The 237,454-nt window shown below is 40.5% G+C and overlaps 1 protein-coding gene across 3 annotated transcripts; it reads right to left on the bottom strand.

Moving 5' to 3' along the window:
* Positions 1–32,023: 32,023 nt before the first annotated feature.
* On the bottom strand, positions 32,024–234,173 carry LOC124721596. Of its 3 annotated transcripts, none has more exons than XM_047246646.1 (8): positions 233,874–234,173; positions 147,652–147,910; positions 138,731–139,246; positions 116,462–116,775; positions 116,169–116,309; positions 107,189–107,526; positions 71,342–71,538; positions 32,024–32,338 (listed from the first exon to the last, which is right to left on the bottom strand). In XM_047246646.1, exons 1-8 carry the CDS (start codon positions 233,940–233,942, stop codon positions 32,169–32,171), a joined length of 2,004 nt encoding a protein of 667 aa, XP_047102602.1. In that variant the 5' UTR covers positions 233,943–234,173; the 3' UTR covers positions 32,024–32,168. The 3 variants fall into 3 exon arrangements, with proteins under 3 accessions (XP_047102602.1, XP_047102604.1, XP_047102603.1); XM_047246648.1 differs by having other exon boundaries at positions 147,652–147,833; XM_047246647.1 differs by lacking the exon at positions 32,024–32,338 and adding an exon at positions 38,915–39,097.
* Between the last annotated feature and the right edge of the window lie 3,281 nt (positions 234,174–237,454).

Genomic DNA, 237,454 nt, shown 5'->3' with positions numbered 1-237,454 from the left:
TAGCTCTTTTCTGAAGCTGTGCTGCGAATCTACAAGCAGTTTATGTTTTGTGGAAAAGGAATTTAGATGAGAAAGGATAACGGTTTCGAATGTTGTATTAAAAGTGGAATTAATGATATTGGTCTATAGTTGAAGACATCTTCCTTACTTCCCTTTTTACACACTGGTTTAACTACACTTATTTTTAGAACCGTTGGATACATGTTTTCTCCAATGCTGCAATTAACCAGGTGAGTAAGATGTTTAGTGATTTCTTTTAAGCACTCTTTAGTAATGGGTCTGGATATGCCATCCAATCCAGATCAAAAATTTTTCTTTTGCATGTATATTGCCCTGCAAACCTTCTGCTCATTCACTTCCACAAATTCAAATTCGGTGAGATGGCATTGGGTCTCTACCTGTGAATCTACAATATGGGTTGATTGTTCACCAGAAATGTACCAGTTATTAAAAATATTACATATAGTATCTGGGTTTTTTTATAATGTTACCATCATGTCTTATGCTGAGTGGTTCCATGTTCATCTTGTTGGGACCTTTTCAGTGTTTGTCAATCAGCTTCCAAGATGCTTTGCTTATGTTGTCAGACTGTTATATTGTTTTGCTATTAATCTGCTTCCTTAGGTTAACAATTTCAGTTTCAAAAGTTTGCTTAGCCCTATTGTATTTTTCCTTGAAAACCTGCATAGTAGTAGCTTTGTAAAGCTGGTTTTAGATCATGTACTTGCTGCCTAAGCCTAACCAGATTTGTTGGGAGTTTTAGTCTAGGATTACTTCCATTTTGACAGTGTTTAACTGCCTTCTGGATTTCTCTGACTGGACAAGTACATTCATAATGATGCAGTAGGGTTGAGTAGAATTCATTCCATTTCTCATTCGACCCTTTTACCTGGTACACAGAATCCCATTTCTCCTTCGCTAGTTTCTCTTTAAGAGCATTAATATTTGAGGTATTCAGCATTCGTTTCTGTAGCACAATTTTTGTTATTTTAGACACAACTGAATTTATGTATTCTATCACCTGACAGAAGTGGCCAGAATAAAGAAAATCTAAGTTACTATAATTTACCTTATCTATAACATATTTGTTGATTATAGCATAATATATTCTAGTGGAACATATGTCCGTCACTCTGGTGTCAGAGTTCACTATATTTACAAGATTGTATGAGGTCAGTACATCACTGAGTTTCAAGTTTACTATGCTATTTGAGTTTGCATCTGTATTAAAGTCGCCTAATATAGTAAGGTCATTAGAACTGGCCTGACCAGTAACACAACAAAGTTTATCCATAAACAGCATTACATCAGCATTTGATGGCCTATATACTCCAATCACGTTATGCTTTATAACTTAAGATCATTACTGTGGAGTACAATACTTGGTGGTGTTCAAGAAACGAATTTTTTTTAGCTTCTATATCCTTATTAACATAAACTGGCACGCCACCACCTTTATGGTTTTGCCTACAATAATTATTTGCTAGTATGTAACCTTCTAATCTATAATATATTATTTCACTGCATTTTAGCCCATGTTCCGTTATTACTAGTACATGTGGCAAGTGTTCCTCTATGAATATTTGTAGAATGCCTAGTTTGTTTCTGAGATATTGCACATTTAAGTGCATGAACTTTAAGGGTGTTATCCATTTTTGTTTATTTACCATCTTGCACGAATAAAAATTGTTTGAGTTACACTTTTTACATACACTGTTTTATTAGAACTGTTATGCAATGACTGATCACTTATTTCACAGCCTGGGTTTTCTTTGCGCGAACGGGACTCAGTAATATCCGAAATACATCTCTGAAAACTATTATTATGGCCCTTTATTCTAAAAAAGTCTCCTGGTTGTAGCCCAGAGCAATTGGAGCTTTCTCCACACTGTCTTTCTCGCACAGTTTGCTTATGTGGGAAACTAGCTTGGCCTTCCCTTTCCTATTTAAGTGGAATCCGTGTTTTGTGTGTTCATCATGACTCATCTTACTTAAGTCTATCAAATGTACATGGATAAATTATTACACAGTCTCTTTAGCTCGGAATTGTAGTATCGAATCTCTTTGTTTACAGACGACCACAGAGGTAAATCATGTCGCACTAGCACGTTTGTGATGACAATGTTCGTTTGAAATAGTTTTGGTAATATGTTCATGAAACAGCATCGCAGGGCTGTCTTGCTTTCGTTTTTGTATACGTCGTTGCCTCCGCCAATAATCAAAACGTGAGCGTCTTTGTTCAATTGACTTGTTTCTGTTGTAATATTCTCCACCACTGCATTTAACAATGCACCAGGCTTGATTTTCACAAAAACTGAATGCTTTGAAGGCTTACTTTCGCGAAAACGTTTGGATAGATCTTTTCCATGACTGTCAGTCGGCATACAGAAGCCGTTTGGTGCATCTTAAGGTTGGCAAGTTCTTGGTTCTTTAGCGGGAGTTTTGTGATTACTTCCTGGTTCGTTTGTATCTGTTGTGTTACCACAATCCGCTACTAGTGCTGAGAATTTGTTTGATAATGTTATCACTGAGGCTGAACTTACCTGTAGTTTGTTTTTTTCGGCACACGCCACATTTTCTGCGCGGAATGACTATTAACAATGGGTCTTTTATACATTTATCATGGTACCAGTACTTGCAGTTGGCACACAGGATACCTCTTTTGATCTTCTTCACGCAAATTTTACAAACCTCACTATCACTTTTTAAAGAAACTAAGACATCACTACACGAAAAATGTTCACTCGACGCCATCTTACTCGAGTCAATGTGACTTCACTACAATGCCCCTCAAACCACTGTAGCACGATTCTGACCTTGCAAACATGGATATTTATCCGAATGAAAGATGTCATCTCCATATGAGGAGACTTCAAGCAAGAAGCGATACAGGTTGTCCGCAATAATGTTCACATACACTCCTGGAAATGGAAAAAAGAACACATTGACACCGGTGTGTCAGACCCACCATACTTGCTCCGGACACTGCGAGAGGGCTGTACAAGCAATGATCACACGCACGGCACAGCGGACACACCAGGAACCGCGGTGTTGGCCGTCGAATGGCGCTAGCTGCGCAGCATTTGTGCACCGCCGCCGTCAGTGTCAGCCAGTTTGCCGTGGCATACGGAGCTCCATCGCAGTCTTTAACACTGGTAGCATGCCGCGACAGCGTGGACGTGAACCGTATGTGCAGTTGACGGACTTTGAGCGAGGGTGTATAGTGGGCATGCGGGAGGCCGGGTGGACGTACCGCCGAATTGCTCAACACGTGGGGCGTGAGGTCTCCACAGTACATCGATGTTGTCGCCAGTGGTCGGCGGAAGGTGCACGTGCCCGTCGACCTGGGACCGGACCGTAGCGACGCACGGATGCACGCCAAGACAGTAGGATCCTACGCAGTGCCGTAGGGGACCGCACCGCCACTTCCCAGCAAATTAGGGACACTGTTGCTCCTGGGGTATCGGCGAGGACCATTCGCAACCGTCTCCATGAAGCTGGGCTACGGTCCCGCACACCGTTAGGCCGTCTTCCGCTCACGCCCCAACATCGTGCAGCCCGCCTCCAGTGGTGTCGCGACAGGCGTGAATGGAGGGACGAATGGAGACGTGCCGTCTTCAGCGATGAGAGTCGCTTCTGCCTTGGTGCCAGTGATGGTCGTATGCGTGTTTGGCGCCGTGCAGGTGAGCGCCACAATCAGGACTGCATACGACCGAGGCACACAGGGCCAACACCCGGCATCATGGTGTGGGGAGCGATCTCCTACACTGGCCGTACACCACTGGTGATCGTCGAGGGGACACTGAATAGTGCACGGTACATCCAAACCGTCATCGAACCCATCGTTCTACCATTCCTAGACCGGCAAGGGAACTTGCTGTTCCAACAGGACAATGCACGTCCGCATGTATCCCGTGCCACCCAACGTGCTCTAGAAGGTGTAAGTCAACTACCCTGGCCAGCAAGATCTCCGGATCTGTCCCCCATTGAGCATGTTTGGGACTGGATGAAGCGTCGTCTCAAGCGGTCTGCACGTCCAGCACGAACGCTGGTCCAACTGAGGCGCCAGGTGGAAATGGCATGGCAAGCCGTTCCACAGGACTACATCCAGCATCTCTACGATCGTCTCCATGGGAGAATAGCAGCCTGCATTGCTGCGAAAGGTGGATATACACTGTACTAGTGCCGACATTGTGCATGCTCTGTTGCCTGTGTTTATGTGCCTGTGGTTCTGTCAGTGTGATCATGTGATGTATCTGACCCCAGGAATGTGTCAATAAAGTTTCCCCTTCCTGGGACAATGAATTCACGGTGTTCTTATTTCAATTTCCAGGAGTGTAGTTCACTGCTGTCATGATAGCTTCAGTTACCAGTATAGATCTGCCGGGAGTCCAACTCAATGTACCCCATAACATAGTTCTGCCCTCACTGGCTTGCATCTGTGTGTAGTGCATGTTTTGTGGAGCCATTTGCCTAGATGACGCCATGTAAGAACCCGACCATCAACCTGGTGTAACAAGAAATGCCATACAGATTAGATTAGATTAGATTAATACTAGTTCCATAGATCATGAATACGATATTTCGTAATGATGTGGAACGAGTCGAATTTTCTAATACATGACATAATTAGGTTAATTTAACAACATACTTAAGTTAATATAACAACTTTATTTTTTTGTGTTTTTTGTTTTTCTTTATTTTAAATTTTTATTTTTTTTATTTTTTAAATATTTTTTTCTTTTTTTTCTTAATTTATATCTAAAAATTCCTCTATGGAGTAGAAGGAGTTGTCATTCAGAAATTCTTTTAATTTCTTCTTAAATACTTGTTGGTTATCTGTCAGACTTTTGATACTATTTGGTAAGTGACCAAAGACTTTAGTGCCAGTATAATTCATCCCTTTCTGTGCCAAAGTTAGATTTAATCTTGAATAGTGAAGATCATCCTTTCTCCTAGTATTGTAGTTATGCACACTGCTATTACTTTTGAATTGGGTTTGGTTGTTAATAACAAATTTCATAAGAGAGTATATATACTGAGAAGCTACTGTGAATATCCCTAGATCCTTAAATAAATGTCTGCAGGATGATCTTGGGTGGACTCCAGCTATTATTCTGATTACATGCTTTTGTGCAATAAATACTTTATTCCTCAGTGATGAATTCCCCCAAAATATGATGCCATATGAAAGCAATGAGTGAAAATAGGCGTAGTAAGCTAATTTACTAAGATTTTTATCTCCAAAATTTGCAATGACCCTTATTGCATAAGTAGCTGAACTCAAACGTTTCTGCAGATCATCAATGTGTTTCTTCCAATTTAATCTCTCATCGATGGACACACCTAAAAATTTGGAATACTCTACCTTAGCTATATGCTTCTGATTAAGGTCTATATTTATTAATGGCGTCATACCATTCCCTGGACGGAACTGTATGTACTGTGTCTTATCAAAATTCAGTGAGAGTCCGTTTACAAGGAACCACTTAGTAATTTTCTGAAAGACAGTATTGACAATTTCATCAGTTAATTCTTGTTTGTCAGGTGTGATTACTATACTTGTATCATCAGCAAAGAGAACTAACTTTGCCTCTTCATGAATATAGAATGGCAAGTCATTAATATATAATAATAACAACAAAGGACCCAAGACTGACCCTTGTGGAACCCCATTCTTGATAGTTCCCCAGTTTGAAGAATGTGCTGATCTTTGCATGTTACGAGAACTACTTATTTCAACTTTCTGCACTCTTCCAGTTCGGTACGAATTAAACCATTTGTGCACTGTCCCACTCATGCCACAATACTTGAGCTTGTCTAGCAGAATTTCATGATTTACACAATCAAAAGCCTTTGAGAGATCACAAAAAATCCCAATGGGTGGTGTTCGGTTATTCAGATCATTCAAAATTTGACAGGTGAAAGCATATATGGCATTTTCTGTTGAAAAACCTTTCTGGAAACCAAACTGACATTTTGTTAGTACTTCATTTTTACAGATATGTGAAGCTACTCTTGAATACATTACTTTCTCAAAAATTTTGGATAAAGCTGTTAGAAGGGAGATTGGACGGTAATTGTTGACATCAGATCTATCCCCCTTTTTATGCAAAGGTATAACAATAGCATATTTCAGTCTATCAGGGAAAATGCCCTGTTCCAGAGAGCTATTACACAGGTGGCTGAGAATCTTACTTATCTGTTGAGAACAAGCTTTTAGTATTGTGCTGGAAATGCCATCAATTCCATGTGAGTTTTTGCTTTTAAGCAAGTTTATTATTTTCCTAATTTCAGAGGGAGAAGTGGGTGAGATTTCAATTGTATCAAATTGCATAGGTATGGCCTCTTCCATTAACAGCCTAGCATCTTCTAATGACCACCTGGATCCTACTATATCCACAACATTTAGAAACTGATTATTAAAAATATTTTCAACTTCTGACTTTCTGTTCGTAAAGTTTTCATTCAATTTGATGGTAATACTGTCTTCCTCTGCTCTTGGTTGACCTGTTTCTCTTTTAATAATATTCCAAATTGTTTTAATTTTATTATCAGAGTTGCTGATTTCAGACATTATACACATACTCCTGGATTTTTTAATAACTTTTCTTAATATAACACAGTAGTTTTTATAATTTTTGATAGTTTCTGGGTCACTACTCTTTCTTGCTGTCAGATACATTTCCCTTTTCCGGTTACAAGATATTTTTATACCCTTAGTAAGCCATGGTTTGTTACAAGGTTTCTTACGAGTATATTTAACTATTTTCTTGGGGAAGCAGTTTCCAAATGCATTTACAAAAATGTCATGAAATAAATTATATTTTAAATTGGCATCAGGTTCACGGTACACCTCATCCCAGTCTAACTGCTGTAGGCTTTCCCTGAAATTTGCAATTGTTAAATCGTTGACTGAACGTACTACTTTGGAGGACTGTTTAGTATTTCTGAATGGAGCTATGTCATATATTGTAACTAGCTGTGCACCATGATCAGAAAGACCATTCTCAACAGGCTGAGCATTTATCTGGTTAAACTTATCTTGGTCTATAAAGAAGTTATCTATCAGTGAGCTGCTATCCTTTACCACCCGAGTAGGAAAATCAATAACGGGTGTCAAATTGAAAGAACCGAGTAATACTTCAAGGTCATTTTTCCTATTACCCTCTTTCAGAGAATCTACATTGAAGTCCCCACAAATAATAATTTGCTTCCCCCTGTCTGACAGATAGCACAACAAGGAGTCCAAATTTTTCAGAAATAGATGAAAATTTCCTGATGGGGACCTATATACAGTTACAATTATAAATGTGCCTTTATTTAATTTAAGCTCACAGGCACATGCTTCTATATGTTTCTCTACACAAAACTTTTTTGTTTCTATACTTTTTGCACAATGATAACTTTTGACATATATGGCAACTCCTCCTTTCTCCATATTTTCTCTCATTACATGTGCAGAGAGCTTATATCCACTTACATTTACCTTATCCATATCAGTAACAATGTGATGCTCAGACAGGCATAGTATATCAATTTCATTCTCAGCTTCTAAATCTTCTAAACAAACCAGAAGCTCATCTACTTTATTCTTTAAACTCCCAATATTTTGATGAAATATACTTACATTATTTTTAATTATACTTTTATGAGAACCTTTCCTTATTCTAACATTTGCAGTACTCTCCTGTCTGAGTTTCTCATTGTGCTTAGGCCTACTTCCTATACCAGTGGTCACATGGTGTTCAGAGAGGCAGATTATGTCAACTGGGTTGGGTGACTTTAATTCATCAATGCAATTACCTAGGACTGAGATACTACTTGGTGGAGATAAAATTTCTAAATTTCTTTCCTAAACTGAAGATCTGTTTCAATCCTGACCTCTCGTAGAACTTGACATCTTTCTGTCTTACCTATCCTAAAAAAGGTGCTGCTCCAACACCTGTAACCACTGTTATTTTACCATTCATGGCAGTGCCTCCCCCCCTTAAATTTTCTGCTATTACCCCAGCCAGTTTCCCCTTCCCTTTCCTGTTGAGATGTAGGCCGTGCCTGGTATACTCCCACCTACTGAGATAATCAACAGGAACCACACCAATATGAGCCCCCGCACCCGACCCAAGCAGCTGTTCCAACTCCAAATTAACTCTCCCAACAGAAGAGTTCAAATGAGGCCGGTCATGGCGTCTCAGGACAGATACAAGTTCAACATTGGTGTGTCTCGATGCTGACGCAATCTTTACCAGGTCACACTCTATACTGTACCCAGGATCTCTGTCGATGCTGTTCCCTGGCCCTCCCACAATAACCACGGTGTCTTCCCTGGTAAATCCTTTACAGAGTGAACCTAAATCCTCTGTCACCTGATCCAGACTAGCACTTGGTTTGAAAAAATTTGTGACCTGGTATTCTGGTCCTAATTCCTCCTGCAGAAGTTGGCCTACACCTCTGGCATGAGAACTGCCTAACAACAAAACTTTCTTCCTTTTCGATGACTTTCCTACATTCTTTTTCAATTTCCTATTGAAAGTTTGTTGTGTCCTGTCTACACCTACCTCTGCTTGAGGCGCATCAGTTTCTAACTGAAGCAACAGGTCAAACTTATTTGTGACATTCACCACAAAACTGTCAGACTTAGTTCTAGGCCTGTTCCTTCTGCTACCTGTTGCCACTTCCCACCTCTCTTTGCCCTTCTCCCTCCTTAACCTGTCCAGATCTTCCCTAGCCTGATCTAGCTCAGCCTGAAGGGCAGCAATTTTCCCCTCCTGTTCCACTATCTTCCTATCTCTGCTGCAAATCCTACATAACCACTGATGAGCCTGATCAACTTTCCCAACACCCACGCCACTGCAGTCCCCCCAGTGAAAAAAACTACTACATCCATCACACCAAACCCCGGAACTAACAATTCTACGGCAAGTCAGGCACTTCTCACTCATGGCAAAAATAATACTTTAGCTAGAATAAATCAATTACATTACCGAAAATCAAAAAAGACGTTACAGGAAATAAGCCTATTCACAAATGTATATAAGCAAGTTTCTGATTTAAAATTCCGCTGTTTTTCTGAGATCTGTATTAAAACAATGAAAGTATACGCTATTTATTATATATTTCACTCGATGGAATGAAAAAAAGGACAATTAAACGAGATACTTTAACTTTGATTCTCCAAAAACGTTACGAGGATTAGGCCTATAAACAAATGTATATAGGCAAGATTCTGATATAAAGTTACGCTGTTTTTCTGAAATCTGTATTAAAACAATGAAGTTATACGGTATTTACGGTAGTTTACTTATTTGTTACCGAGAAACTGGTTAAATTACCGTGAAACAAGAAACAAACACGTTTACAAAATTTAAGCCTAAGCGCGACTTCGCGAAGTTACGATCTTTTCGTGTTTTCTGAATGACATTCGACAGGCAGTGCGTTTCTGCTGATCCACAGTGAAAACTCAGTGATGCTTGGCCCTCTTCAATCATAACTGACAATGTCACTGGGTCAACACAAGAATACATAGGGGCTGCGTAATGTGGAGCTCCACATTGAACAATGGTCTCTGAACGGTGTTCTCCACAACACTTGTGCCTGCACTAACATTGCACTCTATCATTAGATCTGCTACAGATCGCTGCCTATCCTGGTTTACACAGTGGGGGATCCTCTGACCTCTATGTTTTGTGATGAGACATGGTTGTCTAATACCATATGACCTACTCATTGCTTCACCATCCTTCAACCACTTTCCATAGGTCCTCACAACAGCAGTACACCAACAGATGGCCAGCTTCGCCGTTTCAGAAATTCTTGTATCCAGCCACAACACGACAACAATGTGCCATTTGTCAAAACCACATACATAAGTGCGATTTCCGCATCTGCGGTCCATATCTTCACTATAATGACTACCAATTCATCCCTCTTTCGTTCACATTGTTTCTTTATTCCCTCACGTGCCAGCAACACCACCTCTACCAGTGGGCGGTGGTCATAATGTTTTGGCTCATCAGTATATACGGCATCTCAGTTATTGTATATCCTGGACCCATTACAGGGAAGAATCCATATCTTGTGTGAGTCAGTTTACCACAGAAAAACCCAGTTGTTGCAATATTACACTTGACATGAGATGTGCTAAGCTGTATCATCTCTACTAGTTAAGTTGAACCATGAAATTTATTAGAATTCTTCTCCAAAAGTTGATGTCTTGAGGCACATAATAGTTGGCCTATTGAACCTTTATATCAAAAGTCAGTTGCCTGTTCTGCTTTTTTTTTTTTAAACTCTGTTTTAAACGTACAAAAAAAAATCGCAGCACCAAGAAGGAGTTGAGAGACATAAATGAAAGTTGGTAGGGTGTTTCTACATCTGAAAGATGATGTCGATTCATATTTTGTGTCACCCGCATAATAGTGGCACTAGCAGCGACACTAACTGGTTGCAAATCAGGTTTGCTTTAAACACACGCTGTAATGGATATGAGCATTACTTTCAGAATGGGCATAGTGAATTGATGATAGTCAAGAATGTCCTTAAGGCGACAAAGACGCCATTACCAGCACCTCACTGAGTTTGAATGGGGTCATGTAACAGGGCTACAATGATTGCTGGCAGTGGTGGTCATGATAACGTATAATGCTGTAGGTGGCCACATGGCTCTACCGAGAGGGAAGATAATCGTGTTCAGCTTATGGCTCTGGTACATTGTACTGCATCTGTAGAAGCAATTTCATCTGTAGTTTTCACCACAGTGACACAATGAAGTGTTACAAATCAGTTACTTCAAGGACAGATCCGAGCCAGATGCCCTGTAGTGTGCATTCCACTGATCCCAAACCACTGCAATTTGTGACGTCAGTGGTTTCAAGTGAGAACTCACTGGAGAGCAGGGTGGTCTGTGATGTTTTCTGATGAAAGCTAGTTCTGCCTGGGTGCCAGTGATAGCCATGTGCTGATTAGAAGGTCAGCTGAGAGCTTGTAACCAACCTGTCTGTGTGCTAGACACACTGGCATTGCACCTGGAGTTATGGTCTGGGGTGCAATTTCATATGACAGCAGGAGCACTCTCGTAATTACCACACACACTCTGACTGCAAATTGGTATGTCAGTCTGGTGATTCGACCTGTTGAGCTGCCATTCACAAACAGCATTCCAGGGGTGTTTTCCAACAGGATAACATTTGTCCACATACCTCTGTTGTAACCCAACATGATCTACAGAGTGTCAACACATTGCCTTGGCCTGCTCGATGAGCAGATCTGTATTCAATCAGTATTGGACAACAACTCCAGCTTCATCGATGAACAGCATTATTTTTTGTGTATTGCTCAACCAAGTGCAACACGTGTGGAATGCCATCCCACAAACTCACATCCAGCACCTATAAAGACAATGCGTGCACATTTGCATTAAATGTTCTGGTGGTTACACCGTTTATTAACATACCTGCATTCCACATTTGTGCAATGGCTTTTCTCACACTTACATGAAGCTGTGATCTTGCAACATTAATCACTTAGATGTATGACCTAGACAAATGTATTCCTGAAATTTCATTACTCTACATGAATTATTTTTTGATGTTTTGATTTTTTCCATCAGTGTATTAACGTTTGCACAAAATTCAAACCCTTTTACAGATCGTTTTATAAATGCATTTAAATCATTAATATTTTTTCAGCAAGGAGGTATTCCCACAAATTTACCACTTTCTAGACTTAGTTTGTTGTTTGCCTCAGCAGTATTACAAATGTTTCCAGCCCTATCAGTGCAATGCACCATTCCTCTATACTTAAGTCAGCTGATGTAAAGTAATTCACACACAAAACTAATTATTGTTTTTTTAAAAGTCAGTGTGTACATCACATCTAATCATCAAATGATGCAGCGAAATGTATGGTGCTCTTTTTTATGCACTCATCAGGACGACGACGATAAAAAAAAATAAAATATTCAACCTAGTCAGCTCCAGGTCATCCCACATTCTTAAATTTCCAGAGTCATAGGCACGCACGAGGGTCATTCAGTAAGTAATGCCCCACATCTTTTTTTCTCAGAACACATTTATTGTTAAGAGTCAGAATTTGGTGACAATATACATCAACATGTCTTGTCCATGTCCTATTTTTCTACGTAGTCTCCATCACGTTCTATGGTCATACACCAACATTGTGGAAGAGCATATATTCCCTGCTGGTAAAAGTTCCTGTCCTGTAGGCATAGCCATATTTTCACTGTATGGCTGACACTCTCTTCATCTTCAAAGTGTTTTTGGCGTAGAGAATCTTTAAGCGGCCCAAAGAGATGGAAGTCCGAGGGTGCCAGGTCTGGCCTGTAGGGTGGATGAGGCAATGATGTCCAGTCCAAACTGGCGATGTGTTCCCGGGTTCTCATACGTGTGTGTGGGTGTGCATTAGCATGTTGGAGCAAGATTTCTGCTGGATTCTTGTCTGATTGAACATGTCAGAAACGATTCTTGAGTTTATTCAGAGTCTTCACATATGCCTCTGAATTGATGGCTGACCCTCTTGGCATTACATCCAAGAGAATGACGCCATCACAATCCCAGAAGACTGTCACTATGACTTTACCGGCAGAGGGGGTTGTCTTGAATTTCTTCTTTAGTGGTGAATCAGGATGATGCCACTCTGTGTACTGCCTTTTTGTTTCCGGCACAAATTTTATATATTCCTTAATGAAATTTGTCATTAAAAATATATAACTTTTTCAAACCAACAGTTCAATTCATGGAATCAATACTGGAAATAAGAATAATCTTCACAAGGATTTAAGTGTGCATTATTCAGGAACACACATTTTCAATAACTTGCCAGCAACCATAAAAAGCTTTACAACCAATGAAATTCAGTTTAAGAGAAGCCTAAAGAATTTATTGGTTGCCAACTCCTACTCCATTGATGAATTTCCCAGTAGAAGCAACTGGTTTGTGTGTGTGTGTGTATGTACAATCTAACTTCTGCACCATTTCAGTGCAGTAATGTGTTCATTGTAAATAAGTGTTATAGTAGTTATATTACATGTTTATTACTTTCTAAGTAAAAAATAACTTTTTTATTATAAATTCAGTGCATTAGTGTTTGTAAAATGATTCTTTCATACAGTGTTCATTAAAAAAGAATTACGATCATTCCACTTGGGACCTGTGGAATGGTACATAGCTTATTTGTTTGAGTTGTAAATATTTGTCATGTATTATTCCTTTTCTGACATGTTCTACATCCTGGAGGACCTCCTCACTATGGATCAATTTGAATGAAAGCAAATCTAATCTAATCTAAAAGTAATTCATTCATCTGGGGGTATTCTTCCTAAGTACGTTAGTCATACTTAATATTTCAGCATCAGAGGTGTACACATTTCACTGTTAATCTGACCAAGCTTGTGCGTTAGCCACGCAGGCAAGTTGCTGCACCTTATCAGCAGGCCCTCTACTCCCAACTGAGCCAAGCTGTGCCCAACCCCAGCAGGCTGCAGAAGTCTTGCTTGCCTGCCAGTTTTTCCGCTGTGGTACACTATGTAGCAGTTTATTCAATATGCATTCATTGTAGTGTATGAGTGGGGTTTGAAAGCTGATGGAAAGTCTGTTTTTACCTAAGTATCACAAGACGAGGCTCAATGAAATATATATTAATTTTATGTCAATGTAGATCAGAAAATGGTGGATTTTATTTGTTCTTTTTTCCTTTTTGACATATTTCAGGATTATTTATTTATTTATTTCGATATGCACAGTTTTCTCTGCAACTTCACCCTCTTCTGACTAGTACTGGATATTCTCAATTTGAACCATCATCAGGTCATCTCTAATACATGTTTTCTGTAGTAATGAGAACCACATCTGAAAGTCGAGATACTTTGAACCTAAGAACCTGAAGATGTCTATTTTACTGCAATGCTAACTAAAGTAAGGTTTGGAAGTCTAGTTTCTGTAACCTTAGTGTGATCCAGCCACATATGACTCCAGTTACACAAATTTAATAACTTTTTTCTGGATGCGTATTGCGGTTTCTCTGAATTCATATTAAGTAGCCATTTTTAATTCCCCAAATGCATTTCAGCAAACACAAAGTTTGTCTTTCATATTATTGTACAGGATGGGCATAAGGGAAGGCGGTGGACATTATGGAATGAATAGGATAATTTTTAGATAAAGGCCATTTATTGGCGAAAGCATGTTATAAAGGGGTCACATGGACCGGCCTAGGGAGGTGAGGGTGAGCGAGTGTAGAGTTTGGCGAAACATAGTTCGCGAAGCTAACGAAAGTTGGCGTCAGCCAATCGAGACAGTCCGAGCGGCATGTTGGCTGTGAAAACTAAGTCCCCGGTGCCGCAGCACCGGGAGAAGCAGGAGATGTTCACTGCTACACGGCGCATGTCCGATAGAGCGGGCCTGGCGACGGACATCTTCAACAAACCACGTGGCTTCCTCCGCCCTGATTGGTCAGGACAGAGAAACCCGCGGGGGTGGCAATGGAGAGCAACGCCTGCTATGCTCCGCATAGCGTACCCTCGTCAACACACGAGAGAGGCGTGGTCAAGGTGCCCTTCCTCAGTGCTGACTTCCTGTTACTAGACCGTGGGATGAAAGAAATTGCAGGGAGCCGACTCTGCTGGCCGAGGCTTGGCCGTAATAGAAAAATGAAGTTACCTCTGGGAGCTAATAAAATAAATTAAAATTTCCCTACCAAATGGCTCATCCTTTATACTCCTCCCCCTTCCGTGGGAGCGGAGACTGTAATTGAATTCGCTCAATGTAATTATTATTTAAATGTAAACAATTTTAGTTTGCAAAACATAGTACACATTACTTGATTATGAAAGGCCCTCACAGAAGATGGCAGGGGTCTTAACCTATGGGAGGGAGTAGAGACTCTAAAGACCTCCTAGGGGTCGCAAAGGGACTTACGTACTTCAACAATATTATATGTTTTCAAAAACAAGAACAAGTATTAAAAAACATCAAAACAAAATTCAAGTGTAACAAAAACGCAAAGAACAGGGTATGAATATTCTAAAGTAAATAAACATTACAAAGCATCACTTTAGCGTCAACCTGAAACAAGTGTCTCCGAGTGTGAATCAACGGATCTAAACATGTGTCTTCAAGCATATTCAAAGATACACAGAGTTCACCACTGATGTCACACGTGAGAAATGCGTTGAACAATACTAATAGTTTGTATGTAGCATTTATGCGAAAAAATGTTTTTGTTTTTCCCTTTTAAATGAGATTCAGAGATACATATCCCACTGGTGAGTCACTGCAGCGGCGAGTGGCGCGAGGCAGTGTTGCGTTGTGTTGTCCTCAGGGGGAAGTGCGCAAGCTGCCGGCGAGAAGGGGGGCATGGTTGTGGCCAAAACTGCTCACTGGAACTCAGTGCAGGGGGGTATGAGGGGAGATTCATATGTTTGCTCACATTTAGAAAGGGAGTTATCACTAAGGTAACACTTCACTATGCTATACTAGTTTTTCCACATCAGTTGATATCACAATTACACTCTTAAAACTAAGAGAGGGCACATGACTGATAGGTTCTTGTTTTCTCTCTCTCCCCCTTTTTTCTCTTTAGGTTCATATCAGTACAATAATAAGAATAACAGTGACTGGGGTTACCGTGGCACTGGGTATAATGGTTGTATATAGTTTAGTGGCTGTTTGCCATTCATTTAAGTGTGCAAACAGGCGAACGTAAGAAATTTGTCCTTTTTCATGTTTTAGCAGGTCATAAATTGACAATAGGAGGTGATCATTTGATACATTAGACAAAACCAGCAAGGACAAGGAAATCATGAACAAGCTTCCAGGTATGAAAAACATGTGAATATTAGGTGAATAAGCCACAGTGGCATGAAAGGTTATTAGCAGCAGAATAATATCACAATAAGAACGGTTGTAACAAAATAAGGCAAGTGTGTAATGCTGTGGTAGCATTAATAAGGCAGGTGGGAGTGCGGCAGCTGACTACAAGGCTACGTTGTGTCAGCCACGACAGCTGGCTACAAGGCCGAATCTTGCGCTACGTCAGAATGGCACATGGCTGATGATTTCCAAGGCCAGCGTGGCAGCTGAGAAGCGATGCTGAGCATCAAATGGGAAGCACACGTACTGTGCTGTGCGAGGAACACAACACAACGCTGCACAAAAACTTCTGGATTGGAGTAAAGATTTATGGGATTCAGAATGGGTAGTGATGAATATAAATGTCACAAAAAGGGATATGCATTACTGAATAAATGGGAATAGATGTGCGTAATTGATATGGTTTATTCAATGGTGACCAACAAAACAATAATTATGGCGCTACGTCAGAGCGGCACGTGGAAGAAGTTGGATTATGTGTGACATCACACTAGATGTGTTGTTACAGTGGGTTCTGTTTAAAATCACATTATGCATTAGTAAATTGGTTCATAAGTGACAGATATGCCACAACAATTATGTAGTTAGGTGTTATGCATAAACATATTCAAATAAATTCAATATTTTCAATAGCGCAGATATGCTAGTTTGTAACCCGGATCCTCCTATATAATAGGCTGTAGTCACTTCAGAAAGGTGACACGGTAAATGGGAAGGGTCTCAGCAATAGAGACGTATGCATGTGGACAGAGGGAAGGATAGCTTGGTACTCTGACGAGAAGTAAGAAATGAAATAGAAGATTCGGAGTGTTGACGTTGAAGAACAAAAGATGACAGACCCCAAAGACACGAAACCCCCACCCCAAGATCCCCTACTGTTCCAGTACTTCACTGTGGTGCTGGAGGGAGAAGTGTGTTCAGCATTCCCTGCAGAATGGACTTGTCACAGCTTCACCTTCCCAGTCCCCGAAAATTTACCCCAACACTCCCTATTATCTGACCATTGAAGGGTAAACAATTAGAATTCTGCAAGACTAAGTAATTAAAGTTTTTAACATTATGTCATCCCGTAACAAAAGTTCTATGAAATCCATTTTAGCCTAAACATAATTGTTACATAAACATGAAAATATAAAAATGAAGTACACTAATATCATATTACATGGCTGCACATTGCTAAAAACTCTGTCTATCCTTGGGTATATCGCAGTGTCCTGAGACATGTCGTACAGTTAAATGTTACTACTTCAGTAGTCGGCATTCCCTCGGAAAATGCAACACAAAAACAGTTTCAAAGAAGGCTCAAGGTTTTGAACGGTGATTTCCGCTTACTGGCGGTTTAGCTGCAGGCTAGACGCGGTTCATGTCTGATGATGCCTGATCAGCTGTTGTCAGAGAGCACAGAACACTATTCTCGTGAACTCTTCTTCAACATGAAAGATTAAAGTCTAACTGTGTTAGTACACATGGGCTGGGTAGTTTTGTGTTAGAATACGCCTGGATAATAAACTCCAAAAGGCGCTGTTCTGTTGAAAGTTGGCAGATGAAAGTGGTTAGGATAGTCTAGGCTGCGAAACTTAAATGTGAAGGAACATATTTAGACAGCTATGGGTCCACACAGGCGCCAGTCGTGTCACGTAAGGTATGTGCCCCTGCGGGTGTGGTTCTCTTCTTCATCCAACAGAATAGGTATATGGCCAAAGCTTGCTCAATCTGTGAGCATGATTCACTTTGTTTTAAGTTCCTATCATGGGGGTAGGCATGTGGTATGTCCCTCCAGATAAACATTCAAATACAAATGAAATAAAACATGGTTACATCTTAAATTACTCTTCCAAAATAATTTATTACCTAAGGCATCATTACTACTAAATACTTAAATAATTGGCAATACTCGGGAACTTATTCTAGTGTACTTGAAATCCCACAAAAATAATTATCCTCATCATTCTAGTAACACATGGAAACACTAAGTTGATACAAATACTAAATGACTGGTGCTGGCGAAACTTTAGTACAATTCTCTAACTGCTTGGTAATAAAACTATATTCAAAATTAACAATAATAAAATGATACATGGACCTAAGTAATTGGACACAAGTAATTAGACATAAGTAATTGGCAACTTGTCAGTGATGCAAGCGGTGGCAAAACCGCAACAGAAACAAAAGTACAAAATTTAATTTCCTTTACACAAAATTCCCTTTTCCTCCAGTTGCATTTCATAGCATAATAAGTGTAAGTATTCTCTGTTATTCCCTTATGCTCTTGTTTATATTTCCATACCAATTGATAGTCTTTGGTTCTTCTAGCTACATTAAAACTGTCGTTAAGTCATGGTAATATTATGTATAATGGTGTGGAATAGTGTAATGTCACGTTAATACTTCCTTTAATAAGATTCTGATGAAAAGTGGTTTTATGTCTCCTTTAATGAAAAGACCAATAATTATTAAACATGTGATATGCTGTTTCCTGTGTTGATTTGTATTTGCAAATATTGGTGATTATCAGTCTCCCAGTCAATCGTTCAAGGGTATGATTGTTGTTCATTTTGTTAATTCTCTCACCTACCTGCTTCCATATAATCATTATTGGTGGCTCGACGAAGCTAGTTGCACCTCGAAGACGTCGATATGACTTACCTGTCGGCGCTTTTATTTTTAATAAAATTAAGAGTCCAATTGTCATGTGTAAAGTGTATAGGGAGGAAAGTAATTTTCTTAGTACTGCAAATGGGTGTAAAGTTTGTCAAAGTATTCATCATATAATGGTTAAGAATTCTGTGTTGAGATTCAGTGCAGCTGGAGGTGCTAAGGTGCGACAGGCGTCGCCCTCGTGACATTGTAAGTTGCTTACACTACAGCTGACAGTACGGCTGCATCCGGTTTCAACTGGCTCAGCGGCAGAAATGGCGTTGACGCTGGGTCTGTCCTCTTGCTATGTGTGGAGTTTCGTTCCTCAGTATGGTCACAAAATTTCTTTCCAGAGTTAGCTCATGTTGCTCACGACAGTTATGCATGGAAGATGTTTTCAAGGAACTCAGATAACTCACTCGTTAAAGTTCTCAAAACTATCATGATGCATTTATTCACTTAAATACTCTGTTCTTCTGAAATGTACCTAATTTATGAATTTTTATACTTCTGTATGAATTGTGAGGACGATTTTGGTCTCTCAGAGGTCACTTACTCGAAACTAGTGGCTAATAACTTCTGAACTAGACACTAATGTTAGGGTTGTTACCCTGAATTAACATTAACTTGGTTTTTACTGGTCTTTACTTTATGGTACGATGGCATCTCAAATTTGTTCCTTTTGCTGACGTGGTTCCCACACAGTGGTCACTTACAGAATAAATATCACGGCAAGGGCTGGCTTCCTTGACGCCATATAGACCTGTTTATTAACCGCGAGAGTGGTAATACAACACAGCTGGAGACCAGTTTGAAATTCCAATGCCTCCTACTTCTGGGCGGTATAGGCAATGTTTTCAAGGAAAAACTTCTTTTCTCCCTTGATTTTGTTATTTACTGAAAATTAAAATAAACGACACGAATAGATTTTCATAACTATCTTCCTGGATTTACAAGTTACGTTGCAACCGTAAGATCGCAGGTACGGGAACACAGCTGGGTAGCTTACTTCAGCGTGACTGAGGGACGAGGCCTGCATGGCGCGGGGGGGGGGCAGGTGGTGGGGGTGTCGTTGAGGAGGGGCGAGGGGAAAGGTGCAGTTGTTGCCCACGCCAACAGCAGAGGTGGTGGCCGGGGGAAGGGGAACTGTAATGGCCGCTCACTCATCCCCATCTACATCTACTCAGCGAGAAGACGTGTGCGGAGAGGGGAGAGGAGTGGGGAGTGGGGGGCGCGGCGTCGGTAAGCGGTGGGGAGCAGGGCTTGCTGTATGTAAACAAACTGCATTGACTGGTGTTAACCGAGTGACTTCCTCCTTGGCATTTAATATGCAGTAACATATATTATCATAAAAACTAACCTTGTTGATTCTCCATCATTGTCTTATGATAACATTAAAATACCACTTAAGGAAGATTCCTTCACTTTTAGAGTAACATATTTGTTGTTTAACTTGGACCTACCCATTCTTGTTATTATCGTTGTGTGATCATATTCTTGTTACTATCGTTGTGTGATCATTTAGCAAAACATACATGTAATGGGGCGTATTTCAAATGGCAGGTAGATGGCAGCATGTAGTCACTGATTTACTGGAAGTTACAAAGGCGTGTTCCTATTATGTTTTTATGGCAAAGTTTCATCAACTGTGTCAGTTCACTATTCTCTAAATCAACAGGTGAAGCGTGAATCCATTGAACATATACAAGATTAACTGATTCCTGCGTGTTCTTTTGACAAGGACAACTTCCCCCTTAATTCCATGATCAAAGAATATTTGTGTTTTTAATTCTCGACTGCTACGATAACATTACTGGAGACGTTAAATGACACAAGACAAAATTATTACAAAACTTCAATCACTTCCATTAACATGTGACATCATCAATTACCAATGGTTGCCAATTCTTATGTGTACTTATAACTAACATGCACAACATAAATAAATGTATAGTAACGACGGTGTTTTCCATCAATTAATTGCCTTACTTCACTCAGGAATTTTCCAGCTGATTACATGTCACGTTGGGCCTAGCGGCAGCGGCCGCAGATTTAGTGAGAAAATAGTGACTTTGTGGGGCGAACATTATTGGTATTGCTTACAGTCTGGCACCACTGACCAATAGATCATTCGGCCAGGCATACGTGCGACCCACATCGTGAATATTCTCTAGGAACATAACCACATTTTCATGGAATTCCCAGAAAAGGAAAATTGCTTACAGTCGCCATGTTAGTAGCAATTGTGACATTTGCATTAGAGACAGAATTAGTGTTGGCACTGTTTGAGCATTTGTTACAGGGGTGGAGCTAGCCACAGGTACGGAAGTTCGCACACTAGTTTCCAGCGTCTGTTTCAAGACGCAGTTTTGTTCAAGTAGCTCCTGATTTTGTGGGAACAACTGGTGCATTTGTGGCTTCAAGTGGGTCTTGCGAGGTTGGTGCCTCTGCGGGAGTGTCTCGTTCCATCACTCGTGTTCCCATCGCCATGTTTACAAATTTAAATATGCGAGTGAAAAAAAAATAATAATAAATATAAAATAATAATAATTGTTACAAAAAGGGGTGGCAACAAAGTTTCCTAATACAGCGGCGGACGATCGATGAAGTTAATGTGGAAAGCATGGCGGCGACTTACATAGTAGTGGAGTCGGCGCACCTGGCGGCGATGGTGTGATGGAGTGGCGGGTGACAGTGGGCAGTGGCGGCATCCAGACCCTCGTCAGCACACGAGAGAGGTGCGTGGTCAAGGTGCCCTTCCTTACTGCTGACTTCCTGTTACTAGACCGTGTGTCAAAAGAATTTACAGGCAGCCGACTCTGCCGGCCGAGGCTTGGCCGTAATGGAAAAATGAAGTTACCTCTGGGAGCTAAGAAAATAAATTAAAATTTCCCTACCAATTGGCTCATCCTTTACATTATGTTAATTTAAAAAGTACATGTTTGAAAGAAGATCTTCTTTCATACTTAGGTTTCTTTGCACTGTGTTGCATACCACCAGAATATGGTTTTTGATATTCACTGACTCATACTTTTTTCATTTGCAGTCAATGTCTGCCATAATTCAGAAAGACTATATACTGCCAAAGGGTCTCAAGTCTTTAGCACAGATTTCCACACACTTGTAAGTCACAAAGTCTTTGTCTTCTTTCAAAATATTTATGGCTTTAAGAAATTGCTGGTCAAATTTACAAACACGTCATTGGTCAAATTTACAAACACGTCGTAACATACTTGAGCTTCCTGAATGAGTGTTTAGTAACTGTTTACAAAATTTACATTGTGAAAGACCTACCACTTTATCTGAAGCTGTGGCATTAAGATGTGACAACTTTTCCCCTGCGGGACTTGTTCTGTTTCATGACTGGTTTATATTCTCCAATTCTTAATTTCTCCTCAATCCCCTTTAAGTTTGGTTTATTCATTTTGCTGCTGCTGCCGTTATGATAAATGAGATGCAGTGAAACTACCCATGAAAACATACACCTGGCTGTTCTGCAGTCATGTTGGACTGATAGTGTAACCTGTTATCAGGTGCAGCAGGCTGAACAGGTCCTGTGATGCTTGCCAGACTAGTGGAAACCCGAGCTGGTCTGCTTCAACCACAGTGCTTCAGTACACATGCACTCTTGAGTTCCTGTTGCAGCAGTTTGAGCTGTTTTAATGGCTGAGGTGGAGACAGAGGCAGGCAGGCTGAGAGGAGAATTCCTACACCTCTGTTCAGCATAAATTTATACCTCTCTTAGAAAATACTTGTTGGGGCTCCAAGTTTTTAAGAATATTAGATCCTTTAAACCAGTTGTTCTTTAATTCTCTAGTCCCAACCTGTATCGCATGCTTGGTTAAACTTACAGGTTACGTACCTAGCATATACAGTTCTTCCCTGCTGATCCCATATTTATGTTCTATCTAGCTCAGTATCTCTGTGATGGTTACCGATATCGGTAATACTATATGCCTATCCTCTTCCTTCTTCTCTTCTGTCTTCGCCCATCTTATCAGGTGTGTGCAGGAGTCACTTAGGGCTTTCAGCTGCAAGCTTAAATGTTTCCTAGAGAGAATGAATCATTTCAACTGTCCTAATTTTTTCTGCTGAACTCCATGCCTCAACAACTTTGCTCTGTTGTTTGTTGACAAACTACTGCATACTGAACTCACTTGAGGTATAATCACATACACTCAGACTAACTATGTGGAAGGTCTTTCTTTATATCTTCCAGAATTTTTTCAATTTCACAAAATTCTGCATTTACTGAATTCATGTGAGCAAAAACATCTCAGGTATTGTTCTCTTCTCAGTTTATAGCCCTAAATCTCCAAGTGATCAATGTAACCAAGCTAGAATGGGTTATGAGAATTTCAGTGTTGATTTGAATCTCCATATTATGATATTTAATATTTTTGCTGAGAGTTTCAGTGATTTGAATTTTTGTGTTACATTTTTTGATACTCTCACTCAATAGGTTTGAGAAGTTCACTGATTGAGTTTTTGGATTTTGCCTTCCAATAGTATAATTCATTATTTGCATTTCTGTAAAATGATACATTCAATTTTTGCATCAACATACAAACCCTCTCAGAATGAAACCACGAAATTTGTGCATAATGTAATGAATAATTATGTAATTACCTTTTATTGTTAATTTCATATGTAGATTAAGGTCTGCAATATATTGATACAGTTATGCATTGGTACATTGAATTTTCACAAGACACTCCTGGGAGTATAGTCTATATTGTCTGTCATTCAATTTTTATGTTTTATCAATATCCAGAAACCTGTAATGTGTGATTACTGTCATCTTCACATACGGTTACAATTTAATTTAATGACACATCAGTTCCTACATGTGTTTGAAATTCATATTGTCTTGTTTGAAAGCTACAATAAAGTTCATATTATCCCTTACCAGCTGCTTCAGAAGCCTAGACTTGTCTGACTCAAATAAACAAAGTCAAACCCCATATGATGACTGAAACAGAAATATTTACTTAATTGATCCTGGTTTTCCACAGCAATGTCATGAAATATAAACAACATGTTTGAAGTTACTCTTTCCAGTGGCAGGATATCGCTGCTTTACCAGAATTTTGTGCATGTTACATCATCAATGCTGGACATTATTTCTTGTAATAGCAGGTAACTGGGCACAAGTAATGTTTTTGAAATTATACGTACATGCTCGAAATGTTATCAAGGTGACTTAGCAATGACAAAATAACATTCGTCTTTCTGCTATCTGATGGATTAACAACTACTGATAGTATATAATCAGGAATGAGTGTACCATTCTTCTTCTTCTTCTTCTCCTCCTCCTCCTGGTTTTCACTCATATTGCAGCACCAGTCAGTTACTAAAAAGTCCTTGTTGATGACTATATGTTTTCATAAACATAAAAGTGATTTATAGAAAAAAGCATGTACCTGTGGCTCATACACTTGATCTACGAACTGTTACATATATTTCGATATATGAACATGGGCGAATAAGAATGTAATTCAGTGCCTACATCTGGCATGGTAGGTTCACAGATATTTCCAAGTGTTAATGCCCAGCATTTGTCATAAAGTTCAACGACCATCTCTTCTGATGGATGTTTGATGCACTATCTAAAACAAAATTGGTCCTTAGTTTCCCACATAACCTGTACACATATAGTTGACGGATTAATCATTTGTTTAGAGCATACTGGAATAATAACCAGCAGAAATTAAATTTTGAATATTTAGTCTTACAGATGAGTGCAGCGTCTCTCTTTAAAAGGTTTAATTGATTATGGGAAGTTCCCTCTGAAGATCGTATGATCATATAGTTTCACAGAGCGAGTTTGAGCACTTCTGCTGAACATGTCAACAATATGCATTTAAGTATCACATAGACGAATTCACTCACCAAGGATAATGTCACTTTTGTATCACTACATTGAGGATTTTTGGAAACTACCACTGGGTAGAACTCACGACCTGACACCGCCACTGCAAACTATATGTTACATTATTTTCACATTAGACGGTTTTGAGGATTTTCCATCACCTGCACAAAAGAAAAAGAAAAAAAAAAAAGCAATAATGAGTTGAATATATACATACTACATTCTGCTGCTATCACCAACATCACTAATACTTACATGATTGCTGTGTTTAGGAGGGGATCTATGTTGCTGCTGCAAGTCTCAATATGTTCACCCTTTGTGAGTTTTTATGTGACTGGAAAAATGCTTATTCAGCTATTGTTAATAAATATCATTCACAGCAGTTTATGCCACTTTAAAACACAGAAAATTTACAACTACACCTCTGATTTGGGTATCAGAGACACAGAGGCCAAGCTCTACAGCCAGTTCATTGCTATTGCTCCTCTGTGACTATAGATACTGTTGAAAATGAATAAGGTTACGATTCTCAATGCCAAATGTGAGAAGCAGAGAGCAGTAGTATTAAACTGAAGAATGTTTCAGTATTTTTAACTCATTCATTAAGTCATTGCTAAAAGAGAATGATGACTGCAAGAAATTGGTGTTTTCATGAAATCTACTAAGATCCATCATCCCAAATATTCTGCAACAAATTATTCCCACATAAGTAACAATGCTGCAGCTTGAAGACTATGGATTTTATGAGGAGGAGAGTTAATGCTTACTCGAGTGGTCTAAATCTAGGAATGTGTGTAAGCTGCATTTTGAAAAAATTATTAAAAAACTAACAGAAGATTGTCATAATTTGAATGTGATTACAATTATTTGTTTCCTAAACAAATGATGCTGTTTTTGTATATTATTTCATGCAGCTTTCAGAAGTTACCACAAGTGTTTCAGAGTGATGTTCTTATTTGTAAGTAAGATTACTGTTATAAGCATTATGATTTGAATGGAGAACACCAAATTGGCAGATTTCCTCTTATTAAAGTGCACAGTGTGGGTTGTAAAATTTTTTTTATTCATTGTATTGTGAACGTTTTTCTTCCTTAAAATCCTTACAAAAGATAAAAAGTCGCTATAGCTTAGCCAGTGGGGACAGGATAGTAATGACACAGCTGTATTTTGAGTAAACATCTGCAGTTGCTTTACTGAATGAGGTGCGATGACTGCAACAGGATCACAAAAACACATTGTCATTTGACTGTCACACACACTCCCACATGGAGAACATAGGAACAGGCATGCCTGACAGAGAGAGGCAACTGAAAGAGTTGAAAACAAATAAGTCACCAGATTCAGATGGAATCCAAATTAGATTCAGATGGAATCCAAATTCGGCGACATCAACTCTTTACTTAACTTGCATTTATCGTGACTCTCCTGCCCAGCCGAAAGTCCCAAGTGACTGGAAAAAAGCATAGGTGACTTCTGTATATAAGAGAGTAAAAGAAAGGATCTGCAAAATTACAAACCAATATCCTTAACATTGGTTTGATGCAGAATTATGGAACATATTCTCAGTTTGAATACAACAAATTTCCTGGAGGTGTAAACACTTGTGCCGACACATCACAAATATGCAGCGATCTAGAAAGCATCACTCATGCAAAACTCAGCTTGACCTGTTCTTGTGATATCCTGTGAACCATGGATGAAAGTTAATAGACAGACGTTTTATTCCTGGATTTCCAGAAAGCGTTTGACATGGACCCCCCATTGCAAACTGCTAACGATGGTACGAGCGTATGGAATAGGTCTCATATATGAGTTGCTCGAAGACTTCTTAAGTAAAAGAAACCCAGTACGTTCTCCTCGATAGTGGGTGATCATCAGAGACAAGGGCATCATCAGGAGTGGCCCAAGGAAGGGTTATAGGATCACTCTTATTCTCTATATACATAAACGATCGAACGGACAGGGTGAGCAGCAATCTGTGGTTGTTTGCTGATGATGCTGTGACGTATGGTGAGGTATTATCATTGAGTGACTGCAGCAACATACAAGATAACTTTGAGAAAATTTCTATATGGTGTAACGAATGGCAGATTGCTCTCAACATAGAAAAATGTAAGTTAATGCAGATAAGTAAAATATCCGGGTGTAACATTGCAAAGTGATATGAGATTTGAATAAGCACATAAGGACAGTAGTAGGGAAGGTGAACGGTCAACTCCATTTAATTGGGGGAATTTTAGGGAAATGTAGCTTGTCTGTAAAGGAGAGGGATACAGTGTATAGAATGCTAGTGCAACCCATGCTTGAGTGCTGCTCGAGTGTCTGGGATCCCCACCAGGTCAGATTGCATCAAAGGAATTCAGAGGCGTGCTGCTAGATTTGTTACCAGTAGGTTCGATCAGCACACAAGTTTGGAGGTGATTCGTAAACTCAAACTCCAACAAGAATCCCTGGATGGAACACAATATTATTTCAATCAGGCAGTATTGAGGAAATTTAGTCTAGTAATAGTTTGGCAAGACAGGCTCATATTTGAGAAACCATTTTACGGAGGAGTTGAGAACTTTTCAAGACAAATATTTTTTTGTGGAATATAAAACAAAAACCATATGTCTGATATGTGGGCCTTGTTTTCAATCAACTGAACTAAATCTTTGTGGTTCCCAGCCATTGCTGGAGCACCATTCATTGTTAGCCCCAATAGGTTGTTAAGTTTCAACGAAAAGTGACTTAATGTCAATATAACTGTTTCCAACAAATCTCGTAACTTCATGGTATCCTAAGTGGATACAATACCACAATTCTTCTGTTTTATTAAAATGGCTGTCAATAACGCTGACATAAATCGCCAATTGGCCGGTGTCCGCCATATCTGCGCATTCATCCAAAGTTAGAGAATAAAACAAACTCAGGTGCACGACTTGTTAAATTATCTTCAATTTGTCTTCTCATGTTGTCCACATGTCCAGTAATAGTTTGGCGAGACAGGCTCATATTTGAGAAACCATTTTACGGAGGAGTTGAGAATTTATCAAGACAAATATTTTTTTGTGGAATATAAAACAAAAACCATATGTCTGATATGCAATGAATTTGTCTCAGTTCCAAAAAAACTTAATGTCAGACGGCATTATGAGACTAAACACACAATTTCAACGACAGTCTCTAAGCATTCCGTAACTACTGATAAAGGTTTCTCGGGTCTACAGCCAGGTGGTAGTGTTGATATACTGCAACATTTCAGGAAGAGTCATACTACCCATCTTCTGGCGGAGATGGGTAGTATGATCTTCACCAGAAGATGGGTAGTATGACACTTCCCGAAATGCTACCACCCAGCTGGAGACCCGAAAACCTTCATCAGTAGTATATGCTGGGAAAGCCTAGTAACATATTCCTTAAATATTTCGCCATCTGAATATGGCTTTGATTTTTTTGCCAGTATCAGAACTACTGCGTAACTCAATTTCATACAGCATGTTGACTATGAATTTGCCCTTGTAAATATCTGCTATTCAGCAGAAAGCTTCCTTTTTAAGTTGTTTACCTGGTCTTGTTGAATTGACCCTTGTACTTATCAAACATACCTGCATGTTTAGTCTCATAATGCTGTCTGACATTATGCTTTTTTGGAACTGAGACAAATTCATTGCATATCAGACATATGGGTTTTGTTTTACATTCCACAAAAAATATTTGTCTTGAAAAGTTCTCAACTCCTCTGTAACCTTCCTCTTCTTAGGTCCTATTTGTTTACTAATGGATACCACACCAAATTTATGCCTTGAACTGAAACAGACTTTTCCTGACAGAGAGACCACACGGTAATCAGAGTTTCATAATTTTTTATATATATGGCACATAAAGTTCAGAGTCAAATATCGGTTATCTAAAGTAGTTTGATGCAACTCTCAAAAATTCCCTAGAAAATCTACAGTTAAGTTTCCCAAAGTTGTTTAACACAGTAAAGCAAGCTGACTGTTTGGATGGGCCATATGGCTCAGTTATAGGATGCCTGGTGGGCTTCGATTCCCAGTTTTGGTAGATTTTTAAACAAAGGTTCATGTTCCATGGGCATTTCCGTGTAGTATAGCATACGATACATGACGATGGAAAAAAATTAATTTGAAAGGTTTTTCTTTTTTTTTAAACAACCTTATATATAAAGGACCCGTGATTCAGGATTTCTATCTCCAATCAAAAATGTATATTTCTGTATGATATGTAATTAAAAATAAGAAGACATGCATTTTTCATAAAATGACTATTAAATATGTGCTCATAAGCATATATTTGTATGATGTAGGTATTCGAACTGAATGTAAAAAAAGTAATGGCAGAAACTAGACCCAAACCAGCAATCCAGCAATACCAAGTCTCAAGTGCTGGCATTTTTTTCCCTATTTTTGTGTATTGCACACTTCATGGAAATGCTTATAGAGCATGCGACTATGTTTAAAAATATACTTCACTATGCATCTACATTTAAAAATATAACCCACTTGGGAATTGAACCTTGACCCTCCATATGAAAGGCTAGCATCATACAACACAGATACACTGCTCATTGAGTTGTCGGTCTTTCATTTGATTATTATACACACTTGGAAAACTTCATAGGTTGTTCTCTTGAGAATTTTTGAGAGTGGTATTGAGCTGCTCTAGGAAATTAATATTTTACTTCTGAACATCATGTATCATATAAAATTACATATGCTTTGCTTAACTTAGCAGCCTAACTTTAAAATTTCAACCCCACTTCTTTCATTATGTTTACTTCTTAAAACTAGTCTACACTTCAGGTCGATAAATAAGAGAGAAAGACAGATGGATGAAGTTGTACTTTTATTTTATTTTGTCCTACTAAAATTAAAAGAAGGTACTGAGGCAGAAATCATTGCTAATGTCGATTGGTGTACCTACTCACCATAACTGAATACATAAAATAAATGCAAGCCTACTAAAATTAAAGACAAGCATCACAGATTAATTGTAAAAAGATAAAAGCTGGCTTTACTTTGCTGAAGTGATGATATAGGTCTATTGCGATCAAATGTGCACCACATACACACATGAAGGGCTGTAACTTTATGGCCGGTAGTTTTTTGAGATTGCAGTAAAATTAAATAAGGAATATATTGTATATGCCTGCCACTCGTCTCACTCACGCAGTGCAACAAATGTATCCGGTTGTGCAGTCCATACTCCTGCTGATTGTTGGTTGCATATTGCCAAGGCAAACTGTATTTTCTTCAAGATGGCACGCGGGCTTTTCAAAATAAATCCAATACAGTGATTTTTTTCATACAGGAGTATAGACGAAAATTTAATGATAGCTGAACCAATGAACTGAGATATTCCTATTGTAATTGGATATTGTATGAAAGACACTTGATGGAATGCTCTTTTGGAGGTTTGATGTGAAATTTTTCTTTCACTTGAAACATATCCATGGGACAAAAATTAGTGTCCCGCGGGTCACAGCTTGGCCACTCCTGCTTTGGATCATCTTACAAAATTTAAATTCATCATCAATGAACTGAACAAAACTTTTATGAAATAAATATTATGATCCTGCCAAAATACAAAGTATCGATGAATCTCTAATACACTTACAGGGATGAATTATATTCAGCCACTATTTGAAACAAAAGAGACACAAAAATGGCATCAATTAGCTAAACTGTGCTGTGATAATGGATACTGCTTTGTGGTATCCTTTCACTAAATCACTAACTAAATCCCAAAGAAATTGTAACAACGAAATTGAAACTTGTTATTTTAAACTGCAGGCAACCACAGCCAAACTTCCACATTTTCAAAGAAATAATTCACATTGGCTGTATAATACTTTTAATAAAAAGTCATGGATGGTTTTGCGCCACTAGAAGACACATCCTCAGATGATCGGTACACATAATAAGAAAAAATTCTTTTACAAGGAATCCCTAACAATGGCGCAAAGAACAAAAGGATAATGAAAAGTAGTATTATAGAGCTGTGCTTGAAGAATACTCACAAAGATTCTTGTTAATAGGTCACTGCCTTAGAGCCACTCCACAGCATTCATGTCATGTTTCAGACAAATTGCGCTCTAAAAGCTACCCTTATTTAAAACAAAGGGAGTACCAGAACCTATAAAAATGAAATGTGGATAAAAACTAGATGGGCCAAGCCAAGCTGTAAACTAGTAATGCACTGAGACAATATTAAAGTATGAACCCAGTAAACAAGAAGTGGTTTGCCACACCACAAGCAGGAAGGTCACTGAGCAGCAAGCAAGTCAGTACAGACTGCTATTAAATGGAGAACATCTTTACAGATAGCGTCAGAGGTGATACAGACAAAACCAATACTATAGAGGGTGTGAATGATGGGGTGGGGGGGCTGCACATGTGCTAAACTAATTAAAAAAATGAAAAGGAATGAGTCACATTTACAAAAATACTGAAAGCAGACAATTAAAATGCAGCACATTGATAAAACCAGAGTGATGCTATAAATTCCCTCTTTCACAAATACAATTTATAAAATACTGAAAGTGATGAGTTAAAATGTAAAATACTAATAAAGCCCAAGTGGTAATACAAATTCCTTCTTTCACAACTACAATACCATATTAGCGGTCAAATGTAAAGGGCTAGTTTGGGAAACTAAGGACATGTGATAGTAAAATAGTGGCCTATAGCAATAAAGTGTATGTGTCAAGAACTAGAGATAGTTTATTATAAAGTCTTGGATTGGGAGGATTTTTGTTTCTTTCCGCTCAAGAGTTGTTATCTTCTGGGAGACCACTCCCACAGTTTGTTGCTCAGTACCAGCCTTATTTCTGGCCTGACAAGAGTTGTCACTGTGAAGGACTGCTGATAAACACATACCTAGCATTTGTTTGCCTACAGTCCTCAACTAATGGGAGCGTGGGAGAATGATCAAGTGAGGACTTAGTAGATGGGAGCGTAGTGCTGGGCCCAGCTGGGCTCGCTTTCTCTGCAACCAGCTCCCGACCTAACAACACGTTTTTCTGCACCCTCTTGATCATTTAGCCATAATGGCTCCTGCCCAACTGTTGGTGTCTTTCCCAGGTGCACCCTATGCACCCCTAAAAATGAGATGCACATAGATAATTACTGAACAGTCTGCTCTTCAGCCTGACTCCTCCCATCCTGTACAATACAAAACAAGATAATATTGTCAAATTTTGTGGAACACCCAAATGTAGGTCACAATTTTTCATTTTGTGTGAATTAAGCCATACACAGAACACCTAAACTTTCAAAAATTGTAAAAAATACACAATACATATCCTAATGTCAGCACAAGGAAGGTCTGGACTCTGCTGGAGACAAATCTTTCCAATTACAGGCACAACTGAGTCATACGACTCTAATTTGATACAACTTACTCATAACACAGGGTCACAGTACAAGACTTCATAATTTCATATGTGACACACATTTAAACATTGTAGTCTTCAAAATGGACATTGCCCATAACTTACACATGCATATTTAGGATATACTTTAAAATCTGAGCATTATCTGTATTTCATGCAGTACATAATTCAGTCTGTATCACTCTATAGCCTTGATACAATTTCATAGTCCTGCAATAAACTCGAGTCTCTATATGACCAGGCAAATTTCGGTTTTTTCATTTATTTTTGTCAGATTACAATTACAGACAAGAAATTTCAGGACATTCAAAATAATGACATGTTTACTCAGGGTACTGAAAGATGGTGATAAAAATGTCCTGTACCAAGAATCATAACTTCAAAAAAATTTTGAGTAATGCTTTCCTTTGAGAAGATACATTAAAGCTGTACTCTTGCAGTCTTCTGGCAGAAGATTCATGCTTTCCTCTGAATCACTCACTGGGTGGGAAACATGACCCACAGATCCAGTTTGCATTTTTTGATACAGCATAACAGCCTCTGGATGCCCTGAAAATTGAAGAGAACATAATTTTCACACCACTGGCATTATTTGACTCTCTCTCTCTCTCTCTCTCTCTCTCTCTCTCTCTCTCTCTCTCTCTCTCACACACACACAGTGTGCAACACACAGAATTTGTACCAAATAATATGAAAGCTCATATAATATGGTGTACAGCCAAGCTTTGGCATCCAAAATTAGCTAAAGCCTCCTGGGTATAAATGCATGTAAATCCTGGATACAAGCCAATGGGATTTTTATATTATTTTCTACAAAGAAACTGTTTCAGTCCTTTGTCAGTTGTAAAACTATGACAATGAACCCTGATTGTTTTTGAAGTACAGAATTACAAAGTCTCCATACAATCAAAATCTGCTGATTATGGAGATCAGAGAAGATTTATTATTTTAGTGGTTGTCACAAAATCCGTCTTCGATATTTACAACCCTATGAGGAAAGGCTGTATCTTGGAAAATGCAAATTCCTACTGGGAAGAATACCACTGTCAAAAACAAACTGTTCACATAATATTGTTCAACAGACCTTTTAGCAGCAACCTCTACTTCCTGTACCACCATAAGATCAACAGACAAGATTGATATGACTGGTCAAATCATCAGAGAATAGCTACATTGTTTCACAATTGAAAAAAGGCAATCTGGATTTAATGCTTCATATGTAAACATACACAGCAGTAGATAACAATGTAGAAGCAGAGGTGCTGCTGTAGCGTAACCAAGTATCAAGACAATTACACCATGTCTCCTACCACTCACTTTGCAGGCAATCATATGTCGTAAGCAATCTACAAGCATAATGTTAGATTATTGTCAATATTATTTCTGTGTTTTTAAAATTAGAAATGTGTATTTAAATGGTTTGTTTTGTATCTGTTTCATGTCATGGGAGAGTGCAGTAAAACAACAACAGCAGCAATTTTGGCACAGCTGCCAAGCACAGAGCAGACTGTTATTGTCCTCCAGATGAAGGTCATCGTGCAGTAGAACATACTGTTGACATATGTTATCATCTTATGATTTAAATAAAATAAATATGTTTAACTGTAGGTAATTAACAAAAATGGTTTATCGATGTTGTTCAGTGTAGTTCAGTTCTTGTTCTGGTCTTGACCAGTTATGATCAACATTGATGTTATTGTAAGGGCTACGTTCTAATGGAACACACCATTTATATATTTAAAAAAAAAAAAAAAAAAAAAAACGTGAACATTTATGTGGAAGAAACTTATTCACTTTTCAATCTGGTTTCATGATAAGAAGATTGATTTTTCTTAATGATTGAGTTCTGTTGGGAATACTAGAATTAATGGAGTTTGAAAAGAATCAGTTATTAATATCTAAAGGCAAGAGCGGAGATAATAACCCAAATGTCAACTTTTAAGAAGCCATGGAACTTTTATGAAACTGATGTTACACAAATGATTCAATTTTGTATCTCTCTACTTGAGGGTTAGCAGAAAGTTAATTTGACCAGTTCATTGAAGTAATTCAAATCTGTTGTGGTGCACACTTTGGAAAAGAAGCTGGAACAGTCAAGCTCAATCATTACATGTACCTGATTGAAAGCTTTTGTCACTGGATGTTAGGTACGATGTCTGCTGATGTTGTCTATTTAAATAATAACATTTAAAATGGGGGTGTGGTGCTGCATGTGGTGACTGATACAGTGATGTGTGAGCATAAATTCAATGGATCGAAGGTCATTAGAAGAGAGAAAGCTTATGAAATGCAAGAATAGACACTGTTTGAGACATAAGTGGAGAGGAGTGAGTGTGAGTTCACGGAGAATGCTGCATTCCTTATTCGGCTGGTGAGTGATGGTGATGAGGTGCAGTGTCTTGGTGGTGCCAGCCAACACTGTGAACAGTGACCGAGAGGCACAGCGCCCTGGTGGTGGCAGCTGACATCAAGGGCAACTACTACAAAATGCAGTGTTTGTGTGGTGGCAGCTGAGTGCAGTTGATAGAGAAATTTAGCAGTCTACGTAGTAACATCTGGGGGGTCATGACCTCAAGCAGTGCATCCTAGTGAGGGCCATTACAGAGCATTGCAACTGGGTAGTAAAAACCAGTTGAACTACAGGTACTGGTAAGTTGCAGATTACACCATGAGCCAATTCACTGTCAACAGAAGTTTATTTGGTGGGTGCAATTCATGTCAACAAACAAATGCAAGTGTTAGGTACTGTATCAGGAAAACAAGCTTAACTTGGTTAGTTTGATTGGTGCATTATTATAACTGTAAGTCATACAGCGAATAGATTCAAGTTTGAGTTATTAGTAATCATGTTGGAAGACAGCATAGTGAATATGGATGACTGGCATTTGTGGGCCAGAGTAATTAATCAAAATATAACCAGTTTAAAGACCTTTTATATAGAGATGAATCAGAAAACAGAGAATTTGAATACCGAGATTAATTCTGAATTAACTAGCTTCCGTAAGACAGTGAATATGCATTACAGGCTAGAACGCCCTATTCACAAGTCCAGGGAAGAGAAGCTGCCAATGAAACAGGATATTTTTAACTTGTCTTAGCAGGCTGGGAGTATGAAACTTGTAGTTCATGTGGAAATTAATAAAAATAATATTGTCATGTGCCAAGAGAGTGTGGATCAAACTGACCATGTACATGCTGAATTATTAATATGTATTAAGGATGCTTCTGCTGGGGATGCCGAATGCGCACTATCTCTGAGTGAGGAGATAGGAGAAATCACTAATTATGTAGAAGAATAACACAGAGAAATTAAAAGCATAAGTATCTGAAAAGTGTAAAGAATTATGCAAGTTAAAACATGATAATCATGGAGAGTGTTCATACAATGGTGGAGATCATGGAATAGAAAAGGCAGCATTGCTAGGATGAGTAGAATGGACAGAGGTGCTTTTGCAGGAAGTATGTAAACAGGTCTCAGACTTCACAGTATCTAGGAACCCTTTTGCTATAGACAGTAGTATTAATGTAGAGAGGAGTGGCATTAAGTCATTTTTGATGGATCAAATGAAGTGACCGAATCAGTAGAACTTGGGATAAGCAAAATCAGTTCACTGGCTTAGCACAAACATAAAGAAGGTAAACCCTATTTGCCAAATGAATTGTGGCAGGAATTTAGTTTATCTAACATTATTCGTGTGTCTCATCAGTTCCTGCACTTCAAACCAAAAGGAGAACTACACCAATAATATTTTTAAGAATTTGTGAGGGAGCTTTGCCATCTAGATGAGCTGACCGAAAGAAAACACAGTTTGTGATTGATCATTTAGAGGCTGAAGCAGCCGAATGGGTGGTATTTCATAAACATGATTTTAAGAATTGGTCAGATTTTGTACAACAATTTAAACACAAATATACTTGTCAGAAGATGAGCAGCAGAGGCTTACACTGAAGTTACTGGTTCCAGACCCTTACAACAGACAATGAGGTGAGTTTAGAAAATTCTTTGCATGGTATTGAAATACGAGTAAACTGATAACGAATAAGCTTTTGCTTCCAGCAGATATCTTTTGAGATGGAAATAAACAACTTTCAAAAAATGTTACAAAGTGTGACTGAGAGAAACAGTGTTTACCACAATCTATTGTTGGTATGCGGACACCATTAAATGAATAACAACCAATCAAAAAAGGTTTTTCACAAGTACAAGGGACCGAGGGGGATGGCCAAACAACACTACTGAGGATTTGATGAGCTAAATGAAAGTTCCATTTAGTGTGAATTATATTTGTGAGTTTTGTGTATTCGATACCAGGAGAGAGAACTGATGCAGAAGTGTAATTGAGAGTATTGTGTGTTTCATGTGCAGTAGAAAGACGAAGTGCACTGCTTTGATACGTTACTCTCTTATTCAAATGATGAGTGGAATGTGATTTTGGTTCATTTGGGAAACAGAATACTGGGAGTGTACAAGATTACTAGTGAATTAAGACTGAATTAACTTCCACATTTGAGATGGGTTTATCCCCCTTAGAAACAGTAGGTAAATAGATAACAGATGAACCACTGTTATCAGCATTTCTCTGGCTGCCAATGGAAGAAGCAAATAGGCAGGTACAGGCTGAAGTATTACATAATACAATAGGATTTTTTTGAGGGGGTGGGGAATCAGGTTTCTTTATTTATGATAATATGCAGTCAAATCACAAACAAGTTTTACAAATCATTTACAACACACATAAATAGCATCATCTTGATCCACTTTACAATGTTCACGAGTCCTCAACACAAAAGGCATCACACAATGAAAACAAGACATACCAATGTCCTGTTTAAAAACTTCACCAACATTAAAAGCTTGGTAAGTAATGACATCACAGTTATCAAAACTTTCAACGCCACCAATACTCCCAACAACTCCAGAGTGAGAAATAGCCATTGTAAGCCATCTAGTAGAATGACTAAATTTATAATCCTTTATAAGGGAAAATTTCAAAATATTACTTGCAAAAACACAAGGACCATCTAGGACTGCATGGGAAGCAATGTCTTTCACCTTCACTTCATTTTTCTCTTTGGCCCCAGTACTGATTTCCATGTTATCAATGGCCATTGGAGAAGTAGGTGCTCCCATGTCATTGTATTGTAATTATGTACATCATTATTTCTTTCGAACTGAAGTGGATTATTTACGACAAACTTCATGAGGGAATAAATATACCGTGAAGCAGTAGTCAGAATGCCCAACTCCTTAAACAGTTGCCTACTGCCACAGGCCATTAACACCCAATCTCACTGCACTGACCTAAGGGATACATTCGTTGTATGCCCCACGTTGATTTCTATGGTTATTTCAGGTAGTGTTGCTTGTCTGTTAGCACTGACAACTCTACGCAAACGTCACCACTCTCGCTCATTAAGTATAGGCCGTTGGTCACTGCATTGTCTGTGGTGAGAGGTAATGCCTGAAATGTGGTTTCTTGGCACCCTCTTGACAATGTGGATTTTAGCATATTTCACTCTCTATCGATTTCTGAAATGGAACATTTGTTGCATCTAGTTCCAACTACCATTTCGCATTCAAAGTCTCTTAATTCCCATTGTGCAGCCATAATCATGTCACAAACCTTTGCACCTGTGTACAAATGACAGCTCCACCAATGTATTGCCCTTTTATAACTTATGTACACGATACTACTGCTGTATGTGTATGTTCATATCATTATCCCAAGACCTTTGTCACGTCAGTGTATGATATGATGCACAATATTGACTGAGCGTGGTTTAATAATCATTATAGAGGAAAAAGAGGTAGCCATAATTCTCAAATAAAGCAAAAGGAGATAGTATAGTCTTATCACCTGCCAAACTGAGCTAGCAAGTGGGGGTGTTGTGTAACCAAATATCAAGACAGTTCACCAAGTCTTCTGCCACTCAGCTTGCAGGTAATCATATGTTGTATGCATTCTGTGAGCATAATGTTAGATATTTAGTAAGATTATTGTCAATGTTATTTGTGAGTTTGTAAAATTGGAACTGTGTATTTAAATGATTTGTTTTATATCTGTCTCATGTCATGGGAGATCAGAGTAACACAATGACAACAGCATCTTTGGTGCAACCACCAAGCAGGGAGCTGACCACTATTATTCACCAGGCGAAAGCCATCGTGCAGTAGAAGATCCTGTCGGCACATGTTATCGCCCTCTGATTCAAATAAAATAAATGTATTTAATTGTACATAACATGCAAAAAACGGACAATCAGTGTTGTAAAGAAAAATGTAATGGTAGTTGGTTCAGTTCTTGTTCTTGCCTTGGCCACCTAAGATCAACTTCGATATTATTGTAAAGACTGTGTTCTAATAAAATACGTCATTGTAAGTGAGAAGTGATTTATTTCAAATGGTTCAAATGGCTCTGAACACTATGGGACTCAACTGCTGAGGTCATTAGTCCCCTAGAACTTAGAACTAGTTAAACCTAACTAACCTAAGGACATCACAAACATCCCGAGGCAGGATTCGAACCTGCGACCGTAGCGGTCTTGCGGTTCCAGACTGCAGCGCCTTTAACCGCACGGCCACTTCGGCCGGCAGTGATTTATTTATTTATCAAGAAAACTGAAGTGAAAGTTTATGTGGAAGAAAGGTGTTTGCTTTTGAACAATGTGTTTTATTAGAATGCAGTCTTTATTACCCATTGTTACAGCTCTCAGTGACTCAGAAAAAGTGTTAAACATGCAGAAATTTGTTTTTTGATTATTTGCTCTATAACATCAAATGTCTAACAGGTAGAAATGCATGTTTTAAATCTAATTTAAAATCATTTCTCCTGGACAACTCTTTATATTCCACTGATGAATTTCTGCTTAAAAACTGGTAGCCAGTAAAAAAAGTGTTGTTGCATGAGTAGGACTAAAAATAAAAATGTGTTCATTAATGGTAACACTGATTATGTACACATATCCTGTAAACTGACTGTTACACATCATTTCGATTAAAGAATTGTTCAAATGATCTATGGAACATGTAACTAACTAACAATAACACTCATGATGATGATAAACAGTCAAGACAAAAACAAGGACTGAACTAACTACCACGACATTTTCCTTTAGAACATTTATAGTCTATTATTTTGTTTGTTGCATACAATTACATACATTTATTTTATTTCAATTAGAGGGCAATAAAACATGCCACCAGCATCTTCTTCTGTGCAATAGCCTTCACCTGGTGGACAATAGCAGTCAGCTCTCTCTTGGCAGCTGTGCCACAGATGCTGTTGTCGTCATGTTACTCTGCTCTCCCTCAACATGAAACAGATAGAAAACACACCATTTAAATATACAATTCCAAAATCACAAAGACATAAATAACATTGACAATAATCTTGCAAACTATCTAATGTTATGCTCGTAGAATACATACAACACATGATTACCTGCAAACTGATCAGTAGAAGACATGATGTATGTCTTCATATTTGGTTACACTACACTCACATGCAGTACTGTTGTGATTAAGATAATAAATAGATACTGCAATTAAGTAAGTGCTAAGTTCTTGTTTTAAGCAGAAACAATTAACTTTCTACATTATGTAGGGTGTCCCATTTATCTTGACCACCCTAAATAACTGTTTGTCCAGATGCAAATTACAAAAAGTTTCAAGCAAATTTTCTTTAGCTGTCAGGGGGACATCAATCAGCAAGATTGCCTTAGTTGTAGCTTTGTTTTTTACAAAGATATGAACAGCCGTATGGCTTTTTTAAATGGCACCCTGCATTTTTTATTTGGTAATTCATTTCCTCTCTTAAAGACCTATTAAAAAATGTATCACAGTGTATCATTCACTGAAACACAACGTTATAAATTACATAACACAATACTGACATTGACACTCCCAGAGCTTAGCGCAGGTACTGGGGATAATGGAACACATCCATGTGCTGACGTTGACAGAGGACAAATGTAAACATAAGTAGAATGCACACCCGACATTCCATCAACCATTGTCAGTTGCAGAGTTGTGCCAGTAGAATGTACACCAATGAAGAGAAGATAGAAATGCTACTCATCTATGGGGAATGTAAGTTAGCAGAACAGTAATTGCAATAATGTTTTCTTACGTATGGGTACATTTAGTACAGTAGTTTAGTCCTTTTAAATACTGTTGTGTAGAGTAGGCCTACAGTAAAGGCTATCCTTCTTACAAACTGCATCAACAGAACGTTTCTTTTATTGTAGTTCTTGTTGAAGGTAGGCAAAATGCTACACAGGCAGCGGAACTGTACAGAGCGATATCCTGACGAGAACCTACCTTCCCGATGGATGTTTTCTCTTCTTGTTGCGACGCTTCAGGAAATGGGAAGTTTCAACCCACAACAACGCAATTGTCATAGTGCACAGACAAAGCTGTCGAAGATACTGTTCTTGCTTCCGTTGCTATGACTCCACATGTGAGTACACGACAGCTTGGGCATGAGATTGGCATTCCTAAAGCCAGTGTACATTGTATTCTTACAAGTCACTGGTTCCATCCTTACCATGTACACCTACATCAAGAATTGCATGGAAATGATTTCCAGAATCGTGTACAGTTCTGTCAGTGGGCAAGGGACCAAATCCTCGCCAACCTGAACGTCTTCTCCAATGTTCTATTTGCCGATGAATGTTCCTTCTCTAACAAACGACAGGTAAATACAAGGAACATGCACTATTGGTCCAGCGACAACCCACGATGGCTTAGACAGGTGGAATATCAGCGTCAATGGCGAGTTAACGTCTGGTGTGGGATGCTTGGCACTACAATTATTGGCCCTTATTTCATCAATGGTAGTCTAAACAGCACAGCGTACGCCAACTTCCTCAGATGAATTCTTCCTCCTCTTCTGGATGAAGCTCCGTTAAGAACCAGAATGCTTATGTGGTATCAACACGATGGATGTCCAGCACATAATGCCTTGCGTGCACGTCGTGTTCTGAACTGAAGGTATCCTGCCAGATGGATTGGTCGAGGAGGAACAGTTATTTGGCCTGCTAGGTTTCCTGATTTAAGTCCTCTGGACTTTTTTCTTTTGGGATGCATTAAAGACATTGTCTATTGTGATATTCCAACAACTCCAGAGGACATGCAGGAACGTATCATGCTTGCTTGTAATTCTCTTCAGCAGGTAATACTAGAAGTAATAAATAATTCTTTCATTCAACGAGTGCACCAATGTATCAGTGTCCAGGGTCACCACTTTGAGCACCTTTGAATGTTCTACTCCTGGACAATGGTACAGGAGAGTCAAAGTCTTAATTAATAATGTTGTGTTTCAGTGAATGGTACACTGTGATACATTTTTGAATACGTCTTTAGGAGAGGAAATGAATTACTGTATAAAAAATACAGGGTGTCATTTAAAAGAGTCATACCACTGTTCATATCATTGTAAAAAACAAAGCTACAACGAAGGCAATTATGCTGATTGATGTTCCCCTGATGGCTGAAGAACATTTGCTTGAAACATTTTTTAATTTGCATCTGGACAAACAGTTATTTAAGGTGGTCAAGATAAATGGGACACCCCGTATTATAAGCCTGAAGCACAAACCAATAGGCCTAATTTTTGGTGCTCACAAATAACAAAAGTTTATGTAGGGTAAAGTGGGAACAGATTTAATTCATTTTTAAGCATCTACTCTGTGTTCCAATGTGTGATACATGTGCATATTGTTATAGGATGGTAAAAGAGGGAACGGTATGAGTAGACTGTAGATAGGAATTTCACTGGGGAACTGATTGGAGAACTCAACAAGGCTCTCCCTCATGAAACTGTAGGCTTTGCAAGAAGGACAAGAGAATTACGGAGGAGGCGGCAAAGATTTGTGCCCTTCAGGCTGAATTAGATCATGCAAAATTTGAAAAAAAAATCTTGGGATCTTGGTAAAGGTAACAAACAATGGGCAAAAGGAGAAAAGCTCTTCAACTCCATCTACATTTGAGCTAACAATATCAAATAAATTTGACTTGTTGCCTGAAGTAGGAGGGGAAGAGCCTCATCCAGCTGTAGGTCACAGTAGGGTGCAGCAGACTTCTACAAAGAAACTCCATGTAGGTCGATACGAAAAGAGAGTGAAAAGAAGAGAGTCTTGCTGCTAGGTAGCAGCCATGGGGCAGGTGTAGGCCATATGGTACAGGAGAAATTAAGAACAGGGTAACAAGTCACAAGTATTCTGAAGCCAAGTGCTAGTCTTAGCCAAGTGACAGAGGGCATAGGGAATTTGTACAAAGGTTTTGGCAAAGAGGATTTGGTTATTATAGAAGGTGGAGCACAGAACAGCCCAGCTAAGAGCAGTAATTGCAGCATTAGAAGTGACCTGGATGAAATAGGAGTAGCAACTACACACACAAATGTGAGTTTTGTGGAGGTCCTGCAGCACCATGACCAGCCCTGTGTCAACACTGCTGTGAGCTGTGTGAACACCAAGTTGAGCTGGCTGCTACTGACTGAATGCAGTGCCTGTTGCTACAACTGGGAGATGTAGATATACTGGATATGTCCTACATCTGAATAGGGGAGAGAAAGCTAGGGTGGCTGAACTTCTTGCACATAATATCTGGGAGGCCACCATCAGACGTAAGATTCCTGTGGTTACTAGTTTAAGAGAGACATCTTTTTTTAAGGTTAGAATCGGGATTCAGGCACTCTGTTTTGAAAGAAGTGAAAGTAACAGAAGAGCCCACAAAATTGTTAACAATGCACAGAAAATAAAATTAGCTTCTTTCAGCAAAATATTAGAGGACTGAGTAAAAAGATAGGAAAGCTTCTTGTCTGTCTGGAAAATCCAGGGAGCTCTGAAAGGATAGGCATAATTTGCCTGTCTGAGCACCACATAACCAAAGGGTTAGATAAGTTACATAACACATTACACTCTAGCAGCTTACTCATGCAGAACTAATATGGGGAAAGGAGGAGTTGTTACATACATTAAGACAGGAACAAGTTCAAAAACATTGAACAAGGAGATTTTCGTAGTGATCAGCACGTAGAAGTGTGTGCTTGTGAATCAATACTAAAAAATTGTTCACATTTAATTGTAACTTTATACAGATCCTCACTGGAAACTTTTGAACTGTTTGTGAGGAGTCTGGGTATCTTATTCTGCTATCTGTCAGACAGCAGCAAGCACTTAATAGTCTGTGGTGACTTCCATGTACATTTTCTAAAGGATTCTGATAGAAAAAAATCATCTGGAACCCTTATTTGGATCCTACAATTTCATCTTAGAAATTAACTTTCCAACACAGGAGGATAAAGGCAGTAGGACTCTAATTGATAACGTTTTCTTGGTTGGTTGATTTGGGGGAAGGGACCAAACAGAGAGGTCATCAGTCCCATCGGAGTACGGAAGGATGGTGTAGGAAATCAGTATGTTGTTGTTGTGGTCTTCAGTCCTGAGACTGGTCTGATGCAGCTCTCCATGCTACTCTATCCTGTGCAAGCTTTTTCATCTCCCAGTACCTACTGCAACCTACATCCTTCTGAATCTGCTTAGTGTATTCATCTCTTGGTCTCCCTCCACGATTTTTACCCTCCACGCTGCCCTCCAATACTAAACTGGTGATCCCTTGATGCCTCAGAACATGTCCTACCAACCGATCCCTTCTTCTGGTCAAGTTGTGCCACAAACTTCTCTTCTCCCCAATCCTATTCAATACTTCCTCATTAGTTATGTGATCTACCCATCTAATCTTCAGCATTCTTCTGTAGCACCACATTTCAAAAGCTTTTATCCTCTTCTTGTCCTAACTATTTATCGTCCATGTTTCACTTCCATACATGGCTACACTCCATACAAATACTTTCAGAAATGACTTCCTGACACTTAAATCTATACTCGATGTTAACAAATTTCTCTTCTTCAGAAACACTTTCCTTGCCATTGCCAGTCTACATTTTATATCCTCTCTACTTCAACCATCATCAGTTATTTTGCTCCCCAAATAGCAAAACTCCTTTACTACTTTAAGTGGCTCATTTCATAATCTAATTCCCTCAGCATCACCCGACTTAATTAGACTACATTCCATTATCCTTGTTTTGCTTTTGTTGATGTTCATCTTATATCCTCCATTCAAGACACTGTCCATTCCATTCAACTGCTCTTCCAAGTCCTTTGCGGTCTCTGACGGAATTACAATGTCATCGGCGAACCTCAGAGTTTTTATTTCTTCTCCATGAATTTTAATACCTACTCCGAATTTTTCTTTTGTTTCCTTTACTGCTTGCTCAATATACAGATTGAACAACATCGGGGAGAGGCTACAACCCTGTCTTACTCCCTTCCCAACCACTGCTTCCCTTTCATACCCCTTGACTCTTATAACTGCCATCTGCTTTCTGTACAAATTGTAAATAGCCTTTCGCTCCCTGTATTTTACCCCTGCCACCTTTAGAATTTGAAAGAGAGTATTCCAGTCAACATTGTCAAAAGCTTTCTCTAAGTCTACAAATGCTAGAAACATAGGTTTGCCTTTCCTTAATCTTTCTTCTAAGATAAGTCGTAAGGTCAGTATTGCCTCACGTGTTCCAGTGTTTCTACGGAATCCAAACTGATCTTCCCCGAGGTTGGCTTCTACTAGTTTTTCCATTCGTCTGTAAAGAATTCATGTTAGTATTTTGCAGCTGTGACTTATTAAACTGACAGTTCAGTAATTTTCACATCTGTCAACACCTGCTTTCTTTGGGATTGGAATTATTATATTCTTCTTGAAGTCTGAGGGTATTTCGCCTGTTTCATACATCTTGCTCACCAGATGGTAGAGTTTTGTCAGGACTGGCTCTCCCAAGGCTGTCAGTAGTTCCAATGGAATGTTGTCTACTCCGGGGGCCTTGTTTCGACTCAGGTCTTTCAGTGCTCTGTCAAACTCTTCACGCAGTATCGTATCTCCCATTTCATCTTCATCTACATCCTCTTCCATTTCCATAATATTGTCCTCAAAACATCGCCCTTGTATAGACCCTCTATATACTCCTTCCACCTTTCTGCTTTCCCTTCTTTGCTTAGAACTGGGTTTCCATCTGAGCTCTTGATATTCATACAAGTCGTTCTCTTATCTCCAAAGGTCTCTTTAATTTTCCTGTAGGCAGTATCTATCTTACCCCTAGTGAGATAGGCCTCTACATCCTTACATTTGTCCTCTAGCCATCCCTGCTTAGCCATTTTGCACTTCCTGTCGATCTCATTTTTGAGACGTTTGTATTCCTTTTTGCCTGCTTCATTTACTGCATTTTTATATTTTCTCCTTTCATCAATTAAATTCAATATTTCTTCTGTTACCCAAGGATTTCTACTAGCCCTCGTCTTTTTACCTACTTGATCCTCTGCTGCCTTCGCTACTTCATCCCTCAAAGCTACCCATTCTTCTTCTACTGTATTTCTTTCCCCCATTCCTGTCAATTGTTCCCTTATGCTCTCCCTGAAACTCTGTACAACCTCTGGTTCTTTCAGTTTATCCAGGTCCCATCTCCTTAAATTCCCACCTTTTTGCAGTTTCTTCAGTTTTAATCTACAGTTCATAACCAATAGATTGTGGTCAGAGTCCACATCTGCCCCTGGAAATGTCTTACAGTTTAAAACCTCGTTCCTAAATCTCTGTCTTACCATTATATAATCTATCTGATACCTTTTAGTATCTCCAGGGTTCTTCCATGTATACAACCTTCTTTCATGATTCTTAAACCAAGTGTTAGCTATGATTATGTTGTGCTCAGTGCAAAATCCTACCAGGCGGCTTCCTCTTTCATTTCTTAGCCCCAATCCATATTCACCTACTATGTTTCCTTCTCTCACTTTTCCTACAATCGAATTCCAGTCACCCATGACTATTAAATTTTCGTCTCCCTTCACAATCTGAATAATTTCTTTTATTTCATCATACATTTCTTCAATTTCTTCGTCATCTGCAGAGCTAGTTGGCATATAAACTTGTACTACTGTAGTAGGTGTGGGCTTCGTATCTATCTTGGCCACAATAATGCGTTCACTATGCTGTTTGTAGTAGCTTACCTGCATTCCTATTTTCCTATTCATTATTAAACCTACTCCTGCATTACCCCTATTTGATTTTGTGTTTATAACCCTGTAGTCACCTGACCAGAAGTCTTGTTCCTCCTGCCACCGGACTTCACTAATTCCCACTATATCTAACTTCAACCTATCCATTTCCCTTTTTAGATTTTCTAACCTACCTGCCCGATTAAGGGATCTGACATTCCACGCTCTGATCCATAGAACGCCAGTTTTCTTTCTCCTGATAACGACATCCTCTTGAGTAGTCCCTGCCCGGAGATCCGAATGGGGGACTATTTTACCTCTGGAATATTTTACCCAAGAGGACGCCATCATCATTTAATCATACAGTAAAGCTGCATGCCCTCGGGAAAAATTACGGCTGTAGTTTCCCCTTGCTTTCAGCCGTTCGCAGTACCAGCGCAGCAAGGCCGTTTTGGTTATTGTTACAAGGCCAGATCAGTCAATCATCCAGACTGTTGCCCTTGCAACTACTGAAAAGGCTGCTGCCACACATTTGTCTGGCCTCTCAACAGATACCCCTCCGTTGTGGTTGCACCTACGGTACGGCTATCTGTATCGCTGAGGCACGCAAGCCTCCCCACCAACGGCAAGGTCCATGGTTCATGGGGGGGGGATCAGTAGTGACCTTTCAAAAAAACCATCCCAGCATTTACCTGAAGCAATTTAGGGAAATTACAAAAAACCTAAATCAGGATGGCTGGACATGGGTTTGAAGCGTCTTCCTCCCGAATGCGAGTCCGGTGTGCTAACCACTGCACCACCTCACTTGGTTGTTTTCTTGGGTGAAGCTCAAAGTATGAAAATAACTCTTTACCCAATAACAAATGTTCTCTCTAATTATTATGCACAATTAGGTAGGATCAAAAACATAGTGCCTTACAGTGTGGGTACTGTTTTTAAGAATAGTTTACAGATGACCTGGTATGAAATTTATAATGAACCAAATGTAAACATAAAATTTAATCTATTCCATGATAAATTTGTATCATTGTTTGAAAAGAGCTTTCTGCATAAGCTACTATATTTTACAGACTATATGACGCTGCGGACTATAAGATGCACCTTAATTTTAAAGCAATTTTTTAAAAAAGTAACATTTTTACCATTTTTATTATTAGACTGCACAGACCGACTACAAAACCAAAAAAGGAAAGAAATTGTAGTTTATAAAACCAAACTAACCTTAAAAGTTCCTCAAAATCATCATCTGAATTTTCGTTTTCTTCTTCTTCCTCATCATTACTGTCATTGTCCTCTTCATATATAAGATGGTCTCACTACCATTAAGAGTGTTACTTATGCTGCACTTATGAAAGATCTAAAATTAATGTCTTCTCTCACTATAGATCTCGAATATTTTATCCACTGACACACTTGTTTGATTGTAGGTTGTTTTAAAGCTCCCTTCAGTGTGAATTCATGTTGGGTTTCATCCATTGCATTCCTCCCTCATATACACTTTACATGGTTTATTTATTGAGCTATCAAGAGGTTGCAATTGTGAAGCAAGTCCTCCTGGAACAACAGCAAGCTCTCTGTTTCCCTGTCTTAATTTCTCTTTAACAGATAATTTCAAATGAGTGCGAAACTGATCTAACACAAGAGAACTCTCCTTCAATAAAGCACCTTTCCTTCTGCTTCACATTCTGTTAATCCATAATTTCATACCAGCCTTGTCTATACTCCCCTTGTCATGTACATGAACAACACCTGGCAGTATTTCAGAAGGTTTCGGCATTGCTTTGTGCTTGAAAATGATTATTGGATTAAGTTTAGTACCATCAGCACAACATGAAAGGACAGCAGTGTAGTGCATTTTTTCATGTCCACTTGTTTTTATAGTTACAGTTTTAGCACCTTTCATGGCAACAGTTCTGTTACTCAGCACATCAAATGTCAGAAGAGTTTCATTCGTACTGGCTAAATAGCCAGTTCCACAATGGTTTTCTTCCAGTGTTCAATAATAAGGAAATGGAAAGATAATATTCTCTCTTCATACTCTTGTGGCATTTTCTGAGACACTTTGGTTTTGGTTCACATGTTAAGTCTGTACACTTCATAAACCAGTAGCACCAAACACCTCCACCCTTACATTTTGTTAAGTCCCACTGTAGTGCTAGCTTATGAACATGTATTTGAATCTTTCTGTATTAATTCCAATGTCATTTTGACAGTGTCCTTGAATATATTTCAATATGGCATCTTATAGTTTTCGCCATTTTGCATTCAGTCCTCTATTTGCACATTTAGTCATCATTTTTTTCAGTTCTTCTTTACTACTCCATCAATCATGAATTGTTTTTTCCGCTGGTGGGGGGTCGAAATGCTGCTCAGCTGCTTTGTTTCCATATGCTTCTGCAGATGCTATTAATTTCAATTTACAGACCACATGAATAACTTTTATTTCTTTCCATTACAAAACTAACTACTAACAAAAATATTGCACTGTTACCAATGACACAAATCACTTTCAATTCAAGTTTACTGGCACCATAGACTGCAATGATGCATTATAGGTGAGACAGTGTTCTGCGTTTGCGATGGCAGGGCAGGAGGGCGACAGTGTTAGCAAACTTCTGAATCCCCATAACTTATTTTAGTCACGTTGGTGCATTGCTGCTGCCAGTTGAATCCAGTGTCTCCAGATAGATATAAGTTTCCTGTGGCATCGAATATATGGCCATTTTTAAGACTGGTGAGAATTTTAAATCAAACACTGGACTTTTTTATATTAATTTAGAGTATAAGATGCACCTGAATTTTGAAGACAATTTTTTGAAGAAAAAAAAGTGTCTTACAGTCCATGAAATATTGTAATCGAAAGGAAACTAAACAGACATGTAGGAAACTGTGGATCACTAGAGGAATCAAAGTATCTTGTGAAACAAAAAGGTAAATGTATCTTATGGCGAGAACAAGTAGAGATCCTGCTGCAGTTGTTCCACACTACAAAAACTACTCAAAATTACTGAGAAATGTTATTACAAAAATCAAGGATTATGTGAATAATGTCAGAAATCACTAATTCTGGCAAGAGATTAACGTTATATGGAATGTAGTGAAACAAGAGACAAGACAACCAGCCACAGAAAAGGGTAACATCACTAATTACCTGAATGGAAGGCTATAACTGATGAGTCACAGGTAACAAATGTGTTTAATAATCATTTCTTAAATATAGTAGGAAGCATAGGGACAAACAATTGAAGAGAAAAATCACAGCAGTATGTTGAAAAAAGTAGCACCCATAAAATTCTGTCATATGAATGTATCACCAACTTCTCCTGAAATTAAGAAACTTAGACATTCTCTCAAAGATACAAGCTTAGCTGGTTTCGGTGGTGTTTCCAATAGTGTACTAAAGAACTGTTCTCAAACAACAAGTACTGTCTTACTGAAATATGTATCACTGACTGAAGGCAATTTCTAGAGAGACTGAAAATGCCATTGTTAAACGTCTCTTTAAGAAAGGTGATAGCAGAGATGACAATAACTACTGACCTGTTTCGCTGTTCACATAATTTCCCAAAATTTTTGAAAAGGTGATGTATCACAGAATAATATCTCACCTTAGTGACAATAATGTCATCAACAAATCACAGTTTTGGTTTCAGAAGGGTTACTCTATTGAAAATGCCATTTACATGTTGAGTCACCGGGTTTACAAATGTTAAATAATAAAAGAGTGTCAGTTGGTATTTTCTGTGATCTCTCTGAGGAATTTGACTGTGTCACTCAGAGAATTCTCCTAGATAAATTGAAGTTTTATGGGACTGATTGTAGAGCCAAACAATGTATAATGCAGTATCTAAGCAAAAGAATGCAGGAAGTTATACTTAGTAAGTCAACCAATATAGTCAGGGGACATAATTCTGACTGGGGAGAAATCACATATGAGGTCCACTACTGTTCCTCATATGTGTAAATTATCACAACTTTCACATACACTTAGGTCTGACTCAGTGTGGTACTGCACTACTCTAGTACGGCTCTTAGGAAATGGGAGATGTCTCTAAACATAACTATGAGAAACATGACAATAGTGCACAGACATTTACATCCCAAATCCCAGTGGTTCTTATTATTTTCTGCTCACCTCTCGAATTGCCTTTATAGTTTTTCATTTTGCTAAAATAACTACTTTCCAGAACAGGGTCTTCAGACATTCCTCACCTTATGAACTAGACTTCATACCTGCATATGCCTTGTAATCACACTGCTCCATTGTATTTATTTACAGTTTATCAGCTAATACACATTTCTGATTAATGGTTTGGAGATCTTTTTCCTTCCTTTCATAGTTCTCCCCTACCCTTAAGCACTACAGGAAATCAGTTCTTACTCTTCTTGTATTAACTGCTTAGATTATTAACAAATTTTAATTATTGATGGTCAACTAACTTAAATCTATGAATAACTTTATTACTCTTCTTGCAAGGGGTATGCTTCGCACTCTTATTTGTTGAGAAATTGTTTAGCTTGGTCTACACTATACAGGCCTTTAATAACACTTAATACTGGCTCTTTCAGTAACAAGGCTTTTGGATGAGGTATCACTTGATCGAACTTAATACAGTTAGCAGCTTTCTATTATGATTTTGGTGTTTGGAAAATAAACTTGAGATTCAGTTCTGTGTTCCTCTGTAATGATAACATCATTCATTTTCACTGGTGGTTGGAATACCGCGTCAGATACTATATTCTGCTCTCCTTTAATATACCTTATTTCATAATCAAACTCTTGTAGACAGAGCACGCATCTCAACAACCTATGGTATAATAATTGGCATTTTGTCAGGAATGTCAAAACTTGGTGGTCTGTGTATACTACTGTTTTCCTCCAGGCTAGTAGCCAAAAAACCTCTTAAAATCCCACACTATCATGAATGCTGCTTTTTCTATAATGTAATGGTTTCTTTCACGTTTATTTAGAACATGATTCACTAAAGCGTAGGATGGTGTAAACCTCTGTCATTATTTAGCTCTCTTTGAAATATGACACAGGACAGTCCGTAATCTAAAGCATCTGTCAACATACTGAAATACTGTTGAAAATTAGGGTGAAACAGAATTGGTGCATCAACCAAGTCACATTTTATATTATTAAAGTGATCTCTTGCTCCTCACCCCACTGCCATATTGTTTTCTACTTTATTATATCTAATAATTTTGGGTGAGTGAGATCTGTTCCTGGTACAAAATGCTTAGAAGCCAACCATTCCTGAGAAAGATTTTAATTGTTTGCCACTCTTTGGGCTTGGGCACTGAGCAATTGCTTCTGCTTCTACATACAAAGGATCAGGTCTAATAAATGAGCTGCCAATTAAGTGGCCCAAAAACTTTACCTCTCATTTTACAAAAACAGATTTAGATAATTTAAGGGTAATTCCCTCATCCTTTAACCTCAAGAACAGTTCATCTAATTCATCAATATGTTCCTCCCAAGTTTTGGTTATAACTAATACAATGTCTATGTATAAGATTAATTAATCTAAAACCAGTCACACACTGCCTTTTGCTTTCTCTGCCACTAACAATTGACTATTAAATGCACTTCATAATCTCTCAATAATGCCCTGGTTAATCACTCCCTTGATTTATCTCACAGTTCTTCTAGTTCTACTGGTATAGGATATGGTCTCTTGAAGACTAGCTCATGATTCTTAATGTTCAGCTATGTAGGTCTTTAAAATGTGTCCCCTGTGAACACCTCTATGTCCATCATGATAGTACAGCACATAACCATATATATCTTGGCAACTCATAACAATTCCACAGGTGTTTCAGAACAAGATGAAAATAAAAGACAATGCCATTGTGTTATAGATGAGTCAGGAAACAAGCCATAGAAACAATATGTTTACAACGGGGTGCTAGTATTATTTTGTCCAAACCCAATAAAGATATCAGATCTGTATTTTTTTTTCCTTGCACAAAACAACACACTTCAATTTACTGTTATATAATAAGTGACAAGAAAATATTTGCAAATGACAAATAATGGTGTGTGTGTGTGTGTGTGTGTGTGTGTGTGTGTGTGTGTGTTCCATTTAAGCCAAGAAGTGCTAGATCTACATGTCTAGTTCGAAAACCATGGAAGTATGTGGCACAGAGAGACATTAATTCTAACAAATACTGCAGCTTCTTTCCATTTTTCCACTCTTGGGACATGGGGAAAAATTAGTGCTTTCATGTCTCTGTGGAAGCAGTAATTAGACAAATCTTATCACCAGATATTAGATGAAAGTGATATGTAGATGACTGAAGAATAATTCAAAATTCTATCCCAAATACTGGTTTTTGGGATTTTCTATATAGGTTTTTGTGAGATTTGTAAGAATCTTTCTTCAAGTGTCTACCAGCTGAGTTCTTCCAGCAGTTCTTCCAGCACTTTAGTTACTCTTTCCTAAAAGACAAACACTATTGAGCACATCCACATACCAGTCTTCTTTGCATATACTCTACATGATAGTAATATTCCATATAAGCTTTACATGTACTGTAAGAAATCTCTCATGTAGACAAACTGTAGTTGCCCAGTATCCTACCAACAAACAAAGCCTGTCATTTAAGGCCTACTAGGCCTAAGTGATTATTACACTTCATATTTCCATTATTGCTACTCCAGGCTAGTTGTTCTAGCTGCACATCAGTTGGAGAACAACATTCTGAGACCCTGGCATCACTGAGACTGAGATGTGTCAGCCTCAGATGATGCAGTGAGTTGATGGTACAGGTGCAGTTGGGATTAGAGTCCTGTGTGGGACGGGCCCTGCAAATGGGCATACAGGGAAAAGGAAAACATATTGCTGGAGACTTGGAGAGTGGTGATGTGAAGATAGTAGCCAGACAGCTGGCAACTATCAGCATGGGTAGTGGTTTTTTTTTTTTTTTTTTTAAAAAAATACATCATGGAGATGACATAGGGTAAGTTCAAGAGAACACCATCCATTGGGGCTGGACTGACAAAAACTACATGAAATTTTTTTCCCATGGCCTTGGTGGGACAAGCTATGCTATTGCTTGGTGCTAAACATGAATTTAACATTCTCAGGTCAGCCATTTGCACCATTATTATTGTGTGGCCAACACCAGCTAGCCAACTGCTTTGTATGGGTAACACCCAAATATCACTGATGTTTTCACTGAGTAGCGTCCCTTATAATAAAGGAAACATTGCTACCCAACACACACTGGAGGGTGACAAGTAGAACAACACTGTGTTGCATGTAAAAGTTAAAAATACTAGTTGACAACTACGTCTCTTATTTGTCTTTTTGACAATGGCCATTCCCAATGTACAAACTGGTGGACTTTCTACAGTGGTGGATTCTGATCTCTCTGTAGAACAATCTTAGGGAAATTTTTCACACATTCAATGTTCCCTGAATGATGTGTTCTGTTCTCCTTACAGGAAAGACAACACATGAGATGATAATGAATTTCATAATTGTGATCCACTAAGATGACAGTCCACCACTGAAGATGCTAAGCCATTCATTCTGGTGCGTCTCTGGCATGGTTAAAAACATCAAGCAGCAACTAGTTTTCTATGAAGAGATTAAACTCTACGTCAGGGGTGATCTACCTTTTTACCTACTGCCCACTTTTGTATCTCTGTTAGCAGCAAATATTTTTAACCAGGCACCAGTTCTACAGTAATGATGACCTATGAAGTAAAAAAGTAACTTCATGTTATAAAATCCATAAAGCAGAGCTGCAGCAAATTAAAGTATATAATAATAATTATTTATCCAATATTTTATGTTAAAATTTTATGAAAAGCTCAACCCCAACTGCCTACCCTCCACCACGAAAGCTGGAACGCCGACTAGTGGGCAGTAGGGACCCAGCTGACTATCACTGCTCTATGCCATGAAAATGTCAGTGGATTTTAGTTTTGTGAGAAAATAATTGGTACTGACTCTTTTTCAATTTGGGAATTAATATAGTGAGTCAGAGTATTTGAGGAGGAAGCAATATGGTGGTTTGATCTGTCCAGTTCACAATAGGAGACCACTACTCAAAAAAACGTTTGTGGCTATATGCAGCTATGGATGATTTCCCAGATATGAAATGCACAAAATACAGACCTGAGAGCAACACTTGTTTACATCAGCTGTCCGTTTTTGCATTCTGTGAACCTCAAAGACAGAGCATCCTTTTAGCAGTAGCAGTTTGGTGGAGATGATGCTGTTCATGCAACAGGGATGAATTTAATGCAACTATTTGATTTGTCCATGAACGACAGGAGATGTTTTATGTTCTGTAGTGAAGATCGTTTATGAGATGGCCCAGTGAGATCACAGGTATTTTCTTTGTCCGCTAAAAGAACTTATTTAACAGGAAATAGTGCCAAATTCAAATTATCTTTGTTTCGTATACTTGCTATAGTGTCCGTTCTTGTCACAAAACTGAATATTAGCATGCCAGCAGAGCTTGTTTTTGAAAAAGCTTTGTTTTAGCTGAAGTCCCGATAATCATGACATAATTCGAAATTTTGTGTGACATAAACACAAAAAATTGTATCCAAGTTTTTTGATAGTGCAAAATTCGTTACAAAAAGACAGCTACTAGTTTCATCGGTGTCTATAGTCTCAATAAGAATGTAATTAAATGTTTCTAAATTGTGTTTAACTAACACATTTTGTATTGTTTACTAGTTAGACAAATGCAATTTAGGCCTAAATTTTCCAAGTTATAAACATTTAAAAAGCTGACTAAACATGCTTGATAATGTAAATTTTCCAAAGCTGCACATAAGACCTTTGTGTCATTTTTTGTTTACATACAGCTAATCTCGCATCCTTGACACATTTAAACATTCTTTAAACTTAATTATTCTTTTGAAACTGACAGTGAGTAAGAAATGTGGGAGCTGTCATAGTGTAGTGAGTAGAGGGATTTGTTGCCAATCTTGAAGGAAAAATTTTCACGGGGGGGGGGGGGGGGGGGGGATGTTGGGAGAAACAGAAGAGGTTCTCTCCTGGAACTGCAGAGTATGCAGTAGGAACATTTGGACTGGAGAACAGGAAAGGAAAATCTGTGCCCTTCAGGCACAGCTAGAGGAAGCAAGGAAGGAACTGATAAGGATCAATGGAGATAAGGGAAAGGAGGGTGGTTGGGAACTGGCAGCTGGTAGGAGGACAGGAAGAAAGAGAACGCGATCTGACAGTTTCATCATCAATACCAAAAACAGGTATCTACCACTGTCAGATTTAAGTGGAGAAGAGCCTCAGGTAGAATGAGGAGCAGGAAATGTGTAGCACACTTCACCCGAGGCCAAGGAGCCTAGAAATGTAGAAATTGTTAGGAAGAAGAAAGTTCTGCGCTAAGTAGTAGCCATGGGCGAGGTGTAGGCTCTCAGTTACAGGAAAGTTTACGGGCAACGTACCAGGCCCCCAGTATCTTCAAGCCAAATGCACGCTAAGTCATGTGATAGGACTTAGGGTCTTTATGTAAGGACTTTACAAAAGAGGACCATGTAGTGATAGTGGGTGGAGTGGGAAACAGTTTGGACAGGGATGGGGCATATGACATAGGTGATGAAATGGACAAGATAGCTTCCCTGACTCATGATACCAACATACACTTTCTTGAGCTGTTCCGGCATCATGATCGACCACACCTTGATGGAGTTGTTGGGTGAATCAATATGGGGTTAGGAATGGCTCTGAGGGCAGCCAACTTTGCTCATGTTTCTCTGGTGCCCACCGGGACTATCAGCAGATGGGGTTTCACTAGGCATGGCCTACACCTAAACAGGACTGGGAAGGGAAGGTTGGTATAGCTGATTCATGAAAGTATATGGGGGTGGTTCTTGGGCCACACATGGTCAAATACCTGTCGTCATGGGTAGGAAAAGTAAGTCTTTTTTAGGATAAATCCAGACAACAGGTTCCCCTGCCTAAAGAGTATCTCCAGCAGTTTAAAAAATACTGAAACAATCACTCACAATAGACCAGAAGTTTAAAAAATACTGAAACAATCACTCACAATAGAGATTTTAACACTCCTAATACCACACATACCAGATGTCACAAGGAAAAACAAACCACTGGAAAGATTAACAAGAGGCATTTCACAGACTTAACAATACTCCATCAAAACATGCAATCAATAAAAAATAAAATACAACTATTAGAAGTTGAGCTCCAGTCTTTGAACTGCACAGTAGTTTGTGCTACTGCGCACTGGTGTAGAGACACAGAAATCCAACAAGTAGTATTAATATTGTACTAAAGAGCAAACTCTTACTGCAGAACTGCTTCAAGGGGTGGAGGATAATGCATTTATATCAGAAAAGGAGCACAGTTTGTAACACCACAGCTTACACACTACATACCTTTTGTTGATTCATTTAGATTTCTATTTTGTTCAACATCCTATCGTTGAACTTCTGTAATTAGTGTATGATTAATTCGGTACTGTAATGAAGTGTAATCTCTGTAATATGTACAATATGAGCAAATGATCTTTTGTCTTCCTCATATAATCTCTTTGGTTATCTTTAAAATTAAATAATTTTATTTAAATAATTTTGTGTAGAACTACCAATATATGCAAATGTTCATTTTATTTAAAATGACTGTTTGCTGTTATGTAACCTGCTGACCTTCACTTAGGGTTCTTAGTTATTTTGTATGTGAAAGGTGTTGTGGTTCCCCTTGGGAACGGAACTGTGTAGTGCGCGCAAATTGTGGTTGGCCTAGGTAGAAAAGGTGGAACAAAGAGTCAGTCAGGGACAAGCTACCAAACTATCAACTGCTCATGTAAAAGTTGTGTATTGTGCTGGTTCCGAGAGAGGCTTTTCCTGACGCTTTCCAATGCCTTGGATGGATGGATAAAGAGCTGGAACTATTCTGGAATTGGTATCTATCATCGCTACCAAGAAATGACAGAGTTCAGCAATTCTACCTGCAAAGCCACCTACCAACATGCAATTGCCACCACATTGCACAATCACTGTACTGGAACACTATACTAATGTACAGTGAAGGATCAGCTCATAGGATGTTATAGTGTACCCAAATATAAGGTAAAATTTGACTGAACTCTTGTACCTACCATGATTTATCCTTAGTCACATATCCACTTAGGGTCCCTCCCACTCTAAAGTGTTTGTCGTGTGTCCTTTATTGAAGGCATATTAAAATTAATATGGCAATAGAGTGTGCTAAAATTAATATTGTTTGTTGAAAGGATCTTACAAATATCTCAAATTTGTGTTTCACTGCAGTAAAAGTTCAGAGCTGCAACTGTTGAGAGTTATATGTTCATGCTTGCTAAGTACTTGTTTCTCTAGGGTATTGAAAATGTGTTTACTTTGCTCTGCTACAGTGGTCAAGATTAAGGGCCCCCTCCATAGAAAGTAGTTCAAATGCACCAAGTTAGTTAATTAAAGAAAGTTTTAATTACTCTTGCTATTCAAGTCAAATTCTGTACAATATTGGATTCTTCCTGTGTATTAAAAGTGCATATTAATGTTGTAACAGGATCAACAGTTTGCCTATTGTGCTTGTGCTAGGTAACAAGTAACAGAAAAACCACTATCTATGAAAACAGTAACTTCTTTATTAAAAGGACAGCGAGAAGTAATTTGTTAGTGAACTCCATTTAATTTTCATTCTAAGTAGAAACGTGTTTGGTAGTGAGAGAATTAATCTATGTGCAGTAACTAAATTTGCTGTGAACCATATCCATATTTCATGTCAGATAGGAATTTGTTTGAAAAGTAATACTAAACCTATGTCCAATTTACAATTCTACAGTGAATATTAATAGTAGTGTTATTGAGACCATTCAGTTTGACTAAGTCCTCAAGGTAATAGTATGTTTTATCTGTTATATTTATGCAAATAGTTTGTTCTGATCTGTTACCTCCAAACTTTACGTGAGCATATTGTCTTCAGGTGCCACAGTTCATTGCACTCACGTGTGGCAAAGTATAGGTTGTGTTTGTCTGTTAAAGTTACTCATACCTACTTTCTTGAACAAGAAAGTCAATCATTCTCTTGCCTAATTAGGCTGGCAACCATTTTCTTTATTCTTTGAACAATGTAGCTAGGTAAAATATTGTTTGTTACTGAAATATTTATGTAATTCTAACTTTCACTTCCGATAAGCCACCTCCGTTAGGTACAACACGGTCAACATAACAAAATTCCTCACAGAGGGTAACACTGCTCTGCTGCTTTATACCATAATTGCTTTAATAAGATAGTTTTATTTCACGACCCGACTCCAACTTTAAAGTTATGGTATAACAGTAGCAGACAGTAGTGTTATAAGTTCAAATCAAGACCTAACCTCTGTACAGTACGTGAAGACAAACACTTTGAAATATCAGCTATTGAATTAACAGGGCTTGATATCACCAAGAAATTAATCATTTTGTGTGTGTATAGATCTCCCAGTGGTAGTGTGGACACTTTTTTCAATAAATTAACAGAAGTTCTAGATAAAGTCTCAAGTACAAAGGTCAACATAATTCTGGGTGGGGACATTAACATCAACACTAATATCATAAATGAATCCAGCAGCACCCTCATAAATATCCTTCAAAGTTTTGGCATGTCCCTATTGGTTAATAGTGCAACAAGGGTTACTATAATGACTGCATCAGTAATTGACCATGTCGCCACAAATATGGACAGGTAAAAATGTGATGTAGCTGTAAAATAATAACAATAGTACAATCAGGCATCAAATCATTCCCTAAACTACAAGCCAACAAACGACATCTATCAGAAATCAAAATAAAAGATCTTTCAAAAGAACTAGCAAAACAAAGCTGGGATGAAGTGTGTAAGGAAACCAATGTGAGTATGAAATTCTCTAAATTCTCCACATTATTTAAATTGAACTTTGAAAAGGCATTTCCAGAAGTATACATATCTGTATCAACATCTCACAAAAACAGATGGACAACAGCAGGCATTAAGAAGTCCTCCCAAACACTTAAATACCTCAGTTCCATGAAAAAGAGTCACAATGACCCAGAATTCTTAAATTTCTACCATAGATAAAAAAGATCTATAGGAAGGTGCTGATTGCTGCAAAAAAGTCATTTAATGACAAAATAATATATAATGCAGAGAAAAAAAGAAAAGCAGTCTGGGATGTTATAATAAAGGAAACAGAGAGAGGCAAACAAACACAGAATAACATCTTGCTAAGGGAGTGCGATAAGGTAATAAATGATCTGCAACACTTAGCAAACTATGTAAATGAGCATTTTTCAAGTGTTGCAGAGAAGTTACAGCAAAAACTCCCCAAAACGAATGTAACACCTGTAAGTAATGTTGCACTAAATACAATGATGTTACTTACAACCACAGAGAATGAAGTCAATAAAACTGTTCAAAAACTTAAAAATACAAAGTCAGTAGGCTTAGATGAAGTACCGATGTGTGTACTGAAACAATGCATAGAGATTATACGAGGCCCCTTAACAATTATGATAAATGGATCCTTTACATCAGGGACATTTCCAGAGCTGTTAAAACAGGCAAGAGTTGTACCTTTGCATCAGGAAGGATATGCAGAAGACATAGAACATTACTGGCCCATTTCCCTGCTGTCACCATTCTCAAAAATAATAGAAGCAATTATGAAAGACAGATTAATGAATTACCTGAATAAATACAATCTTTTAAAGCGAACCACAGTTTTGTTTCCGAAGTGGCAAAAATACGGAGTCAGCCATAGAAGAATTCAAAAAAGTTGTACTTGATACTCTTGACAAAGATGAATGTTTCACAGGCATATTTTTGGATCTGTCTAAGGCCCTTGATACAGTTGACCATAAGATTCTATTAAATAAATTATAAGCATTAGGCATAAGAGGGGTAGCTAATGACTGGTTTCGATCATACCTAGCAGATAGGGTACAAAGAGTAGAGATAACACATACTTCAAACAGATCTAAACATTTAGTAAAACACTTATCAGAACCAAAATACATTAATATAGGGGTTCAACAACGTAGCATATTAGGACCAATACTATTCCTGATATACATCAATGACTTTCCCAGTAGTGTTACTCATGGTGAAAAAATTCTCTTCGCTGATGACAGCAATATAGAGAAAGCAAATGAAACTCTCAAAGAAGTTTACGATTGGTCAATAACCAATAAAGTGACATTGAACATAAAGAAATTTCAGTTTGAAGAGGGAAAATGACAGACTGTGTACCAAACGCAAAATTTCTAGGAATGAATATTGATTCTCAGTTGAAGTGGTGTGAACACACAAAGGTACTTGCAAACAGAATGTCATCAGCATGTTATGCCCTTAGAATCCTATCATCAGTCTGTAACATGCAGTGTCTTTTAGTTACGTACTATTCATATGTACACTCAATTCTTAGTTATGGCATTCTTTTTTGGGGAACAAATGCACAAAATATGAACACAATTTTCAAACTACAGGAAAGAGCCATAAGAATAATAACCAAAAATACTAGTTGAGCTCATTGTAAAGATCTGTTCAAAACACTGGGGATTTTAGCTGCTCTGTGTGAATACATTTACCAGTCAGTTGTACACATAAAAAATAACATTGGTAATTACTGCACAAACAGCTTCTGACCATGACCATCGAACAAGAGCTAGACTCAACTTACATTTACCAATAAAAAATAAACATAAAACAGCATTTTCTACCAAGGAATAACACTGTATAATAAATTATCAAAAGAGATTAAAGAAATTGCAAAAATTTAAAAAGGCAGCTAAAAAGTACTTGTTATGCAATACATTTTATACATTGAAGGATTACTTAGATAAAACAGAGTAGGGATTTGATAAGAAAAAATGTTATAGAAATAAATAATAATAACGATTATAAAACATCCAACATTCCACATAATACCTTTACAATAGGTTATTTTCCTTTTCTAGAAAAACAAACCCCCAAGTTATGCATAGCACAATACTAACATCTCTTCCTCTTTCTGAGCTCAACATCTCACTCATTATAGAGGGATGCTCACTCAGTTTTTCGGGATAGCAAATTGCAAGTTGCGGTGCAGAAAATGGCCCAGAGATCACCAGTGTGTGTGTGGTTTTGTGTGTAGTGAGTGAATGGTTATGAAACAATGTGTATATAGCATGTGCAGTGACTGATAGTGAGATATGAGTGAACAGTGTGGCATTACATTACTTAATAGGTTATTTGCAAAAAAAAGTATTGTATACCAGGAGTAAATCTAATGATGTCTCAACTAGAAGTTAATATGAATACGAATTAGCTTATTTTAAATTGGTCTAAACCTGTAAATACTTTGACGTGTCCTATATCCTTGTAAAAAGAGATCTACGGATGAGTATAGCTACTACAACCACAACAACAACAACAACAACAACTACTACTACTACTACTAAGTTTTTTTTAAGTGTTTGGAAATTGGACAGATCCCTGTTGTGTACACAATGTGCCCCAACTACTTGGTTTCTGGGCACAAAAATGTGTTCTTAGACGGACTGCATTTCAAGGAGAATCTTGCAAGTTGTTGAAAACGTGTTCAAGATTTTCATTTACATTCTTCCTGATTGGCACTTGTGATGATGTCATTTAAATAATGTACCCAGAAAGGAACATGATGATGCCAGCTGTTTGTTAAAACTCTGAATCATTAATGGGGAACTGGTTATTCCAGCTGGCTGCTGCTGATTTGGTTTAATGGTACCCTGAGATAATCATCTGCTAGATCCAGTTTCAAAAAGCATTTTACTCTAGTGACCCCAGTTAACAGTTCTTCAAGTCATGACCATAAATCCTAAATGTTCCAAACTGTGTCTTGATAGTGGCATTCTTAATAGCAAACTGTCTTATATGTTGCTATGTCCCTTTGAGACCCCATCAGAGGTCAACAGAAAAAATGAACAAGTGTTCTAGGTGAGACATTCATGCTGACAACATGAGACAGACAAATGAATAAAAAGCAAACAGATTCCACAGAGTGGTCAACTGAGTAACCAAGACAATCTAATATGTAGTACAGACAATCAGGAGTCAGTAAAGATGGCTATAAATATACAACAGAAACTAGCAACAGGTTGATGGATCGCTGACCATGGAGCCATATTTATCTCAGCCACGGTGAGAGATACTGGCTGCAGCATTCACATGAAGAAGTATGGATGGCATTATCTGGCCACTGTAACACTTCACAGGTACTGCCACTACCTATTGGCCATCTCAAGTGGGCTTCCAAATTCACTGGACTGGGATACCAGAAACAGGCTGGACACTGCTTAATTGAGATATATGAATGGAAGTTCACTGTACAGTGCAGATCAGCATATGTGTTACTCAATTTGTGTAATTCTTAGAATGGAATGTTCCGAGGTACTAAATTTGCTGAGTCACAAAACGAAAATCCAAATGCTGTTAAGGCATCCATGTAAAGTCCCTTTATTACTTAACTGCAGGTGTCTATTGAATGCTTTATACTCTGCATCTACACTTAAGTGCCAAAGAAACTGGTATAGGTATTTGTACTGAAATACAGAGATATGTAAACAGGCAGAATATGGCACTGTGGTCAGCAACGCCTATATGAGACAACAGGTGATGGCGTAGTTGTTAAGATTGGTTACTGCTGCTAAAATGGCAGGTTATCACGATATAAGTGAGTCTTAACGAGGGTGTTATAGTCGGCCCACCAGCGATGGGACATATCATCTCTGAGGCACCGATGAAGTGGTGATTTTCCCGTATGACCATTTCACGAGTGTACCGTGAATATCAGGAATTCAGTAAAACATCAAATCTTCGACATCGCTGCGGCCAGGAAAAGATCATGCAAGAACAGGACCAACAATGACTGAAGAGAATTGTTCAATGTGACAGAAAAGCAACCATTCTACAAATTGCTGCAGATTTCAATGCTGCGCCATCAACAAGTGTCAGCGTGCGAACCATTCAATGAAACATAATTGATATGGGCTTTTGGAGCCAAAGGCCCACTTGTGTACCCTTGATGACTGCGTGAAACGAAGCTTTACGTCTCGCCTGGGCCCATCAACACTGACATTGGACTGTCGATGACTGAAAACATGTTGCCTGGTTGGAAGAGGCTCATTTCAAATTATATTGAGCAGATGGAAGTTTACGGGAATGGAGACACCCTCATGAATCCATGGACCTTCACGTCAGCAGGGGCTGTTCAAGCTGGTGGACGTTCTGTAATGGTGTGGGGCATGAGCAGTTGGAGTGATATGTAACCCCTGATACATCTAGATACAACTCTGACAGGTGAGACATACATAAGCATCCTGTCTGATCACCTGCATCCATTCATGTCCACTGTGCATTTCGACAGACTTGGGCAATTTGAGCAGGACAATGCAGTGCCCCACACGTCCAGTATTGCGATAGAGTGGCTCCAGGAGCACTCTTCTGAGTTTAAACACTTCGACTGGCCACAAAACTCTCCAACCATGAACACTATTGAGCATATATGGGATGCCTTGCAACATGCTGTTCAGAAGAGATCTCCACCCTCTCATACTCTTATGGATTTAATGACAGCCCTGCAGCTCAAAAAAGAGTTGCTGGCATCATAGGGGTGGTTTTTTTTGTGCCTCTTAGTATTTATACATCGAAATAAATTATGCAAAAAGAATCTGAAGAGTAAAACTGAGATACGGCCAGTAAATGCAGGCAGTAGTGTAAATATGATCATTCAGCTAAAAATTAGACGTGTGCACGTTTTCCTTCATATTTCAGTAGTGGAGTATAATTTTCCAAGTCAATGCAGGAGCAACCATGTCTTTGATCAATATAGCCATTTCTTAAAAATTACACTGCTCGCCTCTGCAGCTTGATAGCAGTTCCTCTTAGGCTGTGACAATAACAGGAGTCCACCCTGAAGATCAGTCATTCTACGCTGAAGAGCCAAAGAAACTGGTACACCTGCCTAATATCGGTAGGGCCCCTGCAGCATGCAGAAGTGCCGCAACATGACGCAGCATAGACTTGACTAATGTCTGAAGTAGTGCTGGAGAAAACTGACTTTTACAATGTGTATGTTAAACAGCATGCCGACAAGTCGGAACACACGTGCAAGCAAGAATTTAATCATTTGTGGAAGGAAGCTAGGACGAAATTCATCAGTAAGAATTCTCAGAGTGATTATACAAATCAAGATACTGAAAAACTGTGTAATTATATTGTTCAAAGGAAGGTGCAAACATTCTTGTCTTTCATCTGCAAAGTAAGTAAAGGTTCAATGACATTAATGTGTATGATATATTAATAAAAGGTCAACTTTTTAAGAATCTGTCAAAACAGTTAATACCATTTTTGTGTAGCCTTTTTGTGCATCTGTCTCTGTTTGCATGTCCCTTCTCATACTACTCATAGTTGGTGTGTTAACAACAAAATATTTTTAGATACGTGTTAAAACATTGTTTAATACACTTTCTACATAAAATAAATTTTTATTAAAGTGTTTCAATTAATGTTTAAAACAAATTTTAAAAAGTAATTTTTACATACCGTTACCCGACTACAGGGTAAATCTGACATGAGGGGTACAGAGGAGGGGTCCAACCACATGCCACCAATTGGGGAGGAGGGGCGGGGGTCCAAATGAAAATAAAAAACCCTTCATGTAATTAATGGACATCTCCTTGTGAAAATGGATGCGCACAAAATAGCTGCGTTAACCCTGTTAGCAACTGTCAAAGAACAGCGGAGGAAATCGCGAAGATGATTCTGGAATCATCAATGCCTTGAACAGTAAGTAGTGCTGTGCAACGCATATACTAGTAGAAGTCATTCTTTAACTCAACTGAATCTTCATCCCATTTTTTGTTTTAAACTGAATGTAGTTATACTGTATAATGTCAGCTTGCACACACGTAATACCCATATTCTCAATGTTACACAGATTACAATCACTCTGAAGTAATGTACTTCACCATATAGATCGAGATTTGTTCCATAATTTCATTCGAGTGGGAGAGGAGATATTTTCAAAGCTGTGCACCATAACAGAAAACAGACAAGATACAAATGCAATGAAGTCCTTAAAAAAATATATAGCAAAAATTTTCAGTGCATAGCTTAGGTTTACTTTCTGACATAGATTGGCAGCATTTAGAGTTGTGGCTGCTGGGTAAATGTTCCAGTCAGTGGTCTTTGTAATAAGAATTGGAACAAATATATTATGTACAATAAGTAACATCAGATACAGTAATCAGAAATACCCAGAATCTTTCAGAAAACAAAATGAGGTAGAAGGAAGTAGATAGAAACCTACTGCCACATGCTTTACAGTTCACAATGCTATCAACTTAGCTACAAATTCAACTTTGCCTCTGTTTATGGTATACACTACCTACGGATTATATCTTCTTCTTCTGTAGTGGTCAATCCAAGGATTGGTTTGCAACAGCTACAATGGCAGCTTGTCTCCATTCTGTGCGTCTTTCAGCTTTTCTCTTCATTTCTTTATAGGTGTCACATCCCACATCTTTCACGATTTGATCCATGTACCTCAGTCGTGGTCTTCCTCTTGGTCTTTTTCCCTTGACATATCCCTCTATGATTGTGTTCAGGAGTCCTTTATGTCTTAATAGATGGCCTGTAAATTGCACTCTTCTCTTAACAATGAAACTCCAGAAGCTTCTCTTCTCACCTGCTCTTTCCAGAACCACTTCGTTGGTGACCTTGTCGATCCATTTTATTTTGAGCATGCGTCTATAGCACCACATTTCAAAAGAATTTAGTTTCTGCTGTTCCTCTGTCCCGAGAGTCCATGTTTCACACCCATAGCATGCCACACTCCACACATATGATTTCAAAAATCTTTTCCTGGTTTCAAGGCTGATGCTTTTAGATGTTAATATGTTTTTCTTCTTGTTAAAAGCAGCCTTTGCTTGAGCTATTCTACTTCTCACTTCTGCCTTGCTCCTTCCATCCCTGGTAATATTACTGCCCAGATAAGTAAATTTATCAACTTGTTCAAGCAGTTCATTGCCTACATGAACTTGGACTTTCACTTGATCTTCTTTGTCGCATGCCATTACTTTTGTTTTTGCTTTATTAATTCTCATATTATATTCTTCACCCATAACTTTATCCATTCTATTCAGTAGGACTACAAGATCTTCTTCACTTTCAGCCAGGACAGCTATATCATCGGCATATCTTATCATATCTATTCGTTGGCCACGAATTACTACACCTGTCTGTGAATTTTCCCTTACTTTTTTCAGCGCCTCTTCAATGTATACGTTAAAGAAAACAGGGGATAGTGCGCAACCTTGTCGGACACCTTTCCGTATCTGCACCTCTTCTTGTTTTGTCCGTCCACGGATAACTGCTGTCTCGTTTTTATACAGGTTCCATATCATTTTTCTATCTATAGATGTCATTACTATGAGAAATTGTATCAAAATGACACACTTTTGATGTATCATCATTGTGCCCTTGCTCTTAAATGGTATACTTTCATAGCACACAAATTACAACAGTAAAAACATCAAATAGAGGAAGCCTTTATGTGCTGATATGTAGTTGTCTTCATTTTATTACAACAAATCATAGCTAAAATGATGACTCAATTTGCTCATTTTTGAAACAGCTTATACTCACACCATGTGCTCTATGATAAAGAAATCCCGTCTCATCATACTATATGGCAGCTCGTATGTGCAGCTTGTGACATAACACAATATCACATCTCCAGAATGAGATTTTCACTCTGCAGTGGAGTGTGCGCTGATATGAAACTTCCTGGCAGATTAAAACTGTGTGCTGGTCCCGAGTTCGAGTCTCGGTCCGGCACACAGTTTTAATCTGCCAGGAAGTTTCAATATCACATCTTGTTGGCCACACTCCTCTCCATGAGCCAAAAATCTGACATGCCATATTCTTCACTTCACAATCCAGAGTATAGTGGAATGCAGAATTCCATGATTGTGACGTCACCAGCTCCTCGTCCATGTGTGTTTCCACATTCAGTGAATGGATGGCTTTTGGAAAATGGCAGCGTAGGATGAGAAGGAACACTATGTGCACTCAGTGGGTGTCCTTGTGAGCAGCATTAAACATGTTGCATACGCTATTCCAGTAGTCATTGAGGGAACAGGATACAACCATCAGCTGATTATGGCAAATGTAGGATAAACTATGCCTCTTGTCTGCACTACAAGGTCATGCAGGGATCATTCCAGTGCATGGCAGTGAAGGTTGAGAATACCAGACTTGCTAGAGTTTCAATGAATCTCACAATCTGCAGACTGTCCTGAGAATAGATCTGGCTCTGAGACGAGTGGAAGACTTGGACCAGGTACTTGAAATTCTGAGACAAGCTGGGCTGTGACTTTCCAGACATATCCCAAATGGTTAAGATCTGTACAGCACCCCAAAATTGGTCAGGCGTGTACTACATATCCAGAACCTGTACTCAGGTAGCTGTATGTGGAGCGCAACAAGGTTTATTTTTTATTTTTTATTTATTTATTTTTTTATTTTAATAATCGAATGGCAACAAATAGACCTGGTCTCTTTGAGAATGTCCACATCAAAACTGGTTATCAGTGACCCTGAGGCATTTATGGCACAATGATTACCGATGTAAAAAGGGCAGCTAAAACAAGCAGAAAGATATATCTGATCAGTAAACTAGATAACAAAAACAGTAAAACAGTTATGTCATATCATAATGAGGAACTTGAAACTTTTATCACAGGACAGGAGCATGTAGATTGTAGAGGAACTATGGCTCATGGAGGAGGAGGAGGAGGAGGAAATTAGTGTTTAACGTCCCGTCGACAACAAGGTAATTAGAGACGGAGCACAAGCTCAGATTAGGGAAGGATGGGGAAGGAAATCGGCCATGCCCTTTCAAAGGAACCATCCTGGCATTTGCCTGAAGTGATGTGGGGAAATCACGGAAAACCTAAATCAGGATGGCCGGACGTGACTATGGCTCATGTTTAAAAAATAGTTGACCATGCACTGGACAGATATGTACCCAGTAGAACAGTTCATGATGGTAGGGTCCCTTCATGGTATATACTCACTGTACAGAAACTTCTAAAGAAACTGACTACTGCATAACAAGTGTAAGACAAAACATAGGGGTACAGACAGAGAGATGCTGAACGAAATTTGTTTAGCTGTGAAGAGATCAATGAGAGAAGCATTCAGTGACAACTGCAGCAGAATACTCTCAAAATGTTTTTCACAAAACTGAAAGAAATTCTGGTAAAATGTAAAAGGCTGTTACTGGAACTGAAATTAGTGTCCACATACTCACAAATGAGACAGGAACTCATATTGCGGGTAGCAAAGCAAAAGTGCTTTAAACTCCATTTTCAAATGTTCCTTTACAAAGGAAAACCCAGGAGCATTGCCCCAATTTAATCTTCATACCTGTTAAGAGATTGATAGATATCAGCGTCAGAGGTTCTGAAAAACTGCTAAAATTGTTGGAGTTGAACAAAGCTCCAAAGCCTAGTGGAATCTCTATCAGATTCTATACTGAATTTTGGGCTGAGTTAGTCCCCCTTTTAACTGTAATCTACCACAGATTCCTTGAACTAGGAAAACTGCCCAGCACCTGGAAGGAAGTACAGGTCAAACCTGTCTACAAGGAAGGTACCAGAAGTGATCCACAAAACTGCTGTCCAATATCCTTGACATACATTTGTTGTTGAGTCTTACAACATATTTTGAGCACAAACAAAGTTAAGCATCTTGAACAGAATGACCTCCTTCATGCCAGTCAGCATGGATTCTGAAAACACTGATCATGTGAAACCCAACTTGCACTTTTCTCACGTGCCATACTGAAAGCAACTGATCATGGCAGTTAGGTAAATGCGTTATTCCTCATTTTTTCAAAAGTACCCCACCTATGTTTATTACCAAAAGTATGATCGTATGAGGTATCAAGATAAATTTGTGACTGGATTGAGGATTTTTTTTGGGATGACACAGAAAGTTATCCCAGATGGAGAGTCATCAACAGATGTAAAAACTTAGGGTATGCCAATGGGATGTGTGCTGGGACTCGGCCTGTTCATCTATACTACTATATGAAGAGAAGTTTTAACGTGGTTACCAAAAATCTTGAAAAATATGTGACCAATCTGCTTAAAATTTTTACATGATACTCTAATGAACATTCAGTTGTGTATAAGCTATAATATATAAATATGTATGTAACATATAAAAAGGAAACATTGTTACCAAAATTTCTGAAAAATACTTGCCCGATTTACTTCAAATTTCTACACAATACTCTAATGAACATTCGGACAGACAAAGGCCACATTCTTTTAATGATGTATATTATATAACTATGCGTGTAATATATAAAACGGAAAATTGTTCCGAAAAATCTAGAAAAGTTCTTGACCAATTTACTTCAAATTTTTATGGGATTCTCTAATAAAAATTAATACAAAAATAGGGTGTATATTTTTTTTAAACAACAATGTATAGACTTTAATATAAAACAGGGGGCGTATTTATGGCTGATCAGCTTATGATTAGAATACAACAGAATCTGAACAGTCCAAATCTTTGTAGGCCTACCAATTCACTGATTAAAATTTTATTACATACTGTCAATGAAACTACTGCCCTCACAGATCCAGCAGCAGAAGAGGTGTGTCTCATACTACATCTACCAACGATTTCAACGAAATTTACCCATTCATTTTCAGTGACTTCAATTCCCAATCAAGGTTTGATTTGCAATAACAATAAACAAGGCTTGAGATCAGAGAGAGGGGTATGAGGACAGAGAAATAGACATTGGGGGGAGGGGGGGGGGGAGGGCAGGGAGATATGGATAATAGACAGAAGGGAAGAGAGGACTGATATATACAGGAGGGAGGAGGTGATGGACAGGGAGAGGGGAAGGTGGTGATGTACAGACAGGGGGGGGGGGGGGAGGGAGAAGGAGGGGATGAAAAAAAGAGAGGGAGGAAGAGAATATGGGCAGAACAAAAGGGGGGGGGGAGCTTAGAATATTTATCAATTCCCATACACATTTAGCAATTGTGAAGCACTGCCAGGTTTGCCAGTGTTGTACATTATTGACTTTGCAGACAATATCAATAGTAACTTGACTTTTTGCAGATGATGCAGTTACCTACTGTAGTGGCCTCAAAGGTTTCTGGTGATTCTGTGGAAGTCTAGTAGTAAAGCACTGCAGAGGACGGAGGCAGCTGGTGGGTGCAGTACGTCAGCATCCTGCTTGCAGCAACAGAACTATATTCATTCTGAGGCAGACCTCACAGATGTTGCTGCAGCAGGGTTAGCCAGGGAATTACTACACTTTTAGGCCAGGATACTGTTTGTCCTGTAGGTGGCCCGAAGTGGTACAACATCATAACAACTGAGCTGTTGACTTGTATACAAACTCATCAATTTCAGATAAAAGTATGAGCAATCCAACAGGACCTGTTGGGACTAGAGGACTACACTGTGTGACGACGGAACATGGACCAGCCAGCAGCTACCATCAGTTTGGGCCTTTGCCATTTCGTGGTCATCTTCTGGTACTTATCCTTCGCCTGGGTCTCAGTACTGTATCACTTAGGGGGCCTTCTCCTGTGCCAAAGCAACAGCAGATTACTATCTAAGGGGACATCAGGTTGACTCCAGGGCCACACTGTCGCTCACATGTCTTCATTGGCGAAGGTGCCATGGCACCTCGTGCTGCTGTTCATCAAAGTGAAACTTCTCACAGAGAGGCTGGCTTTCCCTGCCAGCATTCTTGCCATCTGCAGCACCACCGATGCCACTAGTTTGCCATCCGGTCTGCCGTACTGGGTCGCGTGTTGATAAACTGGGCACATGTCACAGCCACAGGTCACGCAGACACTGCCAAGACACTGCACGCAGCAACTGACCATGTGCCGAGAGGGGGCGTGGTCACTGCACCACAGCGGCCACCTGTAGCTACATGAATCATAGTAAGGAACTTGTCTTACTACTGTTTCACTGAAGTCACCAACAAGCAAACGGGGCTCGAGGTGGAGATCAGATGATCAGATCTGCATGCAGCATGGTGTTGCAACTGCAGCAAGGAGTTCCATCACAGTGTAGTGAGTGAGAAAACTGTTGCTGTTCTTGTGGGTGCGGATATGGCAGAGATGGGATCTAGACAAGATGTACATCATAATTTGAGGGTTACTTAGTTCAGGCCAACAGAACCAGTTAATGTGTTGTGGTTTGTTGGTAATTGTAAGGAGACTATTTACAGCTTGATAGATGTATGCAGTTTAACTTTCTAGGGTATACAACACCATGTGCACTAATCTTCACCCTCCACAATTTCTTGTTTCTTGCAACTTCCTTAAGTTCTTAACAATATATTCCTTCCCCTGGAACTCTCGAGATGCCATATTTCCCTCTATGTGCCTATCTACCAACTGTCACTTTTCCTGTTTGTTTTGCAGGTGGACAAAACTGTTCTGCATCAAAATACCTGGTTTTATTTCCAGTGATCGCTGTAGAAAACAAGAAGCTTCTATCATCAAATGATTTTGTAAATAACATTCAGCAATCTGTAGATAAACTTTTGCTAATAATCCATTAAGAAGTTCAGTTGCTTTCAGTTTATAACAATCTGCATCTCTACTGCTCGTTAGATTCAGTATGCATCCAACTACAGCCTCCATGGACCTGGAAAAGAAGTAAATAAATGAGAAACATACCATTAAAATACTTGAAAATTATTTTTGTAATTGCTTGAACTATGAAATAACATCTAGGCTATTTAACTATTTAATAATTTCATGAATCTTAAGAGATTTTTATCTGCATTATTACTTCAGATCAACAAGAGTATCACGTGAGTTCTGATAGCTATGAATTACTGAAAGTAACCAATAAAGTGCATGCATAGTATGAGATAGTCTATTGCTTATCAGTATAAAGGAGAGGGTATAGTGTCTGGTGTATGTCAAGTGTAGTCACAAGAGAAACCCTTTCACACTTTATCCTTCTCTTCACTGAAGCTGCTCTTTTTGTAGGACCATAACTCCTTAGCTCACTGAAATTTTCTTAGTGGTGAGGTTATTCCTTATTTTTCAGGTAACAAAGCTATGATAGAAGGGGTTTCAGTAGAGTTACCTAGTTTTCCTCACAAGTTGGGCCATCAGCTGACTCACACTAAATGTTTGCTGGTGGTATACAAAAACTAAACTGGTGGAAGGGGGTGGGGGAGAGGGGAGCAGGGGGTAAGCAGATGTGTTAGTTCTAGCACTGCTGGTCTCTTTCTCTGTGGAAGCCACACACTACAGAGTATGTGCACTGTAAATAACATAGTTCATGGGAAAACTGAGACTCTAAAATCCATATCCAGACCATACTCTAAGATGATGTGAAACATTAGTTTAAGGTACAATGGTGCAATGGAAGACAATAATAGGAATTTTAGTTATTAATAAATCTGGAAGTACATTAATATTCTGCAAACAATTGTGAAGTGCATGGTAGAGAGTGCTTCCCATTGAGCCAGTTGGTAGGATTTTACCCCATTCACATATGGAGTGTGTGAAGAATGATTGCTCAAATGCCTCTGTGAGCACTGTAATTAGTCTAATTTGTCTTCGTGATCCTTGTGGCAATGGTATGTATGGTTTTGTAGCATGGGGTGTGTTATATCCTAGCCAGTAATGCCACCCGAGCCCGCTGCCAAAAGGTTGGCAGCATCAAAGTCCGGACGCCGTTCGCATAAGCAGCGCCAGCGAGACAGGAAATCGCCGCAAGTCTGCGCGCGCCACCGCTGGCTTCTGGCTTCTTAAGCGCTGGAGTCGCGAGCGCTAGGACAGTTCTGTATTCGCCACTCAGTTGTATACTCGCCACCGAATTGTGTACTTGCTAGTCAGTTGTGTGTTCATCGCAGCAGAGTTGTTGTTTGTCGTCAGCCGACGCTGACCTAGCCGCTCCGACTCGAACTAGACAGATTTCTGTAGACACCGAGTTCACTACTGTGTTACTGTATCTTCATTAATAAAGATAAGTACCGACTTTTATTTAATATGAGTGTTTGGGCTTTCATCTTTCTGTTCACTGTTCCAGCGGACCGGTCGGCCCGCTATTAAAAGTGTGGCGGTGACTTCGTAAGCCGTTCTACAGCGAATTGCTTGTCGCTACGAACACCGCCACAAAAGGGTGTCCATTAAGTCCTGCTAAAATTTCAAAATTCAAAAAATCAGATCTTGGAAACTATTACATAGAGAGAATCATGGTTTGTTGTAAAGCACGTAGCAGCTCTTGTCCATTGTCTTTTGTTGTTGAATTGACTTGTGGTCGGCACCATCAGCAAAAACAAAGCACAATCAGGTGGTTCAAAAATTTAGAGAGCGAAGCAGTGAATCAGTCTCGCACAGTTTAGTGACCGTGTAGGGAGCAGATTTACATCAACATACACCCTCCATAAGTCAGTGTATGGTGAGTGGAGAAGGATATCCCACGCCACAATTAATCATTTCCTTTCCTGTTCCACTCACAAATAGGGTGAGGAACAAATGGCTGTCTATATGCCTCTGTATGAGTCCTAATTTTTCTTATCTTTGTGGTCCTTATGCAAAATGCACATCAGTGGTAGTAGACTTGTTTTGCAGTCAGCTTCAAATGCTAGTTCTCTAAATTTTCTTAATACTGTTTTTTGGAAAGAATGTCACTTTCACTCCATGGATTCCCATCTGAGTTCCCAAAGTGTCTCTGTAATACTTGCGTCCTGTTCAAACAACTTAGCAACTGATCTCGGAATTTCTTTTATGTCTTCCTTTAATCTGACCTAGTGCAGTTCCCCAACACTCGAGAATTACTCAAGAATTCCATGTAAACGGATGTCGACCATTTGCCTTCCCTACAACAAGCTTTATGTGCTCGTTCCATTTCATATCACTCTGCAGCATTACACTTTGATATTTAAACAATATAACTGTATCGAGTAGATCACTAATGCTGTATTCGAAAATTGCAGTTTTTTTCCTACTCATCTGAATTAACTTACTTTTTTTTAAATTTAATTTAGAGGTAGTTGCTATTAATCACACCAACTAGAAATTTTGTCTAAGTCATCTTGTATGCTGCTTTAGTCACTTAGTGATGACAGCTTCCCATACACCACAGCATCATCAGCAAACAGCCGCAGATTGCTGCCCACCTTGTCCACCAGATAATTTATGTATACAGAAAATAATAGTGGTCCTATCCCACTTCCTTGGGACCCTTGTCTCTGATGAACACTTGCCGTCGATGGCAACATGCTGGAATCTATTATTTAGGTAGTTTTCAAGCCACTCACATATCTGGGAACACATTCCATATGCTTGTAACTTTGTTAACAGCCTGCAGTGGAACAGCGTGTCAAATGCTTTTTGGAAACCTAGAAATATGGTATGGTAAGCCGAGTTTCACACAAGCAATGCTTATTCGTGGACATAAGCTTTTTGGTCTCAAGGACATTTATGATATCTGAACTCAGAATATGTTCAAGAACTCTGCAGCAAACTACTGTTAAGGATATTGATCTGTAATTTTGTGGGTCTGTTCTTTTACCCTTCTTATACACAGGAGTCACCTGTGCTTTTTCCAATCACTTGGAACTTTGTGCTTTGTGAGAGATAAATGCACGCTAATTAAGGGCCAATGCAGCTCAGTACTTTTTGTAAAATGGAATTTGGATTCTATCCGGACCTGGCAGCTTATCTGATTTCAGCTATTATAGTTGTTACTCTATGCCGGGGATGCCTATTACTATGTCACCCACACAGGAGTTTGTGTAATGGTCAAATGACAATATGTTTTTACAATCCTCCTGTGTGAACGATTTCTTAAACAGGGTTTTCTTTTTGTTGTCTTCTGCTGCCACACCAGACTGATCAACAAGTGACTGGATAAAAGCCTGAGACCCAGTTAGCGATTTTATACAGGACCAGAATTTTCTTAGGTTATTGGCCAGATCTTGTGCTATGGTAGTACAGTGGTAGTTTTTATATGCTTCATGCATATATCTTTTTGCACACACACGAATCTTACTAATCTTTGCCGGTCATCATTTGTGCATTCTTGTTTTAACCGAGAGTGCAACAGCCTTTGCTTCCTCAGCATTCTCCAAACTTCAATGTTAAACCATGGTGGGTCTGCTCTGTCCTTAATCCACTTGCTAGGCACATACTTCTCCAGAGCACGATTTACAATCTGTTTAAACTTTGCCCAGAATTCCTCTACATCACACATACTGGAACTAAATGATGCCCATTCGTTGCCTAAGGGAGATGCTAACAACTGCATATTTGCTCTTTCTAACAGAATTTTTCTCCTAGCCCCCTCGGCTAATTTATTAATTTTAGTAAACATAGTCAATATGATGACATCATGATCATTAATGTCAGGCCTGTTTGTAGCTACAGAGTCTATACAATATTTCCAATGCGTGTGGGCTGTTGAGCTAGTTGCCCAAGACAGAATCTATAGATGTCTAGTCTACACTCGGTAGGTTAAAGTCACCTCCAACTAGTGCTGCATGATCTGGGTATTTACACACTACCGACCATACACTTTTTTGAATGGCCCTAAAACTGTCACAGCAGAATTGAGTGGCCGGACAAAACATCCAACAATTAACTTGATTTCATGTAGACCTGTTATACAGAACCAGATAACGTCACTGTCACACTCAATTTCAACTTCAACAAAGACAATATTTTTGCCAATTGCAGTGAACATCCTACTCCTATGGCATCTAATTTGTCTTTCTGATACACATTTGATGACTCGCTAAATATCTCAGAGCTTTTGACATCAGGTTTCAGCAGCTCTCGGTCTCAAGGATAATCTGAGCATGAGAACTTCCCTAGGGGGCAGTAAATTTGGGAACTTTGTTACAAACACTTCGACAATTCACTGACAAAATTTTGACAGTCAAAGTGTCTTTCCTCTGAAAGTGGTCTGATTTTGCTATCTGCATATCGACGGGTGAGTATTCATCAGAGTACCTCAAACTACGGCCTAGCCTAAGAAACCACCATTGCACCTATTTCCTTTGTGTAGTGCACTCCTGATCTATCAAGGGGAATCCTACAATTCCCCACCTGATAACACAGATTCCATGTCTTGCGCCATTCAGTGGAGAGGTGTTGGGATCTGTTTTATAGATCAAGGGTCCATTGCACAAAGCAGGTAACCACACAGGTAGTAGGGGCTGTGCAGAGTGGACTGAGTGGTTTTGGAGGTTAGGGGTCTTTGGAAAATTGTTCAGTCACAAAAGATGCAAACCAAACACAGGACATGGGTTGACCTCAGAAACATCAGTATCATAGTTGAAAATTGTTTCTGTTGTGTTAGGATATAAACAGAACTACAACTGCTCACACAAAGCATTGAAGTAGGAATCATTACAGATACTGAAAGTTGGTCAGGTTGCAAATAAGTTCAGCCAAAGTTTTTGCCAGGGAACTGATGGTTTTCAGAAAGGATAAATTAAATTCAGGTGGTGAGGTGATGGTGGTGGTGGTGGTGGTGAGTTCATTGCTGTTCTTGTAGCGAAACTGAAGTAGCTGGTTGCTGTGGGTTAGTATGGGTAGTGGTAATACTCACCAATGGGAATAAATTCATTTTGTTTACTAACTGTCAGACTCAGAAGATTTAATTCAAGGAAAATTTGGGCACTTAATTCAAAATGTAACCAACTCATACAGTTATAGTTGGTGGTGACTTCAATCTACAGTTGATATGTTGGCAAACATCTAACGCCAGAAACTGTATTCAGTGCAATGCTTTCTCCAAAAATCAGTTTGAGTAATTAGTTCAGGACCCTACACAAAGTGTAAATATCACATAATGACAGAAGCCATGAGAGTAATGGAGTTTCACCACCACTGGCCCCATGTCAGGTGGAGGTGCGTGAGATCACACAAGTGAACGACCAAGGACAATGAGATATTGCAGGAGATGCCCCAGTAGGGGGATATCACATATGCAATGTTTTTACAAACAATAACAAGCTCAAGACAACAGTGACCACTACTGTGATGACCTGAAGTTGTCTAAAAAGGCAGACAATCGGTGTCTCCTCACTGAGATAGCTGTGGAAGGAATTAAGATGAGCATGACTGGACTCTGGATCAGAGGTGACAGCACTTTCGATGTCTTTCCATGCAAAACTGGGGGAAAATGGTAGTAAATTAGCTAGCTATCTGTACAAGGAATATCATTAATTCTCACTTGTGGGGCAAAAAGGAAAAAGGTAGAAAACCGAGTCTTAGTGTCGCTAAGCAACAGAAGAAGTGGCTTCTGGGTGAATTCAATTGTCATCAGATGGTTGTCGTCAGTTTATATAATCTGTAATGACATACTCTCAAGTAGAATGTTGATCATGGACTGGACCACTAGAACTGTGGTCAAAAATCCAATCGCATAGTGTGCAGAGAACACTAAGGGCACAATTAACTTAGTAACACGTAAGGAAGACAATGAAATTTTCACAGATGGGCCACGGGAGCTAAAAGGTGATTTAGCAGAGGGAAAATGCATTTCAGATGAAGTCAGTCTGCCATCGGCAAGTTGTGATGGTAATTCCATGCACACAGCTGACGAAAGAGAATCTGATGAACATGACAGGTTGTGGGTTAGTGATCCTCACACATGTACTTTTAGGATTTAGAGGGCAAGAGGCTGTTAGGGAGTATGCTACCATGACACCCCACATTGCCCATGTGAGTGCAGAAGACACACTCCAAAGGGAACATAATAATATGCAGGGAGAGATCACAGTTAAATGCTGTGAAAATAAATGCACCTAGATGATGACAAAGGTTGAAGGTGAAGGTCCCACAGCAACTGATGATCTCATGTGGAGTGGAATACACCAACACACAACAATGGAAATAGACGTAATCTGCTGAATTAAGGAACCCTATCACTGACACCTATTTTCACTAGGTTTTTGAAAAATACACTATTACATGAGAAGTATACTGACACCTCTAGATAAATGAGGAATTGTCCACTAGACATCACAAAAGGAGGACCCCACCAGTATTAAAGGATGTGGGGATTATTGTATTGTCTGTAGAGAAGCAGTAACAGCAGAACATGTTGTTTGTGAGAGCTCGGTGATTTCAAACATGGACTAATCATTGGAGATCACCTGAGTAACAAATCCATCAGGGACACTTACCACAAGCCTTACCATTAGGTTATCTGAGCACGCATCACGTTCAGACCCAAACTAACACACGTCGTCAACCATATGTCTACAACATGCACTCGTACAGCCATTATGTATATTTCTGTACAGAGGAGACATTTTAATTGAAAGTCACCCAATATTGACAGATAAATACAACATTACAGTGCTTGTGTTATTCAGAAGTATTATGCAATGTTCCTTCAGATGTGCATGCATGTCCGAAGGAACAGACACTGCAGTGACTACAGCTGTTATGAAATACAAGAAATGTATTCACAATTCCGAATATCGACAACCATCATTTGTATAATTGAATGACGACAATAAAAATTTGCAGTGGACCAGTACTCAAACCTGGACTTCCCGATTATTGCGAGCAGTCACCTTACCACTAGGCTATCCGATCATGCATCACAGCCAGAGCCTAACTAACGTATATTGTCAACCACGTGTCTACAACCTGCAGTCGTACATTCCCATTCAGGAAAGACATGCATGCATGTCCAAAGGCGCAGGCACTGTGACGACTACAGCTGTTATAAAATACATTCGCAGTTGTGAATATGGACAGTCATCAGCTGTATAATGGAATGACGACAATAAAAATTTGCGGTGGACCAGTACTCAAACCTGGACTTCCCGCTTATTGCGAGCGGTCACCTTACCATTAGGCTGTCCAATCATGCATCACAGCCAGAGCCAAACTAACGCATGTCGTCAACCACATGTCTAAAACGTGCACTCGTACATCCATTATGTATATTCCTACACAGGAAAGACATGCATGCAAGTCCAAAGGTACAGGTACTGCAGCAACTACACCCATTATCAGACACATGAAATGTATTTGCAGTGGTAAAATGGAATGACAAGAACGAAAATTTGTGATAGACTGGTACTCCAAACTCCAACCCGGATTTCCCGCTTATTATGAGCATTTGTCTCAGACTATCTGGGCACCCGTCATGACCACACCAAAACTGACATATATAATCAATCGTGTCTACAACCTGCACTCGTACATCCATTACGTATAATCCCGTACAGAGGAGGCATTTTGCAGCTTTCAGTTACAAGTGTCTCCTCTGTACAGGACAACACATACTGGATGTATGAGTGCAGGTTGTAGACACATGGTTGATGACATATATTAGATTGTGTCTGGCATGATGCATGCTCAGATAACCTAATGGTAAGGCGATCGGTCACAATAAGTGGAAATCTGGGTTCGAGTACCAGTCTGCCACAAATATTCATAGTTGTCATTCCATTATACAGCTGCTGCTTGTCAATACCTGTAACTGTGAATACATTTCATGCGCTCATAACAGGCGAGATCACCGCAGCACCTGTTCCTTCCGATATGTATGTTCAAACGAATATTGCATCATACTTCTAAAGAAAACAGGCTCTGCAATATTTCCAATAATGAAAGGTTACCAGGTGCAAACAGATAAGCAGGTAGGAGTAAATTACCCTCACTGAGTTTCCTTACAGGAGGGCTGTTCAATAAAGAATGATCATAATTTTTTTTACTGTCTCGCGCTTAAATTTAATCTTATGATAATCTGTTAGCTTAATGTGCAACAAATATGCTGTAGTAGTTTCATTGTTGGGACTCCTGGTTTCCGCCTGTGGGAGGTAGGCAAGGTCTGACATGTTCAGTATCACCTACCGCTGCAACGGAGGTAAAAAGTGTGGCACAATTTGTGGATTTGAAATTTTGCTTTTGTCTCAGCAAATCTACAGCTCAGGCAAATACAATGTTACAAGAGGCATATGGAGAGTCTGTTCTTCCCTACAGCACAGCTAGAAGATGGTTTAAAATGTTTAAAGAGGAGAGATAACCAATTTCAAAGGAAGGGGGACCCGGTCCTCCAGTTACTGCTCTTATGGAAGAAAACATCGACACTGCTGCTGTCATTGTGAAAGAGGATCGACGAATTACGTTAAGATAACTTTCTGAAATACTGAACATTTGATTGGGTGCCACCCACACGTTGGCGACAGAAAAATTACACATGATGTGTGTTTGTGCGCAATGGGTTCCTAGACTGTTGATTCCCAAAAAAAAGGACATTCGCGTGCAGGCCTGCATGCAGTTAAAGTTGATGTAATCACTGCTGATGAAACATGGCTACATTATTTTGATCCTGAGAGCAAATAGCAAAGCTCAGTGTGGAAATCTCCTTCATCACCACCCCCAAAAACGCAAAAGTGGTTGCTTCTGCTAGGAAAGTTATGGTTGTCTCATTCTTTGATATTCATGGAATGATTTATCAGCATGTTGTACCTGCACACACAACAGTAACTGGACAATACTACAGGGATGTCCTGAAAACATTGCAAGTCCATATCAGGAGCAAAAGACCACATTTCTCTGAAGCAGGTTGGCTGCTGCTCCACGATAACGCGTGGCTGCATATTGCCAACCCTCACCCTCCCTATAGTCTGGATTTAGCCCTACGTGACTTTTTTCTATTCCCTAACATGAAGAAACACCTTCATGCGAGGCATTATCAATCATCAGAAGCAGTGGTGAAGGGAGACTAATTTGAGAAGGACCATCAGAATTATGAGGATGAATAAAAGTATGTTGTCAAAAAAAATTAGTATCATTTGTTATTGAACAGCCCTTGTACAATCATATATAAAATGTAGATTACTGTGGTATACGGTTGCCTTATCAAAAGTGAGCCTGTCTTAGGGTTGCCATGGGTTTCAGTTTCAGTAAATGAGTATGGGATCATTGCACGGCAGAGAAGAAATGAATCCACAAACCTCTGCGATAAAGAAGGACACAGAATAGCTGCATGTGAGACAGTCGCCAGAGTAAAAGGGACTGGGCATGTTCATTTCTCCGTGTATCTAGAGTGTAAGATAATGAGTCACGAAACTCTCACAGTTTTCTTGCAACCGTTACTGCAGTGCTGCCAAGCATCTAGCATATATAAACACACTACAAAATGATTGTATAGTGTATATGGAGTGCGGAAGCATGCTCAAAACACAAATCTAAACTCAGTGTTTCACATTTTGAAGAATGTAATAATTTTCACTAATAGTTATTCAGAGGCATCAGAAGTCAAAATATTGAAATCAAATTATGAGGAATTGTCATTATTACTATCCCTGACTGTAACCCGTAAAATTTCTTGAAGTTGTGAGTGTGTTTGGTCCCTTAGGATTGGCTTTAAATAGCCATAAATGTACCATCCACAAGATTCAGGCTGCAGTTTTACGCAATAAGGGTTGGTAGCATTAAGCCACAAATTTTTGTTTTAATGATTTCAAGTAATGTGGAAACATATTTGAATTCAAGCTTTTAATTTTTTTCATATACTGTACATTATCTTTTTTGGCTGAATCATTCGTTTGGAAAACACAAAACCTTATGTCATTAACACTTTTGTACTGCTTTGTGCCACACAAAAGAGCAGTAAACTCCTGAAGCAACTAAGCTTTTTCCGTCAATGACAACGTCAGTGCCATCTGTAAACGACAGAAGTTTTTTTGTAGATTTTATTTTGAAACAGTCTGACTTTTCCCGTATTGCAGAAAGCCACAGGGGCATCACAGCCTGTAAATTCATGGAATGTTGGTACACTAAGACATAATGAGGATTCTAACTTTGATGCTAATTCTGTGCAGTTGATACAGTTAATTTCTTTATTGTTTTTTGTCTGAGAAACTTTATGCATATTGGCCAGCAAAATTCTTAAAACATCAATATCAGAGGAATTTACTAAAATTTTTGAAGTTGGTGGCACATTGCTAACATGAAACATAATCTGTGTACTGACTTCTTCATGTTGGCATTCATAATTTCTTCAGTGTTTACAAAATGATTTTCATTACAGAATGAGATTTTCACTCTGCAATGGAGTGTGCACTGATATGAAACTTCCTGGCAGATTAAAACTGTGTGCTGGACCAATACTCGAACTTGGAACCTTTTGCCTTTTGCGGGCAAGTGCTTCTGTGAAGTTTGCAAGGTAGGAGAAGAGGTACTGGTGGAATTAAAACTGTGAGGACAGGTCGTGAATCGTGCTTGGGTAGCTGAGTTGGTATAGCACTTGCCACGAAAGGTAAAGGTCCTGAGTTTGATTTTCATTCATTTGATAAGAATAGCACTGACTTCCAGAGGTTATAAAGACTTCCTTACTTTGCATTATTGATGCCAAAAGGTCATTCTCTCAATAACTGGCTAAGAACTGAAATGATAATTCTTAAGACTTCCCAAAAAGCTGGTAGGTCTAAGTTGTTGAAGTCCTGTAACTGTAGAAGAAATATTAAACACTTGTCAATTTTAAGATTCAGTATCTTTGAAGGTGTTAAATAGCAATGAAATGTAATATGTATCTCTGCAGCTTACTTGAACAAAGTTTTATGAGAATAGATTCAGCTACTTTACCACAGCTTTGTAGCAAGGAGTATCAAAATCTGGTATAAGAAGTAAAATCCATCCACTGTTTCAAAGTTGATTTGTGTGTTCTGAACTACATGGACTTGACATTTGAATGTCTTGGCTAATGTGGACTTTGCTGTCTGCAACATTTCACTGGTAAACAAGAAAAGAGCAGGTGGCATCGGTGCTAGTGGAAATGTCAAAGAGTGTTCTATACTGATTTTTTTGTCAAGGCTAATTTGAAATATGACCAACAATTTCTCATTCCTTTTTCCATACCGCTCATTTATCTATATTCACCTGAACTCTGGAGGTGCACTGTGATGTGAAATTAAGAATTCTGTTTCGCGGTATCAGTTTCTCAAACATTCCAATAACAGAATTGCACTAAGAAATAAAACTTAATTTTTGTTGACTCCCAACTGACTTAACAGTATGCAGGAAATCAGTAACATCGGATGCTGCTGCTTTACCTGTAGAAATGTTAAAAAAAATATTTCTATCGTTGCTATTATCATATGGGTTGATGGCATTTTTTATTTATTCTGCTATTATGTAAAGAATATGATTTAGTATCTTTTTGTGACAAACCAAGATCCTTCTTGATAGCAGTCAATATTTTTGTTCTCATACTACAGCTGAGAATCCATCTTTGACGTGCAAATAAGGAGTCCATGGTAATTTTATTATCTGAGTGCAGATTTGCATTTTGAGCATACTTCTACACTCCATATACATAATACACAATCATTTCATAGTGTGTTTATACATGCCACTCACTTGGCAGCACTGCAATAATGGTTGCAAGAAAACTGTGGGAGTTTCACGAGTCATTATCTTGGACTCTGGTTACACAGAGAAATAAGAATGCTCAGTCTCTTTTACTCGGTGGCTGTCTCACACACAGCCGTTGTTCTCTGTCTTTCTCTATCGAATAGGTTTGTTCATTCAGTGTTTCTCCAGTGCACCACCCTCTCATACTCAGTTACTGAAACTTAAAACCATGACAACCCTAAGATGGTCCCACTTTTGCTAGGACACCTTTATACTATAACATTTGCAATAGAATCATATACACTTTATGTATGACTGTATAACTCCATGGGAATAATTTACTCCTCCACACTTGCCTATCTGCAACTGGCAATCTTTCACTGTTCATTATTGCCTGGAAAAAGGTAGGCAACCTTATTTTGGCATTTTATTTACCTCTTTTACTCTTGACTGATGGTAATTTTTTACCAAAAAATGTAATTAAACAATATTTAATTAAAAATAGCTGTGCATGGATATGGGGCGGTAACATCTACATCTACATCTACATTTATACTCCGCAAGCCACCCAACGGTGTGTGGCGGAGGGCACTTTACGTGCCACTGTCATTACCTCCCTTTCCTGTTCCAGTCGCGTATGGTTCGCGGGAAGAACGACTGTCTGAAAGCCTCCGTGCGCACTCTAATCTCTCTAATTTTACATTCGTGATCTCCTCGGGAGGAATAAGTAGGGGGAAGCAATATATTCGATACCTCATCCAGAAACGCACCCTCTCGAAACCTGGCGAGCAAGCTACACTGCGATGCAGAGCGCCTCTCTTGCAGAGTCTGCCACTTGAGTTTATTAAACATCTCCGTAACGCTATCACGGTTACCAAATAACCCTGTGACGAAACGCGCCGCTCTTCTTTGGATCTTCTCTATCTCCTCCGTCAAACCGATCTGGTACGGATTTCACACTGATGAGCAATACTCAAGTATAGGTCGAACGAGTGTTTTGTAAGCCACCTCCTTTGTTGATGGACTACATTTTCTAAGCACTCTCTCAATGAATCTCAACCTGGTACCCGCCTTACCAACAATTAATTTTGTATGATCATTCCACTTCAAATCGTTCCGCACGCATACTCCCAGATATTTTACAGAAGTAACTGCTACCAGTGTTTGTTCCGCTATCATATAATCATACAATAAAGGATCCTTCTTTCTATGTATTCGCAATACATTACATTTGTCTATGTTAAGGGTCAGTTTCCACTCCCTGCACCAAGTGCCTATCCGCTGCAGATCTTCCTGCATTTCGCTACAATTTTCTAATGCTGCAACTTCTCTGTATACTACAGCATCATCCGCGAAAAGCTGCATGGAACTTCCAACACTATCTACTAGGTCATTTATATATATTGTGAAAAGCAATGGTCCCATAACACTCCCCTGTGGCACGCCAGAGGTTACCTTAACGTCTGTAGACGTCTCTCCATTGATAACAACATGCTGTGTTCTGTTTGCTAAAAGCTCTTCAATCCAGCCACACAGCTGGTCTGATATTCCGTAGGCTCTTACTTTGTTTATCAGGCGACAGTGCGGGACTGTATCGAACGCCTTCCGGAAGTCAAGAAAAATAGCATCTACCTGGGAGCCTGTATCTAATATTTTCTGGGTCTCATGAACAAATAAAGCGAGTTGGGTCTCACACGATCGCTGTTTCCGGAATCCATGTTGATTCCTACATAGTAGATTCTGGGTTTCCAAAAACGACATGACACTTGAGCAAAAAACATGTTCTAAAATTCTACAACAGATCGATGTCAGAGATATAGGTCTATAGTTTTGCGCATCTGCTCGACGACCCTTCTTGAAGACTGGGACTATCTGTGCTCTTTTCCAATCATTTGGAACCCTCCGTTCCTCTAGAGACTTGCGGTACACGGCTGTTAGAAGGGGGGCAAGTTCTTTCGCGTACTCTGTGTAGAATCGAATTGGTATCCCGTCAGGTCCAGTGGACTTTCCTCTATTGAGTGATTCCAGTTGCTTTTCTATTCCTTCCCTAGCAGTTATGTTTATTTATGCATTATAATGTATCACATATACATTTGATTAGGAAACTTGATGAGGGAAGGTCAGTTTAAGTCGGGATGTTAAGACTATTTCTGTAGGCCATGCTAAGCTATGCTTGTGATGGTGTAAAGACTGGATATGAGTGATTTGGAGTGATGAATCACACTACACCACATAGCAATCTGACAGAAGGGTTTGGGTACGTCTAATGCCTGGAGAACATTACCTGTCAACACGTGTAGAGCAAAAAGTGAAGTACAGAAGAGGTTGCATTAAGGTATGGGAGTATTTTTGTGCTTAGTGTGGAAGGATATGAAAACTTTTTACAGCACCATGTACTGTGTGAAGTACAGAAACAGTTCAAGGACAATAATTTTTATCAGCATGACAATGACCCATGTCATAAAGCAGAATATGTGAGGCAACGGTTTGTTGTCAAAAACATTTCTTACATGAATTGGCCAGCACAGAGTCCTGACCTGAACCCAGTGGAACAGCTTTTGGATGAATTAGAACACCGACTTCACTCTAGACCCCATGTCAAACACCACCCTTGTTTCAGCTCTGAGCTGCCATTCCTCCACAGACATTCAGATATCTGATTGAAAGTGTCTCCAGCAGAGTTCAAGCTGTCATAAAGGTGAAGGATGGACACTCCCCATATTACTGTCCACTAATAGAGGTCCAGATACTTTCGATCAGATAGTGTACCCCATCAGTCCGATATGTTTTGAGACTGGATTAATAAAAAAGATGAGGAAAGTTAAGTTGGTGGTTGTAATGTTTCGGGTGTTTTACATAGTCTCTGTCCAGTTGAGTACACTGTATAGAATGATCATACAACCACGTGAAACTGCCAGGAAAGTCTTTCTTTAAGATGATGTGCATCACATTGACTTGAATGTTGGTAATGTTGTGGAAACAGTGACCCTTCAGGTGAATTTCTGCACTTTTGTCATTTGTGGTAAGTTTATATTAATAACACCAAGTTGCTTCCCCTGTGATAATTTTTTTGATAACACAATTGTCCGAGTTTAGTCAAGTTGTGGCAGGTGGCTCAGTGTTGTTGGTGATGTCTCTGATGCATTCAGTCAATTCATAACTTTTCTTTATTGAGTAGTTGGTTATAAATCTACAGGATTTACTGAAAATTCATTAAGTTTTTTAGTGACTTTTTACCTGGGACTATTTATTGAGTTAACAATTGGGCATATTTGGTGTCCATGTTTATGACTTTTGGGCTGTGATCTGAGCTTTCGGGCTGTAACTTATTAAAGAACAGCAACTTCCTTCTAACATCCACAAAAGCCAAATGCTGCATAATAATAAACCCCACAGCTCCAAAGCTCAGTTCACAGCCCAAATGTCATAAACATGGACATCATACCCAGATCAGGTAAGTTTACATCCATTGACAAGGTTAATCTGTACACCAACATACTTATGACACAATCCGAATAATAAAAGACAATTTATTGCATCATAAGGAGCTAAGTAGTGCGGAAATCTACAAACTAATGAATTCACTTGAGTTAGTGTTGTCTCACAAATACTTTACTTTTGATAGCATTATCTGTATTCAGAATGACAGTTTAGCAATTGGCAGCAGCTTAATTGGCCAACTTGCTGACATTTATATTAATGATCTACAAACCAGATTTTTTTAAAACCAAATACAAAAAGACAAAGTCATTTATTAAAAACATTATGCTGATGATACCTTGATGCTACACAATGGAACGATCACTGAAACAGAGAGCATAGCTGATAAACTTAATAGCGTACATCCCAAAATACAGTTTACAGTTGAACACCAAGCACAACATTGAATTATTTTTCTTGATTTAAACAGTAAATATCACACCTGTATCTATATGATTACTCCACAATTCACTGTTAAGTGCCTGGCAGAGGGTTCTTCGAACCACCTTCAAGGTACTTCTCTACTGTATGACTCTCAAACAGTGTGCGGGAAAAAGAACACTTAAATGCAAGCTCTTGATTTCTCTTATTTTATTTTGATGATTATTTCTCTCTCTGTACGCGGGCACCAACAAAGCATTTTCCCACTCTGAGGAGAAAGTTGGTGATTGAAATTTCATGAGAAGATCCCGTCACAATGAAAAATGCCTTTGTATTGTAGCAAAATGGGAGAGAGTGCCAGAATTTCTGAGTTTAAAGACTTCCGCTGACCACCAAACTGCCCAGACATGAACATTATTGAGCATATCTGGGACTCCTTGCAACGTGGTGTTCAGAAAAGATCTCCACCCCCTTGACCTCTTACAGATTTATGGACAGCCCTGCAGGATTCATGCTGTCAATTCCCTCCAGCCCTACTTCAGACATTAGTCGAGTCCATGCCGTGTTGTGCTGTGGCACTTCTGGGTGTTCGTGGGGGCCCTACATGATATTAGACAGGTGTACCAGTCTCTTTGGCTCTTCAGTGTATAAAGTAAATTGTGACAACTGCTCCTGCTACTACATAGGGCAGACAGGAAGAAAATTTGAAATCTTATACAATAAGTATAAATAGTTTTGCTGCCCGACTACCACAAGACAGTCATTCCACTAAAATTTTCATTCGCCGTTTTAATTGTGTTGAGTGTTCAAGTGGATGTTGAATTTTCGGTTGTAGCTTATAATTTTGTGAAGTTTTGTTGGTATTTGTGTTAGCTGTGGTGTAGTAATATTAATGCAAGTAGTTGCTTTCTTAGTAGACAGAGAATTTCGAGACTGCTATTGTTAGTTCTATCAATAGTTCTACTGGTTTGACTGAACTTCAGTAATGTAGACATATAGTTTTTCAGTAACTGTAAAATTTTACCATGAGTGAGAAGTGTGGGCCCTGTCATAGGTTTGTGAGTAGTGGGTTACGGTGTGGGATTTGTTCAAAGTATTTTCATGGGCGGGAATGTAGTGGGGAAGCCCGTGGGCATTCTAGCGAGATCTTCTCCTGGGAATGCAGAATCTGTAGTAGAAATAAGTCGATAGAGGAGCACGTACATAAGATCTGTGCCCTTCAGGTGCAGTTACAACACGCAAAGGAGGAACTAGATAGGTTGAGGAGGGTGAAGGGTGGTGGGGAATGGGAACTGGCAGTTGGCAAGAAGGCAGCTAGGGAGAGGAGGTATTCAAACAGTTATACTTCGTGTATATACGTAAAAAGATTTGACAAACTGTCAGAGTTGAGTGGAGAAGAGCCTTGTGTAGCTGTAGATGAAGGGAACATGCAGCAGTCTTCAGCAGTTAGAAGGCCTAGAACAGCTGCAAAGTCTAACAGAAAGAAGAAGGTTCTGCTGCTACGTAGTTCACATGGTAGAGGTGTGGGCCAGCAGTTGCAGGAAGTGTTGAGGAATGAGTACTAGGTCACCAGCATTGTGAAGCCTAGTGCAGGCTTGGCTCAATTGACTGACATCATTGGGGAGTTATGTAGGAATTTTACGAAGGAGGATCAGGTAGTGATAGTGGGTGGTGCAGGGAACAGTTGTGATAGGGATGGGGAATATGATGTAGGTGGTGACCTGGTAAAGATAGCTACTCAAACTGGTGGCACTAATGTGCATTTCGTACAACTTGTTCAGCGTCATTATCAGCCTCATCTTAATGTGGCTGTTAGGCGCATTAAACATGGGGCTGGGGAGAGCGTTGACAGCAGATGGCATGGGTCACATCTCAGTGGTGCCAGTTGGGTCTATAAGTAGATCGGGATTCACCAGGCATGGCCTGCACCTCAATAAGTATAGGAAGGGGAGGCTGGCAAACCTTACAGGTGACAGTGTAGTGGGTGGTGGTGGTGGTGGTGGTGGTGGGATCACTCACAGAAAAATTCCTGTAGTAGTCGATGTTAGAGTTGCACATTTTTTAGATTGGAGTCAGCTGATAGGTATACCTGCATAAAGGAAGTCCCTCTAAGGGCTCACCTTCTGAGGCTGTAACATTTCCAAGTAGAGAGGGAATTAGCACAGCCGGCTGGAGTGACCGAGCGGTTCTAGACACTACAGTCTGGAACCGCGCAACCGCTACGGTCGCAGGTTCAAATCCTGCCTTGGGCATGGATGTGTGTGATGTCCTTAGGTTAGTTAGGTTTAAGTAGTTCTAAGTTCTAGGGGACTGATGACCTCAGCAGTTAAGTCCCATAGTGCTCAGAGCCATTTGAACCATTTGAATTAGCATATTTCATCAAAATATAAGAAGTATTAGAGATAAAGTTAGTGAACTGCTTATAGATGTTGACTCTGAAATTATTGGTATATCAGAGCACCACTTAAATAATTTGACAATTCAGAGGCTTCCTTTACCAGGATACAGATTAGCTGGCTATTTTTCAAGGAGTGCAGGGGAAGCTGAATTTAGTGAAACTAAATTTCTAATTGTTGTTGTTTATAGGTCCCCTAGGGAAACAGTAGCACAGCCATAACCATGTTTTTATTCATTCTTGATTACTAGATGGGCATTCTGTTAGTAAAAGGGTGAATGGCCTTTCAGACAATGATGCACAAATTTTAACACTAAAAGGCATTAGTACTCAAACAAATGTCACATTTAATTACAAACTTTGCAGGAAAGTTAATCCAGAGCGATAGAGAGTTTTTTAAACCTTGTACAGGAACAAGAGTGGCAGGATGTTTATAGTGCCAATAACATAGATGATAAATATAATGCTTTCTTTAACACATTTATCATGCTCTTTGAGAGTTGCTTCCCATTAAAAAGTTCTAAAAGGGGTACTAGTAGTATTAGGCAGCCCAGGTGGCTGACTAGTGGGATAAGGACATTTTGTAGAACAAAGTGGGAATTATATAAAATGTTAGAAGTAGTCACAATCAAGCTACAGTAGCCTATTACAAACAGTATTGTAAGGTGCTTAAAATGTTATTAGGAAGGCAAACGGTATGTGGTATGCAAATAGAATAGCTGATTCACAGGAAAAAATTAAAACCAAATGGTCAGTTGTGAAGAAAGTCTCTGGTCAGCAGCACAAGGTAGATGATATAAAGTCAGTTTGCAGTAAAAATATTTCTATCACTGATAAATCAGATATATGTACAGTATTTAACAATCATTTTCTGAGCATTGCTGGTGAATTAAATAAAAATTTAGTTTCTACAGAGAATCATATAATTTTCTTGGCAAATGCCTTTCTGAGACTGTCTGAAATACTCCTCTGTGATACAGACAAGAAGAAGATTGAGTCAATAATTAAATCACTGAAGACTAATGACTCTCATGGTTATGATGGAGTGCCTAGCAAAATATTAAAGTACTGTGCTGCACATGTTAACCCTGTATTTAGCCATATTTGTAATTTTCCCTTTAGGAATGGTCAGTTCCCTGAACGATTACAGTACTTAGTAGTAAAGCCGCTTATATAAAAAAGGAGAGAGGGATAATGTAGATAATTTTAGACCTATTTCTATGCCATCAGTGCTTGCAAAAGTTATTGAAAAGGCTGTGTACGTAAGGATAATTGATCATTTTATATCACATGATTTGCTATAAATTGTACAGTTCGGCTTTACGAGTCATTAATCAACAGAAAACGCTATATTCTCTTTTCCCTGTGAGGTACTGGATGGGTTAAACAAAAGGTTTTGAATGCTAGGCACATTTTTTTATTTAACTAAGCCATTTGATTATGTTGATCACAAAATATTGCTCCAGAAGTTGGACCATTACACAATACGGGGAGCAGCTCACAATTGGTTCACTTCTTACTTTAGCAACAGACAGTAAAAGAACATTATTCACAATGTTGAGAATGGCTGTGATGTGGGGTCTGAGTGGGGTATGGTCAAGTGGGGGGTGCCCCAGGGATCAGTGTTGGGGTCACTCCTGTTCCTTATTTGTATAAATGATATGCCCTCTAGTATTACGGGTAACTCTAAAATATTTCTGTTTGCTGATGACACTAGCTTGGTAGTGAAGAATGTTGTGTGCAACACTGGATCAGTTTCAAATAGTGCAGTTCATGACCTAAGTTCATGGCTTGTAGAAAATAAAATAACACTAAATCACAGTAAGACGCTGTTTTTACAGTTTCTAACAAACAATTCAACAAAACCTGACGTTTTAATTTCACAGAATCGGCATATGATTAGTGAAACTGAACAGTTCAAATTTCTAGGTGTTCAGATAGATAGTAAACAGTTGTGGAAAGCCCACATTCAGGATCTTGTTCAAAGACTTAATGTTGCCATTTTTATTATTCGAACGGTATCTGAAGTGAGTGATTGTTCGACACGAAAATTAGTCTACTTTGCTTATTTCCATTCGCTTATGTCATATGGTATTATATTTTGGGGTAACTCTTCCCATTCTAAAAGGATATTTTTGGCTCAGAAACGGGTGGTTCAGGCAATAAGTGGTGTAAGTTCGCGAACCTCTTGTCGACCCCTGTTCACTACTCTGGGTATTTTGACATTGGCCTCTCAATATATGTACTCTTTACTGTCATTTCTTGTTAACAATATCAGCTTATTCTCAAGAATAAGCAGCTTTCACTCAGTTAATACTCGGCAGAAATCAAATGTGGATTTGAATCGGGCTAAACTCTTGTGCAGAAAGGTGTGCAGTATACTGCTGCATCCATTTTCAATAAGCTACCACTCGAATTCAAAAATCTTAGCAGTAATCCACACGCTTTCAAATCGAAACTGAAGAGTTTCCTCATGGGTCACTCCTTCTGTTCTGTCAAGGAGTTCCTTGAAAAATTAAGCTGATACTTGTTGTGTTGTTGATTGCGTTTACTTAAACTTATGGACTGACTTTTTTGGGGTTCATAAACATTTATTTTTATTTGTTATTAATTTTATTTTATAATTTCATGCAGTGACACATTCCATGACCTTGGAGATTTGCTCCTCAATTTGGTCCTATGGAACTTGATGTGTAAATAAATAAATAAAACATAAAACCCAATATCCATATTCTACACATTGTAGACAAGGGAATAAAACATGAACCTTCTGAAACAATTGGAGGTTTTAACTCATAACCGGTGCCCGCTCGTGAGTATACATTCTGGGTGTTCACAAATGTTTAGATTCAGATAAATCTGGGAGTTTGAAATTTAGAGCATCTGCTGTATTGCATTTATCAATAAGTTTATACAGCTACAGCCACTGCCAATAATAACAGCTGCAGTAATAATAATAATAATAATAATAATAATAATAACTTATCTGGCAAAAGAAAGAATTTTATTGTTTTGTACATAATTAAGTACAGTTTAAGACAGTAACGAAATAATGTGTAAGCTTTCACGACTCTCCGGTTCGTATTTTTGTTTAAGTGGGCAAATGTACAAGATCCCTAACATGTGTATTAATTCACGAATTTACTTCCGGGATGAACATCAGATATTCTTACGCTACACCCAAACAACAACTTGTGCTAACAGTACAATCCCTTGTTAAATGATGGCTTGTAGTCACGCTTATTTGATTTTGTCACTATCTCAGTCTGTTCTCGGAGGCCCTGGTTCCTTTGAGGCAAACTTTTCCTGGTAATTTACTTTTCTGTTCCCAGAATGAGATTTTCACTCTGCAGTGGACTTCCTGTCAGATTAAAGCTGTGTGCCGCACTGAGACTTGAACACGGGACCTTTGCCTTTCGTGGGCAAGTGCTCTACTGACTGAGCTACCCAATCACGACTCATGACCCATTCTCACAGCTTTACTTTTCTGTAAGTATTTAAAATAGATTTAAAATAGTTCATGTTTACACTGAACACGAAAGCCGATTACCGCACAGCAAACAATCAATTCCAAATGCAAACTGCCGTTTGTGGAAATGATTAAACTCAAGTAGTGATGTCTACTAACATGCTCACCTGAGTAGAATACAAATGAGGTGCTGAGGTCCATAAGGCACACAGCCATCGATCCCACATTTAAGTGAATACCAGAGAAACCAGTGATACAGCTTTTCGTGACTTTTCAAATATAGATTATGGGCCTGCAGCACAAAAAATCTGACTCACCATAAGATCAATAGATTTCAGAAGAGTGAATAAATGCAACATTCTAGCAATAGATGGTGATGAGCTTGAGGCTCTTATGATTCTCAGCGCCTCAAATGGACTACTGTATGATAAAATTCATAACGTAATGTACTATAACCCATTCAGAAACCAACAAAATAGGTTTACTGTCAGTACAACTTTAACCTATACTGACATCCAATCTAATTTTAGTATATAGGGAGTGAATTAGTACATCTGAGGAATGTGCTATCATCTAGGAGGATTTATGCCAAGTGAACGGGGATAAAAATCTGCTGCAGTGTTCTACCGCCTGGTGGCATTGACGTAAACTTCTACATGAGTGGCCAGGGCTACCTGTGCACATTGTTTATCAGATCCATTTGCATTTGGCCCATAAGGCAATTACATCACATGAGTTGCGCATGTGCAGAAGCTCCTTAAAACGTGCACAGCTGAAGGTGTGCTCACGACACTGTTGCTAAGTTTCAAGGAGTCTATAGGAGCGATAGTACGATAGATTATGTGCCGTGTCTGTCAGATTGCAGCATCTGTTATGTTTAACAGCATTCAAAGAAAAATAATGAATAAATTCGCAAGGTGTCGAAAGTTGGGGTGTTCACGTGCTCCTGTGCTCTTACACAACAGCTGCCACTGATCATAACCATACATCACCTCACACCATCTTAAGTGAACAAATTGACCCAGCAAACAGCCCATTTTTTCAGGATTTTTAGGGGGAAAAAAAAACACCTCCAAGCCCACTTCCTCAGAACACCACTGTCCATGGCGCCTCTACTTACTGCCTCCCTTTACACAGACACTCTCTCTCTCTCTCTCTCTCTCTCTCTCTCTCTCTCTCTCTCTCTCTCTCTCTCTGTATACAACCCTCCAAAAAGCACACATACTTTAACATAATTTCAGTACAAAAAATTATAGAGGAAATATCATCCTAAACTTAAGTTTTATAGATTTTATAAGTAGCACATATTAATTTTCCAATAATGACTAAAAAGTATGTCATGTTACATTTGTAATAATGAATGTAATTTAAATCAGTATATATATTTAGTGTCATCAATGTGCAACTTTCGAAAATGCAAGTGTTGAGCAAAGAAAATCTCTGCTCTAATGCAATTCCTTTGACCATCATCTTCAGCCACACTGTTTGCTTTGGTTACATATGTAAAGCACATGGGAGTTGTTGGTGGTGGCAAAATTTGTGTAGTGCTGAAGATGTAACATAAATTGTGTTTTTCAGAGTAATGAGTGCACTAGGATGAAACCCATGAATGCTAGCAAATGTAAGTAATGCCTTCAAATTAATCTTATTATGTAAATAATTCCAGATATCGCACTGTAGTTAATACTTATTTGATTTGTTTTTCCTATTTTGCCACAGCTACATGACCCTGCAAGGAGAATGGTACAATAAAAACTGAGCTATTACAAAAGACGACTGGTTGTAGTTTTTCTGAAAACCTTTATTGTTTGGCTCTGAGCACTATGGGACTTAACATCTGTGATCATCAGTCCCCTAGAACTTAGAACTACTTAAACCTAACTAACCTAAGGACATCACACACATCCATGCCCGAAGCCCAATTCGAACCTGCGACCGTAGCAGTCACACGGTTCCACACTGAAGCGCCCAGAACCGCACGGCCACACCAGCCAGTAAAACCTTCATTCATCACGGTTACAGTGTTCCACATCCACAATGGATATAAGTTTTAAAGAGGCATATGTTCCCAGGGAGGAGACATAGTGCTCCAGGCATTCTTCATACTGTGTTTTTTATTAGATAGTGAGACTTACTACAAAATCTCTTTAAAGTGAGGAGGAGGGTCTGTGAAATATGTCACCTGAGATGTTGCAGGGCTCTTTCGCAATGCTCAATAGCTGTTGCAAAGTCTTTTGTCCACTATGGCACCACCTGGTGGCAAATGGGGCAATGTGGATCATCACACTGAAGACATCTTCTGTAACCTTACTGACGCAGTCTGACAGAGAGGGGGCGAAGGTGAAAGCAGAGGTATACAACTACCAGTTGGTTCTTTGTAGCATCAAATGAGGTAATTGGCCAAATGGGGTGGTGACAAGGAAGTGAAAGGATCAACGAAAAGTGGTCACTGTCACAAAGATCATCATGTAGTGATCATTGTACCCACGCCACAAGATTGGAGAAGTGATTATAAGGCCAACAGCCGAAAAGGTGCCATGACCTGCATTGAAGTCTGTGGAAGAACTGTCACAGAGGCAACACCTATCAAGATTGGAAATAAGCTGGTCATTCAGAAGGCCCCTACCAGACAAATGGGTACTTCGGCACATTGTGTGATGTAAACTGAAATCCATAAGTAGGAGAAAATGGACGCCAGGGAGGGGGTAGCAGGGTGTGGTGGGGTGAGGGCTGTTGGCTTAAGATAGTCATCCCAATGTAAGTAATTGGCCTGGTGGGACGTAAATAAATGTTACAAACAGTGATGGCTGGTGTTGTTTGCGCTCGCTCTACTATTGTGTCCAACATGTTATGAAGAGGAATCCACTGACTGAAGACAATTGTGGGAAACAATGCACTGACCCCCCAGATGCCCTCTCAAGGTCAGTATAGTTCTGACAGAATGGACGGTAACCGCAAAGCATTGGGGAATAGTCATTAGTGAAGTGTGTTTGTTAAAGAGCAACATGGCAAGTGATAATAATATCCACTACAGTTCCAGTGGACCATCACACTGAGGTTATCCTGGATAGGTGTGAAGGTTCCAGGAGGACAAATCACATCCCAGGGCCACTGCCTGTCACTAATGGGGGCAGAAAAGTATCAATGAACATTGGTTAAGAACTCGATGGTGTGGGAGGTTCTGGACCCCATACCCTGAGATTTCCTCTTCTTTTTCTATTTTGCAGCTTTTGGTGGTCGAGATTCTTGTAAGGGCCTATCCATTGTGGGTGTAGAAATAGAGGAGAGGAGGCAGCCCAGGGACCCACAATCCACGGCTCTTTCAACCATGGGCTGGTATTGGGTCTCTGATCTATGGATTTCTAGGGAGAGAAGTCCCGAAAGGGAGACATTTCACTGATATGTGCCAGAGAAGGACACTGCTTCTCTGGTTGGGTTTGTGGAAGATAACTGGTCATCCTGTATTCAGAGTTTTACGTCAAGTGATGGTTACTGGTATGTCATCCACCTTTTAGTTGTCTGAAGTGCTTGAGATTGTACAGCAGAGGCAGCTTTAATCAAAAGTGATCTGTTTCAAAATTTTCCCAAGGAGTCCACTCCAAATTCATGGTCTATTTCTTCCAAGAAAAGTAATGATTTTGTTGCTGTAAAAGTATCTCCATCTGCTATAGTACACAACAGTACATTGTTTCATTGCCTGTATTCTGACTTGTCCCTCTTCCCATTGGGTAGTCAGGGTAGGGACTACAGTTGGATTGTAACTATCTGCATTAAAATATTTATACCTAGACAGCTGTTTCAGTACAGCCATCATGTTGGTTAATTTGATGTGTGAAATGTCAGCACTACTACCATTTACTTTAATTAAGGGGTCTCCCCATGTGCACCACCCAATTGTAGCACAGGTTATCTGGCAAGACACCTGTTGCCAGGAGCTCTGATGCCCCACGAAGATAGGCACTGACTATCTGGCGAGCATGGGAAGCAAGTGGGGCTCAAGCATCAGAAGTGTCAGCACTGCATTGTCAGTGGGTACCATGGAAAAGGTACATAATGATCTCACCATGTAATATTGACTACTGTGTTGGCTTTTAAGTGCAGTTACTATACCCAGATAATCTTTAACACTGTATGCAGTTGGTGTTAGTTAAGGTGTTCTTCCCCAGTTGGTCTACACTACAGAAAAAAGTTTGGAAAATGAAGTCAAATGCAAAAGTTGATAGAAAGTACTTCAGCCAAAAAATTATGTAAGTGGATAAAAATGTAAATTAAAGAATGCGGAACCTAGAGAAGTAGGTGCTTCAACAACAAATGGTGCCACTACGAGAAAGAAAGTAACAGGAGTAAGGACTGCCAGAGATGGGACATTGCAGAACAAGGAAGGAAGTAGATGCTGCATGTAGTAGCCACCAGAAAGATCGTGGGAGGCGCACATTGGCACGGCGCGTCACGGACGGTAGTTGCCGCAAGTAGAGTCCCGTCCACCAGAGGGCACGCGAGAATTCGGACGCGACCTCGGCCGGCATGACAACAACAACAACAACAACAACAACAACTCCGGCAGCACGGGCTGTGCCCAGTCAGTCAAGATCAGGCATGCCTAGGACACAGTCCTGGTCTACGCTAAGTGCAGTGCGACGTAAACGTGAACAGTGTTACTACACAATTGGCGACGAGTAGGGTCGTTCTTTCACGTGTTGCGTCGTTGTTCCGGTTTCGCAGCTTCTCCACGGCATGGAGGATTTGGTGCGAGTTTTGGTTGCGCAGCAGATGGAACTCATGGCCACCATGAAACAAGTGCTTCCGGCGTTGCTCTCCACACTGTCTGCTCCGGCGCCATTCCCTCCTCCCTTTCCCCGTATGACGAGACGGCGGAGGATTGGGACGCATATGAACATCGCCTTCGGCAGCATTTCCAGGCGTTTCATGTTTCCGATGCGGAGGTATGTCGTGCTCTCTTCTTGTCTTGGATATCTCCCTCGCTGTATCAAGTTTTGCGGCAGCTAGCGCCGTTGCAGGAACCCTCGTCCTTGTCTTTTGACGCATTGTGTTCATTGCTGTCTTCATATTATCGCTGCCACATGCATGTTGTGGCGGCTAGGGTCGAGTTCTATCAATGCAAGAAACAGCCCCATCAGTCTTACCGGGCGTGGGCCGCTACCCTGCACGGTCTTAGTCGCAAGTGTCATTTTGTCACGGAGCAGTTGCGAGAGTCGTACGCCCACGTTATGGTACGCGACGTCATTGTTCGTTCGGCCCCTGATAGGGAGGACCGGCAACGGGCCCTGCGGTTAGAAAACCCTTCCCTCAAGGAAGTCCTGTCCATTGCTCAATCGTATGAAGTCTCTCATGCAGCAGGTCAAGAGCTGGAAGCGTGCTGTGACGTCGCGGAGGTTCAGGGCGGCGCGGCCGCGTCCACTGTGTCGGGGGTGGACGACGTGCGAGCGGTTCAATCCGGCCATTACGGCTGCTCCCGCACGGCGCGTAAACAGAATTCCAGCCGCCGGCCCCTGTTGCCGTCCTGTGCGTCGTGCTATATACATCATGATCGGTCAGAGGCCCCCAGCGTTGGGCCGTTTGTCGCAAATGTAATAGAAAAGGTCACATTGCTAAAGTTTGCCGCTCAGCCTCAAAAGAATCGAAGGAAGCAGGTACAGAGGACATAGACGTTGACATTCAGGAAGTTTCATCGGGCCAGGCTCCTGACGCATCGGCACGCAAACTCTTTATCGAGGTGTCGGTTCGGTCGCGCCGGTTACAACTGCAAGTCGAAACGGGCACGGCAGTTTCGTTGTTGAATGCACAAACTTATTCCGACCTTGGATCGCCCCCGTTGGCGCCAGTTTACCGGCGTCTACGCGGTTATGGTAAACAGTTCATTCCCCTACTGGGTCAATTCACTGCCGACGTGACTTACAAATCAGTCACTCAGCCTATTACTTTTATTGTTGTCAGTGATGCAAGCTCAGCTAACCTTTTTGGCCTGGATGCCTTTCAAGCTTTCGGTTTTTCTATCGCTGACACCATACAGTTGGTCTCCAAAGACGTTCCCTATCAATCATTGGAATCTTTGATCTCCGACTTTCCAGATATTTTTGAGGAGGGCCTAGGGCGTGTTTCAGATTTTGAAGCTCACTTAACGTTGAAGGCGTCGGCTCGCCCGCGTTTTCTACGCGCGAGGCAGATCCCCTTGGCTCTCCGCCCTCAGGTAAAGGAAGAGCTAGACCGGCTGACAGCCCTAGGGGTCGTTCTTCCCATTTCTTCCAGTGAGTGGGCTTCGCCCCTCTTTATTGTAAGGAAGGCCTCGGGAAAATTACGTCTTTGTGGCGATTTCAAGGCCACCATTAATTCCCAATTGGTGGTGGACACCTATCCTTTGCCTCGTGCTGATGAATTGTTCTCCTCCGTGGCGGGAGGCCAATATTTTTCGAAAATCGATCTGTCGGAGGCTTATCATCAGATACCACTTGATGAGGACTCCAAACGGTTGGCGGTCGTCAACACCCCGTTTGGCCTTTACCAATACCAGCGGTTGGCCTTTGGAATATCCAGTGCCCCGGCGATATTCCAGCGTTATCTTGAGCATGTCACGTCGACAATTCCTCATTGTATTAATTACCTGGATGACATAATTGTCACAGGCCGCAGCACGAAGGAACACTTGCACAACCTTCGCACCCTCTTTCTCAAATTCAGGTCTGTGGGCTTGCGTTGCAACCTGCATAAGTCAACCTTCTTTCAATCATCCATTGAGTATGTGGGCTACACTATCTCTCGGCACGGTATCCAGCCACTAGGAAGTTTGGTCCAAGGTATCGTCAACCTTCCTCGGCCCGCTTCGCTGAAAGAGTTACAAGCTTTTTTTAGGCAAGATAGCCTATTACCACCGGTTCATTCCCAGGGCTTCCACTATAGCCCACCCCCTGTACTGCCTTCTGCGCAAGGGTGTTCCTTTTGATTGGTCGCCTGCATGCGAGCGAGCGTTCACCTCGTTGAAGGGCCTCCTCTCACGTCCGCCCCTTGTTTGGCTACTTTTGATCCCCGTAAGCCGTTGGTCCTGGCTACAGACGCTTCGCAGTATGGGGTGGGGGCGGTCCTGGCCGATCGCAACGTAGATGGTTCCGAGCAACCACTGGCGTTTGCGTCTAAAACGCTTAGTCCCGCACAGGGCCATTACTCCCAGGTGGAAAAAGAGGCTTTGGCCATTGTCTACGCTGTTACCAAGTTTCACCCTTTCTTGTATGGCACGAAGTTTCAGTTAATCACTGACCATAAGCCGTTAATATCGTTATTTGGCCCCGCCTCTCAGATTCTGGATAGGGCGGCCCACAGACTACAGCACTGGGCCTTGTTCCTCTCTAAGTACCATTATGACATTCATTTTCGCCCAACAGGACAGCATGCCAACGCCGACGCTCTTTCCCGTCTTCCGGTGGGCCCGGATCCTACGTTCGATCGAGAGGAGATTATGTGTTTTCATTTGGATGTGGCGTCCCGCCAAGCGGTTGATGGCTTCCCGATCACTAGTTCTCGAGTCGCCAGGGAAACGGCAGCTGACCCGGTTCTCCGGCAAGTAGTTCACCTCATTCAGCAGGGGTGGTCATCCCGCCCTCCGGGCCGGGCCTCGGACCCTCTTCGTAATTATTTTCTTCTACAGGACCGCCTCTCGGTCTTGGAAGGCGTTCTCCTTCTGGCTACCGATGATACAGCTCCTCGCGTGGTTGTTCCTGCAAGTTTACGACGGGAGGTCCTCACGTTATTACATGTGTACTGGCCCGGTATTGACAGAGAAATTGAGCACTTGGTGGGCGCCTGTTCCCAGTGTGCGAGCCAACAAGCATCTCCCATGGCGGCATTCTCTTCATGGCCACCGGCAACCCAAGCATGGGAACGTGTTCACATCGATTTTGCGGGCCCGTTTCTCAACGGTTTTTGGCTCTTGTCATTGATGCTTATTCCAGATTCCCATATGTGGTTCGCTGCTCCTCAACCACTTCCGAAGTTGCAATCCAGGCACTAGCAAAAATCTTTTCTGTGGAAGGTCTGCCAATCACCCTGGTCTCGGACAATGGACCGCAGTTTATTTCGCAGACCTTCCAGGATTTTTGTAGGCACTTCGGTATTCGGCACGTTCGCTCTCCCCCCTTCCATCCACAATCGAATGGGGAAGCCGAGCGCAAGGTGCGCACATTTAAGACGCAGATGAAAAAGTATGTGCACGAATTTCCTGCGGAGGAAGCACTGACGTTTTTCTTGATGGCATACCGGACCACACCAATGGGAGACCGCAGCCCCACAGAGCTCCTCCATGGGCGTCAACCTAGGACTCTGCTGCACCTCCTCCGGCCTGGTCCTCGCCAGTCTTCACAAAACGGAGTACCTGGTTTTCCACTGGGTATGTCGGTCTGGGCCCGTGGGTTTGGTCGCAATCCACGTTGGCTACCAGCGGTGGTCCTGTGCCGAAATGGTCGCCGGCTCTATACCTTGCAGGCGGGGGACCGGGTGGTACGTCGTCACCAAAATCAGCTACGTCCATGTTCGGGCACCCACCCTCCGCCCTCTCGGACACCGGCTTCCCCATTGCCGGCACCTGTGTTGGTTTCGCAGGGGACGTTGCCTCCTCTCCCCGCTGTGCCTCTGCCGCACTGCAATGGTTCTCAGCCTTGGCAGCCTCCAGTAGCTCCAGCACCGGCATCGCCATCGTTCGAGATGCCCCAGCGAGAGCCGGCCCCCCTAGCGGGCCCGGTTTCTCAGGAGGTTGGTTCACCTGTGGTCGTCCCTTCCCCTTCGTCCCCGCCACTGGGTCTTGCCCCTCCCGGGGTGGAACAGGATCCGGAGTTCAACAGCTTGTTGCCCGTTCTGTCCTGGGCTCCGGTTGTGGGACGACGGGGGCCTCTTCGTGTGGGTCACTTCCAGCCGTATTCGAAGGTTCCAGCTCGAGGGTTGGCAGATCCCCTCGACTCTGGCCATCCAATGGATGTGGAGGTCATCGCTCCTGCCCGTCGCTCCACCTTCCGATGCAGTGGATCACAGTGGCTTCACCCCCCCGAAGGAGGAGGAGTGTAGTAGCCACCAGAAAGATCGTGGGAGGCGCACATTGGCACGGCGCGTCACGGACGGTAGTTGCCGCAAGTAGAGTCCCGTCCACCAGAGGGCACGCGAGAATTCGGACGCAACCTCTGCCGGCATGACAACAACAACAACAACAACGACAACTCCGGCAGCACGGGCTGTGCCAAGTCAGTCAAGATCGGGCATGCCTAGGACACAGTCCCGGTCTACGCTAAGTGCAGTGCGACGTAAACGTGAACAGTGTTACTACACTGTAAAAGCCTGGGCCCTCATGTTGCCACATACATACTCACAGAAATCATGAGCTCCCTGAGGGGGTACTCTTGTATTACAAGGCAGGACCCTTGTGATGTAAGACATTTGTACTGCATAAATTTATGTCATAATCTGAATTTTTGAGGTGAACAGAATACAACAAAACTGGGAGACCCATCATCACAGAGTCACTTTGATGTTGAATCGTTGGAAATGAGAAGCAATGATATACCAGTTTCCCAGGGCATTTAACATACAACTATGAATTCAACTTCTTGATGAAATCAAGGTGAAACAAATTCCTTTTGATCACAATGCAAAATATCAGTACCAATGAAGTCCTATCAGTACATTCTTGTAGGTGAAGAGAAAATGAGAAATTGCCACACAGCTATGGATATTTCTTGCACAGCTCACCTTCAATTGAGGTTGTAAAAAGGGTTTCCTTGAGGCCATGTTGTAACCTCACTTCTGATACTTTGCAGGTTGAAAAGGGACCACGCAAATTGCGACGTGACACAACTGGGATGCGACACATGCCTGCATTAGGTCACGCGGCATTGTGATTATGGCACAGTACCTTGCGCAGCGCGTCACGCGAGCACTGCGGGAGGGGTGAGACGGGGAGCAGGAAGGCACTTCTGCCATATGTTCACTTCGGCATGGTGCATATGGGTGGTGGAGGTATTGCTCAACTGAAAAATATAGCCTTACAGTATACTTAATTTTATTGTCACTGAGTGGTGTTTTGTTTTTGCCATTTACATGCTCCATCTCTTTTCGTTAGTACATAACAGTACTGTATACTTTTTTGTTTTGTTAATTCTTCTGTCAAGGCCAATGCACAGTTCAATAACTGGTAAGCTATTAGCCACTGGAATTATAACTTTTGCCTCGACAGTGTTTTCTGATTGTAACAAGGGACAGATGATTCGTTGTGAGGGTAGGGAATAATGAACTAAGGAATATTATAAAATGATATTGTCTAGAAGCAAGGCAGAAAAGTAAAACAAGGTTATGCACTTGCTACTTAGTTAGTTAGTTACTTTCATATTCCATGGATCATTTTGCACGATAAATTGTCATGATGTGTAACGAGTCATTTTATATTCATGTTGTAAATTAATTTGTACAGCTAGTTGTACTCTAAACATCACCATATAATTATTTTATATTAATTTTTTTGCTGCCTGTTATGCTGATGTATCTCTACGATATGTTACATAAAATCGAAAAGGTGTAATTTTCACAGGTATGACCCCCTTTGTGTTCCTGGTAAAAAACCTCCAAGATATGAAGTACATAAGTTTCACAATCATTATTTGGATAGGGATGTAATAAGAGACATTATACTACATACAGGTGGATGACACATTTCCACTGCAAGCTAGAAGCAGGTGACAAGCCCCCACGAATCATGATCTTTTAATCGGCTCGTCATGACAAGAGAAAGCATTTCTGTGGTTGCATACACACTATCAGCATTAATAAACTAATTATACAACAGGCTACACAAATGAAGTAATGGTCGGTGTTATTCCAAACGTGAACTCTTCCTCTCACAAAGCACACTTGGATAGCTTCTGCATTCCTGTTCCGCACATTGATCTCAGGTGCTGACGATTTCTGACCGTTGTGTTGTGCCGCGTATCAATTGTCGTACTTTTCTCAATAACAACTACTTTTTTCATGAATCACACGTTGTCAGTTTGGCAAGCCACAGGTGAGCAACCAGCATTTGACATTATGCCTGAAGGGTACGCTCGTCATTATTTTAATACTGCGAAGATGAAGAAAAGGAATAAAATCCTTTGGTAAGTTTCCATTCCAGCAGTTCAGTGTTAAAAATATGATGGGTTATGGGATTCAACCAAAATTCCAACAGAATTGGCAATTTATTTTTGTGTGGATTGTTAACCTTTTCTCATCCAAAGAAGCATCACCATTTATGAGTAATGGCCACATTTCTCTTGTTGACAGGTGTAACAGTACTTCATTTGCCAAAACACAGTAAAATTTCCACAAACTCATTTTTGCAGCAGCTATTGTGAAAGAATTCTGGAACAGAGTGTCTCATTAAACAAGTAATTGGCGACGAGATAGCACAATAGCTGACAAAAAACCTCATTGTGTCAGTTTGTGGTAACATAAGAGAAGAAATTTCATGTTTATTTTCATACTAGGAAACTCTTGCCTCACTATCTTTTGATAACTCTTAAAGAATCACAGACATGGGAATGAAAAACATAAAATAGAAAGTACAACTTCTGATATATCGCCTCAGATAAGAAAGTTCAGTGTGTTTGCGAACTGGCAAAGGACTCTCCTCCCTGTGTGCCGTCATTCACCAAAATCTCGTTACAATGCCTTGAGTGGTTTAGGAGATATGAGGGATGTTCTAAATATTTCATTCCCATGGGTGTGAGATTGGGAGTGAACGTGCTACATAGGATCCATTTTCTCGAGATCGGAGACAGATAGAGACCTCCTCCCAAGTCTACACAAAAATTCAATATGTTAGCTAAATTTCATACACAGCGACATATGGTGTAATACACACCAAACGCAAAATTTCATTGCAAACTTTTCGAATTTTGTGTAGTGTCTTACTAAAATGTGTATATTACAATAAGTGTGACCATTGGCGAGATGATGGGCACTTTGCCACGAAGCTCACATATAATGCCACCAGTAAGGCACAAATCAATTATTTTCACTGAATAGTTTCTGTAAAATCGTTTGAGGAAGATTTCAGGATGCATGCACTTCGGTTCTGTGAGCGCAGAGCATCGCCATCCGGCGGGTGCGAAGTATGTGTATGTGTTGCAATATGCACAGGGCTACCACAACATGTGTGGAACGTGTGCATCGCGCTGCAGTGTCATGTCACATCACATGTGCTATACATGCCTCAATTTGCACTTAGCCTTACTCTAGGGCTACAATATATAGCATAACAATAAGGGAAAGTCTTGGATGGAGCAGTACATAATATGGAAAAACAACCGCTTCCCTACAGTGAACCAGTGTGTGAAGCACAGAAACATGTAACGGGAAATACAATTTACACTACCTTTTGAGCTCTTGACTTTTTCTAACAAAAGTATACACATTCACACATGTAACCACACATGTACCCAACCATAACCCATAACCATGGGAGTGATCATCTGGGTGCCTGTGTTCTTGTGTGTGTGAATGTGTGTACTCTTTCTAAAAAAGAGCAAGAGCTCAAAAGCTGTGGATGCTGTTTCCCTTTCGCTGGTTTCTGTGCTACAATCACACTGGTCAGCTATAGGTGAGAGATTTCTTTCCTTCAATATGTAGCATAAATTGTGTTGTAGTCTATTTTTTAAACTGTTGCTCTCATGTTGGTAGTCTACAATACATTTATACTCACTGATGGCACTTCAAAACTCTGCCATTTTTGATAAAAACATTTTCTGTTTTACTTCAAGTCAGGACAACTTTATGGATTAACATATCATACACTGCAGCTAAAAATGACAGCCATAATGCCTGAATTAGTGTAACCACCTCAGACAGCTGTCATTTTTCAAAATCTAGATTTTCTCGTTATTCCGATAACCACTAGTATTTATTCGTAATATGTGCTTATTTAAACTGGCAATGTACGAAGACTGAGTTACTGTTCAAATGCACTGTGAAATGGACGAACAAGGAATACTGTTATAAGATGAGGTATTAAAAACTGAAATTGCCCAGGAGGGCGAAAACTTGTATGCAATTGTCGGAGACAGGTGAAGGCGGAGGAGAAGTAGGAAGAGGTGTCATTTGCAGAAGAAATTCACGATGACTATTATGATGATAGAATAATTGGGGCACTCAATAGCAATGTTAGCAGTGCCTTTACTAAAATATTTTAAGATGCACATGGTTAAAATGTCAAGAAATCACACATCCACTATCTCCATGAAAACCTGGCATTACCTCACATTTTAATTTACTTGTTTCTCTGTTGGGTACATGCTAGGTTGAGTTACTTGAGAGGTACTCAAGAAGTTGGAGATGATACGGAATTTTGGTGTACACTATGTGATCAAAAGTATCCGCACACCCCCAAAAACATAAGTTTTTCATATTAGGTGCATTGGGCTGCCACCTACTGCCAGGTACTCCATATCAGCAACCTCAGTAGTCATTAGACATCATGAGAGAGCAGAATGGGCCGCTCTGCGGAACTCATGAACTTCGAACGTGGTCAGGTGATTGTGTGTCACTTGTGTCATACATCTGTACGCAAGATTTCCACACTCCTAAACATCCCTAGGTCCACTGTTTCTGATGTGATAATGAAGTGGAAATGTGAAGGGACGCGTACAGCACAAAAGCGTACAGGCTGACCTCGTCTACTGACTGACAGAGATTGCTGACGGTTGAAGATGGTCATGATGTGTAATAGGCAGACATCTATGTTCTCTTTCACTCTCTTGGAGTCCCAAAAATAGTACATTTAAAGACACAGTTCACCTGCAGGTTATATACTGACAGTTACAGAATATAAAGACGTTAATATAAACTACAGAGTATAAAGGTGGTAGGCTGAAAAGATGTCTAATGTTACCTGAGGCACAGAAAGAAGGAACAATTAAAATTTAGTGTCACTGATTATCAATATGTCCAACAGAAAAAGCCTTTGTAAGTATTCATAACAGCAATACACGATGTACACTTTCAGTGGAGCAGTACGACATTGTATTTACTAATTTATTTTAACTGTCATGCTACATTTTAGTAGAATGTAAAAATACAATGACATGAAGTAACAATTAGAATATGCCAACACATTCACATAAAGAAATGTAATAATGATATGAAATAGAAATAAATGTGACACTGGGCTTTTCAGAATCAGAACTAGAGTCTTTGTACCTCATCAAGATGTCCTTCGCTTCATTAGTTTTCCCCATAACCATGTAGACTTCTGCAGTCAGCATCATTGCAATGACATCATCTTTCATATGCAGTATAAAAGCTTCTGCAGATTCTACTCTTGTGGCAGGGAACGATTTCTGATCTGTGCACAGCCTGCATAATAAGAGGGCAGTCTCCAACTGTGAACTCTTCATATGCACTAATATTGCATCATGGATGATCAAACGAATATTTGTAAAAATATCTTGTTTCTGTGAGAGTCCACTGGCATTATAATCCTTTGTCAAGATACTTCCAAGCAATGACATGTACTCTTCTGATGCAGACAGATAATTCTGTAAAAAAACAACTTACTGCTCTCAACTGAAAAGCATCAGGACAAATCAAAAGTCATTAAGTAGTAACTGTATTATAGCACAGTGGCAAATAAAATTTGATGTAGGATTATACTTCTGTAAGTGGAACTCAACTGTAAACAATAAAATCATGGTGCATGCAAAAAATATGGATATTATGGAATCAAACAAAAAGTTTACTGTTACCAGCCACTGTGTGTCTTTTTAACTGATAACAGTGAACTTATTTCATTTGATATCAATAACATCACAGAAAAGCATTAGCTAAAATGTTTGCATTTAATTGATGTTATGATCATACAATACAATAGTGGAAAAGGAAAAAAAATTAGATTGTGGCTTACTATACCAAAAATTTTTTTCAGGCAACTGTCAACAGCGTTGATATACACTACGGGGTCAAAAGTATCTGGACACACCCAAAAACAAATGTTTTTCATATTAGGTGTATTGTGCTGCCACCTACTGCCAGGTACTCCATATCAGCAATCTCAGTAGTCATTAGACATCATGATAGAGCAGAATGGGCCACTCCGTGGAAGTCACGGACTTCGAACGTGGTCAGGTGATTGGGTGTCACTTGTGCCATATGTCTGTACGTGAGATTCCACATCCTAAACATCCCTAGGTCCACTGTTCCCAATGTTGATTAACTCTCTACAGTAAATTAATTTCTTAGGATGGATAGGATGTGTGACTGCTGTGTACGGACGCAGGAGGAGCTGGCCACTGTTCGCGAACAGCTGAAAGTGTTGATGGCCGCGGTCAGGGAAGAAGGCCAGTGTTCACTCTGTCTGCTTGCCGGGGGGGGTCTCATCCAAGATGTGGAGGAGGCCCTGCTGGCGGCGATAGAGAGCACTGGGTGCACCCGACTGAAAATTGTTGCTCATGTCGGCACCAATGACTCCTGCCGTCTGGGTTCAGAGGTCATCCTCAGTTCATACAGAGGGTTGGCGGAGTTGGTGAAGGCAGAAAGCATCACTTGCGGGGTGGAATCTGAGCTAACTATTTGTAGTATCGTTCCCAGAACCGATAGCGGCCCTCTGGTTTGAAGTCGAGTGGAAGGCTTAAACCAGAGGCTCAGACGATTCTGCGGAGATCTGGGGTGCAAATTTCTCGACCTCCGCTATCGGGTGCTGAAATGTAGGGTCCCCCTGAATAGGTCAGGCGTGCACTACATGCAGGAAGCGGCTACAAGGGTAGCAGAGTACGTGTGGAGTGCACATGTGGGTTTTTTAGGTTAGAGAATTCCCTCCCTAGGTCCAACAAGACGCCTCCTGAGATGCGGCAAGGTAGGAGTAGGCAAAATGCAACAGGGAATAACAATATTAATGTGCTAATAGTAAACTGCAGGAGCGTCTATAGAAAGGTCCCAGAACTGCTCTCATTAATAAACGGCCACAATGCCCACATAGTACTAGGGACAGAAAGTTGGCTGAAACCAGATGTAAACAGTAATGAAATTCTAACCTCAGATTGGAATGTATACCGCAGGGACAGGCTGGACAGTGAAGGGGGAGGTGTGTTTATAGTGATAAGAAGTGCAATAGTATCGAAGGAAACTGACGGAGATCTGAAATGTGCAATAATTTGGGTGAAGGTCATGGTTAAAGCAGGCTCAGACATGGTAACTGGATGTCTCTATAGGCCCTCTGGCTCAGCAGCTGTTGTGGCTGAGCAGCAGAAGGATAATTTGGAAAAAATTTTGAGTAGATTTACCCACCATGTTATAGTTCTGGGTGGAGATTTTAATTTGCCGGATATAGACTGGGAGACTCAAACGTTCATAACGGGTGGCAGGGACAAAGAATCCAGTGAAATTTTTTTAAGTGCTTTATCTGAAAACTACCTTGAGCAGTTAAACAGAGAACCGACTCATGGCGATAACATATTAGACCTTCTGGTGACAAACAGACCCGAACTATTTGAAACAGTTAACACAGAACAGGGAATCAGCGATCATAAAGCGGTTACTGCATCGATGATTTCAGCCGTTAATAGAAATATTAAAAAAGGTCGGAAGGTTTTTCTGTTTAGCAAAAGTGACAAAAAACAGATTTCAGAGTACCTGACAGCTCAACACAAAAGTTTTGTCTCAAGTACATATAGTGTCGAGGATCAGTGGACAAAGTTCAAAACCATCATACAATATGCGTTAGATGAGTATGTGCCAAGCAAGATCGTAAGAGATGGAAAAGAGCCACCGTGGTACAACTACCGAGCTAGAAAACTGCTGCGGAAGCAAAGGGAACTTCACAGCAAACATAAACATAGCCAAAGCCTTGCAGACAAACAAAAATTATGCGAAGCGAAATGTAGTGTGAGGAGGGCTATGCGAGAGGCGTTCAATGAATTCGAAAGTAAAGTTCTATGTACTGACTCGGCAGAAAATCATAAGAAATTTTGGTCTTATGTCAAAGCGGTAGGTGGATCAAAACAAAATGCCCAGACACTCTGTGACCAAAATGGTACTAAAATAGAGGATGACAGACTAAAGGCCGAAATACTAAATATCTTTTTCCAAAGCTGTTTCTCAGAGGAAGACTGCACTGTAGTTCCTTCTCTAGATTGTCACCAAGATGACAAAATGGTAGATATCGAAATAGATGACAGAGGGATAGAAAAACAATTAAAATAGCTCAAAAGAGGAGAGGCCGCTGGACCTGATGGGATACCAGTTCGATTTTACACAGAGTATGCGAAGGAACTTGCCCCCCCTTCTTGCAGTGGTGTACCGTAGGTCTCTAGAAGAGCGTAGCGTTCAAAAGGATTGGAAAAGGGCACAGGTCATCCTCGTTTTCAAGAAGGGACGTTGAACAGATGTGCAGAACTATAGACCTATATCTCTAATGTCGATCAGTTGTAGAATTTTGGAACACATGAAACTTCCTGGCAGATTAAAACTGTGTGCCGGACTGAGACTCTAACTCGGGACATTTGCCTTTTGCGGGCAAGTGCTCTACCAACTGAGCTACCCAAGCACGACTCACGCCCCGTCCTCACAGCTTTACTTCTGCCAGTACCTCGTCTCAGTTGGTAGAGCACTTGCCCGCGAAAGGCAAAGGTCCCGAGTTCGAGTCTCAGTCTGACACACAGTTTTAACCTGACAGGAAGTTTCATATCAGCGCACACTCCGCTGCAGAGTGAAAATCTCATTTGGAACACATATTATGTTTGAGTATAATGACTTTTCTGGAGACTAGAAATCTACTCTGTAGGAATCAGCATGGGTTTCGAAAAAGACGATCGTGTGAAACCCAGCTCACGCTATTCGTCCACGAGACTCAGAGGGCTATAGACACGGGTTCTCAGGTAGATGCCGTGTTTCTTGACTTCCACAAGGCATTTGATACAGTATCCACAGTCGTATAATGAACAAAGTAAAAGCATATGGACTATCAGACCAATTGTGTGATTGGATTGAAGAGTTCCTAGATAACAGAACGCAGCATATCATTCTCAATGGAGTGAAGTCTTCCGAAGTAAGAGTGATTTCAGGTGTGCCATAGGGGAGTGTCGTAGGACCGTTGCTATTGACAATATACATAAATGGCCTTGTGGATGACATCGGAAGTTCACTGAGGCTTTTTGCGAATGATGTTGTGATATATCGAGAGGTTGTAACAATGGAAAATTGTACTGAAATGCAGGAGGATCTGCAGCGAATTGACGCATGGTGCAGGGAATGGCAATTGAATCTCAATGTAGACAAGTGTAATGTGCTGCGAATACATAGAAAGAAAGATCCCTTATTATTTAGCTACAATATAGCAGTTCAGCAACTGGAAGCAGTTAATTCCATAAATTATCTGGGAGTAGGCTTTAGGAGTGATTTAAAATGGAATGATCATATAAAGTTGATCGTTGGTAAAGCAGATGCCAGACTGAGATTCAATGGAAGAATCCTAAGGAAATGCAATCCGAAAACAAAGGAAGTAGGTTACAGTACGCTTGTTCGCCCACTGCTTGAATACTGCTCAGCAGGGTGGGATCCATACCAGATCGGGTTGATAGACGAGATAGAGAAGATCCAATGGAGAGGAACGCGTTCATTTAGTAATCGCGAAAGTGTTACGGAGATGATAAACTCCAGTGGAAGACTCTGCACGAGAGATGCTCAGTAGCTCAGTACGGGCTTTTGTTGAAGTTTCGAGAACGTATCTTCACTGAGGAGTCAAGCAGTATATTGCTCCCTCCTACATATATCTCGCGAAGAGACCATGAGGATAAAATCAGAGAGATTAGAGCCCACACAGAGGCATACCGACAATCCTTCTTTCCACGAACAATACGAGACTGGAATAGAAGGGAGAACCGACAGAGGTACTCAAGGTACCCTCCACCACACACCGTCAGGTGGCTTGTGGAGTATGGATGTAGATGTAGATGTAGATGTGATAGTGAAGTGGAAATGTGAAGGGACATGTACAGCACAAAAGCGTACAGGCCGACCTCGTCTGTTGACTGACAGAGACCGCCGACAGTTGAAGACGGTTCTGCCTGCCGTTCCGCAAGAAACCTTCCAGCACCTGATGGAATGTATGCCTGTGAGAGTGGAAGCTGTCATCAAGGCCAAGGGTGGGCCAACATTATATTGAATTCCAGCATTACCAATGAAGAGCGCCACGAACTTGTAAGTCATTTTCAGCCAAGTGTCCAGATACTTTTGATCATGTAGTGTGCATGGAGAAATGCAGGATTACTGGTTTTGATCACGGCTCATGTTTGTGTCAGCTTCACATGTCATACATGCCATTTACTCAGAAAAGTATATGCCACTGCTGATTTGAAAACACAAGACAATTATACTTACTGTCATAATACCAACTTAAGCAAGCAGAAAACACTGAAAAGATAAAAAGATGTAACTACATTAAGTGCACAGCACCACTGCTTAAGCAATGCTGCAATGCAGTTAGTAAAGTATACTACTTAGGTGATTTCACAAAAATCACAAGAGAAGTTTTGCATATCTATGATGTACTTGTGGGTTCTGTCACAGAGCACAACATGGTGGTGGTTATGTGGTCAACATTCCAGCTCTACGACTGGTGGGTCACTGGATCAATACCCTGCATCCTCCTCCTCCTCCTTCTTCTTCTTCTTCTCTCTCTCTCTTTTCTTTCTTTTGTGTGTGTGTGTGTGTGTGTGTGTGTGGGGGGGGGGGGGGGGGGGGGGGAACCCCTCGTCATAATATTGCATATATATTACATCCGAAACATAATATATTGAGGCAACAGATGTATCAGCATGAATTTTCACTGATGTTACAATGTTATTTGGTTGTTTACTAATTTTCATTAATACAACAAATTTTATATTTATGATTATCAACCAGTAAATGATCAAACACAGAAAGTTTTCCTGAAAATCCACACCTGGTGTGATTCACGAACTCTCTTTCACCTGCAACGAGGTAAGGTTGTTTTTCCTTAGAAACTGTGAAGATTCCTTGTGCATGCTGGAAAATTGCATTCATTCGATGTACTAGATGTCACGTTAATTTACGTGTTCTGTGTCTGCGTGAAAAATACCATCCAGCAACATGTAATGTCAAAAGCATGTCCACTGATTAATCATACATTATCTATATATTCTGTCACATTGTGAGTCATTGTATTAATGAATCAAATTATTTGCTCCTTTATTTATCAATGTTTGACTTGGGCTTTCCATGCCTGTCCCTCATGCTTGAAACTTCAACACCTACATACATACTCAGAAAGCCACTGTATGGTGTGTGGTGGAGTTTACCGTGTTCCACTACTATAATTTCATTTTCTGTTCCACATATAAACAGAGCGAGGGAAAACTGATTGTCTACATGCTTCCATGAGCCCTAATTTTGCTTATCTTATCTTAGTTGTCTTTACACAAAATATGTGTTGGCGTCAGTAGAATCATTCTGCCTTTAGCTTAAGGTGTAGGTTGTTTAAATTTTCTCAATAGTGTTCCTCGAAAAGAACTTCACCTTCCTTCCAGGGATTCCCATTTTAATTCCCAAAGCATCTTTGTAACACTTGCATGTTGTTTGAACCTACTGGTAACAAAGCTAGCAGCTTGCCTCTGAATTTCTTTGCTGTCTTTCTTAAATTGACCTCGGATCCTAAACACTTGAACAGTACACACAAGAATAGGGCTCACTATTGTCCTATTTGAGGTCTTCTTTACAGATGAACTGTACTTTCCCAAAATTATCCCATTTATTGGTCAACAATCACCTTCCTTACCACTACACTCACATGCCAGTTCAATTTCATATCACTTTGCAGCGTTACACTCTGATATTTAAACAACATCACTATGTCAAGCAGGAATCTACCAATGCTGTGCCTGTACATTACAGGTACATTTTTCCTACTCATCTGCAGTAACTTACATTTTTCTGCATTAGCTAGCTGCCATTCATTGCACCAACTTGAAATCATGCCTAAGTCATCTTGTATCCTCCTACAGTCACTCCACTTCAGCACCTTCCACAGCATCATCAGCAAATAACTGCAGATTGCTGCCCTCCCTGTCCACAAATCATTTACATATGTAGAAAATAAAAGCAGTCTTATGACACTTCACTGGGCCACTCCTACAGACACCCTTGTCAGTGATAAACACTTACCACTGAGGATAACATACTGGCTTCTATTACTTAAGAAGTCTTCAAGCCACTCACATATCTGGAAATGTATACCTTACGCTCGTACCTTTCTTAACAGTTCACAAATTCTTTCTGGAAATCTAGATATATGGAACCTGCCTGGTGACCTCCATCCGTAGTTCACTGTAAATCATGTGAGTTTTGTACGAACAATGCTTTCTAAAACTATGCTCATTCAGGGACATAAGCTTCTTGGTCTCAACAAAATTTATTATATTTGAACCAAGAATATGTTCAAGGATTCTGTAGCAAACAGATGTTAGCGATATTGGTCTGTAATTTTGTGGGTCCTTTCTTTTACCCTTCTTATAGAGATGAGTCACCTGGACTTTCTTTAAAGTTGCTTGTGCCTTTGCACTGGACAAGTCACAAAAATGCAAGCCTGCAAGGGGCCAATGCCGTAGAGTACTCTTTGCAACATCAAATCCGGATTCGATCCGGACCTGGCAACTTATTTGTTTTCAACTCTTTCAGTTGTTTATTTATGCCAGGGATATTTAATACTGTGTTGTCCATGTGGGAGTCTGTTCAATGGTCAAGTGATGGCATGTTTGTATGGTCCTCCAGCGTGAATGATTTCTTAAATGTGAAATTCAAAACTTCAGCTTTCATTTAGTGACTTCACATAAAACCAGAATTTTCTTGGGTTCTCTGCCAGATCTTTTGCTAAGGGGTGGCTGTGGTAGCTGTTGAATACTTCACACACAGATCTTTTCACAGATGCATGAATCTCTACTAACCTTTGCTAGTCGTCATTTGTACATTTGATTTTGAACCACAAGTACAACAGCCTCTGCTTCCTCAACATTTTCTGAATTTCTTTGTTAAAACTTGGTGGCTCTTTTCTGTCCTTAATCCGCTTACTGGGCACACAGTTTTTCCCACCTTGATTTACAATTTGCTTAAACTTTCCTCATAATTTATCTATGTCCTTTATACTGGAACTAAATGATGTTGATTCATTGTCTAATGAGGTGCTAACAACTCCGTATCTGCTTTTCCAAGCAGACATCTCTCCTAGCCTTCTTGATACTGACACTGTCGATAAGGTCCAGCCTATCTGTACATACATGGCCTAAGATATTTCCACTGCATGTAGGCTGGCAAACTAGCTGCTCAGACAGTTTTCAGAAAACATGTCCAAACGTACTTCACACGACTGTGTGTCCATACCAGCAATGATTCCATAGACATCCCAGCCTATGCTCAATAGCTTAAAGTCACCTCCAACTGGAATTGTATGATCAGAATATTTACAGGCTATTGACCGCAGACTTCCTTTTAACGACTTTAGAACTATCAGGAATCAGGTGGCTGGTAAAAACATCAAACCATTAACCTGTGTCTGTGGGTCAAAGCAACAAGGTGCCAAGCAGTTCTGGGTACCTTACCCGACTGCAGATCTAAGAGGTTTTGCAAATCATAATAAACATACATTTTCACAAAAAAATTATGTGTTTGGTCATTTACTTGCCAATTATAATAAATATAATATTTGTTGCAATAATAAAAATTATTAAACAGCCGAATAACATTGGAAATTCAATAAACGTTCATGCCAACACACGTTTTTTCATTGCATTACCTTTCAAATGTAACACACATGAAATAATATGACTAATGTTGGAAAAATATAAATTTAAAAAACACATCAAAAACAAAAGTAATGTGTGGCACACGATCTTGCGACCCACCAATTATGGAGCTTGGACATTAACCATATGGCTGCCATCATCTCATGCTGAGCACGCCAATACACCAGTACATCATTGAGGCATAAAACTTCTCTTGCAATTTTCTCAAAATAGTCAAAGTAGTACACCTTACTATTTGCACATCACATCGTACTAATGGACTACTAAAAGTTCACAAAGTTCAAAGAAAATACATGTTCCAAAGTTTTGATCAACCCTTGTTAAAACTGGAATTATATACTTTATGATATTTGTCAAAGTGAAAAACTTACCTGACACTTTGTGTAGGCCCTGGCCAAATCATACTGTAAGGAATACTCTGAAAACTTCGGATCTGCATACAAATAACTGATAACTGTGAATTCAAAGTTCACATTATGTTTCGTTGAACTTATCCAACTTCCACGCAAAGCCTGAATGACAAAAACATTAAATTGAGGGACAAACATATATCTATTTCAAGAGTAATGCTATTTGTCACTTCATTAACAACATATTTACTATCTACAAGCATAACTGTAATTTTCTTTGTGATTACAATAGCATAACCAATTTAGTGACTCACACTTTTTGATGTTTTTAACAGTTGAATGTAACAATCTAAGAATCCTGAGGGGCTGCTTCCAATCTTGTCTTTAATTTCTGTTATGAGAAAACTGTAATTAGAACAGAGAAGTTGAAGAGCTATCATCATCCAGGCACTTTCTATTGATTTGACATATTGCTTATGGGCAGATGAGTAAAATCCACTGTTCTGTAAGTAGTAGCCATGCAGGATGTGTATTGCCGCTTTCTGGCAATCATCTAAATTCAACTGGGTAATGGCCCATAACTGAACTGAACTCTGCTTCAGTTCTGCCTGGCAGATAAATGCAAATGCTGAAACAAAATGTTTGGTGGGGAACATGTTACATTGGTTACGTGCATTACTAAACACAATATAAAAATCTTTTCAAGTTAAAATTGAATGACTTGTCCTCAAACATTACAGTGGCTCTTTAAGAAAAAATATCATCATCAACAACAACTATTATGATGAAAACGTGTTGAATGTGAAAGAAATGTACAGATATAAAGAAACAACAACAGTCAAAAGGAAAAACAGGAGGAAGCACTGCACTGAAAACATATAATTTTTTGACAAAATACACACTGTCTGATGATGAGCAGATAACAACACAGGAGGAGCTAACAGTGTTTTAGTTTGTAAATTTTCTTAGCATTTGATCAACAAAATGACCAGTTATAAGAACACAAGCAGTTGACAATTTATAGTAGCAGTTGACATATAAAAGAATTTCTAATAAATACTGGCATTGTTAACACAAACATGAAAAGAAAAATACTAACAAAGACGTTTTAAAGAATCATTATTATGATATTTGATGAAAGCAGCATACAAAATGTGTTTATCACCATGCTTGCAAAAACTATTTTAAACTTGAAATGTTAACACACTAGAACCAATGAAAATAATTACAAAACTTGTTATATATAACTCATACAACACATTGTGTAAAGATAAGCATTAACTATAAAGTGGATGTATTGAGCAGTGGACAGGTATCGAAATCAAAATATGAACATTTTAACTAAACACTCAAATTTGCGTTGTTATTCAGACAGTGACCACGTGTGCATGTGCATGACAATCCCCCTGCCCCCTCTTACACACACACACACACACACACACACACACACACACACACACACACACACACACGTGTGCATGTGCATGACAATCCCCCTGCCCCCTCTTACACACACACACTCTGTGTGTCTCTCTCTCTCTCTCTCTCTCTCTCTCTCTCTCTCTCACACACACACACACACACACACACACACACACCAACTGACATCCACAGGTGTATATATTCTACAACTAGACTTTCCGATGCATAAGAATGTTCATCCTGAATGTTTTGTACTTTCATCTGTTACTCTCCATTATAATGTATCATACTGGTCCTTTTTTATCTCTTTGATTCTAACAAATAGCTGCCTTGGTCCATCTAGCATCCAGTCAATAGTTTACATGACCACTTCCATTTCATTGTCATCACACTTGTACACACATCGCCTGATTCAGTTTCTTTTCTTCTCTGTGCATTTTTTTGTTCTCTCTCCTAGCAGTAATTCCTATTGTACACCTTTCCATTCACTGAAACATAATAGGTTTTACAGCAGTTTTGAATTCACTGCTGCAACTCAAAACTTGGAACACACACAGATTATTCACTTTCCTTTCCAAATGCACAACAAGCTTAGTACTGAATACCGTACTTACTGTTATATGTTAAAAGAATAGATAAATAAATAAAAATTACAAAAGAGGGGGAGAGGGAAAAACAGTGTGGATGAAGGAAGTAAGATTAGGATCTAGCATTTGACTGACAACAAATTCATTACAGACAGACTGGAGAAGAAATCAGCTGTGCCCTAACAAATGAAACTTCCCAGTATTTACTTTAAGCACTTCAGAGAAATAATAGAAAACCTGCATTTGGATGGCCAGACATGGATTTAAGCCACTGCCCTTCCAAATACAAGTACACTGTCTCAACACTGCGCCACACCGCTCTGGGTGTGTCGATGATCATTTATAGAACTGATTTATGGATCTAACTATAGACAACTGAGATTGAGGCCTGGATGGTCATACGACTGAAGGATTTACATTGTCACTGAAGTTGACCATGTTGTGATAGGATGCATGCTTTGCCACTGTTATTGTTGTTGTTGTTGTGGTCTTCAGTCCTGAGACTGGTTTGATGCAGCTCTCCATGCTACTCTATCCTGTGCAAGCTTCTTCATCTCCCAGTACCTACTGCAGCCTAAATCCTTCTGAATCTGCTTAGTGTATCCATCTCCTGGTCTCCCTCTATGATTTTTACCCCTCACGCAGCCCTCCAATACTAAATTGGTGGTCCCTCGATGTCTCAGAACATGTCCTACCAACTGATCCCTTCTTCTAGTCAAGTTGTGCCACAAGCTCCTCCTCCCCCCAATTCTATTCAATACCTCCTCATTAGTTATTGATATACCCATCTAATCTTCAGCATTCTTCTGTAGCACCACATTTCGAAAGCTTCTATTCTGCTCTTGTCTAAACTATTTATCACCCACGTTTCACTTCCATACATGGCCACACTCCATACAAATACTTTCAGAAACGACTTCCTGACACTTAAATCTATACTCGATGTTAACAAATTTTTCTTCTTCAGAAACGCTTTCCTTGCCACTGCCAGTCTACATTTTATATCCTCTCTACTTCAACCATCATCAGTTATTTTGCTCCCCAAATAGCAAAACTCCTTTACTACTTTAAGTGTCTCATTTCCTAATCTAATTCCCTCAGTATCACCCGACTTAATTCGACTACATTCCATTATCCTCGTTTTGCTTTTGTTGATGTTCATCTTATATCCTCCTTTCAAGACACTGTCCATTCCGTTCAACTGCTGTTCCAAGTCTTTTGCTGTCTCTGACAGAATTGCAATGTCATCGGCGAACCTCAAAGTTTTTATTTCTTCTCCATGGATTTTAATACCTACTCTGAACTTTTCTTTTGTTTCCTTTATTGCTTGCTTAATATACAGATTGAATAACATTGGGGATAGGCTACAGCCCTGTCTCACTCCCTTCCCAACCACTGCTTCCCTTTCATACCCCTTGACTTTTATAACTGCCATCTGCTTTCTGTACAAATTGTAAATAGCCTTTCGCTCCCTGTATTTTACCCCTGCCACCTTCAGAATTTGAAAGAGAGTATTCCAATCAACGTTGTCAAAAGCTTTCTCTAAGTCTACAAATGCTAGAAATGTAGGTTTGCCTTTCCTTAATCTTTCTTCTAAGATAAGTCGTGGGGTCAGTATTGCCTCACATGTTCCAACATTTCTACGGAATCCAAATTGATCTTCCCCGAGGTCGGCTTCTATCAGTTTTTCCATTCGTCTTTGCCACTAAGTGGTCTAATTTACACTTGGCCACTGTTCGGCAACTAGGTTGCGACCGTGCTCACAAACCACATGAAACCTGGCAATCTGCAGCACAATATAACTGAACTGATCAATAAAAGTAAAGTCTGTGGCACAAGCCTATAACCAGGCTACTGGCCTGACTGTAGTTACAGTGAAGCCTTTCTTCACCATGGCACAAGGAGAGGGAGGTGGCAGGCTCCACCACCCAGGCCACCTTTTAAACGAAGGAAGATACCTGGGACTCATTTCATAACAGGCCGAGTGTGCCTGGGGCCGTCCTGGAGGAATTGGAATGAGGAAAAATCCTGCTCCTGTCCAAGATCGAGCCTGAGCCATCCAGGGGTGGAGTCAAGTGTTCTACCCACTAGATGAACACAGCCATGACTGGATCAATGGAGGAGGATAAAAAGTGAATTCCGAAACTAAAATTCTTGAGGTTGGTTCTATACAGATCACTTAGCTTGGATTGTGCAGTAATCTAGTACAGGCTTCAAAAGTGGGAAACCACAAGATATGTCTGACAGTGGCAACACTTTTAATAAATAACAAGCATGAATCGTTACATTCCATGGTTCCGTATCATCAACGAATAGAGTGTTACACAGAAGCATGTAATAAAGAAAATGCATGGTTGTTACTCTAGAATCTCTTGCAGAAAGCTCCTTAAACAGATGGGCATACTGACAACAGCCTAACAGTATATTTATTCCCATATGAAGTTTGATGTAAAAAATAATTACAATTTGAAAACAACAATAACTTTCATAACCATCATATCAGAAGAAGACATACAGTGGATTGTATTTGAGCACAAATGGAACCTGTGCAATCTCTTCAATATATTTCAAGTTGCAGCTGTGGTCAGAACAGTTATGTCGGAGTTCTGTGCATTCAAATGCTGGCAAATTGTTGGTGCTAACATGCTGGGTGCTTCTGTAACCAAGACAGCCAAAGTATTTGGTATTTCAATAGGCACCATATCAAAGATTTACACTGCATACATGGAAAGAGGAAAAAGATCATCTGCTAAGTCACAATGCGGACAAAAGTGACAGTGTAATTGTGACAGACAATCACTGAAGAGGATTGTGACAGAAAATACAAGGATGACAGTTCCAAAAGACACTGTGGAACAAAATGTCTCACTCGTTAGCACTCAAACAACATGAAAGGAGTAACATAAGCATGGAACAGCAGGGTGAGGTAGAATTCTAAAGTCCCTCATCAATGATGCAAATGCGAATAACAGGAAAATGTGGTGCTGAAGGTATGAAACCTGGACTATAGAGCAATGGGCCGGCCGCGGTGGTCTAGCGGTTAAGGCGCTCAGTCCGGAACCGCGCGACTGCTACGGTCGCAGGTTCGAATCCTGCCTCGGGCATGGATGTGTGTGATGTCCTTAGGTTAGTTAGGTTTAAGTGGTTCTAAGTTCTAGGGGACTGATGACCACAGATGTTAAGTCCCATAGTGCTCAGAGCCATTAAATGTTAAATAGAGCAATGGAAGAAAGTGATTTGGTTTGATGCATCTTCTTGCACACTGTCTCTAACTTCTGGCTAAGTTTATGTTACACAAGTGACACATGGCGGGGCTTTGTCCATGATTTGAGCTGCCATATTGTGCTATTTTTTGGGCCCCATTGTTACTCTGCAACATTGCACTACTGCCAAGGTGATCATTTTGGCTGATTAGGTCTATCCCATGGTAAAATGTTTGTTCTACAATGGTGATTCTGTGTTAAAAGACGACAGGGTCCCTATTCACACAGCCTGCATTATCCAGGACTGGTTCTGCGAGCATGAGGATGAACTGTTGCATCTCTCTTGGCCACCACAGGCAGCAGATCTTAATATTATTGAACCTTTCTGGTTTACGTTGGAGAGAAGGGTGAGTGGTTGCTACTCATCTCCATCATATTTACCTGAATGTGCCACTGTTTTGTAGGGAGAATGGTATAAGATTCCCCTGAAAACCATACAGGACCTGTATTTATCCATTCTGTGATGAATGGAAGATGTTTTGAATGCCAACAGTTTTCCTTTGCTGTATTACGCATGGTAACGTGTTGCGGGTTTGGTGTTACCATATTTATTTTTGTCCAACCATTGCATATCAGTCAGTCTCAGTGTGGCACAGGAATGGGTGAAATATTAATCCACAAAAACCTTTGGACACTTACCACGTGATGCAAAAAATTTAATAATCACAATCAAGGAAATGGTCAGCGTGTTGTCATTTTTTCTTTCAGAAGTGTATCATAATTGTAAAATTGACTTGTTCCACTTCAAATGTTCAAATGTGTGTGAATTCCTAAGGGACCACACTGCTGAGGTCATTGGTCCCTAGACTTACACACTACTTAAACTAACTTTTGCTAAGAACAACACACACACAACCGTGCCCGAGGGAGGATTCGAACCTTCGGTGGGAGGGACCGTGCAATCCGTGACATGGCGCCTCAAACCGTGTGGCCACTGTGCACAGCTGTTTCACTTCACAGTGAGATGTCAAAATTATGATCCATGAAACATGGAAATAACTAAACTGTACAGATTCCAAAGTAGAGTAAAAAATCTCATTTTAATTGTGTGCTTCACACACAAGCACGGTATCTCTCTGTTTCTGTTAATATAAACTGTGAAGTTCCTAATTTGTGTGGGCTGGTAACCGAAAGACCTTTCTTCTGCTGAATTGCTTGTAAAAATATTATCTACAGCATGTCAAGCCTTAGTTCTCAGTGTATAGAGCCTATCTGCAAACTAATTATTTGACACTGCAATTACACAAGCGTTATCACAGAATTACACAAAAATATGAATGTGGATCCATAGCTTTGCATGCTCATTGAACACCAGCAACCCATTCTTTATTAATCCCTTTTATAAGGCCTTTACATGTAGATGCACATCATATCAGCTTACATTTGCACTGCTCAATTTAAGCATACAGTCCAGTTATGCTGTAATGGTTTGGTCATCTCAAAAGACTGTACCCTTCAATAACAGCTAGAGTGTGGTTTGATAAAGAACTCTAATGCATGAAGCCAAGAGGGTGTAAAACGAAGAGATGGATCAAACACATAAAAAAACAATGGATCAAACACATAAAAAGCAATGGATCAAATACATAAAAAACACTTTACCAAGCCAAAGTCTGGATTTGCAGCAGATTATGAATGCAGATACCTAACCAAACTCATGTAATTGGAGCATGTTACATGTTATTGACCACTCCTGCAATATTCGAGCTGGTTCAAGATGAGGAATTGTTGCTCCACAGTAGTACAAGAATATACAGCTTAGAAGTGCTACAGTGCAATCACAGTAAACTGAGACTTGAAAGTTCAGCTTGGTGGAGGGGACATCGTGCCACTGCCTAGGTAAAACCAATGACGAGCCAGTTTCTCTTCTGCACCACAGAGAGATCAACAGGTATAGTGTACCATGCTGCTGCACCATTAGAAAAGAGTAGTATGTGATGTTAAGCACCAAATCTTTCCATGTTCCCCAGTTCTTGTCGTGAAGTTTCGTGTTTTCGAACACTGGAGTGTGTTGCATGTGTTAACTCTGATTGTGAACTAGTGTTTTTGTACTGGTGTTGTTCTAGGAACAATGTGACATGTCTTAGCTCAGGTTTGTCAGAAAGGAGGTAATCAGTGAACATGTTCGTGGCATTAGAAGGTATCAAAGGTTGAGAGGGGATTTGTAACCCACAAACATGGCCGTGAATGTGTGAGCCTGTTGGCAAGCACATTGAACTCTACTGCAATTATGTGGCTATGATTTTAGATGTTTCAAGAGTGGTGGACAGTTGACGCACTAAACATTCATAGAATTATGGTGCTGAGGATTGGAAAACAGGAAAGAAAGGAAAACGAGAAACACCATACAACAAAGAAGTTATGACAGATTGATATCCAAAATGGACACATTCCAACAGGATGCTGTAAAAAGATATTTATATCATTACTAGCTGTGCACTGTTACCCATGTTAAAGAGTTGTTTATAAACATATGCCTGGCTATGTACTTATTCCAGTCTTTTAATAGTCCATATCCTCCTTTGCTCTCTCTCTGTCCATACCCCACCTGGTCCATCTCCACCTCTCACTCTCCGTCTGTCTCCTCCTCCCTCCTTTCTTTGTCCATTTCCTCCTCCCCCTCTCTCTGTCCATCTCCTCCTCCCCTTCTCTCTCCTCGTTATCATCCCTGTCTCTGTAGGAGGCTCTGGTGGTTCTTACCCCCCACAGTATTTCTTTCCAGATTGTAACTAATATTAGTACCAAATTTGGTTGAAATCATTCCAGGAGTTTAGGATGAGTTTTTTAATCATGCCTTTGCCCATGTACACATGTCAAATACATTTCACATGTATTTAACATATTTCACATGTATTCATACATGTATTTCACATGTATATCTAGTGAATTTCATCTGGTAGTTTCACTTTTATGCAGCTCAATGTTTATAACATCATATCACCTGAACTATGTGACAAACAATGATATATTTTTACATGTATGTTCAGTGGCATATGTGGACACTGTCTGCAAAATGTATTGCAAATAGAATTAGTAAAGAAGTAATACATGAAAATTCTTCATTTGTGTGGCCATACTGTCCATAGTTGCTTTACAGTGCCTGAGGTTATTTTTGTTCTGTCGTTGCAACTACAAGAAAATGCGTGTTTTTTTCACCAGAGACATTTTGCTTTATTGAGGTAAAGCATCACCAGTGGTTTGTAATTAAAGATACAAACAATATGTTAACATATTGTTAATGAACTGTTTTCCAATCTTAAAAACAAATCAAACTGTAAATATGTTTAATTACAGGCATTATTATGCTTTACCTCAATAAAGTGAAATGTGTCTGGAAAAAAAACCACACATTTTCTTGTAGTTGCAAAGACAGAATGAAAATACCATCCGGAATAAATCAAAAGGCAGCTTTTTGCGTATCTCAGATCTCAGTGTATGACATCTTAGCTCCCAAACTATGTGTTGTAAAATTGTAAAATAATGTATTTTTGTATGTATGTTTAGTGGAACTAAGCATGTGGATGTGGATACTGTCTGCAAAACGTGTTACAAATAGAGTTAGTAGTAAAGAAGTAATAAATTAAAACACCACGCATGATGCAACAATTTTTCATGAATCTCAGTATTTGACATCACATGTCCTGAATGATGTATTGTACAATGATATAATTTCACTGGTACAGTCAGTTGTATATGTGAATATTATCTGCAAAGTGTGTCATGAATACAGTTAGTAGTACAGAAATAGTAAATTAAAATTTCATGCTTCATGTGGCACATTTACTGCATGAACAGCAAAAATGTAGTAAGCAAGAAACTTTTACCCTTTTCATCATTTTGTTGGGGTTGTCAATGAGAAAAAAGTTTTGTAAAGGTTTGATATTATATGTAAAGTATGTTGCAAGTCACTAAAGGTTCTCATTCTCAAACACTGGATGAATAACGTATGGGTATTCGCGTGTCATGGGCTACACTTCTTTTTTGCCCCAACCCCAACCCCTTTGACATGTAGGTATATACAGGGTGCGGCAGCGTTCATAGCGTAATTTGAGTTGCGTAGTACAATGATGTACTGCAGGAATGCGCGCCAGCTCGTGCTGCATTCGTGTACTAATGAGCTGCCATTTCGAATGTGACAGTGATATGGAGTGGTGGAGTGCACAGCATCGTGCCTTTGCTGTTGAAAGTTATTTCAAGAATAACAACTCTGTTATTGATATCCAGCATCTATTTCAGCAACATTCCAAATTGGGACGGCATGGGAAAGTTCCAGATGGACGGACCACTGTGAGGTGGGAACGTGCATTTCAAACAACAGGTTTTGTTTGCAATGGCAAACTGGGAAGAAGTGAAAAAACTGTGCGGACACCAGAAGCCGTGGAAGATGTTCATGCTGCACTATTGCGTAGCCCAAAAAGATCTGTTTGTCGTCATGCGCAAACTGTGCATATGTCCGATCACCCATTCAGGAGTATATTGCACAAAGATCTCCATTTTCACCCATATAAGCTGCAGATTATTCAGGAAATTAGGATTCACGATTGGGTTGCACATGAAACATTCTGCTTAACCGTGTGTGATCTTCTTCGCCAAAATCCACAAATGTTGCACACCATCCTGATGTCAGATGAAGCTCATTTCGAGTTATGTGGTTCAATGAATAAACGGAATATGGGTTATCAGAGTGACGTAAACCCACATGAACTACACATCAAACCCTTGCACAGTTCTCATGTCACAGTGTGGTGTGGAGTCGCTTCCTTTGGGGTTATTGGCCTTTACTTCTTTGAGGATGATAGCGGTGTGGCTGTAACTGTCACCAGTGAACGCCACCTAAAGATGCTGCAAGACTTCGCTCTTCTGTAATTAGGTATGGTCGATGTGGATGTGGAACAATTATGTTTTCAACATGATGGAGTGACCTCGCATACGGTCAGAATTTGCATGGATTTATTGCTACAGACATTTCCCGGTAGAGTAATTTCCCGTTTTGGTGACATTTCCTGGCTGCCTCGCTCAACTGACCTTTCAAGTGCAGACTTTTTCCTTTGGGGCTACCTGAAGCAAGAAGTGTTATGAACACGTTGTGCCACCATTCCTGAGTTGAAGGATCGCATCAGAACTGCCATCGCCAATGTCCCATGGAATACGTTACGCCGAATTATGGAAAGCTTCCAACGTTGCCTAGATGAATGTGTGGTGCAGAGGGGGCATCATTTGACAGGAGTTATATTCAAAAAGCAATCCACACAATGGACAATGACTTACACATTAGTAAATGGCATACCTTTAACTATTAATTGACATAAAAGGTAATAAATAAATTACAGTTACTGCCTGATGGTGTGTTTTTAATATCCAACTATGAATGCTGCTACACCCTGTATAGTATAAGGTAGCCTATGTGTTAACTCAGAGTACAAGATATCTCCATTTCAAATTTCGTCCAAAGCCATCTCTCTCTCTCTCTCTCTCTCTCTCTCACACACACACACACACACACACACACACACACACACACACACACAAACAAACTAACTTTCGCATTCATAATATGTCCTCAGCTGCCGCCTATTCACATCTCCAGAGTGGAAAGTTATGTATTTAGCTTTCTCTGTTTTTCCTAACAGTAGATTTTTCAAATTTCATGAATGTTTTTCTATTTAAAAAGATTAATCTGGCATTTTGTAACTGTAAGTGTAAATTCAGGCCCTCTGTAGTGCAGTAGTTGTTCATTTATTTTGTTTCGAAGTGAAACATCTGTTCATTTAGTAAACCAGTCAGTCAGGCCCTCAGCTGTTGCCTGTTCATGTCTACAGGGCAGTGAGTTACATATTTAGTTTTTCCTGTGTTTTGCTAGTAGTATATTTCTTAAAGTTTGTGCAGTTTCCCTGTTTATGAGGTTTAATATCATGTTTTTAATTGTAAGGGTAAATTCTGGCAGTCCGTAGTGTAGTTTTCATTCCTTCTGAGCAGCCAGTTACACAGCTCATTAAGGCTTCAATGTCCATTGGTGACACATCAGGAGGGTAGCAAGTTGCATATCTACGTTTCTGTCTGCTATTACAGTTTGAAGAGTCTTTCTAGGATGGGTAGGGTGTGTGCATGATGTGCATGGACGCAGGAGTTTGCGAAAAGCTGAATGCCTGTTTGGCTACCGTCAGCTGCCTTCAGTCGCGTCACATGAGACACCTCAGATTTCACTTTTTTTGCCCACAGGCTCTGTTGCCGAATCACCTTCTAGTGTACATGATGCGGTAGATCTCCCTCTCCCCACAGCTGAATGGGAGGCTGGTGGTAAAGAATCTGCATCACTCAAGGCAGAGGGCCAGTGTGGAGGCTGACCATCTGGCCTTTTCTATTTACTTTCTGAGTGAACAGGTGGCCATTCCTTCAGCAGTGCTTGAGAAGGCACATGTGGGCGGTGGTTTGCTAGTTATTGGGAGCTCCAACAGTAGGAGTGTTTGGAGCCCCTAAGGAAGATTGCATTCAGGGCTGGAAAGAAAGGCAATGTGCACTCGTTAAGTCTGTCATGGGACCTTGCCTGCAGCTATCGAGCATGCAGTGCACAGTTGTCTGCAAGCTGTGGTTCATGTCGGCACCAATGGAGCCTGATGCCTGCATTTTGAGGCTGTTCTCAGCAATACAGGTGGATGGCTGTTGGCCTCCTGCAAAGGGCACATGCAGAACTCACAATTTGCAGCTTTGTTCCCAGAGTTGATTGGGGTCCTTTGATTTGCATCTGAGTGGAGGTTCTCAACCAAAGGCTCTGTCAACTCTGTGACGGACTTGGCTGCAGATTTCTGGACCTGCAATATTGGGTGGAGATTTGTAGGACTGTACCCGGTAGGTCATGGGTGCACTACACAAAGGAAGCAGCTACTCGGGTAGCAGAGTACTTGCGGAGTGGACAAAGGGGGTTGTTTAGGCTAGGCGGTAGTTGGAGGTATTCTGATAAACACTCACCAGTTGATACGCAGATAGCAAAATCATACTGCATTCAGAGTAAAGACACTGTGACTGTCAAAATTTTATCAGCAGACTGTCAGATATTTGTAAGGAAGTTTCCAAATTTATTGCCCTCTATTAAAGTTCTCATGCTTAAATTATTCTTGGTACTGACAGATGGCTGAAACCCAAAGTAGAAGGCTCTGAAATATTTAGCTAGACATGGAACGTATATTGGAAAGACAGATTAGATGCCATAGGAAGGGGAGTGTTCATTACAGTTGACAAAAATATTGTCTGCACTGAAATCGAAATTGAGTGTGACAGCGAAGTTATTTGGTCCTGTGTAACTAGTCTAGGTGAAATCAAGTTAATTGTTGGATGTTTTTACTGGCCACCTAATTTTGCTGTAACAGTTCTAGAGTCACTGAAAGAAAGTCTACGGTCAATAGCACATAAATACCCACATCACACAACACAAGTTGGAGGTTACTTTAAACTACCGCGTATAAAAAGGGATGTCTATGGATTCATTGGAAGGGGTATAGACATACAGTCTTGCAAAGTACTTTTGAACAAATTTTCTGAAAACTGTCTTGAGCAGGTAGTTCGGCAGCCTATACGCAACGGAAATATCTTAGACCCTGTAGCTACAAATAGGTTGGACCTTACTGATGGAGACAGTATAGGGACGGAGATTTATGATCATGATGTCATCATGGTGACTATGTTTGTTGAAGTTAATGAATTAGTCTAGAAACCTAAGAGAGGGTTTTTGCTGGAAAGAGCTGATAAGCAGTTGTTAGCATCACTTAGACAATGAGGAGACATCACTTAGTCCCAGGATGATGGAAATAGAGGAATAATGGCCAACATTAAAAAGATCATAAATCATACTTTGAAAAAGTACCTGTATGTGTCTAGTGAGTGAATTAAAGACAGTGAAGACCCTCCAGGGTTTGCCCATGAAATTCAGAAATTTCTGAGGAAGCAAAGGCTGCTGTACTCTCACTTCAAACAAGAATGCAAAAACAAAGAGAGCAAAGGATAGCAGAGATTCGCGTGCCTGTGAAACGAATTATGTGTGAAGTGTACAACAACTATCACCGTCATTCCTTAGTGAAAGATCTGGCCAAAAGCCCAGGAAAATTCTGGTCCTATGTAAATTCACTGAGTGTGTCTAAGACTTCCACACAGTCACTCATTGACCAGTCCGTTGTGGCAATAAAAGATAGCAAACGGGAAGCCAAAGCTGTAATTTTCTCATTTAACAAATCATTCAGATAGAAGAATCATACAAACCTACAATTATTTGACCATCACATAGTCTCCTGTACAGACGATATGGTAATAGGCATCCTTGGCATAGAGAAACAATGGAAAAAGTTGAAAACAAATAGGTCATCAGGTTCAGATGAAATCCAAATTCAGTTTTACAAGGAGTACTCTGCGGCAATGGCCCTCAATTAGCCTGCATTTATTGCGAATCTCTCACCCAGTGCACAGTTCCAAGTGACTGGTAAAAAGCATAGGTGACTACTGTATGTATGAAGGGTTAAAGAATGGACCTGCAAAATTGCAGGCCTACGTCCTTAACATCAGTTTGCTGCAGAATTCGATAATCTAAGTTTGAGTATCATAAATTTCCTTGAGAACAAAAAGCTTATGTCTATGAATCAGCATGGTTTTCGAAAGCGCCACTCCTGTGAAACTCAGCTTGCTCTTTGCTCATTTGATATACTGCAAACTATGGATGAAGGGCAACAGGCAGATTCCATATATTTCCATTACCGTAAAGCATTTGACACAGTGCCCCACCGAAAATTGTTACCAAAGGTATGAGCATATAATAACAGAAGCCAGTGTGTTGTTCTTGACACCGAGTGTTCTTTAGAGATATGGGTATCATCAGCAGTGCCTTAGAGAAATGTGATAGGACCACTATTATTTTCTATATACATAAATGATCTTGTGAGACCTTAACTTTTCCCGGTGAATTGAATGTTCAAATAACTTACGGGTTTGCTGCCGGGTGACGTCCTCGAACACCGCCGATATTTCGACAGGAGCACACCCTGCCATTCTCAAGGCACAAATGCAAGGAAGAATAAATGTGCTAGCAAATTTAATACCTCGGTCCACAGAGGAGAAAAAGGAAGACACCACACACAGAACAAGTGTCAACACAAACAAAGATAACCAACATTAGAAAAACCGATAGTTACTATTAATCAACAGGTGAGGTAGCACTAATTCTGTCCCTCTGTTCATCAAAAAACAAGTTCAGGTAGAATCAATGCCGAATTCATACACAGTCCTGCAGCAACTGTCCTTGTGATAATTGCTATCTGGTAGCAAGAGAGTAATGTCAGTCTGGAGTAAAAAGATTGGCTCTATGGCCTGAGATGACCATCTTTATACGGAACTTGTAGTTCAAGTACTGGTGTTGCTTGACCCAAAGAGTCCAGTTAATACAGAATGTTGTGTCACAGGTGGTGGTCATAGTGCCATGACTGGTGAAGCTCGGTGACCTTATAGATAGCACACTACCTGTATCAGAATAATATATAATTTTACTTCTGATTGCGATGATAGATAAAATAAGAAACATATTATTATGATTTGCTCTGCTTCACTTCAGTAAAACATTAGTGACGACATCTATCGGAAATTTTTTGAAGGGAATTTAAATAGCTCAAATAACTACAGGTTTGGAGTTTATAAGTTGCAAAAGGAGGAAAATATTAGTCACTTGTGATGTCAACTGAGAAGCTATTTAAACGAGAAGTAGTGGAACCTGCAGTAACCTGCCCATTACTCCACATCTGCCACCACTACTGTGGTGCATGCCAATGACCATGTCTTTTATTGTATTTGGAGTTAGAATACAACTGATGATGAGCAGAACTCAACTGAAGTCACTGTTTTTATGTGTAACTTATCCACAGAAGCAGTACTTCAATCACTTCTCCAGTAGCAGCAATTTACTATGGCCACCTTGGAAAAACTTGTGGTTACATTGACATTCCAGGCTTTACTGTCTCATATGCACCCATTGCCGTTTCCATCACACAATGACTCTGCTGAAGATTGGAAAGCTTCTGAAACATGGCTCCACCAGCACTTTGTTGCATTTAGGGTGACAGATGAAGAAATTTGAGAGGCTTTGTTTTTATCATGGAATCCTTCTTAGAAGTACCAGTTGTTATGTCAATTAGCCTCTTTGCAGGAATGGGTTTCACTCTCTTTTGATGAAACATGTAGTTTGATATCTTCTCTTCATTACAAGCACATCAATTTGTAGGAGCTCAGGCATTCCTTGGTAAAACAGCATACTATCACATGTTCTGGTTGCAGCCATTCTGGCTTGCCTGCTGCATCAGTTGCTTGATAGAATTGTTCATTTCCAGTGGTCACCCGCCTGTGAGCATACACATGTCCAACTTAAAAAACAAATTACACTCTGTACTTTGCCTTGTGGCAAACATTTAGTCTTGGCCACAGGTACATCCCAGTATGAGGTGGAGGCAGGTATGGCACATAATCATATGGATGACTCTGTGAAAACTACTGGTTTTGTATTAAAATGCTGAATGCAGCTTGGCAGCACTATTTGCAAGTAGAAAACAAAGCCCTTGAGATCGTTTATCCCCTAAAAGAATTTCATGCATTCTTATATGGTGCAAAATTCCCCTTAGTCACAGACCAATAACCTTCAGTTTCCTTGTTTCGCCCTTCAACTGCATTACCTAACAAAGCCACTCATTGTCTTCAATGTTAGGCCTTATTTTTGTTGAGATATAATTATGAGATCCACTTTTGTCCCACACTGAAGCACTCAAATGCATATGCATTGTCTTGGCTGCCCATGGAGCCTGATTCATTGTTTGATCAGGAAGAATTGTTTTGTTTTCAACATGACAGCAAAGCAAGACAGGTCCTTGATAGTTTCCCCATTACTAGCTCCAGGATTGAATTCGCAGTAGCTGCAGACACAGCACTTAAACAAGTTGTGTGGGTGATCCAACGTGGGCATCCAACCCATTGCGGAATTTCTATGCTATCTGTCATCATCTTTCCCCATTAGATCCTGCCATTCTCATGACGATCGAAGGGGGTACACCCATATTGTGATTCCAGTAACATTGAGTAGAGAGGTCCTCAACCTGTTATATCTAGGTCATTGGGGAGCCTCCTACACTAAATTATTGACACGTCAGTACATGTTCTGGCCTGCTACTGACCATGAGGCAGAGCACCTTGCTGTAACTTGCCACAAGTGTTCAAATCAACAGGCGGCACTACACACTGTTTTTCCCCTTTGCCAGTGCCCACACTATCTTGGGAATGAATTTATATCAACTTTGCTGGTACTTTTTAGACAGTTTTTGATCATTGGGTGTTGATGCCTTTTTAAGTACCCTTATGTTGTTTGTTGTCCATCTACTACAGCAGTCGGGAGTGCCAATGCGCTGTCAAATTTTTTTTTTCAGTTGGAGGGCTAGAACATACAGTGGTTTTGGACAATGGTCCTGAATTTTTGTCTCAATCCTTTACAGATTTTTGCACCCACCATGGCATCTGCCATGTCATGGGGCCCTCTTTCATCCACAATCCAATGGTGAGGCAGAATGTCTTGTGCAAACTTAAAAACGCAAATATGTCACGGAATTTCCAGTGGAAGAGGCCCTTATGTTCTTTCTCAGTTCTTACAGAACGACTCCAATTGGGGACAAGAGCCCGAGCGAACTCTTACATGGCCAGCAGCCGCAGGCTCTGCTCCATCTCCTGCTGCCAGACAACTACCCTGAAGCACCACTGATATCATTGCAGTTTGCATCTAGAACTCCAGTCTGGGCTCAAGGATTCTGATAACACAGGTACTCGATTCCAGGCACCATCAACAGCCGGTACAGGTGTCTTGTGTCCATGGGGCATATAGATGAGTGCCCTGTTGAGCGCGCTCAGTTGACCTTGGATGGGCATAGGCCTTCCTTCCACCATCATAGCAGTTCACAGTGGGCAGCACACTGCCTGGGCTCTGCTTGTCCACCCTCCCAAAGTGGTCTCTGGTTTCTCCACCAGTGGATCAGCCCCACACAGATGATGTTGCTCAGCCTCTTGAAGTCCCTGCAATGCCATCTCTTCCAGGGGAGGGCATACTGGGGCTCTATCGGTGTGCCCACAGGTGCCTCCTACACTAATGACACCCACTTGCTGGCATCGCACATGCTATCTTTGGACGTGACTCTCTAGCTCACAGAACCTAGAGAAGAGTCCGATGTCAACATGACTGCTGCCGATAGGGTGTTGAGGTCATCCGCCTGCTCTCCTTGAGGGGTGTGAAGATGTGCACATCCATGTTTACACCACTTCGATCACCACTCGCTGGTTCACATGGACTGGGAACTGTTTGCACCCAGGATAATCGCTTCACACAATATGAATGTATCAACCATCAATGTACCGTGGAGGAGCCAGCATTTGGTCACTCATCCTCCCACAGAAGGATGTGTGAAGTACACCTCACATTACTGCATATCCGCCACTACGGTGCATCTCGATAGGGGCACTCATTTGAGCAACACACCCTTCAGCTGCTCTTGGCTGCTACGAAAGATAGCCGACCTCGTTCCAGCATCTCTATCACCTGAATCCGATAGCAAGCAGCCCCTGGTATGCAAATGCTTCTTATACGGCCATATACTAGCTCCCACCAGCAGTCTTCTGTATGTTCTCTAAACTGTACTGTACTGTACTTATGCTGTCATGCCATGATTTAATAAATAGTTTGTTTCTCACAACTGTGCCTTTTATTGTATTTGGAGTTAAAACAGCTCCAAAGTCTGGAAGGCTGACAATGGCAGGGATAGCCCCTCAATACTGCACCCAAATGATGCCATCTGCAAAATATGGCATGGCAGCTGGCCACCACTGCATGGACCTCCAGGTCTGATCACTGAATTTGTAATAGACTCTATGGCTGAATCTAAAGCCTTTACAGAAGAGCAGAATAACAGTAAGAGGTCATTTCTTCATTGAAAGACAAATATGGGACAGTTACTGGTTACATATAAAGCATTACAGTCTTTTCTGTATCTTTCACTTACGGGATAGATACAAGTTTCACATTTATGCAACTGAATGCTGCTCTGGCATTCACTGTCTCTACATGATTTACATTATTCTATGTAGCAGTAAGGAGCATGATTAGTATCATACCCTATATTATTTTATAAAAAGCATATTACAAGAAGTTATAACAAATATAAAAAGAGCATAACTGTAAAACTGCTTCTTTTTTCAATGAGACTAAGCAATTTTCTGTCTTTTCTACATGTCTGCCCACTGCTCAGAAATTCTTCTGTTTGACAAGTAGCACTCTATGCTTATATATACATATTATATTCCATCCTGGAATTTCCAACAACGCACATTTGCTTGAGATCTGGCATTTTTCACCCATCCAATCAAGAGCTTTTCTTCCCACTCCATTTGCCATTATTTAAAGTGGAAAAAAAGAACTTCTCTATTCTTTGCTATTGCTGTACCAAAAAGTGTGACTGTGACTAAACTACCATTTCATCTAAATTGCATTTTGATAGTACAATAAACTGCCAATGTTGTACATCCAAGTTTAATCATGTAAAAGCACTGAAGTCTTCATATTGTCTCATCAGATCAACAGATTTAGGTATTTTTCTTGCAATATTTGTATGTACATTAAAAAGAACAAAAGATTTATATCACTGCATTCTTTCTGATTGACTTTCCTGTCAAATATACAGCTAGAATTTTCTTCACACTGTAAATTTCAGTTACACATTGTTCTATAACTAGCACTTCCTTTACTATGGATTCTTATCTATCAATTTTCTTTTGTCACAGCACAGTATCTTTAAAATCTTCATCACATGGAAGCTATGATTCGGAAGTTAAGTTCCCCAGAAATGCTTAAAATGCCTATAACAATCATTAATCAGGTCAGTATAGCTTTTATGTTTCATTCTCTTTCTATTAACACTGAACATTCTACAGTCATTGAAACCTTCTAGGGTGGGTGATAAGACTGCTTCTTCATAAAGATGTGGAAGGAAATTGCTAAAGTTTTGTTTAAGGAAACATTACTGCACCTGGAGCAATTTAGGAAAACATTAAAAATGATCAAGAGAATAACTGTAACAGAATTAAAATCTAACACCTCCTAAAGAGACTATAGTCAGCATAATTGTCTTGAGTAATTCACCCCCTGTATACAAGTAGATACTCAAGACAATTCTTATTCATTGTTCTGTCTCAGTTGCACACTTTTATAATTTCATTACGTGTTTTGATCTCACTGTATCATCTGATCTAAAACAAACTAAAACTAAATACGTACCATCTAATACTTTATAATAGCAGAAAAGAAAGGAGTTATACATAAAAGAAGAATTACCTAAGTAATTACATCTTGTCTATTCAGAAAAAACATATCAGAGTACCGTATTTTGCTATTGCAGTTGATGTTTTAAATGGGTAGATGTCATTGGAGGTATAGGGCAGGAGGGGGGAGGAGAAATGGAGTAAGGCTGATAGGAGGAGGTGAAAGGAAGCAGGGAGGAAGTGGTGAGGGTGTGACGTAACAAGAGAGGTAATATTAAAATTAAAGAACACATAATTATTTAAAAATTCTCATTAAAACACTAATAGTGTAGAATAATGTATCTGTAAAATGTAAGCGGTATAAAATAATGAAGTCATAAAATGAACTGAGGGGAGATTGACAGTGGGCAAAGAAGGCAAGGGAAGGGGTGGGAGGACAAGGATTCTGTGGGATCAATAAAAGAGAGTCTTACACAAAAGTTCTAGAAAGTCAATACGTAAAAACTTTCTGTTAAGATACCAGAATGGATGCATAAATCTGTAAAAGGGGATGAAACTGAATAAGCCTCTAAAGATATTCAAATTGAGAAACTTTGGAAATATGAAGTCATAAGTTCTTACTCTGAATGTATATAAACAAAACTGTATAAAGATTTTTTTTTGTTAAAATATTAAAAGTATAAGCCTAGAAGAATGGATGTATAAATAGTGAAAGACTTGTCTACTCAGAACAACATACTAGAGTACTGTATTTTGCTACTGCAGTCGATGTTTTAAATAGGTAGATTTTGTTCGAGGTAGGGGGCAGGAGCGGGGAGGGCAAATAGAGTAAGCTGATGGCAAAACTACAGAAATGGAATTATGTAGAGAACCTAGAACTGTATGAAGTGTCATTAAATGTTATGCGTTAGAAAACGGAAACAAGCTGTAAAAAATTCAACAAAATTAATAATAAAAATGAAACTACATTCAGCAACTGAAGTTATAGGGATGGAATGTGACAGTTATGGTTAATTGCATTTCCTTCTGCTTGGTGGCATTGTATGGCACACAATTTTGCAGAATTTACGGAAACCAGTCTGCATGCCGTCCTGCTGCTAGGACATTGTCTGAGCCAATGCACTGCTGCTGTCTCTTCTTAATGAGTGGAGCTGTTGATAACACATGGGCTGCGGTGAGGTGAATAACTGGAAGAGGCTTTCAAAGTTTCTAAAAAATTGACGCATTTGGAAGTGCCACACAATGAACCTAAGGGACACCATGTGAGAATATTGGAAGACATTGAGACTTTTACACAGCGTCTGCAAGAGCCTGGCATCACATCACATCAGCACAATTAATTTATTAACAGCGTATTTTTCCAGATACTCTGAAAGCCTGTCAGTACAGCTACATGAGTAGGCAGGATGACTGCTATCATCAGCTGGCTGCATGTCATGAATCACAGTTTTCACAAGATTTACAGGGTAGTGCAGCTATAAGTAGCCCACCTCGCCTTTGAATGTGAATGCAATATTTTGACTTATGAAATAGAATAAACAGCTACAACAATGGGCAGTTTTAATGAATACTCGATTGTTCGCATTCTTCTGTCAGCATTTCAGTGCATTTCATCAGTAAAGTTAGATGTTTCTCTTTGCAGTATGTAAAATTACATTCTCAATAGAAGAAAGAACTGAAATTGTGGAAGCATATGTGAAAACAGTTTTGACCCAGGAAATTCCCGAAATTTTCAGGGTTAGGTATCCAGGTAGAAGACTACCAGCAAGGAGAGCAATACAGAGTGTGTATAAAAATTGGCACACCTGTGGATTTGTGTAAAATGTAAAATGACAAAGAATTCCTTCAGTTTGCAAATGCCAAAAGTTATGGTAGACATTTGCCAAAGAAATATTCAGAGCCAAAATAAGTCTGCAGGTAAATTGGCCCAACAGGTGCCTTAAGTAGGAGTTACCAGTGGATATTGAAAAGTCTTAATCTGAAGCCACATTGTGTGTTGGTTGTGCAGCAATTATGGGAGGATGAGAGTCAGAAATATGTACATTACAGCAAATAGCTTTTGAATAATATCAATGATGGTTTGTTAGACCCTTTGCATTACATCATGAGTGATGAAGCATGGTTTCATCTTTCAGTCATGTGAGTTCACAGAACATGAGGTACTGGGCAAAAGAGAATCCTAACACCGTGTGTCAGCAACCACTCCATGATGAAAAAATTGGCACTTGGTGTGGTGTAACAGGAATGTGCATCATTGGACCGATATTTTTTGACACTATCCTCAACATGGTTGCGTATATGGAAATTTTGGATACAAGATGGGGCAACACGCTACACACCTAAGATATCCCTGGAATTAGTCCATGACACCTTCATTGAGGAATGAACTGTTAGTAAACATTTATGGCCACCATGTTTGTTGTGACACTTGAAGAGCAAGGTCTACGAAACAAATCCACACACAATACAGGAACTGAAAGACATCAGCCATGAAGTTGCCGTCACCAGTTTCCAGACTTTACACTGGATGTATCTGAATATGCTTAGACATGCACACCTGTGTATTGATGTTGCTGGGGTCAGTTTCAACATCTTCTATAAATGCATATTTCATTGTAAATAAATAGTAAGTCCATTTCAGGTCTATGTTTGTTTCTATAATTTCACTGCATTTCCTTTATACTTACACGGTCTACTTTTATCAGCATTATCTTGTATTAGCAGAAGGATTTGGTTTCCTGTACTGCAGAGCTTTTACCATAACCCCCCCCCCCCCTCTCACTCACTCACTCACTCACTCTCTCTCTCTCTCTCTCTCTCTCTCTCTCTCTCTCTCAAGAGTGTGTGTGTGTGTGGGGGGGGGGGGGGGGGGGGCAAGAACAAACATATGCAACTTCTCTTTTTACAGGAATAAAAAGAGACATCATAGCAAAATATTTTAAATTTCTGACTCAGTGACTAACAATAATAAAAACACCCAAAATAAAATCATGCTTACCTCTTACATATAAATTGATGTAGTGGAAATAAGTCATATTTTCAACAGGCAATGTTAAGAAGGCCACAGCATTCTCTCTGTTTTTCAGTTTAGTGCAACACAAGTTCCGTAGGACTTGTAAGGTCTCACTTAAAACTGTACAGAAACTCTGGTGATGAGCAGCACACTGGAGAAAATCAAATTGTGAAATAGGTAGTTTTTTCTTGTCATCAGTCCCAATTACCTTTGTCTCCTTGGGATCAGACCCCAATGAACAATGAGCTTTTTCTGAAAGTTTTTTTGATATGTTCCATGAAGTAGTAACCAAATTAATGCATTTTTCTAATAGATCATCTCCTGGATCAAATTTCAAAATATACAAAACACTTAGTATGCACAGTTGCAGTACCTTCCTGGCATGAATGACTGGCAATGACAATATTTTCTCCAGAACAAGTTCCATGTAACTGATATTAAATGTATTTCTTCCATTTAAAGCATCAGGCCATACTTTAATCTCACCAAGCATCCCTATGCCTGGAAAACAAAAGTAATGTACAATTAAACTCAATTCCTTCATTTTCATCATTTATTAAGACGGGCGAAAACTACGAATAGGTAAAAGTAAGCTAAAGCCCATTTTACACAATTCATGAATGAGTGAACAAGAGACCAGATCTCACAACTGTGTTCATTGGAAAGCTAATTGGCCAATAAGCATGCAAGCAAAGCTATCTTCATGATTATTGGCCAGTCTGCGGCATATAACACCCTACTATGAGGTCTTCTCATTGATTTACTGAAACAACCTTGTTGTTGTTGTTGTTGTTGTTGTGGTCTTCAGTCCTGAGACTGGTTTGATGCAGCTCTCCATGCTTTTCATACAGTAAAGCTGCATGCCCTCGGGAAAAATTACGGCTGTAGTTTCCCCTTGCTTTCAGCCGTTCGCAGTACCAGCACAGCAAGGCCGTTTTGGTTATTGTTACAAGGCCAGATCAGTCAATCATCCAGACTGTTGCCCTTGCAACTACTGAAAAGGCTGCTGCCCCTCTTCAGGAACCACACATTTGTCTGGCCTCTCAACAGATACCCCTCCGTTGTGGTTGCACCTACGGTACGGCTATCTGTATCGCTGAGGCACGCAAGCCTCCCCACCAACGGCAAGGTCCATGGTTCATGGGGGTGCATGAAAAATTCACAGTGATGATTTATTTACTTATTTTTTTGCTCAAGAATATCCTATAACATAAATAACATTATAAATTCAAAAATTCTAAAGGATAAATATTCAGGTAACTATTTCCATAGTTTTTATTCAATTTGATTTTGAATGGTTTTGAATTCTTCATGAGCAACTACAAAATCAGTTATTCTATTATGGTTCTTTTATCATTTCATTCATAATAAAAGCAAAGATTTGCATAATAATTCACTCCATCAAAACTCTACATTGCCATAAGTATCCAAAAAGTCCAATCAGCACAGCACCTGTCTTACCTAGAGACATCACGGTAACCCCTGGAATCATGTATGTCCCATCAGACTGTTGAAGTTTTGAAAGGTTGCTCTTAATGTGCAGGGACTCACTAGATTCATGTCCATCTCTGACAGTCATAGCAAGGCTCAGCAAGTGTGTCAATTTGTTCACAGCGAACAGACACTGGATTTGTGGAATAGTTACTAGTTCACTGAGGACTGGTTCTTTATCATGAAGAGTAATTTATTCACATCTAAATCACGCTGTCATTCATGGTACCAACTAGAAATTCTGTTCAAGTCATTCTGTACCCCGCTAACACCACTCAGCATTTTCCCATTTCCAACAGCATCATCAGCAAACAGTCTCTGACTACTATCCCCATGCCAAGAGAAGTAACAGCAGCTTGTAGGCATGTCAATTGGTGCCAACACTATAGCCTTAACTGCTAACATTGACCCACTTACCACACACATAATGAGAAGGCAAATTTTTGTTACCAGGGCCTGGCTACTTGTGTTGCCCATGTGCACAAGGCACATTCCTCTTACTGTGCCCATCACTCATCTGAAAGTGGACATCTTGTATCACGAGCATAGTACTGGCCACCCTATCCAACAGATAGTTTATGCAGATGGAAAACAAGAGTTGTTCTATCACAGTTCCCTGGGGTACTCCTGGCACTACCTTTGCCTCTGATAAATGCATTCTGTTCAGGATAATGCACTTGGTTGTATCAATCAAAAGTCTTTGAGGCAGTTACATATTTGAGAATTTCTCTTGTACACAATAATTGAAGCTGTAGACCTCAAACTTCTGAGACTGAGTGCAGATGGGAACTTCTTATGAGAGGCACAGATTAATAACCTCATGCAAATAGTTCGGTGTCTATATTGTCACTGTCAGAACCTGCAATAAATTCACCTGGTTTGCTTTGTAAATTTTCATTTCTATATATCATTTGCATCAATATTTTGGGGCACCTCGAGCTGCACAAAAAGTTTACATCCAGGATATATATGGTATCAAATCATGAACATCACGTGTACATCTACTCTCTTATAAGCTTTGTTGTTTACAACATCAACTTGTTTTAAGGGAACTGCTGCATACATTGACAGAGAGAGTGAATGAGCGAGCGAGCGAAAGAGAGAGAGAGAGAGAGAGAGAGAGAGAGAGAGAGAGAGAGAGAGAGAGAGAGAGAGAGAGAGAGAATCTATGTGCAGAACATGGCCACACCTGTGGTTCAGAAAAGTGTGTGTTACTCAGCAGTATGCATTTTCAACAAACTTTCCCAAGAATTAAAGATGCTCTGTGATGAACTGCACATTTTCAAGCTCTATTAGAAGGTTTCTCTCTTTGCAAGCACCTTTTCCCTAGCAGCAATAGATGACATCAATTTAACTGTGATTGTTTTTATTGTAATGTACTAAAATAAATGACACTAAGGAAATATTGTTTTTGTACTGTAACTTAAAAGTATAAGAACCTGAAAAAGCAAACTATGGACCTGACCATAGCGATAATCCAATCACATGACAAGAAAAACTCACTTTCAGCTAAAAGTTGTCCTTATCATTATCTCAGCTAAAAGGTGTCCTTATCATTATCTTGCAGTGTAAATGAAAACTAAACTCTAAAAAGTCTTCACGGACAGGTAAGACAGCTTAATATTAACTTCATTTCATTTACTGTTGATGAGAAAGGGGTGATGGTGTCAACAGCAATTAAACAGAGACAAGGATTATCTCCTGATATAGTAATAAATCTTGAAAATGTTACATATCACAACAATAAGAATAAAACACCTTTCTCTAGTTCATAAAAATATACAAATCCATTCTTGGTTGGCTAGTAATCATACGCTTTAAATCTAAGAAAATATGAGACTTTGGCATCAGCAAAAGAAATTCAACCTTACCTTCTCCAGCTTAAGCTTGGGCTTTCCAGGCTTTCCCAGTGAATCAACTATTTGTACTGCTGTCGGGTGTCCATCTGGGTGCAGTCATTTTCGTAACAGGATATTTTGGCAGTGTACCTTGACATCAGCTTTCAGTGATACCTGGAGAATGAGTGTCTTTGCTACATCCCACCTTCTTTATACTCTTATCCCCCCCCCCACCCCTTCCTCCAATGCCACTTGCATGCTGCAATGCGTGGAATGGTAAGGGGAGGGGGGGGGGGCGGAGGGGGACGTGCTGCTGGATGCTGGGTACGGATGCTTATTCCTCGCTATTCCTTGGCCTGTGTCAGGCGTAGAAGTCTCTCTCTAAGCTGACACTGTGATTTTAGCTGGGTAAGTGCTGGGTCCCAAGCTTTGCTGAACCCAGTGTTTGTGGATCAGCCACTTGTATTTCAATATCCTCCTTCAGAACACAGTCCCAATGTTACGAGGCCTTTCTTAGCACTTCCATTTTTTTGTACTTCATGGAGACCCCTGTAACCATACAGTGTTCTGCAACTGCAGTTTTTGTTGGTTGCTTAGGTTCAGTGTCTCTTCTGTGTTCCTTGCATATTTCTTTGATTGTATGTACAGTCTCCCCAATATACGCTTTATCACATTTACATGGAATACGGCAAACTCCTGGTTAACAGAGCCTCAAGCCATCTTTCACTGTGGCTAACAGGGCATGCATTTTTGGAGATGGACGGAAAATGCATTTAATTTCGTGCACAATATCGGACGAAGAAAGCCTACTGAGGGAATTTAACCACCTTAAGCATGTTTTCAAGGAGAATGGATATGATGAGAGAGAAATCCAAAGTGCTTTCAGGTAGAAAGCAGAAAAGGAAATTCTGACTCGACATAAGATAAAATGTGTTTTCTGTCCATCTCCAAAAACGCATGCCCTGTAAGGTACAGTGAAAGATGACTTAGAGCTCCATATCGTATTCCGTTTGAGTGTGGTAGGGCGTATATTGGGGCGACTGTACAGACAATCATATAAAGATGCAAAGAACACAGGAGACATACTGAAGTTACACAACCATAAAATCTGCAGATGTGGAACACTGCGTGGCTACAGGGGACTCCATGAAGACATGGCAGTTGAAAGGCAGACCTTGTCATTTTCAGTTGTGGTGTGCGACTGGCAGTAGAGGAAGGGGTGGGGGTCGAGGGGGGGGGGCAGCAGGGGGAGTATAAAGGAGCCAGGATGTAGCAAAGACACTTATCTACAGGTATCACTGGAAGATGACAGCAAGGTAAAGACACTCATTCTACAGGTATCACCGAAAGATGATGGCAAGGAACGTTGTTGAAATATCATGTTAAGAAAATGAGTGCACCTGCTAGACATTTGACAACAGTACTAGCAGTTACCTTTTCCTGTTTGCAAAATTTTGCAAGAAAATGAATTATACAAACGTGATGTAGAATGTTGTAAATAACAAAACATGTAGTCATAACATATTACACATCTCAATCTCAGAGCTGAAAAAATAATGGCTGATACTGTCTACATCTACATCTACATTTATACTCCGCAAGCCACCCAACGGTGTGTGGCGGAGGGCACTTTACGTGCCACTGTCATTACCTCCCTTTCCTGTTCCAGTCGCGTATGGTTCGCGGGAAGAACAACTGTCTGAAAGCCTCCGTGCGTGCTCTAATCTCCCTAATTTTACATTCGTAATCTCCTCGGGAGGAATAAGTAGGGGGAAGCAATATATTCTATACCTCATCCAGAAACGCACCCTCTCGAAACCTGGCGAGCAAGCTACACCGCGATGCAGAGCGCCTCTCTTGCAGAGTCTGCCACTTGAGTTTATTAAACATCTCCGTAACGCTATCACGGTTACCAAATAACCCTGTGACGAAACGCGCCGCTCTTCTTTGGATCTTCTCTATCTCCTCCGTCAGACCGATCTGGTACGGATCCCACACTGATGAGCAATACTCAAGTATAGGTCGAACGAGTGTTTTGTAAGCCACCTCCTTTGTTGGTGGACTACATTTTCTAAGCACTCTCCCAATGAATCTCAACCTGGTACCCGCCTTACCAACAATTAATTTTATATGATCATTCCACTTCAAATCGTTCCGCACGCATACTCCCAGATATTTTACAGAAGTAACTGCTACCAGTGTTTGTTCCGCTATCATATAATCATACAATAAGGATCCTTCTTTCTATGTATTCGCAATACATTACATTTGTCTATGTTAAGGGACAGTTGCCACTCCCTGCACCAAGTGCCTATCCGCTGCAGATCTTCCTGCATTTCGCTACAATTTTCTAACGCTGCAACTTCTCTGTATACTACAGCATCATCCGCAAAAAGCCGCATGGAACTTCCGACACTATCTACTAGGTCATTTATATATATTGTGAAAAGCAATGGTCCCATAACACTCCCCTGTGGCACGCCAGAGGTTACTTTAACGTCTGTAGACGTTTCTCCATTGATAATAACATGCTGTGTTCTGTTTTCTAAAAACTCTTCAATCCAGCCACACAGCTGGTCTGATATTCCGTAGGCTCTTACTTTGTTTATCAGGCGACAGTGCGGAACTGTATCGAACGCCTTCCGGAAGTCAAGAAAAATAGCATCTACCTGGGAGCCTGTAGCTAATATTTTCTGGGTCTCATGAACAAATAAAGCGAGTTGGGTCTCACACGATCGCTGTTTCCGGAATCCATGTTGATTCCTACATAGTAGATTCTGGGTTTCCAAAAACGACATGATACTCGAGCAAAAAACATGTTCTAAAATTCTACAACAAATCGACGTCAGAGATATAGGTCTATAGTTTTGCGCATCTGCTCGACGACCCTTCTTGAAGACTGGGACTATCTGTGCTCTTTTCCAATCATTTGGAACCCTCCGTTCCTCTAGAGACTTGCGGTACACGGCTGTTAGAAGGGGGGCAAGTTCTTTCGCGTACTCTGTGTAGAATCAAATTGGTATCCCGTCAGGTCCAGTGGACTTTCCTCTATTGAGTGATTTGAGTTGCTTTTCTATTCCTTGGACACTTATTTCGATGTCAGCCATTTTTTCGTTTGTGCGAGGATTTAGAGAAGGAACTGCAGTGCGGTCTTCCTCTGTGAAACAGCTTTGGAAAAAGGTGTTTAGTATTTCAGCTTTACGCGTGTCATCCTCTGTTTCAATGCCATCATCATCCCGTAGTGTCTGGATATGCTGTTTCGAGCCACTTACTGATTTAACGTAAGACCAGAACTTCCTAGGATTTTCTGTCAAGTCGATACATAGAATTTTACTTTCGAATTCACTGAACGCTTCACGCATAGCCCTCCTTACGCTAACTTGGAGTGGAGCTCTCTTTGCTTTCGCAGTAGTTTCCTAACTTTGTTGTTGTACCACGGTGGGTTTTTCCCGTCCCTCACAGTTTTACTCGGCACGTACCTGTCTAAAACGCATTTTACGATTGCCTTGAACTTTTTCCATAAACACTCAACATTGTCAGTGTCGGAACAGAAATTTTCGTTTTGATCTGTTAGGTAGTCTGAAATCTGCCTTCTATTACTCTTGCTAAACAGATAAACCTTCCTCCCTTTTTTATATTCCTATTAACTTCCATATTCAGGGATGCTGCAACGGCCTTATGATCAGCGATTCCCTGTTCTGCACATACAGAGTCGAAAAGTTCGGGTCTGTTTGTTATCAGTAGGTCCAAGATGTTATCTCCACGAGTCGGTTCTCTGTTTAATTGCTCGAGGTAATTTTCGGATAGTGCACTCAGTATAATGTCACTCGATGCTCTGTCCCTACCACCCGTCCTAAACATCTGAGTGTCCCAGTCTATATCTGGTAAATTGAAATCTCCACCTAAGACTATAACATGCTGAGAAAATTTATGTGAAATGTATTCCAAATTTTCTCTCAGTTGTTCTGCCACTAATGCTGCTGAGTCGGGAGGTCGGTAAAAGGAGCCAATTATTCACCTAGTTCGGTTGTTGAGTGTAACCTCCACCCATAATAATTCACAGGAACTATCCACTTCTACTTCACTACAGGATAAACTACTACTAACAGTGACGAACACTCCACCACCGGTTGCATGCAATCTATCCTTTGTAAAAATTTCGGCAGAATTTATCTCTGGCTTAAGCCAGCTTTCTGTACCTACAACGATTTGAGCTTCGGTGCTTTCTATCAGCGCTTGAAGTTCTGGTACTTTACCAACGCAGCTTCAACAGTTGACAATTACAATACCGATTGCTGCTTGGTCCCCACATGTCCTGACTTTGCCCCGCGCCCGTTGAGGCTGTTGCCCTTTCTGTACTTGCCCAAGGCCATCTAACCTAAAAAACCGCCCAGCCCACGCCACACAACCCCTGCTACTGTGAGGAAAGATCTGTCATTATTGGCTGTAATTTAAATGGCAGATCATGAATTCACACACACTGCAGGTGAAAGCAGTGATATTGCTTTGGAAGGTAGTTGTATGTACATGGCCAGCAAAATATCATGTGCAGTCCATAAAAGATAACTATATACCTATTCTTAATTTTGTTACAAATGAGCATTTCATTCAGTGAGAGCCATCTACACACTTTGTATGTAATGGTGCTCTACTTGTAAGTATGCTGAAGTGTATTCAGTTACTGTTTCTCCATTTCTCTCTTTGATGCAAACACAGCAGTGATGCTACTCTAGTCACATCTTCAGTTAGCTTTGTTGATTCAGCTATTCTGATTTCCATTTTTTCAAATAATTCGAGGTTAATGCTTCAATAACTTTTGAATGACTTCCATGCTTCCTGAACACAAGTTGATTTGATGCAGTTTGAGTGGCATGTCATGACTCTATTTAAGCACTTATCTTGAAATTCTGTTGCAGATGTCTGATTTCACAGGTCTCTCATATTCATAAAACTTGAAACAATGGGCCATAATGAACCAGGAAATGGATAAGTTCATCAAAAGCTAAGGCAGGAGTGTTATAAGAAGTCCAAATCCAACAAAAGTCCAGTGTCAGAGAATACACATGAAGTATGAATAGCAAAATAAACACAGTCCAAAGACTGCATAGTGTGTTACAAAGGACACTCTGAGATCACTGCAGAACGCTGGCAGAGGAAAACAGTGAAATGGCTTACAACATCCTGTGGCTGGCCTTTTACTAGTAACAGCAGCTAGCACACGCAGTATGGTGCAATCAGTATCGTACCATGTGCTTGCAGTGTCCCAGCCAGACATTGTAGAAGTGACACAGATCAATGATGTATTTTTCATGCCAATTTCTGTTGGGACTACTACAATTTACATTGCTTTTTACTGCACAAAGCTTCCAATGCACATTATGTCATCATTCCCATGCTTCTGCTATTACCCTGTGATACAAAGGCCTCTCCCGCTTTTGCATTAATTTCATCATATGCCACTACACACTAAAAATCTGTAATATCATATACAATATCTACAAGTCACTTTAGGCAGCAGCACTACTTCACAGTGACTATCAATAAAACATATGAAAAACATTAGATTGCAATACTTACTAGACAACAATACCATCTTCAAATTTTCATCAATTTTGGTCAAAAGAACAGAATCATACAGTTCGTAAAATTTGTTGTATGTCCAGCATAGCCACAAGATATTGCACATCACCCCTAACTTTAAGTCAAGGTATTCTTTAGTTACTTCTTCCTTATTCTGGGTTCTCTCGTGGACCTTTAATCTGTCCAGCAAACATAGGAAACCATTTAATTTCAAGTTTATTTCCTGCTGTTCAGTAATAACATGACTATATTTTTCCTGAAAGAAAATAAATATTTTAACTGTGAGATATTAAACCTTCAGTCAAAAGAAACTAAGTCAACATGATATACAATGTTTCCTAAAATTAAGAACAAAGATTAGAGTTTACTGTATTCTCAACAACGAGGGCCTTAGAGACAAAGCACAAGCTCAGATTGGACATGGGCAGAGCAGGAATTTGGCTATGTTCTTTATAAAGAAATTATCCCCGCATTTGCCTTAAGTGGGCCCAACATTACAAAACCAGGCTCTGCCTTTCACAAGCCTGGATAAAATGTCAATGATAGGGGAGTAACACCTCTCTAAAAAACCTGGTCCAGCTGCCTGGCTGGCAGTATCTTGCGAAGGGCCCTTGTTACAGGCGTGAATGGTAAACGTTACTGAAGACAGAAAAGGACCCTGCATTCCATTGATGAATAAAGTGGATGAACTATCTTCTTCTGCTTTCTTGCTGGTTTGATAGGGGACTATCAAAGGCTAAGATAAAAAATCCCAACAAAAAATCAAATGCTGGTCTGTATAACAAATCTGTAGTACAGGGACTTCTATTTCAAAGTAACATTACAAGAAATATCATATACATGTGAATAATCCATGCCATCAAATAATCCCCACACCCTAATTTTAAGAGGACAGAGAGAGAGGGGGGGGGGGGGGGGAGGGGGGGGGGGAGGAAAGAAATATTGGTTTTAATTTGTGTTTGTATATGTACACCATCTATTGCATATACTGCTGTTTAAGTGTACCTATGAATGACCGACTCATATACACATAGTAGTTGCAGGATAGATGGTAGACCTCCAGGGATAAGACCAATTCAGTTTTCCCTTCTTGTAACGTGTCTCACACTTCCTCAGTTGTTATGTCTGACCGACACGTTACACAAATTCAGTAATGCACTAAGGCAATGTTGCCAAACATGTGTCACCCAGTCAACCATAAGGTCACTCAAAGCAGTCCATCCAAGATTTCGGATTCACTCTAACCAGTATCTAAGGCTCTCACCAATATTCCTTTCACTGATATTTCTGAAACAGTTTTCCTTCTAAATATCACATAAGGTGGTAGATTTCGTGCATCGCTAGCTACACACATCGCTCTACAGCTTTGCTTTTCACTACCGCCAGTTTGTATCATGATGCTGGATACCTCTTTTGGTCTGCATTACCAATTTGCGATAAAATACAGAAATGTCCGTGCCATAAATTTATCACAGAGCAATGAAAATTCACTACTTTCTCCTTGTAATTGCCTGGAATCCATTGAGAGTTTTCCTCCAGTAGCCAAATCCATTTTGACTGAAAAATCTTTTATAGCCAGTCCCAGCTAGCTTTGAAACGGGTGATGCCTAGTTCTTTGGCTAAAGCTAATGCTTTGAGTTGGCACATTTCACTGGTCACCTTGTACCCATACTGTCGCTTTTCATCTACATAATCACACAGCCTTTTTTCGAGGTCTGGATGCTTTGCTTTTTGGCTGTGAAATGCTTGGCGGTTATCATTTATTTCTTGAAGTCGTATTTTGTTTTTTCACCAGTCATGAATACAACACTAGCTCACACTGCACTTCTTCCTGCTGCACTGTTTCCAATGTCCTCTGCCTTCGTCAATAATCTGAAGTTTTTCTTTAACTGTGTATGAGCAATAACGAGAACTTGTAGCCATAATTAACAAGCTAATACAAGGTTAATACATCACTTATATCGTGTTACTGACATATCACAGACTGAGACTGCAACAACGCTGTAGTATAATGCGATCTGTTGCTGGAGGTGGAGCAGTACCCAACATTATTGCAATTTATCTATGCACCCCAGTTTTTTGTCCTTAAATTTGGGAAAGAATATGTGCAGATTATTTGCATGTATATGGTATTGTGATTAATGAAATCTACAATTCAATTCATTTTTCAACTCTATTTTTTTGAATATTTCAAATCTCATATTCAATAGTGAAACCTTTGGTATCAACGTTTTGTATATGAACATTTATTTGAAATTTCTTTCTTTTTCATATTTTCTGCAATATTTTGGAAATGCATCTTCATCTTTGACTTTTAAAAATGTTAACAATCTTTTAAATTTTAATTATTTCTTTCTACTGAAACTGGCACATATTTTACATTGTGAATATATAACTCTGAAAAATCTATCGTATCATTTCACTGTTAATAAAAATAAAAACTGCTATAATTTAGCGCAAATACCAGAAAAAACTGTAATGTTAATATTGAAAGAGTATGACTTAGAAGCTTAGCACCAATGAGTTGTGCTATCTTTGGTTAGTTTCAGATCAACAGTAGTCTTTGAAAGTAATGGAGAGAGGATAGTTGTAAAAAGTCAAGTGTTGGACTAATTTACATGTGAAATGGAGTGAAGTTATATTTTTGTGAACTGATAACTGTGAATATTGCAACCAAGAAGAACAATCTTTTTTTAAATTCTACCTCATTGAAAAGAAATATAATACTGTCGCAGAAGAAGTCGAGTAGCACCGTGGTGTAGTGGTTATGATACTAAACTGTTGCATGAAGGGTTGTTAGTTCAAATCGCATGTGGACTGTACAATTTTAATTTCTATATTCGGTTCGAGTACATTCTAGACGTATCCACAAATGTCAAGAATTATTGTACTCAAATGTTCTGTAGCTGTATATATACTGTATGTGTTCTGGCCGGGGGCAGTTTGCTCCGTGCTCTTGTATGTGGAAGTGCTGAATAAACCATCATTAAATGAAGTTAGTGTTGGTCATTCATCTAATTACACCTTCTTCTACATGACATTATTCTGGTGGAGGCACTGGGTACTGGAGCTTGTGATAGCGCACATTACCGACGACACAGTGGCTAGTGGCTCCCATCAGGCCATGACAGAGCCGCGGTTTACATGGTGAGAAACCCGAGTTCATATTCAACATATCGCAATCTATCAGAGACAGAAGAAGAGGAGGTCGTTATGATGACAGCAATTGTGTGCCATCACATGAGATATCCTTCCGGGTTCTCTAGTGATCATGGCCAAGATCGAAACAAGTGGCTGAAGGCATACGAGTGTATAGCCAAATTTAACAAATGGGATGACACCGTGTGTTTGGCTAATGTGTTGTTCTACTTCGAAGGCACTGCCAAGCAATGGTATGAGAACAACGAGGAGAAGTTCACAAGCTGGGAAGTATTCCAGGCAGAACTGCGCACGTATTTCAGAGACACACAACGACAGAAGTCCAAGGCTGAAGATAAACTAAAGTGCAGGGCACAGCATCCAGGAGAAACTACAGCATCCTACATTCAAGACGTCTTGGAGCTGTGTAAAATAGTGGATCCTAGAATGAAGGAGGAAGATAAGGTTGCAAATCTCATGAAGGATGTTGCTGAGGACATGTATCAAGCCCTACTCCTGAAGGAGGTTTCGACAGCAAACAACTTCATAAAATGGTGCCAGTATATCGAGACAAAGCATAAAAAAAAGAATTACATGCAAGAAGTTTGAACGGTTTCCAAATGTTGTATCGATGCCTGTGATGGAGGAAGCAACTCAGTTCACAAGAGTTCTTCGTCAGATAGTGAGAGAGGAAGTTCAGAAGGCACCTGGATTGCACGGCGAGCAAAAAAACCGATACACTTCAAGAGGTCATAAGGGAGGAAGTGTAACAGACATTGAACCCAATCTCTCATCCTTCATTTCCCTTTAAAACGGTGAAAAAGTCAAGACCCTGGCGATGTTATGTTCCTACAATGTCACATGAGGAACCTGTTTGGGCACCAAGGAAGACTGACATCTGGAGGACCCAGGAAAACCAACAAGTATGTTTCCACTGTGGACGACCGAGACATGTGGTGCGCTATTGTCGAGAAAGGCAGTGGATATTTGATGATGCCCGCTCTAAAAGACAGCAGACCGATCTTAGACGACGCCAACTCCTGGACGACGAAGATGAACAAGAAGATGTGGGTGCAGGATGACATAGGTCACCATCGCCACAAGGTAGCCGCTGGAGAGGATGCTCCCCAACATACGAAACAAGGTCTCCATCACCGTTTAGAAGCTCCAGCCAATCACCTAGCCGCCGCAACCTGGAAAACTAAAGGGTGCGATCTTTCTTGGAGGTGGGGCCGCCGAAGAGAAAAATCCTACACCATCGATCACTACAAAGATGATAGGAAACTACGTCAATATCCTCATGGATGGCCGACCAGCCCAAGCTTTTGTGGACTCTGGAGCATCATATTCAGTCATTTCGGAGAAGTACTGTCACCAGTTGCAGAAAACCGTATTTGTCGACAGCAAAACATCTGTGCTGAAGGTGGCTAATGGGAAATATGTGAAACCTACAGGAAGATATGTCATTCGTGTGGGTATAAATTAGATTAGATTAATTATTCATTCCATAGACCCATAAAAGAGGGAATACTCCTGGGTGTGGAACATGTCAGATAAACACATTACAAAAATGTACACTCCTGGAAATGGAAAAAAGAACACATTGACACCGGTGTGTCAGACCCACCATACTTGCTCCGGACACTGCGAGAGGGCTGTACAAGCAATGATCACACGCATGGCACAGCGGACACACCAGGAACTGCGGTGTTGGCCGTCGAATGGCGCTAGCTGCGCAGCATTTGTGCACCGCCGCCGTCAGTGTCAGCCAGTTTGCCGTGGCATACGGAGCTCCATCGCAGTCTTTAACACTGGTAGCATGCCGCGACAGCGTGGACGTGAACCGTATGTGCAGTTGACGGACTTTGAGCGAGGGCGTATAGTGGGCATGCGGGAGGCCGGGTGGACGTACCGCCGAATTGCTCAACACGTGGGGCGTGAGGTCTCCACAGTACATCGATGTTGTCGCCAGTGGTCGGCGGAAGGTGCACGTGCCCGTCGACCTGGGACCGGACCGCAGCGACGCACGGATGCACGCCAAGACCGTAGGATCCTACGCAGTGCCGTAGGGGACCGCACCGCCACTTCCCAGCAAATTAGGGACACTGTTGCTCCTGGGGTATCGGCGAGGACCATTCGCAACTGTCTCCATGAAGCTGGGCTACGGTCCCGCACACCGTTAGGCCGTCTTCCGCTCACGCCCCAACATCGTGCAGCCCGCCTCCAGTGGTGTCGCGACAGGCGTGAATGGAGACGTGTCGTCTTCAGCGACGAGAGTCGCTTCTGCCTTGGTGCCAATGATGGTCGTATGCGTGTTTGGCGCCGTGCAGGTGAGCACCACAATCAGGACTGCATACGACCAAGGCACACAGGGCCAACACCCGGCATCATGGTGCGGGGAGCGATCTCCTACACTGGCCGTACACCACTGGTGATCATCGAGGGGACACTGAATAGTGCACGGTACATCCAAACCGTCATCGAACCCATCGTTCTACCATTCCTAGACCAGCAAGGGAACTTGCTGTTCCAACAGGACAATGCACGTCCGCATGTATCCCGTGCCACCCAACATGCTCTAGAAGGTGTAAGTCAACTACCCTGGCCAGCAAGATCTCCGGATCTGTCCCCCATTGAGCATGTTTGGGACTGGATGAAGCGTCGTCTCACGCGGTCTGCACGTCCAGCACGAACGCTGGTCCAACTGAGGCGCCAGGTGGAAATGGCATGGCAAGCCGTTCCACAGGACTACATCCAGCATCTCTACGATCGTCTCCATGGGAGAATAGCAGCCTGCATTGCTGCGAAAGGTGGATATACACTGTACTAGTGCCGACATTGTGCATGCTCTGTTGCCTGTGTCTATGTGCCTGTGGTTCTGTCAGTGTGATCATGTGATGTATCTGACCCCAGGAATGAGTCAATAAAGTTTCCACGTCCTGGGACAATGAATTCATGGTGTTCTTATTTCAATTTCCAGGAGTGTAATTATAAAAACTTGAGTTTCATTAATTTTAATGATCCTCAGTCAATAAACAGTAAAATTATGTACATGAATGAAATTTAAACTTCTAATATTTACAGGTTTAATACTTACATCTGCTTTCATTAAATCCATCACTCAGACATTTGCTTGTTTCTTGGCTATTACAACCAAGTATTGTCAAAAATTAAAGTAAATTATTCATTTCAGTGATCCTCAGTTAAGAACAGTCAGATTATGTAGAAGATTTAAAATTAAACTTCCACTATTTACAGACTTAAGACTTACATCTGCTTTCCATACATCCATCATTCACACAGTAGGTAGTTACTTGGCTGTTACAATCAAGTATTGTCAAAAATTAAAGTATAATGAATTTTCATTAGAATGGTCTACTGCACTTGTTGATAAGCTCATGGATGGAATAGAAGGAGTTGGCCACCAAAAATTCTTTTAAATTATGTTTAAATTGTGCCTTGTCTGAAACTAAACTCTTAATGGTTGTTGGTAACTTATTGAAAATATGTGTTGCTGAATACTTGACTCCTTTCTGGGCAAGAGTAAGTGATTTTAAATCTTTATGTATATTGTTCTTATTCCTAGTATTGATACTGTGTACTAAGCAGTTAGTTGGAAAAAGAGATGTATTATTTACAACAAACTTCATTAAGGAATAAATATACTGAGAAGCTGTGGTTAATATGCCCAATTCTTTGAATAGGTTTCGACATGATGTTCTTGGATTTATACTACTCATAACTCTTATTATATGCTTCTGTACTCTAAACATTTTTTCTCTGTTTGTGGAATTTCCCCATAATATGATACCACATGACATAATGGAGTGAAAATAAGCAAAATATGCCAGTTTGTTTTATACAGGGCTATTACAAATGATTGAAGCGATTTCATAAATTCACTGTAGCTCCATTCATTGACATATGGTCACGACACACTACAGATACGTAGAAAAACTCATAAAGTTGTGTTCGGCTGAAGCCGCACTTCAGGTTTCTGCCGCCAGAGCGCTCGAGAGCGCAGTGAGACAAAATGGCGACAGGAGCCGAGAAAGCGTATGTCGTGCTTGAAATGCACTCACATCAGTCAGTCATACCAGTGCAACAACACTTCAGGACGAAGTTCAACAATGATCCACCAACTGCTAACTCCATTCGGCGATGGTATGCGCAGTTTAAAGCTTCTGGAAACCTCTGTAAGGGGAAATCAACGGGTCGGCCTGCAGTGAGCGAAGAAACGGTTGAACGCTTGCGGGCAAGTTTCACGCGTAGCCCGCGGAAGTCGACGAATAAAGCAAGCAGGGAGCTAAACGTACCACAGCCGATGGTCTGGAAAATCTTACGGTAAAGGCTAAAGCAGAAGCCTTACCGTTTACAATTGCTACAAGCCCTGACACCCGATGACAAAGTCAAACGGTTTGAATTTTCGGCGCGGTTGCAACAGCTCATGGAAGAGGATGCGTTCAGTACGAAACTTGTTTTCAGTGATGAAGAAACATTTTTTCTTAATGGTGAAGTGAACAGACACAATGTGCGAATCTGGGCGGTAGAGAATCCTCACGCATTCGTGCAGCAAATTCGCAATTCACCAAAAGTTAACGTGTTTTGTGAAATCTCACGGTTTAAAGTTTACGGCCCCTTTTTCTTCTGCGAAAAACACGTTACAGGACACGTGTATCTGGACATGCTGGAAAATTGGCTCACGCCACAACTGGAAACCGACAGCGCCGACTTCATCTTTCAACAGGATGGTGCTCCGCCGCACTTCCATCATGATGTTCGGCATTTCTTAAACAGGAGATTGGAAAACCGATGAATCGGTCGTGGTGGAGATCATGATCAGCAATTCATGTCATGGCCTCCACGCTCTCCCGACTTAACCCCATGCAATTTCTTTCTGTGGGGTTATGTGAAAGATTCAGTGTTTAAATCTCCTCTACCAAGAAACGTGCCAAAACTGTGAGCTCGCATCAACGATGCTTTCGAACTCATTGATGGGGACATGCTGCGCCGAGTGTGGGAGGAACTTGATTATCGGTTTGATGTCTGCCGAATCACTAAAGGGGCACATATCGAACATTTGTGAATGCCTAAAAAAACTTTTTGAGTTTTTGTATGTGTGTGCAAAGCATTGTGAAAATATCTCAAATAATAAAGTTATTGTAGAGCTGTGAAATCGCTTCAATCATTTGTAATAACCCTGTATTTATACCTCCTATGTCTGACATCATTCACATTGCAAACACAGACTTGTTTAGGTGCTTTAGCAGTTTGTTAGTATGTTGCTCCCAACAAAATTTATTATCACGTTGTAATCCGAAGAATTTTTCACTCTCAACTTCTCCTATTTCCATGTCATCATATTTTATACACACACCAGAAGGAAATCTCTTGGAAGTTCTGAACTGCATATAGTAGGTCTTTTCAAAGTTTAATGACAGTGAATTAGCTATGAACCACTTATTAATGTCAGTAAAAATTTGATTAGCTGCCCTTTCTAAATTTATATTTGATTTACTATTTATTGCAATGTTTGTATTATCTGCAAATAAGACAAACTTGGCATCTGGTAATGTAACAGATGACAGGTCATTAATATACACAAGAAACAGTAGTGGGCCTAGTATAGAACCTTGGGGAATACCACATGTAATTTCTTCCCAGTCAGATGATGTCCGATTGCCTACTGCTGAAATGTTACATAATGACACCCTTTGTTTTCTGTTAGTAAGATATGACTGAAACCACTTTGCAGCACAATCAGTGACCCCCTAATATTTTAATTTACTTAAAAGAATGCTGTGATTCACCCAGTCAAATGCCTTTGACAGGTCACAGAATATGCCAGTTGCCTCCACTTTGTTGTTCAATGAATTAAGGACATTTTCGCTGTAAGTGTAAGTAGCTTTCTCAATATCGGAACTGTTATAACCTGTAATCACCAATAATTGCGTGGATATTCAAACACACTCACTTAGAAACAATAGCTGGTTACATGATAACAACTCAGTATCTCTCATTCGACTGCCGTGCCGTGACATGCGGCCGGCGCCCTTCGTAGCTAGGTGGCGCTCCCACACTCAGCCGAGTTGCGGAGTGCCTCTATCGCCGTTTGCGCATACTGTCGTGGCGGCACTGTTAAATGTCGTGGCACTGTCACAACACTTTTCTTTTCCCCCCTTGGAAAAAAAAAAAAAAAAAAAAAAAAAAAACTCACTTCCTTGGAGACATGGACAGTGCGGAGACATCCATGGCCTCTTGTGAGGCCCCGAGAAGATCCCGCGGAGAGACACGAGAGTATGGTCGAAAATGTCCAGGACGGAAGCTCGCGCGTGGAACGTGCCTCCTGGACGAGATGATGGGTGAAAACTCCGGAGGAGCATCCATAGGTGTCGTGGACCTGGGGTTGTGCTCCAGCGAGATGGGTCCTGGAGAAGGCGGCGTCGCGACTGGGGCCGGTTCCGGCGTACCCGGAAGCGGTAGCGACGTCTGCTGCATCAACACGTACGGTAGATCGGCAGCAGCGACAGGACTGGCTTCTCGGGCTGGTGGAGGTGAAGGAAGGGGCGGTGGCACCGGGGTGGCCACCACTCGTGGGCGCATTTGGTCGTAATGGCGAACAACCATGCCGTCGTCCGTACGTATTTCACAAAGCCGGCGGCCGCAAAGAGCCTTGACCACCCCTGGAATCCATTTAGGGCGAGATCCATACCCTCGTGCCCACACGTCGATGCCCACCGAGTATTTTCCCACACTAGGGGACACAGCACAAGGCCTGACAGGGTGAAGCAGGTGCAGTAGAGTGCGCGGTTGGCGGCCCTGCAAGAGTTCAGCAGGGCTGCGATCACTCAGAGGCGTGAAGCGATAAGAACTCAGAAATTGCAGCAGAGTGTCATCTGTGGAAAAATCACTAAGGAATTTCTTCATCTGGCTTTTGAAAGTGTGGACAAGGCGCTCGACCTCCCCATTTGATTGCGGATGGAAGGGCGGTGCTGTAACATGATGAATCCCTTGTCCAGTACAAAACTCATGGAAGGCCTGCGAAGAGAACTGAGGGCCATTGTCCGTGACGATCGTGGATGGAAGACCTTCTAGCGCAAATATTTTGGACAAAGCCAGCGTCGTTGCCGCAGTGGTGGGCGATGGACATCGAACAACAAATGGAAACTTCGAGAAGGCGTCAATCAACAGTAGCCAATAAGTACCGAGGAAGGGGCCGGCAAAGTCAGCGTGCACCCGTTCCCATGGCTGCGCCGGATCAGGCCACGGAGAGGGCATTGTACGAGGTGCAGCCAGTTGTTGAGCACACGGACCACACGCAGCAACCATGTGGGCGATGTCCGAATCAATACCGGGCCAATAAACGTGCCTGTGGGCCAGGGACTTAGTCTGAGAAATCCCCCAATGGCCTTCATGCAACAGTTTGAGAACATCTTTGTGAAGAGAGGCTGGCACCACGACCCGTGGAGATGCGCCATCCGTGGCCAGAACAACAACACCATCACGAACAGAGAGACGAAGGCGCAAGGCATGGTAGTTGAGAAGGGGATCCGATGCCCGACCCTTGGTCCTGTCTGGCCAACCCCGTTGAACTAAACCGATCACCTGACGCAGGACCGGGTCCCGCGCAGTAGCCGACGCGACCTGCGAACCTGTAAGTGGAAAACCCTCGACCGCACGATGTTCTTCCTCATCAATGTGGAAACAGAGCAGTTCATCACGATCGAAAACCGGGTCGGGGCCCATCGGCAATCGCGACAATGCGTCAGCGTTGGCGTGCTGGGCCGTGGGGCTATAGTGAATCTCATAGTGAAAATGAGACAACTATAAGGCCCCACGTTGCAGGTGGTGAGCTGCCTTATCCGGAAGCGACGCCGATGGGCTGAACAGAGAGACCAGCGGCTTGTGGTCGGTGATGAGGTGAAACTTAGAACCATACAAAAAAACGCTGAACTTTTTTAGAGCATAAATGATAGCGAGCGCCTCCTTTTCGATTTGAGAGTAACGCCGTTGCGCATTGTTGAGGGTCTTGGAAGCATAGGCGATGGGACGTTCCGACCCATCCTCATACCGATGGGCGAGAACAGCCCCTAGGCCATACTGCGACACGTCAGTCGCCAGAACCAAGTGCTGACCCGGACGGAATGTGGCAAGACAAGGCGCCGACTGCAAATGAGCCTTCAGGCTGACAAAAGCCTGCTCACACTCATCGGACCAACAGTAAGGGACGTTTTTGCGGAACAGCTGATGCAGAGGATGAGCTACTGCCGCCGCGGATGGAATGAATTTGTGATAATAAGCAATCTTGCCTAGAAATGCCTCAAGATCTTTGACCGTAGACGGCGGGGTAGAGCGTTAATGGCCGCAATGTGCTGACGTAGAGGACGTATACCCTCACGGGACAAGTGGAAACCAAGATACACAATGGAGGGTTGGAAGAACTGTGATTTGTCCAGATTGCACTTCAACCCAGCCGAATGCAAAACCCGAAACAGTGAATGCAAATTGCGAAGGTGCTCCTCAGTGGAGGCCCCCATGACAGCAATGTCATCCAGATAGTTTATGCAGCCGGGAACGGAAGCCGTGAGCTGTTCCAAAAACTGCTGAAAAATGGCCGGCGCGCTAGCGACGCCAAATGGTAACCGCTGGTACTGACACAACCCACAAGGAGTGTTGATGACGAGAAATTCCTTGGAAGAAGCATCCAACGGCAACTGATGGTACGTCTCTGATAAGTCAAGTTTGGAAAAGAACTGGCCCCCAGCGAGCTTGGTAAATAACTCCTCAGGATGGGGAAGAGGATAAGTGTCAATGAGGCTCTGAGCGTTGACAGTGGCTTTAAAATCACCACACAATCGCAGACTCCCGTTTGGTTTAGAAACCACCACGATTGGCGATGCCCATTCGCTGGAGGTAACAGGAAGGAGAATCCCTGAAGCTGTTAACCTGTCTATCTCAGCCTTGACAGGTGCACGCAACACCACCGGAATAAGGCGTGCCCGGAAAAACTTAGGGCGAGCTGTAGGTTTAAGAGTAATGTGGGCTTCAAAATCCTCGGCACGACCCAGACCAGCAGAGAACACGGACGAAAATTCAGAACACAATCCATCCAGCTGTTGATACGGAATATCCACAGATATGAGGTGCACATCATCATCAATGGAGAACCCGAACAACTGGAAAGCATCATAACCGAACAGGTTTTCAGTGCCCGCATGATCCACCACATAAAACGCGAGGGGCCTAACAACAGACTTGTAGGCAGTGGAAGCATCAAACTGGCCCATGATAGGAATTTTCTGTTTATTATAAGTTCTCAGATTTCGCGTAACTGGAGACAAGGGAGGGGAGCCCAACTCCAAATACGTGCGAGAATTAATGAGAGTTACTGCAGAGCCAGTGTCCACTTGCATGCGAATGTCTTTATCCAGAACACGAACAGTAACAAACAACTTATTTGTTTGAGAAAGCACACAGTTAACATCCATGTCCAATGCCTCGTCCTCGTCAACAGGAACTTTAGGGGACTGACACACAGAAGCAATGTGGACTTTTTTCCTACATGAATTACACGTGGCCCAATGTTTTGGACACGCGGCCCTGTCATGCAGTACGAAACAACGTGGACAAGAAGGAAGTGCGGAACGAACCTGCTTCTGTGGTTGCTGTTTACACTGCGAGTGTTGCGGCCCAACGCGACATTGTTTACGCGAATGAACCGCCGCCACATATTCGTTCTCCTGTGAAACAGGCAAATTGTCCGTGTCGAAAGTTGACTGTACAGTGCCTACATCACACCACGCGTCTATTTGCGTGCCAGCAGCGTGAGACACTTCAAAGGATTGAGCGATGCTTAGAACTGCCGACAACGTCGGGTTTGGCAGTTGTAGGGCATGTTGCCGAACTTCTTTATCACGAGCAAGCCGTAGAATAACACCCCTAACCATTGAATCAGCATAAGACTCATGATGAGTGTCCGTGACAAACTGAAATTTCCTACTCAGACTGTGTAGTTCCGCCGCCCAAGCCCGGTAAGATTGATGGGGCTGTTTACGACACCGGTAGAACGCCACGTGGGCGGCAACGACGTGGGTGTTTTTTCGATAATAGTTAGACAATAAGTCACACATCTCTTGGAAGGACAGGGAGGCAGGTTCCCGCAGAGGGGCTAACTGAGATAGCAGCTGATAGATCCGTGGGGAAATCCAAGATAGAAATAACGACTTACACATAGGAGCGTCGACAATGCCGAAAGCCAAGAAGTGTTGCCGCAAACGCTTCTCATAATCCTCCCAGTCTTCAGTGGCCTCGTCGTAAGGAGGGAATGGAGGCGGAGAAGAGGAAGACAGACGATGAGTAAGTGACGTCGACAATGCCTGAATAGCAGCCGTCAGCTGTGTTTGTTGTTCAATGACCGCTTGCATAAGCTGTTCCATGTCTGCCCCGTCACGAACACACAAATCCACAACACAGTGAAAATATCCGACCTCTTCGCCAAAAAATGTTATAACCTTTGATCACCAATAATTGCGTGGATATTCAAACACACTAACTTAGAAACAATAGCTGGTTACATGATAACAACTCAGTATCTCTCATTTGACTGCCATGCCGTGACATGCGGCCGGCGCCGTTCGTAGCTAGGTGGCGATCCCGCGCCTAGCCGAGCTGCGGAGCGCCTCTATCGCCGTTTGCGCGTACTGTCGTGGCGGCACCGTTAAATGTCGTAGCACTGTCACAACAGGAACCCTAAAGAAACCCAAACTGTGACTTTGACAGTATGTTACCTTCACTAAGGTGCTTAAGTAGACGCTTGAACATAACCTTTTCAAAGATTTTTGAAAAAGCTGGCAAAAGTGAGATCTGTTGGTAATTTGATGGCATTTCTTTGTCCCCTTTCTTGTGGAGAGCATATTTAAGCCAGTCCCTGGATGTTCCTCTGACAAGTGATTGATTACACACATAACTTAAGATATGACTAAGCTCACATGAACACTCTTTTATTAACTTTGTTGATATGTTATCATAACCACTAGAATGTTTTGATTTCATGGACTTTATGATGGATTCCATTTCTTTGGGTGAAGTAAGTGTCAATTCCATTTTACTGAGATTGCTTGTGTGCAGTGATCTCAGATATTCCATTGCATTATTTACTGAACCTGACAACCCCATGCTATCAGTAACAGAGACAAAATACTTGTTTAAATGGTTTGCAACACAACATGCGTTTGTTACCAGGGTTTCATTTATTTTTAGAGCTATTTGTTCCTCCTCATTTCTGGTCCTACTTGTCTCTGACTTAACTATATCCCATATTGTTTTTATTTTATTGCTGGATGTATTTATCTTCTTCTCATAACGCAGGTGTTTAAATTTATGGATAACCTTCTTCAATATTTTGCAGTAATTTTTGTAATGAGCTATAATGCTAGTATCAAAGGTGTCCCTACTTATCAGATAGAGTTTTCTTTTTGTCTCACATGATATCTTTGTCCCTTGTGTGATCCATGGTTTCTTATTAGACTTCTGCTTAATTTGAGTTACCTTCAGGGGAAAACAATTTTCAAATAAGGTGCTAACTTTATTAATGAATTTTTTGTATTTTCCATTTGTGTCTTGGATGCTGTACACATCCACCCAATTAATTTCTTTGAGCAATCTCCTAAATTTCTCAGTTTTTGACTGTTTTATTGGCCTTCTGTACTCAGTTCTAATAAATGTTTTACCCTGACAATTTTCGAACTCTAATGTTAGGTGTAGCATGTCATGGTCAGATAGCCCATTTACTACTGGTTTTGTAATGTGGCTTAGTTGCCTAGAATTGTCTATAAATATATTATCAATGGCAGTCTTAGAACATTTGTATACCCTAGTTGGGAAATTTACAGTAGAAATTAAATTGAATGACAATGTAACTGATTTCAGTAACTGTTCACTGACAGTGTTTTTCAGGATATCTATATTAAAATCACCAGCAACCAGTAGTTCTTTGTTTTTTAATTTTAGATGAGATAAATCGGGCAGGTAGGTTAGAAAATTTAAAAAGGGAAATTGATAGTTTTAAGTTAGATATAGTGGGAATTATCGAAGTTCTGTGGCAGGAGGAACAAGACGTTTGACCAGGTGAATACAGGGTTATCAATACAAACTCAAATATGGCTAATGCAGGAGTAGGTTTAATAACGAATAAAAAAAATAGGAGTGCGGTTAAGATACTACAAACAGCATAGTGAACACATTTTTGTGGCCAAGACACACATGAAGCCCACGCGTACTACAGTAGTACAAGTTTATATGCCAACTAGCTCTGCAGATGACGAAGAAATTGAAGAAATGTATGATGGGATAAAAGAAATTATTCAGATAGTGAAGGGAGACGAAAATTTAATAGTCATGGGTGACTGGAATATGATAGTAGGAAAAGGAAGAGAAGGAAACATAGTAGGTGAATATGGATTGGGGGTAAGAAATGAAAGAAGACGCTGCCCGGTAGAATTTTGCACAAAGCATAACTTAATCATAACTAACACCTCGTTCAAGAATCATAAAAGAAGGTTGTATTCATGGAAGGAGCCTGGAGATACTGAGAGGTTTCAGATACATTATATAATGGTAAGACAGAGATTTAGGAACCAGGTTTTAAATTTTTAGACATTTCCAGGGACAGATGTGGACTCTGACCACAATCTATTGGTTATGAACTGTAGATTAAAACTGAAAAAACCGCAAAAAGGTGGGAATTTAGGGAGATGGGACCTGGATAAACTGAATAAACCAGAGGTTGTAAAGAGTTTCAGGGAGAGCATAAGGGAACAATTGACAGGAATGGGGGGAAAAAATACAGTAGAAGAAGAATGGGTAGCTTTAAGGGATGAAGTAGTGAAGGCAGCAGAGGATCAAGTAAATAAAAAGATGAGGGCTAGTAGAAATCCTTGGGTAACAGAAGATATACTGAATTTAATTGATGAAAGGAGAAAATATAAAAACGCAGTAAATGAAGCAGGCAAAAGGGAATACAAACGTCTCAAAAATGAGATCAACAGGAAGTGCAAAATGGCTAAGCAGGTATGGCTAGAGGACAAATGTAAGGATGTAGAGGCATACCTCACTAGGGGTAAGATAGATACTGCCTACAGGAAAATTAAAGAGACCTTTTAAGAAAAGAGAACCACTTGTATGAATATCAAGAGCTCAGATGGAAACCCAGTTCTGAGCAAAGAAGGGAAAGCAGAAAGGTGGAAGGAGTATATAGAGGGTCTATACAAGGGCAATGTACTTGAGGGCAATATTATGGAAAAGGAAGAGGATGTAGATGAAGATGAAATGGGAGATATGATACTGTGTGAAGAGTTTGACAGAGCACTGAAAGACCTAAGTCGAAACAAAGCCCCGGGAGTAGACAACATTCCTTCGGAACTACTGACAGCCTTGGGAGAGCCAGTCCTGACAAAACTCTACCATCTGGTGAGCAAAATGTATGAGACAGGTGAAATACCCTCAGACTTCAAGAAGAATATAATAATTCCAATCCCAAAGAAAGCAGGAGTTGACAGTGAAAATTACCGAACTATCAGTTTAATAAGTCACAGCTGCAAAATACTAATGTGAATTCTTTACAGACAAATGGAAAATCTCGTAGAAGCCGGCCTCGGGGAAGATCAGTTTGGATTCTGTAGAAATATTGGAACACGTGAGGCAATACTGACCCTAGAACTTATCTTAGAAGAAAAGGCAAACCTATGTTTCTAGTATTAGTAGACTTGGAGAAAGCTTTTGACAATGTTGACTGGAACACTCTCTTTCAAATTCTGAAGGTGGCAGGGGTTAAATACAGGGAGCGAAAGGCAGTTTACAATTTGTACAGAAACCAGATGGCAGTTATAAGAGCCGAGGGACATGAAAGGGAAGCAGTAGTTGGAAAGGGAGTGAGACAGGGTTGTAGCCTCTCCCCGATGTTATTCAGTCTGTATATTGAGCAGGCAGTAAAGGAAACAAAAGAAGAATTCGGAGTAGGTATTAAAATCCATGGAGAAGAAATAAAAACTTTAAGGTTTGCCAATGACATTGTAATTCTGTCAGAGACAGCAAAGGACTTGGAAGAGAAGTTGAACGCAATGGACAGTGTCTTGAAAGGAGGATATAAGATGAACATCAACAAAAGCAAAACGAGGATAATGGAATGTAGTCGAGTTAACTTGGGTGATGCTAAGGGAATTAGATTAGGAAATGAGACACTTAAAGTAGCAAAAACGTTTTGCTATTTTGGGGGTCAAATAACTGGTGATGGTCGAAGTAGAGAGGATATAAAATATAGACTGGTAATGGCAAGGATAGTGTTTCTGAAGAAGAGAAGTTTGTTAACATCGAGTATAGATTTAAGTGTCAGGAAGTCGTTTCTGAAAGTATTTGTATGGAGTGTAGCCATGTATGGAAGTGAAATGTGGACGATAAATAGTTTAGACAAGAAGAGAACAGAAGCTTTTGAAATGTGGTGCTACAGAAGAATGCTGAAGATTAGATGGGTAGATCACATAACTAATGGGGAGGTACTGAATAGAATTGGGGAGAAGAGGAGTTTGTGGCACAACTTGACTAGAAGAAGGGATCGGTTGGTAGGACATGTTCTGAGGCATCAAGGGATCACCAATTTAGTATTGGAGGGCAGCGTGGAAGGTAAAAATCATAGAGGGAGACCAAGAGATGAATACACTAATCAGATTCAGAAGGATGTAGGTTGCAGTACATACTGGGAGATGAAGCAGCTTGCACAGGATAGAGTAGCATGGAGAGCTGCATCAAACCAGTCTCAGGACTGAAGACCACAACAACAACAACAACAACAACAACAACATAAGGTTATATATCTTCAAGACTGTTTATAAACTGGTTGAAATTTCCTGAAGGTGCTCTGTATATAACTACTATTATAAAGGACCTATTATGAAATTCTATCTCTGTTGCACATGCTTCTAAGTGCTGCTCTAAGCAAAATTTATTGATGTCAATATTCTTAAATGTAAAACTGTTTTTAACAAATGTGGGAACTCCTCCTTTCCCCAAATTTTGTCTACAGAAGTAGGAGGCAACGTAAATTCTGTAAGATTTAACATATCTATACCAGTGGTCACATGATGTTCAGAGAGGCAGATTATATCAACTGGGTTCGATGACTCTCATTCATCAATGCACATAAGTAGTTCATTAATTTTACTTCTAAGCCCTCGAATATTTTGATGCACTAAAGAAATTTGGCATTTCACATTTACTGAGATGAAATAGGTTGGAAATAAAATTTCTGCTGTTTGCTGTAAATTTTTAACCAACAGCTGTGTTCACTGATCCAATGTGCCAGGATTATGCTGTCTGATTTCTTTATCAAACTGAAGGCTTCTTTCAATCTTTACTTCTCTCAGAACTTGACTTCGTTCTGTCCTACTTATCCTAAAAAAGGTGCTGCTCCAACACCTATGAGCACTGGTATATTACCACTCATGGCAGTGCTTCCCCCCTTTACGTTTACTTCTATTAGCCCAGCCAGTTTACCCTTCCCTTTCCCGTTGAGGTGTAGGCTATGTCTAGTATAATCCCACCTACTGAGATAATCAACAGGAACCAAACTAATGTGTGACTACGCACCCAACCCAAGCAGCCGTTCCAACTCCAAATTAACTCTCCTGACAGAAGAGTTTAAATGAGGTTGGTCATGGTGTCTCAGAACAGACACAAACTCAACACTGGTATGTCTCGTTGCTGATGCAATCTTTGCCAGGTCACACTCTATATTGTACCCAGTATCTCTGTCAATACTATTGCCCAGCCCACCCAGAATAACCACAGTGTCTTCCTTGGTAAAATTTTACAGAGTGAACCTAAATCCTCTGTCACCTGACCCAGACCAGCACTTGGTATAAAAAAATTTGTGACCTGGCATTCTGATCCTAACTGGTGCTACAAAAGTTGGCCTACACCTCTGGCATGTGAACTACCTAACAACAAAACTTTCTTGCTCTTTGCTGACTTCCCTACATTCTTGTTCAATTCTCTACTGAAAGTGTGTAGTGCCCTCTCTACACCTACCTCTGTCTGAGGCTCATCAGCTTCTAACTGAAGCAACAGGTCAAACTTATTCATGGTCATACACAGCCCTTAGAATTCATCATCTTACAAGAGTGCAGTCAGGACATCATTCTCAGATGGGACTTTTTGAAAGCTTCTCAGGCAATAATATATTGTGGTCGGTCGAAGATTATGCTAGATGACATGAGATACTGTGGACAGGAAGATGAGCATCCGAGTTTGTGGAGACTATGTGTGCTGGATGAAGTGATCATTCCTGCAGTCAGCACTAGAAAGGTAAATGTCATGTGTCATGCCATGCATCAACCCATGGATCTTGTAGTGGAATGTAAGAGAAGCAGACCACTGACGAATAACTTGGTCATCCCAGCCTCTGTCGTCTTGTTTAAGAACGGAATCGGTGAATTGTGGATAGTTAAATGTCGCCAAGAACCGCAGATCCTTCCAAGACACACTGAGCCGTTAATTGAAGAACAGCTGAGCATAATAGAAACCTCCCATGCCGAGCCTGTGGGAGAAATTAGCGCTACCACTATAAGACAAGATCTTCTAGCTCGAGTATCACCAGATCTCACTAAGGAACAACAAAAGAAGCTTCTTGCCATTCTTCAAGAGCTCTCTGAATGCTTCAATCCACAGGTGAAGAGCAAATTAGACAAAGCGGCGGTGAAGCACCGGATTAGCACTGGAGACCATCAACCGATAAGCCAGAGAGCATACCATGTGTCAGCAATGGAATGTCAAATAATTGGCGATGAGGTACAGAAAACGATGAAGAATGACATCATTCAGCCTTTGCAGAGCCCGTGGTCATCACCAGTGGTCCTTGTAAGGAAGAAGGGTGGCAGTTGGCGCTTTTGTGTTGATTACAGGAAGCTTAATAAGATAACTAAGAAGGACGTTTACCCTCTTTCACGAATTGACAATACTCTAGATTGTCTGAAGGGGGCTAAGTTTTTCTCAACCATGGACACGTACTCAGGGTACTGGCAGATCGAAGTAGATGAGGCTGATTGTGACAAAACTGCATTCATCACCCCTGAGGGCTTGTATGAGGTTAAGGTAATACCGTTTGGTTTGTGTAATGCACCAGTAACTTTTGAACAGATGATGGATAATCTTCTAAGGCACCTGTAGTGGACGATGTGTCTTTGTTATTCAGAGACATTTGATGAACATATAAAAAGACTGAGGGCGGTTCTTAAGTATCTCCAACAAGGCAGACTGAAACTTAATCCAAGAAAGTGTCTCTTTGGAGCAAAAGAAATCAAAATACTTGGACGCCTTGTGTTAAACAAAGCTGTGTGGTGAGACCCAGAAAAGGTGAGGTCTATAACGGAATTTCCTATTCCTAAAAGTATTAGAGATGTGAGAAGCTTCCTCGGATTATGTTCTTATTACCGTCATTTTAACAAAGACTTTTTTTATCAAAGCCAGGCCACTCCAAGAGTTGTTAAAAGCTGATGCTAAATTTATCTGTGGTGGTGCTCAACAAGACTCTTTTGATGTGTTGCAAAAAGCCCTGATGACTGACCCTGTACTTGGTCTGTATGATGAGAGAGCACCTACAGAACTACACACAGATGCCAGCGGGTATGGCACTGGTGCTGTTCTAGTGCAAATTTCGAATGGAAAAGAGAAGGTTATAGCCTATGCTTCTAGGACACTTACAAAAGCCGAGAGAAACTACTCAGCTACAGAAAGAGAATGTCTTGCTGTGATCTGGGCCATGTGCAAATTTCGACAGTATCTCTATGGAAGGCCATTCACAGTTGTTACAGACCATCATTCACTTTGTTGGTTGACAGGTCTCAAGGATCCAACAGGACGACTCGCCAGGTGGGCACTGCGTCTTCAAGAGTACGACATTACCAGTATAAAAGTGGAAGAAAACACCAAGATGCTGACTGTCTCTCAAGAAACCCTGTGCAAAGACCATCAAGACTTTGATGAAGATAGTGACTGTCTCGCTGGACTCCAGGATCTCTCTGCTGAGCAGGACGCCAAGATATCTCAAATTATGCTTACCTTAAATCGGTCAGAGGATGTGAAAGGACAATCAATTTAAGGTAGTTAATGGATTACTTTGCAAGAAAAATTTTGATCCGCTTGGAAAGAGGTGGCTACCAGTGATTCCTAAACACATGCGCTTAGAAGTTCTACAGAAATTCCATGACACACCTGAGGCTGGACATTTAGGATTTATTAAGACATAAGATAGAATCTGCAAGAGATTTTTTTGGCCAGGTTTATTTAGGAGTGTCCATCATTATGTGTCGCACTGTCAAGAGTGCCAAAGGAGAAAGGCAGTTCCTCAGAAACCACCTGGCCGACCACCAGCCGAAACGCCTTTCCAGCGTGTTGGGATTGACCTCCTCGGACGATTTCCAATGTCTGCTAGTGGCAATAGATGGCTTATTGTCTGCACAGATTATCTGACCTGCTATGCCATTACAAAAGCCGTGAAAACAGCCGAAGCATCCGAGGTAGCCAAATTCATCGTGGAAGACATTGTATTAAAGCACGGTGCCCCAAGGTCGTTAATTACGGGTCTAGGGAAAGTTTTTCAATCGAATCTTGTGACAGAGATAAACTGTCGGTGCAATGTAACTCATCACATGATGACTCCTACCATCCGCAAACTAACGGGCTTACTGAATGCCTTAATAAGACCTTGGCTGACAGGCTATCAATGTTCGTCAATGTTGAGCAGAGCAACTGGGATGAGGTGCTACCTTTCGTGACGTTTGCCTACAACACTGCCAAACAAGACACCACAGGATTTACACCATTTTTCCTGGTGCATGGGCGTGAGGTGACTACAATGATGGACACTGTGTTTCCGTTACATCCCGATGAAGTGGACGACGACTACATCGGCCAGGTGTTAACCAGAGCTGAGGAAGCTCGGCAGTTAGCTCGACTCCACATGCTGCAGGCTCAAGAAAATGATCGCTGAAGGTATTACGCGAGTCACTGCCCTGTTGTCTACCAGCTTGGTGACCTCGTCTGGATCTTCACTCCTGTTCGGAAGGTTGGTCTCTCTGAGAAGCTCCTCAGGCGCTACTTTGGACCTTATAAGGTTGTAAGACAGTTGTCTGATGTTACTTATGAAGTTGAAGATTTCGACCCCGACACAAGACGACGAAAGATCAGAGATACGATCCAGTTTCATCGAATGAAGCCCTATAAGGATCCTGCAACCCAGGGTAAATTCAAAGCTCCAGCGACAGGCAACAAGTGGAAAGTGATGAAGAGCGTAGCAGCAAAAGAAGTTCTAAGAAGATCATTGCCAGTGCGAGAATCAGTCATCGGGAGTCCAAGCATGCAGGACCGATGACTCATTCCCGGACTAGAAGGATGTAACACCGAGGCGCTGTTCCCTTAAGGAGGGAGCAATGTCATGGAAGAAGGTGAGTAGCGCTATGGTCTAGTGGTTAGGTTCAGTCCGCTGTTAGCAGTGGTGGGGCAAGGTCGTCGTGCCTGTGTCCCCCTGTTAGCGTACCGCGTGCTCGAGTGTTTAGTCTTTACCTTCCACTGCGGCGAGTGTCACGCGTCCGTGTCTCGGTAGTGCCATAGCGCACTCGTACCGCAAGTCCACAATTAAGATCACATTTCAAGCGGACTACACAAGACCTCAAGCACTTGACATTGAACATTTCATCCGGGAAGAACTTCATATTGCACCTCAAGACATCATTGGGATCCACTTTTCTATAACACAAAGTGTCGTCTACATAAAACTGATCAATGAACAGGGGTGCACTGATGTTGTGTGCCGACACACTCATGGACTTAAATTTAAGCATCCTGATGGTCACATAGAAACTGTCACGATCGAACACGCTAGATTAGGCCTTTGCACTCTGAGGGTCTTCGAGCTGCCATTCGAAGTCCCGCCAGATGTTGTGATGACACCTTTCAAACCATACGGCAACGTGCTAAGCCACTTGGCTGAAAAATGACAAATGTTTGAGACGTACCCCGCCTTAAACAGAGTGCGACAAATTAAGATTGAACTGACGAAGCATGTGCCATCCTATTTAGTAATTGGCGGCTTCAGAGCCATTGTCATGTACGACAAACAACCGCGTACTTACGCCGGCTGTGGCCAGGAAGGACATGTCCGATCGGCCTGCATTCAGCGCCGACTGACTCAGACACTGGTTGGTGAAGTTCCATCCCTGGTGACGCCTACTTCACTCCCCATCACGTATGCAGCGGCTGCAACCGCAACAGCTATTCCTGCCCTGGATTGTAACATCATATTGCAGTCAGTGGTCGATGAGAGTGTGGCGGACAGCATATCCCCCTCTACGACAACATCGGCAGACTTGCCTCAAGACGGCGATAAATTGTGCCACCAAGACGAGCCTAAAGAGAAGATGGAAGTAGAAACAGAAATTGTCCCGAGTTCTGCCTTCCTACCAATGGAGACTGCATCAGATGATTGCCGCCCGCACTCTGACACAGAAAAACAAGTCCGGAAACAACGGTCCCCTCGAAAACGCAAGAAATGATGCCATACGCCATCTGATGATTGCCTGCTTCGGATGTGTGACCCGGCCGAACATCCGGCATCGGACGACACTCAGGACTCAACCACCACAACTCACCCTTCCCATCACGATGCTACGGCAGATACAATTTCTGAGCCTCGGTCTGACAACATCACTTCTGCTACTGAACATGCGCACAAGCACTCTACTGACAGCACTAATCAACAGTTACCAATTGCTGCATCTGATTCTTGGGCGGATGATGTCGAGGATGATCCACAGCACCAGGGGGATGGCGAAGGCAGAGATGCTTCCTCAGCTGTACCCAGCAGCGATCAACCAGTGACTACGGCTGTATCGTCAGCCTCTGTGGGGCCGCCCTGCTGCCCACACCTGGCCTCCTAAACAACCCAGTTGCCGTCCTGGCTGACCAAACATACCGTCTAGCGACTATTAACATCAACAACATACATGCCCGGCATAAACTACCAATGCTACAGGATCTGCTCAACACAGCAGATATCGACATTGTGCTCCTTCAAGAGGTGTATGTTGCAGACTTCAAGGAACTCTATGGCTACAAGACTTGGGTCTCACATGCGTCTGCCAATGGCAGTGGTGTGGCGATCCTCCTCCGCGAAGGTATATCCGCAGAAGACGTCGAGTATCTCCCTGATGCCAGAGGCTTGGCTCTTACTATCCAAGGAGTCAAACTTATTAACATCTATGCACCGTCAGGATCTGGTCGGCGTCGCGAACGATACACCTTTTTCGCTCATACAATCACACCCCTCTTTATGGGCTGTCAGGACGCCTTGATAATCGGAGGGGACTTCACTGTAGCCAAGCACCTAAGCACCACATCATTCTCCCTGCGCAGAACTTGCGACAATTATAAATAATCTTCAATTGGTGGACTCGTGGGAACATGTTTGTGGCGATTGGCCCAGATTTACTCACTACACCAGCCATTCCTCCAGCCACATCGACCGCATTTACATCTCGCACTCCATAGCTGTGGGAACAAGAACTGCCGAAGTTTGGCCCACAGCTTTTTCTGACCACGAGGCCTACATCTGCGATATTACCCTCGAGCGACAGAAGGTATGGCACAGCTGTGGTCCTTGGAAGTTTAATGTCGCCCACCTAGCTTCTCAGGAATGCCGCCGCCTTATAGAGAACACGTGGGGCTCTTATAGCCGCCGGCATGGCACCTACTGGTCTACACTGTCGTGGTGGTTACTCTGCGCCAAAACAGCCCTCCGGAAGACCTTGATAGGCTACAGCTGAGATGTTGCAACATGGACGAGACATACCATGGACTTTTACTACAGCATCTTAAGGGAATGTACAACACTGCCGTACTCACCTGCATGGCAGGTGACGGTGAACCGTGCCAAGGCACAGGATCATCAGATTAACACGTTTCCACCTTGAGGGTGCGATAGTCAGAGCGCGCACTAAAAGACAGAGTGGCCGAGGAGGTACCGTCCATGTACCACATCATTGCAGAACGCCGACGCAGGACACTGATCCAAGCTATCACGACGGAAGACGGACGACGCCTCGATACCCAGTGTGACATAGGAAACGCCCTTCATGCTCACTACACTAGGCTGTACTTGGAACATCGACATCCCCTAGACGTGATCGCCAAAGTCTCTCAACTCACTTATGGTACGATCTCTCTGACAGCAGCAGCGGATTTGACTGCAGATGTAACGGAAGAGGAAATCATTGAAGTAATACAGGCTGGGGCTGCTCATAAGTCCCCGGGACCCGATGGCCTTCCTCTGGAATTTTAATGGACATATCAACAATTGCTGGCACCAGCATGGACTCTGCGGCCTCCGACAATGCCTGACTGGGATGTCCCCTGGTGGACACACTTTTTGCTGCACTGCCTATGCAGATGATCTGGTATTCCTTCTTCGCAGTAATGACGATGTTCGTGCAGCACTGGCGTGAGTGGCGACCTACGGTGCGGCATCGGGGAGCCATCTCAATCTCCACAAATCACACGCCCTGTCTATAGGCAGAGGTCTACCCGACGAGAGCGTCGCACCGCTACGAATCAGTGACACAATCCGCTGCCTTGGCATTGAATTCACATCTGACATGGCGCGTTCAGCAGCCCTTAACTACAGGCGTTTATTGAATCAGATGAGAGCAGGAATAAGTGACCACCATCTTAGACGTCTCGACCTCCTGCAACGGACACTATACGCTAACGTCTATTTGGCGTCACGTGTCCCCCATTTTGCACAGATACTCCCGATACCACCTACCCTGGCTCGTCGCATGTTGGCGGTTTTGGGATCCTTTGTTAATACGGGCATGTTATTTAAGATTCGTTACGAGTCCCTAACCCTCCCAAGGAGCAGAGGGGGTTTAGGCCTTTGTCATGTTCAGAACAAAGCGAAGGCCCTGTTCGTCACCTGTCACCTGCAATGGTGGCGACGAAGTCCGACGTGCCTCACAAGTCTCTTACTGGAAGCCTTATGACCAATCTCACTCGCACCCCCTGTGATGATATCGGACATCCCAGCACCTTTCTTCTACATTAGCCAATTCTTCCTAGAATTAAGCTACATCCGCACCGCACTACTACCCACACCCTTGATGACGAGGGAGATATATGCTGCCATGCAAATGAACAGGACGCCGAATGTGATTGAAAGCAAATACCCCACTACAAAGTGGCGCGCTGTGTGGCAGGCAGTGAATGCCACCACCCTTGATACTGACGTGCAATCTGCATGGTATGTCACTGTTAACCGGAAACAGTTGTGTCAGTCCTGCCTCAATCACATCCACCTCGCTGATTCACCCTTGTGTGCCACATGCCAAGTGATTGACACGGATGAGCATTGTTTCGAATGCGGGTCGGCAAATGACGTTTCGTTTTTGGTGTGTCAGATATTGGCTTTTCTCACACGCATGACTCCCGACAGGATAACTACCCGATCACTTCTTTTCCCCGATGAGATGTACTTCCTAAGAGCAAAAACAAACTCTGTGACGTGGATCAGCTGCCACGCTGTTCACTATCTATTCGGTAATGGTGAAAAGACAGTACCCGATTTTTGGTATTACCTCAATGAACGACATTGTGCGATCGTCAAGAACCCTAAATATAGGCAATATTTTTCTAATTTTCTTTGGAGCGCATTCCATAATCCGCCTCGCAGCTGGATTATCGATGACATGAGAAAATAACCATAGCACCTCTTCCCAGTTACTTTTTTTATGAGATTGAACAGCAACGAGACGACAGTCATCAAAAAATTTGCAGCGGCCTATAGCGTGGAGCATCCTTTGTCGTAACGGGACGACTTCCTATTATTCTGTTTATGTAGCCAAAGAGGAACGGCCTTCCTTTTATCCATTTGTATAAAAATAAAAAAAGCAGAAAAACAAACCCTACAAAATCCTTGTTCCTTTTTTTTTCATTTTTGTTAAAAAAGTGGCTAGGATAGTTGGGGGGGGGGGGGGGGGGGGGAAGAAGTGGTTATGATACTAAACTGTTGCATGAAGGGTTGTGAGTTCAAAACTCACCTCAATTGTACAATTTTAATTTCTATATTCGGTTCAAGTACATTCTAGAAGTATCCGCAAATGTCAAGAATTATTGTACTGGAATGTTCTGTAGCTGTATATATACTGTATGTGTTCTGGCTGGAGGCAGTTCACTCCGCGCTCTTGTATGAGTAAGTGCTGAATAAACCTTCGTTAAGTGAAATTAGTGTTCGTCATCCAGCTAATTACACCTTCTTCTACATGACATTATTATCTATTACTGAACAAGTGTTAATCTGAAAGTGACTCTGTGTAACAGGACTCCATATAACTGTTGGATATAATGAATCTGGCAATAAACGAGACTGATTTACTGTCCATAAATTAATATCTTCTTTAAAATCAGTAAAAAATGGGCTCTTGAAGAATCATAACTCAAAATGTATTTGACGATGAGCTAAGCCACAAGTTTCTTCGAATAATCCGGATGAGTATTCTTGTTATTGTTTTCTAGCATATGCAACAACCACCTTCAGAACATCTATTCTACAGTGGCATTTCCCAACATTTACTTATATACATTTACAAATCTGGTTGTTCAGAAAAAGAAATGTTTATATTAAAATTACTCTTTGATTGGACAGTAGGGACAGTACTGTACAGTTTGGAAATGGAAATGGGGCAGCCCACACTGCCAGACTTGCTACCTTTTGGCTCGCAACCAACTGGTAGGACTAAATACTTTGCTTTCGAGTCTAAAAGAAGTAATAACAGGATCAATACTAATAATGATAACTATGGCAAGAAAAGGGACAAGCACTGGAAAAATAATAAAAAAATGTTCGATACATGGAACGTGCAGGCAATAACACATGTAGATGAGCAACTGGATGATAACATGGGAGGGAGGGGGGGGGGGGGGAGTGTGTATGAAGACAGCAGTCATATCAGAACCCAAATGTAAACTGAAAGGCACAAAGGATAAAAACAACTACGTTCAGACACTCAATAGAGTCAACAGAAATATCAAAGCACAAGCAGGAGTTATGATCATGGTACACAAATCAATAAAATCAAAAATAAATCACTACACATTTTGGAATGAACACATTGCAGAAGTAAGACTAAAAGTGCAACAAGGCTTCCTGACAGCCATAGGTGTATATGCCCCAGAACAACGTCTAAATGAAGATACTGATAAGATGTATACAAAACATAAGAAATCCTCTATCTACCTTCTTTTAATCGGTGATTTCAATACGAGATTTGGTAACACACAAATAGAGAACAAAACAAGACCATACAGAGAACACGTAAAATATAGCAAAGGACAAAAACTGATTGATACGGCCATTTATAACAAACTCTTCACATGCAACACATATTCCCACACAAGGACTTGCACAAATACATTATACATCTGGTCTGCATGAGGACAGGCATCAATCACAGACTACATGGCAACTGTGACGTTTGACCCAAGAGTCCTTAGGGCCAAAAGAATTGAATCAGACCATCATCTTTTGGTAGGTAAAACCAGATTTTCACCCCAACTGTTGAATGAAAACACAAAGAGAAGAGATCCACATAAGTCAAACCCTCTGCACTATAGAGTTGAGCTCTTAAAAGATCAAGTGTCAAATATGTGTATCAGAGAAGATGATGAGAAATTGAGAATTAGTATGAATTAGAGGAAACTGTTCAATTACAATAAGAAAATTTGCCCAAAATTTTGAAAGAAGCAGCAAACAAGAGCATATGAATGAAGAAACGTTTCAGGTAGGAAACAAGGATTTTGAGTTTGGGACGAGGATACCAAGACAGAGATAGATACAACAGAACTGCTTATTATAAGCAATATCTGGTAACAAAAAAAGCAGAACATTTTACTCAATATAAAAGGAAAAGTGGAATAACTATACGAGAAACTAGAAAAAGGAACAGAGATGTAACAAGACTGACACTCTCAACATTCAAAATCAGTAAGAAATTAAACAGAAAATTAAGATGTGACTCTAGACATTCAAGTGGTAAACAAAGACACCTGGCTAAAATATTTTCAAGAGCTACATACCCAGAATCAAACCAGAGGTCAATCAGAGGAAATATACCTCACAGGCAGTAACATACCAAATGAAATCCACCACAAAGAGTAAGAATTGGTGTTGAAATCCAGTGACAGTAGCTGATCTCCTGATGATGGCATTAATATGGAAGTTTTTTAATTCAGTGACAGGACATTCAAGTAACAATAGCTGAAATTTACGAAGAGAATCTGGAGAGGAAAAACTCTACAATAAAAATGCAGAGAGTAACTGTCATCCCAATCCATAAAGAACAGAGATGTCACGGACTGCACTAACTACAGAGAATAACCTTATTCAATACTAGTTATAAAAATTTACTCCTGCATCATAAAATGAAAATTACACACATTCTGTGAAAAACTCTTGGCAGAAGAACAGAATGGATTCTGAAAAGACATATCATGCATAGGTGGCTACTTCACACTCAAGATTTATAATGGAAAAATGGAAAGAATTCAGTCTGAAACACAACTGCCATTTACTGATTTTAAGAGAGCTTTCAATACAGTTGACAGAAGAATACTTTGGAAAATCCTGGTAGGAAGTAACACCCAACATACATCATAAAAGCAATTCAGAACACATACAAACAAAATGTGATTGCACACAATAACAAAAAAGTACAACTTTGGGATCTCCCTCAACAAAACCAAAGTTATGGTCTTCCTCTGGAAAGACACAAGAGGACCAAAATTCCAGTAGAAAGCACTGATCTTGAGCAAATATCAACATTCGAATATCTAAGGTACAACCCCAGCAACATTCAAGAAAGTGATAAGCAAAACAAAATCACAAACTTCACAAAACTCACAGGATTAATGAACAGCATCTTCAGATCATCTCTTGTTCAATGACACACCACAGTCAACCATACAACACCCTGGCCGAACCTAGCCTCTTGTACAGCAGAGCGAAGCTTGGAGAGTCCGTAGAGATCACAAACAGAGACTGACGAGTACTGAGATGCAGTTCAAGAGAAGAACAGCTTGTTACACGCTATGGGACAGGGAAAGATCTACGGACATCCTTACTGATTTCAAAGTTAAATAAAATCTCAACACGGTACAGAACTTCTTGGAAAGATTATGTACTATGAATATAGACTGATTGGATCCCCAAAAAGTTCTCAAATAACAACCCGAAGGAAAAAGACATGTAAGATCAGCAAAGAGATGGATTGACATTACACGAGGGGGAGATGGAAAATAAGTTTCCCCTGTCAACTGTGGTCAGAGTTGTGTGTGAAAGGAAAAAAAGAGAATGAGACATTAAAGATAAGACATATCTTTATTTTTCTACATAATTTCCAAGTACATTGAGACATCTGTCAAAGCGCTTCATATGCTTCAAAAAGTCTTCCAGGAAAAAATCAGGGCGCTGCATATGGAAGAAGCGTTGAACGGCTTGTTTGATGTCAGCATTGCTGCCAAAGCACCTTCCACCGACAGTCTTCTTCAAAGAAGGAAACAGATGGAAGTCACTTGGTGCGAGATCCAGACTGTAAGGTGGATGGTGTAGGTAGTCCCAACCAAGAGTTGCAATATGGTTTTGCGTTGACGTCACCCTGTGTGGTCCTGCATTGTCATCCAACAGCAGAACAACAGATCTGAGAAGGTCAGGTCGCTTTTTCGAAATCGCCTCTTTCAATTTCGACAGAGTGGCACAGTACCGCGCAGCATTGATGGTTGCATCCTCCAGAAAGTCCAGCAGCAAAACTCCTTTGGCGTCCCAGAAAATGGCAAGTAGCACTTTACCTGCAGATGGAGTGCTTTTGAACTTCTTTCGGACAAGTGATGATGGATGTTTCCACTCCATGGATGTGGCCTTCGATTCGGGTGTGTAATGGCGGACCCACGTTTCATCCCCGTCACAATCCAAAACAGAAGGTCACTGCCAGGTTCATTGTAACACATGAGCTGTTCCAGCTGAACGCCATGCGTTGTTCCATGTGTGTCGGGGTCAGTTGGTGGGGTACCCATTGTGCTGACACCTTCCGGTATTGAAGAATGTCGTGGATGATCTTGTGACCTCTGCTGCTACTCCATTGATGATGATATGCCGGTTCGCTTTAATCATGTCATCCACCTTCCCGACATTTGCATCTGCAGTGGCCCGTGCGCATCCGTCCAGGTCTTGGTATGTCCTGCACTTGCTGAGATCCGTCACTGAATTGCTGGCACCATCTCCTAACCATTTGCCTTGATATCATACTTGACCCATACACTTCAACAAGGTGTTTTGTGAATTTCTGTGCCTGATACTCCACGTGCCCATTCATAACGGATAACAGCTCTTATTTCCGCCTTTGACCACGACTCAAAAACGCACCTTCTCTCCCCAACTCCGAGAAAAGACAGAGCAGATGGCCTCCGCTTTGCGCAGGCACTGCGACAGGGCCATCTGCTTGATCGCAGTTGACCTCTGCCCAGTGGTGTATCGGTGTCTTGCACGTGCATGTTCACCAGCCGTGTCGTCTTTCGCCCATATCACACAACTCTGCCCACAGACAACAGGGGAAACTATTTTCCAACTCTCTCTCGTAGTATGCCACTTGGCCTAATACTGGATAACAACAACATGAAGAAGAAGATACAGGGAAATCACAGAATACTGAGAACTGGATGGTTGAATCAGGATTTGAATCTTATTCCTGCCAAATGAACCAATATGGTAACTCACTCAGTCACTTACAGCTACAGTTTTATACTCTAACTTGGGATAAACATTAAAAAAAAACAACATAAAAGACATACACATTTATCCCTGAAAATGCAGGAAAATCAGAATTTTACAGCTATTCTGTAAGATACTTCTGTTCATGGCAATAAACAGTAATAATTTATGTAAGTGACTTACTTCCAACAAGATCGTTATGGGTATACCAGCTATAAAAAATGTTTTTTTTTTCTTTTTTTTTACTTAAGTGATGAAAGTGATAAAAAGACAAAGGTTAAAATTTTCACAAAAGTCTCTCTCTCTCTTAACTTATATTTTTCTGCATATAAAGCAACTTGCCATTCATCACACCAACTAGAAATTTTATCTACATCATCTTTTATCCTTCTACAGTACTCACTTATGACATCTTCCCGTACACCACAGCATCATCAGCAAACAACTGCAAATTGCTGCCCATCCTGTCAGTCAGGTCATTTATGTATATAGAAAATAAGAACAGTCCTATCACTCTTCCCTTTGGTACTCCTGATGATATCCTTGTCTCTGAGAAACACTAACCGTTGAGGACAACATACTGGGTTCTATTACTTAATAAGTCTTTGAGCCACTTAGATATCTGGGAACCTATTACGTACGCTCGTACCTTCATTAACAGTCTGCACTGGGGTACTGTGCCAAATGCTTTCCAGAAATCTAGGAATGTGGTATCTTTCTGTTACCATTCATCCACACCAGAAAAGGGCAAGCTGAGTTTCACAAGAGTGATGCTTTCTAAATCCATGTTAATCTGTGAACAGAAGTTCTTTTGTCAAGGAAATTTATTGTATTAGAATCAAGAATAGGTTCAAGAGTTCTGCAGCAAATCGATGTTAAGGATATTGGTCTGTTATTTTGCAGGTCTGTTGTTTTACCCTTCTTATACATAGGAGTCAACTACATTTTTTTCCAGTCACTTGAACTTTGTGCTTGGTGAGAGATTCATGATAAATGCAAGCTAAGTAATGGGCCAGTACCATAGAGTACTCTCTGTAAAAGCGAACTGGGATACCATCTGAACGTGGTGACCTATTTGTTTTCAAATCCTTCAGCTGCTTCTGTACACAAGGGATGCCTTTTAGTATGTCCTCTGTACAACTGTACATTTGTGCGATCCTCCTGCATGAAATATTTCTTAAATGCAATATTTAAAACTTCGGCTTTCCTTTTGCTGTCTTCTATTGCCACCCACACTGGTCAGCGAGTGACTGGATAGAAGCTTTCCAACCACTTAGAAATTTCATGTAAGGCTATTATTTTCTTGGGTTCTCGGAGAGGTCTTTTGTTAGGGTATGATGGTGATAGTTGCCGTACTCTTTGCGCATTTATATTTTTATAGATACACGAATTTCTATAAACTTTTTCCTGTCATTGCAAAAATCCCAACAGTGCTGAAACCAGACATACAGGAAGAAAACAATTACATATATGTCAAACATAATACAGTGGTTAAATCACATCCTCAAGTATAAACCATTACAAACAGTTGGGAATGAACGACAGGTAAGTGCAACATGTCAAAATAAGAAACTTCAGCATGATTAAATCATACAGACAGGTATAAAACAATTACATGAAAACCAGTCAAAATAGTGGTAAAATCACAGTGTCAGGTATAAAACCATTACATAGAATTGGACATAAATTAAAGGTGATGAACAAATTTTAGAGATACTTCTGCCTTTGAGCTCATGGTAACAATGCCCTATATTTACAAGGAGCATATATTCACACAAATCGCAAATTATCATACAGTTTCTCTTTCTTTCCCATTGTGGTTTCAATACTGCTGGGGTTTCTTATCTTGCCATATTGTACTAAGCTGTGTGTTAAAAAAAAGGCAATGGATCTATTTGTTGGTGTTTCAAAAACTTGTTTTTGTATTGCTAGTATCATCAAGGAGTTCAAAATTTGTTTCATCGGCATGTTGAGTATAGCCATGGTATGATAAGGTACAGATACCTTTTTGCACATTAAATATCTTCTTGTAAAGATTTTTGTTGTATTTGAAATATGTATTCCTGTACCTTCTACACTACAATGTCTTTATTAGGTGAAAGAAGCTCAGCCCTGCACTAATTTACAAGATGTGTTTAATTGGAGTTTATAAAGCATGTCGCTGTTGTAATTAATGTTGTTGCATAGCTTAGTGGTATGTACAAGCTGTCATCAGTTAACATTGTATTGTGGTAGTGTTTGTGTAATGTACAAAGTACTTACTATTTGGTTTCTGTTTTTTAGGATTATTCGATAATGAACTTAGACTCTAAACTAGTCATCAAGTAACAAAGAAAGGTAATATTGCTGTTTGGGTGGTGCTCTGCAGTTTATTGCACACTTCTGTAACAGTAGCCATCATTACTATGTTGATATAATGATCACTAAATCCTGTCTCTGTACAGACACTGTCGATCCGGTCAGGCCTGATTGTGGCTACAGTGCCTAAAATTTTTCCAATGCACATGGGCTCTTAAACAAGCTGCTTAAGACAGTTTTTTAAAAGCGTGTTCTAAAGCGCTTCACAAGACTGCAAGTCTGCACCACCTGTAATGATTCCATAGATATCCCAGTTTATACTTGGTGGGTTCTACATCTACATCTACATCTACGTATATATTCTGCTAGCCACCAAGCAGTGTTTGGCAGAGGGTACAATTCGCGCCAAAGTCATATTTCCCCCCCCTCTGTTCCACTCGCGGATCGCATGAAGGAAAAACGACTGTCTTAATGCCTCAGTATGAGCTCTAATTTCCCTTATCTTCGAATGGTGATCATTGTGTGATTTGTAAGTTGGCGGTAATAATATATGCTCTACATCCTCGGCAAAGACTGGATTTCGGAATTTAGTGAGCAGCCCCACCCGTTTAGCGCATCGTCTATCTGCAAGTGTGTCTCACTTCAAACTTTCACTAACATTTGTAACACTCTCGTGATGGCTAAATCTACCAGTCACAAATCTTGCCGCTCTTCTTTGGACCTTCTCAATCTCTTGAATCAGACCCAACTGGTAAGGGCCCCATACAGACGAATAATACTCTAAGACTGGATGAACTAATGTATTGTAAGCAATTTCCTTTGTTGAAGGACGGCATCGCTTCAGGATTCTACAAATAAACCGCAATATAGAGTTCGCCTTGCCCGTTACTTGTGTAATCTGATCATTCCATTTGAGACCATTTCGAATAGTCACACCCAGATACTTGACGGATGCTACTGCTTCCAAAGACTGAGCGTTTATTTTGTACTTGTACATCAATGGGGATTTTCGCCTTGTCGTATGCAGTAGGTTACACTTACTAATATTGAGAGATAACTGCCAGTCATTGCACCACACATTTATTTTCTGCAAATCCTCATTGATTTGTTCACATCGGCAAACAGTCTAATGCCGCTGTCAATACCATCAACCATCTCCAACTAATACTGGACGATCAGGGTATTTCTGCGCTACTGAGCAGAGGCATGGTGAAATTGGGTGCCCAGTTAAAGCATCTAATAATAACCTTGAGTTCACCTAGATTTGATACGTGCATCCAGGTAGCTTCAGTCAGACTCAATTTTGACCTTGATAGGCACAATATTTTTGTCAACTGCAATGAACGCTACAACTCCTATTGCATGTAATCTGTATTTCTGATATATGTTCCATGGCCCACTAAATGTTTCACAGGTTCGTACTTTGGGTTTCAGTCAGCTCTCAGTCCCATGAATAATCCGAGTGTGAAAGGCAGTAAATTCAGGAATTTTGTTACAAATACATCAACAACTTACTCTTAAAATTTTGAGAGTCGAAGTGTCTACTTTGCATATGGGATTTGCCTCTCTGCATACTGATTGGTGAGCATTCATATCAGAGGATCTTGAACTATTGCCTAGACTTTTTCTTTTAAAAAAAAAAAAAACACAACCCCCCCCCCCCCCCCCCCCCGTGCACCCTAAAAATAATCTGGTACCTGACCAGCTGCTTCCTTTGTGTAGTGCAGCCCTGAACTACCAAGCTGAGTCCTAGAATTCTTCTACCCATAACGCAAGTCCAGAAATCTGTAGCCAAGACCATCACAGAGTCAACGGAGCCTTTCTTTGAGATCCTCCACTCAGCTCCAAACCAAAAGACTGTGATTAATTCTGGAAATGAAGCTGCAAATTGTGAGGTTTCCTTACAGCCTGTGAGCATGCCCAGCAGTCTTCACCACTTCCACCAGCTGCCCGTATGAACTGAGGATGTCCTCAGAATCCAAGCAATAGACTTCACTGGTGTTGACATGAGCCAAAACTTGCAGATGACTGCACCCAGCTTGATAGCTGCAGGCAGGACCTCCTCCACATCTTGGATGATATGCCCCAGCAGACATACTGAGCACACATTCAATTTCTTTCAGGCCCTCAATGTTATTTCTCTACGGAGCTCCATAATGTGTCTAATGTAGGAGCTCCCAATAACTAGCTAACCCCCTCCCGGTGTACATGCTCAGACCCTGCTGAAGGGGCGGCCACCTGTCCACTCACAGGGTGAATGGGTGACGCCAGATGGGCAGCCTCCACACTAACGCACCACAACGAGCGACACAAATGTGTTACCATCCACCACTCACCTTGTGGTGAGGGTAGATCCATCACATCAGGTACACTGCAAGGTGCCTTAGTAGCAGAGCCCATGGGCAAAACAGGTGACAAACAGTGTCCCATACAACACACCATATTGTCTGCCATTGCTACACCCTAAGGCAAGTGTCCAAAAGTGTCTTCAGCTGTTCACGAACTGTGGCCTGTTCCTCCTGCATCCGCATACAGCATTCACACATGCCATCCATTCCTAATATTACTAACTTAAGAATTAACTACAAAAGCCTACGCAAAAAGCTAAATATGTAACTTGCTACCCTGCTGACATGCCAACATTAGAACCTGATGTCTTCCTGAGTTGTGTAGCTGGCAGTTCAAAAAGGAATAACAGTTGCATTACACATTGCACATATCTATACTTTATAGTTAGTAAAGCTCAAGATTACACCTCTTAAACACAAAAAAAACCTGCACAGAATTTAATAACTAAAGCAAGAAAAAAACAGGAAAAGGTAAATATGGAACTGGCTGTTCTACTGGTGTGTCAGAGGCAGCAGTTGGAAACTAACTACTGTAGTCTGAAATGATGGTTGCAGGCTCCAAAACAAACAAATTACAAATGCCATCTATGCTTTACAGTTACAGTATAGGTATGCAGATGAAAACATCATTAGGTCAGTTGACAGGGGAGGGGGGGAGGGGATTTACAAGACTAACAAGTGATAGAGAGAAAGTTCAAGAGACAGTCCATCTGAAGATAGTGACATCAGCTACAAATTTGATCTAGTTATGATAGCATGTACAAGTGATGAAACAGAGGCACTGAAAGCAATATTAATGACACATATGATAAATAATTTAAAGAGAGATAAAAGTATATGGATTGGGCCGGTATGCAGGTCAGAGGACAGATGGGATCCTCCAGGCCTAATCTTTGCTGAGAAACATCTCCTCCCCCTCCCCCATCGATCTGATGCAGCACTAAGGCAGTAACACAAGAAATAATGTCTTATAGGTCAGGAGATTTGCAACAGTAAAGGTGAGAAAGCTGAAAATTAAATCAACATAAACAGAATTGACAATAGTAAAATAAATTGAGAGAAATAATCACATTAGTTGGTGGGCGAGCACAGCTGATCGTCCACTGAGGCTCAGTATGCAGCAGGGGACATCTCTTACACAACTGTCCCACCTCCAATTCATTTTGGACCAAGTGTTACAGATGGGAATGGAACACTCTCTCTCTCAGAGGACGCATAAAAACCAGTTCAACTGCTCTTTTGTCATCAGCTAGTATCAAGCATAAGGAATTCTTAAGGTCTTGCTTTCATTGCAGTACTGTATGAAGGGACACTCATAAAAAGTAACATAGCATGTGGCAGAATAAAGGGCTAACTGCAGCTAAAAGCAACTAAAACAAAGTAAAAGAGGGATGGTCACAGTAGCTGGCAGAGCAGGCAGGGTTAAGAGCCCCTTACACCCAACACGTGGCGGGAGACACTCTAACCCCAATCACCCAGTCCTTGCCTTGAAAGCAGTTTAAAATGTCATATCTGAGAAAAAAAGACCACAATCAAGGCTGAAACAAAGAACCAGTTCACCTGTTGTATGTTGTCTGCCAGTATTAGAGGTAAGGAATCTGGAAGACCATGCCCAGCGTACAGCGCAAGAAGACGACATTATACAAGAATGTGAGCTACTGTTTGTAAAGCCCCGTGGATGTGGATGAGGTGGCTCATTATATAAGCTAAAACTATCAGTTAATTTGATACGATCAATTCAGAGGCAACATAGAGCGGTGGATTCCTTTCAGGGGGAAGAGGAGGAGGAGCACCATAGTTTCCCTGATAATATGGAGTTTATTGGAGGGTGGCAATAGCTCACCAGATGTTGTTCTATCTCCGAGTGGCTAGAGGTCTTATTTACACCAACAAATCTGCTTCTGGAAATGTCAGGAGTGAATGTTCTGTAACCTTACAGTCGGCTAGTTACTCACCAGGGTATCCATACGACCTGGAAACCTGAGAAATACAAATGGGCAGATAATACTACTAAGGTCAGAGATATTAGATTAGATGTACTTTCCATTCCAATTGATCCACAGTGAGGTGATCCTCTGGGATGTGCAGCACGTCAGAAAACAAGAATATACAATAAATATTTACAAAATAAGAACAGATATGCTAATGTACCTTCCACAGATCCCAAATAAAATGGCCCCTGTGGAAGTGGAATCAGTCAAAAAAATCTTAAGTTATTCATCAATGGACTGGGAGTTGGTCACTAATAAATCCTTCAGATTCTTCTCAAACTGCACTTTATTATTAGTTAAACTTTTTATGGCTCCTGGCGTGCTATTGGAAATGTGTATTGCTGAATATTGGACACTTTTCTAAACCAAAGTAAGTGACTTTAAATCTTTGTGAAAGTTATTCTTATTTCTAGCACTGAATCTACGAACTGAGCTGTTGATAAAAAAAAAAAAATTACTATAATAACAAATTTCATTAAGGAATAAATATATTGTGAAGCAGTAGTTAGTATCCCCTGTTTCTGAAACAGTCCTCAGCTGGGCATTCTTGAGTTCACACCACAAATAATTCATATTGCATGTTTTTGGGCTCAGAAAACTTTAGTTTGGCTTGATGAGTTACTCCAGAATATAACTCCATATGGCATTATACACTCCTGGAAATGGAAAAAAGAACACATTGACACCGGTGTGTCAGACCCACCATACTTGCTCCGGACACTGCGAGAGGGCTGTACAAGCAATGATCACACGCACGGCACAGCGGACATACCAGGAACCGCGGTGTTGGCCGTCGAATGGCGCTAGCTGCGCAGCATTTGTGCACCGCCGCCGTCAGTGTCAGCCAGTTTGCCGTGGCATACGGAGCTCCATCGCAGTCTTTAACACTGGTAGCATGGCGCGACAGCGTGGACGTGAACCGTATGTGCAGTTGACGGACTTTGAGCGAGGGCGTATAGTGGGCATGCGGGAGGCCGGGTGGACGTACCGCCGAATTGCTCAACACGTGGGGCGTGAGGTCTCCACAGTACATCGATGTTGTCGCCAGTGGTCGGCGGAAGGTGCACGTGTCCGTCGACCTGGGACCGGACCGCAGCAACGCACGGATGCACGCCAAGACTGTAGGATCCTACGCAGTGCCGTAGGGGACCGCACCCCCACTTCCCAGCAAATTAGGGACACTGTTGCTCCTGGGGTATCGCCGAGGACCATTCGCAACCGTCTCCATGAAGCTGGGCTACGGTCCCGCACACCGTTAGGCCGTCTTCCGCTCACGCCCCAACATCGTGCAGCCCGCCTCCAGTGGTGTCGCGACAGGCGTGAATGGAGGGACGAATGGAGGCGTGTCGTCTTCAGCGATGAGAGTCGCTTCTGCCTTGGTGCCAATGATGGTCGTATGCGTGTTTGGCGCCGTGCAGGTGAGCGCCACAATCAGGACTGCATACGACCGAGGCACACAGGGCCAACACCCGGCATCATGGTGTGGGGAGCGATCTCCTACACTGGCCGTACACCACTGGTGATCGTCGAGGGGACACTGAATAGTGCACGCTACATCCAAACCGTCATCGAACCCATCGTTCTACCATTCCTAGACCGGCAAGGGAACTTGCTGTTCCAACAGGACAATGCACGTCCGCATGTATCCCGTGCCACCCAACGTGCTCTAGAAGGTGTAAGTCAACTACCCTGGCCAGCAAGATCTCCGGATCTGTCCCCCATTGAGCATGTTTGGGACTGGATGAAGCGTCGTCTCACGCGGTCTGCACGTCCAGCACGAACGCTGGTCCAACTGAGGCGCCAGGTGGAAATGGCATGGCAAGCCGTTCCACAGGACTAATATCCAGCATCTCTAGGATCGTCTCCATGGGAGAATAGCAGCCTGCATTGCTGCGAAAGGTGGATATACACTGTACTAGTGCCGACATTGTGCATGCTCTGTTGCCTGTGTCTATGTGCCTGTGGTTCTGTCAGTGTGATCATGTGATGTATCTGACCCCAGGAATGTGTCAATAAAGTTTCCCCTTTCTGGGACAATGAATTCACGGTGTTCTTATTTCAATTTCCAGGAGTGTAGAATGAAAGTAAGCATAGCATGCTAGCTTTTTTGTTTTTACATCACCAGCTGTAATCTCTAGAATTTAGCACTTTCAACATCTTCTAACTGTTTGGCATCATATTTTACACATATACTGGCAGCAAATCTTTTAAAAGCTCTGAAGTTCAAGGTCTAGTAACAGAGGATTAGGTAGGAACCATTTATTAATGTCCATGAAAAGTCTATCGGCCGACCTTTCCACAGCTACATTTGATTTGCTATTTATTGTAATGTTTTGTCATCTGCAAACGAACCTTGGGGGAAACCACATGTTACTGGTTCCCAATTGGATGATACCTGATAGCTTCATACGTGTCTCTTTCCTATTGACACCCTTTGTTTTTCTTTAGAGGTATAGGATTTGAACCATTTTGCATCATTTCCTGTTACACCACAATACTCTAATTTACTTAAAAGAATATTGTGATTTAAACAATCAAATGCCTTTGACAGATTACAAAATATATCAGTAGCCTGTAATTTACTGTCTAATGAATTAAGTACTTTCTCACTGTATGTGTAGATAGCCTTCTCAGCATCAGAATGCTTTAGGAATCCAAATTGTGACTTGGATATTATTTTATTTGTGGTTGGGTGGTTAAAAAGAATCTATCTAAAATTTTTGAGAATATGAGCAAAAGTGAAATTGGACAGCAGTTTGATGGTATTTCTTTATCTCCTTTCTTATATAAAGGCTTAACTTCTGCATATTTCAACTGTTCAGGAAATGTTCCATTGATAAATGACTGGTTACACAAATACCTTGAAATGTCACTACACTCAGAGGCACACAGTTTAATCAACTTTGTTGCTATATTATCACAGCCACTACAATTGTTTGATTTTATGGTGGACATTACTTCTACTGGTGTTGTGAGGGTAATACATTACCGCAGTTATTTGTACTGACAGGTTTGACATAGTCCATGGCAGCATCTACTGAACCTGACACCCCCATCCTTTCAGTAACAGTTGTGAAATGCTTACTGGAAAGTACCGCGACACTGCACACATCTGCTACCCATTTACCATTTACTCTTAATGTTATGTGCTCCTCTTCGTCTCTGGTTCTACAAGTCTCTTCCTGCACTATATTCTATATTGCCTTTACTTTGTTATCTGATGTGACTACTCTTTTTGATAATGCATTTGCTCTGATGTCCACATTACTATCTTCAATATTTTGCAATATGTTTTATAATGATCAATAGCATTTACTTCAGAGCTGTTTCTGAGTGACAGATACCGTTCCTTTCTGTCTTGCGGGGATACCTTTCTTGCCTGAATAATCCATAGCTTTTTTATAGACCTTGGTCTAATCTGGGTTTGTTTTGGGGGGAAAACAGTTTTCAGATAAGTTAGGGACATTTTATTAATAAAAGTGTGGTATTTCTCATTTATGTTATGAGCATTGTACACGTCACTCCAATTCATGTCTTTGAGAAGTTTCCTGAAACAATCAATTTTTGGCTTACTGACTACCCTCTTGAACTCAGATTTAGAAGATTTTATATCCTTATTAGTTTTAACATTTAACAAAAGGAACTGCATATCATGGTCTGCGGGACAACTTATTATTAATTTTGTTACATAATTTTGTTCATTACATATTTCTATAACATATTATCAATGATCCTCTTTGAGCCCTTAGCTACTGTAGTTGGAGAGAACATCGTGACCAGCACAATTCCCAGAGTGACGAGAGTAACATCGATCAACAGCCTGAAGAATTCTCACAGAGTCACTATGCATTAAGACACTTTTGAGGAAGGTCTGTTTAGTAAAATGTAGGGCTCTGTTAATGGTTATCAGCTCCACCATAAAAAACTACACAGTGGCAATAAATGTTGTTCCTGATTTGCGTGAGATGTACAGACATATCCAGTCCTATCCATGGTTTTAGAGCCACGGATGTAAATGACACTAGCACTACAATACTCTTGAAGTACCGAGAGACAGAAATGCAGGAAGGTCATGGGGCCAACTGAAACTTTAAGTCCTTGAAATATATTGGTCGTAATTAGAGGTCTGGTTGTTAACCAAGGAGTAGTGTGTGAGAATATACAGGGAGTACATTCTAATGAGGAACGGTGTCGGGGTCGATTTGGTTAAGTCGGCTGATGTACAGCAATTGTATAACTGGGCACACACTCATACCGTCAAAGCAGTGCTCTTGCTCACATGCCATAGTTCTCTCGCCAGGCTGCACACTTCTCCCACTGCCACACCATACTGTCTAGGCGTGTGGAGGGCGAAGGGGTGGAAACTGTGAAATCACTGCATTTAAATGGCAATGCAGTCGCACAGCATATGACATGATTTCATATTTCTCAACAACATAGATCACAAACAAAGAAAATCTGCACTATTATTAAATCATTTTTGACACACTGAAGACATATTATAATTTTTATCTGATACAAATTGTAGGCATACAGACAGATGCAGAAAATTTCACAGATTTTTACACTCAGGTTGCCATGTAATCCGACTTATTTAGTTTCATAATCAAAAACAGCCTTTCGCACACAGATGTTGATCAAAATATTTATCACGTTTGCAACCTCATTATGGAGACATGGAAACTCTTCCAGCCAAAAACAACATAGACCTCCTGAACAATTTTAATGTGTCAGAATTTGCCTTTTAAATTTGAATTATATTGCAGATCAATCACTGCCATCCACACATGCACAGAGGCTTTCAGTTGAAACAGCAAATGGTCTTGGAAACAGCTTGAAAACAGATGTAAGACTAGCAGTATCCCCAGAAAGCTTAGAAAAGTATCCTTGTAATTCAAGGCCACAACAAATTCTTCAAAATTTGAATTTTCTTTAAGAGCAGTGAGCTTCGGGAAATTGAGAGTGCTTTTTGTCAGAATTTGTCCCTTTCACAATGGGATTTTCTTTTTAAGTTCATCCCCATCAAATCAGAAATAAGTCGCTTTTCACCTTGCAATGTCTTACTGGGTAGTGTTCACTCAGGTCCACTTAAAATACGAGTTCTGAAATCCATTCCGGATGGTCTAAGTTTTGTTCCTCCTCTCCTTTTCCCTTCATAAATTCAACAACAGAGTTTTAAATCAAAAAATCATCCCAGGCATGGGTCCTGACTTAACTAATGTACTCTGTAGTAATATATAGTCTCCATAGTCTGCAGTCAATTCTATCACAGACTGTTGCAACTGACACTGGAATAATGTGTGCAACATCAGAAAATTTACTATTTATACCACCAATTTCTTCATGTGCTCCACACCTGCAAATTTAGCATAAACTGCTTCTTGATTACTGAACTCTGAATTCTGTCTGTTGATCATTGTAATTTTTTGCTCTTTCATTGTCAACTAAATCTATAACTTCTTTCTGAATGGTAATGTAATGTCGTTCTACAACAAATTTGTTCTACCCGCACATTATGCATCTGTATATTTCATAATAGATATTGGGAATTCTTATCCTTCTCTTCTGTCATTACCATTCATTTTTAAAGGTCTGTGATGATAGATCACTAGATTGCCTCTTTTTGTACAAACAGCCACCAGACCTGTGAACTTCTTTGTACCACAAACAAACAGTGAAGGGTGAACAGTGCTGGTACCACAATTCTGCCAAACTGAAGAAAGTCATGCTGGCCGAAAAATGCTGCACCGCAATGCTAAATGAAATGTCATGCTGTACGGAGTACTTCCAAAAAGTACGGAGCAAAGCTACGACAGGTGAAGCCTCAGTCCGCACATCGTGCTCGCGTGCAGTGTGACACACTGTGGTTGACCCTGGTCTAAGGTATTTGTCTGGAAGAAACCAGTGGCCAGTCTTAGTCCACAGTGATATACTGGATCCAATAATTTCAATGTGGAAGGGGCCACTGAAACATAAACCTGACTAAATATGGAGTAAAGTAGCACGGTTTGAACCCCAGTAGGTGTGGGCAAGTAAGTGGAGTGCATTTAGCTCTCACATGCAGCTAATCTTCAATTGACAAACACACAGGGCATCCTTGTCAGCTTTTTATCAAAAAAGAGTCCTAAAAAAATCAGGACTGCACAACAATGCACAAGTTGGGGGGTTGTTTGGGGAAGGAGACCAGACAGCGAGGTCATCGGTCTCATCGGATCAGGGAAAGATGGGGAAGGAAGTCGGCTGTGCCCTTTCAGAGGAACCATCCCGGCATTTGCCTGGAGTGATTTAGGGAAATCACGGAAAACCTAAATCAGGATGGCCGGACGCGGGATTGAACCGTCGTCCTCCCGAATGCGAGTCCAGTGTCTAACCACTGCGCCACCTCGCTCGGTAATGCACAAGTGCTTGGTACTTAAGTCGAGTTCTGGGTCAGGATGAACCATGTTATGACTGATACACAACTCCATATTCACGAGAAAAAATTGGAACCCATGGGAAAGGATCCACGCAGAGGCCCTTCAGATGGCTCTTTCGAGCTGGCATTCAGCCAAGGTTAAAGGTTGGGAGCTATACAAAAAGCAAAAAGCATGGACATTGAGTGTAGGGGTAACCAGTGGTCTGATGGAGATCACTATCTCATTGATGGTGAGAAGGACAGAACCTTGATGAATACGGTTCTCTTGGATCCGTGGGGAAATGTGTGATGAACCACCTACAACTCAAAATAACCAGGAGTTATTGGATTAAAGTAGCCATCTCAAGCTTTAAGTCCCTGTCCAGAAGCATATAAATGTTACAAATGGTGTCACTAGGGTTGTTTGCACTTGAACTGCTGTTGCTTCCAATGTAGTACACTCACAGATAACATCTGTCCATATCAGTGTACAGATCCCTCCAGAATCTCTATCGGAAGCAGTACGATTCCAACAGAATGCACAGTAGCCTCAAAGTGCTGGAGAATGGTCATCAGCAAAATGCATTTCTTGAAGAGCAACACAGATTGCAGAATAGATGGGCAGTGACTGATACAGTTCTGGTAGGTGATAGTAATATTCTCTGTAGTTCCACTGAATTAGCACATTAAGGGTGTCCTGGTATAACATGAAGGGGGTCAAGAGAGCAGGTCGCACCTCTGGATCACTACCTGTCACCAGTGAGGGTGGAACAACATCGACAAATGTTGGTTCAGAGAACAATAGTGTAGAGGAATTTGGCACTTCTAGGATCAATGAGGTAGCATTCTCGCAAGATTTCTTCTTTTTTTTTTTTCTCTCTTTAGCTGCTTTATACAGTCAGGGCTCTTGTGATGGCTTATCTGCTGTGGGAGTATGAACTATAGAGAAGTGGACATCACTGGGAGCTGCAGTTCAGTCCGCGACTTCCTCAGCCAATGGCTGGTGAAAGGTGTGACTGCTCCATAGATTTTTGGGGAGAGGGTTCCTTAAAGGGAGGCCTGTTCTCACTCCAGAGGATGATGCTGCTACTTCAGGTGCATGCACGGAGTCAAGGTCCCTGAAGATGATGATTCAGGAACCCTAAGAGGGGAAGAAGGGAGGGCTTATATCCCCCCTCCCCCTTCCAAGGGCTAATTTACTTGCACAGCTACCAGAGCGTGACTTTGAGGCAATGGAGGGATAAGTACTAGATGTATTACAGATGGTCTGGCCACAGTAGAGATGAAAGTTGATGCCACTACCAAGGAATATAAGCAATTGTACTTTTTCTGAGGTTCAAAATACGAGAGGCAATTAGCAACCTTAAATTCCTGGAGTATGTAATTTTTCTTCAAGGATGTGGGAGGGTGGCGGTCTGAGCAACTGACGCAAAAAGATTGTTGCTCATATGGTGAGTTTTATGTAATGGCAAATCACAGTCTCCACAAATTGTGTCGTTCATACACCGGGAAGACATAAGCCCAAAGCGTTGGCATTAGCACGGCATTGGAGGGTGGGAAACACAACTTCGCATTACAATAGTATACCATGATTTTTACTTTCTCATGAAGCAAGCTCCCTCAAAAGCAAGAATGAATACTCTGGTGTCAACATTGCTGTCAACACGTGTCAGGCATCTACGTTTATATGGCACATGAAGTGGACCCATTGCTTCTCCACGTTTTTGCATAGTTCTTCATCCTTCTGCAGTGTTAAGTCCCAGTACAAATTAAAACCCTGTACCATGTCCGGGGTCTTATTACGTCTTAGGGTAACAGGTACAGTCGAAAAACAAAACTGTTCACACAGAAAATGGCTGAGTCCCATATTATTCATTCTTGTCATGTACAGCCATGTCATGAATTGTGGCAGTACTTTTGCCTCGTTAATGCCCTTGTTGAGTTGTAGCAGTAATGTATTATTATATCAGCAAGACATACTATACACAACATTGTAAGTTAATAATAATTCAACATTATACATGGAAGTATAGGATGTCGACAGCAATTGTGAAATATGTAGTGATTTGACTGGCAGCAACAAAGGAAAATTAGTGGGAAAAATTGTGCAGTCTCAACTTTTTGTGCCGTGGTAGGAGGGAGTGTCCTGAACAACTTACTAAAAATCCTGTCTGGAGGGGAGTGAATATTGGAGTGTGGGGATTGGGAGGGGTTTGGAGGTCACTTTTTTATGTTTTTCTAAAATAACTCTAAACCTGTGGCTCGTATGGCAAATGTTTTCCAGTACACAATCAAACTACATCACATTTCCTATAAAAATGGTGCTATTTATTTTTTCTCTGGGACTAGTACTTTCCGCATTGCAGGAGATGGAATAATTGCAGATTATTAAAATTTTTTTTGAATGGTAGAAAATTAATGTTCATCTATATATGAAGTGGATTAAAAACAAATATTAAATATGTACCATATCTAAGTGCAGGAGAGTCAGATTAGGAGTGTAATGGGGTGGAGGGGAGAGAGGTGTGGTGTAGAATCACAGGTGAAGGTAGTTTGCTGGATTGCATTCATGCACTTCTCTCCTGCAAACTGAAGGTTGAGCAGTTGATTCCCCACCCAGTCTAGCTCACTACATCACAAGAAGCAACTAAAGTGTGTTTCATAAACTTATATGGACCCTCCGCAGTGCACTCTATGAATTACTGGCGAAGTAGTGTGCAGACTTGCCCGGGGAGTGTTTATTTTGAACAAAATGCACTAAAACTACATACAGTGCACATATGAGTTACTAATAACATAATCCAAGTAATGCAAGTAAATCTCTAAATCTCTGCACACTGTTCTACACTGCTTCTATTTTCTTGGTCATCTTGTACGGCAGCTGCAGTGTTCTTCCTGGAAAAGGAACTCCACCATCATGAGTGCTGCTCACTTTTCAGTTAGTTCTGCAGTTGTTAAGTGAGCTATTATGGGGAAAAAAAGGCTGATCTGTCCACCACAATGAAGAGCCTATTCCACGTGTAACATGCTCTCAATATGTATTCGATTTATTCAACAATGTTGATTTCATTGTCTCCACAATCAATGGCTGGAAAACTTTTTGCAGCTTGAGGGTAGCAAATGCTTTACCCCAGCCTCAGCTCTCCCAAAATCTGAAGAGGCACAGAGGCTTAAACTGTCTCCCTCTGCAACAGAAATAGGTTACCAATGTGTTATAGAACTTCAGGTATTTCAACATCTATCAAGCAGTGCATTCAACAGGTTACCATTCTAGACTTGTACATGATCAGTCTCATTCCATCGGACATATTTACGCCCATCTTGGAAGATATACTGTGGCTTTAGCCTGTGAAGTAAGCACTACAAGTGCCAGCAATTCCTGAACAGAAAATATTTTTTTCAGTCTATCAGTAACACAATTAAGGGTGAGAGAAGTGCAGTAACTTTCCATTTATTCACCATCAAGTGACTAAAACACAATTACAGGGCTTTACAATACATTGTCGGTGACAGACAGCTGCCAAGAAGCCACGTTTACAAATTCAACCCCTTTCCCAACAACACTACATAGGTCACTGACAACATCACACTTACAAATTAAACACAAAGGAATGTATTTTACATGAAAGCTCTCTTAAAAACTGCAAATTATAAACTAGTCATTCAACAAACTGAAAATAACTCCACTACTAAAACACGTGATTTGCAGAGTTGTCTAACATATGACAACCGGACAGGAAATGATGGGGAGATACAGTCTGTCAGTAAACTGAAAATGGAGCAGCAGTTGTAGTGAAAGAAGTCACTTTTCTCAGAAGCACACTACAACTGCCACACAGGATGAGCAAGAATCAATTTCAACTCTAGCAGCGTAGAACAGTGCGCAGAGATCCACATAGATTCTGTTCATACACATCTCTTGCATTAGTATTATTAGTAATTTATATCTGTGTTCCATGTGGTGTTAACACAAGTTGTGCAAAATAAACACTCCTTGGGGACGTCTGCACACTGTGTCATCAGTGATTCATAAGGCATGCAGTAGAGGGTCTGTATAACTTTGTGAAACACGTAATAGTTGCTTGCTGTGATGTAGTGGGATAGATTCCACAGTGGGAATCACCTACTCGAATTTCAGTTTGCAGACCTGTAAAGGAGGGAAGTGCCTGAACACAATCTGGTGGCCTACTTTCCCACACACTTCTATCCTGCACCCCCCCCCCCCCCAATCCACCCTGTTATGCAATTGGAACACAATTTACCTATTAATACAGCTCTACTGCACTTAGAAGTGGCACACAGAATTAATATTTGTTTTTAAACCATTTCATTTAAAGATAAATGTTAATTTTATCCTGTTAGAACAGTATTTTTAATAATCTGCGATTTTTTTCCATCCCCAGCAATGTGGAAACTATTAGCCCTAGAGAAAAAATGTATAGGACCTTTTTTGTTCGAAAAGTATTGTAGTTTAATTTTGTACTGGGAAACATTTTTCATAGGAGCTATGGGTTTTGAGTTATTTGGGAAAAACATAAAAAGGTGACCTTTAAACCCCCCTCCCCCAATCCAACACTCGCACCCCTATGGTCAAGATTTTTAGTATGTTGTTCAGGACACTTGCTCACAGCACCGTGAAAAAGTTTGTGACTACATGATTTTTTTCCCCAGCTGACCTTTTTTGGTCTATGTTAAATGGGCTAAAGAGGCAATCCAGAGGAGGTGATAGCATCGCTGTGCAAGTAGCTCACCATCAAAGTGCCTGGGCATCATTTGTTGAATCAAAAGTTCAAATCAATCTTCTGGCCAATATTCTTTCTATGTCCCCGCTGTGGTAGGTCCCAATGGTCATTCTGTGGTAGCTTTTCATCTTGATCAGTACACTGCTGATACATACTATATGTAGTCTTTAATTGAATAAGTATTCAATTCTTTTGTACAAATATAATGACTTTTTTCTCAAACTGCATACTCAAATGTATCTCAATGTCAAAAACAATGAGGTCCGAATTAAGTTGCTGAAGAGAAAGTTTTGTCTGTATGCATAAAACTATTCACAGAAGTAGCAAAAAAAAAAATGGGAGAAAGTCAATGGAGCAGAAGAACTCATTAAAATGATATTGAGTAACAGAGAATAAATGTTTATTGATGAGCTCTCAAAGTAAAATTAGAAATATGCTGGGAAACATAAGTTCATTATTCATCGTAATGGATCTAAATACATTGTTTAAATTCTGTTACACAATAATTATTAAATTCCGGCTGGACATGTACAATGGTCCAAAAGTGGTAAGTAAGTAAGTATGAAACTGCATGACCTTCCAATTAACAGATAAAACATAGAACACAGTTTTCTGACAAAAATTATGGTTCATTTCTCCGCAATTTTAAAGGAAACTAGAACTCATTAATTTTGTGGTCTGCAGGCACAAAATTACAGCACCAGATGACGGTATACACTATGCTTTGCCTTATTGCAGTTAGAATTTAAATTGAGAAAATGACTTATTTGTATTCTGATCTGATGTCATTTTTAAGCTATGCAACAGATACTATCATTCCTGAAAATTATTTGAATATAGAGGAAAGGTCCCTAAAGTTCCTAGCTCTGTTGGGAACTATCAGAACTTAGTTCCTGCAACATATGAGGCACAGAACAGTGACAATAAGCTCATTACTGAGCTGGACATTGTCGACAATCCTTGATTTTAAAATTGTTGAACTTCAAGTTTTTTGATTGTATGTGCTTGCATGGCTTTAATAGCCAAAGTCGAATAGTCATAGCAATGATATTCATATAATTGTATTCTTCACAAGCTACTCTTTCATTTGCTACAACTATGCAGTATAACTATGAGGCTAGGTTTCTATTGCAAGATGACTTATTACTAGTATGAGATACCACGAGTATCCTAAAATGTGACAGTATCACATGTTAAGACACAATCTGTCATATTAGGATAACTTCATCTTGCCACCATAGTAACTGGGTTCAGATTCGTATTTTTACTAAGAGGTTTTACAATTCTGTGAATTTTGTGAAGTCGTTTGATAATGATTCTGTTGAGCTAATACTTAATGGGTGTATCACGTCACGTTTGAGTGATAGGCAAATCAAGAGAAAACTGTGTTCACATCATTTGTTTATCGCCACATTACATGCATAAAATGCTGTCTCTTGTGAGGGCATCATGGGACTATTATCCCCAAGAAATATAAATCTGGTGTGTAAGTAGATCAAGTAGTAACTTCAGTTTTGATTATGAGATTATTTGGAGCATCCTACTTGAGAGCAGTAACAATGGAAAATGCTGTAAACAGCCTCTGCAAGAGGCGACTCTTCACATGTAACAGGCATATACTTGGAGACAACAATGCAGCAGTATACCAGGAGTCTGACAAACAAGACACAAATAATGGAGTAAATGTGATTCCAAATAGTATCCGGCCAGTTTCCAAAATCAGTAACCCACACCAAGAGTCAAAGAGAATGTTTGAAACAATTCAAAGAGAACAACTCTCTAGTAGACTCAAAGGAGATAGAAGTAAAAGTTTTATTCTTGAAAAATAAAAAGAGAAAAACATCAAAATCTTCCATTCATTTGGAATCTGATACAAATTTAACTGAGGACAATGCTTTAGATGTACAATTTGAAGAAGAAAATGCTTAATGCATATTCTGCAGTGGTCATGTGTCTGAAGATTGACAGAGAGAAATAAGCACAGTGCATGAAATGCTATCCTTTGGCTTCCAAAGAAAGTAAACCTGAAAGAGCTCCTGGATGCCCTGACTGCACTTTTTTTACACAATAAATGCAAAAAATGTCAAAGAGGTAGTAAGGAAAAGAATATTATTATTTGAGGGTTTACCAGTTCTTATAGCGATTGATTTTGTGTGTTCTCTCTGACTATCTCATATTAGGACACCATTTCTATTTTGATTCAAACTGACTTGTTTGTGGTTTTTTTTTTTAATTTTTTTTTTTATTTACATGTTTTAGGTGGCTGGTATGAGAACCAAAACCGAGGCCAATTCAGGTATTATGGAGCAACTACACTTGTTATCTTCAATGCCACTATTTCCCTGCCAATTGCATGGTGTAGCCTGCGATGTGCCACCCCCGCTGCCACCACCTGGTCAACTGCGAATGAAGGTCACTGAACCAGTATTATACTGGATCAATGTCACCCCCAACACATGACAAGGTCATCGCACCATGGCGAGAATTCCAGGACAGATGAGGTCCGGCCCCCCAGGGTCAATAGAAATCAGTTTCCCCTCCCCCCATGTGCCACATTAATAAGGTGGGAAACCCTCCTTCTCTCTGTCTCTCTCTAGATCAAATCACCCTTTGTGCTCAGTAGTGAAAGGATCAGGGTCTTTCTTCATAAATAATAACTGGCACATAACAAAATCTGGTTTATTAACAATAACTGCTTTAAATTTATTTATTTTTTTTTGGGGGGGGGGGGGGGGGTCAAGCTGCTGGAAAACCATTCTGGAGTGTAATTAGCAGTCTTCAAAAGGGAGGTAAGAAGTAAATGACAAGTATTTTGGACAGGTCAGGAAAACCGCTGGTGAATCCTGTGGATTCCTTGGGCAGATGGAGGGAATATTTTGAAGAGTTGCTCAATGAAGGTGAAAATACGATCAGCAATGTTTCAGATTTCGAGGTACAATGGGATAGGAATGATGATGGAAATAGGATCACATTTGAGAAAGTGGAGAAAATGGTCAACAGATTGCAGTGCAATAAAGCAGCTGGGGTGGATGAAATTAAGTCGGAACTCATCAAATACAGTGGAATGTCAGGTCTTAAATGGCTACACAGGATAATTGAAATGGCCTGGGAGTCAGGACAGGCTCCATCAGACTGGACAAAAGCAGTAATCACACCAATCTTTAAACATGGAAACAGAAAAGATTGTAACAACTACAGAAGTATCTCTTTAATCAGCGTTGTGGGTAAAATCTTCTCAGGTATTGTTGAAAGGAAAGTGCGAGTATTCGTTGAGGACCAATTGGATGAAAATCAGTGTGGGTTTAGGCCTCTTAGAGGTTGCAAGCAATTAAAGGTCTTTACATGGATAGTCAGGCAGCAGTTAGAGTTGATGGTAAATTGAGTTCATGGTTCAGAGTAGTTTCAGGGGTAAGACAAGGCTGCAACCTGTCTCCACTGTTGTTCATATTATTTATGGATTATATGTTGAAAACAATAGACTGGCTGGGTGAGATTAAGATATGTGAACACAAAATAAGCAGTCTTGCATATGCGGATGACTTAGTTGTGATGGCAGATTCGATTGAAAGTTTGCAAAGTAATATTTCAGAGCTAGATCAGAAATGTAAGGACTATGGTATGAAGATTAGCATCTCCAAAACGAAAGTAATGTCAGTGGGGAAGAGATATAAATGGATTGAGTGCCAAATAGGAGGAACAAAGTTAGGACAGGTGGACGGTTTCAAGTACTTAGGATGCATATTCTCACAGGATGGCAACATAGTGAAAGAACTGGCAGCGGGGTGTAGCAAAGCTAATGCAGTGAGCGCTCAGCTACGATCTCTCTTCTGCAAGAAAGAAGTCAGTACCAAGACTAAGTTATCTGTGCACCGTTCAATCTTTCGACCAACTTTGTTGTATGGGAGCGAAAGCTGGGTGGATTTAGGTTACCTTATCAATAAGGTTGAGGTTAGGATGTGAAAGTAGCTAGGATGATTGCAGGTACTAGTAGATGGGAACAATGGCAGGAGGGTGTCCCCTACTTATACCTCCCGAGGAGGTCATGAATGTAAAATTAGAGAGATTAGAGTGCGCACGGAGGCTTTCAGACAGTCGTTCTTCCCGCGAACCATACGTGACTGGAACAGGAAAGAGAGGTAATGACAGTGGCACGTAAAGTGCCCTCCGCCACACACCGTTGGGTGGCTTGCGGCGTATAAATGTAGATGTAGATGTAGATGAGGAAATCAAAGAAAACATGGAATGAACTCTATAGATGCAGCAGTCAGGGCGAACAGGCTTAGATGGTGGGGTCATGTTACACGCATGGGAGAAGCAAGGTTACCCAAGAGACTCATGAGTTCAGCAGTAGAGGGTAGGAGGAGTCGGGACAGACCAAGGAGAAGGTACCTGGATTCGGTTAAGAATGATTTTGAAGTAATAGGCTTAACATCAGAAGAGGCACTAATGTTAGCACTGAATAGGGGATCATGGAGGAATTTTATAAGGGGGACTATGCTCCAGACTGAACACTGAAGGGCATAATCAGTCTTAAATGATGATGATGATTGTTTTACCACCCCAAAATTATTACACAGTACAAATATTTTATAGTTAAAGTGGGAAAAATTTGTACACATAAATACACATAGAGATGTTTCCAAAGGGTTATTTGCATAATTTTTCTTTATACAATTTATTTTTTTCTACAGACAATACAAAGGAAATGAGACTACTGGTGCAGCAGGTGAATAAAGGAAACTGACATGTGCGAGCAGGTCTCGTGCCCTGAGGGTTCCGTACAAAATTAACTACACTGATCAGCCAGAACATTATGACCACCAACCCAATATCGATATAAACCTGTCCAGGCGACAGCAGCATCACCTGGCGAGGAGACTGCAAGTCAGACACACACATGGTGGTGCATTTAGTATCAGTGAGCGTGCTGTCCGTGTGTAGAATGGGGAAGGCAGGCGATCAATCTGAGTTTGACCGAGAGCAGACTGTGATAGCCTAGAGGCTCAGCACGAGCATTCTAGAAACCACACGACTTCCAGATGTTCGAGGAGTGCTGTGGTGAGTGTCTTAAACATGTGGTGAAAACAAGATAAAACCATATCCAGACATCATGGGGTTAGATGGTCATCCCTCATTACAGATGTTGGACACGGTAGGCTGGGCGGATAGGTAAAATTGGACGGGTAGTAAACTGTGGCAGAACTAACATTAGACTTTAATGCTGGGAAGAGTACATGTGTGTTGGAACACACAGTCTGGAGAACATTCCTAATGATGGGTCGCTGCAGCCGATGACTCAGGGATGTGCCAATGTTAACACCATGACATCCGCACCGGACACTGGCACAGTGTTGCATGGCCCAGTGAATCCCAATACCTTCTTCATCATACCAATAGGATGGCACGAATTCATTGTCTTCCATAGGAACACCTCCTTGCACCTGTACTGCAAGTTGGAGACAAGCTGGTGGTGACTCCATTATGCTCTGGGGAACATTCACGTAGGCATCTATGGGTCCAGTGGAGCTCACGGAAGGTACCATGACAGCCAAGGAGTATTGTACATTGGCTGCAGACCATTTACACCCCTTCATGACGATCATGATTCCCAATGGCAGTGGCAGTTTTTAAAAATATAATGCACGATGCCACAAAGTCAAGAGTGTGATGGAGTGTTTTGCTTCCATGCCACAGTGTGTCACTGCTGTTATCCATGCCAAAAGTGGACATACAGGCTATTAGCTAGGTGGTCATAATGTTCTGGCTGATTGGTGTATTTATACAGATAATAACTTGGTGTGGCTTAATGGCCTGGTGAAAGTCTTTCTACTGCATGCCACATCAGCGACTTGCATGTCCCTAACCCACCCCAGTTATCCAACCAGGGATAGGGGATCTACAGTTTAACATGGAATCCAAACCACATGTTGTTTCTGGCAGCTTCTCACATCGTTGAGGAGAGGTCAAGGACACATTAAATTAAAGACTGAAAAACTTGAGGACCAATAGATTCAATCCAATGGCCTCCTGGTTTCCAGGCACACACTTTACCATTAGACCACAAGGCCTGACATTTATATAGGCAGCTCATCTGTAAGTTTTCATAAATGAGTTCACATCAAAATGTGTGACTGCATTCACACAGCAGCCAAGGGACTCCAAATCTTACTATTTTACATAAATTTCAACATGATATCTCTTCCTGTTCCTGAGAAAAAGGGGTCTGAACAGAGAGAGGGGGAGAGAGAGAGAGAGGGGGGGAGAGAGTCCAGCCGACCAGAGAACAAATAGCAAAACATATTTTTTTAAATGATAGAATTACAAAGTAACAGTTTTTGAATTTTTTCCTATGAAACCTTGCTTCTTGTAAAATTTCATGACCATAGGCCAATGGGAAGTACCCTACACATTTTCATGAATGAGTTTGTGAATATCTGAATATGTGGCATAAATGGCCATACCTTTTGAATAAAATGACTTAGAAACTTAAATTTTTCACAGCCATGGGATCATAGACCTTAGTGTGTGGCATAAATTTCAACTTGATACCTCTACCCATTCCTGAGTACACAAACAGCACACACACACACACACACACACACACACACACACACACACACACACACACACACACACACACACACACACAAACACACCACTGCAAATACATTCAGTCTCTCACTATCACTCAATTTATTTTATTTAATCATATGGCTAGGGCCCCCCGTTGGGCAGACCGTTTGCCGGGTGCTGGTCTTTCAATGTGATGCCACTTTGGCGACTTGCAGTCAATGAGGATGAAAGAATGATGATGAGGACAGCACAACACCCAGTCCCTGGGCAGAGAAAATTCCCCGACCCAGCTAGGAATCGAACCTGGGCCCAGAGGATTGACAATCTGTCACACTGACCATTCAGCTACCGGGGGCGGACACTATCACTCAATAGAATACTGTGAGAAGAGGAGGGTGCTGATCACATCAGCGCAGATGAAGCATTTGTCATCATGGTGCCACAGACAACATATATTACATGACCTCACGCTCGAAAGACTACTTGGGGCACTAAGTGTTGTAACTGAGGCACAGCATCACCAACACCTTTGAGCAGACACTCCTTGAAATCTTGAATTGTTAGAGCCAATGAGAATGCACTATTGACATCCTTAGCCAGTCTTTGGCGGCACCTGTATCTGTACGGTATACTTCCAGTTTCGATTTGAGCTCCACAAATTCCGCAATCTGTGACCTGTTCGGCTCATCTTTCATCAGGATGATAACCTTCTTGTTTTGATGTGTAATACCATAAGGATTATCCAGATGTGTCGAATGCGTTGGGATGGAACTTTATTACTGAATGGATCACAGCCTTTCATCCAATAGATGAAACTGACTGTATGCATATAAAGTAATTTAAACTGTATCCACATAAAGTAATTTGACATCAGTGAAGTTTGGTTTTGCACACTCGTAGTGCAATCGGTATCTGTGGAGTCTGGAATGGTCCAGTATACACATACCAACACAGACAGGTTTAATGAAATGTACTGAAACCTTAGCAATCTCTAGAATTTCCAGTGCGACTAATCCTTGATACAAGATAGACACCCACTTAAAATTTGGCCTCACAATGTAATCTTTTGTGCATTAAGGTCCCTCCCAATGGCAAACTAAATGAATTTCATGAGGCTGTCTAAAATCTTCCAAAGTTTTTCCATAAATTGAACTGTTCTTTAAACTAAAAAAATTCTTTTCGAAATCACACATCACAGGAGCCCTCTTTTCGGTACTGAAATCTAATACTGCTTCAACCAATGTGACTGTTTGAAAGATATGGGCAGGTGGCTACTAAGCTTCATCCCCAAACTGAGGCACTGCTGGAGGTTCCTATAGTGCACTTTTATCTCCCAGCAACATCACCAGCTTGGGGATAGAACCACTGTGTGGGACTACTTGTCCCAGATATATGGCAAGTTGCAGGGTTCGTCATGCAAATGGGCAGGATATGCCATATCTGCCTCTATGACATATCCTTCATCAGAACCCACAGCCACATCTTGGAACTTATTCAATCTGGTGATTTCCTTTTCAGACAACCCTCAGAGCCCTGCTATCAACAGGGATAGCTGCATGGCATGCCCATGTATATTGTGGGGTGTAACTCAAGCTGTCTGATGCTTTGAACTTCTCAACCATTCATCGGTTATATAAAAAGAGTAAGATGTCCACATTGGTCCATGGTTCGATGCTGACATGTGTCCTTTTTAACACTGCATCCCATTAAAACATTGGAGTGGTGTAATAAAAGAGAGAAACCAGAGAGTTTTTGTTTATGCATAAACTCCTGAATTTCTCAAAAATATCTACGAGCAGGTGTGCATTGTGTGCAAAGAGCAGGGATGCCGAACTCCTGCCAAACATTCACAACATGCCCATATTCCACATATTCTGTTATTGGCAGTGCCTGTACGTATACTACTGAATGGAGCTTTGACATGCACTGTGGTTTTGTAAAGCATCTTCTTCAACTCCAGATATTCAAAGGAAAAACCCCCTTCTTTGTAACAAGGCGAAATTTTTCATCATCAGGATGTGCAGCTCTAGTGATATGCATGTCGTCCTGATACATTGTCTCACCAAGTTCCTGAAGAGGTGCACACACAAAACATGGTGAGTACAGGCAAAGGAGCATTATTTTGGGTAAAGTTATAATGCTTGCAGACATTAGATGTAAGGTATGCTCTCATACACTTACCATATTTCAGCCAATCCTATTGAATGGCAGAAGCAACCATCCAAAGCAAAATTCATCCCTATCTTCAAGATTCTGGACATTAATACAGGCACGTTGGCAGAGTGGTAGTGCGTTTGCATCAGTCATCATGGAATGTCAATGTGGAGGTTGGGGGGTTGGGCCTCAGCCATTCACCCTGTGGGTGGTTCAAATGGCTCTGAGCACTATGCGACTTAATTTCTAAGGTCATCAGTCACCTAGAACGTAGAACTAATTAAACCGAACTAACCTAAGGACATCACACACATCCATGCCCGAGGCAGGATTCAAACCTGCGACCGTAGCGGTCGCTCGGTTCCAGACTGTAGCGCCTAGAACCGCATGGCCACTCCGGCTGGCCCTGTGGGTGGACAGATGGTCACTTCTCCAGTAGGAGCCATGCAACTGCAGGGGCAGGGGAGTGGGTTGCTAGGCATGTTATGCAGCCCATTTGGGAAATAGCGTCCAAGGACAGACAGAACATAGAACATAACAGCAACCAGCCACTTTTTACAATGCCATTTATTTATTTAAATAGCACCGTTACCAGTTTTGAACTGACAGGTTCATCTTCAGATAGTTATTTCACGTTACGATCATTGTACATTAGCTTTCACTTCTTGTTTTCACAAATGATGAAATTTCCTTGTGTTGATGGTGCCCTACAATCAAAACAAGATGTGAAACAATGCCTCTTTAACAGTAATTGTCCCTACAACGATTTTAAATGATGCAAACAAAAGCAATGATGTTTTGGTTACTTCCTTTAAAAAATCTGTGCCATTAGGTTCCAGTGCTGACTGCTTGTGATCATGCAGCAGCACCGAGCGAAGTGGCGCAGTGGCTAGCACACTGGACTCACACTCGGGAGGGCGACGGTTCAATCCCGCGTCCGGCCATCCTGATTTAGGTTTCCTGTGATTTCCCTAAATCGCTCCAGGCAAATGCCGGGATGGTTCCTTTGAAAGGGCACGGCCAACTTCCATCCCCGTCCTTCCGTAATCCGATGAGACCGATGACCTCGCTGTCTGGTCTCCTGCCCCAAACAACCCAACCCCATGCAGCAGCAAAGACTGTATGATGAACTTTTTTTATGTATATGTATACACATAATCTAAAGCACCACTCACACACCAAGAAGTTTCACCACATGGAAGTATGGATACAAAGACGGTGATATCGCAACCATAACAATACCAAAGACTTCCACTCTCTGAGATATTTCGATACATACATATGTGTGACAGTAGGAATTTACAAATTACTAATGTTCCATTACTTACTATTTATATTACAAGACAAATGATTAAAATCAGGATAAACAAATAAAGCAGCCGGTTTGTTCTAAAGCATTACTACAGTGATATTATGTAAATATTATGGTATAGACTGGAACCAAAGTAAATGATAAGGGATAGATGTACATAAACAAATATTACAACTGTGGACATCATACATCGGAAGTAAAGTAAATGACTTGGGATGAATGTATATCAATGAATATTAGAAAAGTGGACATTACATTGAATTTTTTTAAAGATATAGCTAGTAGTAGGTATTGTATGACAAAGCAAGCTGTTATATATTATTCACTATTTCACGTTGGGTTAATATCGGCATGTTGTTATTGTTAAAGGGAGTAATGTTTACTTTAAACTGGAAAGCAGGTGAATGAAACTTTGAAGAAAGGCTGCACTGGCTAACTCAGTCTGTTCATTGAGGAGATTTTGTGGCGATTTGCTTTTATGGACAAATATTTCAATTTCTTCAAGCAAATTCATAAAGTTACCTTTCTCAGCATAATGCAATACTTGTACATGGTCTTCAATGCTCTTTAATCCATGATACTTAGTAGTTGTGTGCATGGCAAATGTGGATTTTGACACGTTGTTCAAATGTATGGCATCTATATGCACTTTGAGCCGAATCTCAATGCTTCTCCCAGTTTGTCCAAAATAGCAGGAGGGGCAACTTTGACAACTGAGTTTGCATATGTTAGATTTTTTTGTATGGAGGGTTACTGTTCTTTAAAGGTTGAATTGCTATCTGCTGAAGTTTGTTGTTTGTGGTCTTCAGTCCTGAGACTGGTTTGATGCAGCTCTCCATGCTACTTTATCCTGTGCAAGCTTCTTCATCTCCCAGTACCTACTGCAATCTGCATCCTTCTGAATCTACTTAGTGTATTCATCTCTTGGTCTCCCTCTACGATTTTTAACCTCCACACTGCCCTCCAATACTAAATTGGTGATCCCTTGATGCCTCAGAACATGTCCTACCAACTGATCCCTTCTTCTAGTCAAGTTGTACCATAAACTCCTCTTCTCCGCAATTATATTCAACACGTCCTCATTAGTTATGTGATCTACCCATCTAATCTTCAGCATTCTTCTGTAGCACCACATTTCGAAAGCTTCTATTCTATTCTTGTCCAAACTATTTATCGTCCATGTTTCACTTCCATACATGGGTACACTCCATACAAATACTTTCAGAAACGACTTCCTGACACTTAAATCCATACTTGATGTTAACAAATTTCTCTTCTTCAGAAACGTTTTCCTTGCCATTGCCAGTCTACATTTTATATCCTCGCTACTTCGACCATCATCAGTTATTTTGCTCTCCAAATAGCAAAACTCATTTACTACTTTAAGTGTCTCATTTCCTAATCTAATTCCCTCAGCAACACCCGACATAATTCGACTACATTCCATTATCCTCGTTTTGCTTTTGTTGATGTTCATCTTATATCCTCCTTTCAAGACACTGTCCATTCCATTCAACTTGTTTCGACTTAGGTCTTTCAGTGCTCCGTCAAACTCTTCATGCAGTATCATATCTCCCATTTCATCTTCATCTACATCCTCTTCCATTTACATAATATTGTCCTCAAGTACTTCGCCCTTGTATAGACCCTCTATATACTCCTTCCACCTTTCTGCTTTCTCTTCTTTGCTCAGAACTGGGTTTCCATCTGAGCTCTTGATATTCATACAAGCGGTTCTCTTTTCCTCAAAGGTCTCTTTAATTTTCCTGTAGGCAGTATCTATCTTACCCCTAGTGAGATAAGCCACTACATTCTTACATTTGTCCTCTGGCCATCCCTTCTTAGCTATTTTGCACTTCCTGTCAATCTCATTTTTGAGACGTTTGAATTCCTTTTTGCCTGCTTCATTTACTGCATTTTTATATTTTCTCCTTTCATCAATTAAATTCAGTATTTCTTCTGTCACCCAAGGATTTCTACTAGCCCTCGTGTTTTTACCTACTTGATCCTCTGCTGCCTTCACTACTTCATCCCTCAAAGCCACCCATTCTTCTTCTGCTGTATTTCTTTCCACCATTCCTGTCAATTGTTCCTTTATGCTCTCCCTGAAACTCTGTACAACCTCTGGTTTAGTCAGTTTATCCAGGTCCCATCTCCTTAAATTCCCACCTTTTTGCAGTTTCTTCAGTTTTAATATACAGTTAATAACCAATAGATTGTGGTCAGAGTCCACATCTGCCCCTGGAAATGTCTTACAATTTAAAACCTGGTTCCTAAATCTCTGATTTACCATCGTATAATCTATCTGATACCTTTTAGTATTTCCAGGCTTCTTCCATGTATACAACCTTTGTGTGGAACATTATGTTAATATTTGTGTTTTTAAATAGATTTCTTATTTTATAGGATATGCTCCCTAAGAAAGATAGTGCAACATATTTTCTGCTGTTTTCTACTGTGTCTTGTGTTAACTGCATGGTTGTCTAGTGTGCAGCTTTGTTGTCCGATGGTTTTTGGATTTTCTGTGATAGTTTGTCTATCACGAGAGGGCTGTTCCATTGTTTGAGGCTATGGTTTTAATGATATTGACTTCTTTTTCTTTTTGAACAGCTTAAAGTGGAATTTTTTGTAGGCAATTTAATGAGGATCTAAAATATGGCATCTTATGTTGGTTTGGATGACAAGATGAGCTGTTGATACATTCATTAGTGGATGTTGGTTTTCTATAAATCTCAAAATGATGTTTATGGCTCTTGTTGATGATTTTTATGGCTACGAAATTGATGCTGTTGCTGGTCTCATGTTCAATAATGAATTTAATGTTTTTTGTGCATGCTGCTCAGATTTGCTACTAATGTGTATATTTCCTCATTATCTTCTCTGTAAGAGTCAGCCTATAGTTTGTACACATACATGGGCTCAGAATATCAGTTTTCGATAAAACAGCACAAGTCAATGCTATGTCTGATTGGGGGGGGGGGGGGGGGCATGCAGGGTGCAGTCATCTGCAAGTTGTGGCTCACATCAGCACCAATGATATCCTGATTGGGGGGGGGGGGGGGGGGGGGGGCATGCAGGGTGCAGTCATCTGCAAGTTGTGGCTCACATCAGCACCAATGATATCCATCACTTGGTTCTGAGGGCACTTTGCTTCATCCAGGCAGGTGGCGGAAGTGGTGAAAACTGCTGGTCTCACACACTGGTATGAGAAGAGCTCCCTATTTGCAGCATCATTCCTAGAATTGATTGGGGGCCTTTGGGTTGGGGGAGAGTTGAAGATTTCAACTAAAGGCTCTGTCAATTCTCTGACAGTATTGGCTACAGATTTCTGGACCTGCGATACGGGGTGGAGACCCGTAGAACGCACCTTCGCAGGCCAGGGGTGTTGAAATAACTTCTTGGATAGCATAGTACTTTTGGCATGCACATGATCTTTTTTTTTTTTTTTTTTTTTTTTTTTTATAGGCTAGTTGGTAGTTTGAGGTCCTCTGATAAACACTCGCCAGTTGATATGAAGAGTAAAATCACACTATGTACAAAGACACTTCAAGTGTCAAAATTTTAACAATAAATTGTTGAAGTATTTATAACAAATTACTGAGTTTACTGCCCTCTATGAAAAGTGTCACACTCAAATTACTCATGGAACTGAGAGCTGGCTGAAACTTGAAGTAGAAAGCTCTGAATTATTTAGTGAGACACGGAACACATATCAAGAAGACAGACAGTGATAGTGTTTATTGCAGTTGGTAAAAATATTGTGTCTATCGAGGTCAAAATTGAGTCAGCCTGTGAATGTACTGTGGAGGAAGTGGGGTCACCTTCACAATACGACACAGAAGGTAGCAGGCACTCAAAATCTGCATATATGAAGGCGCAGCACTCCTGATGGTGGGCATTCTTAAACTCTAACAACCTGCTTGCCTCAGTAGGCATTTCCACACCTATCAGTTGCTTGCTAGAGCAATCAATCAGATACTTTAATAAGTGCTCACTCTTAGTAAATGAGTTTAGACATTTATGATAAAAATGTCATGCACTTTTTCTTGTACTCAACTGGGTGTAAAGAAGACAGGACATGCTTTTGATCCAGACATAGTGTCGCATTTCACCCACAGAAAATAGCTACAAATCTACATGTTTGAGGCACTGACTGGCTACTTTTGAAAAAGAGGGGTCCAACTGCTTTATGCTTTACATCTTTTCGTTCTGCAAAGTGTGCTCTTTATCATCTCCTGACTTATTTATGTGCAGGTCATAAACATTAACTGAATAATTTGGATTCTACCTCTGAAATTTCAGCAGATTCTCAATTTTAATGCCAAATGTGATGCTGGTGACATTATAAAGCTTGCTGATGTTACATGTATGTTATGTTCTCACACATTCTCCATATTTCAGGTAATTTCTATTGCAAGCCAGAAGTGACCATGCAATGCCAAATTTATCCCCTTCTTCAAGGTTCTGGACATTAAAACAGGCATGTTGGTAGGGAGGTGAAGTTATCTGGATGTGTAACAAGTCTAGGTGAACTCATGTTAATATTCAATTGCCCACACGCCATGGAAATATTTTAGATCTTGCAGCTACAGTCAGGCCTGACCTTATCAGCAGTGTCAGTATAGAGACAGGGATTAGTGATCATGATATCATCACAATGATGGTGGTTATTATATTAATAAATCCATCAAAAAGGCTAAGAAAGTATTTTTGTCGTGAAGAACAGATAAGCAGTAAATAGGATCCTACTTAGACAATGAATGGACATCATTTAGTTACAGTATGATAAACATAGAGGAATTATAGCCACAGAGTATGTTGCAGAATCAGAGACTGGCACTCTCGGGTCAAAAATGAACACGCTAATGACGAAAGGCTTAAGTCAGTAGAAATTTGTGCATCTGTAAAAAGAGTGATACACAAAGCATACAGCTATGGCTGTCATATGTTAGCAAATGATCTTGTCGAGAACCTGAGAAAATTCTGGTCCTACGTAAAATCGCTAAGTGGGTCGAAAGCTTCTATCCAGTCACTCATTGATCAGTCTGGTGTGGCAATAGAAGACAGCAAAAGGAAAGCTTAAGCTATAAATCTTGCATTTAAGAAATCTTTCATGCAGGAGGATCACACACACATACCATCGAATAGAGGACATAGTAACAGGCATCCCTTGAATAGAGAAGCAACTGAGAGAGTTAAAAATAAATAAGATGCCAGGTTCAGATGGCATCCCAGAGTACTCTACAACATTGGCGCCTTACCTGGCAGAGGGAGGGAGGGAGGAGGGAGGGAGGGGGAAACCAGTTGACTCCTATATATAAGAAGGGTAAAACGATGGACCAGCGAAATAAAAGACGAATATTCTTAACATTAGTTTTCTTCAGAACTCTTGAAAATGTTCTCAGTTCCATTATAATAAATTCCTCTGAAACGGAATAACTTCTCTCCACAAATCAGTAGGAATTTAGAAAGCATCACTTGTGCGGAAATCAACTTGCCCTTTCCTGACATGATATCCTGTGAAACATGGGGCAACTGGAAGATTCCATATTCCCAGAGTTCCAGAAAGCATCTGACATGGTACCCCACTGCAGACTGTTAATGAAGGTATGAACGTACAGAATAGGCTATCAGATATTTGAGTAACACAAAGACTTCTTATGTAATAGCAGCCAGTACTCTGTCCTCAACGGAAATTGTTCCTCAGAGACAAGGATATTGTCAGGAGTGCTCCCAGGAAGTGTGCTAGAATCACTCTTATTCTCTGTATACTGTTTGGTCCCCTCCCTCAAATTGATTAATCAATCAATCTCTGTATACATACACGATCTGACGTACAGGGTGAGCACCAATCTGCAGCTCTTTGCTGATGATATTGCGGTGTATGGGAAGATGATATTGTTGAGTGACTGTATGATGGTTCAAGATGACTTATACAAAATTTCTAGTTGGTGTGATGGATGGCGGTTTGCTCCAAATGTCGAATAATGCAAATTGATGCAGATGAGTAGGAAAAACAATTATGCAATGTTCAACTACAGCATTCGTAGTGGGCTGCTTGAAACTCTCGCGTCGATTAAATGTCAAGGCCTAACATTGCAAAGATACAGGAAATGGAGAGAGCACTTACGGATGGTTGTAGGGAACGCCAATGTTAAACTTTTGTTTATTTGGTGAATTTTAGAAAAGTGTGATTCACCTGAAGATCACATACAGAACACTACTGTGACACATTCTTGAGTACTGCTAAAGTGTTTGAGATAACCATCAGGTTGGATTAAAGAAAAACATCAAATCAGTTCAGATGCTTGCTGCTAGATATGTTACCGGTAGATCTGATCATCACACAGGTGTTCTTGAGATTCTTTGTGAACCCAAATGGGAATCCCAGGAGTGAGTCAACACACTTTTTGCGGAACACTATTGAGAAAATTCAGAGAACCAGCATTTAAAGTTGACTGCAGACCAGTTCTACTGCTCTCAAAGTAATTTCACATAAGGACCACAAAAATAAGAAAAGCGAAATTAGGGTGGCATGAAGGCATATAGACAATTACTATTAAAAACAGTCTTGATCATGATTTATTGTATAAGGTGACCGGTTTCGACCACTGCTGTGGTCATCTTCAGACCATTGAGTGGAAACCCCTTTCTGTTGGAGAATCACAATTACTTTTGCCGCTATCTATCTGTGAAGAGAACTGTGAAGGAAATGACTAGTAGTAGTAGTAGTAGTAGTAGTAGTACAAGGTACTGTGTGTCTTGCATCATACTGTGGTTTACAAAGTCTGTAGATGTGGATGCTTAGCACCTATATCTTTTGGAAGAGGTATAAATTGGACCTCCCCCCTACCCAAATTCTAATTACTCCTTAGTAGACATGTGAATCCACATTGAGGTAGAGTACATAGCTGAGTGTCTTTACTGTACCTCCTTTTCTGCATTTCGGAAAAATGGCCCAGAATGACAATCTTGGTGGTAAAAATTCTGAACAAATCTGAAATTCAGTCTCCCAGTGATATCACACCAGTTTTCCCGTGAATGTAAACAATTGACCTTTTCTAACCACCATTACTACCCTTTTTTTTTGGGGGGGGGGGGGGGGTTGTTCAAGAGTTTGCAGCATGCAGCATAGAATTGTGTTGTGCTTAGTGGCAGGATACTGTGGATAACTGAAAATTCTGGGGAGCTCAAATCCCAACTCACCAATGTAGGTAGGCACATGTTAACAAGGAAAGTAATAGGCTCTCAGTAGACTGTCTGCAATTGGCTATGGGAGCATGTGAGATGTGATCCTCAAAAGTGCCAGCAAACATAGAGTAATCCAATGCAGGCATGTCATTTATCTGGTTATCATTAACAGAGTGGGCTGATGGTTTGCTGATAGATCCAGGACAACAAAATTGACATGGTCCAGGGTGCAGGGAGCATGTCTGCATTGTACCAGACCATGGCAAATGTGCTGATGTTGTCAGTCCATACCAGGATGACACTGCTGGGTCCACATTTGGTGATGATAGCCCAGATGCTGAAAAATTCTCCAATGTCGTCAGTTTGTACCACAATAATGATGACAAAGGGTCTGCACACAGTGACTTAAGGCCAGACCACAGTCAACATGCCAGTGTTTTCAGTCTGCACCAGGATGACAATGTCGACAGGCCTGTGCTCAGTGCTAGTGATGACAGCATCACCGAAGGTGTCAGCACAGGCCCACCTTCCAATGGTTCCAGTATTCCTAAAGAGGAAGAAGCGATGCTGATAAGTATCATGTATGTGTGTAAGAGACATATGCGGGCATCAATAATAATAATTCCTGGTACTTACATGGAAAATCATTGGCATTGGTTAGCCACATAGGGATTTCCACCATTCAGAATGATAATCAGAAAATTGGATTTTAATATTTATCCATCTTTGCATAAATATTGATCTCAATGTGAACAGGGGTGGCATCATTTGGAGTAATGGCTTTCAATATTTTACCCAGCTTGGTAGTAACATCCCCATCTGTGCGAGTGGTCTATTCAAGCCTCACATCTTTCATCCTTATTCAGATTAATAGATTCCAATATTTGATCTAGCTTGGCATAAGCATTGATCTCCTTGTGAGTGCGTGTGGCATCAACAGCACCTAGAACAGAGAAAAGAACATCTCATAAGTAATGCATGCAAGTGTGAATTAATACTGAGAAATATAAAGTACATGCTTGTGATAGGAGCCCATTCGTGTGTAGCAATTTGTGTACCTATCCTTTATTATTATTATTATTATTATTATTATTATTATATCTAGGTCTCCTAGAAAAACCACATGTCGTAAGCACCATATGCATGTATAAAACACTCTTATGTGAAATATCATTTATGGAAGTCAAGCATCTGCCAAGTCCTTGGAGGTCACATGAGCGACTTGATCAAGCCCAGGTATGTTTAAAAAAAAAAAAAAAAAAAAAAAAAAAAAAAAAAAAAAAAAAACCATGCACACACACGGAGATGGGCCACATATTACTTTATTTTTGTACTAACCTTGATGTGTTGCTGCAAGCAGAGTGGTGGGTGTCATAGGCTGCCGTTCTTCCATTCCAATGGGTGCAATCTCGATGACCTCGTATTGAGGTCATCTGCTTGCAGCAGCAACATCCATGGCACTGTGTTTCATCTTTGGAAATGTTTTCTCAATACAGACTGAAAACTAAGTCATATCTCACGCCACAATGTATTATATTTATTAGCACAGAGATACCATCATCTTGTCAGTGGAGGCAATGATACAAGAAGGCAATATTAGCTCATGTCGTCTCAGCCACTGCATCACTATCTTATCTTATTCTCCATGCCACTGTGCTGGTTCTGGATCTCGGGCAAGATCAGCACATCATACCTGGGCACGTGTCTGGCAGCTGCAGTTGGTGCATGGTAGGGACACTCCCCACACTATTGCGAAGAGCACCTGGCTTGCTCCATGGAGGACTCGCCTCCATCAGTATAAAGGACGACTGGGAGAGAGGTGCCACTGGTAAAGCATTCGGGTCTGTACCATTTGTTAACAGCTGCATCATGAACTCGGTACAGCACACCAGAGAAATGTGTGCTAGGGGCAACATAAAGGTGTAATCTCGATTCATTGATTTAGAGGTACACTCAGAAAAGCATTATACAGAGGGAGTAATCAGGATTTGTAGGACATTTAATGCAATCACTAGACATAGGAGAAAGAAGACAATACAGGGTGAGACAGCTAAGACAAGGGACCTCAAATATATCCAGAAGGAACAAATATAGAAATGTGCTGTTTTTGATAAGCTACAGTGGACAATATGGTGAATTTACTGATGTTTGCAACTAATTTTTATCATTTATAGTTGCCAAATTACGACACACACTTTACTTTCTAAATGGAACTATATGCTGTTTTTTGTGACATTTGAAAGAAGTTTTTGAGAGGACTTCAGTGAAATAACATGTACGGAATATGATCAAGTAGTATCATGATAACAGTGCTGCAAACTACTGTCATACTGCTAGGAGAAGAGGTTCCACAAATGACTGTCCCATTATACCAAATGTAAGCAAGCACGGAACTCAGGTACAGTTTGTGTATTTATTATCACAGACGCCATACCAGGTACTCAAAATGTTGACACTGAGCATTCCTACATGCTATAAAATGATTCTAGAGAAACAATACTGCACACTGAATTACATAAAGAGTTAACGGGAGCATAAGGCATTTCATGCCTTCAGAAGTAGTCAGTGTTTCCTAACATTCTTGTTTTAATTTTCACCGCAGGTAAAAGTATAGAAGTGTTAAATTCGGTGAGTGTGCAAACTGTTTTGAGTTTCTTGAATGACCATTCCAATGCTCTCAAAATGTTCTCTTAAGAGAGTCTGTCATTACACGTGTGGAATGGGGGAGACATCTGTGATGTTGGTACAACAATGACTGGTTTATGTCCAGTAGGATGCCTCCTAATAACTGCAGCAGCAGCATACTTTAGGAAATCACGATACCTGAGTGTATTTAGATCCCCATCAATCAAACAGGAACCAATCATGCGGGTCTGGAAATCCAGCACCAAATGTTGACAGACAAAGAGTGTTGTTGTTATTCACTTCGTTGAGGCAGTGCAGATTTTTGACTGATGATTAGTGCATACTGCAAAGACTGACTTGCTCATAGTATATAAACAATGCTTCTCCCTTAAACAAAATTTTGCATAGATATGCAGCACCAATTTGCACGTTTCACAGATAACATTCAGAGGACAGCAACTAATTTTAAAATAATTGTCGTGAAGCTGTAGATGCAATTAAATGTGAAGAGGATGAAATACGGTGGAATGTGTTTGCAGAACACTCATTTGGTTAACCCCTCTCATATTTCGAGTTGCCTCTTAGTGAGATTTGCATTGTGTGTTACTGCTGCTGTGCACGTACCTTTATGATAGGCTAGGTTTTTTGCTGAACGGTTGGCTAGTTTAACATCACACGGGGAAAGTTAGATGGGTAGATAGGTTGGAACATACAGATTTGTTCACCACTGTACCCTTTGGGTGTTCCCTGGTGACACAATGGTTTATTTGATTGTATTAGACTTTAAAGTTCTAGCACTTTTAATGTTTTGTTTTTTAAAAAATCTAGAGCTCTCCAGTATCCCGATAGCATAGGTAGGAGTCGGACAATTGTCATGCCACTAGTTTATGTAAGGAATGTATGGCATGTGTGTTTTGGGATTTTATGAAACTGCTCTTCCTCTCACCATTAAAGTCTTTGTTTGAAGGCTTCTATTTGGGCAATCATGTCCCATGAATATCACTTGGCTGTAATTTGATAGGCGGATGGCTGCTGGCGATGTGGTTTTTGTTGGCTTTAACAGATAGCACCTAAGATGTTTGCGTACGCGAGCTGATCACAGGTTTTAGTTTATGATGGATAATGTTGGTTATATTTAATTTGGTGGTATTCTTTTAGAGATTTGATAGGTTGAAAGATTTAATCATGAAGGAACTCCCCTCCCTATTATTTATTTTATACTGACACATGGTTTGAGTTGTGTTTAGTGCCACTACTGGCTATAGGCACAGAATGGCAATGTAAAAAGTTTTGGAATTTTTAAAAAATATTTTAGTGTTAACGTATACGGAAGTACTATTCTGATTGCTAGTCATAACTGATAGGTTTCAGATAGATTATATAATGGTAAGACAGAGATTTAGGAACCAGGTTTTAAATTGTAAGACATTTCCAGGGGCAGATGTAGACTCTGACCACAATCTATTGGTTATGAACTGTATATTAAAACTGAAGAACTGCAGAAAGGTGGAAACTTATGGAGATGGGACCTGGATAAACTAACTAAACCAGAGGTTGTACAGAGTTTCAGGGAGGGCATAAGGGAACAATTGACAGGAATGGGGGAAAGAAATACAATAGAAGAAGAATGGGTAGCTTTGAGGGATGAAGTAGTGAAGGCAGCAGAGGATCAAGTAGGTAACAAGACGAGGGCTAGTAGAAATCCTTGGGTGACAGAACAAATACCGAATTTAATTGATGAAAGGATAAAATATAAAAATGCAGTAAATGAAGCAGGCAAAAAGGAATTCAAACGTCTCAAAAATGAGATTGACAGGAAGTGCAAAATGGCTAAGCAGGGATGGCTAGAGGATAAATGTAAGGATGTAGAGGCATACCTCACTAGGGTTAAGATAGATACCGCCTACAGGAAAATTAAAGAGACCTTTGGAGAAAAGAGAACCACTTGCATGAATATCAAGAGCTCAGTTGGAAACCCAGTTTTAGGCAAAGAAGGGAAAACAGAAAAGTGGAAGGAGTATATAGAGGGTCTATACAAGGGCGAAGTACTTGAGGACAATATTATGTAAATGGAAGAGGATATAGATGAAGATGAAATGGGAGATATGATACTGCGTGAAGAGTTTGATAGAGCACTGAAAGACCTAAGTCAAAAGAAGGCCCCGGGAGTAGACAACATTCCATTAGAACTACTGACAGCCTTGGGAGAGCCAGTCCTGACAAAACTCTACCATCTGGTGAGCAAAATGTATGAGACAGGCGAAATGCCCTCAGACTTCAAGAAGAATAGAATAATTCCATTCCCAATTAAACAAGTGTTGACAGATGTGAAAATTACCGAACTATCAGTTTAATAAGTCACAGCTGCAAAATACTAACGCGAATTCTTTACAGATGAATGGAAAAACTGGTAGAAGCCGACCTCGGGGAAGATCAGTTTGGATTCCGTAGAAATGTTGGAACACGTGAGGCAATACTGATCCTACAACTTATCTTAGAAAATAGATTAAGAATAGGTAAACCTACGTTTGTAGCATTTGTAGACTTGGAGAAAGCTTTTGACAATGTTGACTGGAATACTCTTTCAAATTCTGAAGGTGGCAGGGGTAAAATACAGGGAGCAAAAGGCTATTTACAATTTGTGCAGAAACCAGATAGCAGTTATAAGAGTCGAGGGACATGAAAGGGAAGCAGTGGTTGTAGCCTCTCCCCGATGTTATTCAATCTGTATATTGAGCAAGCAGTAAAGGAAACAAAAGAAAAATTCAGAGTAGGTATTAAAATCCATGGAGAAGAAATAAAAACTTTAAGGTTCGCTGATGACATTGTAATTCTGTCAGAGACAGCAAAGGACTTGGAAGAGCAGTTGAACGGAATGGACGGTGTCTTGAAGGGAGGATATAAGATGAACATCAACAAAAGCAAATCGAGGATAATGGAATGTAGTCGAGTTAACTTGGGTGATGCTAAGGGAATTAGATTAGGAAATGAGACACTCAAAGTAGTAAAGGAGTTTTGCTATTTGGGGAGGAAAATAATTGATGATGGTCGAGGTACAGAGGCTATAAAATGTAGACTGGCAACGGCAAGGAAAGCGTTTCTGAAGAAGAGAAATTTGTTAACATCGAGTATAGATTTAAGTGTCAGGAAGTCGTTTCTGAAAGTATTTGTATGGAGTGTAGCCATGTATGGAAGTGAAACATGGATGATAAATAATTTGGACAAGAAGAGAATAGAAGCTTTCGAAATGTGGTGCTACAGAAGAATGCTGAAGATTAGATGGGTAGATCACACAACTAATGAGGAGGTATTGAATAAGATTGGGGAGAAGAGGAGTTTGTGGCACAACTTGACTAGAAGAAGGGATCGATTGGTAGGACATGTTCTGAGGCATCAAGGGATCACCAATTTAGTATTGGAGGGCAGCGCGGAGGGTAAAAATTGTAGAGGGAGACCAAGACATGAATACACTAAGCAGATTCAGAAGGATGGAGACTGCAGTACGTACTGGGAGATGAAGGAGCTTGCACAGGATAGAGTAACATGGAGAGCTGCATCAAACCAGTCTCAGGACTGAAGACTACAACAACAGTCATAATTACACCCTGTTAGATGTTATAGGCTAAGTATATTATTATTAAATTACATGTGAATGCATGGAGCACATGACCATGCAGCGCCCCCTACCGAGGGCACTTCGCCGCTAGTTGACTTTTTTAGCATCAGTATATACTCTGCTTGAAGACTGCTTGTGTCGCAGTCATATGTTATTCGACACTTCCTTTGAGTTGTCAAGGCTGTACGCCTGGTTGGTTAGGAAGAAGTTGAAGTTTGTGGTATGTAACTCATATGACCTGATCTCATTTTCTGTAACGTTGAGACGTGTTGAGTGTGCTGTTCACTTATGTTTTGTACTTTTTTGTAACAGATGTCTGAAGATGGGTGTAATCCCGAAACGCGTAACGTGTTCTAATAAAAGAGTCAGTTGAACATCTCATGACTTTATTATGATTGTACAGCACTGGTTGCCAATTATTAACATAAAAATGATCGCAGGCCTCAGACGGTATTTTATGTCCTGTATATCAAAATTTTCATTGCCTTCATTCCATTCTACAGTTGATGGTAGTCACTATTCGCAATTGCGAATTCATCTGATGTGTTTAGTAATAGCTGTGGTCGCCGCAGTGCATCGTCACCAGAATAACACTGGCACTACAATATCGTATTTATCTGCCGATACCAAGGTGTGCGATCTGTACGGGAATACACATAAAGGATATTTGAGTACAGATCGTAGACGTATGGTTGACAACATAGGGATATTTGGGTTTGGCCATGAGTCATGCACAGGTAGCCAAATGGTAAGGTGACCGCTTGCGATAAGCGGGAAATTCAGGTTCAAGTCCCGGTCTGGCACAAATTTTCATTGTCATCATTCCATTCTACAGCTGATGGTAGTTATTCTTTGCAATTGCGAATTCACCTGATGTGTTCAGTAACGACCGTGGTCGCCACAGTGCATCATCATCATCAGAATAACACCGGCACTACAATATCCATGGTTCTTCACATCTGATGAGGAAGCCATGCAAAAGGGGGCTGTGTCCTATTCAACGACGTGTTAAGCAGATCTCATCAGTTATAACTAATCAGAAGGAGGTGCGCTACAACCTTACAGTCCTTTCTATTGATCTCAATGTGTTACCCATCATGCCCAGCTGCTCTCCCTTCCAGAGACACATTATGAGCCTTCTCAGCAACGACATCAAAGCACACAGTGAGATAGGGCAGTGGATTACATTTAGAAGGGCACATCTCCCTGGCTGTTGTATCGGCTAACTCACTCCCATGAATTCCCAAATGTCCTGGTACTCAGTAGAATGATACCTCACTTCCCTATCTTTGTAGCTGGAGAAGAGAATCCTTGTTGGCTTTATCTGCTGGACAAATATGCTGGGTGGTCTACAGGATACTAAGAGAATATGAGCAGATCAGGAATCTCAAACCATGATCATGTTTCATCTCAGCCACAGTTTTACGAATCACACAGAGTTTAGTGTCAAATACAGTAAACTCTCTGGGCAGGCAAACTCTGAAGACACAGGCAGGAGAAACAGTTGAGTAACTAGTAGTCTCCCCATTTTGAAGCCATCTGTATATACTGTGTCAAATTATGGTGCTCAGTTAATATATATATATATATATATATATATATATATATATATATATATATATATATATATATATTTCCTAAAAACAGTCTGGAGTGAGCAGTTTGTTGCAGACCGTCATATCTAAAATTATCCTGGGCTTCATTAACAACCAGGGTGGTGCTTTGCTCCAACCCTGCCTCTGTATGTTTATTAGAGACACTCCTATATATGTTAAATGTTGCAAGTAGGATCTATCTTGCAGCACAGTTCCTACTATTTGGGCATTTCATGATGTCCAGTGCTTAAAGGGCTCTTATTTTTAAATCTGTGAGATGCGGCAGCCAAGTCAATTCTCTGTCAAATATGAGTCCCACGAACATTACTATGTCATTAAAATGTAAAACAGCATCCCACACACTTAGTTCAGATGAAGTAAAAACAGCATCCCACAGTATTAGTTCAGGGGAAGCAAAAAGAGAACAATCACAATTAAAATCAACACACACAGTTTTCTCATGAAAAAAATTAAAACCTGTTCTAGCAGACCATACTTCTTGTCTCATAAGTGTCAATGGTATGTAATTGATGGGAAGAATATGTCAGATTACAACAGAAGCAGAAAATGAAGCAGGCACTCAAAAACAATGAGCAGTTCTCATAAAACTCACAACAGATGATATGCTCCTGATTGTAACTGTGACTGAAGTCATGAATAAATTCTTCCCCGAGAAATACAGTTAACTAGAGACAATCTGTTGGAAAGAGCATTCCTGACTCTGAATCTAAGATGATGTTCGGCAAGGAAGGGTAACAGAACAATGAGGAGACGAACACAAAATCCCCATTTGTGTAATTAACAGATGATATTGTGTCTCCCTACAGTGTCACTTGCCTTTTCAGTGTCCAGAAAGATTGATAATAAATGCTGAATTTTTTGGAATGACTCCTGTATAGCAGTGTCCAATTGGGTTGGGTTATTAAGAGTGGAACAACATCTTCTGGAAGTGACTTACAAGATTTCTGGATTGTTGAGTCTACACCATGCAGAAGTTGACCATCCACTCTAGCATTTATCTAAATTTAGATGCCTGCTGAACATGGGGGCAATGGTAAATTTTTGCACAGCAACATGGGGTCTCTCTATGCCATTGACATGAAAGCTTGCATTCATGTTCTTACAGACTCTTTAATACAGTGGAAAGTGGTACACAACTTCCACTTTAGCAATCGCTTCCCAATTTCTATTCACCTTATACAAAGAGCAGAACTAGAGTTAAAATCAACCAAAAACAGGCAGCGTGCAGAAGACTCCAACATAATCCACACGTCTGGAGGTGGCAATGTGTTTGGAATCGTGAGGGTATTTCAAAATCAAATGCCACTGGGACTGGAAACAGGAAGCAATAAACCTTCATTGAGTCAGCAAATGTGGGATCTATGGTGTTCAAAAGCACATATCCAAACTCGCTGCAACAAAAACATGAGCACAGAACAAACATGTGAATTCGTATCAACAGCAAAATTAGAAAGCACAGAAGTGACAAGTGGAGAAAGCGAATTTATCTTTAAGTTTGGGTTCAAGGAAAGGTTAGATAATGGGGAAATTGAGCTTTTACATCTGCAGACTGGGTAGGTGGAGGCCCACTACATGCGTGAACTGTTGCTTCATGGCAGACTGCTTAGCGAATTCCCATGTTGGCCAGTAGGAAGAGTAAAACAAAAGCCTGCCCTAAGCAGCCCAGATTTTGATTAGATGGCCAAAGTTAATGGCCTGCCAGTTCCCCTTGCTGCCAATGTAGATCCTACTGCAGTAAGTATAGGTAGTTTGAAAAGTAAATTATTAGTAGATATCGGTTCCGAGATTTTAGTCATTGCGGAAGAGTATTTGCAGGTCCACCAAAGAAAAATATGGCATTGTGGAAAGTCGCTAATGTGAAAATTTTTCGGGCTACTGGAAAGATATCCAAAGTTATTCATCATGAAGTGACATTATCTGTGAAAATTGTGAATGTGACAATGGAGCACACACACTTCTAATAATTCCTAAACTCAGGGTAAACCAACTGGTTGGCGTCGATTTTCTAAATGTATATTACTCTGAGGTAAATTCTGAACTGTGCTCTATGAAAATGTAGAGTGGAGGTAAGATTTCAGTGGTACCATCCTTACAGAAAAGGAGTCAGATAAGGGAACCTGTGAATGTAAGAGAAAGGCCAAAAGTAATTACAAAAAATATACTCAAAATATTAAGTTGTATAGCTTGAGAGTTCAGAGAGCAGCAGGAGAGGTATGTAGGGCTTATCACAGTGAAAAGGTTATCAGGGAAAGATAAAGATGAAGCAGATGAATGGAGCACAGTGGGCAATATGTGGTTCTAATGGAAAAGGGTAGGGGGGGCTCTCACACTTTGAGACTTCACAGCCTTGCAACTGTGCATACCTCAGCTAGCTAGAGCCATTCTTCCTTTCTCGTTCTAGGCTCTTCTGTGATCTATTTTCTGCAATTTGCTCTTAAAAGTGCAAGGAGCTTCCCACTTGGTAATCTATCTTGACATTCGGGGGAAATATGAAACAGGGGTGGTATGAGTCAAGCTGTAGGTGTAAAGATTGACATGTAAGCTGTAAGCAACAAACAGTTGCCAAAATTCTGAGATACAAAACTATGAGTGTAGCTAAACCAGTATTTGGGCGGCATAAACTGAAGGAGTGAGTGAGCGAATAACTTTGGGAATATGGTTTAAAATTAAATGGTTGATGGTGTTGTAATGAGGTAAGAAATGTGCTAATGCTAAAGTAGAAGGCAAAGTGTTGATGAGGTGTATGCACTGTAATGATTTTGAATTTAGTGCTTGAAAGTGCTGAAGCTATGTGATAAAGAACTTATATATAATGTGAAGTGAGTAGGTAACAGAAGCTGAGGTTGGCAACAGGCCAGCCAATATTAGATTAAGTATCTGTGCGAGCTGGACGGAGATGCCACTAGTGAAAAACATACAAGTTAAGTGGAGTAAATTGTCAAGGTTACAGTAGGCCTATGTGTTAACAAAGACTGAGCAGCCATGAGCGCTGACCTAAGAATTGTTTAGACTACCATACAATATCATACAATATACCGATGCATGTACACAAAGGTAAGGTGGAGAAATGTCACACTCTCCAAAACATGCAACATACAGTAGTTAGGAGAGTAATCATTACAAACATTAAATAATGAAGTTCATGGCAACAAATTGTACAATTCTGTCCATGTAAATAATATGAATGATACATAGAAAAGTTTCCAGTGTTTTCCTGATGTGAAGGAAAGTGAGCATTACGGCACAAATTACAGCATAGTTTAAACAAGGAATCTGGGTCACGACTACTGAACTTGGTGATAGGTTAAGATGGTAGGTGGTGATCTGACACCATGGAAAAACTGATTTAGATATTGTACTGCCAACAAGTTGGGAACAAGAGCCAACAAGCAGACAACAGCACGGAGAGAGTGGGAGGAGTCAATGACATCACCTCAATGCACTGATTGCCATTGTTGTCCTGTATCCCACGAGTATGGTGGTCCTCAAGATGAAGGAAAGATTACTTTCCCAATTATTCCCAGTGTTCAAAGTGATGATGTGTGTGAGAAAATGAACAGACATGACTGTAGGAAATAAAGCGTGCAGAGTGCTGAGCCTTAGATGTGAATACTTTGTGAACAATGTTTATGGTGTGTATGATGCAGTACTGCTGTGTGTGAAGGTACATGAGCATGGCATACTGTGGCAAGCTGCTGATCACTCAATTGTTGTGGTATTATCATTGCTGATGACGCTCTGGCTGACTTGGAGAATATCAGATTACTTAATTGCAGCTGTCCTAACTATCATGGCAAGTTGTGAGAAGTCTCACATGGCAAAGAGCATTAATGGTATCTTTTCAACAAAGACTAGCTGTATTGTGGCATTTATAAAACATAAACCCTTATGCAAGTCATGATGTCTGAGCGAGCTACGTAAATTCTGCTAGGTGCCATCTCTGAACTTGTTTTGATGTAATGACGAATGTACAAACACTTTAATTTGAGGACACTGGGCCTCCACAATATAGTTCAGTTCTCTATCAGAACTATTTGTTGGTAGTCATACTCAAAATCCCGAAGTGTGGTTGTGTTGAAAGATTCATTATGCAAATTCACATGTTGGAGTGCAGTATGTGGATAACTGTACTAGAGGTCAGCTCAGGTGATTTGTACAGGTTGAAGCAATGTGACTGACTGGCAAAGATGCAGTAGGGCAGGTAGATCAGTACTAACAGTGCTATGCAGCCTTGTAAACTGGCATCTATTGTAACAGTGAGTTATGTATAACAGTACATTGTCAAGTACGGTAGGGTTTGCCATCCCGTATTCTCTCACAGATGGCCGACGTAACTTTGTTGTATTCTGCACCAATACAACTGTTAAATTCACCGTGTAAATTAATCTGGTCGCAAGAGGACATTGAAAGTGCTACAGGTTGCCCACTAATGATTGTTTCACCTCAACAGCCACTCATCAGATCAGTGTGCAGCACACCTTGATTCTGAATTGTTCTATATATATTTTTGCCTGTTACGTACAATGTTCCACTGACATTGGTCACTGAACCGTACCCAGACCTTACGGTGTTTACAAGAGCCCAGCTCAGTAAACTGTGGTTCTCCAGACTTGTACCCAGCCAACCAAGACTAAGCTCTCTAAGGCGTTTGCCGTTTGGCATGACTCAGGAGGTACATATGGTTTATCAAATTCCATAGAGGCAGTGAGTATTACCCCCCTTCTGGTAGAGATTTACCTTTTATTGTTTATAATTTTACTGACAGACACTAATTGCTCTGTACAGAACTCGCACGTCCATCTCTTTTGGATGAATGTTAAACATCAACCAACAATCTGTTTGAACCAATGGAAGTTTTTTAGTTTAAAGAATCATGAGCCATTTTGGTCCCATGACAGGAAAGAAACTTCCACTAAAACTGAGCCTTGGATACCCAGCTAACCTCTATAAACAGCACTTAAAAAAGTGTCCCATATTGTTACACGAGATGGAGAATAAATCTCAGAAATACATGACCCAAAGACCGGAAGCGCAGTTATTAAGGTAACACAGACTTAGTAGTAAGACTTTTTTTATAAGTAAACCAAAGATATTCCACAGAAATCATTCAAATATATGTATTAATGTGCTCGCTTTCTGAAGAGGAGGTATAAGATCTCTATACAGAATCATTCCCTGATAAATAACAGCAAATCCCACTACGAGATGATACTGGAGAATTTTAATGGTGAAGCAAGACAAAAAATAATACATGATCTTGAGTGACTTTGCAGAGAACAACATGTCTGACTTCGACAAATTATTCTAATAGAAAAAAAAAGATAAGGGGAAAAAATTAAATTCACAAAGACCAGATGGCATTAAAGATCAAATCGGTTACATTTTGCTAGTCATAAAAAATGTATCATTCTTGATTTTCAAGTGCTTACAGAGAAATAAGATATGAAAACTGAAAACAGATACATATCTGGGGCAGTGTGACAGGCAGTAAATGAGAAACACAGGTGACAAAATTTTATTTAACGCCGAAGAGACATACATAATTAACCAGGCACAGATGAAATGAATATGTATTTGACAAAGATATGTACACAAAAGGCAACAGAACCTACCAATACCGAACACTGACTTTGTCCCATAATGTTATGATGATGTGGCATGTGACATCACATGTGTGCAAATAGCAAGAGAGCAGAACACTGAAAATATTTCATTTTAATTTGTATTAATCTTTGGTACAAATGTTGTGGTGACAGACAGTTCTGTAGCGTAGGCCAAGTCCTAAAATACATTGTAAGGTGACAGTTTGGTTGTGAGTTGGAAAAGCCAATGCACATGAACAACAAATCTTGCATGTGCTGACATAATGACCTGTAGTGTAGCCCAAAATCTATGTTTGGCTGAAATGTGATGATGATGATGTTTGGTTTGTAGGGCACTCAACCGCGTGGTCATCAGTGCCCGTACAAAGTCCCAATTTTTACACAGTCCATTTATTTTTCACAGTCCAATCTAGCCACTGTCACAAATGATGAGGACAACACAAACACCCAGTGCTTGGGCAGAGAAAATCCCCAACCCGGAAAGGAATCGAACCCGGTACCCTACGATCCGGAGGCAGCAATGCTAGCCACTAGACCACAAGCTGCGGACAGGCTGAAATGTGACAGTACGGTTGCAAGTTGTAAAGAAGTAGCAAACATTTCAGCTAATAAAAATATTTTGCAGGTAGAGAGAAAGCAACAGAATGACAACAATGTGAGAGATCACGTCAAACAATAACAGGAAGATGAAAAATTATGCTGAAGTAAACAAAACTATTCAGAAATGTCTTTGATATGAAACTGATGAGAAACTTAATTGGAAGAAACACACAATTGATGATCTGCTGAAACGGTTAGATTCAGCTACTTAAGCTATTAGGGTTATTGCAAATTTTGTTGATAAACATATCAGTAAATTAGCCTACTATGCCTATTTTCATTCACTGCTTTCATATGGGAACATATTTTGGGGCAATTCATCATTAAGAGAGAAGGTATTCATTGCACAAAAGCGTATAATCAGAATAATAGCTGGAGCAGCCCACCCAAGATGACCCTGCAGGCATTTATTTGAGGAACTCAGGACATTCACAGCACCTTCGCAATACATATATTCGCTTATGAAATTTGTCATTAATAACCCACCTCAATTTAAAAACAACAGTGAAGTGCGTATCTACATATACATCTACATACATACTCCGCAATCCACCATACAGTGCGTGGCGGAGGGTACCTCGTACCACAACTAGCATCTTCTCTCCCTGTTCCACTTCCAAACAGAACGAGGGAAAAAGTACTGCCTAAATGCCTCTGTACGAGCCCTAATCTCTCTTATCTTATCTTTGTAGTCTTTCCGTGAACTATAAGTTGGCGGCAGTAAAATTGTACTGCAGTCAGCCTCAAATGCTGGTTCTCTAAATTTCCTCAGTAGCGATTCACGAAAAGAACACCTCCTTTTCTCCGGAGACTCCCACCTGAGTTCCTCAAGCATTTCTGTAACACTCGCACAATGATCAAACCTACCAGTAACAAATCTAGCAGCCCACCTCTGAATTGCTTCTATGTCCTCCCTCAATCCGACCTGATAGGGATCCCAAACGCTCGAGCAGTACTCAAGAATAGGTCGTATTAGTGTTTTATAAGCGGTCTCCTTTACAGATGAACCACATCTTCCCAAAGACGACTATCTGCCTTCCCCACAACTGCCATGACATGCATGTCCCACTTCATATCGCTCTGCAATGTTATGCCCAACTATTTAATCGTTTTGACTGTGTCAAGCGCTACACTACTAACAGAGTATTCAAACATTACGAGGTTCGTTTTCCTGTTCACCTGCATTAATTTAAATTTATCGATATTTAGATCGTACATACACACATTAATCTTTGTTCCATAGATCATGAGTATGACATTTTGTAATGATGTTGAACATGTAACTTTGACATAAGTTTTCTTTACACAAAATAATTAATTAATTAATTAATTTTTTTACAGTTACTACATTTTATCTAAGAATTCATCTACTGAGCAGAAGGAGTTGTGATCCAGAAATTCTTTTAATTTGCTTTTAAATGTTGGTTGGCTATCTGTCAGACTTTTAATACTATTTGGCAAATGACCAAAGATTTTTGTGGCAGTATAATTCACCCCTTTCTAGCTACAACACTAGAATAAAGGATGACCTTCACTAGTCTGGATTAAATCTTGCTTTGGCACAGAAAGGGGTGAATTATACTGCCACAAAAATCTTTGGTCATTTGCCAAATAGTATTAAAAGTCTGACAGATAGCCAACCAACATTTAAAAGCAAATTAAAAGAATTTCTGAATGACAACTCCTTCTGCTCAATAGATGAATTCTTAGATAAGAAGTAGTCACTGTAAAAAAATTAATTAATTAATTAATTTGTGTAAAGAAAACTTATGTTAAAGTGACACGTTCCACATCATTACAAAATGTCGTATTTATGATCTATGGAACAAGGATTAATGCATGTATGTATAATGTGAGAAGACAATGATACGATAAAACAAACAACAGAAAACAATAAGTGTGTGAAGAAACTTACGTTGGGTGGGCACTATGTCAATGTTAAGATGCTAGATAGTAAGTGACAGGAGAAACGATATTGTAAAAATATTCAAAGACTTCTTTCATCATTTGTGCAGATCAAGAGATGAATCAGAAATATGTACTGACAGCAATGACACATATGACATTCCAGAGGTAATGATAGATGACATGTATGAAGCCATTTGAACACAAATGATTCAAATTGGAAGTGTAGTACCTTGCAAAATTATTTAAAGATATCTGCAGTGATCAGCAATTCCTCAAAACTGGAACAATCTTATAATCATCGTATTTCACAACATAGAGAAAAAACTAATACATATTAGCCTCCGACTCATAACTTTTGATCTATCAATGTTCAAATGGCTCTGAGCACTATGGGACTCAACTTCTGAGGTCATTAGTCCCCTAGAACTTAGAACTAGTTAAACCTAACTAACCTAAGGACATCACAAACATCCATGCCCAAGGCAGGATTCGAACCTGCGACCGTAGCGGTCTTGCGGTTCCAGACTGCAGCGCCTTTAACCGCACGGCCACTTCGGCCGGCATCTATCAATGTGCAAGGACTAGAATACAAATACAAATGTTGGCGGAATTCAATACTCCATCTGTCTTACAATTTTTTTTCTGTCACTTATAACTTCATTCACCTCTGTCGAAGATTTGCTAGTTTGGAAAATGCCATACTGCATCACACTTTGGAGTCTGTGTTAAACTGTGGTACCCTCTATAACTGACTGGGAAAGTCAGTTCAAACATCAGACAAAGGAAAAGGCATTTCACCCCCAAAAGAACCATGCATTGTAAAGAGATGCAATGTTCGAAGAAGGGCAGTGTCGCTAACACATATACAATAATATATTCACTAAAATCATCATCAATTTCATAGGAAGGGGGTGGGGGAAGGATTTTAGTCAATCAAAGTGACACGCTGGCTACCAAAGTGGATATAACTCAATGGATCATTTGCTAGTCAACAACAAAATTATGGAAAAGGACAATGACAATGAAATACTAATCTTTGGACTCAGATTGTGAAACAGCTTTTGATCGTAGTTCAACAAAATTTTTAGAAACAAAATACCAATTCAATTTATGTTAACATACTGAAGAATACATATGTCAATGATACAGCTTCCACTAGACTTCATCAGGTTAGTGGGAAATTAATAATTGAAACACGAGTCAGGTAAGGAGATTCCATATTACCAAAACTGTTTGCAGCAGCCAAAGAGGAAGCTTTCAGATCCTTAAACTGGCTGAGAGAAGGAATGTGTGTAAATGGAATATACCTGAGACATCTCTGTTTTGCTGATGATGTGTCATTTGCCTCTAGTGCACAGAAATTACAGCAACAAATAAAGAAACTTACAAGCAAGGTCGGAAGTAGACCCAATAATCAGTTATAAAAAGAAGTCACTACAATAATGCATAACCAACATCTCAAAAGGAAAACAGTATGGTATACATTAACAATGAAGTGTTAGCATCATCTGACCTGTTATAAAAATTAGGTGTTACTCAATGAGCAATGGAGATGCATTGTGGGAATTACTAAGTGAGATACAAAAACACATAGATAGATCAGGTTGGTTGGTTGGTTGTTTCGGGGAAGGAGACCAGACAGCGAGGTCATCGGTCTCAGATAGATCAGGATAGAGTCTGAAATGGATGATGTATTTATGATTGTAATGAAAGTAAATGGAGACTGGTAGGACACACAGCTAGAAGAATTGGCAGTGGATGGACCAAGATAGTTCTTCACTAGCTTTTAGGAGATAAGCAAAAACAGAAACGTTTACATAATGGAAAGTGGGTTGATAGAAGTGCACAACAGGCAGTAGAAACATAAATGTGTATGGGTGAAGACCATAATACAAGGAAAATCTAAACGAAGCCTTTTCATGATTATGAAAATCAAGTGACACATTTCATATTGAACAGTTTCTTTGTTTTGTGATGGAAATTTGTGTATGGCAGCAACAGACTTGTTGGCATTTCTTAACTGCGTACCACCCAGCTACCAATTGCTCACGAGATCTAATAAAACAATTTCTTATGCTGCTATTAACAGGAGTGGTTGCATGGAAACCTGTACATCTGTCTATTAACAGGAGTGGCTGCATGGAAACCTGTACATCTGTCACATAACCTCATACATACAGCGTGTCTCATTCAATTTTTCATATGTTTAATTCTATATTGGAAAGAGAGACACACAATGTTGCTAGGATGAGTGAACAGAGTGTATTTCAAACAGAAACTGTGATACGTCTTTCTGGGTTGTCAGTACTAACCCAAGAAAAAGAGCAAATCCTCCAGTTATATCTCATCTAACCACTTGACTAGTACATTTAACTGATTTATTCGTCCCTTGACCATTTGGCACAACTGTATAGGACATGTCACATACATTACAGAAATAATATATACACATATAAATGTATACAACGTATGATAGGATTAGGCAAGAATTGAGCAGGAAGTGAAATGGAACAAGAAATTTAAAAATCTGAAACTTGATGTAACCAGTATTCCCAGCAATCATGTAGGCCTAGGTCTATTTCGTATAGTAACAGATTGAAAATTCGCTGAGTACAAATACATTCAGTCCGGTTGATATTATTAACACATGATATCTGATATATTACAAAGATATAACACTAGATAAATAACAATTTCTTCACTCCTCATCTACAACAGGAAATGGAAGAAGCCCTTTCACACCCTTCAGCAGCAAAACAAAGACAGGAGCAAATAACGCAATAGCAATGGTAAAATAAATGTAGTTTTCTATATCACCTCAACATTTGCAGGTATGATTACTACAAATTTATAAATAGTATTACCAAAGAGCTTCAATTTGCATATTAGTAAATAGTTCACTCCTTAATACTTGAATCTGGGACTGAATATAGAGACGTTCGGAATACGGTGATATAACTCAACTGGAAAACTTCTCACAATGATACCCGAATAAGGTACGGTATAGTCTTCAAACAGATTACTGTTCATATGTCTGACATATGACTTTTATGTTACATGAATTGCAAATATGAGTGGCCTTTCATTTCTATAGGATAACTCTTAGGATCCATTATTCCCATAAAAATGCACAGCTAGCCCAACCCGACAAGGAAATACAAAAATCAAGCTGCTGTCCAAAATTAAAACTATATGAACAAAAGCAACATTTCGATGAAATACTGAAATTTAATGTCACGTAGTTATACTTACTTTTGTTTGAGAAACCAATGCGTTGTTTTCGGAAATAAGAGCGTCTATTTCCTCGCACATTGCATCCATCGAAACATGTAGTGAGGAGCTACAGCGCAAATGTCACCGAAGGTTATGAATTTTGTCAAATTCCTCGTTACTGCAAGGCAATACAACTATTCAACATTTACATCACAACAGACTCCATAGAATCCATTATACGGACTGACATTCACAATACACAAACAGTACACTAATTTTCTTCCACTGACACATTCTCCATACCAATAATATTTACAAACGCTCAGTTTCTACATGGCGCCAAATTTTCCAGAGATATAACTGCAAATTTCTTCGACCATAGAGATATCTATATCGAAGGCACATGCCATACCCTTCTCGTTAACTGGGCAACAAAAAAATAATTTTTGAATGTTTCGAGCACTTCATGAGGCAATTCCTACTAATGAATAATTTTTATTAGCTCTAGTTTCTATGATATACATAAGGTGGAAGTATTACATATTAACAGATTGAGAGAAAAGGATACATTTTAATTACATACATGATAAAAACAATGAAAGTGCATTTGATTTTTTAAACTGGTAATTACATGCTAAGAGTTCTAAATTGCTGGAAAATACTTCGCAGATGATCGTGTCTGAAGAGAATCATGTGGAGGCCTGTTGGCTTCGTCGCCTTTTAGCTTGCCTCTTGTAATGGAGTTCTGCAGAATCCCTACACAAAGACCTACAGTAATCCGCACGCATTACTTCATTCCAACGTCCCTGATATCTTTGTTCTATAACAGAAATGTCCTGATGGAATCTCTCACCATGATCATCACTAACAGCTCCACAAGTAGGAGGAAAAAGTCTAGGTGGGAGCGGGGAAAATGGATCTTAAGGGACATGTTGCATCCAAGGTTATGGTATTTTTGCAGGAGCACTGTCACCAAATGCTTGTAGTTGTCATCTCTTTTGTTGTCTAAAACCCCATGAACAACACCCTTGAAGGCTTCCCAAGCTTCCTTTTCTTTCCCCACCTAAACTTGGTCAAATGCAGGATCCTTTACAAGTTCTCTTATTTGTGGTCCGACAAAAATGCCTTCCTTAACTTTTGCATCACTTGATTTCGAAAATTTCTCTCTTATGTACTTAAAGGCCCTTCCATCTCGATTCATAGCTTTGACAAAGTTTTTCATCAAACCCAACTTGATATGTAGGGGTGGAAGAAGAACGTCTTTTGGGTCCACAAGAGGCTTGGCAACGACATTTTTCTCGCTAGGGTGAAGATTTCTTGCAGGCCAGCCTTCTATAATATAATGCAATTTCCTATCTCTACTGTCCCACATACATAAGAAGCAGCAATGCTTTGTGTAACCCAGTTGCAATCCTAAGAGTATGGCAATGACTTTTAGATCACCACAGATTTTCCATTTCATGACCAATAGGAATAGATGAAAGAAGGTTCCTGTTGTGAAGTAACACAGCTTTCAAACTAGGCTTGGAGGAGTCTATGAATATCCTCCATTCAGTTGGATAATGGTTCAAGTTCAAAGATTTCATCAAGCCATTAATGTCGAAGCAAACAACAAGATTATTTTTCTTCTCAAACAAGGGAAGCAGTTCCATGTGACGTTTTCTGTACTGTGAAATTCTCACATTACTTTGGAGAAGATTCCATTGCTATAGTCGAGACCCAAGAACTTCTGCATTCTCCTTTGACAGGCCAAGGTCTCTACTAAGATCACTCCATTCCGCTAGACTCAGTCTGTGCGGTTTATCATCTTTTCCCTCAAAATCAGGGTCTGGGATGTGTGGTTCTTCTTGTTTCACACTGCCTTCACTTTCTATTACAAACACACTATTTTCGGGTGGAGTAGGAATTGGTAAACTATCCGAATGTGGAATGGCTCGAATAGCAGATGGAAGATTCGGGTACTGAACTGTTCTTCTTTTCTTCATAGAGAATCCTGTCTTTATAGGTGGAGTCAGGCAGAAAAAGCAGTCATCTGTATGGTTTGGCCGGCCGAAGTGGTCGAGCGGTTCTAGGCGCTGCAGTCTGGAACCGCGAGACCGCTACGGTCGCAGGTTCGAATCCTGCCGCGGGCATGGATGTGTGTGATGTCCTTAGGTTAGTTAGGTTTAACTAGTTCTAAGTTCTAGGGGACTAATGACCTCAGAAGTTGAGTCCCATAGTGCTCAGAGCCATTTGAACCATTTTTTTGTATGGTTTGTAGCCTCCCGCCAAATCATAGGCACAGCGAAAGCCATAGATCGTTTCTTCTTTTTCAGCCATTCTCGCAGTATAACTGAACATGCGTTGCAACATATATGTGGAGCCCAAGACTTATCCTGGTCTCCTACTTTCATACCTAAATAATACTGACAGGCAGTCTTTACGAGAGGCGTCAGATTGCGTTTCTGTGAGGAAAATGTTATTTCAGCACAAATATAACAGAAGTTCTTCACCATATTTACACATTTTCGTGGCATTTTTACAAATTTTACACTAAAAAAGCACTCGCGAACCAGAAATTTTGCATTAATTTGAGTAGAAACTACATGTAATTTACAGTTACAGCAACTATATCTATGTTTATGACTTAACAAGCAGCTGAAGAGCATCGGTGTTTTGTTATTTGACAGGAGTGTCAACTCCCCCCCCCCCCCCCCACAAAAAAATTCCCCCAAATTTAAAATCTTCATTCTAAAAAATAAAATGTCACTTTATGTTCAAAACAAGAGCTAATCTGTCGTTTTTTTGGTGATTTTTGAATTCAGCAGATGGAAATACATGTAAATGTGCTATTTTTAAGCCAAAAACATTTTCATTGTTGCCCTCTGTTATTTGTGCGATTTAATTTTAGTAATTACGTAACTGTCACAATAAAAAAATTCGAACACCTTTTTTGTGAACTCGAAATTGTTATGACATATACACAGCCTGAAATTAATGTGCGCTACTAGTTCAAGAGACATACGAATAGTCATTGTAAGGGTCAGACCACATGATGCTTTTTTCGGTACAACTTTGAAGATGCGCTTACAATGACTAAATTAATAACCTTGTAAGGGTCAGACCACATGATGCTTTTTTCGGTACAACTTTGAAGATGCGCTTACAATGACTAAATTAGTAACCTTCGGTGACATTTATGCTGTTTCTCTTCGCTACGTGTTTCGGTAGATGTTACATGCTGGGAGGCAATAGGTCATTTTCCAAAAACAACACATTGATTTCCACAATAAAAGAAAGTGTGAGTAGGTCTACTTATAATTAAAATGCAGCGTTTCCTCGAATCATTGCATTTGTACACATGGTTTTAGTTTTCTACAATACCTTTGAAATCAATTTCTTGTAGAAACTTAGACCATTCTGAGCTGAAACCATGGCTCAAACGTAATGAGACATCTTGGACAGAACAATCTCTTCCACCCCAATCAGCATGGACTCCGAAAACAACGATCATATGAAACCCATGTAGCACTTTCTCGTGTGACATACCGAAAGCTTTGGATGAAGGCAATCAGGTAGCTGTAGTATTTCTTGATTTCCGAAAAGCGTTTGAAATAAACGGGACATTTTAAAAAAGTTTA

Source organism: Schistocerca piceifrons, chromosome X (assembly GCF_021461385.2).
Source record: "Schistocerca piceifrons isolate TAMUIC-IGC-003096 chromosome X, iqSchPice1.1, whole genome shotgun sequence".
NCBI lineage: Eukaryota > Metazoa > Arthropoda > Insecta > Orthoptera > Acrididae > Schistocerca > Schistocerca piceifrons.
The sequence above is the reverse complement of the archived record's forward strand: the minus strand, read 5'-3'. Positions and strand labels throughout refer to the sequence as shown.

What these genes read in the sequence shown, in the direction of transcription:
- LOC124721596 (XM_047246646.1), bottom strand. Translation starts at nt 233,942, where the DNA reads ATGGATGCAATGTGCGAGGAAATAGACGCTCTTATTTCCGAAAACAAC. An exon ending in GCGAAGGACATCTTGATGAG is followed by an intron (nt 71,539 to 107,188) that starts GTACAAAGACTC and finishes CTTCTTTTCCAG; the next exon opens with GTCCATGGAGGCTGTAGTTG. An exon ending in ATCACTGGAAATAAAACCAG is followed by an intron (nt 32,339 to 71,341) that starts GTATTTTGATGC and finishes TTCAATTTTCAG; the next exon opens with GGCATCCAGAGGCTGTTATG.